Consider the following 235,761-nt stretch of genomic DNA (forward strand, 5'->3'; position numbering starts at 1 on the left):
AGTACTGTGTACAGTATTGGTCTCCTTTTTAAAGGAAGGATGTAAAGCAGTTCAGAGAAGGTTTACCAGACCAATGCCTGGAATGGGTGGATTGTCTTACAAAGAAAGGTTGGACAGGCTAGGCTTGTATCCCCTGGAGTTTAGATGAGTAAGAAGGGGCTTGATTGAAACCTTTAAGATCCTGAGGGGTCTTGACAGGGTGGATGTGGAAAGGATGTTTCCCCTTTTGGGAGAATCTAGAACTAGGGGTCACTGTTTGAAAATAAGGGGTCACCCATTTAAGACAGAGTTGAGGGAAATTTTTTCTGAGGGTCATGAGTCTTTGGAACTCTGTTCCTCAAAAGGCAGTGGAAACAGAGTCCTTAAATATTTTTAGGGCAGAGGTCGATAGATTCTTAATAAGCAAGGTGGGTGAAAGATTATCAGCAGTAAGCACAAATGTGAAGTCGAAGTTACCAGCAGATCAGCCATGTTCTTATTGAATGGCAGGAAAGGCTCAAGGGCCAAGTGCTTGTGTGCCACCTCCTGCTCCTAACCTATATGTTTGTATATTCGTGTACACCCATGCTCCCTCACCCCAGATGCTTCCATATCACCCCACCCCATACCCAAGCTATCCACCCTCCAGACCCCATGCCTCTGTGTCCTCCCTCACTGTCCCCACCCCATTACCCTGCATATCCTCCAAACTTCCCATGTCCCCGATTCCATTCATCGAGTATCCAACTTGTGCATAATTCATGAGCTGTCTAATAACATCAGGAAGTCTTTGAGATCCTCATGAAACTGTCAAAAGAAACATTCATTCAATCTACACTTTAAAAAAAAACTTATCCTATTAAGTGGTCATATATCTGTCAACATAACAAAGCCCACAGTCCCCTTGAGAGCTGTGTCAACAACTACTACTGAGCTGAATCATTTATTGGGTTAGGAGCTAGCCGAGCATTCATAATGAGATTCCATTGAATAACTGTGCCAAAATAACCTCCAGAGCATTATATATTAAAGCCTTTGGAGTCATTTCAAGAGCTCAGCCATCTGTTCTACAGCTTCAAAGCCTGAACAGATGTCTGAGCTGTCAATCAATGAAAAGATCAAAGCACAGCGTGCAATTGACACAGTCAAATTTCAATTTCAATATTGGTCTATGCTGAGGAGCACTTTATCTATTGGATATTGTACTCAAAAACATCTAAGGGCTTTCCCACTTTCACAATACTCATTTAATGGTCACTTACCTTTCAGGAAGAAGGCCCTATCATCAATCACTGCATTAAAAACATACTTAATTTATCATACAGCTTCTCACTATGACATGTGAAGTTGGCAGCACCTTTCGAACTTACCGGCCAAAAGGTTCCTACCTCCAGAACAAGATTCCCCATGGCTCACCATGGCGAACCACCATGCCTTCAGAAACTGGCCCAACTCCATGAAATTGCAGTGGTTGGAGTTGGGGGGGGGCGGAGGAGGTGAGTGGTGGTGTGGTGTCTGAATTGTCCACAACCACAATGGAACCAACAACATCAGGACTGGTGCATGAGGACTTACAACACGCACCCTTATCCAATACCCTTCAAAATTGTAGGCAATGGGAAGTGGGGTGGGAATCCCAGAATTGGTTCCCGCCCACCATTTCTAAAGTCACACAGTTGTGGCTTAGCCTGAATTGGGTGGGAAAATCTGGCCCTAAGTTTTTGGATTGCTGGTGAAGATTGAAGCAGGTCAATACATAGTGCTGTTGGAGACAAAGAGGGACCTGTTGTTGTGAGGTATTGTGGATTGAGAGAAAGTCTTACATTTGTGTTACCATAATTTTGAAAAATAAATTTCAAAGTTAGGCTAACTTAATGTTGTGAGCAATTTCGTTGTGACTATTCATCTTCATGTTAAATATCTGAATTGCAATGAAAAAACCTGTTGGACATTTTGGAGTTTTGTAACATTGCTATATTTTCTCAATTCATTTCCTGCCTAGCAATAACCTGTGGTAACCCTGGAGAGATTCAGCATGGATATTATAAGGCACCTAATAACGCAGTTGGAAACATGGCTACTTTTTATTGTAACCTTGGGTGAGTATGCATTATGTAAATTACTGAATAATTTTGGTGAAAGACTAAGGTATATTATTTTAATGCTGTGATTGAGACAATTTCCGATGACTGCCCATACCGCTCTTCACATTTCTGACAACAGCTCTCCAAGTGAGCTCTGAGCAAGGCTTCTAATTTAGTGTTGAACTGACAAATTTTTAAAAAATCTTTATAATGATCAAGGTGAGAAATGTTAGTGTTTGGATTGGAGTATTAATGCAAAGATGGGAATGCTGAATGTGCTAATGATCCCTGGATCAATGGAATTTAATGCGCTCCCTGAGGTCCTTATGGAGGCAGGGGGCTTTTAGTCGGGCAAAGGATGGTGGGTGGAGACCCCGCAACCTTCCTGCCTCTGCCCGATGAAGTCCGAGGAAGGAGGCTCATGGACAGCATGACATCTGATGCCAATTAAGGCTCTCATCCCACCGCCACTGGGCAGGGTAACCACCACATAGGAAGCCCAAAAAACAGTGTGCTACGTTTGCTTGCGGGCACCCGGTGTGGGGTGGCCTCAGTGTCAGGCACTCAGTACTTGATTGAGGGATCTGGCATCGATAAAGAGGGGCGGTGGAGGGGCCACTGAGAGCCATCCCTGCTCTTTCTTCTGACCCCCAGCCAGCAACCCCCTCCTAGGGACCCCCATTCCACCCTCACTCACCTGTGACCTAGGACCCTCACTGATCCTGGGCCTCTGGTGGGTTCATTGACGGCAACTAACTTAACCCCTGGTGGTGCTGCCTGCAGTGGAGAACTGGCAGTCTCTGATTGGATGGCAGGTCTGGGGGTGCGGCATTCCTGCCCTCAGGATCCTTGATCCTGGGGATGGCCTGCCACTGAAGTGCCTGACTGGCACTGAAAAGACAGGGCCTTCCCCAAAGGAGGCGATCCGGGGCTCTCACCAGCAATCCTGCCAGCGAGCAACGCCCTCATTGCCTGGCTTAAATTTTGCACATAATCTAAGATCAGCACTAGTTGCCTGTGCCTGCTGTTTCTCAAAATGCTTAAATTATATTGTAAAACATCTCCAAAGTGAGCTGAATGCATCAGTGCTTCTCCTGCGCATTGTACTTTAGATGGGGTCCGACCATAACCTTTTTTTGTAGCAACAACATTGTAATCTGATCCTTTCATTGTTATTCTAATTTTGTCCTGTGTTTGATTTGTTTTAAGTTCCTTTAGAATTGGACCATTAGAATTCTCACCTGAATAGCATAATGTAACATTCTTCCAATTGCAGTTCACATCACTGATACAGGTGGTTTGCTTCTCTTTCTCTAGATATGAAATGGTGGGTAGAGATTATCGGCAATGTACGCCTGCGGGATGGGATGGCAAGGTTCCATCCTGTGAATGTAAGCTATGTTTTCCTGTTTTGTAACTGACTTGATTGTAACAAATGATTGAGCCACTTTCATTGAATTGTCATGCAGTGTTGGTTCACATCCAAGAATTTTTCCCTTTAGTATTTGGGCGTCCTCTAACTTGGAGTCCTGACTCCTTGGAAGGGGATGAGACTGTTATTCAATTCTTTGATTCAATATTGCATATTAAAAGAACATAATATATGTAAAATCAGAAATGGTCATTCATCAAATCAATCTGGTCCTTCCAGAAGACTTTAATATTCTGCCCTTGCGGCAATGGGAAGGTTGGAGCAAGGAGCTGAATTTTGGTGGGTGTTGGAAGGTTTCGAAGTTGCTTACGTTAGTGGAGCTTCAACTGACAGGAAGTGGTAGTTTGGCCCATGGGAGATTTAGAGGAGCAATTGGAAGGTGAAGGAAAAGTGCAATAGATATTACTGATCCATATTTAAATCATGTGCATACTCACTTCTCTTCCTCCTACATTCTCATTTAAAGATCCTACTGTGTTTTTGCCTCACTGCATTAGTTGTATTAGTGCAGCCAATAGGAAACTGTTGCATTAATTTATGGTTGAGTGAAAGTAATAGATATTGATGAGGTGACAAGTACATGGTGGAATATATTAGCGCTGAGATAGAGCAGACAATGCTATTGATGTGAAAACCAGTGATCTTTGAGACAGATGAGAAACTTTGAAGTCACATCCTCACTTTTGAGTTCCAACATCCTTGAAATAATGGACAAAATTGAATTAACGGTGTTGATTATACTTTGTACTTTTGCACGAGTCTTCAGTGAGTTCCTAACATGGACACCTAAACCCCTCTGCTCTTCCATGGCTCCTAGTCTCTCACCATTTAGTAAGTAGAGGAAGATTGGTGCAGGCCAATACAGAGTGCTGTTGAAGACAGAGACCTGCTGTTGTGAAGTATTGCAGATTGAGAGAAAGCCTTGCATTTATGTTGCCATCATTTTGAAAAATTAATTCCAAAGTTGGGCTAATTTAATATTGTGGGTGACTTTGCTGTGGAGATTCATCGTCATGTAAAATACTGTGAATTGCAATGAGAAAACGCTCTTGGAGAATTTGGCATCTTGTCACATTTTTATCTCTTCTCATTTATTTTCTGTGTAGCAATTACCTGTGGTGACCCTGGGAAGATTCCGTATGGATATTATACTGCACCAAATAAAACAGTTGGAAATAAAGTTACTTTTTATTGTGACATTGGGTGAGTATTCAGTATATAAATTACTGAATAATTTTGGTGAAGGACTAGATTATTTTAATGTTGTGCTGAAGACAATTTAAGGTGACTGCCCACCTCTCATTCTTCATATTTCTGATAACAGCTCCCCATGTGAGCTCTAAGTGACCCTGATTCCTTCATTAAGATAAAAGCAAAATACTATGGATGCTGGAAATCTGAAACAAAAGCAGAAAATGCTGGAATAACTCAGGAGGTCTAGCAGCATCTTCAGCTCTGAAGAAGTGTCATACGGACTGGAAACATTAACTCTGTTTTTCTCTCTCCACAGATGCTGTTAGACCTGCTGAGTTTTTCCAGCATTTACGATTTTTGTTTCATGATTCCTTCATCATTCTGCTAACTTAGTTTTACACAGGGATATAGATAGCTAAAGTGACTGGGCGAAATATTGGCAGATGGAGTATAATTTGGGAAGTTTTGACTTTTGATCGATTGTTTTATTTTTAGATGTTTGAATAGATTTTCCTCTGTGCACCTTAGAATTCTCACCTGGTCAGCGCACTGTAACACTTTTCGAATTAACCTTCAGATGACTGATGGTGGCTTGATTTTCTTTTTTTAGATACAGAATGCTGGGTAGAGACTATCGGGAATGTACAGCTGAGGGATGGGATGGTGAGGTTCCATCCTGCGAGCGTAAGTTCGATTTCCCACTTTTGTAAAGTGACCCATGTACCTTCCTTGCCAAATGATATTGCCACTTTCAGTGTATTGTCTTGGAGTTTTGATTCATATCCAAGTTTTCTTCCCTAAAGCATTTTGACATCCTCTAGCTTGGAGTTTTGTCTTCATGGAATGGGGGAGGAAAAGGTTATTCAATGCTTTGATTGAACATTGCATAGTAAAGGAAAATAATGTGTGAAAAATGACAAACGGTCATTCATCAAATCAATCCTGTTTGTTAGAGAAGTTTTCAATTTTCTGCCCAATTGCAACTGTTGGTGTTGAAGGAAGGAGCTGAGTTTTGTTGGGTGATGGACAGTTTCGAAGGTGCTAACTTCAGTGGAGTTCGAACTGACAGGAAATTGTAGATTTGGCCATGGGAAATCTAGGAAGGGAAAGTGACAGGTAAAGGAAAAGTGTGAGTGATATTAATGATCCATAATTAAATCATGCTCATACTCCCTTCTCTTCCTTTTCCATTCACATTTTATGCTCCAACAAGATCTGTACCTGTGTCCTGCTGAATTTGCTGTGTTAGTGCAGCTCATGTTACAGAAATTTGCTGATCAAGTTTGAGTGAAAATAATACGTTTAGAGGAGGTGACAAAAACTGGGAGAAAGACTTTATTGTTGGTGGTGCTGAAGTAGAGCAGATAATGCTTTGGAAGCAGATATAAGTGGTCTTTGAGATGGATAGGAGACTTGAAGCCTCTCCCTCACTTCTGTCTTCTAACTCCTTAGCAGTCCCTCAGGATCGAGGATGACTTACTTCCTCTCTGGTTCGATGGACTCTGAGATGGCTGATAAGTCCAACGCACAGTCTGCAGACTCTGCCACATGTTATGCAGGTGGTGCTTGGAGGGTTGGGGAAATGATTGTTGGGGGGGTTTCTGCACTCTCCCCGATGCCTTGACTTGGCTTCTGTGTGTTGCAGATGAAGTCTCTCAATGTGTTCAGTGCCTTTCCGAATGAACCTTCCACATTTTGGTGAGTTACAAGCCAGGGACTCCCACAAGTCAGTGGTGTATTTGACCTCTTCAGGGATGCTTTGAGGCCATCCCTAAAGTGTTTCTGTCGTCCTCCAGGGAGTTTCCTCCCATGACAATATTCCGAATAGAGCAGTTTCTTCAAGAATCAGGTATCAGGCATACAAATGACATGTCCTGCCCAACCGAGTTGGTGAGCAAGTTCTAACACCCTCGCAATAAAGAACTAGATTCCATTAACTATTTTGAAACTTTTGTAAATTGGATTCCAAAGTTAAGGTAACTTGAAAGTCTCCGCAATCGTCTAGTAGCTTATTATCTTCATGTTAAATATTTAAATTGCAATGAAAGAACTGTTGGAGATTTTGGAGTTTTGTAACATTGCTACCTTTTCTCATTTTATCTTCTGTGCAGCGATAAACTGTGGTGACCCTGGGGAGATTCTGAATGGATATTATGCCGCACCAGATCAGACAGTTGGAAATAAAGTTACCTTTAACTGTGAATTTGGGTGAGTATTCACTATGTAAATTACTGAATCATTTTCATGAGAGACTATGCTATTTTAATGTTTAATCACAAAATAATTTGAGATGGCCATCTCTTGTTCTTCACACTTCTCATAACAGCCCTTCATGTGAGCACTAAGTGAGGCTTCCATTTTAGTGTTGAGCCATCAATTTTTAAAAAAGCCTTTGTACTGATCATGGTCAGCAATGTTTGTGCTGGATTTAGAATGTTAATAGAAAGATATAAGTGTTAAATATGTTATTGACGCCTTGGACTCAATCGACCTAGGCACCAGAAATGACAACAACAAACCCAGCCCTGGGGCCTTGTGCCAAAATTGGGAGAGCTATCCCACAGACTACTGAAGCAATAGCCTGAAATAGTCATGCTCAGGGAATCATACCTTACAGACAGTGTCCCAGACAGCACCATCACTATCCCTGGGTATGTCCTGTCTCACGGAAGAAGGAAGTTCCACAAATATCCCCATCCTCAATGATGGAGGAGCCCAGCATGTCAGTGCAAAAGATAAGGCTGAAGCATTTGCAACAATCTTCAGCCAGAAGTGCCGAGTGGATGATCCATCTCGGCCTCCTCCAGAGGTCCCCAGCATCACAGATACCAGTCTTCAGCCAATTTGATTCACTCCAAGTGATATCAAGAAACGGCTGAAGGCACTGGATACTTCATAGGCTATGGGCCCTGACAATATTCTGGCAACAGTACTTGCGCTCCAGAACTGGCTGTGCTCTCAGCCAAACTGTTCCAATACAGCTACAACACTGGCATCTACCCACCAACGTGAACAATTTCCCAGGTATGTCCTGTCCACAAAAAGCAGGATAAATCCAAACCAGCTCCTTATTGTGCCATCAGTCTACTTTCAATCATCAGCAATCAGTGATGGAAGGGGTCGTTGACAGCGCTATCAATTAAGCGGCACTTAGAAAGAATCTGCTTACTGACACTCAGTTTGGATTCCGCCAGGGTCACTCAGCTCTTCACCTCATTACAACCTTAGTTCAAATGTGGACAAAGAGCTGAACTTAAGAGATGAGGCGAGAGTGACTGCCCTTGACATCACGGCTGCATTTGACTGAGTGTGGCAACAAGGAGCCAGAGCAAAACTGGAGTCAATGGGAATCAGAGATAAAACTCTCCATTGGTTGGAGTATTACATAGCACAAAGTTAAGATGGTTGTGGCTGTTGGAGGTCAATTATCTCAGCTTCAGGACATCACTGCAGGTGTTCCTCAGGTTAGTGTCCTCAGCCCAACCATCTTCAGCTGCTTCATCAATAACCTTCCCTCCATCATAAGGAGAGGCGGGGATGTTTGCTGATGATTGCACAATGTTTAGCGCCATTCATGATTCCTCAGATACTGAAGCAGTCCGTGCTCATATGCAGCAAGACCTGGACAATATCCAGGCTTGGGCTGATAGGTGCCACGCAAGTGTCAGACAATGACCATCTACAACAAGAGAGAATCTAACCGTTTCCCCTTGGCATTCAATGGCATTACCATCGCTGAATCCCCCACTATCAACATCCTGGGGGTTACCATTGACTAGAAACTGAACTGGACTAGCCATATAAACACTGTGGCTACAAAAGCAGGTCAGAGGCTGAGAATTCTGTGGTGAGTAACTCACCTCCTGAATCCTCAAAGCTTGTCTACCATCTACCATCAGGAGTGTGCTGGAATATTCTTCACTTGCCTGGATGAGTGCAGCTACACTCAAGAAGCTTGACGCCATCCAGGACTAAGAAGTCTACCACCTCCAACATCAATTCCCTACACCACTGACACACAGTAGCAGCAGTGTGTACCATCTACAAGATACGTTGCAGCAACTCACCAAGGTTCCTTTCACAGCACCTACCAAACCTATGACCTCTAACCCCTAGAAGCACAAGGGCAGCCGATGCATGGGACCACCACCACCAGGAAGTTCCCCTCCAAGCAACAGACCATCCTGACTTGGAAATATATCGGCGTTACTTCTCTGTCGCTGAGTCAAAATCCTGGAGCTTCCTCACAAATAGCAATTTGGGTGTACCTACACCAGATGAACTGCAACAGTTCAAGAAGGTGGCTCACTACCACCTTCTCTAGGGCAATTGGGGATGGGCGATAAAAAAATCCCTGGCCTAGCCAGCGTCGCCCATGTCCCACTAAAGAATGAAAAAAATGGGTAGATTAACACAGGCCAGCTGCATCTGCTGGTTCCTCAAAATGCCTAAATTAAATTGTAATTTAACTCCAAGGTGAGCTGGATGCATCAATGTTCCTCCTGTACATTGTACATTTATGCTTTGTTTTTTAGCAACAGTACAATTCTACTTGATTCGATCTCATTTTTCTGCTAACCTAGCCCCTACGCTTGACTTTATTTAACTGTGTTTGCTGATAGTTGAATAGATTTTTCCGCTGTGGACATTAATTTCTTCTCAAGTCAGCAAACTATACCGGCTTCCCAATTAACCACCAGGTTACTAATACAAGTGGTTTGCTTATCTTTGTCTAGATACAAAATGGTGGGTAGAGATTATCGGCATTGTACAGCTGAGGGATGGGATGGTGAGGTCCCATTGTGTGAACGTAAGTGATGTTGTCCTGCTTTGTAAATTGACTGTCTTGCTTGTCAGTGCCAAATAATTGACCACGTTCAATGAATTGTCATGTAGTGTTGGTTCACATCAAAGTTTTCCTCCCTACAGTACTTTGACATCCTCGAACATGGAGTTCTGATTTTTTTTGGACCAAAAATAATTCATTGCTTTGATTCAACATTAAGTATTGAAGGAACATGACATGTGAAATGAGAAATAACCATTCATCAAACCAATCGTGCTCCTTCCAGAAGAATTTAATTTTCTGCCCTAATGCAAATGGCAGTGATGGAGCAAGGAGCCATGTTTTGCTGAATGTTGGAAAGTTTAGAAGTTGCTCATTTTGGTGGCATTTTAGCTGACGGGAAATAGTAGTTTGGGCCATGGGCGATTGAGGAGGTGGAAGTGGAAGATAAAGGAAAAAAGCAATCGACATCCAAACATAAATCATGCTCATGTTCCCTTCTGTCCTTCAATTTTTGTCCTAAGATCTAACTAGATCTGTGTCTGTGCCCGACTGACTTAGTTGTGTTGATGCAGCTCCTTGGAAACAGTTGCATTAATTTGCTGATCAAGCTTGAGTGAAAGTAATAGATATTCATGAGGTGACAAAAACATGGTGGAAGATTTTAGTGGGGGTGGTGCTGAGGTAGAGCAGATAATGCCATGGAAGTGGAAATGGTCCCTTCTTCACTTTTGAGTTCCAACACCATAAAAAAATATAGGGACAGCATTCCATTAAGCCTTATGATTAGGTTTTGGACCTGTGCACAATTTTTCAGTATTATATGTACAAGGACGTCTAAATAACTTTGCTCCTCCACGGACCCTACTCTCGCCCTTTTCAGAAAGTAATTGGAGACCTGACATTGGCTGCTCTTTAATGGAGTCTGCTGGAGCAGGCCTGATGGTGGGGCAAGGGAGTTGGGAACAGAAGAATGGATCAGGAGTACCAACGTGAGGAAAACTATTCCCAATTAAGTGGGGGGGGTGGGGAAAAGGGCCTGATGCCGGAATCCCACCTATCGGTGGTGGGATATCGCGTAGACTCATTAATGAGCCACTTGAGAGCAATTATATCTGAACCCAGCAGAATTTAGACATGGCACAGGCATTTAAGGGGAGTCACGTGGTTCTCTTGTGCAGCCCAGAAAAAACTGTCAGAGGAACTGCACAAACCCTTGCCACTGACCTCTCTGCACACCCCCTCCCGCACACTCCACCAGCCTCTGATTGACCAGCAGCTGTCAGGTGCAGAATTTCTAGCCAACTGGAGGCTTGATGTATGGAAGGCTTGACACTTGCCAGTTAAGTATAGCACATCGAACCTTCCTCACGGAAATTCCCACCAGTCCTCCAATCGGCATGTGGATGGACCCCGATTTCAACCAATAATCCAAGCTATTATGTTTTTGGATTGCTATTGAAGGTCAAAGGTTGAATACAGAGACCAATTGCTGTGAGGTAGATTTAGAGAAAATCCTTTTATAATGCCATAATTCTGAAAAATGAATTCCAAATTTAGGGTAACCAGATATTCTGGGCAATTATGTAGTAGATTTTCATATTAGTGTTAAGTAGCTGTGATTCACAATGAAACAACCATTGGAGATTTTGGGTTCTTGTACCATTTCTACCTTCTCTTGTTTTATTTTCTGTTTAGCAATAACCTGTGGTAACCCTGGGACAATCCTGAATGGATATTACAAGGCACCAAATTGGACAATTGGAAATAAAGTTACCTTTTATTGTGACATTGGGTGAGTAAACAGTATATAAATCACTGAATAATTTCTAGCCAACTGGAGGCTTGAAGTATGGAAGGCTTGACGCTTGCCAGTTAAGTATAGCACTTCGAGCCTTTCTCACAGAAGCTCCCATCAGTTCTCCAACCAGTGCACTCATTCAGTCATCACATTTCTGATGAAAGCTCTGATGTGAGCTCAGAGTGGGGCTTACATTTTAGCGTTCAACTGGCAATTAAAAACACAATCTTTATAATGATCAAGGCGAGGGATGTTTGCACTGAAAAAGGAATTTTAATGTAAAGATGGAAATATTAAATATGTTGTCGATAACAAGGTCCATTTGCTGGATCAACACTGGGCGCCTGTGTCTGCTGGATCTTTAAAATGCTTAAAATATATTAAAAGTCAGCTCGAAAGTGCTCCGCCTGTGCTCTGTACTTGGGGTCTGACCTGTTTTTATATATAAACTGCAATACAAAAGTATTTGATTACTATTTCATTGTTGTGCTAACCTAGTTCCATGTTTGTTATTTTTTATCATGGATTGTTGATGGTTCAATAAATTTTTCCTCTATGAGCCTTAGAATTCCTACCTGGTCAGCAAACTGGAACACTTTTCCAATCAACCGTCCTGACTCTGATAACACAGCTTGTGTTTCTTTTTCTAGATACAACATTGTCGGCAGGGATTATCGGCAATGCACAGCTGAGGGTTGGGATGGCGAGATTCCATCCTGTGAACGTAAGTTTATGTTTCCCTGTTTTGTAAAGTGACTGACTTGCTTTTTATTGCCAAATGATTGATCCGCTTCCAATAAACTGTTACCAATGTTGATTCACATCCAAGATTTCTTCCTACTGTATTTTAACATCTTGTGGCTTGAATTTCCAACTTCTTGGAACAGGAGGAAACATTAATTCAACACTAGATTCAATACTGAAATGTTATAGTACAAGAGAAAGCTAGCTAGTAATATAAAAATATATAAAAATATAAAGTAAGAGTTTCTATAAATATTAAAATAAGAAGAGAGTTAACAAATTGAGCCTTGGTCCTATAGAAAGTGCGTCTGGGGAATGGATAATGGAAAATAGGGAGATGGCAGATGAATGAAACATGTATTTTGCTTCGGTCTTCACTATAGAGAACACAAGTAACATCCCAGAAATTGCTGTAAATCAGGAAATGGAAGGGAGGGAGGAATTCGGGAAAATTACAATCACCAGGGAAGTGGTATTGAGCAAATTATTGAGGCTGCAGGCTAACAATTCCCCAGGTCCTTCACCCTAAGATCTTGAAAGAAGTTCATTGGTTTTAATTTTCCAAAATTCCCTAGATTCCAAAAGGTTCCATTTGATTGGAAAATAGCAAATGTAACTCCTTTATTCAAATAAGTTGGGGAGGCAGAAAGCAGGAAACTACAGACTAGTTAGCCTAACAACTGACAGAGGGAAAATGTCAGAAGTTATTATTAAAGGCTTTATAACAGGGCACTTAAAAAATTCAAGGCAATCAAGCAGAGTCAACATGGTAAAAGGGAAATCATGTTTAACCGATTTATTGGAGTTCTTTGAAGGAGTCACATGTGCTATGGATAAAGGGAAACCAGTCGATGCACTGCACTTAGATTTCCAGAAGGCATTTGATAAAGTGCCACATCAAAAGTCATTGCAGAAAATAAAAGCCCATGGTATAGGGGGTAACATATCGGCATGGATAGAAGATTGGCTAGCTAGCAGGAAGCAGAGAGTTGGCATAAATGGGTCTTTTTCATGTTAGCAAGATGTGATGAGTGGTGTGCCACAGGGATCAGTGCTGGGGTCTCAACTTTTTACAATTAATATAAATGACTTGGATGAAGGGACTGAAGACAGGGTTACTAAATTTGCTGATGACACATAGGTAGAAAAATAAATTGTGAAGAGGGCAGAAGGAGGCTACAAAGGGACATAGGTTAAGTGAGTGGGCAAAGATCTGGCAAATGGAATATAATGTGGGAAAACGTGAAATTGTCATTTTTGGCAAGAAAAATAAAAACAGAAGCTTATTATCTAAATGGCGAGAGATTGCAGAGCTCTGACATTCAGAGGGATCTGGGTGTCCTAGTGCATGGATCACAAAAGGCTAGTGTGCAGGTACAGCGAGTAATTAGGAAAGCTGATGGAATGTTATCATTTATAGTGAGAGGAATTTATTACACAAGTAGGGAGATTTCGTTTCAGTTGTACAGGGTACTGGTGAGACCACATCTGGAGTATTGTGTACAGCACTGGTCCCTTATTTAAGGAAAGATGTAAATGCATTAGAAGTGGTTCATGGAAGGTTTACTACACTAATACCGGGATGGGCTGATTGTCTTATAAGGCTGAATAGGTTAGGCTTGTATCCACTGGTGTCACGAAAGTTTAATAATTCTCATAATATTATTGTGATTTAATGTAAAAGTAGGTTAATAGTGGTGTTTGGAGGGTGTGTGTGTGTGTTCTCATCAAAAGAAGCTAGTTTTGAAATGCTAAATATGAGGAGAATTTGCATTTTTAGATAAATCAGGGCATTTGAACTTCAGAGATGGTAGGACGTTTACAGCTACCCAGAGAATCTAGGCCAAGCAGTGTGTTTATTTTTCTCAAAGGTTACTGACAATATTAGCACCATGAAAAGATTTATATTAAGAGAAAGGTAAAATTCCAAAGGCATATGGGAACAATGGAATTTACATCAAATGGGGAAACATGTATAAAGAAGAATGAGGCTAGGTGTTAGGAAAAGCATTGTAAGATCTACCAGAGGTGTGCGAACACTCCAGCATTTGTGCATTAAGCCTGCTGTCTATAGAAACCGAAGCTGGGAAAAGCCACTTTGGATTCTGCTGCCCAGGGCATTGTGTTGACTTGCCTGGATCTGTTTAAAATCTATTTTATTTGTACTGTTGTCTTTACAGGGGTGTAACTGGAAGCCAGATTAATTAGGGATTTTAGGAGTTATTATAGTAATAATTTGTAGACCTATACATGTACTTGAGATCTTTCTTTTTTGTTAATAAATGTTTAATTTAGTTTTTAAAAAAATCTCTGAAGCCTCAGTGGACTTAATACTTCTTGCACACATCTTGGCATAAATACAAATTGCGAAAACCATTGTGATAGCGTGATCAAGTTTCCCCCGTGGATTTGATCAGTCTGGCACATATCATCTACCGTGTCATAACACTGGCGTTTAGAGGAGCAAGAGGCGACTTGATTGAAACAATAAAGATCCTGAGGGTGAGAGGATGTTTCTTCTTGTGGGAGAATCTAGAACTAGGGGTCACTTTTTAAAAATAAGACATTGCTCATTTAAGACAGTGATGAGGAGAAATGTTTTTCTCTCAGAAAGTCATGAGTCTTTGGAACTCTCTTCCTGGAAAGGTGGTGGAAGTAGAGCCTTTGAATATTTTTAAGGCAGAGCTAGATAGATTCTTGATTAACAAGAGGGTGAAAGGTTATCGGGGGTAGGGAGGAACGTGAGGTTGAGGTTACAATCAGATCTGCCATGATCTTATTGAGTGGCAGAGCAGGCTCGAGGGGCCAAGTGGTCTACTCCTGCTCCAAATTCATATGTTCATATGTAAAGATTTATAACGTGTGAAATAATAATCCCATTCATAAAATCAATCCTGCTCTCTCCAAAAGATTTTCATCTTCTCCCTTAGTACCAATGGTAGTGTTGGAGCAAGAGAGCCGAGACCTGGTGGGTGTTGGGAAGTTTAGGAGGTGCTACTTTTAGTGTAGTTTTAACTCAGACATAGTGGCAGTTTGCGCCATGACAGATCTAGGAAGTGAGGGTGGCATAAAGGAAAACTGTAATCAATGTTAATGACCCATACTTAAATCATGCTCATACTACCTTTTGTTCCTCTTCTATTCTGGCTTAAAGATCCTACTGTGTCTGTGCCCCACTGAATTGGTTGTCTTAGTGCAGTCAATATGAAACCATTGCATTAATTTACACTTGAGTGAAAGTAATAGATATTAATGATATGAGAAAATACATGATGGAAGATTTTAGTGGTGAGGTGGTTCTGGTCTCTCACCATTTAGTAAGTAGGTGCCTACCTGACACGATGATTTTGGATTGCTGGTGAAGATTGATGCAGGTCAATGCACGGTGCTAATGAAGACAGTGCTCTGAGGTATTGCAGACTGAGCGAAAGTCTTGCATTTGTGTTGCCGTAACTCTGAAAAATGAATTCCAAACATTGAGTAACTTGATATTTTGGACAATTTGGTTGTGGCTGTTCATCTTCATGTTAAATATTGCAATAAAAAATTGTTGGAGATTTTGTAACCATCCTATCTTTTCTCATTTCATTTTCTGTGTAGCGATAAACTGTGGTCACCCTGGGGAGATTCTGAATGGACATTATAGGTTTCCAAATAGGACAGTTGGAAATAAAGTTACATTTTATTGTTACATTGGGTGAGTATTCAGTATAGAAATTACTAAATAATTTTGGTGAAAGAATGTATTATTTTAATGTTGTGATAAAGATAATTTCAGATTGCCATCTCTCATGCTTCACATTTTTGATGAGCCTTCAAATTTAGTGTTGAACTGTCAATTTTTAAAGAACTCTGTATACTGATGAAGATAAGTGATGTTAATGCTTGGATTGGATTATTAATGCAAAGATGGAAATGCTGAATGTGCTAATAATCTCTAGACCCATAATCTGAAATCAACATCTGTCGTCTGTCTGCTGGTTCCTCAAAATACTTAAAATATGTTGAAAAGCACTCTTTGATGAGCTGGATGCATCAATATTTCTCCTGTGCACTGTACCTCACCAGCCTTATTTGTTTAGCAACAACTCAAATGTATTTCATTCCTTCATTCTTCTGCTACTGTGATCCCAACTTTTCTATTTTTTTTAAAGTTTATTGCTAATTGCAATTTTGAAAGATTTATTTCTGCATGGACCTTTAGAACTTTAACCTTGTCAGCACACTAACACTTTTCCAATTAACTTTAATGTTACTAATACAGGTGGTTTGCTTCTCTTTTCCTAGATACAAAATGGTGGGTAGAGATTATCGGCATTGTACAGCTGAGGGATGGGATGGCGAAGTTCCATCCTGCGAACGTAAGTGATGTTTCCCTGTTTTGTAAAGTGACTGTCTTGCTTGTCTGTACCAAAGAATTGAGCCACATTCAATGAATTGTCATGTAGTGTTGATTCAAACATCGATGTTTTCTTCCTTGCAGAATTTTGACATCCTGAAACATGGGGTAGAACTTTGCCCTTGGCGTGTGGGCTTGGCGGGGGCGGGAGGGGGCTGGAGGGGGTGGGAGGGAAGCCGACTGCCGCCCGCAATCAGGTCCGAAAGACAATTTCAAGTTGGTGGGCCAATTAAGGCCTGCCCAGCGTGAAACGCAAGTGGCAATGCTGAACGTTGCCTGTGCAGGTGGAGGGGGGGAGTGCGAGCGGGCTGAGCGTGAACTTCATGCACGCATGCGACTCTGTGCTACGTAATCTCCCTGAGGCAGAGAGCTGCCTCAGCGGGATGAAGATATTTGAAAAAATATAATTAAAAAAATATAAATGTAGTGAAACATGTCCCCTAATGTGAGCGGGGATGTTATGAATGAAAAAATAAAGTTTGTATTTGATTTTTATTTGCTTTTGGAAATCTCATCCCGCCCATGGATTTTTTTTTCAAAAAAGTGCAAAGGCCGCTTTAAAGGCCATAAAGGTTGGACAGGCAGCGAAAAATTTCTTTTACTTGTCCTCTTAATGGCCTTAAGAGGCCTTTCAATTGTCGGTGGGTGCGCAGCTGTCTCCGGCGCATGCCCAGGGATCAAAATATCGCACGAGTGTGCAATGACGTCGGGATGCACAAACCGATGTCATCACACGTCATTTTACGCTCGGTCAGGTCGGGCGCATGCCCATCCTCCAAGCTAAAAATTTTACCCATGGAGTTCTGGTTGTTTTGGAATGGGCCAAAAGAAGTTCATTGCTTTGATTCAACATTCTGTATATAAGGAACATAACGTATGAAATGAGAAATTACCGTTCATCAAATCAATCGTGCTCCTTCCAGAAAAATTTAATTTTCTGCTCTAGTGCAAATGATAGTGATGGAGCAAGGAGCTGTGTTTTGCTGGATGGTGGAAAGTTTAGGAGGTGCTAATTTCAGTGTAGTTTTAGCTGACGGGAAATAATACTTTGGGCCACGGGAGATTGAGGAGGTGGATGTGGAAAGCAAAGTAAAAAAGGCAATCAATGTTAATTACCCATACTTAAATCATACTCATACCCCCTTCTCTTTCTCTTCCATCTTTGGTCTAAGAGCCAACTAGAGTTGTGTCTGTACCCTACTGATTTAGATGTGTTAATGCAACCCATAAGAAACTGTTGCAGTAATTTTCTGATCAAGCTTGAGTGAAAGTAATAGACATTCATGAGATGACAGAAACATGGTGGAAGATTTTAGCAGGGGTGGTCCTGAGGTAGAGCAGATAATGCCATAAAAGTGGAAATGGTCACTTCACTTCTGAGTTTCAACACTCTTTTAAAAAAAAAAGGGACAGCATTCCATTAACCCTTTTGATTATGTTTTGGACCTGTGCACTATTTTTCAGTATCTTATGTATATGGACGTCTAAATAACTTTGCTCTCCCATGGTTCTTACTCTTGCACCATTCAGAAAGTAGATGTTAATGGATGTCTAAATAGCTTTGCTCTCCCATGGCTCTTACTCTTGCACCATTCAGAAAGTAGATGTTTTTGATTGCTTGTGAAGATTGATGCTGTTGAATACAGAGGCCAGTTTCATGCAGTCTGCCTGAGAGGGCATGATGACGGGGGTGGGCAATGGGGATTGGGGATAGAAGAATGGGACAGGAGGACCAGTCAAGAAATCTATCCCCAATTAACTGGGGGGCAGGAAGGGGCTGACACAGGACTCCCACCTACTAGATCCCACCATCCAATAGGTAGGATGCCTATTGGGTTCATTAGTAAGCCACTTGAGAACAATTAGCCCTGAACCAACCAGAATTTAGAGATGGCTCTGGGATTTTAAGGGGAGTCGCATGGTTCTCCAGCAAACATGGTTGGGTTTTCCTGTTGTCTCATAGTGGGGATCAATTGTTGTCAGGCGCTCAGTACGTGATCGAGAGACCCTTCACCGGGAAGGAGGTTGCTGAAACCGAGTGGATTTTTTTCCTCCACAAGCTGGAGAACTGGTGGGAACCCTGCGTCACTTACCGTTGACCTCTCGACCACCTACATGCAGCCCCCACCTAGCCCCTATCATCTGTGACCAGGGATCCAGCTGTGCTCCTCGGGCTGGGCCTTGGTGTATTACCAGACGCAGAAACAGGTCTTGATGGATTTGCTGGCAATGGCCATCAGTTGTCAGGGATTTTCAGCCAGCTGGAGGCTTGATGTTTGGCAGGCCCGACACTGGTCAGTTAAATGCCTGAGGGCACTTAAATCGCATTGGGCTTTCCCCAGGGAAGTGACGCAGGGTTCCCACCAGTTCTCCAGTGTGTGGAGGAAAAGGCTATTGCAGGCACTAAATCCCAGCCATCATGTTTTTGGATTGCTAGTGAAGATTGATGCTGTTGAATACAGAAACCAGTTGCTGTGAGGTATTGTAGATTTAGAGAAAATCCTGCATTTATAATGTCATAATGTTGAGAAATAAATTCCAGGTTTAGGATAACCTGATATTCTGGGCAATTGTATAGCAGATTTTCATATAGATGTTAAATATCTTTAATTGGCAATGAAACAACTGTTGTGGCTTTTTGCTTCTTGAACCATTTCTACCTTGTCTTGTTTTATTTTCTGTTTAGCAATAACCTGTGGTAACCCTGGGGCAATCCTGAATGGATATTATAAGGCACCAAATTGGACAGTTGGAAATAAAGTTACCTTTTATTGTGACATTGGGTGAGTAGTCTGTATATAAATCACTGCATCATTTTGGTGAGGGACTATATTATTTTAATGTTGTGATGAAGACAATTTCTGATGACCACACTCAGTCATCACATTTCTGATGAAAGCTCTGATGTGAGATGTGAACAAGGCTTCCATTTTCATGTTCAACTGGCAATTTAAAACACAATCTTTCTACTGATCAAGCTGAGGGATGTTCGTGCCGAAATAGGAATTTTAATGGAAAGATGGAAATGTTAAATATGTTGTCGAAAACAAGTTCCACTTGCTAGATCAACACTGGGTGTCTGTGTCTACTAGTTCTTTAAAATGCTGAAATTATATTAAAAGTCAGCACAAAAGTGAACTTTATGCACCAATACTCCCTCCACCTGTGCTCTGCACTTTATATGGGGTCTGACCTGTTTTTATTTTTAAGTAGCTATACAACAATATTTGATTCCTATTTAATGGTTCTGCTAAATTAGTTCCATGCTTGTTTGTTTTTTAACTACAGTTTGTTGATAGTTCAATAGATTTTTCCTCCATGAATCTTGGAATTCCTACCCGGTCAGCAAACTGTAAGATTTTTCCAATCAACCTTCATGACTCTGATAACAGGTGGCTTGTGATCCTCTTTCTAGATACAACATTGTCGGCAGGAATTATCGGCAATGTACAGCTGAGGGTTGGGATGGCAAGGTTCCATCCTGTGAACGTAGGTTTATGTTCTCCTGTTTTGTAAAATGACTAACTTGCTTTTTGGTGCCAAATTATTAATCCGCTTCTAATAAATTGTTAGTAATGTTTGTTTTACATCCAAGATTCCTTCCTACGGCATTATGACATCTTCTAGCCTGCATTTCCAACTTCTTGAACTGGGAGGAAACATTAATTCAATACCTTTATTCAACATTGCATAATAAAGATTTATAATGTGTGAAATAAGAAATGGACATTCATCAATCCTGCTCTCTCAAAAAGATTTTAATATTCTATCCTGGCACCAACAGTATTGTTGGAGCAAGGAGCCGAGTTTTGGTGTGTAATGGGAAGTTTAGGAGGTGCTAATTTTAAAGTACTTTTATCTGACAGGAAGCAGTTTGTTCCATGGGAGACATAGGAGGTGTGAATGGTGTGGCAAGTAAAGGAAAAGTGCAATCGACATGAATGATCCATATTTAAATCATGCTCATACTACCTTTTGTTCCTCCTTACTTGTTTAAATATCCTCCTGTATCTGTGCTCCACTGAACCTGTTGTGTTAGTCCAGCCAATAGGGAATTGTTGCATTAATTTATGTTTAAGTGAAGGTGATTGATATTGATGAGGTGACAAGAACATGGTAGTGGTGCTGAGGTATAGCAGATAACGCCATGGAAGCAGCACTAAGTGTTCTTTGTGATGAAGAAGAGACTTTGAAGTCACTTCCTAAATTTTGAATTCCAACACCCCTGAAATGGTGGACTTTATTTAATTCACTATTTTAATTCTATTTTGTACCTGTGCATGGACACCTAAATATCTTTGCTTGTCCACCGCTTCTGGTCTCTCACCATTTAGTAAGTAGGTGGATACCTGACATTATGATTTTTGGACATTATAATCTTCTGGTGAAGATTAATGCAGGTCAGTACATAGCTCTGTTGAAGACAGAGTTGTGAAGCATTGGGAATGGAGAGAAAGTCTTGCATTTGTGTTGGCATCATCTTAAAAAATGATTTCCAAAATAAGGTAACTTGATATTGTGGACAATTAGGTTGTGGCTATTCATCTTCATGTTAAATATTACAATAAAAAACTGTTGGAGATTTTGGAGTTTTGTAACAATCCTATCTTATCTTATTTTATTTTCTGTGCAGCAATTAACTGTGATAACCCTGGGAAGATTCTGCATGGATATTATACCGCACCAAATAAGACAGTTGGAAATAAAATTACTTTTTATTGTGACATTGGGTGAGTATTCAGCATATAAATTACTAAATAATATTGGTGAAGGGCTATATTATTTTTAATGTTGTGATTAAGGTAATTTCAGATAGCCATCTCTTGTGCTTCACATTTTTGATAACAGCACTCCACGTGAGAGCTGAATGAGGCTTCCAATTTAGTGTTGAACTGACAATTTAAAAAAAAAAAAATCTTTGTACTGATCAAGATGAGAAATGTCATGTTTGGATTGGAATATTAATGCAAAGCTAGACCAAAGGTGAGCTGGATGCATCAATATTTCTCCTGAGCACTGTTGTTTAACAGGGTCTCACTAGCACTTTATTTATCAACAATGCAACGGTATTTGATTCCTTCATTATCCCATTAATGGACTCCCAACTTTTCTATTTTTTAAAGTTTATTGCTATTGTGATAGATTTATTTCTCTATGGACCTTTAGAATTCTGTTAAGCACACAAACACTTTTCTTATTAATTTTCATTTTGCTAATGCAGGTGGTTTGTTTTTCTTTTTCTAGATACAAAATGGTGGGTAGAGATTATCGGCAATGTACAGCTGAGGGATGGGATGGCGAGGTTCCATCCTGTGAACGTAAGTTACATTTCCCTGTTTTGTAATGTGACCGACTTGCTTGTCTTTACCAAATGATTGAGCCACCAGCAATGGATTGTCATGTAGTGTTCGCTCACACCCTACGGTATTTGGACATCTTCTAGCTTGGAATTCCAGCTCCTTGAAATGGGAGTAAATAGTTACTCAATGCTTCGATTCAACGTTGCATATTAAAGGAACATAATGGTCTTGGTTTACGCTTCAAGGTCGAGAGCACAGAGCCTGGACAATTCCCGGATCCACAAACCCCGCCTAGGAAAAAATGGCCCAGATGTTGAACTTTTCATTCCTGGGGAAGCAGGGTGGAATGGGATTCAGATCCGGCGCCCCCAGAATGAGAGTGGAAGCTGCCAGGTGGGGAGCAGGGCTGGACAGAAGGCCTGCTTCTGTGCTCTGGCACTTCGTCAAAGTTTAAATTATCCCTCCAGTCTTCACCACTCATCCCCCGCCCATCCTCCCACGCGGTAACTTTGCCCTATTCATGCCGCGTGCCCTGTAACCACCCCACCCCATCCAAGCCAATGTGTGAAATGAGAAATGGCCATTCATCAAATCAATCCTGCTCCCTACAGAAGACTTTAACCTTCTACCTTATCACCAATGGCAGTGTTGGAGCAATGACCTGAGTTTTATGGGCGATGGAAAGTTTGGGAGGCGCTAGTTTTGGGGAACTTAAGTTGGCAGGCAGTGGTGGTCTGGTCCATGGCAGATTCAGGAGGAGGAAGCAGAAAGTAAAGGAAAAGTGCAATCGATGTTAATGTTCCATACTCCCTTCGCTTCCTCTTCCATTCTTATATAAAGTTCTGACTTTGTCTGTGCCCCACTGAATTCATGTGTTAATGCAGCTAATAGGAAACTGTTGTATTAATTTACACTTGAGTGGAAGTAATAGATATTGATGAGGTAACAAAAACATGGTGGAAGATTTCAGTGGCAGTGATGCTGAGGTAGAGCAGATACAGCTCTGGAAACATAAATAAGTGATCCTTGAGATGGACAAGAAACTTTGAAAGCACTTCCTCACTTTTGAGTTTCACTATCCTTGAAATAATGGACAACATTGATATAAGGATTGTCATTCTATTTTGTACTTTCACACTGGTTTTCAGTGACTTAGGTAGATGGAAACCTAAATCCCTTGGCTCTTTCATGCCTCCCATCCTCTCACCATTTAGTAGGTAGGTGAAGATTGCTGTAGGCCAGTACAGAGTGCAGTTGAAGACAGACAGGGATCTGTTGTGAAGTATTGCAGACTGAGAGAAAGTCTTGCATCTGTGTTGTCATAATTTTGAAAAATGAATTCCATAGTTGGGCTAATGTGATATTGTGTGCAATTGTGTTGTGGCTATTCATCTTCATGTTAAATACTGTGAATTGCAATGATAAAAAGCTCTTGGAGAATTTGGGATTTTGTCACATTTCTATCTCTTCTCATTTTATTTCCTGTGTAGCAATAACCTGTGGTAACCCTGGAGAGATTCGGAATGGATTTTATACCGCACCAAATAAAACAGTTGGAAGTAAAGTTACTTTTTATTGTGACATTGGGTAAGTATACAGTATATAAATTACTGCAGACTTTTTTGTGAATGACTACATTCTATTAATTTTGCAATTAAGACAATTTTAGATGACTGCCCATCTCTCATTCTTCATATTTCTCATAATAGCTCTCCATGTGAGCTCTAAGTGAACCTGATCCCATCATTGTTCTGCTAACTTTGTTTTGCAAAGGGATATAAACAGCTGAAGTGACTGGGGAAAAAATTGGCAAAGGAGTATAACTTGGGAAACTGTTTGAGTTTTGATTGATTGTTTTATTTTTTAACCAAGTATTTTTGACAGTTGAATAGATTTTTCCTCGCTGCACCTTAACATTTTTACCTGGTCAACACACTGAATTCTCTAATTAACCTTCAGATGACTGATGGTGGCTTGATTTTTTTTTTATAGATACAGAATGCTGGGTAGAGATTATCGGGAATGTACAGCTGAGGGATGGGATGGTGAGGTTCCATCCTGCAAACGTAAGTTAAATTTCCCTCTTTTGTAAAGTGACAAGCCTACCTTGTTTGTAAAATGATAGTGCCACTTTCAGTGTATTGTCCTGGAGTTTTGATTCACAACAAGTTTTCTTCTCTACATTTCGCTGCATTTTGACAGCCTCTAGCTTGGAGTTCTCTCTTCATGGAATGGAGGAGGAAAATGTTATTCAATGTTTTGATTGAACATTGCAGAGTTAATGAAAATAGTGTGTGGAATATGAGAAATGATCATTCATCAAATCCAATCCTGTTTGTTAAAGAAGTTTTCAATCCTCTGCACAACTGGAACTGTTAGTGCTGAAACAAGGAGCTGAGTTTTGATGGGTGATGGGCAGTTTAGGAGGTGCTAACTTAAGTGGAGTTCTCACTGACAGGAAATTGTAGTTTTGGCCATGGAAAATCTAGGAAGTGAAAGTGACAGGAAATGGAAAAGTGTGAGTGATTTTAAGATCCATAATTAAATCATGCTCATACTCCCTTCTCTTCCTTTTCCATTCTCATTTTATGCTCCAACAAGATCTGTATCTGTGTCCTGCTGAATTAGCTGTGTTGGTGCAGCACGTGTTGCAAAAATTGGCTGATTTAAAGCTTAAGTGAAAATAATAGTTTAGAGGTGGTGACAAAAACATGGAGAAAGATTTTATAGTTTGTCATGCTGAGGTAGAGCAGATAATGAAACAAAAACAAAAATTGCTGGATAAACAGCAATTCAGAACAGTCTTCAGTCTGAAGAAGAGTCTTAAGGACTCGAAATGTTAACTCTGTCTCCCTCTCCACAGCTGTCAGACCTGCTGAGTTTTTCCCGCAATTGTTGTTTTTGTTTCAGATTTCCAGCATCCGCAGTATTTTGCTTTTATCTTAGAGCAGATAATGCTTTGGATACAGAAATAAGTGGTCTCTGCGATGGATAGGAGATTTTGGAGTCACTCCCTCACTTCTGTGTTCTAATTCCTTCTTAGCCGTCCCTCAGGATCGAGGACGACTCACTTCCTCTCTGGTTCAATGGTTCTGAGACAGCTGATAAGTACAGTTCACAGTCTGCAGACTCTGCCGCATGTGGGGCAGGAGGGGCTTGGGGGGTTGGGTAAGTTGAGTTATTGGGAGGTTTGTGCACTCTCCGTGACACCTCGATATGGCCTCTGCATGTTCCAGATGAGGTCTCTCAATGTCTTCAGTGCCTTCTGGAGTGAACCTTCTCCATTTTGGTTGGCCACATGCCAGGGACTCCCATAAATTAGTGGGCATGTTTGACTTCTTCAGGGATGCCTTGAGGTGTTTCTGTATTCCTCCTGGGAGTATCCTCCCACGTCAGAGTTCCGAGTAGAGTAGTTGCTTCAAGAGTCTGGTATCAGGCATACAAATGACATGTCCTGCCCAGCGGAGTTGGCTTTGTGCGATTAGTGTCTTGTGCTGGGCAAGTTCTAACCCCCTTGCAATAGAGGACTACATTCAAATAGCCGTTTTGAAAATTTTGAAATTTGGATAATTCATATTCTCTGCAATTGTGTTGCAGCTTATTATCTTCATTTTAAATATCTGAGTTGCAATAAAAGAACTGTTGGAGATTTTGGAGTTTTGTAACATTGCTACCTTTTCTCGTTTTATTTTCTGTGTAGCAATAAACTGTAGTAATCCTGGACAGATTCTGAATGGATTTTATTCCACACCAAATAAGACAGTTGGAAATAAAGTTACTTTTAATTGTGACATTGGGTGAGTATTTACTATGTAAATTACTGAATATTTTCGGTGAAAGATTGAGCTAGTTTAATGCTTAATCACAAGATAACTTGAGGTGGCCGTCCCTCGTTCTTCACATTGCTCATAACATCTCTTCATGTGGGCTCTGAGTGAGGCTTCCATTTTAGTGTTGAACTGGCAACTTTTAAAAAGTCTTCATACTGATCACGGTCAGGGATGTTGGTGCTGGGTTTGGAATATTAATGGGAAAGGTGGAAATGTTAAACGTGATACTGATGCCTTGTCCTAACCACTGTACGGCTGCACCTGCTGGTTCCTCAAAATGCTTAAATTAAATGGTAATATATCTCTGTGGTGAGCTCCATGCACCAATGTTCCTTCTGTACAATGTACTTTATATGGAGTCTGACCAGCACTTTTTTTTTTAGCAAAAATGCAATTCTTTTTGATTCCACTTCATTTTTCCGCTAACCTGGTCCCACGGTTGACAAAATTTAACAGCATTTGTTGATAGTTGAATAGATTTTTTTCTCTGTGGACCATAATTTGTTATCTGGTCAGAAAACTGCACTGGTTTCACAGTTAATGTTCAGTTTACTGACACAGGCAGCTCGCTTTTCTTTTTCTAGATTCAAAATGGTGGGTAGAGATTATCTGCAATGTACAGCTGAGGGATGGGATGGAGAGGTTCCATCCTGTGAACGTAAGTTATATTTCCCTGTTTTGTGAAGTGACTGTCTTGCTTGTCCGTACCAAATGATTGAACCACATTGAATGAATTGCCAGGGAGTGTTGGTTCACATCCAAGTTTTCTTCCCTGCAGTATTTTGACATCCTCGAGTGTGGGATTCTACTTTTTTTTGGAGTAGGCCAAAAAATTCTTCTTTGTTTTGACTCAGCATTACATATTTAAGGAACATAATGCGTGAAAAGAGAAATTACAATGCATCAAATCAACCCTGCTCCTTCCAGAGGAATTTAATCTTCTGCCCATTGCAAATGGTAGTGATGGAGCAAGGAACCGTGTTTTGGTGGATAATGGAAATTAACGAAGGTACTAATTATGGCGGAGTTGTAGCTGACAGGAAATAGTAGTTTGGGCCATGGGAGATCAAGGACGTGGAAGTGGAAGATAAAGGAAAGAAGCAATCGATGTTAATGATCCATTCTTAAACCGTGCTCATGCTCCCTTCTGTTCCTCTTCTGTTTTATCTTCTAAGATCCAACTAGACATGTGTCTACACTACTGACTTAGTTGTGTTGATACAACCCTTAGGAAACTTGCATTAATTTTCTGATCAAGCTTGAGTGAAAGTAATAGATATTCATGAGGTGACAAGAACATGGTGGAAGATTTTAGTGGGGGTAGTGCTGAGGTCGGGCAGATAATGCTATAGAGGTGGAAATGGTCACTTTTGAGTTCCAGCACCCAGAAAATGTTGTAATGGCATTCCATCAACCCTTTTGATTATGGGCGGAATCGTCCTTGAAACCGGCAAAGCCCGATATCGGGCAGGGGGAATTGGCGTCTGACCCGTCGACGGAAATGGCGGCTTTTTTCACCGTATCATGCACTACATTGTTTAAAAAATTGAGAGGCACAGGTTTTACATTGGTGGGTCGGCCTCTGATACACCTCCCAGCTGTGACTGTAGGCCTTCAATAAACCGGGCGCCATTTTTAAAGGCTGCCGCTGCACAGAGCTAGCAGTCCTTAAGGGATAGGAAATTGCTGGCTGTGAAAGGGAGGAAACATGCTGCCCCCAAATTTAGCGACGCCTCCCTCGAGCACCTACTGGACACAATAGGGGCCAGCCGCGATGTCCTCTACCCCCGCTCTGAGTGAAGAACCTCATCCAAGGTACAAATTCAGCATGGGAGGCGGTGGCAGCATTGGTCAGCGCCAACGTTCTCCAAAAGAGGACAGTCACCCAGTACCACAAGAGGATGAATGATCTCCTCTGTTCCACCAGGGTGAGTCACTCTTCTCATCACTCAACTCACATGCACACAAACCCAACGCACATCCACAGGGATCTCACTCACTGCCAGCTCAAGGGACATCACCATTCACTTTCCCTTCATCTGTCCTGCAGATCATGTCCACATCACATCCATGGCACCACTCAGCACCCACACATGTCAGACATCCTTCTCATCTGGCCTGGCAGGTGTCCTACTTACACTCTCTCCATCCGTCTTCATGCAGGACAAGCTGGCACACAATAAAAGGGAGAGGTCGCAGACTAGTGGAGGAATGCCTGAAATCAAGGTCCTCACAGACTTTGAAAATAAGCCATCCAGCTGGTTGGTGACGATCTGGACCATTCCTCTGCTGACGGTGAGGTCGGCGGTGCTCTACCAAGTGAGGATCCAGCAGTGGAACATCCATCAGAAGACCATGCTGTGAGTGAGTTCCCCTGTTCTGCAGTCATCTGCCATGGACTAATTATCCCTCCTTGCTTTCACAGCACATTTGGAAAGCAGCTGAGGGTGTCCAGGAGCCAGGTCCTTGACTCCAGCCTGGAGGACACCATGGATGAAGAATCTGCCGCACCAAAATTGAAGATCCATCACAGTGCTCAACCACATCCTCAACCAGCGCAGAGACACACACCTTGGTGGGACCTAGTTCTAGAGTAGCCTCAGAGTTACAATTAGGTGAGCATGTCGCACTATCTGATCCACAGCGGGCAGAGGCAGGGACTACCCAGGTTTCCTGCACTCTGAGGACTGCTGGAGGCCAGAAACCTGCTGAGTCCGAGTCAGATGATGAGTCTCTGGACTCGGTCATACTTCAGATGCTGGACCTGCAAAGGCAAGCTCGGGAACATCAGGAAGGGATGTCCGCTGCACTCCTCAGGTTTCAAGGCATGATGGAGGAGTCCGTTCACCTTCAGTCTGAGGTAGCACCGGCATGCCAGCGCACCAAGGCCAACACTGGTAGGGTGGCGGTTGCCATGGAGACCATGGTCCAGGACATTGTCTTGCACTGCTGCAGGAGCTGCACTCCATTGCTGAGGCACTTGCAGGCATCCATCACCGAGGTCTCTCCAGCTGTCCCTTCCTTTCAAGGAGTTAGTCAGGGGCCCTCGGGCAGCGATTGGAAGGAGGATCAGCAGGTGCACACCTCGGGGCCATCCACCCAGGTGACTCCGGGAGTGTGTAGCCCATCCGAATCTCCTCTTCCTGTGACCCCAGCAGCTCCAGCTCCGCAGGCTGAGAAGGGTGACACTGCCACACAGCAGGACCCCTAAAGCAGGCCAGGGCCCTACAGGTCTCAGCCCTCCAGAGTTGCCCGCCAAGGCCATCAGAGACAACAGGGAGAAGCAGTCAGCAGGTCACCTCCACCTCCGCTGTGGATGTCGGGAGAGCACCAAGACGTCGTGGCTGGGTTAAGAAGGTCAAGAAGCTGTATTTGCACAACGTGGGCACAGGGTGTTAATCACTTGTACGTAATGTTTACCATTGTAAATGGATTCCCAAGAATGTCTCCTTGTCTATGTTATGATGAGCAGTGTTCATGTCAATCAGTAAAACCTTGCTTCTTGCTCAAAATGAAGATTCCTGTCACAGTCAAGTCCACTCCCCTGTGCAGTGTGTAACCTTTTGAGCACTGTGATTGTCCAGCTTCAATGTCATTGTCCAGATTAGTGATGTGAGCACCTCCATGCGACTTGTGTTTGCTGCAAGAATCTCGTACCCAAGCATCACTGGGTTCTGTGATGTTCTCTATGTGCTCTCAGCACCTTAGAGATGGGGCTGCCACCCTGTTTCATCACCATTCCTGACAGGTGAAGGTGTGGTGCTGAAGGGAACAGGCGATAAAGCCTGCCAAAGGATCAAGTCATCTGAAAATCATGTGCCTGCTGTATCTCAGCAGCGTTTCCATGATATGAGCCTGTTCACAGACCATATGTGCGCTGCCCTCAGCCAGACAGGTGTCAGATATTCCCAGATGCAATGTGAAGATCTGAGGAGTGTTCTCACTGCATCTCATCATCATCCTCCTGGAATGTTGAGGCAATGAGGGCCTCACGAGTACGCCTGCCTCATCTTGCCAGTGCAATGGCCTCATCACCTGCACCCTCATCTTCCAGGACCTCATCACCCTCATCCTCTTCGACTTCATCCTCATCCGAGCAGACATGCAGCTCTTACATCTCCTCATCATCCAGTTCCTCCCTCATTTGCATTGCCAGGTTGTGTAACATGCAGCAAGCCATTGTGATGCATGACACTCTCTGGGACGTGTACTGGAGCACTCCGCCAAATCTTTCCAGGCACCAGAACCTCATTTTCGGGATGCCAATAGTGTGCTTAACCAAACTCCGGGTTGCGACATAAGCCTCATTGTAACTTCTCTCACCAGGAGTCGGAGGCTGCCGCATGGGTGTCATCAGCCACGTCTTTTGTGGGTAGCCCTTGTCCCTGAAGAGCCAGCCCTGCATCTTGTATTGTCTCTTGGAAGGTGTCAGGGATCTGAGACCTGCTGAAGATGTATGAGCTGTGGACACTTCTGGGGTATCTTGCACATACCTGCATGCTCCGTTTGTTATGGTCACAGACCATCTGAACATTGAGAGAGTGGAAGCCTTTGTGGTTCACATACTGGACTGCTTGTTGCCAGGGAGATTTAAGAGCCACATGTGAGCAGTCGATGGCACTCTGCACTTGTGGGAATCCAGAAATCTCAGCAAATCCCAGAGCTCTTGCTTCCTGGCTCGCCTGATCCCTGTTGAAATTGACAAAGGCGTGTGCCTTGGCAAAAATGGCATCTGTGACCTCCCGGATACACCTGTGGGTGGAGGCTTGTGAGATCCTGCACAGGTCCCCAGTGGAGCCCTGGGAGGAACCACTGCCGTAGCAATTGAGCACAGTGGTAACTTTAATTGCCACTGGCAGTGGATGCCCTCCGAGTCCCGGTGATGCCAAATCCTACAGAAGGCGGCATATCTGCGTGATCGGTTCCCTTGACATGCACAGGCGTCGGCGACACTGGTTCATGCTCATCTTCAGGTAGCACATGCGACATCTGTAGACCCTGAGTCCAGCAAAGTGCCTATGAGCAACGGCTTTGTGGGGTTTATCCTTTGCATGCAGAGGAGGCCCCTTGGTCTTCAGGGTTCCGCTCCTCCCTTTGGTGAGCCAGGCACCTCTGTTGCATTCTTCTCATTCTCTCTTGCCTATAAGCAATCAGGCAGACAGTGAGATGACGAGACTCCATGCTCCTGATGATCTCCTCACTGCAGTATCAAAGAGAGAAACACAAGGGTCAGCAATTGTTTCCTCAGGACCACTCTTGTTCAAGTCATCGCCTGTGGCTGCCTCTCAAGGTCCCTTTACACATGCCTAAGAGCCCAGACCACCACATGGATGCCAAGTGCTTAGTGCACACAGCCAGCACCGCCCCACACCACAGGACAGAGTGGCAACAGCTCCAGCCACTCAACTGCATCTTGAACTCTCATTTCAGGCACATACATTGTCCTAACCTGGACTCCAAGGCTTTGTGGTTTGCTTCGACCGTGAGGATGACTTTTCAGTGTCAAATGAAACATAATGCAAGGGACTAGAAGCGCACCCCTCTGTCAGTGTTTGATGGCCACTTTTCCCAAGAGGATCCTCAAGCTTAGCCAGTCACCCAATGGTTCTGCAGCACCATAATACTCATTGGAGTTTGAAGTGCGCGTGCAAGCGGTTAACAGTAGAGGAGCAATCTTTGCACTGAGGAATTAGTGCTGCTGAAGTGGGCACAATTGCTTGACTAGCCTGACTCCAACATGTAATTGAGCTCAAGCTAAATGCTCTCAGCTGCAGGGGAGTGCTCATCTTTGACATGTTTTGGCATTTGGCCCCCGCCCAACTCGGCCCGAACTTCAGTTTGTGCTGTCATGACATCCCCCCCTGCCCCTGCCCTTTGCACTGAAGCCCTTACCCCAGGTTCCCTTCTTCCCCTTCCTCCACTTGCACTGTCACCCTCACCCTGACACCACAAGCCAGCCATGAAGAAGGCATGTGGGGACTTGCCTGTGACACTCCTGTGAACCTGCAGAGCCGCTTCCTTGCATTGGGATCATTGTGAGCATTGCGCAAAGTTGTGTGCACTCACCTCCTTGTTCCCCTCGAAGTTCAGGTCATCAGGCGCATGCCTTTTAAAGGCAGTTGTAAATCATGCCGTCATAAAATCACAGCGACGTGGGCTTTAAATTTGATGCGGTGGGGGTTGGGGGGGGGCGTGGGGGGTGGGGGGGTGTGATTCCAGTGTGCTGCTGCAATAATGGGATACAAATGCATTCAAATTAAGCTCCAAGCATTCAATGGTGGGAAACATGGCCCGCCTTTGACAGGGTTAGGGACAATCACTTCCTGGAATGTGTCTAGGGCCTTTTCGAGATTCTCTGATCTCACCATCAAACACGCCCATCACGATCGGGCATGGAAAATCCTAGCCTATGTTTTGGACCTGTGCACTATTTTTCAGTAGCTTACGTACATGGACGTCTAAATACCTTTGTTCGTCCATGGCTCCCACTCTCCCACTATTCAGAAAGTACTTGGATTCCTGACATTGGCTGCTGTTCAATGGAGTCTGCTGGAGCGGGCATGATGGTGAGGGGTGGGGGTATTTGGGGACAGAAGAATGGAACAGGAGCACCAGCGTCAGGATAGCTAGACCCAATTAAGCGGGAGGCAGGAAGGGCCTGACGCTGGAATCCCACCTGTCAGTGGTGTGAGGAACCTGTCTTTGGAAAATTTGATGGACATTGAAATTTGGACATTCTTCCTCCTGAGTTATTTTTTAAAGTTTGTAATATTAATTCATGCTGTGACTATGCCATTCTTCAAGAAACCGCAGGTCAAGATGGATGTCCAGCAGGGAGCACCTGGAGAGGGAAGAGAAGCTTTGTATATCTAAGTTAACATGAACCGTATTTGCCAGGCTAAAATCTCTTGTTGATTGTTTAAAAACACCTAGCGTAAGAAGCATTCTTTGAACATCTTAGTCTTTAAAACTCTCAGGCAGAGAGTGAGTGGGGTGTGCCTTAGAAGCAGGCTGCAAGAAAAGACCCTCTCTTTCCCTCTCTCTACCCCACCTTTGTGTGTTAAACTTTCCTCAGAAACGTCTCATCAGGATAAATCATCTGTTTTATTTTGAGAGTTTTCACAAAGTTGTGATAAGTAAGAGTCATCAGGTCAGTTTCACCAAAAAATCCATCTGAGGGAAGTTCCAGATCTATTGTTACCAGAATTCTGTTAGATCAACAACATTGAGATCTCTTCAAATTTTATCCTTTTAAAAGACACATGCTGATACTCCAGCCTCTGCAGGGGACGGTGTTTGTTTTGTCCTGTTTTGTGTTTGTGTGTGAGTGTATGGGGGTTCAAATATCTTTTTTGAAAAAAGGGAACATCGTTACACTTCTAAACTACAACTTACATGTTAACCAGTTTATTAACTTGTTTTAAAAAGTAGTTTGTTTTATAGTAAATCATTTTTTAAAAGTTTTTACTGAAAGAAGCCTGGCTAGAGTCTTTCTTTGCTGGGAATGACAGTATCAAGGTAAACAATTGGCCAGTTTTGGGGGGGTGAATTAAACATTTAAACTATTGTTATGAGCTGTGGAGAAATGGGGCTAGAATTAACTCCACACTCCTCCCATCATGGTCCATAACATTGGTGGGATGTCTCTTAAGCTCATTAATGATGCATTTGAGAACAATTATCCCTGAAACTAGCAGAATTTAGAGGTGGCTGATGCAATTAAAGAGAGTTGCATGGTTCTCCTGTGCTTCCCGTAGGCCTCCCAACGAACGCTGTCGGGTTTTCCTGCTGTCCAGCTCTCAGCGCCTGATCAAGGGACCCGGCATTGGGTAGAGGGCCAGCTGAAACCCACCCTTATCACTGACCTCTGTGCACTCCCCCGTACCCCTTTCCCATGACCCGAATCCCCACCACAATTATCTCTGTCCAGGAATCCAGAAGAGATCCTTGGGCTGGGCCTCGGCGTTTAGCCAGTAGCAGACTTGGTGGCATTGCCGGCAATGGAGAGCTGCCAGCCTCTGGCCAGCAGGTGGTGAGGGGGCAAGATTTTGAGTCACCTGGAGCCTTGATATATGGAAGGATTGACCCTGGCCAATTAAGTATAGCACATTGCGCCTTCCCTGCGGAAGTGACACAGGGTTCCCACCAGTTCTCCAAACAGTGCAGGGATCAATCCCCATTGCAGGCACTAAATAATCCGAGCCATTATGTTTTTGGATTGCTTGTGAAGATTGATGCTGTTGATTACAGAGGTCAGTTTCATGCAGTCTGCCTGAGAGGGCATCATGACGGGGGTGGGATTTGGGGATAGATGAATGGGACAGGAGGACCAGTCAAGAAATCTATCCCCAATTAATCAGGGGGCAGGAAGGGCCTGCTAGTGGCGGGATGTCTATTAGGTTCATTCATGAGCCACTTGAGAACAATTAGCCCTGAGCCAACCAGAATTTAGAGGCGGCTCAGGGATTTAAGGAGAGTCGCATGGCTCTCCTGTGCACAGAAAACACTGTCTGGTTTTCCTCCTGTCCCACAGTGGTGGTCTCTTGTTGTCAGGCACTCAGTACCTGATTGAGGGACCCTGCATCGGGAAGGGGGCTGCTGAAGCCCAACGCCCTGCCCTTGCCACTGACCTCCCCACCGCCTTGATGCAATCCCCATCCTGCCCCTATCATCGGTTTCCAGGGATCCAGCCGTGCTCCTCAGACTGGGCCTCGGTGTATTACCAGAAGCAGAATCAGGTCTTGATGGCTTTGCCTGCAGTGGATAGCTGCCGGAGTCTGATGGGCCAGTACTGTCACGGGCGGGATTTCCAGCCAGCTGGAAGCTTGATGTATGGCAGGCCCAACACTGGCCAGTTAAATACCTGAGGGCACTTAAATCACATTGAGCTTTCCCCAGGGAAGTGACACAGGCTTCCCACCAGTTCTCCACCGTGTGGAGGAAACACCCATTGCAGGCACTAAATCCCAGCTATTATGTTTTTGGATTGCTGGTGAAGATTAATGCTGTTCAATGCAGAGAGCAGTCGCTGTGAGGCATTTTAGATTTGGAGAAAATCCTGCATTTATAATGCTATAATTCTGAAAAATGAATTCCAAATTTAGGGTAATTTCATGTTGATGTTAAATATCTTTAATTGGCAATGAAAAAACTATTGTGGATTTTGGGTTCTTAAATTATTTCTACCTTTTCTTGTTTTATTTCCTGTTTAGCAATAACCTGTGGTAACCCTGAGACAATCCTGAATGGATATTATAAGGCACCAAATTGGACAGTTGGAAATAAAGTTACCTTTTATTGTGACACTGGGTGAGTAGTTGGTATATAAATGACTGAATAATTTTGGTGAGGGACTATATTATTCTAATGTTGCGATTAAGACAATTTCTGATGACCTCACCCAGTCATCACATTTCTGATGAAAGCTCTGGTGTGAGCTCTGAGCGAGGCTTCCATTTCTGTGTTCAACTGGCAATTTAAAACACAATCTTTATAGTGGTCAAGCTGAGGGATGTTTGTACTGAAATAGTAATATTATTGCAAAAATGGAAATGGTAAATGTGTTGTTGATAACAAGCTCCATTTGCTAGATCAATACTGGGCATCCATGTCTGCTGGGTCTTTAAAATCCTAAAATTATATTAAAATTCAGCTCGAAGGTGACTTTTTGCACCAATACTTCGCCTGTTCTCAGCACTTGATATGGGGCCTGACCTGTTTTTATTTTTAAGCAGCAATACAACAGTATTTGATTCCTATTTAATTGTTCTGCTAACCTAGTTTCATGTTTGTATTTTTTAACCACAGTTTGTCAATAGTTCAATAGATTTTTTCCTCCATGAATCTTAGAGTTCCTGCCTGGTCAGCAAATTGGAACATTTTTCCAATCAACCTTTGTGACTCTGATAACAGGTGGCTTGTGTTTCTTTTTCTAGATACAACATTGTCGGCAGGGATTATCAGCAATGCACAGCTGAGGGTTGGGATGGCGAGGTTCCATCCTGTGAACGTAAGTTTATGCTCTCCTGTTTTGTACAGTGGCTAATTTGCTATTTAGTGCCAAATGATTGATCCACTTCCAGTGAATTGTTAATAATGTTGATTCACATCTAAGATTTCTTCCTACGGCATTATGACATCTTCTAGCTTGGATTTCCAACTTCTTGTATGGGAGGAAACAGTAATTCAATGCTTTGATTCAACATGGCATGATAAAGATTTATAATGTGTGAAATGAGAAATCAAATCAACCCTGCTCCCTCAAATAGATTTTAACTTCTACCCTAGCACCAATGGTAGTATTGGAGCAAGGAGCCGAGTTTTGGTGTGTAACGGGAAGTTTAGGAGGTGCTAATTTTAAAGTAGTTTTAGCTGACAGGAAGTAGTTTGTTCCATGGGAGACCTAGGAGGTGTGAGTGGTGTGGCAAGTAAAGGAAAAGTGCATTCGATATGAATGATCCATACTTAAATCATGCTCATACTACCTTTCGCTCCTCTTCTTTACTTGTTTAAATATCCTCCTGTGTCTGTGCTCCACTGAACCTGTTGTGTTAGTGCAGCCAATAGGGAACTGTTGCATTAAGTTACGCTTGAGTGAAGGTAATTGATATTGATGAGGTGACATGAACATGGTGGAAGATTTTAGTGGTAGTGGTGCTGAGGTATAGCAGACAATGCCATGGAAGCAGCACTAAGTGCCCTTTGTGATGGAGAAGAGACTTTGAAGTCACTTCCTCACTTTTGAGTTCCAACACCCTTATTGAATTCATTATTTTAATTCTATTTTTCTCCTGTACATGGACAGTTAAATATTATTATTCGTCCATGGCTTCTGGTCTCTCACCATTTAGTGAGTAGATGGATACCTATGATTTTGGATTGCTGGTGAAGATTGATGCAGGTCAGTGCATAGTGCTGATGAAGACAGAGTTGGGAAGTATTGCGGATTGAGAAAAAGTCTTGCATTTGTGTTGCCATAATAATGGAAAATGAATTCAAAACATATGGTAACTTGATATTGTGGACAATGAGGTTGTGGCTATTCATCTTCGTGTTAAATATTGCAGTAAAAAACTGTTGGAGATTTTGGAGTTTTGTAACAATCCTACCTTTTATTTTATTTTCTGTGTAGTGATTACCTGTGGTAACCCTGGGGAGATTCTGAATGGATCTTATACGTCACCAAATAAGACAGTTGGAAATAAAGTTACTTTTTATTGTGACATTGGGTGAGTATTTACTATATAAATTACTAAATAATTTTGGTGAAGGACTATATTATTTTAATGTTGATGATTAAGATAATTTCAGATAGCCATCTCTTGTGCTTCACATTTATGATAACAGCACTCCACATGAGCTCTGAATGTGGCTTCCAATTTAGTTTTGAACTGACAATTTTTTAAAAATCCGTTGTACTGATTAAGGTGAGAAATGTTAATGTTTGGATTGGAATATAAATGCAAAACTGGAAATGCTGAATGTGTCAATGACCCCTAGACCCACAATCAGAGACCAACACTGATTGTCAGTGACTGCTGGTTCCTCAAAATGCTTAAACAGTATTGAAAATCAGCTCTAAGGTGAGCTGGATGAATCAATATTTCTCCAGAGCACTGTCGTTTTACAAGGTCTCAACAGCACTTTTTTTTAGCAACAACGCAGCTGTATTTGATTCCTTCATTATTCTGCTAACCCAGTCCAATCTTTTCTATTTTTTTTAAAGTTTATTGCTATTTTGATAGATTTATTTCTTTATGGACCTTTAGAATTCTAACCTGTTAAGCACACAAACACTTTTCCAATTAACTTTCATGTTGCTAATGCAGGTGGTTTGCTTCTCTTTGTCTAGATACAAAATGGTGGGTAGAGATTATCGGCAATGTACGGCTGAGGGATGGAATGGCGAGGTTCCATCCTGTGAACGTAAGTTATATTTCCCTGTTTTGTAATGTGACCGACTTGCTTGTCTTTACCAAATGATTGAGCCACCAGCAATGAATTGTCGTGTAGGGTTGGTTCACATTCAAGTTTTCTTCCCTATGGTATTTGGACACCTTCTAGTTTGGAATCCCAACTTCTTCGAATGGGAGTAAACAGTTACTCAATTCAATGATTCAACATTGCATAATAAAGGAAAACAATGGCCTTGGCTTGTGCTCCCAGTTCGGGAACTGAGCCGGGCCCGACCTGGGAAAAAGTGACCTAGAAGTTGGAATTTTCATTCTGGGGGAAGCGGGGTGAAATAGGTTTTGGGTCCCACTGCCCCCAGAACAAGTGTGGAAGCTTCCGGTTTGACAGGTGGTCTGGGCGAAAGTCCTGCCTCTGTGCTCTGGCACTTAGTCAAAGTTTAAAAACAAAAATAAAACAAAAACATCCTTCCAGCCTTCACCACTCAACCCCCGCCCATACCCCAGACACTGTCCTTGCTCCATCCATGCTAACCCATGTCACATCGTGTCCTGTATCCACCCAACCCCATCTAGGCCAATATTTCAAAGGAGAAACGTCCATCCATCAGATCAATCCTGCTCCTTCCAGAAGACTTTAATCTTCTACCATATCACCAATGTAGTATTGGAAGGAGCCAAGTTTTGGTGGATGATGGGGAGTTTGCGAGGTGCCAGCTTTGGGGAACTTGAGTTGACAGGCAGCGATAGTCTGGTCCATGGGAGATCCAGAATGAGGAAGTGGAAAGTCAAAGAAAAGTGCAATCAATGTTAATGTTCTATCTCCCTTCTCTTTTTATTCCATTCTCATATAAAGATCTGACTTTGGTTTGTGCCCCACTGAATACATTGGGTTAGTGCAGCCAATAGGAAACTGTTGTATTAATTTACACTTGAGTGAAAGTAATAGATATTGATGTGGTGACAAAAACATGGTGGAAGATTTTAGTGGCGGTGGTGCTGAGGTAGAGAAGATAGGGAAGCATAAATAAATGATCTTTGGGATGAGTGCAGCTCCAACGACACTCAAGAATCTTGACACCATCCAGCACAAAGCACACTGCTTGATTGGCACCCCTTCCACAATCATTCACTCCCTCCACCACCAAAGCACAGTGGCAATAGCGTGTAGCATCTACAATATGAACTGCAGAAACTCACCAAAGCTCCTTAGGCAGCACCTTCCAAACCCACAACTGCTACCAATTAGAAGGACAAGGGCAGCAGATAGATGGGAACGCTACCACCTGGAAGTTCCCTTTTAAGGCAACTTCCACCCTGACTTGGAAATATATCGCTGTTCCTTCACTGTCGCTGGGTCAAAGTCCTGGAACTCCCTCTCTAACAGCACTGTGGGTATCCCTACACCACATGGACTGTGGTGGTTCTTGAAGGCAGCTCAACAACACCTACTCAAAGGCAATTAGGGATGGGCAATAAATGCTGGCCTAGCCAGCGATGCCCACATCCTGTAAATTAATAAAAAAACACACAAACTTTGAATGCAGTTGCTCACTTTTGAATTCCAACATCCTTGAAATAATGTACAATATTGAAATAAGAATTTTGATTCTATTTTGTAGTTTTGTACTAGGTTTCAGTGACTTGCGTACATGGAGACCTCCCTGTGCTCCTCCATGGCTCCTAGTCTCCCACCATTTACTAAGCTTGATGTAGGCCAATGCAAAGTGCAATTGAAGACAGAGAGGGAACTGTAGTTGTGAAGTATTATAGACTGAGAGAAAGTCTTGCATCTTGTATTGTCATAATTTTGAAAAATGAATTCCAAAGTTGGGCTTATGTGATATTGTGGGCAATATGTTGTGGTGATTCATCTTCATGTTAAGTAATGTGAATTGCACTGAAAAAAACCCCTTGGAGAATTTGGGATTTTGTCACATTTATATCGCTTCTCTTTATATTTTCTGTGTAGCAATAACCTGTGGTAACCCTGGAGAGATTCGGAATGGATTTTATACCGCACCAAATAAAACAGTTGGAAATAAAGTTACTTTTTATTGTGACATTGGGTGAGTATTCATATTATTTTAATGTTGTGTTTGCGACAATTTTTAACTGCCCATCTTTCATTCTTCATATTTATGATAACAGCTCCCCATGTAAATCCCTCTATATCAATAACCAGGGGGCATAGATTTAAGGTAAGGGGCAGGAGGTTTCGAGGGGATGTCAGAAAGAATTTTTTCACCTAGAGGGTGGTGGGAATCTGGAACTCACTGCCTGAAAGGGAAACCCTCATAACATTTAAGAAGCATTTGGATGTGCACTTGCGATGCTATGGCATACAAGGCTATGGGCCTAGTGCTGGAAAATAGGATTAGAATAGTTAGGTACTTGTTTGATCAACACAGACTCGATAGGCTGAAGTGACTGGGAAAGAATTTGGCTGATAGAGTTTAATTTGGGAAACTGAGTTTTGATTGATTGTTTTATTTTTTAACCAAATGTTTTTGATAGTTGAATGAATTTTTCATCTATTTACCTTGGATTCCTACCTGGTCAACACACTGTCTTCTCTAATTAACCTTCAGATGACTGATGGTGGCTTGTTTTTCTTTTTCTAGGTACAGAATGCTGGGTAGACACTATCGGGAATGTACAGCTGAGGGATGGGATGGCGAGGTTCCATCCTGCGAACGTAAGTTAAATTTCCCTTTTTTGTAAAGTGACCAGCCTACCTTCTTTGTAAAATGATACTGCCACTTTCAGTGTATTGTCCTGGAGATTTGATTCACAACAAGTTTTCTTCGCTGCTGCATTTTGACATCCTCTGGCTTGGAGTTCCCTCTTCATGGAATGAGGGAGGAACCTGTTATTCAATGTTTTGATGCAACATTGCGTAGTTAAGGAAAATAACACGTGAAATAAGAAGACAAAAGCAAAATACTGCAGATGCAGGAAATCTGAAACAAAAGCAGAAAATGTTGGAAAAACTCAGCAGGTCTACCAGCATCTGTGGAGAGGGAAACAGAATTAACGTTTCAAGTCTGTATGACCCTTCTTCAGAGTGAAATCTGAAAATGGTAATTCGTCAAATCAACCCTGTTTGTTAAACAGATTTTCAATCCTCTACCCTACAGCAATTGTTAGTGTTGAAGCAAGGAGCTGAGCTTTGATGTGATGGCCAGTTAAGGAGGTGCTAACTTTAGTGGAGTTTGAACTGACAAGAAATTGTGGTTCCCAACCAAGATCTGTATCTGTGCCCTACTGAATTAGCTGTTTTAGTGCAGCCCGTGTTGCAAAAAATTGCCTATCAAGCTTGAGTGAAAATAATAGCTTAGAGAAGGTGACACAAATATGGAGAAAGTTTTTATAGTTTGTTGTGCTGAGGTAGTGCAGATAATGCTTTGGAAGCAGAAATAAATGGCCTTTGTGATGATTAGGAGAATTGGAAGTCAATCCCGCACTTAGGTGTTCTAAGACCTTCTTCTTAACCATCCCTCAGGATCGAGGATGACTTACTCCCTCTCTGGTTCGATGAGTTCTGAGATGGCTGATAAGTTCAGTGCACAGTCTGTGGACTCTGCCACACGTGGGGCAGACGGTGCTTGGAGGGTCGGGTAACTGAGTTGTTGGGAGATTGTGCACTCTCTCTGACACCTGTTGGTGTGACGAAAAGGCCAAAAATCAGTTTCACGCCGGCATGAAAGCACATTGGGATCATCCGATGGTGTCCGCCATGGTGGAACACCAATCCCACTGGAGGCCAGTATGAACCCGCTTTGCATCCCGCTAATGGGATGCAAGGTAAGGCACAACCGGAATCGTCCCCCACGCCAGATTTACTGTTACGCCAGCTGGAAAACACCCCAGCCCAGAACACGTCTGGACAAGTGTGACATGCAGAAGTTGGAACTTATTGTTAGGGCCTTGCTCAGCTCATGGACATCCAAAGGGCAGAAGATGCTGGAGCCCTACAGCTACCAGTCCTTGGACAGACACGTGCATCACATGCTGAGTGGGTTCTCATGGACTTGACTGTGCCAGGAAGCAGCTTACGGAAAGTGAGAGGTCTCCGTTTAAGTCTGTGATCTGCTTCAGAACATAATGGTCATGGCCATGGGCTGCTACAGATGATTGTCGGAAGGAGGAGTGGTGGGCAAGAGGAATATCCAGCTGTGAGTGGGAGAGGAAGGTATAATGGGATTGGGGAGATGTGGGAGGATGGTCTAGGTTTAACTGGGAAAGGAAGGTGTACCAGTGGGGATGCGGCGGTGAGGTTAGGAGGGGGAGGAATGAAGATGTCAGGGGTGAGTAAGATTGGGAGCAGGTAAGGAGAGAGTGCGTGAGAGCGGTAGGTGTAACGGGAGAGAATGCAGTAACTGGGGAGGTAAGTGTAAGGGGGGAGGAAGGTGTAAGGGGAGGAGTTCGGCGGGGGTAAGGAGTTTGCAGGGGGGAAGGACTTCGGAAGGAGGAAGAAGTCCAGCAGGAGGAAAGACTTTGGAGGGGGGAAGGAGTTCAGGGGGATAAAAGTGTCCAGGGGAGGAAGGGAAGGGGGGGGAAGTAGTAAGGGTGGAGGAGGGAGTAAGGGTGTTGGGGTGATTTCCAGGTGAGCATGCATGTGAGGGATCTGTGGGGTCGATGACTGCCTCCTAGGGAGTGAACTGAAGGTGGGCATGGTAGGAGGTAATGGTAAGTATGAGAGGGGTCAGGGTGAGCCAGCAGGGCGAGAGAGTGAGTGTGCGACAGTAGTAGTAGGAGGGACAACAAGGATGGTTGGTGGGGACTTGGAGGCAGACAGGGACCCTGGGTGTGGGAAGGAGGAGGTTGGAGATGTCAATGTGGATGGGGGGTGGGAGTCTCTGGAAGGGAGGGAATGTGCACATTCACCTGGACACCATGGAAATAAAAGGGTCCTGGTTGGTAGTTGACGGTGGGGAGGTGGAAGGTGATGCCAGGGGGGGTCAACAGTGATGGGTGAAAGGACATGGGTAACTGTGGGAGGAGAAAGGATGGGGAAACTTTGAGAAACTTGACTGCGACCATGTTTTTCAAATCAAAAGTGAGCGGAGCCTCGTGTTGGATGGGCGCAGGTGCTGCTTGGGAGTGTGATCAGTGGGTGGGCGGAGATGCAGGTCAGCTCAGATGGACAACTGAAAGCGAACCCCAGCAGGCAGCATTGAAAATGCTTGGGACTGTGAGATGAGTGTGATGGATGAAGGCTCCGCGTGCGTGGGAGTGTGCTTACACGAGGCTCCGAAAGCCCCTGCCACACACACACACACACACACACACACACACACACACACGCTTCTCCCTCCAGAATTACTTGTGGTCCGGCTGCGTGCGGTTGAACTGCTAGTGGGGAGTGGGTTGCAGGGGGCGAACTCCCGAAATCTGTAAATTAAGCTGAAGGACACCATTACACATTATTCAGTGAAAGTGAATATATTGCCAGATTATAAAGTGCCGAAATGTGTTCACTTGTGCAACCACTTGTGATCAGAAATTCTTAACTTTTTTAGGCCTACCACTTCTTCTCGGTGCTGCCCTGACATCCACAGGAGGAGTGGAGACAGCCTGTGCAACGATTGGCCCTGTTGCCAATGTTGACTTCGGCATGTCTTCTCTGGAGAGCCGAAACTTTAAGGGCCTGGCTTGCTTTGGCTGTCCTGCTGTGGGACAGCTGTTCCCTCTTTGGTGACAGAGGACGAGATTGACGGGGGTCACAAACAAAGGGAGCTCAGAGGGAGAGGACAGCCTCCAGGATTCCTGAGTGGATGACCCAGAGGTGTCCAGCTGTCGCTCCTCCTTCCTTCAGGTGCCCGAGGGCCCAGCCTGACTCCTTGAGGGGACCGAGCATACGGAGGGGTGTCAAGGTGCCCCATTTCCCTCTTGCATAGTGTTGGCTCCTGTGGTGGAGTACAGGTCTGAGAGCATCTCCACCTTTTGCTAGATCAGGGACTCCTTGGCATCTGCCATCTTTCTCATGGAGACCGCCATATGCGCACAGGTGGGCACCACTTAATCAGAGAACTGGCAGACGCACTCCATTCCCTCATGTGCCACTCTGTTGAGGGCTTCCAACAGATCGGCGTGATGTTCCCCCGCCTTCTGCTGACTCTCCACGATGAGTTGGAAGGCCGAACCCAGAGGTTCACCATCTGACTCGGACCTCACAGATGCCTCTTCCCCAGCAGTCCTCCAAGTGCTGTGTTGCTTGGCTGAACCAGCCTCCTTCTGTGGACATGTGTCCATGCAGTGACCACCAAATTGTGGACCTGAGCCTGCTCTAGATCTAGTTCCCATTGAGATGTGTGTCTCTGCACTGTTGGAGGGTATGGGTAAGCGCTGTGATGGGTTTTCCAGGCTGCTTATTTCCAGCTCTTCAATGGAGAAGGTATCCTCCTGGCTAGAGGTGTGGACCTGGATGGAGCTAAGGGACTGGGTGAGGGTGTCGGTCGCTTGGTAGAACTCCCTGTAAACCAAAGTGGAGATAATTGGCGCATGGCAGCAGAGTAAAAAACAGGAGAGAGAGCACTCACATTTGCATTGAGAGAGGAATAATGTGTTGCAGGATCCTCATGTGGATGTTCACCGCCAACCTCACCGTCGATGCAGGCAGGGTCCACATCCTCACCAGTCAGCACGATGGCATGCTCCTCAAAGTGAGTGAGGGGCCTAATGTGGGCCACTCCACCCCCCAGTTTGGGACCTCTCCCTGCTCATATGAGCCAGCTTCCCCTGCATGAAAACAGATGGAGTGAGTGTGAGCAGGACACATGGCACTGTGTGGAATGTTTGTGTGGTGAATGGAGCCATGAATGTGATGAGGATGATGGCTCCTGAAGATATGAGCCTGATGGAGGTGTGAGGGAGTGTGTAAGATTTAGTGGTGCAGTCCCTTGAGGTGCGAGATCACTGTGGATGTGTGATGAGTTGTAAGTGTGAGTTTAGAGTGGCTAATCTACACTGGTGGAATGGGTAAGAGTAATCATCCCCTTCCTGCGATGATTGACTGTCCTCTTCTGTGCCTTGGTGGCGCTGACTGCCGCTGCCACCACCTCCCAGGATTGGTAACCCTGGTGGACCACCTGCGGCCACAGCTGGGGTAGAGGACATTGCGGCAGCTTTCCACTGTGTCCAGCAGGTGCCCCAGAGATGCATCATGAAATTTGGGGGCTGCCATCGTCTTTGCTTTCGGGGCCATTTGTCATCTGGAGCAGTCCTGGTCTGAATAAATTAACTAGGAATGCACTTTGGTACACTTTAAATATGGTGCCCAGAGCAAGGAAGTGCAGAGGTCACGGCATGGTGGCCAAATCCAAGTCCTCCCACCAGCGACCTGGTGTTTTCCTGTGAATGCATAATTATTGAGGTGGAATGCGCCAGGAATGGGGCGATACAACACGTTCTTTTTCTCACCCGCTCCTGCACTGTGTGCAAATCTGGGACAATTCTGCCCAAAGATTCTCAATGTCTTCAGTGCTTTCCCGATTGAACATACTCCATTTTGATTGGTCACATGTTAGGGTCGCGCATAAGTCGACAGGTGTATTTGACTTCTTCAGGGATGCTTTGGGTCCATCCTTAAAGTGTCTCTGTATTCCTCTTGGGAGTGTCCTGCCACGACAGAGTTCCGAGTAGATTAGTTGCTTCGAGACTATGGCATCAAGCGTACAAAGGACATGTCCTGCCCGACGGAATTGGTTTTGTGTGATTAAAGCCTTGAAGCTGGGCAAGTTCTAACTCCCTTGCAATAGAGGACTACATTCCATTAACCGTTTTGAAAATTTTGAAAATTGGATTACAAACTGAACGTAACTTGACATTCTCTGTAATTGTGTCGTACCTTATTATCTTCATGTTCAATACCTGCATTGCAATGAAAGAACTGTTGGAGATTATGGACTGACCTTTTCTCATTTTATTTTCTGTCTAGCAATAAACTGTGGTAATCCTGGGGAGATTCTGAATGGATATTATACCACACCAAATCAGACAGTTGGAAATAAAGTTACCTTTAACTGTGACATTGGGTGAGTATTCACTATGTAAGTTACTGAATAATTTTGGTGAAAGGCTAAGAGCAGAATGGTCCCAGATTTGCACCAAGCGTAGTGGTGGGCGTGAAAAACGATGTTTTACCGATCGGCCATAATGACGGTTTTTTTGCGCCGTATTGGCCACTTTCTGCCTCATTCATTACGCAGCCACCGGGAGCACACTGTCTGGCTGGCGGGCGGCCTCTGAATCGCACATCATGCCGTTACCTTACTGTTCCCTCACTCCGGGTGTGATATCTAAACTGCAGCCGCACAAACCGTTCTCAATGCCTTGCTTCATTTAATAGTGGGCCATATTATGGACCATAATTTGTTACCTGGTCAGCAAACTGCACTGGTTTCCCAACTGATGTTCAGTTTACTGATACATGTGGCTCGCTTTTCTTTTTCTAGATTCAAAATGGTGGGTAGAGATTACCTGCAATGTACAGCTGAGGGATGGGATGGTGAGGTTCCATCCTGTGAACGTAAGTTATATTTCCCTGTTTTGTAAAGTGACTGTCATCCTTGTCTGTACCAAATGATTGAGCCACATTCAATGAATTGTCAGGCAGTGTTGGCTCACATCTAACTTTCCTTCGCTACAGAAATTTGATATCCTCGAGTGTGGAGTCCTGTTTTTTTTTTGGAATGAGCCAAAAAGCTCTTCATCCAGGTTACACATTTAAAGAACATAACATGTAAAATGAAAAAATCTATTCATCAAATCAATCATGCTCCTTCCAGAAGAATTTAATTTTCTGCTCATTATAAATGGTAGTGTTGGAGCAAGGAGCCGAGATTTGGTGGATAATGGAAAGTTTAGGAGGATCTAATTTTGGTGGAGTTGTCGCTGACAGGAAGTAGTAATTTGAGCCATGGGAGATCAAGGAGGTAAAAAAAGCAATCAATGTTTAAAAATCCATATTTAAATCATGTTCATACTTCCTTCTGTACCTCTTCCATTTTTTTTCCAAGATCCAACTAGACCTATGTCTGTGCCCGACAGACTTAGTTGTGTTGATGCAGCCCATAGGAAACTGTTGCATTAATTTGCTGATCAAGCTTGAGTGAAAGTAGTAGATACTCATGACGTGACAAAAATATGGTGGAAGATTTTAGTGAGGGTGGTGCTGAGTTAGAGCAGATAATGTCATGGAAGTGGAAATGGCCACTTCTTTACTTTTCAGTTCTTAAACCCTGAAAAATATAGGGACAGCATTCCATTAAACGTCTTGATTATGTTTCGGACCTGTGCACTATTTTCAGTACCGTATATACATTGCCATGACTCACTGGGGATAGGGCGCTGTAATATCAAGCCCCACTGTTCCCCGAGCCGCGACAAATGTGAAAAGTTTGATCAAACCACCAAATTGCCCCAATTCTACATAATTATTTAATTTAGGTTAACAGAAAATGAGCACCAGGTTTGTAAACTTAATAAGTAAATAACTGTTTATTGAACAAATTGTCTTTAACTAGTGGCAAAAGAAAGAAATATGAACTGCTAACTTCTAACTCAATAACTTAATTTCTACCCCCTTCTTAAATCCCTATACACACACACACACACACGACACACAATGGATTTTAAGGGTGGGATAAAATAGTTCAATAGCACCAATCCGGAGTACAGGATTCGATGGGTTGATTTTGATCAAAGTCTTCCAAATTTCTTGTTGATGACATGAGGTGGTCTTCCAGTATTTAGTTCACTGGTTGAGAATTTGCTTTTCAATGTCTCTAACAGTGGTTTTCCCCTTTTCCATTTTACAGAGGTTTCCTCAGAGAGAGAACAGGTTATAGAGATATGAGGAAAAGAGTTTATAGATGCTTTCTCTTTGCAGGCCAGGAACTTTCTGCTGTGGAATCACTGGAACCTTCCACACACAGGGGAAAGAGGTTTTAGGTCTTGTTCCTTTCAGGCTAGGAGCTTTCTGCTCTACTCACACAAAATCTAGTCACCTGCTCAGGAGCCAATTAAAATGCTGTTGTCAGGTAGCTCTCTTGGTCTAGGACTCCTTTCCGGCACCACCCTGTCTTTTATGGCACACTCTGTTCCAGGACTGCAACATTGTATATATTTCTCATCCTGCTCCAGTGGACATGCCCCTCAAAATGCAGCCATTGCAATTTTAAAATCCACATTCCAACAGAAAACAACAAGATATGTTCTCCACAATAGTCCAACAGAAATAGAAAGATATTTTCCTTAAAACATGGATGTCTAAATACCTTTGCTCCTCCACAACTGCTACTCTCGCACCTTTCAGAAAGCAATTGGAGACCTGATACTAGCTGCTGTTTAATGGAGTCTGCTGGACCCGGTGTGATGGCAGAGAAATAGGGGTTGGGGCTGAATAAGAATGGAGCAGGAGGACCAATGCCTGGAAAACTATCCCCAATTAAGTGGGTGGTAGGAAGGGCCTGACGCCAGAATCCCACCTGTCACTGAACGAATGTCTTTTAGCCTCATTAATGAGCCACTTGATAGATTATCCCTGAACCAGCAGAGGGTTAGAGGTGCCTTGGGCATTTAAGAGAAGTCGCATGGTTCTCCTGTGTCCAGCAAACACTGTTGTGTTTTCCTGCTGTCTTGTAGTAGGGGTCTCTTGTTGTCAGTCACTCAGTGCCTGATTGAGGGCCTCGACATTGGGAAGGGGGGCTGCTCAAACACACTTTGCCACTGAACTCCCTGCACTCTCCATGGTGCCCCCACCCCATGACCTGAACCTTGCCCAATCACCTGTGTCCAGGGATCCAGCAGAGATCCTCAGGCTGTGCCTCGGTGTATTACCAGCAGCAGTCACTGGTCTTGGTGGCGTTACTGACAGCCTAGAACTGCCGGCCTCTGATTGGCCAGTAGCTGTCAGGGGAAGGAGGCTTTATGTATGGAAGACCCGATGCTAGCCAGTTAAGTAAAGCACATCGAATATCCCCCCGTGGGAGTGACATGGGGTTCCCACCAGTTCTCCATCCAATGTGGGGATGGACCCCCATTGCTGGGACTAAATAATCCGAGCATTATATTTTTGGATTACTGGTGAAGATTGATGCTGTTGAATACAGAGGCCAATTGCTGTGAGATATTGTAGATTTTCAGAAAATCCTTCATTTATAATGCCATAATTCTGAAAGATGAAATCCAAATTTAGTGTAACCTGATATTCTGGGCAATTTCATATTCGTGTTCAATATCTGTGATTGGCAATGAAAAGCTGTTGGGGATTTTGGGTTCTTGTACCATTTCTACCTTTTCTTGTTTTATTTTCTGTTTAGCAATAACCTGTGGTAACCCTGGGACAATCCTGAATGGATATTACAAGGCACCAAATTGGACAGTTGGAAATAAAATTACCTTTTATTGTGAGATTGGGTGAGTAGTGCGTATATAAATCACTGCATAATTTTGGTGAGGGACTATATTATTTTAATGTTGTGATTGAGACAATTTCAGATAACCGCACCCAGTCATCACATTTCTGATGAAAGCTCTGATGTGAGATGAGTGAGGCTTCCATTTCTGTGTTCAACTGGCAATTTAAAACACAATCTTTATAGTGATCAAGCTGAGGGAGGTTTGTGCTGAAATAGGAACATTAATGGAAAGATGGAAATGCTAAATATGTTATTGATAACAAGGTCCATTTACTGGATCAACACTGGATCTGTGTCTGCTCGTTCTTTAGAATGCTAAAATTATATTAAAAGTCAACTCGAAAGTGAACTTAAAAGCCTGTGCTCTGTACTTTATAAGGAGTCTAACCTGCGCTTTCAATTTTCAGCAGCAATACAACAGTATTTGATTTATATTTCATTGTTCTGCTAACCTAGTTCCATGTTTGTAATTTTCTTTACCACAGCGTGTTGATAGCTCAATAGATCTTTCCCCTTTGAACCTTAGAAGTCCTACCTGACCAGCATACTGTAACACTTTTCCAATCAATCTTCATGATTCTGATAACAGGTGGCTTGTGTTTCTTTTTCTAGATACAACATTGTCGGCAGGGATTATCGGCAATGCACAGCTGAGGGTTGGGATGGCGAGGTTCCATCCTGTGAACGTAGGTTTATGTTTTCCTGTTTTGAAAACTTGGTTTTTATTGCCAAATGATTGATCGACTTCTAATAAATTGTTAGTAATGTTAATTCACATCTAAGATTTCTTCCTACGGCATTATGACATCTAGCTTGGATTTCCAACTTCTTGGAGTGGGAAGACGCATTAATTCAATGTTTTTATTCAACATTGCATGATAAAGATTTATAATGTGTAGAATAAGAATGGCCATCAAATCAACCCAGCTCCCTCCAAAAGATTTTCAACTTCTACCCTAGCACCAGTTGTGGTGTTGGAGCAAGGGAGCCGAGACTTGGTGGGTGTTGAGAAGTTTAGGAGGTGCTACTTTTAGTGTAGTTTTAACTGAGAGCTAGAGGTAGTTTGGATTATGACAGATCTAAGAAGTGAGAGAGGCATAAAAGAAAAGTGCAATCAATGTTAATGATCTATACTTAAATCATGCTCATACTACCTCTTGTTCCTCTTCTATTCTTCTTTAAAGACGCTACTGTGTTTGTGCTGCAATGCATTGGTTCTGTTAGTGCAGCCACTAGGAAACCATTGTGTTAATTTACACTTGAGTGTAAGTAATAGATATTAATGGGGTGACAAAAAACATGGTGGAAGATTTTAGTGGCCGGGGTGCTGCTGGTTTCTCACCATTCAGTAAATAGATGGATACCTGACATGATGATTTTGGATTGCTGGTGAAGATTGATGTAGGTCAATGCACGGTGCTGTTGAAGACAGTGTTGTGAGGTGTTGCAGGTTGAAAGAAAGCCTTGCGTTTGTGTTACCGTAATTCTAAAAAATTAATTCCAAACATTAATATTATGGACAATTTGGTTGTGCCTGTTCATCTTCATGTTAAATATTGCAATGAAAAAGATTTTGTAACCATCCTATCTTTTCTCATTTCATTTTCTGTGTAGCAATAAACTGTGGTCACCCTGGGAAGATTCTGAATGGATATTATAGGTCTCCAAATGGGACAGTTGGAAATAAAGTTACTTTTTATTGTGACTTTGGGTGAGTATTCAGTATATAAATTATTAAATCATTCTGGTGAAAGACTATTATTTATTGTTGTGATTAAGACAATTTTAGATAACCATCCCTCATGCTTCACATTTCTGATGGCAGCACTACATGTGAGGCTTGAGTGAGGCTTCAAATTTGGTGCCGAAGTGACAATTAAAAAAAAATCTTTATACTGATCAAGGCAAGTGATGTTAATGTTTGGATTGGATTATTAATGCAAAAATAGAAATGCCGAATGTGTTAATGATCTCTAGACCATAATCTTAGATCAACAATGGTCATCTGTGTCTGCTGATTCATCAAAATGCTTAAATTAGATTGAAAAGCAGTTCGAAGGTGAGCTGGATGTATCAATATTTCTCCTGTGCACTGTACTTTATACGCTGTCTCACCAGCATTATTTATTTAGCAACAACGCAACTATATTTGATTCCTCATTCTTCTGCTAACCTAGTCCCATCTTTTCTATATTTTAAAGTGTATTGCTATTTTGATAGATTTATTTCTCTATGGAGCTTTAGAACTCTAACCTTATCAGCACACTAACACTTTTCCAATTAATGTTCAGGTTACTAATACAGGTGGTTTGCTTCTCTTTTTTTAGGTACAAAATGGTGGGTAGAGATTATTGGCAATGTACAGCTGAGGGATGGGATGGTGAGGTTCCATCGTGTGAACGTAAGTGATGTTTCCCTGTTTTGTAACGTGATTGTCATGCTTGTCTGTACCTAATAATTGAGCCACATTCAATGAATTGTTGTGTAGTATTGGTTCAAACATCCAGGTTTTCTTCCCTACAGAGTTTTGACATCTTCAAGTGTGGAGTTCTGCTTCTTTTTGGAATGGGTTGAAAAAAAATGAATTGCTTTGATTCAACATTACATATTTAAGAAATGTAATGTGTGTAAAAAGCAATGACCATTCATCAAATCAATCCAGCTAACTCCAGAAGAATTTAATTTTCTCTCCTAGTGCAAATGGTAGTGATGGAGCAAGGAGCTGTGTTTTGGTGGATGGTGGAAAGTTTAGGAGGCACTTCAGATGATAAGTAGGACTCTGGACGATGGGAGACTGAGGAGGTGGATGTGAAAGTAAAAAATAAATCGATGTCAATGATCCATACTTAAATAATACACATACTCCTTTGTGTAAAGGCACCCCTAGGCAGCAGCGACCACAATATGATTGAATTTTCCATCCAGTTTGAAAGGGAGAAGAGTGGGTCTAAGACTAGTATCTTAAACTTAAATAAGGGCAAGTATATGGGATGAAAGCTGAGCTAGCTGAAGTGAACTGGGAAACTAGTCTAGAGGATAGATCAATAGAAAAGCAGTGGCAGACATTTAAGGGGATATTTCAGAGTTTTCAGAATAAGTACATTCCTACTATAAATAAAAATTCTAAGGGGAAGACCCATGGTTAACTAGAGATGTTAAGGAAAGTATCAAACTTAAGGAAAAAGCATACAACTCCGCAAAGATGAATGGCAGGACAGACGATTGGACAGAATATAACGAATGGCAGACTTGAAGGTTAATCAGGAGAAATAAATTAGAGTATGAGAGGAAGCTAGCTAGAAATGTTAAAAAACGGATAGCAAAAGTTTCTACAGGTACTTAAAAAGGAAAAGAGTAAGTAAAGTGAGTGTTGGTCCTCCAGAGAGTGTCAGTGGGGAGTTAATAGTAGATAATAAGGAAATGGCGGAAGAAATGAACAAATATTTTGCTTCTGTGCTCACTATAGAGGATACAAAAAAGATTCCAGTAATTGCTGCAAATCAGGAGGTGAACAGGAGAAAGGAACTTGGTGAAATTAAAATCACTAGGGAAACGGTACTGAGCAAATTGATGGAGCTGCAGGCTGGCAAGTCTCCGGGTCCTGATGGACTGCATCCTAGGGTCTTAAAAGAGGTGGCTAATGAGGTAGTTGATGCGCTGGTGTTAATTTTCCAAAATTTGCAAGATTCTGGAAAGGCTCCATTGGATTGGAAAGTAGCAAATATAACCCCTTTATTCAAGAAGGGAGGGAGGCAGAAAACAGGAAACTATAGGCCAGTTAGTTTGACATTTGTCATGGGGAAGTTATTAGAATCGATCATTAAGGAGGTTATAGTTGGGCACTTAGGAGAACTCAAGGCAATTGGGAAGAGTCAGCATGGTTTTGTGAAAGGGAAATCATGTTTAACCAATTTATTGGAGTTTATTGAAGGAGTAACATGTGCAGTGAACAGAGGGGAGCCTATAGACGTATTGTATTTAGATTGCCAGAAGGCATTTGATAAGCTGCCACATCAAAGGTTATTATGGAAAATAAAAGCGCATGGTTTAGTAGGTAACATATTAGCATGGATAGAAGATTGGCTGGCTGGCAGAAAGCAGAGAGAATGCATAAATGGGTCTTTTGCTGATTGGCAGGATGTGACGAGTGGAGTCCCACAGGGATCTGTACTGGGGCCTCAACTTTTTACGATTTACATCAATGACTTAGATGAGGGGAGTGAAGACATGGAAGCTAAATTTGCAAATGACACAAATATAGGTAGGAATGTATGTTGTGAAGAGGACATGAAGAGGTTGCAGATGGATATAAATAGGTTGAATGAGTGGGAAAAGATCTGGCAAATGGAGTTTAATGTGGGAAAATGTGAAGTTGTTCACTTTGGCAGGAAGAACAAAAAAGCAGGGTACTACTTAAATGGAGAACGGCTGCATAATTCTAAGGTGCAGAGGGATCTCGGTGTTCTAGTACATGAGTCACGAAAAGTTAGTATGCAGGTACAGCAAGTAATTAAGAAGGCTAATGGAATGCTATCCTTTATTATGAGCGGGATTGACCATAAAAGTAAGGATGTTATGCTTAGGTTATACAGGGCATTGGTAAGACCGCACCTTGAATACTGTGTGCAGTTTTGGTCTCCTTATTTAAGGAAGGATGTAAATGCATTGGAGGTGGTTCAAAGGAGATTTACTAGATTGATACCTGGAATGAGTGGGTTGTCTTATGAGGAAAGGTTGGACAGACTGGGCTTGTTTCCACTGGAGTTCGGAAGAGTGAGTGGTGATTTGATTTAAGTATACAATATCCTGAATGGCTTTGACAAAGGGGACATTGGAAGGATGTTTCCTCTGATGGGTGAGGCAAGAACTAGGGGGCACTGTTTTAAAATTAGGGGTCGCCCTTTCAGGACAGAGATGAGGAGAAATTTTTTCGCTGAGGGTTGTGCGACTTTGGAACTCTGCTTCAAAAGTTGGTGTAGGCAGAGTCGTTGAATATTTTTTAAGGCAGAGGTAGATAGATTCTTGTAAGGCAAGGGAATCAAAGTTATCGGGGTTAGATGGGGATGTGGAAATCGAAACACAAGATAATCAGCCATGACCTTATTGAATGGCGGAGCAGGCTCGAGGGGCTGAGTGCTCTACCCCTGTTCCTATTTCTTATGTTTTTCTGTTCCTCTTCCATTTTTGTTCTCAGATTCAACCAGACCTGTCTCTGCCCTACTGACTTAGTAGTGTTGATGCTGCCTCTTGGAAACTGTTGCATTAATTTGCTGATCAAGCTTGAGTGAAAGTAATAGATATACATGAAATGGCAAGAATATGATGAAAGATTTTAGTGGGGGTGGTGCTGAGGTAGAGCAGATAATGTCACGGAAGTGGAAATGGTCACTTCTTCACTTTTGAGTTCCAACACCCTAAAAATAAGGGACAGCAATCCATTAAATATTTTGATTATGTTTTGGACGTGTGCACAATTTTTCAGTATCATTTTCACCATTTGGAAAGTAGATGGATACATACATGGTTTAATGGAGTTTGCTGGAGCAAGCATGATGACGGGAAAAGGGGAGGCATTGGTGACAGAAGAAAAGAACAGGAGGACCAGAGTCAGGAAAACTAACCCCAATTAAGCCGGGGGGGCAGGAAGGGCCTGATGCCGAAATCGGTGGTGTGATGTCTCTTAGGCTTGTTCGTCATCCATTTGTGAGCAATTATCCTAAACCCAGCAGAATTTAGAGGTTGCTGATGGATTTAAGATGAGTCGCATGGCTCTCCTGTGCCTCCCGAAGACCTCCCAGCAAATGCTATCGGGTTTTCCTGCTGTCTCATAGTGGGAGTCTCTTGTCAGAGATTCAGTGCCTGATCGAGGGACCCGGCATTGGGAATGGGAGATGCTGAAACCCATGCCCTGCCCTTACCACTAACCTCGCTGCACTCCCCAGGTGTCCCTCCCCGTGACCTGAACCCCACGCCAATTGTCTGTGTCCATGGATCCAGCAGAGATCTTTAGGCTGGACCTCGCTGTATCACCAGCAGCAGCCACCGGTCTTGGTAGCCTTCCCATCAATGGAGAAATGCCAGCCTCTGATTGGCCGGCAGGTGACGGGGGCGGGATTTCCAGCCACCCGGAGGCTTGATGTATGGAAGGACCGATGCCGGCCAGTTAATTAAATCACATTGGGTTTTCCCCATGGAAATGAGGGGGGCTCCCAACTGTTTTCCAAAAGGTACGGGTTGCAGCTGTTAGATAATCCCAGCCGTAATGTTTTTCGATTGCTTGTGAAGATTGATGCTCTTGAATACAGAGACCAGTTGCTGTGAGGTCTTGTAACTTTAGAGAAAATTTTTTTATAACACCATACTTCTGAAAAATGAGTTCCAAATTTACAGTATACTGGTATACTGGGCAATTGTGTAGTAGTATTTCATATTCGTGTTAAATATCTGTGATTGGCAATTAAAAACTATTGGGGATTTTGGGTTCTTGTACAATTTCTACTTTCTCTTGTTTCATTTCCTGTTTAGCAATAACCTGTGGTAACCCTGGGGCAATCCTGAATGGATATTATAAGGCACCAAATTGGACAGTTGGAAATAAAGTTACTTTTTATTGTGACATTGGGTGAGTAGTCTGTATATCAATCACTGCATAATTTTGGTGTTGGATTATATTATTTTAATGTTGTGATTAGGCAATTTCTGATGACCTCACTCAGTCATCACATTTCTGATGAAAGCTCTGATGTGAGATCTGAGCGAGGCTTCCATTTTTGTGTTTAACTGGCAATTTAAAACACAATCTTTCTACTGATCAAGCTGAGGGTGTTCATGCTGAAACAGGAATATTAATAGAAATATGGAAATGTTAAATGTGTAATTGATAACAAGGTCAATTTGCTTCTGCCTATGCTCTGTACTTGATATGGGGTCTGACCTGCAATTGTATTTTTAAGTGGCAATACAATGGTATTTAATTCCTATTTAATTGTTCTGTTAACCTAGTTCCATGTTTGTTTCTTTTTACCTTAGTTTGTAGATAGTTCAATCGATTTTTCTTCTATGAATCTTAGAATTCCTACCTGGTCAGTAAACTATAAGATTTTTCCAATCAACCGTCCTGACTCTGATAACACAGCTTGTGTTTCTTTTTCTAGATACAACATTGTTGGCAGGGATTATCAGCAATGCACAGCTGAGGGGTGGGATGGCGAGGTTCCATCCTGTGAACGTAAGTTTATGTTTCCCTGTTTTGTAAAATAACCAACTTGCTTTTTATTGCCAAATGATTGATCCACTTCTAATGAATTGTTAGTAATGTTGATTCACATCTAAGATTTCTTCCTATGGCATTTTGACATCTTCTAGATTGGAAGTTCATCTTCTTGGTATGGGAGGAAGCAGAAATTCAGTGCTTTGAATCTACATTGCATATCAAAGATTTATTGGCTGGGATCTTCCACCCGCATTCCCGGCCGTCGTGTTCGATGGTGAGATCGGAGAATGTTGCGAGAAGGCTCTAATCACGTTTCCTGACAACGTAAATCCAGGACGTGATTGTCCCCTTCCCCCCACAGATGGTGGGCCGCGTTTCCTGCTGTTGAACGTTGGGAACTTAACTGTAACAAATTTGCATCTAATTGTCGTGGCCACACACGGGAATCTTCTCCCAGCATCAAATTTCAATCCCACGACCGTGTAATTTACAACCGCCTTTAAAAGGCGTGAACCTGGCGACCTCAACTTCAAGGGGAACTCGGGGTGAATATTCACAACTTTGCGCAGCGCTCGTGATGATCCCAGTGGCTCGGTGGATTTTGGGGGTGGCGGGGGAGGTGGCACAGGCAAGTCTCCACAGAGGCCCCTTCGTGGCTGGCTTGCAAGCGTGGCAGTGCAAAGGGGGAAGGGTGAGAAGGCAACCTCTGGGCAAGGGCAACAGTGCGGGGGGAAGTCATGGCAGCACCGACTGAAGTTTGAGCACAAACACATACGTGGGGGGGTTGGGGGAAAAAGAATGGTTGGGCTATTGGCAAAATGAGTCAAAGATGAGCATTCCACCACAGCTGAGAGCGTTTAGCTTGAGCTCAAGTGACATACTTGAAGTCAGCCTAGTCAAGCAATTGTGCCCACTCAAGGAGCACTAATCCCTCAGTGTCAATCATTTCTTTTTTTCTCATTCATTCACGGGATGTGGGCTTCACTGGTTGGGCCAGCATTTATTGCCCATCCCTAGTAGCCCTTGAGAAGGTGGTGGTGAGCTGCCTTCTTGAACCGCTGCAGTCCATGTGGTGTAGGTACACCCACACTGCTGTTAGGAAGGGAGTTCCAGGATTTTGACCCAGCAACAGTGAAGGATCGGCAATATATTTCCAAGTCAGGATGGTGAGTGATTTGGAGGGGAACCTCCAGGTGGTGATGTTCCCATCTGTCTGCTGCCCTTGTCCTTCTAGATGGCAGTGGTCGTGGGTTTGAAAGCTGCTGTCGAAGGAGCCTTGGTGAACTCCTGCAGTGCATCTTGTAGATGGTACATGCTGCTGCTACTGTGCGTCAGTGGCGGAGGGAGCGAATGCTTATGGATGTAGTGCCAATCAAGTGAGCTGCTTTGTCCTGGACGGTGTCAAGCTTCTTGAGTGTTGTGGGAGCTGTACTCATCCAGGCAAGTGGAGAGTATTCCATCACACTTCTGACTTGTGCCTTGTAGATGGTGGACAGGCTTTGGGGAGTCAGGAGGTGAGTTACTTACCGCAAGGTTCCTAGCCTCTGACCTGCTCTTGTAGTCACAGTATTTATATGGCTAGTCCAGTTCAGTTTCTGGTCAATGGTAACCCCCAGGATGTTGATAGTGGGGGATTCAGTGATGGGAATGCCATTGAACATCAAGGTTTCTCTCTTGTTGGAGATGGTGATTGCCTGACACTTATGTAATGCGAATGTTACTTGCCACTTGGCAGCCCAAGCCTGGATATGGTCCAGGTCTTGCTGCATTTGGACATGGACTGCTTCAGTATTTGAGAAGCCGCAAATGGTGCTGAACATTGTGCAATCATCAGTGAACATCCCACTTCTGACCTTATAATGGAAGGAAGGTCATTGATGAAGCAGCTGAGGATGGCTGGGCCTAGGACACTACCCTGAGGAACTCCTGCAGTGCTGATCTGGAACTGAGACGACTGACCTCCAACAACCACAACCATCTTTCTTTCTGCTAAGTATGACTCCAACCAGTGGAAAGTTTTCCCCTGATTTCCATTGACTCCAGTTTTGCTAGGGCTCCTTGATGCCACACTCGGTCAAATGTGGCCTTGATATCAAGGGCAGTCACTCTCACCTCACCTCAGGAGTTCAGCTCTTTTTGTCCATGTTTGAACCAAGGCTGTAATGAGGTCAGGAGCTGAGTGACCCTGGCAGAACCCAAACTGAGCATCAACAAGCAGGTTATTGCTCAGCAAGTGCCACCTGATAGCACTGTTGATGACCCTTCCATCACTTTACTGGTGATCGAGAGTAGGATGATGGGGCTGTAATTGGCCAGGTTGGATTTGTCCTGTTTTTTGTGTACAGGACATACCTGGACAATTTTCCATATAGCCGTGTAGATGCCAGTGTTGTAGCTGTAATGAAACGGCTTGGCTAGGGGCACGGCAAGTTCTGGAGCACAAGCCTTTAGCACTATTGCTGAAATATTGTCAGGGCCCATAGTCTTTGCAGTATCCAGTGCCTTCAGCCATTTCTTGGTATCACGTGGAGTGAATCAAATTGGTTGAAGACTGGCTCTGTGATGCTGGAAACCTCCGGAGGAGGCCGAGATGGATCATCCACTTGACACTTCTGGCTGAAGATTGTAGCAAATGCTTCAGCCTTATCTTTTGCAATGATGTGCTGGGCTGCTCCACCATTGAGGATGGAGATATTTGTGGAGCCGCCTCCTCCAGTGAGTTGTTTAATTGTCCACTACCATTCACAACTAGACGTGGCTGGACTGCAGAGCTTAGATCTGATCCATTGATTGTGGTATCTGTACAATTAACCCCTCGCCCACACACTTCAAACTTGAATGAGGGCTATGATGCTGCAGAACCAATGCGCGACTGGGCAAGCCTGAGGATCCTGTTTGGAAAGGTGGCCATCGAACACTGATGGAGGAGTACGCTCTGAGGCCCTTGCATTGAAAAGTCACTGTCATGATACAAGCAAACTGCAAAGCCTTGGAGTCGAAGTTAGGAAAATGCCTGCACATGAGATGAGAGTTCAAGGTGCATTCAAGTGACCCGATGCTGCTGCCACTCAGCCAAGTGGTGTGTGGCGGTGCTGGATGTGTGCGTGGTGAGCCATCATGTGCACTAAACACTGGGCACCCAAGTGGTGACCTGGACTCTCCCGCGTGCTTTAAGGGGCCTTGAGAGGCAGCCGCAGGTGATGACTTGACCAAGAGTGATCCTTAGGAGACAATTTCTGACCCTTGCGTTTCTCTCTCTCTGATGCTGCATGAGGAGACCATCAGGAGCATGGGGTCTGGTGATCTCACTGTCTGCCTGATTGCTTATAGGCAGGACGGAAGGAGGAGAAGAATGCGACAGAGGTGCCTGGCTCACAAACAGGAGCAGTAGAACCCTGAAGACCAAGGGGAGGCACGGCCTCCTCCTTACGCAGAGGATGAACACCACAGAGCCATTGCTCGTAGGAGCGTCATGAGATGCAGGGTCTACAGACAGCGCATGTGCTACCTGAAGATGAGCACGAACCAGTGTTGCCAATGCCTGTGCATGTGTCAAGTGAATGGGTCACTCACATATGCCACTTTCTGCAGGATTTGGTACCACGGGGACTCAGAGGGCATCCACTGCCATTGGCAGGTAAAGTTACCGCCGCACTCAACTTCTATGGCAGTGGCTCCTTCCAGAGCTCCACTGGGGACCTTCACGGGATCCTGCAAGCCTCCACCAGCAAATGTATCCAGGAAATCACGGACGCCCTTTTTGCCAAGGCACACACCTTTGTCAAGTTCGACAGGGGTCAGGTAAGCCAAGAAGCAATAGTGCTGGGATTTGCTGAGATTCCCGGGCTCCCATAGGTGCAAGGTGCCATCACCTACACCCACTCTCTTAAATCTTCCTGGCAACAGGCAGTCCAGTACGTGATCGGCAAAGGCTTCCACTCCCTCAATGTTCAGCTGGCCTGCGACCATAACAAACAGTTTATGCAGGTGTGTGCAGGATCCTCAAGAAGCGTCCACAATTCATACATCCTCAGTAGGTCTCAGATCCCTGATATCTTCCAGGAACCACACAGGATTATGGGTTGGCTCCTTGGGGACAAGGGCTACTCACAAAGGATGACACTTGTGCAGCAGCCACAGACTCCTGGTGAGGGAAGGTCCAACGAGGCTCATGCCGCAAGCCGGAGTTTGGTTGAACACGGCATTGGCATCTTAAAAATGAGGTTCTGGTGCCTGAACAGATCTGGTGGAGCGCTGCAGTACCCTCCCCAGAGGATGTTACGCACCATAGTGGCTTGCTGCGCGCTACTAAACCTGGAGATGCAAAGTTGGGGGGAAGGCTTGGATGATGAGGAGATGCAAGAGTTGCACGTCCCCTCTGATGAGGAGGAGGTCGAAGGAATGAGGGTGATGAGGTCCTGGAAGATGAGGGTGCAGGCAATGAGGCTACCACACAGGCCAGATAAGGCAGGCATACTCGTGAGGCCCTCATTGCCTCAAGATTCCAGGAGGATGATGACAAGATGCAGTGAGGACACTGCTGAGATCTTCACTGTGCCCCTGGGAATGGTTGACTCCTGTCTGGCTGAGGGCAGCGCACAGACGCTCTGTGAAGATGCTCATATCATTGCTACTGAGTAACAGTGGCCAAATGGACTTTGAGAAAACTTGATCCTTCCTCACCTGCTCCCTTCACCACACCTTCACCTGTCAGTAATGGTGTCAAGATGGGAGAGGCAGCCCCACCTCAAAGGTGCTGTGAGCACACAGAGAACATCACAGAACCCAGTGACGCTTGGGTACGAGATTCTTGCAGCAAACACAAGGCGTATGGAGGTGCTTACATTACTAATCTGGACAGTGATCTTGAAGCCAGATAATCACTGCACTCAAAAGGTTATGCTCTGCACAGGGGAGAAGACTGGACTGCGACAGTAGCCTTTGCTTTGTGCAGGAAATAAGGTTTTATATCTGATTGACACAGGCATGCTCAACATAACAAGGAGCCATTGGCAAGAACACATTCTTGAGAGCGTATTTTCAATGGTCAGCATTAAGTACAAGTGACTAACACCCATGCCTGCTTTGTGCAACTAAATCTTCTTGACCTTCTTAACCCTGCCACTGTCTTGTTGTCCCCCGACATCCACAGCGGAGGGAGAGATGGCCTGCTGACTGCTAAGCCCTGTTGTCTGTGATGACCTTGGCAGGGGTCCTCTAGAAGGCCGAGACCTGGAGGGTCCCGGCCTGCTTTTGGGGTACTGTCATGTGACAGTGTCACCTTCCTCAGCCAGTGGAGCTGGAGCTGCTGGGGTCACAGGAAGAGGAGATTCAGATGCGCCAGAAATTTCTGGAGTCCTGTGTGGATGTCACCAAGGTATGCACCTGCTGATCCTCCTCCCTATGGGTACCCTGGCTGACTCCTTCAGAGGAAGAGACAGCTGGAGTGAGTTCACATTGGCATTGATGGATGCCTGCAAGAGCCTCAGCAATGGAGTGCAGCTCCTGCAGCAGTGCAGGACCAATGTCCTGGAACAAGGTCTCCAAGGTGGCTACCCATCCTACCAGTGCTGAGCGTGATGCATTGGCATGCTGGTGCTATCACCTCAGGCTGAAGGCCGACGGACTCCAGCATTGTGCCTTGCAATCTGTGGAGTGCAGTGGACATCCCTTCCTGATGCTCCCAAGCTTGCCTTTGCATCTCCAGCAACTGAGGTATGACCAAGTCCAGAGTTGGACACAGAAGATTTCTGGCCTCCAGCAGTCCTACAAGTGCTGGCAACCAGGGAAATCCCTGCCTCCGCCTGCTGTGGATCAGACAGTGTGATGTGCTCACCAGATTGTGACCTCAAAGCAACTCTAGAACTCGGTCCCACTAAGGTGTGTATCTCTGCACTAGTGGAGGGTTTGGGTGAGCGCTGTGACGGGTCTTCAAGAAGGGTGTCATCAGGTTCCTCCTCCGAGGTTTCTTTGGGGCTTGAGTGGAGGACCTGACCCCTCGGTTGCTTCCCAGATGTGTCTGTGAAAGCAAGGAGAGATAATTAGTGCATGGCAAGGGACTGCGGAACAGGGGACCTGACTCACAGCATGGTTGTCTGATGGATGTTGCGCTGTTGGATCCTCACTTGGTTGAGTACCGCCAACCTCACTGTCAGCACAGGAACGGCCCAGATCATCGCCGGCCAGCTGGATGGCTCATTTTCAGTCTGTGAGGGCCCTGATGTTGGGCATTCCTCCACCAGTCTGCGACCTCTCCCTTTTGTTGTGTGCCAGCTTGTCCTGCATGAATACAGATGGAGAGAATGTAAGCAGGATGCCTGCCAGGCCAGATGAGAAGGATGTCTGGTATCTGTGGGTGATGAGTGGCGCCATGGATGGGATGAGGACAAGATCCGCAGGGCAGGTGAAGACACGTGTGTGAGTGTGAATGGTGATGTCCCTTGAACTGGCAGTGAATAGGATCCCTGTGGATGTTTGATGGGTTTGTGAGTGTGTGACTTGAGAGTAATGAGAAGATTGACTTACCCTGGTGGAACAGAAGACACCACTGTGTCAAGTAGGCGTTCGAGGGTGGCTACGCTGAATTTGGGGGCAGCATATTTCCTCCCTTTGGCAGCCATGGCTTTCCAGCAGCTTTCGATCCCTTAGAGAGTGCTAGTTCTGTGCATGGGCGCCCTTTAAATAGGGCACCCAGATTACTGAAGGCCTGAGGCCACTGCAGGGCTGGCAAATCGGAGGCCACATCGCCAGCCATCCGATATGAAGCTCTGAATATTTGAAACAAAGTGCTACCCGATATGGCGTAAAAAACCGCCATTATTCTTGGCTGGTCAAACGCCGCTTTCCCCGCCCAATATCGGACTTTGACGATTTCTGGGATGATTCCACCCATCTTGTGTGAAATGAGAAATGGCCATTCATCAAATCAACCCTGCTACCTCAAAATGATTTTAGCCTTCTACCATAGCACCAAAAGTAGTTTCAGAGCACTGAGCCAAGTTTTGGTGGGGATAAGGAAGTTTAGGAGGTGCTATTTTTAAAGTAGTTTTAGCTGACAAGAAGCAATTTGGGCCACGTGGGTGTGAGTGGTTTGGCAAGTAAAGGAAGAGTGCAATTGATGTGAATGATCTATAGCCAAACCCCATACTCTTACTACCTATTGTTCCTCTTCTATTCTTGTTTAAAGACTCTACTGTGTTTGTGCCCCACTGAATTGGTTGGTGTTAGTGCAGCCAATAGGAAACTGCTGCTGCATTAATTTATGCTTGAGTGAAGGTAACAGATATGGATGAGGTGACAAGAACATGGTGGAAGGTTTTTGTGGCCGTGATGCAGAGGTGTAGGGGATCATGCCATGTTGCAGAAATAAGTGATCTTTGTGATGGAGAATAGACCTTGAAGCCACTTCTTCACTTTTGAGTTAATTAACTATTTTAATCAGATTTTATACCTGTACGTGGACATCTAAATATCTTTGCTCCTCCATGGTGACTTGCTATTGTAGACAATTTGGTCGTGGCTATTCATCTTCATGTTAAATATGGCAATAAAAAACCTGTTGGAGATTTTGGAGTTTTGTATTAATCCTATCTTGTTTTATTTTATTTTCTGTGTAGCAATTAGCTGTGGTAACCCTGGGGAGATTGTGAATGGATTTTATACGCCACCAAATGAGACAGTTGGAAATAAAGTTTATTTTCATTGTGACATTGGGTGAGTATTCAGTATATAAATTGCTAAATAATTTTGATGAAGGACAATTTAATTATAATGTTGTGATTAAGATAATTTCAGATAGCTATCTCTTGTGCTTCACATTTCTGATAACTGCACTCCATGTGAGCTCTGAATGAGGCTTCCAATTTAGTGTTGAACTGACAATTAAAAAAAAAAGACCTTTGTACAGATCAAGGTGAGAAATGTTAGTGCTTGGACTGGAATATCAATGCAAAGCTGGAAATGCAGAACATGTTAATGATCCCTAGACCCAAAATCAGAGATCAATACTGGTCGTCTGTGTCTGCCGGTTCTTAAAAACGCTTAAAGTGTATTGAAAATCAGCTCTAAGGTGAGCTGAATGCATCAATATTTCTCCAGAGCACTGTACTTTATACGAGGCCTCACCATGTTTTTTTTTTAGCAACAATGCAACTGTATTTGAATCCTTCATTTTTCTGCTAATCTAGTCCCATCTTTTCTATTTTTTAAAGTTTATTGCTATTTTGATAGAATTCTAAAGACTCCTAGAGAAATAAATCTAACTTGTTAAGCACAGAAACACTTTTCCCGTTAACTTTCAGGTTACTAACACAGGTGGTTTGCTTGTCTTTTCCTAGATACAAAATGATGGGTAGAGATTATCGGCAATGTACAGCTGAAGGATGGGATGGCGAGGTTCCATCCTGTGAACGTAAGTTATATTTCCCTGTTTTGTAATGTGACCGACTTGCTTGTCTTTACCGAATGTTTGAGCCATCAGCAATGAATTGTCGTGTAGTGTTGGTTCACACCCAAGTTTTCTTCCCTACGGTATTTGGACATCTTCTAGTTTGGAATTCCAAATTCTTGGAATGGGAGTAAACAGTTACTCAATGCATTGATTCAACATTGCATAGTAAAGGAAAACAATGGTCTCAGTTTGCGCTCCTGGGTCGGGAACTCAGAGTTGGGATTATTCACATCTCTATGAAACTGACCTGGGGGTAAAAGTGGCCTATAAGTTAGAATTTTCATTCCAGGGGAAGCGGGTGAAATGAATTTGGGCCCGGTGGCCCCTGAATGAGTATGGAGGCTGCTGGGTGCAGAGGAGGGCAGGGCGAATGGCACTTTGTCAAATTTTGAAAAAGACAATAAAACAGAAAACATCCCTTCAGCCTTCATCACTACCCCCCACCCATCCCTCCACACACTATCCTTGCCCCATCCATGCTAACCCATGTCACGTCATACCCTGTACCCACCCTTCACCATCCAGGCCGATGTGTGAAATGAGAAATGGCCATTCATCAAATCAATCCTTCTACCTCCAGAAGACTTTGATCTTCTACCTTAATTAGCACCAATAGTAGTGTTGGAGCAAGGAGCCAAGTTTTGGTGGGTTATGAGAAGTTTGTGAGGTGCTAGTTTTAGCGAACTTGAGTTGATGGGCAGCAATAGTCTGGTCCATGGGAGATCCAGGAGGAAGAAGTGGGAAGTAAAGGATAAGTGCACTTCCTTTTCCATTCTCATCCTAGTTTGTTTGTGCCCCTCTGAATACATGCATGCAGTCAATAGGAAACTGTTGCATTAATTTACACTTGAGTGAAAGTAATAGATATTGATGAGGCAACAAAAACCTGGTGGAAAATTTTAATGGCAGCTGTGCTGAGGTAGAGCAGCTAATGCTCTGGAAGCGTAAATAAGCAATCTTCGAGATGAACAAGAAGCTTTGAAGATACTTGCTCATTTTGGAGTTCAGCCATTCTTGAAATAATGAACGATATTGATATCAGAACTTTGATTCTATTTTGTGCTTTTGCATTAGTTTTTTAGTGCCTTGCCTACATGGAAACCTAAATCCCTGTGCTCCTCCGTGGCTCCGAGTATCTCACCACTTAGTCAGTAGATGGAGATTGATGCAGGCCAATACAGAGTGCAATTGAAGACAGAGAGGGAACTGTAGTTGTGAAGTATTGTGGACTGAGAGAAAGTCTTGCATTTGTGTTGTCATAATTTTGAAAAATGAATTCCAGAGTTGGGCTAATGTGATAATTTGGGCAATTATGTTAAGTACTGTGAATTGCAATGATAAAAGGCTCTTGGAGAATTTGGAATTTTGTCACATTTCTAACTCTTCTCATTTTATTTCCTGTGTAGCAATAACCTGTGGTAACCCTGGAGTAATTCTGAATGGATTTTATACCTCACCAAATAAAACAGTTGGAAATAAAGTTACTTTTAATTGTGATGTTGGGTGAGTATTAATCATATAGATTACTGAATAATTTTGATGTGGGACTACATTATATTAATGTTGCGCTTAAGACAATTTTAGATGACTGCCCATTTCTGATTCTTCATATTTCTGATAACAGCTCTCCATGTGAGCTCTAAGTGACCCTGATTCCTTCATTGTTCTGCTAACTCAGTTTTGCAAAGGGATACAGATAGGTTACGTGATTGGGCAAAAATCTGGGAGATGGAGTTTAATTTGGGAAATTGAGTTTTGATTGATAGTTTTAATTTTTAATCATTTATTTGATAGTTGAGTAGATTTTCTCTGTATGCATCTTAGAATTCTTATCTGGTCAACACACTGACTTCTCTAATTAACCTTCAGATGACTGATGGTGGCTTGTTTTTCTTTACCTAGATACAAAATGCTGGGTAGAGACTATCGGGAATGTACAGCTGAAGGTTGGGATGGCAAGGTTCCATCCTGCGAGCGTAAGTTAAATTTTCCTCTTTTGTAAAGTAATGAGCCTGCCTTCTTTGTAAAATGATTTTGCCACTTTCAGAGTATTGTCCTGGAGTTTTGATTCATGCCAAGTTTCCTTCACTGCTGCATTTTGACATCCTCTGGCTTGGAGTTCCCTCTTCATGGAATGAGGGAGGAAAAGGTTATTCAATGCTTTGATTCAACATTGCATAACAAAGGAAAATAACAGTGTGAAAAATGAGGAACAGTCATTCATCAAATCAATCCTGTTCGTTAGAGAAGTTTTCAATCGTCTGCCCAACTGCAACTGTTAGTGTTGAAGCAAGGAGCTGAGTTTTGATGGGGTGATAGACAGTTTAGGAAGTGCTAACTTCAGTGGTGTTCTAACTGACAGGAAATTGTAGTTTTGACCATGGGAAATCTAGGAAGTGAAAGTGACAGGTAAAGGAAAAGTGTGAGTGATATTAATGACCCATAATTAAATCATGCTCATACCCCCTTCTCTTCCTTTCCCATTCTCATTTTATGCTCCAACAAGATCTATTTCTGTGCATTACTGAATTAGCTGTGTTAGTGCAGCCCATGTTGCAATAATTTGCTGATCAAGTTTGAGTGAAAATAATAGGTTTAGAGGAGGTGACAAAAACATGGAGAAAGATTTTATTGTTAGTAGTGCTGAGGTAGAGCAGATATTGCTTTGGAAGCAGAAATAAGTGGTCTTTGAGAAAGATAGGAGACTTGGAAGTTACTCACTCACTTCTGTGTTCTAAGACCTTTTTAACCATTCCTCAGGATCGAGGATGATTTACTTCCTCCTTGGTTCATTGGGTTCTGAGATGGCTGATAAGTCCAATGCACAGTCTGCCGCATGTGGGGCAAGAGATGCTTGGAGGGTCAGGTAAATGAGTTGCTGGGAGATTTGGGCAGTCTCTCTGATGCCTCGATTTGGCCTCTGCATTGGCTTCGAGCGTCATGATGGGCAGGGGGCAAACAATATGGTGAATAGGCCAAAAATCTGCTTCACGCCAGCGTGAAATCACAGCGGGATCATCTGATGGTGTGCGCCATGGCAGAATGCCAATCCTGCTGGAAGCCGGCATGAACCCACTTGGATCACGTTAATGGGATGTAAAGTAAGGCCCAACAGGGACCCCCACACCAGGTTTAGCTTTATGCCAGTATGGGAACACGCTACCCCAGAACACCTCTGGACAAGTGTGATGTGCAGAAGTCAGCTCTTACCATTAGGCCTTGCTCAGATCGTGGACCTCCGAGCAGCAGGAAATGTGCAGACCTACAGTGACCAGACCCTATACAGAACACATGAATCGTATGCTGGGTGGATTCTCATGGCCATGGCACTGCCGCGAAGCAGCTTACAGATGGTGGGAGGTCTCCATGGATGTCTGGGATCTGCTTCGGAAGATCCTGGTCTTGGCCATGGTCTGCTACAGATGACATAGGGTGAGGAAAGTGTATCGGAGTGTGGGTGGAAGTGGAAGGTCAAGGTGTGACTGGGAGAGGAAGGTGTACCAGGGTGGGTGTGAGGTTGGGAATGGGGGTGGATGAAGATGTTGGGGGGGGTCCAGTGAGGTTGGTGGGGGTCAAAGGTATTAGCGGGGATGTAAGGTTAGGGGGGAGCAGGCACTACAGGGGGAGGAGGGTGTAATGGCGGAGAACACGGCATCTGGGGAGGAAGGTGTAAGGGAAGGAGTTTGGAAGGGAAAAGGAGTTTGGAAGAGGGAAGGAGTTTGGTGGGGGGATGGAGTAAGGGTGGAGGAGGGAGTAAAGGGGGAATGTCCAGGTGAACGTGTAAGGGAGGGGTCTGTGGAGTCGATGGCTGCCTCCTGGGGACCAAACTGAGGGTGAGTGTGGTAGGAGGGGATCGTGAGTGTGAGAGGGGATAGAGTGAGCTGGAAGGGTGGGAGGGTGAGTGTGTGATGGTAGCAGTAGATGGGATGGCGACGGTGGTTGGTGGGGACGTGGAGGCAGACACGGACCATAGCGATGGGAAGGAGGAGGTCGGGGAGGTCAATGTGAATGGGGGTGGGATTCTCAGGAAAGTAGGGAATGTGCACGTTCAACTGGATATCCTAGAAAAAAAGGGTTCTGGTTGGTGGGTTACGCTGTGGAGGTGGAAGGTGATGCCAGGGATGTCGACAGTGATGGGGGAAAGGACATGGGTGACTGGGGGAGGGAAATGGATGGGGGAGCTTTCGAGAATCTTGACTACAAGCATAATTTCCAAATTGAAAGTGAGAGAAGCCTCGTGTTGGATGGGCACAGGTGCTGCATGGGTGTGCGACCAGTGGGTGGGCGGAGATGCAGGTCAGCTCAGATGGACAACAGAAAGAGAACCCCAGCAGACAGCATTGAAAATGCTTAGAACATTGAGGCGAGTGTAATGGAGAAAGGATCCGCATGCATGGGAGAGAGCTTGCATGAGGCACCGAAAGGCCCTGCCACACACACACATACACATACTTCTCCCTCCAGAATCACTCATAGTCCGCCTGCATGCAGCTGAACTGCTAGTGAGGGGGAGATGCAGTGGGAGGATTTCCAAATCCTGTAAATGAAGCTGAAAGACACCATTTCACATTATTCAGATTATAAAGTGACAAAATGTGTTCACCCATGCAACCAATTGTGATCAGAAATTTTTAATTTTTCTACCCTACCACTTCTTCCCGGTGCTGCCCTGACATTTGCAGCAGTGGTGAAGACAGCCTGTGCAATGGTTGGCCCAGTTACCTCTGATGACTTTGATATGCGTCCTCAGGAGAGCCAAGGCCTTGAGGGCCCTGGCTTGCTTTGGCTGTCCCCCTGTGGGCCAGCTGCTCCTTCTGCGGTGACAGAGGACGAGGTTGAGGGGATCACCGACAAAGGGGACTCGGAGGGAGAGGACAGCCTCTGAGATTCCGAGTGGATGACCCAGGGGTGTCCATCTGCTGCTGCCTCTCCCTTCAGTGCCTGAGTGCCCCTGCCTGACTCATTGAGGTGAAGGAGCACCTGGAGGGATGTCGAGATCCCCCATTTCCCTCTCGTGGCGCCACTGCAGGAAGTCAGCCATGGCTACCGCGATGGAGTGCAGGTCTGCACGCATCTCCGTGTTCTGCTGGACCAGGGTCTCCATGGTGTCTGCCATCTTTCTCATGGAGACCTCCATGCGTGCACATGTGGCAGCACTTCATCAGAGAGCAGGCGATGTACTCCTCCGACTTGCGTGCCGCACTGTTGAGGCCTCCCAACAGCCCTGCGTGATGTTCCCCTGCCTTCCGCTGTCTCTGCACGATGAGTTGGAAGGCTGAATCCAGAGGTTTGTCATCTGACTCGGACCTCACAGTTGCCTCTTCCCCAGCAGTCCTCTAAGTACCAGGGAGCTCATCTGAACCTGGCCTCTCCTGCTGCGGAAGCGTGTCGGTGTTATGACCACCAGATTGTGAATCGAGCCTGCTATAGATCTAGGTCCCACTGAGGTGTGTGTCTCTGTGCCGTTGGAGGGTGTGGGTGAGCGCTGTGACAGGCCTTCTAGGCTGCTCATTTCCAGCTCTTCAATGCAGGGAAGTGAACTTTTGGCTGGAGGTGAGGATCTGGATGGAGCTGAGGGACTGGCTGGCTAAGGGTGTTGGTCACTTTGCAGAGCTTCCTGTGAACCAAAGTAGAGATGATTAGTGCATGGCAGCAGAGTCAAAAGCAGGAGAGAGAGCACTCACAGTTGCGTTGAGAGGTGGATGATGTGCTGCGGGATCCTCACCTGGGTGTTCACCGTCAACCTCACCAGCGCCGCAGGCATGGTCCACGTCCTCACCAGTCAGCATTATGACACGCTCCTCAACTTGGTGAGTGAGGGGTCTAATGTTGGCCACTCCACCCTTGGCTTGGGACCTCACCTGGCTGTTGTGAGCCAGTTTCTCCTGCATGAAAACAGATGGAGAGAGTGTCAACAGGACACATGGCACTGTGTGGAATGTTTGTGTGGTGAGAGGAGCCATGGACGGGATGAGGACGTGAGCTCCAGAGGGTATGAGCCTGCTGGGGATGTGAGGGTGTGTGTGAGAGTTACTGATGTTGTCCTGTAAGGTGTGAGATCCCTGTGGATGTGTGATGGGTTTATCAGTGTGCCATTTGAAAACGATGAGGTGGTTGGCTTACCCTGGCGAATGGATGACAGCATTCATCCTCTTTTTACACTGAATGGCTGACCTCTGCGCTCCGGTGGCACTGACCACTGCTGCCACCGCCTGGACTGGTGACTCTTCTGGACCTCTTGCAGCCAAGAGGGCATAGAAGACATTACAGCAGCCTTCCACTGTGCCCAGCATGCACTCCTGAGAGACATCACGAAATTTGGAGGTTGTTGTGTTCTTTCAGGGCCATCCGTTGCCTAGCGCAGTCCTGGTCTGATGAAGTAGGCATGCGCTTTAAATATGGGGGAGCAAGGAAGCGCTGCGATCACAGTGTGGCGGGCAAATCCGAGCCCACCCGCCAGCGATCCAGCATGTTGCCCATGAATGCATAATTAATGAGGCGGGACACAATGGGAATGGACGATACAGTGCGAAAAACCGTCACTGCGGCCGGAGGCTAAAACACCTTTTTTCCTGCCCGCTAAACCTGGGACAATTGCACCCAAAGTCTCACAATGTCTTCAGTGCTTTCTGAATGTACTCTCTCCATTTTGGTTGCTCACATGCCAGGGACTCCCATAAGTTGGCGGGTGTGTTTGACTTCTTCAGGGATGCTTTAAGTCCATCCCAATGTGTCTCTGTATTCCTCTTGGGAGTCTCCTGACACGACAGAGTTCTGAGTAGTGTAGTTGCTTTGTGAATATGGTATCAGGCGTACAAAGGACACGTCCTGCCCGGCGGAGTTGGTTGTGTGCGATTAGCACCTCGATGCTGGGCAAGTTCTAACTCCCTCGCAATAGAGGACTACATTGCATTAAACATTTTGAAATTTTGAAAATTGGATTCCAAACTGAACGTAACTTGATGTTCTCTGCAATTGTGTTGTACCTTATTATCTTCATGTTCAATACCTGAATTGCAATGAAAGAACTGTTGGAGATTATGGACTGATTTTGAACCTTTTCACATTTTATTTTCTGTCTAGCAATAAACTGTGGTGATCCTGGGGAGATTCTGAATGGACATTATATCACACTAAATCAGACAGTTGGAAATAAAGTTACCGTTAACTGTGACAGTGGGTGAGTATTCACTATGTAAATTACTGAATATTTTTGGTGAAAGATTATGGACGGAATTGTCCAAGATTTACACCAAATGCAGTAGCGGGTGTGGAAAACGGCATTTTACCTGCTGTATTGTCCGTTTCCTGCCTCATAAACTATGTAGCCACAGTGGTGGCCTGCCTCTGAATCACAAACCACACCTTTACCGCACCATTTCCTCACTCTGGGTGCCATATTTAAACTGCAGCCACAGTTCTCAATGCTTGCAGCCCAGGATTACTCCAGTGAAGACATGGCCCTGAAAGACAGGAAGAGTTCAGTGTCCTGTCCTTGGAATGCCTTTTATAGACCCGCTGTGGTGTCCTCCAGCCCCGCTCTGGCCGCAGGCCGCAGCAATCTCACCACTCCGGTTTGGGAGGTGGTGGCAGTGGTGGGTCAGTGCCAAACTGCACAGAAGAGGTTGGCCATCCTGTGCAGAAAGAGGAAGAATGATCTCATTTGTGCCGCCAGGGTAAAGCAACCATCTCATCACCCTAACCTCACATACTCGCAAGGCCATCACACATTCACTATCATCTCACTCACTGCCAGCTCAAGGGACATTGCCACTCACTCTCACACACACCCTCACACCTCCATCTGGCCTCACCTCCTCTGGAGACTGCATCCTCACACCTCAACATCTTGAGGCTACTTGCACAGATCAACATGTGTCCCCACATATACCCTGGGATACCCCACTTCCCTAGTACAACCCTCGTCCTGCAGCGCCTTCCCTTGCCTGAGGCCACTTCTCCCCCTTACCCAAGCAAGCCCTAGGTCTGCAGCTGTTGAAAAGCCACCCCTGCCTAACAGTTGGTCTAGCAGATAGAGACCTGCCCTGAGACCCCTAAAAGTGACGTGGTGCTGCCTGCAAAGCCTGGCGCTGATGACCGCGCTGCCCGAAGCAAGGTGGGCAAACAAACCTCAAAGTCCCAAGCAAAGTGCAGCTCGCTAGGTGCACGTTGCTTATGTACAGTTGAGGAAAAGGTTGGCGTGATTGCCCGCCGACATGCCCGGATGATCCAGCACGGGGAGATGATTCCAACAAGCAGGGTTTATAATGAGATGCTAACATATTGAAATTAGGTTCCCGATGTGCGGTGGCAGGAAACCCGGCCCGCCATTGACGGGTGGAGCAGACAATCACAAACTGGTTTCACAACGGCGTGAAAGCAATTTTTGGCCTTCTCACCATATTGTCCTCTCACGCCTGTAATGACTCCTGCCGCCAACGGGACCGGACGATTCTGCCCTATGCTATTTTGATGATTAATCACGAGACTATTTGAGGTGGCCATCTCTTCTTCACATTTCTGATAACATGTGGACTCTGACTGAGGCTTCCATTTTAGTGTTGAACTGGCAATTTTTGAAAAAGCCTTTATATTGATCACAGCCAGGGGTGCTCGCGCTGGGTTTGGAATATTCATGGAAAGGTAGAAGTGTTAAATGTGGTAATGATGACTTGACCCATGTACAGGATCAACACTGAATGGCCGCACCTGCTGGTTCCTCAAGATGCTTAAATTAAATTGGAATTGAGCTCCAAGGTGAGCTGGACGCACCAATGTTCCTCCTGTACATTATACTTTATATGGAGTCAGACCAGCACATTTTTTTAGCAACAATACAGTTCTATTTGATTCCAATTCCTTTTTATGATAACCTAGTCCCACTCGTGACTCTATTTAACATTGTTTGTTGATAGTTGAGTAGATTTTTCCTCTATGGACCATAATTTATTATCTGGTCAGCAAACTGCACTGGTTTCTCAATTAGCATTCAGTTTACTGATACATGTGGCTCGCTTTTCTTTTCCTAGGTACAAAATGGTGGGTAGAGATTATCTGCAATGCACAGCTGAAGGATGGGATGGCGAGCTTCCATCCTGTGAATGTAAGTTATATTTCCCTGTTTTATAAAGTGACTGTCTTGCTTGTCTGCACCAAATGATTGAGCCACATTCAATGAATTGCCTTGTAGTGTTGGTTCACATCTAAGTTCTCTTCCCTCCAGAATTTTAACATCTTTGAGTGTGGAGTTCTGCCCTTTTATTTTTGGAATGGGCCAAAAAATTCTTAATCAACATTCCATACTTAAAGAACATAGTGTGTGAAATGAGAAAATCTATTCACGAAATCAAGTGTGTACTTCCAGAAGAATTTAATTTTCTGCTTATTGCAAATGGTAGCATTGGAGCAAGGAGCCGAGATTTGGTGGATAATGGAAAGTTTAGGAGGATCCAATTTTGGTGGCATTTAGCTGGCAGGAAGCAGTATTTTGGGCCATGAGCAATTGAGGAGGTGGAACTGGAAAATAAAGGAATAAAGCAATCAATATTAATGATCCATATGTAAATCATGCTCATACTCCCTTCTGTTCCCCTTCCATTTTTCTTCTAAGATCCAACTAGACCTGTGTCTGTGCTCGGCTGACTTAATTGTGTTGATGGAAACTGTTGCATTAACTTGCTGATCAAGCTTGAGTGAAAGTAACAGATATTCATGAGGTGACAAAAACATGGTGGAAGATTTTAGCGGAGGTAGTGCTGAGATAGAGCAGATAATGTCATAGAAGTGGAAATGGTCACTTCTTTACTTTTGAGTTCCAACACTCCTTAAAAAAATATAGGGAAAGCATTCCATTAATCCTCTTGATTATGTTTTAGACCTGTGCACTATTTTTCAGTATGGATGTCATTGCTCGTCCACAACCCCTATTCTGCACCTTTCATAAAGCACTTGGATACTTGACATTGGCCGCTGTTTAATGGAGTCTGCTGGAGTGGGCATAGTGGTGGGGAGAGGGGGTTGTGGACAGATGAATGAAATACAGTAACACCGTCAGGAAAACTCCCCAATTAAACGGGTGGCAGGAAGGACCTGACGCCGGAATCTCACCTATCGGTGGAGGAATGTCCCTTAGACTCGTTAATGAGCCCTTGACAGCATTACCCTGGACCCAGCAAAATTTAGAGATGGCTCAGGCATTTAAGGGGAGTCTCATGGTTCTCCTGTGCCGCCCAGAAAACTTTGTCGGGTTTTTTTTGCTGCCTCGTAGTGGGAGTCAAGTCACTTGTTGTCGGACACTCAGTGCCTGATTGAGGGACCCAGCATTGGGAAGGGGGGCTGCTCAAACCCAGGCCCTACCCTTGCCACTGAGCTCCCTGCAACCCCCCCCTGTGCTCCAAACCCCACCCAACTATCTGTATCCAGGGATCCAGTAGAGATCCTTGGGTTGGGCCTTGGCATGTCACCAGCTGCAGTCACCAATCTTGGTGGTGTTGCTGACAGTGGAGATCTGCCAGCCTCAGATTGGTCAGCAGTTGTCAGGGGCAGGATTTCCATCCACCCGGAGGCTCGATGGACGGAAGGCCTGACGCCAGCCAGTTATGTAAGGCCCTTCAAACCTTCCCTGTGCAAGTGACGCGGGGTTTCCACCAGTTCCCCAAACGATGCAAGGATCGACCCCCTTTACAGGCATTAAATAATCAGTCATTGTTTCTCGATTACTGGTGAAGATTGATGCTGTTGAATACAGGGACCAGTTGCTGTGGCATTTTGTAGATTTAGAGAAAACCCTGCATTTATAATGCCATAATTCTGAAAAATGAATTCCAAATTTAGTGTAACCTGATATTCTGGGCAATTGTGTAGTAGCATTTCATATTCGTGTTCAATATCTGTGATTGGCAATGAAAAACTGTTGGGGATTTTGGGTTCTTGTATCATTTCTACCTTTTCTTGTTTTATTTTCTGTTTAGCAATAACCTGTGGTAACCCTGGGGCAATCCTGAATGGATATTATAAGGCACCAAATTGGACAGTTGGAAATAAAGTTACCTTTTATTGTGAGATTGGGTGAGTAGTCTGTATATAAATCACTGCACCATTTTGGTGAGGGACTATATTATTTTAATGTTGTGATGAAGACAGTTTCTGATGACCACACCCAGTCATCACATTTCTGATGAAAGCTCTGGTGTGAGCTCTGAGCGAGGTTTCCATTTTCATGTTCAACTGGCAATTTAAAACACAATCTTTCTACTGATCAAGCTGAGGGATGTTCGTGCTGAAATCAAAATATTAATGCAAAGAAGAGAATGTTAAGTATGTTGTCGATAACAAGGTCCATTTGTTGGATCAACACTGGATCTGTGTCTGCTCGTTCTTTAAAATGCTAAAATTATATTCAAAGTCAGCTTGAAAGTGAACATTATTCCTCAATGCTCCACCTGTGCTCTGTACTTTATTATGGGGACTGACCTGTGTTTTTATTTTTAAGCAGAAATGCAACATTATTTGATTCCTGTTTAATGGTTCTGCTAACTTAGTTCCACGTTTGTTTTTTTTAACAACAGATTATTGATAGTTCAATAGATTTTTCCCCAATGAACCCTAGGATTCCTACCTGGTCAGCAAACTGTAACACTTTTCCAAGCAACCTTCCTGACTCTGATAACATGGCTTCTGTTTCTTTTTCTAGATACAACATTGTCGGCAGGGATTATCGGCAATGCACAGCTGAGGGTTGGGATGGCGAGGTTCCATTCTGTGAACGTAAGTTGATGTTCCCCTGTTTTGAAAAGTGACTTTTTATTGCCAAATGATTGATCCACTTCTAATGAATTGTTAGTAATGTAGATTCACATCTAAGATTTCTTCCTACCGTATTTTAACATCTTCAATCTTGAATTTCCAACTTCTTGAAATGGGAGGAAACATTAATTCTATGTTTTTATTCAACACCGCATATTAAAGATTTATAGTGTGTGAAATGAGAAATGGCCATTCATTAAATCAATCCTGCTCCCTCCAAAGGATTTTACCCTAGCACCAATGTTAGTGTTGGAGCAAAGGACCCAAGTCTTGCTGGGTGATGGGAAGTTTAGGAGGTGCCACTTTTAGCAAAATTTTAGCTGAGAGGAAGTGGCAGTTTGGGCCAAGGGAGATTTAGGAGTTGACCATGGCATATAGGAAAAATGCAATCGATGTTTATGTCCCATGCTTAAATTATGCTCATACTACTTGTTCCTCTTCTATTCTTCTACAAAAATCCTTCCGTGTTTGCCACGATGAATTGTTTGTGTTAGTGCAGCCAATAGGAAACGATTGTGTTAATTTATGTTTGAGTGAAAGTAATAGATATTAATGGGGTGAAAAAAACATGGTGGAAGATTTTAGTGGTGAGGTGGTTCTGGTCTCTCCCCATTTAGTAAGTAGATGCCTACCTGACACGATGATTTTGGATTGCTGGTGAAGATTGATGCAGGTCAATGCATGGTGCTCTTGAAGACAGTGTTGCGAGGCATTGCAGGTTGAGAGAAAGTCTGGCATTTATGATACCATAATTCAGAAAAATTAATTGCAAACATTGGGCATCTTGATACTGTAGACAATTTGGTTGTGGCTGTTCACCTTCATGTTAAATATGGCAATGAAAAACTGTTGGAGATTTTGTAACCACCCTATCTTTTCTCATTTTTTTTCTGTGTAGCGATAAACTGTGATCACCCTGGGGAAATTCTGAATGGATATTATAAGTCTCCAAATGGGACAGTTGGAAATAAAGTTACTTTTTATTGTGACATTGGGTGAGTATTCACTATATAAATTACTAAATAATTCTGGTGAAAGACTATTATTTGTTGTTGCGATTAAGATAATTTCAGGTAGCCATTTCTCGTGCTTCACATTTCTGATGACAGCACTCCATGTGAGGCCTGAGCGAGGCTTCAACTTTAATTGTCGAAGTGACAATTTAAAACAAAAATCCTTGTACCGATCAAGGCAAGCGATGTTAATGCTTGGATTAGATTACTAATGCAAAGGTGGAAATGCTGAATGTGTTAATGATCTCTAGACCCATAATCTGAGATCAACAATGGTCGTCAGTGTCCACTGATTCCTCAAAATGCTTAAAGTATATTGAAAAGCAGCTCAAAGGTGAGCTGGATCTATCAATATTTCTCCTGTGCACTGTACTTTATCTGTTGGTCTGCTGGTTATCTGCTGGTCTCACCAGCATTATTTGTTTTGCAACAACGCAACTATATTTGATTCCTCATTATTCTGCTAACCTAGTCCCATCTTTTCTATTTTTTAAAGTGTTTTACTATTTTGTTAGATTTATTTCTCAGTGGATCTTTAGAATTTTGGTCAGCACGCTAACACTTTTCCAATTAACGTTCAGGTTACTAATACAGATGGCCTGCTTCTTTTTTCTAGATACAAAATGGTGGGTAGAGATTATCAGCAATGTACAGCTGAGGGATGGGATGGCGAGGTTCCATCCTGCGAACGTAAGTGATGTTTCCCTGTTTTGTAAAGTGACTGTCTTGCTTGCCTTTACCAAATAATTGAGCCACATTCAATGAATTGTCAGATTGTGTTAGTTCAAACATCCCTTAAATTTTCTTCGCTGCAGAATTTTGAGATCCTCAAGCATGGAGTTGTGCTTTTTTTTTTGGAATGGGCCAAGCAAATTCATTGATTTAATTAAACATCACATGTTTAAAGAACATAATGTGTGAAATGTGAAATGACCATTCATCAAATCAATCGTGCTCCTTCCAGAAGAATTTATTTTCTTCTCTAGTGCAAATGGTTAGCGATGGAGCAAGGAGCTGTGTTTTGGTGGTTGGTGAAAAGTTTAGGAGGTGTTAATTTTAGTGGAGTTTTAGTTGACGGGAAGTAGTACTTTGGGCCATGGGAGATTGAAGAGCTGGTTATGTAAAGCAAAGTAAAAAAGTAGTCGATGTTAATGATCCAGAATTACACCATACTCATTCTCTCTTCTGTTCCTCGCCTATTTTTCTTCTAAGATTGTACCCCACTGACTTAGTTGTGTTAATGCATCCTATAAGAAACGGTTGCATTAACTTGCTGATCAAGTTTGAGTTGAAAGTAATAGATATTCATGAGGTGACAAAAACATGGTGGAAGATTTTAGTGGGGTTGGTGCTGAGGTAGAGCAGATAATGCCATGGAAATGGTCACTTGTTCAGTTTTGAGTTTGAACACCCCTAAAAATAATAGGGGAGTCACATGGTTCTCCGGTGCCCAGCAAACACTGCTGAGTTTTCTTGCTGTCTTGTAGTGGTGGTCTCTTGTCGTCAGGCACTCAGTGCCTGATCGAGAGACCCTGCATCAGGAAGAGCTGCTGCTGAAACCTAACACCCTGCCCTTGCCACTGACCTCCCACCTACCTCCATGCAACCCCCAACGTGCCGCTACCATCTGTGTCTGGGGATCCTCGGGCTGGGCCTTGGTGCATTACCAGCATCAGCTACCGCCCTTGGTGGCTTTGCTGTCAACGGACACATGCTAGCCTCTGATTGGCCAGCAGCTGTTGGGGCTAAGATTTCAAGCCCGCTGGAAGCTTGATATTGGGAAGACCCAACATGGGCCAGTTAAGTGCCTGAGGGCACTTAAATCACATTGAGCCTTCCCAACAGACATGACACATGGTCACCAGTTTCCACCAGTTCTCCACCCAGTGCACACTAAATCCGCCCACCATATTTTTGGATTGCTCGTGAAGATTGATGCTGTTGAATACAGAGACCAGTTGCTGTGAGGTATTGTAGATTTAGAGAAGATACTGCATTTATAGTGCCATAATCCTGAAAAATGAATTCCAAATTTAGGGTAACCTGATATTCTGGGCAATTGTGTAGTTGTATTTCATATTCATGTTCAATATCTGTGATTGGCAATGAAATAACTATTGGAGATTTTGGATTCTTGTACCATTTCTACTTTTTCTTGTTTTATTTTCTGTTTAGCAATAACCTGTGGTAACCCTGGGGCAATCCTGAATGGATATTATAAGGCACCAAATTGGACAGTTGGAAATAAAGTTACCTTTTATTGTGAGATTGGGTGAGTAGTCTGTATATAAATCACTGCATCATTTTGGTGAGGGACTATATTATTTTAATGCTGTGATGAAGACAATTTCTGATGACCTCACCCAGTCATCACATTTCTGATGAAAGCTCTGATGTGAACTGGCAATTTAAAACACAATCTTTCTACTGATCAAGCTGAGAGATGTTCGTGCTGAAATAGGAATACAAAGATGGAAATGTTAAGTAAATGTCAATATCAAGGTCCATTTGCTGAAACAATCCTGGATCCGTGTGTGCTGGTTCTTTAAAATGCTAAAATTATATTACAAGTCAGCTTGAAAGTGAACTTTATGTACTAATGCTCCACCTGTGCTCTATACTTTATATGGGATCTGACCTGCTTTTATTTTTAAGCAACAATAAACAATATTTGATTCCTATTTAATGTTCTGCTAATCTAGTTCCATCTTTGTTACTTTTTAACCACAGTTTGTTGATAGTTCAATAGATTTTTCCTCTATGAACACTAGGATTCCTACCTGGTCAGCAAACTGTAACACTTCTCCAATCAACCATCCTGACACTGATAACACAGCTTATGTTTCTTTTTCTAGATACAACATCGTCGGCAGGGATTATCGACAATGTACAGCTGAGGGTTGGGATGGCGAGGTTCCATCCTGTGAACGTAGGTTTATGTTTCTCTGTTGTGTCAAGTGACTGACTTGCTTTTTAGTGCCAAATCATTGGTCCACTTTCAATGATTTGTTAATAATGTTGATTCACATCCAAGATTTCTTCCTATGGTATTTTGAAATTTTCTGGCTTGAAGTTCCAACTTCTTGGGCCAGCAATTATTGCCCTTCCTTAGTTGCCATGGAGAAGATGGTGGTGAGCTGCTGCCTTGAACCGCTGTAATCCCCGTGGTGTAGGTACACCCATTGTGCTATTAGGGAGGGAGTTCCAGGATTTTGACTCAGCGACAGTGAAGGAATGGTGATATATCTCCACGTCAGGACATTTAAATATTTTTGCTCCTCCATGGCTTCTGGTCTCTCACCATTTAGAAGTCGGTGGATACTCGACATTTTGATTTTGGATTGCCGGTGAAGATTGCTGCCGAACAATGAATAGCCCTGTTGAAGACAAAGTTGTGAGGTATTGCGGACTAAGAGAAAGTCTTGCATTTGTGTTCCCATAATAATGAAAAATGAATTCCAAACAGATCATAACTTATATTGTGGATAATTTGGCTGTACCTGTTCGTCTTTGTGTTAAATATTGCAATAAAAAACCTGTTGGCCATTTTGGGGTTTTGTAATAATCCTATCTTTTCTTATTTTATTTTCTGTGTAGCGTTTACCTGTGGTAACCCTGGAGAGATTCTGAATGGATATTATACCGCCCCAAATAAGACAGTTGGAAATAAAGTTACTTTTTATTGTGAGATTGGGTGAGTTTTTACTATAACTGTTACAAAATAATTTTGGTGAAGGACTATATTATTTTGATGTTGTGATTAAGATAATTTCAGATAGCCATCTCCTGTGCTTCACATTTCTGATAATAGAGCTACTTGTGAAGTCTGAGTGAGGCTTCCAATTTAGTGCTGAACTGACAATTTAGAAAAAAAACCTTTGTCCTGGTCAAGGTGAAAAATGTTAGTGTTTGGATTGGAATATTAATGCAAAGATGGAAATGCTGAATGTCTTAATGATCCCTAGACCAATGACCTGAGAACAGCACTGGTCATCTGTGCCTGCTGGGTCCTCAAAATGCTTAAATTGTATTGAAAATCAGCTCTAAGGTGAGCTGGATGCATCAGTATTTCTACTGCGCACTGTACTTTATATGGGGTGGAATTTTCCGAGCCCATTCACGGCGGGTGTGATAAGTGGCGTGCGCGGAAAATATGGTGTGACCTGCTTCACGACGGCATGAAGGCAGGTCATGGTCGTCTATTCAGCCTGCCAATGGCGGGCCGCGTTTCCTGCCATCAGTCGGCAGGAAGCTAATTGTAATACATCAGCATATAATTAAAAGGCCCTCCCTTGGAACACCACCGTTTCGCCTGTCCATGTCGGCAGGAAAGTATGCCGACATGTTTCACAATGCAGACGATGTGCACTTGGCCATCACTTTGGGGGAACTGAGGTGAGTGAGCAGCAGTGTTCTCCACAGGTCGCCTGTTGTTTACAGGCCTCAGGGGCACCGGAGAGGCAGCGGCAAGCGCTGGCCAGCCTCAGAGGTGACTGTTGTCAGTGCAGGGTGGGGGGGTCAAGTGCTTCCCTGGCGCTGCATCCTGCGCACAAGCAATCAAGGTGGTGGGGGGTGCAGGGTAAGCGTGGGAAGTGGCCACACATTAGGGACACCTGTATAAACTGACCATGCTTCTGCAACTGAGGCAGATCAGGCGCAGCCACAGTGGTATGATTGGGGTCGGGCTCCTAGCCTGGCCACACATGCAAGCAGCGCAGATGCACCAAAGGGCCACCAAGCGCTCCATACCTTAACCCCACCCCCCATTGCACAGACTTCAAGTTCGCCACCACTTTATTGGACCGCGGAGCAGTTGGGCTGCACATGTTGTACAATCTCCTTGCCACCGCTGGCCATGTAGCAGACACTGCTGGAGGTGCTCACAGCCCCTTGCAACCTCAGCATCCTGGTTTGGACCAGTGTCCCCCATGTCGCAGGTTGTCAGGGCAGCCATGCAGCGCACTAATCTCTGGCCATCCAAGTGGTGGCCAGCACTCTCTGGGAAGCATTAAGGGGCAGTCACACAGGGTTAGGAAAGGTGCTAAGTACACCCATGATAACCACGTCTCTCTTTCTCTTTCATGCTGCAGTAGGACCACGTCAGGATCATGGATCCTGGTGCCCTACCTGTATGCTTGATGGTCTACAGAGACCGTAGAAGATGGAGGAGAGCGACTGAGGCTCCTGGCTGCGCAAAGGCAAGGGCAACAATCTCATGAAGAAGGGGCAGCAGGGGGTCCCGTACACGCTGCCCAGAAGTGACAGTGAGCCGTGGCTGGTCAGTGCCTAGCGACACCCCGGGTCTATAGACGACACCTGCCATTCCTGCTGATGACTGAGAACCAGTGTTGCCGACGACTGCGTCAGGACCTGGTGGCTCACATCTGCCACTTAGTGCAGGACTTGGCACCAAGGGGACATGGAGAGCATCCACTGCCAATGGCTGTGAAAGTGACCGTGGCACTCAATTTCTATGCCAGTGGCTCCTTTCAGGGCTCCACCAGTGACCTCTGGGTTTTCGCTATCTGCCACCCACAAATGCATCCGTGAGGTCACGGATGCCATCTTCTTCATGTCACACAACTTTGTGCATTTCACCCGGGACCAGGACAGCCAGGATGCAAGGGCCATTGGATTCGCCCTGATCTTGGGATTCCCACAGGTGCAGGATGTGATCGACTGCGCTCATGTGGCGCTCGGGTCTCCATCGCTACACTCAGTGGACTTCATCAACTGCAAGGTCTTCCACTCACTGAATGTGCAGCTGGTATGCGACCACCCGAAACACATCCTGTAGGTGTGCGCACGGTTTCCAGGGAGTATGCAAGATGCCTACATCCTGAGTCACTCGCAGATCCCTGTAGCCTTCTAGGGCCCACACAGTCTGCAGAGTTGGCTCCTTGGGGACAAGGGCTACCCGCAGAGGCCGTGGCTGATGACACCTGTGCACTGGCCTCAGACTGCAGCAGAGTGACCGTATAATGAGGCTCATGCAGCAGCTCGCACCTTGGTGGAGCAGACCATCGGGATGCTGAAGATGCAGTTCCGGTGCCTGGACCGGCCTGGTGGAGCCCTGCAATACAGTCCACAGAGGGTGTCACACATTGTTGTCGTCTGCTGCGCCCTTTACAATCGGGCACTCCAAAGAGGAGATGAGCTGGCTGAGGAGGAGATGGAGGTCTCCTCGGATGGGGAGGACGCCGATAGGGGCAGGCACGCTCGGGAGGCCCTCATAGCTGCCAGATTTGTGGAGGATGATGATGACATGCAGTGAGGTGACCCCATAGATCCTCACATTGCATTTGTGAGCGTTTGACCCCAGTCTGGCTTATCGCAGTGCCAATACCTTCTGAGAATGCTCCTGTCATGGAGATGCAGTAGAGGCTCTAATAGTCGCTTGATCGCAGGAGGATGATGACAACAACATGCAGTGAGGACACTCCATAGATCTTCACATAGCCTCTGAGAATGTCTGACTCCTGTCTGGCTGAGGGCAGCTCGCTTGCCCTCCATGATCAGGGCCATCTCAGAGAGGCAGCTATGAAACTTTAGATGCATCTGACGCTGTGTTCGTCTTCAGCACCTCAGCCCTTCAGGAGCTGATGCAGATCACTGGTCGCAGATGCTAGTGTGATGGGGGCCAGCCCCACCTTAAAGGTGCTGAGAGCACACAGAGAGTATGAGAGAACTCTGTGGCGCCTGCCTAGTACATTCTGGCAGCAACGACCAGCACAGCCGAGGTGCAGACATCAGTAATGTTTCCAGGGAGTGTCAGGCTGGACCACCACTGTGGCCTAAAGGCTGCACAGAGCACAGGGAAGAGGCCCTGGACTAAAACACCTGCCTTTTATCTTGTGCAGAAAGGTTTCACATCTGAGTGACAAGAACACTGCTTATCAGAACAAGGAGCCACAAGCAGGGAGACATTCTAAGCAGTTCATTGACAATAGTGAGCAGTATGTACAAGTGATCAACACTTGTGCCCAGGCTGTGCAATTAATTTTACCTAACTTTCCTAACCCGCTATGTCTTGGTGCTCCCCAGATGACCACAGCGGAGATGGAGGCAGCCTCCTGACTGTGACGCCTTGTCTGTTATGACTTTGGCGGGCGTCCTTTGGAGGGCCGAGACTTGGTGGGCCCCAGCCTGCTTTCGGGGTCCTGCTGTGTGGCAGTGGCACCCTCCTTGACCTGTGAAACTGGAGCTGCGGAGGTCACAGAAAGAGGGAATTCGGATGGGCTGATCACTCCCAGTGTCATCTGGGTGGATGGCCCCGGAGTGTGCACCTGCTGATCCCCCTCCCTGTGGGTGTTCAAAGACCCCTGGCTGACTCCGTGAGTGGAAGGGGTAGCTGGAGTGAGATCGAGGTGCCCAGCAACCCCCTCGCATACACACTGTTGGAGGCCAACTATGGTATCAGTGATGGAGTTAAGCCCACGCAGCAGTGCAGGAGTGACGTCCTGACCAAGGTCTCCATGGCAGCTGCCACCCTGCCAGTGTTGACCTCAGTGCATTGTGATGCCGGCACTACCACCTCAGCCTGACGACGGACGGACTCCTCCATCATGCCTTGCAATCTGAGGAGTGCAGCCGACATCCCTTCCTGTTGTTCCCTATCTTGCCTTTGCATCTCCAGCAACTGTGACATGACCGAGTCCAGAGGCTCATCATCTGACTCGGACTCAGCAACGCTTTGGCCTCCAGCAGTCCTCCGAGTGCCTGGAACCTGGGAAGTCCCTGCCGCTGCCTACTGTGGATCAGGAAGTGTGATGTGCTCACCAGATTGTGATCCTGAGGCTACTCTAAAGCTACCTCCCATGCGGTGTGTGTCTCTGTGAAGATGGAGGGTGTGGGTGAGCGCTATAATGGGCCTTCGGGGCGGGGTGCCTTCAGATTCCTCTTCAGAGGTTTCTTCGGAGTTTGAGCAGAAGCCCTGGGTCATGGACTCTGTCGGTTGTTTGGCAGATGTTCCTGCGAAAGCAAGGGGAGATAATTAGTGCAGGGCAGTGGCCTGTGAAACAGGACACATCACTCACAGCATGGTTGTCTGATGGATGTTGCATTGCTGGATCCTCACTTGGTAGAGCAGCGCCGACCTCACCATCAGCACAGGACTGGTCCCAGTCATCACCGGCCAGCTGGATGGCCCTGTTTTCGAATTCTGTCAGAACTTTGATCTCTGGTATTCCTCCACCCGTCTGTGACCTTTCCCTCCTGTTGTGAGCCAGTTTGTCCTGCATGGATAGAGATGGGGAGGGTGTATCAGGACACCTGGCGGGCCAGATGATAAGTATGCCAGGCTTGTGTAGGTGGTGAGCGGTTCCATGGACAGGATGAGGACAATGACGGTGTGTGTGAAAGAGTGAATGGTAATATCTCTTACACTGGCAGTGAGTGAGGGCCCTGTGGATGTGTGATGTGTTTGAGTGTGTGAGTTGGGAGTGATGAAAAGAGTAACTTACCCTTGCGGAGCGGAGGAGATCATTCAGCCTTTTGTGGCACTGGGTGACTGTCCTCCTCTACAGGGCATTCATGCTGACCACCGCTGCCACCACCTCGCAAGACAGGTTGGTAACTTTGCTGCCCATTCTGCAGCCAGAGTGGGTGTAGAGCACATCCCGGTGGGCCTCCACGCCATCCAGCAGTTGCTTGAGGGACCCATCATTGAAGCGGGGGGGCTGCAGTCCTTTTTCCTTTGCTGGCCATGTCTCCCGGGCAGTGGTGGTGAGCTGTTGGCAATGAGCACTTTGCTGGCAGCTGCCTTGTAAAGATGGCGACCAGTGTGATGCAACAGCAGGGTGATGGCGAGTGAGCGAATGAGAGCCCACTTGTCATGGAAACAGTGTTTCGCAGGAGTGAATAAATAATGAGGCGGGCTCAGGGCGATAAGGTGTGAAAACCCGCCATTTTTGTCGGCGGGTAGGATTCCCTTTTACCTGCCTGCTACCGCACTTAGTGCAATCCTGGGAAAATTCTGCACATGGGGTCTCAGCAGCACTCTTTTTTTTAAGCATTAACACAACTGTATTTGATTCCTTCATTATTCTGCTAACCTAGTCCCATCTTTCCTATTTTTTTAAAAGTTTATTGCTATTTTGATGGATTTATTTCTTTATGGACCTTTAGAATTCTAACCTGTTAAGCACACAAACATTTTTCCAATTAACTTTCAGGTTACTAACACAGGTGGTTTGCTTCTCTTTGTCTAGATACAAAATGGTGGGTAGAGACTATCGGCAATGTACAGCTGAAGGATGGAATGGCAAGATTCCATCCTGTGAACGTAAGTTATATGTCCCTGTTTTATAATGTGACCAACTTGCTTGTCTTTACCAAATGATTGAGCCACCAGCAATGAATTGTCGTGTAGAGTTGGTTCACACCCAAATTTTCTTCCCTACAATATTTGGACACCTTCTAGTTTGGAATCCCAACTTCTTCGAATGGGAGTATACAGTTACTCAATGCAATAATTCAACATTGCATGGTAAAGGAACATAATGGCCTTGGTTTGCGCTCCTGGGTCGGGAACTCAGAGCCAGGACAATTCTCAGCTCCACGAACCCGTCCTAGGAAAATTTGGGCCGGAAGTTGGAATTTTCATTCCGGGGAAACAGAGCGAAATGAGATTCAGGCCGGCCGTCCCTGAATGAGTGCGGAAGCTGCAGGTTAGGAGGAGGGCCTGCCTCCATGCTCCTCCACTTTGTCAAATTTTGAAAAAGGAAATAAAATAGAAACATGCTTCCAGTCTCCGCCACTCTTCCCCCACCCATCTTCCCATGTAGTATCCTTGCCCTATCCATGCCAACCTATCTCCTCATGTGCTGTGCCCATTGCGCCATGGCAATTCATCAGATCAATCCTCTCCTTCCAGAAGACTTTAATCTTCTACCTTAGCACCAACGGTAGTGTTGGCGCAAGGAGCCAGGTTTTGATGGGTGATGGGAAGTTTGGGAGGTGCTAGCTTTCGGGAACTTGAATTGACAGGCAGCGGTAGTCTGATCCGTGAGAGATCCAGGAGGAGGAAGTGGAAAGTAAAGGAAAAGTGCAGTCAATTTTAGTGATCCATACTCCCTTCGCTTCCTCTTCCATTCTCATATAACGATCCAACTTTGTTTGTGCCCCACTGAATACGTTGGGTTAGTGCAGCCAATAGGACACTGTTGCATTAATTTACACTTGAGTGAAAGTAATAGACATTGATGAGGTAACAAAGACATGGTGGAAGATTTTAGTGCTGGTACTCTGAGGTAGAGCAGATACAGCTCTGGAAGCATAAATAAGTTATCTTTGAGATGGACAAAAAACTCTGAAGGCACTTCCTAACTTTTGAGTTCTGCCATCCTTGAAATGATGGACAATATTGATATAAGAATTTTGGTCCTACTTTGAACTTTCATGCTAGTTTTCAGTTACTTGCCAAATGGGAACCTAAATCCCTGTGCTTGTTCATGCCTCATAGAGTCTTATCATTTACTAAGTAGATGAAAATTGATGCAGACCAATACAGAGTGCAATTGAAGACAGAGAGGGAACTGTAGCTGTGAAGTATTGCGGACTGAGAGAAAGTCTTGCATTTCTGTTGTCATAATTTTGTAAAAAGAATTCCAAAGTTAGGCGACTGTGATATTGTGAGCAATTATGTTGTGTCTATTCATCTTCATGTTAAATACTGTGAATTGCAATGAAAAAAAGCTCTTGGAAAATTTGGAATTTTGTCACATTTCTAACTCTTCTCATTTTATTTCCTGTACAGCAATAACCTGTGGTAACCCTGGAGTGATTCTGAATGGATTTTATACCTCACCAAATAAAACAGTTGGAAATAAAGTTACTTTTTATTGTGACATTGGGTGAGTATTCAGTATATAAATTACTGAATAATTTTGGTGAAGGACTAGATTATTTTAATATTGTGTTTGTGATGATTTTTGATAACTTCCCATCTCTCATTCTTCATATTTCTGATAACAGCTCTTCATGTGAGCTCTAAGTGACCCTGATTCCTTCATTGTTCTGCTAACTTAGCTTTGCAAAGGGAAATGGATGGCTGAAGTGACTGGGCATAAATATGGCAGATGGAGTTTAATTTGTGAAACTGAGTTTTGATTGATTGTTTTATTTTATAACCAAATTTGTTTGATAGTTGAATAGATTTTTCCTCTGTACACCTTAGAATTCCTTAGAATTCCTACCTGGTCAACACACTGATTTCTCTGATTAGCCTTCAGATGACTGATGGTGGCTTGTTTTTTCTTTTTCTAGATACAGAATATTGGGTAGAGATTATCGGGAATGTACAGCTGAGGGATGGGATGGCGAGGTTCCATCCTGCGAGTGTAAGTTCGATTTCCCACTTTTGTAAAGGGACTAACGTACCTTCCTTGCCAAATGATATTGTCACTTTCAGTGTACTGTATCGGAGTTTTGATTCGCACCAAGTTTCCTTTGCTGCTTCACTGCTTGGACTCCTGTCTTCATAGAATGAGGGAGGAAGCAGTTATGCAATGTTTTGATGCAAATTGCATAGTAAAGGGAAATAATGTGTGAAATATGAGAAATGGTTATCAACCTTGTTTGTTAGAGAAGTTTTCAATCTTCTGCCCAACTGCAGCTAATATGTTTGAAGCAAGGAGCTGAGCTTTGATGACTAATGGGCAGTTTAAGAGGTGCTAACTTCAGTGGAGGTCTAACTGACAGGAAATTGTAGATTTGGCTATGGAAAATCTAGGAAGTGAAAGTGGTTAACGGAAAAGTGCTTGTGATATTAATGATCCATAATTAAATCATGCTCATACTCCCTTCTCTTCCTTTTCCATTCACATTTAATGCTCCAACAAGATCTGTAACTGTGCCCTACTGAATTAGCTGTGTTAGTGCAGCACATGTTGCAAAAATTTGCTGATAAAGCTTGAGGGAAAATAATAGTTTCAGTGGAGGTGACAAAAAGAAGAAGAAAGATTTTATTGTTAGTGGTGCTGAGGTAGAGCAGATAATGCTTTGGAAGCAGAAATAAGTGGTCTTTAAGATGGATAAGAGATTTGGAAGTCACTCACTCACTCCTGTGTTCTAACCCCTTCTTCTTAACCATCCCTCAGGATCGAGGATGACTTACTTCCTCTCTGGTTCAATGGGTTCTGAGACGGCTGATAAGTCCAATGCACAGTCTGCAGACTCTGCCACATGAAGGGCAGGAGGTGCTTCGAGGGTAGAGTAAATGAGTTGTTGGGAGATTTGTGCACTCTCCCTGACACCTCAACTTGGTCTTTGCATGTTCCAGATGAAGCCTCTCAGTGTCTTCAGTGCTTTCCTGAATAAACCTGCTCCATTTTGGTTGGGCACATGCCAGGGACTCCCATAAATCGGAGAGCGTGTTTGGCTTTCTTCAGGGATGCTTTGAGGCCATCCCTAAAGTGTTTCTGTCGTCCTCCTGGGAGTATCCTCCCACGACAGAGTTCCGAGTGGAGTAGTTGCTTCGACAATCTCGTATCCAGCATACAAATGACATGACCGGCCCACAGAGTTGGTTTTGTGTGATTAACGCCTCAATTCCGGGCAGGTTCTAACTCCCTCGCAACTGAGGACCACATTCCACTCACTGTTTTGAAAATTTTGAACATTCGATTCCAAAGTTAATGTAATTTGATATTCTCGGCAATTGTGTAGTACCTTATTATCTACATGTTAAATATCTGAATTGCAATGAAGAACTGTGGATCATTTGGAACTTTGTAGCATTTCTACATTTTCTCATTTTACTTTCTGCGTAGCCGTAAACTGTGGTAAACCTGGGGAGATTCTGAATGGATATCATACCGCACCAAATCAGACAGATGGAATTAAAGTTATTTTTGTTTGTGACATTGGGTGAGTATACTCTATGTAAATTAGTGAATAATTTTCATGAGAGACAATGGGCAGAATTTTCTCTACAGCATGCAGGGGCAGGCCCTGCACACTGATGTGTAAAATGACGCACGGTGACGTCGGGCATACGTCCCGATGTCACTGCTCGTCAGTTCCGATCTGTCGTTCAGCGGGCGTGCCAGATGTGGCTGCACACCAACCAAACTGTTGGTGGCCATTGTTAAGGCCATTAACAATCCAATTAATCAAATTGGCAGGGCTGCCCATCCAACCTTAAGGTTGTCGGGCAGGCGAAGAGCCCAAGCGGCCTTCGCATTTTTCATGAAACCTCAGCCACAGGCGGAATGAAGTTTCATGAAGGGTTTATTAAATTAATAAATATTTTTTAAACATATCATAAACATGTCCCAGCTCACGTGACGCTGTCACATGAGGGGGCATGTGTGAATGATTTTTAACTTTCTTTATTTTGAAGTTTCAAATTGAACTTAATCTCCCTGAGGCAGCTCCATGCCTTAGGGAGATTTCTACGCTCTTTCGCGCACATGCGCAAAAGAGCACAGGCCCCGATTCTCCTTCCTCCCCCTGTCCGCACAGGTAGTGCTGAGCATTACCGACTGTGCGTCATGCTGGGTGGGCCTTAATTGGCCTGCTCGTGTAAAATGGCTGCGCACAGCCAATCACGGGCAACGATTGCCTCCGCTCCCGACCGGCCCGCCTGACTGGCAGAAGGTTCTGCTCTCTGCAATTTTAATGTTTAATCACAAGATAATTTGAGATGGCTGTCTCATTCTTCACATTGCTCATAACAGCTCTTCATGGGAGTTCAGAGTGAGGCTTCCATTTTGGTGTTGACCTGGCAATTTTTTAAAAAGCCTTTCTACTGAGCACAGTCAGGGATGTTAGTGCTGAGTTTGGGATATTAATGGAAAGGTGTAAATGTTAAACGCGTTACTGATGCCTTGACCCATGTGCAGAGATCAACACTGGATGGCCACACCTGATGGTTCCTCAAAGTTCTTAAATTAAATTGTAATTGAGCTCCAAGGTGAGCTGGACGCACCAATGTTCCTCCTGTACATTATACTTTACATGGAGTCAGACCAGCACATTTTTTTTCAGCAACAATACAATTCTATTTGATTCCAACTCATTTTTATGACAACCTCGGCCCACGTTTGACTCATTTAACACTCTTTGTTGATAGTTGAGTAGATTTTTCCCCTGTGGACATAATTTATTGCCTGGTCAGCAAACTGCATGGTTTCTCAACTGGCATTCAGTTACTAACACAGGTGGTTTGCTTTACTTTTCCTAGATACAAAATGGTGGGTAGAGACTATCTGCAATGTACATCTGAGGGATGGGATGGCGAGGTTCCATCCTGTGAACGTAAGTTATATTTCCCTGTTTTGTAAAGTGACTGTCTTGTTTGTCTGCACCAAATGATTGAGCCACTTTCAATGAATTGCCTTGTAGTGTTGGTTCACATCCAAGCTTTGTTCCCTACAGTACTTTGACATCCTCGAGTGTGGAGTTCTGCCTCTTATGGAATGTGCCAAAAAATTCTTCATCGTTTTGATTCAACATTACATGTTTAAAGAACATAACACGTGAAATGACCAAATCCATTCATCAAATCAATCATGCTCCTTCCAGAAGAATTTAATTTCCTGCCAATTGCAAATGGTAGTGTAGGAGCAAGGAACCGAGTTTTGGTGGATAATGGAAAGTTTAGGAGGACCTAATTTTGGTGGAGTTTTAGCTGACGGGAAGTAGTAGTTTGAGCCATGGGAGATCGAGGAGGTGGGAGTGGAAGATAAAGGATAAAAGCAATCAATGCTAATGATCCACTCTTAAATCATACTCCCTTATATTCCTCTTCCATTTTTGTTCTAAATTCAACTAGATCTGTGTGGCCTGTGCCTGACTGACTTAGTTGTGTTGATTAAGCCCCTTGGAAAGTGTTGCATTAATTTGTTGCTGAAGCTTGAGTGAAAGTAATAGATATTCATGAGGTGACAAAAACATGGTGGGGGTAGTGCTGAGGTAGAGCAGATACTGCTATGCAAGTGGAAATGGTCACTTCTCTTTTGAGTTTCAACACCCTACGAAATATAGGGACAGCAATCCATTAACCCTTTTGATTATGTTTTGGACCTTTGCAGTATTTTTCAGTATCATATGCACATTGACATCTAAATACCTTTGCTTGTCAATGGCTCCTACTCTCGCACCATTTGGAAAGTAGGGGCATACCTGACACTGGCCGCTGTTTAATGGAATCTGCTGGAGAGGGCATGATGGTAGGGAAATAGGGGTTTATTGAGGACAGAAGAATGGAACAGGAGGGCCAGAGTCAGGAAAACTAACCCCAATTAAGTAGGGGGCAGAAAGGGCCTGACACCAGGACCCAACCTTTCGATGGTGGGAAGTTTCTTACACCTGTTAATGAGCCACTTGAGAGCAATTATACCTGAACCAACAGAATTTAGAGGTGGCTGATGGAATTAAAGGGAGTTGCATGGTTCTCCTGTGCCTCCTGAAAGCCTCCCATCTAAATGGTGTCAGGTTTACCTGCTATTTCATAGTGGGGGTCTCTTTCTGTCAAACACTCAGTGCCTGATCAAGGGACCCAGCATTGGGAAGGGGGTTGCTGAAACCCATGCCTTGCCCTTGCCACTGACCTCCCTGCACTCCCTAAGTGCCCCCTCCCTGTGACCCGAACCCCACACCAATTGTCTGTGCCCACGGATCCTTGGGCTGGACCTCACTATATCACCAGCAGCAGCAGCCACCGGGCTTGTTGGCCTTCCTGGCAATGGAGGACTGCCGGCCTCTGATTGGCCAGCAGGTGGGGGAGGCAGGATTTCCTGCCACCTGGAGGTTTGATGTATGGAAGGCCCAATGCTGGCCAGTTGAGTAAATCACATTCGGCTTCCCTGTGGATGTGATGCGGGGTTCCCACCAGTTCTCCAACAGGTCCAGGGATCGACCCCCATTGCAGTCATTAAATAATCCCAGCCATTGTATTTTTGGATTACTGGTGAAGATTGATGCTGTTGAATACAGATAGCAGTTGCTGTGAGGTATTGTGGATTTAGAGAAAATCCTGCATTTATAATGATTAATTCTAAAAAATGAATTCCAAATTTAGGGTAGCCTGATATTCTGGGCAATTGTGCAGTCATATTTCATACTCCTGTGAAATATCTGTGATTGGCAATTAAAAACTATTGTGGATTTTTGCTTCTTGTACCATTTCTACCTTTTCTTGTTTTATTTTCTGTTTAGCAATAACCTGTGGTAACCCTGGGGCAATCCTGAATGGATATTATAAGGCACCAAATTGGACAGTTGGAAATAAAGTTACCTTTTATTGTGAGATTGGGTGAGTAGTCAATATATAAATCACTGCATCATTTTGGTGAGGGACTATATTATTTTAATGTTGTAATTAAGACAATTTTCAGGTGACCACACTAGTCATCATATTTCTGATGAAAGCTCTCATGTGAGCTCTGAGTGAGGCTTCCATTTGTTACGACCCACCCCCAGGTGAGATTTCCCACAGTTGTTGATCCAGGCAAGTCCCCTCAATTTGTCACTGTCTGGCTGGGACACCCCAAAATTGTTATGCCCCAGGTGAGGAGGGGTGAACTGGCTCCTTATCTTTATTCAGCACTGCCTCCTCCTGTTGGTCGTAAAAAGATTTAACCTAAAAAGGACCCCTTTCGCAGAGACCTTTTTCCCAGACCCAGTCGTTCTGGGTTTGAAGGAGCCAATTTGATCAGACTTTCTTGAGTTAAAGGTAAGAGTAAGTTTATTAACTACTATAAGACAAGAAAGGATAAAACACATGCATATACGGTCATACAGATTAAAAGTAAGAATTTAGCTTGAAGTAAGTGAATATATATATATAATATATAAAAAGACATATGGAACAGTTCTTGACTCGTGGGGAGTGGGTGGTTGCATTGTGGCCGTTGTGGTTCGAGATTCCAGTAGAATTGATGCCAATAGATGAATAGTCGGTTCAAAGTTCTAGTAGAATTGACTCTGTTAGATGAATAGTCAGTTCCAAGGTACCAGTAGTGTTGAATTCGGGAGGGAGAGAGATCGGGATACCTGAAAATTGGCGATTTGCAGGCGTACTGTGTGTGGCTGTTACTTCTGAGTCAAACTTCCAGCACTTGCTCTCTCTCAGAACACGCACCAACAAACAGACACAGGGACAACTTTCCAGCTCACTTTTAACTCCTTCTTTGTATATTCCAAGTGGGAAGTTTTGCTCACAGGATTTCTTGATGAGATGATACTCATCTCCCATTATATTCCATTGTCTCTACCAGAGGAAGCAATTAGTTTCTGGATGTCTTTAGAAGTACCTTGTCTGGCAACAGGGTGGGGTTCCATTACCTCTTAGGGAGTCACCCTGCAGTATTCCAGCCAGTGGCTTGAGTGCATTTTTAAAAAACTCAGGTCTTATTTTTGAAGTCCAATATTTCCGACACAATTTGGTGTTTTTCCTTCATTGTCATGACACATTTTGGTGTTCAACTGGCAATTTTAAACAAAATATTTATGCTGATCAAGGTGAGGGATCTTTATGCTGAAATAGGAAATGTTTAATATGTTATCGATAAGAAGCTGCATTTGCTGGAAAACACTTGGCATCCATGTCTATTAGTTCTTTAGAATGCTTAAATTATATTAAAAGTCAGCTCATAAGTGAACTTTATGCACCAATACTCTGCGTTGTGCTCTTGTACTTGATTTAGGGTCAGACCTGCGCTTTTATATTTAAGCAATAATATCGATTGATTGATTGATTCCTATTTAATTGTTATGCTAACCTGGTTCCATGTTTGTTTGTTTGTTTTTTTAACTGCAGTTTTTTGATAGTTCAATAGATTTTTTCTCTATGAATCCTGGAATTGCTACCTGGTCAGCAAACTGGAACACTTTTCCAATCAACCTTCATGACTCTGATAACAGGTGGCTTGTGTTTCTTTTTCTAGATACAACATTGTCGGCAGGGATTATCAGCAATGCACAGCTGAGGGTTGGGATGGCGAGGTTCCATCCTGTGAACGTAGGTTTATGTTTCCCTGTTTTGTCAAGTAGCTAAATGATTGATCCACTTCCAATGAATTGTTAGTAATGTTGATTCATATCCAATATTTCTTGTTATGGCATTTTGACATCCCCTAGAGTGGATTTCTATCTTCGTGGAATGGAAGGAGCAGTAATTCAATGCTTTAGTTCAACATTGCATATCAAAGATTTATTGGCTGGGATTTTCCAGCCCCTGTTGGCGGCGGGCGTGTTTGGTGGAGAGATCGGAGAATCTCACGAGAAGGCCTTTGTTGCATTTCCTAACATCGTAAATCCAGGATGCAATTGTCGCTCCTCCCCCCCCACTCCCCCTGCCACACACCCCCGCCAGTGGCAGGCCATGTATCCCGCTGTTAAACTCAGGAACTTAATTATAATAAATTTGCATCTATTTATTGTGGCCACGCACTGGAATCGTGCCCCCACTTCGAATTTAAATCCCACAAGGGATGATTTTGCGATGCGTGGTATACAACTTTCTTTAAAAGGCGTGAACCTGGTAACCTCACTTTGAGAGGAACTCGGAGGTGAGTGCACACAACCATCTTCCTTTATGCTAGGTATAACTCCAACCAGTGGAGAATTTTCCCTCTGATTCCCATTGACTCCAGTTTTGCTAGGACTCCTTGATGCCACACTCGGTCAAATGCTGCCTTGATGTCAAGGACAATCACTCCCAACTCACCTCTGGAGTTCAGCTCTTTTGTCCATGTTTGAACCAAGGCTGTAATGAGGTCAGGAACTGAGTGGCCCTGGCAGAACCCAAACTGGGCGCCAGTGAGCAGGTTATTGCGAAGTAAGTACCGCTTGATAGCACTGTTGATGACCTTTTTCATCACTTTACTGATGTTCAAGAGTAGATTGATGGGGCGGTAATTGGCCAGGTTGGATTTGTCCTGCTTTTTGTGGGCACAACATACCTGGGCAATTTTAAACATAGCTGGCTAGATGCCAGTGTTATAGCTGTACTGGAACAGCTTGGCTAGGGGCGCGGCAAATTCTGGAGCACAAGTCTTCAGTACTATTTCCAGAATATTGTCAGGGCCCATAGCCTTTACACTATCCAGTACCTTCAGCCATTTCTTGATATCACAAGGAGTGAATTGAATTTGCCAAAGACTGGCAAGTGATGCTGGGGACCTCATTTCAACACCCCACCCTGCTCTCATGCCCACATGTCCGTCCTTGGCCTGCTGCAATGTTCCAGTGAAGCTCAACGCAAACTGGAGGAACAGCACCTCATCTTCTGATTTGGTACTTTGCAGCCTTCCAGACTTAACGTTGAGTTCAACAACTTCAGACCATGAACTCTCTCCTCCATCGTGACCACTTTTTAAATCCAATTTTTATTTATTTATTTATTTTGAATTTTATTTTATTCTATTATTTATTCGTTCATTTTTTACCCCTTTCCCCCAACCCCGCCTTTCCCACAAGATCTGTCACTTGTTTTTGTTTTGATTTCAGAATGCTGGCATTCTGCTTTCTTACCTTTATGCCACTATCAGCATCTTCTTTACTCTTTACCACTACCATTAACGCTCCCTTTGTCTTGTGTCAATGACATCTTTGTCAATCTCTCCTTAGCTGTCACCTATCCCTGACCTTATATCTCATTCTATCTGCTCCACCCCCCCTCTTAAACAGTATAAAACTCATCATATTTCTGCTTCTCCTTAGCTCTGAAGAATAGTCATACGAACTTGAAACGTCTATTTCTCTCGCCAGAGATGCTGCCAAGCCTGCTGAGTTTCTCCAGAATTTTCTGGTTTTACTTCAGGGGCAGGATCTTCCCCCCCCGCCCCCCGTCAGGGGGGTTGTGCGGGAGTGGGCGGGTTGGGGGCGTGCCGCCATTTTACGTGGTCGGGCCAATTAAGGCCCGCCCAGCGTGACGTGCACCAGGAAGCGCTATGCATTCCCTGTGCAGGCGGGGGGAGGAATTCCCTGAGCCGGGAGTGCGCTCTTGAGCACGCGCACGAAAGAGTGCACGGATCTCCCTGAGGCTAAGTGCTGCCTCAGGGAGATCAGCTCAGGTGTCAAACATTGAATAAAGATGATTTAAAAAAAATTATTGACATGTCCCCTCATGTGACACTGTCACATGAGCTGAGACTTGTCAATTTCTTTTATTTAGACATTTCATACAAATTTTAATGCCCTCATGAAACCTCATCCCACCCGTGAATGCTTTTCTGAAGGCTGCCTGGGCTCTTCGTCTGCCCGCCAGCATTAAGGTTGGACAGGTGGGTCCATTAATCAGTTTAATTACTTTTTTAATGGCCTTAATAGGCCTTTGACAGTTTGGCAGGTGCACAGCCAAATTGGCTGCGCGCCCACCGAACTGACAACCTAAATGATGCGAGGTGACATCGGGGTGCATGTTTGACATCACCCCGCGTCATTTTACATGTCGGCAAGCGGGTCCCGCCCCTGCTCGCCAACCGGAAGATGCAGCCCCAGGTTTCCAGCATCCGCAGTATTTTGCATTTACCTCAGATGACAGGGATGCCTCGTATGTGTGGGTGGTTGGTGGTGAGTGGTGCCATGGATAGGATGAGGACTTGATCCACAGGACAGATGAAGGTGTGCGTGAGAGAGTGACCTGGCAGCAAGTGAAATCCCAGTGGATGTATGATGGGTTTGTGTGTGATTGAGAGTGATGAGAAGAGTGACTTACCCTGGCGGAATGGAGAAGATAATTTTTCCTCTTTTGGCACTGGGTCGCTGTCCTCTTTGGAGGCTGTTGGTGCTGACCAGCGGTGCCACCATCCCCCATCTTGGATTGGTAGCCTTGCTCGTTGGTCTTCACCCAGAGCAGGGGTGGGGGACTTCACGGTGGGCCTCCACTGTGTCCAGTAGGCGTTCATGGGAGGTGACATGAAATTTGGGGGCAGCTTGTTTCCTCCCTTTGAAGTCACTTCCTCACTTTTTGAGTGAATTAGCTATTTTAATCAGATTTTGTACCTGTACGTGGACACCTAAATATCTTTGCTCCACCATGGTAACTTGATATTGTGGACAATTTGGTTGTGGCTATTCATATTGCAATAAAAAACCTGTTGGAGATTTTGCAGGTTTGTATTAATCCTATCTTTTTATTTTTTATTTTCTATGTAGCAATTAACTGTGGTAACCCTGGGGAGATTCTGAATGGATATTATACCTCACCAAATAAGACAGTTGGAAATAAAGTTAATTTTTATTGTAACATTGGGTGAGTATCCAGTATATAAATTACTAAATAATTTTGGTGAAGGACTATGGTCCTTTGGAATATCACCCTGGTCAGCACGCTAACACTTTTCCAATTAACATTCGGTTTCCTAATGCAGGTGGTTTGCTTCTATTTTTCTAGATACAAATTGATGGGTAGAGATTATCGGCAATGTACAGCTGAGGGATGGGATGGCGAGGTTCCATCCTGTGAACGTAAGTTATATTTCCCTGATTTGTAATGTGACCGACTTGCTTGTCTTTACCAAATGATTGAGCCACCAGCAACGAATTGCCGTGCAGTGTTGGTTCACACCCAAGTTTTCTTCCCTACGGCATTTCGACACCTTCTAGCTTGGAATTGCAAATTCTTGGAATGGGAATAATCAGTGACTCAATGCTTTGATTCAACATTGCATATTAAAGGAACATGATGGCCTCAGTTTGTTCCCTGGGGTCAGGATCACAGAGTGCGGACAATTCCTGGCTCCACGAACCCGACATGGCAAAAATTTGCCCAGAAGTTGGAATTTTCATTCCGAGGGAAGCGGGGTGAAATGGAATTCGGGCCCGCCTTCCCTTGAGTGAGTGCGGAAGCTGCTGGGCACAGAGAGGGGCCGGGCAGAAGGCCTGCCTCTGTGCTCTGGCACTTTGTCAAATTTTGAATAAGGGAATAAAACAAAAAACATCCCTCCAGTTTTAACCACTCAACCCCCGCCTATCTACCCACACACTACCCTTTCCACATCCATGCTAAACCATGTCATCTTGTGCCCTGTACCCACCCCACCCCACCCCATCCAGGCCAATGTGTGAAATGAGAAATGGCCATTCATCAAATCAATCCTGCTCCTTCCAAAAGACTGTAATGTTCTACCTTAGAACCAATGATAGGCTTGGAGCAAGTTGCCAAGTATTGGTGGGCCATGGGAAATTTGGGAGGTGCTAGTTTTGGGGAACTTGTGTTGACAGGCAGCAATAGTCTGGTGCCTGGCAAATCCAGGAGGAGAAAGTGGGAAGTAAAGGAAAAGTGCAGTCAATGCACCCTTCTCTTTCTCTTCCATTCTCATATAAAGATCCGACTTTGTTTGTGCCCCACTGAATACGTTGGGTTAGTGCAGCTAATAGGACACTGTTGCATTAATTTACATGAGTGAAAGTGATAGATATTGACGAGGTGACAAAAACCTGGTGGAAGATTTTCCTGGCAGCGGTGCTGATGTTATGACACAGCAGTCAGTAAAAGCAGGATTGTTTAAATCCCAGAGGGAAACTTGAACAACTGTCATAACCTATATTTCAATTGGTATGTTTGAGATACAGCTCTGAAATCAGGAATACGGCCACCGGGCTTTCAAAGGTTTTTTTTATATAAAGTTAAATGAAACATTTATTAATTTAACAGCAAATTAAACACATACACATATCTACTAATGACTACCATAATAACTTCTAAACAAATCTGCAAACTAATCACTCCCAGGTAAATCTTCACCAAGGCAACAATAACCCATAGACTTTAAACAGATACCAGGCAAAGCACATTTGACTTATGAATTCAAAATGAGGTTCCTTGCAGTTTGGTTCCTTTGCAGACACAGTTGTAGGCTTACAGGCTGGTTAGATCTTAAATGCCTCTGACTCACACACACAAACACCTTTCTGTTTATACCTAGCTTCCCCTTTGAATGTAAATTCTCCATTGTATTGCTGGGTTTTCAATTTTATCTCTCCTAACAATAATATCCTTTCATTTCACCAATTTTATTAGTAATATAAGCACATTGCTTGGTGTCTCCCAGCTAGGCGCAAGATGTTACCCATTCTTCTGAATGGTTTATTCAACAAATGAACATTTACACTTTACCTTCTCCCCCTTACATTTATCTAATTAACATCTCAAAACTACTATACATCAAAGCACCCAGACTAGCCAAATAAGTGATCTTTGAGATGGACAAGAAAATTTGAAGACATTTCCTCACTTTGGAATTCAACCATCATTGAAATAATGGATATCAAAATTTTGATTCTATTTTGATCTTTCCCACTAGTTTTCAGTGCCTTGCATACATGCAGACCTTAATCCCTGTGCTCCTCCATGGCTTCTAGTCTCCCACCATTTAGTCAGTAGGTGAAGATTGCTGCAGGCCAATACAGAGTGCAATTGAAGACAGAGAGGGAACTGTAGTTGTGAAGTATTGTGGACTGAGAGAAAGCCTTGCATTTGTGTTGTCATCATTTTGAAAAATAAATTCCAGAGTTGGACTAATGTGATATTGTGGGAAATTATGTTGTGGCGATTCAATTGTTATGTGAATTGCAATGCAAAAAAAAACTCTGAGGGCAGAGTTTTATGGCAGCGGGATTTTGTGTCCCCGCTGAAGTCAATGGAGTTTAGAATGGCTCACCACATTTTACAGCCCCATCCCTGCCACAATGAGGCCGTGAAATTCCAGCCTTGGAGAATTTGCGACTTTGTCACATTTCTATCTCTTCTCGTTTTATTTTCTGTGTAGCAATAACTTGTGGTGACCCTGGGGTGATTCTGAATGGATATTATACTGCACCAAGTAAAACAGCTGGAAATAAAGCTACTTTTCATTGTGACATTGGGTGAGTTTTAAGTATATAAATTACTGAATAATTTTGTTGAAGGACTATCTTATTTTAATATTGCATTTAAGACAATTTTTGATAACTACCCATCTCTCATTCTTCATTTTTAAAAATTCATTCAAGGGAAGTGGGCTTCGCTGGCTAGACCAGCATTTATGCCCATCCCTAATTGCCCTTGAGAAAGTGGTGTTGAGCTGCCTTCTTGGTACACCCACAGTGCTGTTGGGGAGGGAGTTCCAGGATTTTCACCCAGGGACAGTGAAGCAACGGTGATATATTTCCAAGTCAGGATGATGAGTGGCTTGGAGGGGAGTTTCCAGGTGGTGGTGTTCCCATGTATCGGCTGCCCTTGTCCTTCTAGATGGTAGCGGTCGTGGGTTTGGAAGGTGCTGTATAAGGAGCATTGGTGAGTTTATACAGTGCATCTTGTAGATGGTATACACTGCTCCTACTGTCAGCCGCTGGTGGAGGGAGTGAATGTTTATGAATGGGGTGCCAATCAAGTGGGCTGCTTTGCCCTGGATGGTGTCAAGCTTCTTGAGTGTTGTTGGAGCTCCTATCATCCAGTACTCCATGTGAGCTCTAAGTGAATCTGATTCCCTCATTGTTCTGCTAAATTAGTTTTGTAAAGGGATACAAATAGGTTAAGTGACTGGTCAAAAATTTGGCAGATGGAGTTTAATTTGGGAAATTGTTTGAGTTTTCATTGATTGTTTTATTTTTTAATCAAGTTTTCTGATAGTTGAGTAGATTTTTCCTCTATGCATCTTAGAATTCTTACATGGTCAACACACTGACTTCTCTAATTAACCTTCAGATGACTGACGGTGGCTTGTTTTTCTTTTTCTAGATACAGAATGCTGGGCAGAGACTATCGGGAATGTACAGCTGAGGGATGGGATGGTGAGGTTCCATCCTGCGAACGTAAGTTCAAATTACCTCTTTTGTAAAGTGACCAGTCTACCTTCTTTGTAAAATGAAAATGCCACTTTCAGTGTATTGTCCTGGAGTTTTGATTCACGCCAAGTTTCCTTCACTGCTGCATTTTGACATCCTCTGGCTTGGAGTTCCCTCTTCATGGAATGAGGGAGGAAAAGGTTATTAGAGGCTTTGATTCAACATTGCATAACAAAGGATGATAATGTGAAAAATGAGAAATGGTCATTCATCAAATCAATCCTGTTTGTTAGAGGAGTTTTCAATCTTCTGCTCAACTGCAAATGTTAGTGTTGAAGCAAGGAGCTGAGTTTTGATGGGTAATGGAAAGTTTAGGAGGCACTAACTTCAGTGGTGTTCTAACTGACAGGAAATTGTAGTTTTGGCTAAGGGAAATCTAGAATGTGACAGTGACAGGTAAAGGAAAAGTGTGAGTGATACTAATGATCCATAATTAAATCATGCTCATACCCCCTTCTCTTCTTTTTCCATTCTCATTTGATGCTCCAACAATATCTGTGCCCTACTGAATTAGCTGTGTTAGTGCAGCCCATGTTGCAGAAATTTGCTGATCAAACTTGAGTGAAAATAATAGGTTTAGAGGTGGTGACAAAAGCAGGGAGAAAGATTTTATCGTTTGTGCTGAGAGAGAGCAGATAATGCTTTGGAAACAGAAATAAGTGGTCTTTGAGATAGAGAGTGGATTTGGAAGTCTCTCCCTCACTTCTGTGTTCTAGCCCCTTCTTAACCATCCCTCAGGATCGAGGATGATTTACTTCCTCTCTGGTTCAATGGATTCTGAGATGGCTGATAAGTCCAATGCACAGTCTGCAGATTCTCCTACACGTGGGGCAGGAGGTTCTTGGAGGGTTGAGTAAATAAATTGTTGGGAGATTTGGGCACTCTTTCTGATGCTTCGATTTGGCCTTTGCATGTTCCCAACGAAGGCTGGAATTTTTCAGCCCCTTTGGCTCTGGGCGTCATGGTTGGGGCTGGACAATATGGCAAAAAGGCCAAAAATCAGTTTCTCACCGGCATGAAAGCACATCGGGACCATCCATTAGTGTCCACCATGGTGGAACACCGACCCCGCTGGAGGCCGGTGTGTGAACCCGCATTGCATCCAACTAATGATATGCAAAATAATGCCCGACCGGAATCGTCCCCCCACGTCAGATTTACCATTACACCGGTGGGAAAACACACCGGCCCAGAACACATCTGGACAAGTGTGACGTGCAGCAGTTGGGACTTACCTTTAGGGCCTTGCTCAGATTTCGGACCTCCGAGAAGAGAAAATGCTGGAGCGTTACTTCTACTGGACCGTGGAGGAACACGTGCAGTGCATGCTGGGTGGGTTCTCGTGGACATGGCTCTGCCGTGAAGCAGCTTAGGGAAACTGGGAGGCGGAGTCTCAGTTGATATCTGGGTTCTGCTTCAGGCCATCGTGGTCTTGGCCGTGGGCTGCTACGGATGATCAGCGAGGCAGGGAGAGAAAACTCCAGCTGTGAGTGGAAGGGAAATGTGTACCGGGGAGTTAGGAGGCAGTTGCGAGGGGAAGGTCTAGGTTTGACAAGGAGAGGAGGGTATATTGGGGTGGCGGGGGGTGGGGGGAGTTCGTGAGGTTAGGAAGAAGACAATGAAGATGTCCGGGGTGGGTGAGGTTTCGAGGTGGGGGAACAAGGTGCCAGGTAGTGAAAGTTGGGATGCTGGAGGAGGGAGTGCATGGCGTGGAGGGCGTAATGGGGAAGAATGCGGCAACTGGGGTAGTAGGTGTAGTTGGGGGGGAGGAAGGTGTAAGGGAAGGAGTTTGGAGAGGGGAAGGAGTTCGAAGGGGGGAAGGACTCCATGGGGAGGAAGGAGTCCAGAAGGAGGTAGGAATTTGGAGGAGGGTAAGAGTACAGGGGAAGGAAGGAGTCTGGGGGAGGAAGGAGTTTGAAAGGGAGAAGGAGTAAGAGTGTAGGAGGGAGTAAGGGCGGAGGAGGAAGTAAGGGCAGAGGAGGGGGTAAGCTGGGGGTGGGGAATGTCCAGGTGAGCATGCAAGGGAAGGTTCTGTGGAGTCAATGACTGCCTCCTGGGGAGCGAATTGAGGGTGGGCGTGGTAGGAGGAAATGGTGAGTATTAGAGGGGGGCATAGTGAGCTGGAAGGATGGGAGGGTGAGTGTGCGACAGTAATGATAGAAAGGACAGCAAGGGCGGTTGATGGAACGTCAGAGGCAGACACGCATCCTGGGGCTGGGAAGAAGGAGGTCGGGGAGGTCAATGTGGATGGGGGTGGGATTCTTAGGAAGGTAGGGAATGTGCACAATCACTTGGACATCCTGGAAAGAAAGGTTCGGGTTGGAAGGCGATGGTGGGGAAGTGGAAGGTGATGCCGAGGGTCAACAGCGATGGGGGAAGGGATATGGGTGACTTGGAGGGGGGGAAAAGATGGGAGAGTTTTAAAGAAACTTGACTATGATCATGTTTTTCAAATCGAAAGTGAGAGGAGCCTCGTGTTGGATGGGCACAGTTTTTTTATTCGTTCATGGGATGTGGGCACCACTGCCTAAGACAGCATTTATTGTCCATCCCTAATTGCCGTTGTTCGAGGGCATTTAAGAGTCAACTACATTGCTGTGGGCCTAGAGTCAAGTGTAGGCCAGACCAGGTAAGGGCGGCAGATTTCCTTCCCTAAAGGACATTAGTGAACCGGATGGGTTTTTGCAACAATCAGCATTGGTTTCATGGTCATCATCAGATTTTTAATTCCAGATTTTTGTTGAATTCAAATGTCACCATCTGCTGTGGTGGGATTCAATCCCAGGTCTCCAGAGCATTACTCTGGGTCTCTGGAATACTAGTCCAGTAACAGTACCACTATGCCACTGCGTCCCCATGAAGGGTGCTGCAAGGGAGTGCGATCAGTAGGTGGGCGGAGATGCAGGTCAGCTCAGATGGACAACTGAAAGAGAACCCCAGCAGGCAGAATTGAAAATGCTCAGGACTTTGAGATGTGTGTGATGGAGGAAGGCTTCATGTTCGTGGATGCTTGCATGAGCCTCCGAAAGGCCCTGCCCCACACATATTTCCCCCGCCAGAATCACTTGTGCTCTGGCTGCGTGCAGCTGAACTGCTAGTGGGGATGGAATGGAGGTGGAAGGACATGCAAAGCCTGTAAATGAAGCTGAAAGAAACCATTACAAATTATTCAGTGAAAGTGGATATATTTTCAGATTTTAAAGAGCCAAAATGCGTTCCCCCACGCAGCCACTGTGATCAGAAATTCTTAACTTTCTAGGCCTACCACTTCTTCTAGGTGCTGCCCTGACATCTGCAGGAGGCCATGTCGACTGGAGCAGTCCTGGTCTCAATAATATGGTGCCCAGAGCAAGGAAGCACTGAGTTTACAGCCTGGCAGGCAAAACCAAGCCCACCTGCCAGTGATCCGGTGTTTTCCTGTGAATGCATAATTAATGAGGTGGGACGCACCGTGAAGGTGTTGATACGGTGCAAAAAGCCGCCATGGCGGCCTGTGGGTATAACGTTCTTTTATCCTGCCCACTGCTCCATTTCTGACCAAAGTCTCTCGATGTCTTCAGCACTTTGCCAAGATCAACCTTCTTCATTTTGAATGGTCACGTGCCAGGGACTCCCGTAAGTGTTTGTCTTCCCCAGCGATGCTTTAAGCCATCCCAAAGTGTCTCTGTATTCCTCATGGGAGTCTCCTGCCATGGCAGAGTTGCGAGTAGAGTGGTTGCTTCGAGAATATAGTATCAAGCATAAAAAGGACATGTCCTGCCCGGCGGAGTTGGTTGTGTGTGATTAACGCCTCGATGCTGGGCAAGTTCTAACTCCTTCGCAATAAAGGACTACATTCCATTAACTGTTTTGAAAATTGGATTCCAAACTGAACATAACTTGACGTTCTCTGTAATTGTGTCACGCTTATTATCTTCATGTTCAATTCCTGAATTGCAATGAAAGAATTGTTAGAGATTTTGGAGTGCTTTTGAACCTTTTCTCATTTTATTTTCTGTTTAGCAATGAATTGCGGTAATCCTGGAGAGATTCTGAATGGATATTATACTGCACCAAATCAGACAGTTGAAAATAAAGTTACCTTTAATTGTGAAATTGGGTGAGTAGTCACTATGTAAATTACTGAATAATCTGGGTGAAAGATTATGGGCGGAATCGTCCCAGATTTGCACCAAGTGTGATGGCGGACGTGAAAAGCGACGTTTTACCCACCGGCTACTTCCTGCCTGATTAATTCTGCAGCCATCTCCTGGTGGCCTGCCTCTGAATTGCCCATCACGCCGTTACCTCACCATTCCCTCACTCGGGGTGTGATATTTAAACTGCAGCTGCACAAACAATTCTCAATGCTTGCAGCCCAGGACTACTCCAGTGAAGACATGGCCCTGAAAGCCAACAAAAGTTCAGTGACCCGTCACTGGAATGCCATTTGCAGACTTGCTGTGATGTCCTCTGGCCCTGCTCTGGCCACAGGAGGTCCAGCAATCTCACAACTCAGGCTTGGGAGGTGGTGGTCAGTGCCAACACTGCACAGAAGAGGTTGGCCATCGAGTGCAGAACGAGGATGAATGATCTCATCCATGCCGCCAGGGTAAGGCAACCATCTCATCACTCTAAACTCACACACTCAAGCCCATCACGCATTCACTGGCATCTCACTCACTCCCAACTCAAGGGATATCACTACTCACTCTCTCACACACACACCCTCACACCTCTATCTGGCCTCATCACCTCTGGAGACTGCCTCCTCACACCTCACCATCTTGAGGCCACTCGCACAGATCAACATGTGCCTCCACACACACCTTCTCCAGTACATCCCTCACCCTGCAGACTCTTCCCTTGCCTGAGGCCAGCTCTTCCCCTTCCCCAAGCAAACCCTAACCCTGCAGCCATTGAAAAGCCTCCCCCGTTTTAAGGCTGGTCTGGTTGGTAGAGGTCTGCCTGTGAGCCCATCTAAAAGTGATGTGCTGCCTGCGAAGCCTGGCGCCGATGACTGAGAACGCTGCCTGAAGCAAGCTAGACAAGCGACTCTCAAAGTCCCGAGCGAAGTACTGCTCGCCAGGTGCACGTCGCTTAAGTACAATTATGGAACACGTCGGCGTGCAATCATGCTGACATGTCTGGATGATCCCGGGGGGAAGATGATTCTGGCAAGCAGGGCTTATAATAAGGTACTAAAGCACTGAAATTAGGTTCCCGACATGGGGTGATGGGAAACTCAGCCTGCCATTATTGGATCGAGTAGACGATCGCAAACTGGTTTCACGATGGCGTAAATCTGATTTTTAGCCTTCTCGCCATATTGTCCGCTCACGCCCACCATGACGCCTGCAATCATTGGGACCGGATGATTCTGCCCTATGCTATTTTAATGTTTAATCACAAGAGAATTTGAGATAGCCATCCCTTTTTCTTCACATTTCTGATAACAGCTCCCCATGTGAGCTCTGACTGAGGCTTCCATTCTAGTGTTGAACTGGCAATTTTTAAAAAAGCCTTTATACTGATCACAGCCGGGGATGTTAGTGCTGGGTTTGGAATATTAATGGAAAGGTAGAAATGTTAAATGTGTTACTGATGACTTGACCCATGTACAGAGATCAACACTGAATGGCTGCCACTGCTGGTTCCTCAAAATGTTTAAATTAAATTGGAATTGAGCTCCAAGGTGAGCTGGACACACCAATGTTCCTCTTGTACACTGTATTATATGTGCAGTCTGACCAGCACTTGTTTTTTTAGCAACACTACAGTTCTCTTTGATTCCAACTCATTTTTCTGCTAATCTAGTGCCTTGCTTTATTTAATAGACTTTGTTGATAGTTGAGTAGATTTTTCCTCTATGGACCATAATTTGTTACCCGGTTAGCAAACTGCACTGGTTTCCCAATTAATGTTCAGTTTACTGATACATGTGGCTCGCTTCTCTTTTTCTAGATACAAAATGATGGGTAGAGATTATCGGCAATGTACAGCTCAGGGATGGGATGGCGAGGTTCCATCCTGTGAACGTAAGTTATATTTCCCTGTTTTGTAAAGTGACTGTTTTGCTTGTCTGTACCAAATGATTGAGCCACATTCAATAAATTGTCAAGTAGTGTTGGTTCACATCCAAGTTTTCTTCCCTACAGTATTTTGACACCCTTGAGTGTGGAGTTCTGCTTTTTTTTGGAATGGTCCAAAAAATTCTTCGTCAACATTACATATTTGAAGAACATAATGTGTGAAATGAGAGAATCCATTCATCAAACCAATCATGCTCCTTCCAGAATAATTTAATTTTCAGCCCTAGCGCAAATGGTAGTGTTGGAGCAGGGAGCTGTGTTTTGGTGGATATGGGAAAGTTTAGGAGGACCTAATTTTGGTGGAATTGTAGCCAACAGGAAGTAGTAGTTTCGGCCATGGAGATTGAGGACGTGAAAATGGAAGATAAAGGAAAAAAGCAATCGATGTTAATGGTCCATTCTTAAATCGTGCTCATATTCCCTCCTGTTCCTCTTCCATTTTTCTTCTAAGATCCAATTACATCTGTGTCTGTCCGAAGGACTTAGTTGTGTTAACGCAGCCAGTAGGAAACTGTTGCATTAATTTGCTGATCAAGCTTGAGTGAAAGTAATAGATATTCATGAGATGGCAAAAACATGGTGGAAGATTATAGTGGGGTGGTGCTGAGGTAGAGCAGATAATGCTGTGGAGGTGGAAATGGTCAATTCTTCACTTTTGAGTTCCAACACCTTAAAAAATATAGGGACAGCAACCCATTAACCCTTTTGATTAGGTTTTGGACCTGTGCACTATGCTTCAGTATTATTTGTACATGGACATCTAAATAACTTTGCTCCTTCACGGCTCCTACTCTCACACCTTTCAGAAAGTAATTGCAGACCTGACACTGGCTGCTGTTTAATGGAGCCTGCTGGAGCAATGGGAAATAGGCGTTTGTGGACAGAGTAAGAATGAAACAGGAGGAGCAGCGTCAGGAAAGCTATCCCCAATTAAGCGGGGTGCAGAAAGGGCCTGATGCCGGAATCCCACCTGTCGGTAGAGGGATGCCTCGTGGACTTGTTAATGAGACACTTGAGAGCAATTATATCTGAACCCAGCAGAATTTAGAAGTGGCTCAGGTATTTAAGGGGAGTCACATGTTTCTCCTGTGTTCAGCAAACACTGTTGGGTTTTCCTGCTGTCATGTAGTGGGGGCCTCTTGTTGTCCAACACTCAGTGCCTGATTGAGGGCCCCAGCATTGGGAAGGGGGGCTGCTCAAACCCACACCCTGCCCTTGCCACTGGCCTCCCTGCCCCCTCACCACCACCCGAATCCCGCCCAATCATCTGTGTCCAGAGATCCAGCAGAGATCCTCGGGCTGGGCCTCGGTGTATTACCAGCGGCAGCCACCAGTCTTGGTTGCGTTGCCAGCAATGGAGAATTGCCATCCTCTGACTGGTCAGTAGCTGTCGGGCGGGATTTCCAGTCACCTGGCGGCTTGATGTATGGGAAGCCCAATGCTAGTCAGTTAAGTAAAGCATATCGAACCTTCCCCGCCTAAGTGACACAGTGTTCCCACTAATTCTCCAACCGGTATGGGGATGGACCCCCTTTGCAGGAATTAAATAATCCGAGCCATTATATTTTTGGGTTACTAGTGGAGATTGATGCTGTTGAATACAGAGACCAGTTGCTGTTTGATATTGTAGATTTAGAGAAAATCCTGCATTCATAATGCCACAATTCTGAAAAATGAATTCCAAATTTAGGTTGACCTGATATTCTGGGCAATTGTGTAGTAGTATTTCAATTCCTGTTAAATATCTGTGATTGGCAATGAGACAACTATTGCGGGTTTTAGCTTCTTGTACCATTTCTTGTTTTACTTTCTGTTTAGCAATAACCTGTGGCAACCCTGGGACAATCCTGAATGGATATTATAAGGCACCAAATTGGACAGTTGGAAATAAAGTTACCTTTTATTGTGACATTGGGTGAGTAGTCAGTACATAAATCATTGAATAATTTTGATGAGGGACTATATTATTTTAATGTTGTGATTGAGATAATTTCTGATGACCACTCCCAGCCATCACATTTCTGATGAAAGCTCTGAGGTGAGATCTGAGTGAGGCTTCCATTTTCATTTTCAACTGGCAATTCAAAGCACAATCTTTCTACTGATCAAGGTGAAGGATGTTAATACTGAAATAGGAATTTTAATGCAAAGCTGGAAATGTTAAACATGTTATTGGTAACAAGGTCCATTTGCTGGATCAACGTTAGGCGACCGTGCCTGCTGGATCTTTAAAATGCTAAAATTATGTTAAAAGTCAGCTTGAAAGTGAACTTCATGTACCAATACTCCACCTGTGCTCTGTACTTTATATGGAATCTGACCTGCGCTTTTATATTTCAGCAATACAACAGTATTTGATTTATATTTCATTGTTCTGCTAACCTAGTCCCATGTTTGTTATTTTTAACCAGAGATTGTTTATAGTTCAATAGATTTTTCCTCTATGAACCTTGGAATTCCTACCTGGTCAGCAAACTGGAACACTTTTCCAATCAACCTTCCTGACTCTGATAACAGGTGGCTTGTGTTTCTTTTTCTAGATACAACGTTGTCGGCAGGGATTATCGGCAATGTACAGCTGAGGGTTGGGATGGCGAGGTTCCATCCTGTGAACGTAGGTTTATGTTTCCCTGTTTTGTCAAGTGACTAACTTGCTTTTTACTGCCAAATGATTGATCCACTTCCAATGAATTGTTAGTAATGTTAATTCACATCCAAGATTCCTTCCTATGGCATTATGACATCTTCTAGCTTGGATTTCCAACTTCTTGGAATGGGAGGAAACATTAATTCAATGCTTTTATTCAACATTGCATGATAAAGATTTCTAATGTGTGAAATAATAACGGCCATTTATCAAATCAACCCAACTCCCTCCAAAAGATTTTCAATTTCTACCCTAGCACCAACTGTAGTGTTGGAGCAAGGGAGCCAAGACTTGGTGGGTGTTGGGAAGTTTAGGAGGTGCTATTTCTAGTGTGGTTTCAGCTGAGAGGTAGTGGCAGTTTGTGCCATGACAGATCTAGGAAGTAAGAATGGCATAAAGGAAAAATGCAATCAATGTTAATGATCTATACTTAAATCATGCTCATACCTCTTGTTCGTCTTGTATTCTTCTTTAAAGATCCTACTATGTGCCGCACAGAATTGGTTCAGTTAGTGCAGCCAATAGGAAACCATTGTGTTAATTTACACTTGAATGAAAGTAATAGATATTAATGGGGTGACAAAAAACATGGTGGAAGATTTTAGTGGTGAGGGTGCTTCTGGTCTCTCTCCATTCAGTAAATAGATGGATACCTGACATTATGATCTTGGATTGCTGGTGAAGATTAATGCAGGTCAATGCTTAGTGCTGTTGAAGACAGTGTTGTGAGGCATTGCAAGTTGAGAAAAAGTATGGCAGTTGTGTTACCGTAATTCTGAAAAATTAATTCCAAACATTAATATTATGACAATTTGGTTGTGCCTGTTCATCTTCATGTTAAATATTGCAATGAAAAAGATTTTGTAACCATCCTATCTTTTCTCATTTCATTTTCTGTGTAGCGATAAACTGTGGTCACCCTGGGGAGATTCTGAATGGACATTATAAGTCTCCAAATGGGACAGTTGGAAATAAAGTTACATTTTATTGTGACATTGGGTGAGTATTCACTATAGAAATTACTAAATAATTTTTGCGAAAGACTATAATTTTTAAAGTTGAGATTAAAATTATTTCAGATAGCCATCTCCCATGCTTCACATTTCTGATGACAGCACAACGTGAGGTCTGAGTGAAGCTTCCAATATAGTGTTGTACTGACAATTTTTAAAAAATTCTTTATGCTAATCAAGGCAAGGGATGTTAAACGTTTGTTTAGATTAATGCAAAAGTGGCAATGCTGAATGTGCTAATGATCTCTAGACCATAATCTGAGATCAACACTCGTTGTCTGTGTCTGCTGATTCCTCAAAATGCTTAAAGTATATTGAAAAGCACTCTATGGTGAGCTGGATGCATCAATATTTCTCCTGTGCACTGTACTTTATACTGGGTCTCACCAGCATTATTTGTTTAGCAACAACACAATTATATTTGATTCCTTCGTTATTCTGCTAACCTAGTCCCATCTTTTCTATTTTTTTTTTAAAGTTTATTACTATTTTGATAGATTTATTTCTCTATTGACCTTTAGAACTCCAACCTTGTCAGCACACTAACACTTTTCCAATTAACTTGCTGGTTACTAATACAGGTGGTGTGCTTCTCTTTGTCTAGATACAAAATGATGGGTAGAGATTATCTGCAATGTACAGCTGAGGGATGGGATGGTGAGGTTCCATCCTGTGAAAGTAAGTTTATGTTTCACTATTTTGTAAAGTGACTGACTTGCTTGTCTGCCCCAAATAATTGAGCCACATTCAATGAATTGTCATGTTGTGTTGGTTCAAATATCTAAGCATCCAAGTTTTCTTCACTACAGAATCACTACGACATCCTCGAGCAGGAGTTCTGCTTTTTTTGGAGTGGGCCAAAAAAAATTCTTTGCTTTGATTCAAGTTACATATTTAAGGAACATAATGTGTGAAATGAGAAATGACCATTATTCAAATAAATCTGCTAACTCCAGAAGAATTTAATTTTCTGCTCGAGTGCAAATGGTAGTGATGGAGCAAGGAGCCGTGTTTTGGTGGAAGGTGGAAAGTTTAGGAGGTGCTCATTTTCGTAGAGTTTTAGCTGATGGGAAGTAATACTTTGGGCCATGGGAGATTGAGGAAGTGGATGTGGAAAGCAAAGTGAAAAAGCAATCGATGCTAATGATCCATATTTAAATTATACTCATACTTCCTTCTGTTCCTCTTCCATTTTTGTTCTAAGATTCAACTAGATCTGTGTCGGAGTCCGACTGACTCACTTGTGTTCGTGCTGCCCCGAGGAAACGGTTGCATTAATTTGCTGATCAAGCTTGAGTGAAAGTAATAGATATTCATGGTGCAAGATTTTAGTGGGTGTGGTGCTGAGGTAAAGCAGATAATGCCATAGAAGTGGAAATGGCCATTTCTTCACTTTTGAGTCATTATGTTTTGGACCTGTGCACTATTTTTCGGGATAGGAAAATGGTGCCTGAGGACCAGCATCAAGAAATCTAATCCCAAGTAAGTGGGCGGGAGGGGGCTGGAAGGGCCTGACTGGGGAATCTTGCCTGCTGGTGGGGGGATATATATTAGGTTCATTAATGAGTCATTTGCGAGCAATTATCCCTGAATCAACCAGAATTTAGAGGTTGCTCAGGGATTTAAGGGGAGTCACATGGTTCTCCTGTATCCAGCAAACACTGTTGAGTTTTCTTGCTGTCTTGTAGTGGGGGTCTCTTGTTGTCAGGCACTCAGCGCCTGATTGAGGGACCTGTCATTGGGAAGCACAGCCTCTGAAACCCAACGCCCTGCCCTTGCCACAGAACTCCCACCCACCTCCACACAACCCCCAATCTGCCCCTATCATCTGTGTCCAGGGATCTAGCCGAGATCCTTGGCTGGGCCTCAGTGAATTACCAGCCTCAGCCACCGCTCTTGGTGGCTTTGCCGGCAATGGACAGCTGCCAGCCTCTGATTGGCCAGCAGCTGTCGGGACTGAGATTTCAAGCCAGCTGGAGGCTTGATATTGGGAAGACCCAACATGGGCCAGTTAAGTGCCTGAGGGCACTTAAATCACATTGCGCCTTCCCCTGGAAATGACATGGGGTTCCCACCATTTCTCCAACCGGTACAGAGGAGGTTCCCCATTGCATGCATTAAATCCACCCATTATGCTTTTGGATTGCTGGTGAAGATTGATGCTGTTGAATAAAGAAACCAGTTGCTGCGAGGTATTGTAGATTTGGAGAAAATCCTGTATTTATAATGAATAATCCTGAAAAATGAGTTCCAAATTTAGGGCAGCCTGATATTCTGGGCAATTGTGTAGTAGCATTTCATATTGATGTTAAATATCTTTGATCGTTAATGAAACAACTATTGTGGATTTTTGCTTCCTGTGACATTTCTTGTTTTATTTTCTGTTTAGCAATAACCTGTGGTAACCCTGGGGCAATCCTGAATGGATATTATAAGGCACCAAATTGGACAGTTGGAAATAAAGTTACCTTTTATTGTGAGATTGGGTGAGTAGTGTGTATATAAATCACTGCATCATTTTGGTGAGGGACTATATTATTTTAATATTCTGATTAAGATCATTTCTGATGACCTCACTCAGTCATCACATTTCTGATGAAAGCTCTGGTGTGAGCTCTGAGCGAGGCTTCCGTTTTCATGTTCGACTGGCAATTTAAAACACAATCTTTCTACTGATCAAGCTGAGAGATGTTCGTGCTGAAATAGGAATATTAATGGAAAGATGGAAATGCTAAATATGTTATTGATAACAAGGTCCATTTGCTGGATCAACAGTGGATCTGTGTCCGCTCATCCTTTAGAATGCTAAAGTTATATTAAAAGTCAGCTCGAAAGTGACTTTTTGCACCAATACTCCGCCTGTGCTCTGTACTTGATTTGGAGTCTGACCTGTTTTTATTTTTAAGCAGCAATACAACAGTATTTGATTCCTATTTAATTGTTCTGCTAACCTAGTTCCATGTTTGTTACTTTTTACCACAGTTAGTTAGTAGTTCAATAGGTATTTCCCCTTTGAATCTTAGAATTCCTGCCTGGCCAACAAACTGTAACACTTTTCCAATCAACCTTTGTGACCCTGATAACACGGCTTCTGTTTCTTTTTCTAGTTACAACATTGTCGGCAGGGATTATCGGCAATGCACAGCTGAGGGTTGGGATGGCGAGGTTCCATCCTGTGAACGTAAGTTTATGCGCTCATGTTTTGTACAGTGATTAACTTGCTATCTGGTGCCAAATGATTGATCCACTTCCAGTGAATTGTTAATAATGTTGATTCACATCAAAGATTTCTTCCTACGGCATTATGACATCTTCTAGTTTGGATTTCCAACTTCTTCTTGTATGGGAGGAAACAGTAATTCAATGCTTTGATTCAACATTGCATGATAAAGATTTATAATGTGTGAAATGAGAAATGGCCATTCATCAAATCAATCCTGCTCCTTCAAATAGATTTTAATCTTCTACCCTAGCACCAATGGTAGTGTTGGAGCAAGGAGCCGAGTTTTGGTGTGTAATGGGAAGTTTAGGAGGTGCTAATTTTAAAGTAGTTTTAGCTGACAGGAAGCAGTTTGTTCCATGGGAGACCTAGGAGGTGTGAGTGGTGTGGCAAGTAAAGGAAAAGTGCAATCGATATGAATGATCCATACCTACTACCTTTTGTTCCTCTTCTGTTCTTGTTTAAAGATACTATTGTGTTTGTGCCCCACTGAATTGATTGTGTTAGTGCAGCCAATAGGGAACTGTTGCATTAATTTACACTTGAGTGAAGGTAATTGATATTGATGAGGTGACGAACATGGTGGAAGATTTTAGTGGTAGTGGTGCTGAGGTATAGCAGATAATGCCATGGAAGCAGCACTAAGTGCTCTTTGTGATGGAGAAGAGACTTTGAAGTCACTTCCTCACTTTTGATTTCAACACCCTTGAAATGATTACTTTATTTAATTAAAAATTTTAATTCCATTTTGTACCTGTACATGGACACCTAAATATCTTTCCTCCTCCATACATGTAGGCCAGAGCAGATAAGGATGGCAGTCCTGCTCAGAGGTGCCAGCCAATCAGAGGGCTGGCAGCTCTCTGGTCTCACCATCGCCACCAAGAGCGGTGGCTGCTGCTTTGACTGCAGTAGTCCTGTGGGAAACATGCAGCAATGGGGCCCAGACTTTAAGATAAGTCCAGGACTAGGCTGGAGCAAAAGTGTGGAGTTCATGAGGGTGGGGAAAAACACAGGGGTAGGAAGTTCTTGGGAGGCCCCTCCAATGGGCACAAGGGACCGTAAAGGTGGCAGCCACCTGCTTGGCTGGACACCAGCCCGACTATTGAGGCCTGCCGGGCTGCACATTTGCCTTGGGTCTCTTCCATCATAGGTAAAATCAGAGCAGCAGTGGGAGGAGGCAGTTAAGTCTTTCTCCATTTTTGAATCCTGCTAATTCTACCTATGCCACAGTACCAAAACAGGTCTTATCAAAGTCACAAATGGCATTCTATGTGACTGTGACAGAGATAAACAATCCTTTGTTCTCAACCTGTCTGCGACCTTTGACATGGTTGTCACACTAGCCTCCTGCAACACTTATCCACTATCTTGCAGCTTGATGGGACTGCTTTTGCCTGATTCCATTCTCTTCTTCCCAGTTACTTACAACAGCTTGTCCTCCTGGTCCCTCATCATTACATCTGGTATCTCCCAAGGATCTATCATTGACCTCCTCCACCCCATTTCTCATTCACATGCTACTGCTCAGTGATGTCCTCCAAAAAGCAGAATTTGTTTTCATTAGTACGTTGATAACACCCAGCTCTACCTTACCCCTATCTTTTTCGAATTCTCCACTATTGCTAAATTATCAGACTCCTTGTTCAACATCCAGCACTAGATAATCAGAAATTTCCCCTAATCAAACTTTGGGAAGACCCAAGCCATTGTGATCATTTCCCATTACAAACTGTTTCCAAGCTGCCCACTTCATCCCTCTCCCTGGCAACAGTCTAAGGCTGAAACAGGCTGTTTGCACACTTGGTGTCATGTTTAACCCTGAGGTGGGCTTCTGACCATATGGCTTCTGGTTCCTAACCATTTAGTAAGTAGGTGGAGACCTGACATTTTGATTTTCGATTGCTGGTGAAGATTGATGCAGATCAATGCATAGTGTTGTTGAAGACAGAGTTGTGAGGCATTGCGGATTGAGAGAAAGTCTTGCATCTGCGTTGCCATAATTTTGAAAAATAAACTCCAAACATACAGTAACTTGATATTGTGGACAATTTGGTTGTGGCTATTCATTTTCATGTTAAATATTGCAATTAAAAACCTGTTGGAGATTTTGGAGTTTTGTAATAATCCTACCTTTTCTTATTTTATTTTCTGTGTAGCGATTATCTGTGGTAACCCTGGGGAGATTCTGAATGGATATTATACCGCACCAAATGAGACAGTTGGAAATAAAGTTACTTTTTATTGTGACATTAGGTGAGTGTTCAGTATATAAATCACTAAATAATTTTGGAGAAGGACTATATTATTTTAATGTTGTGATTAAGGTAATTTCAGATAGCCATCTCTTGTGCTTCACATTTTTGATAACAGCACTCCACGTGAGAGCTGAATGAGGCTTCCAATTTAGTGTTGAACTGACAATTTGAAAAAAATCTTTGTACTGAAGGTGAGAAATGTTAATGTTTGGATTGGAATATTGATACAGAGCTGGAAATGCTGAATGTGTTAATGATCCCTAGACCCACAATCTGAGATCAACAATGGTTAACTATGTCTGCTGGTTCCTCAAAATGCTTAAACTGTATTGAAACTGTATTGGTCTCACCAGCACTATTGTTTTGTTTTTTAGCAACAACGCAACTGTATTTGATTCCTTCATTATTCTGCTAACCTAGTCCCATCTTTTCTATTTTTAAAATTTTATTGCTATTTTGATAGATTTATTTCCCTATGGACCTTTAGAATTCTAACCTGTTAAGCACACAAGCACTTTTCCAATTAATGTTCAGGTTACCAACACAGATAGTTTGCTTGTCTTTTCCTAGGTACAAAATGGTGGGTAGAGACTATCGGCAATGTACAGCTGAGGGATGGGATGGCGAGGTTCCATCCTGTGAACGTAAGTTATATTTCCCTGTTTTGTAATGTGACCAACTTGCTTGTCTTTACCGAATGATTGAGCCACCAGCAATGAATTGTCGTGTAGAGTTGGTTCACACCCAAGTTTTCTTCCCTATGGTATTTGGACATCGTTTAGCTTAGTATTGCATAGTAAAGGAACTTAATGGTCTTGGTTTGTACTGCTGGGCTGTGAATGCAGAGTGGGGACAATTCCCGGCTCCACGAAACAGACCTGGGAAAAACCGGTCCAGAAGTTGGAATTGACCTCCTGGGGAAGTGGGGTGAAATGAGATTCGGGCACGCCACCCCCAGAATGAGCGTGGAAGCTGCCGTGTGCGGAGCAGGGCTGGGTGGAAGGCCTGCCTCTGTGCTGTGGCACTTTGTCACAGTTTGAAAAAGACAATAAAACAAAACCATCCCTCAGGTCTTCACCACTCACCACCCCCACCTCATCTCCCCACACACTATCATTGCCCGATCCATGCTAACCCGTGTCATGTCATATGCTGTAGCCATCCCATCCCATCCAGGCCAATGTGTTAAATGAAAAATGGTCATTCATCAAATCAATCCTGCTCCCTCCAGAAGACTTTAATCTTCCACCTTAGCACCAATGGTAAAGTTGGAACGTGGAGCTGAGTTTAGGTGGGTGATGGGAAGTTTGGGAGGTGCTAGTTTTGGGAAGCTTGAGTTGACAGGCAGGTAGTCTAGTCCATGGGAGATCCCAGAGGATGAAGTGGAAATGAAGTAAAAGTGCAATTGATATTAATGATCCCTACTCCCTTCACTTCCTCTTCCATTCTCATGTAAAGATCCTACTTTGTCTGTGCCCCACTGAATACATGTGTTAGTACAGCCAATAGGAAATGGTTGCGTTAATTTACACTTGAGTGGAAGTAATGGATATTGATGAGGTGACAAAAAAATAGTGGAAGATTTTAGTGGTGAGGGTGCTGAGGTAGAGCAGAGCTTTGGTAGCGTAAATAAATCATCTTTGAGATGGAACACAAACTTTGAAGACACTTGCTCATTTTTGAGTTCCAACATCCATCGAATAATGGACAATACTGATGTAAGAATTTTGATTATATTTTGTATTTTTGCACTAGCGTTCAGTGACTTACACACATGGAAACCTAAATCCTCTCTATGCTTGTCCATGCCTCCCAGTCTCTCACCATTTAGTAAGTAGGTGAAGATTGATGCAGGTCAATACAGAGTGCAATTGAAGACAGAGTGGAATCTGTTGTTGTGAAGTATTACAGACTGAGAGAAAGTCTTGCATCTGTGTTGTCATAATTTTGAAAAATGAATTCCATAGTTGGGCTAATGTGATATTGTGAGCAATTATGTTGTGGCTATTCATCTTCATGTTAAACACTGTGAATTGCAATGATAAAAAGCTCTTGGAGAGTTTGGGATTTTGTCACATTTCTATCTCTTCTCATTTTATTTCCTGTGTAGCAATAACCTGTGGTAACCCTGGAGAGATTCGGAATGGATTTTATACCGCACCAAATAAAACAGTTGGAAATAAAGTTACTTTTTATTGTGATGTTGGGTGAGTATTAATTATATAAATTACTGAATAATTTTGATGAGGGACTACATTAGATTAATGTTGCACTTAAGACAATTTTAGATGATTGCCCATCTCTCGTTCTTCATATTTCTGATAACAGCTCTCCATGTGAGCTCTAAGTGACCTTGATTCCTTCATTGTTCTACTAACTTAGTTTTGCAAAGGGATATAGTTAGCTGAAGTGACTGGGAAAAAAATTGGCAAAGGAGTATCATTTGGGAAACTTTGTTTTTTGATTGATTGTTATATTTTTTAACCAAATGTTTTGGGTAGTTGAATAGATTTTTCCTCTATACATCTTACAATTCCTACCTGGTCAACACACTGACTTCTCTAATTACCTTCAGATGACTGATGGTGGTTTGTTTTTCTTTTTCTAGGTACAGAATATTGGGTAGCGACTATCGGGAATGTACAGCTGAGGGATGGGATGGCGAGGTTCCATCCTGCGAGCGTAAGTTAAATTTCCCTCTTTTGTAAAGTGACCAACTTACCTTCCTTGCCAAATGATAGTTCCTCTTTCAATGTATTGCCTTGGATTTTTGATTCACACCAAGTTTTCTTCCCTGTTGCATTTTGATATCCTCTAGCTTGGAATTCTGTCTTCATGGAATGGGGGAGGAAACAGCCATTCACTGCTTTGATTCAACTTTGCATAGTTAAGGAAAATAGCTTGTGAAATGAGAAATGGTCATTCATCAAATCAATCCTGTTTGTGAAAGAAGCCTTCAATCTTCAGCCCAACTGCAGCTGTTAGTGTTGAAGCAAGGATAGGTGTTGGACAGTTAGGAGGTGCAAATTTAATAGAGTTCTTACTGACAGGAAATTGTAGTTTTGGCCATGCAAAATCTAGGAAGAGAAAGTGACAGGTAAAGGAAAAGTGAGAGTGATTTTAAGATCCATAATTAAATCATGCTCATACTCCCTTCTCTTCCTTTTCCATTCTCATTTTATGCCCTAACAAGATCTGCATCTGTGCCCTGCTGAATTAGCTGTGTTAGTGCAGCACATGTTGCAATAATTTGCTGATCAAACTTGAGTGAAAATAATGATCTGAATTTTCAGCTCAGCGGGTGGGTGCAATCAGCAGACCCGGGAGCGGTCAGGTAACGGACTGTCGTCCGCGATCAGCCCCCGACCGCGATTTCCTGCTGGCTGGCCAATTAACAGCCAGCCAGCGTGAAATGTGCACTGAAAAGCTCAGAACTGCTGGGGTGGGGGCAGGAGGATGGCGGCGATGATGCTTCGCCAATGCAGGCAAGCGCTGAGAGAAAGCTCCATGAAGGCAGAGCGCTCCCTCAGGGAGCTGCAGACCCAAAAACCATGAAGTAAAGTTTTGAAAATCAGAAAGAAAATATCCAACCACCACAATCAGGTATCTGAACATAGATGATAAAATGCTGTCCATAGATTTTTATTTTTATTTTAGATAATAGTTGAAACCTCGTCCCGCCCTTGGATGAGGTTTCATGAAAAATGCAAAGGCCGCCTGGCCGACTCGCCCGTCTGCCAACCATGAGGTTGGCCAGCCACGAAAAATCGGAGACAGTTGCGCCGTTAATGAGCTTAATTGCCCTCTTAATATTCGGTGGGCATGCTTCTGACTTCTGCACATGCCTGCCCAGCGAAGTATCGCACGATTGCGGGATGATGCCTGGACGCTCGCCCGAAGTCTTCTCACGCGATTTTATGTCCAATCAGGTTGGGCGTGTGCCCGCGGGATGTATATTCCCACCCAATAGTTTTCGGGGAGATGACAAAAACATGGAGAAAGGTGGTGCTGAGGCAGAGCAGATAATGCTTTGGAAGCAAAAATAAGTGGTTATTGAGATGGAGAGGAGATTTGGAAGTCGCTCCCTCACTTCTGCATTCTGACTCCTTCTCAGCAGTCTCTCAGGATTGAGGACAACTCACTTCCATTCTGCTTCCATGGTTCTGAGATGGCTGATAAGTCCAATGCACAGTCTGTAGAGTCTGCCGCATGTGGGGCAGATGGTGCTTGGAGGGTCAGGTGAATGAGTTGTTGGAAGGTTCGTGTGCTCTCTCTGATGCCTTCGTTTTACATCTGCGTGTTCCAGACGAAGTTTCCCAGTGTCTTCAGTGCTTTCCCGAATAAACCTGCTTAATTTTGGTTGATCTCACTCCACGGATAAACCGGCGGGCATGTTTGACTTCTTCACAGTTGCTTTGAGGCCATCATTAGTGCGTTTCTGTGATCCACCTGGGAGTCTGCCATGACAGAGTTCCAAGTAGAGTAGTTGTTTCAACAATCTGTTATCAGGCGTACAAATGACAAATGTCCTGCCCAGTGGAGTTGGTTTTGTGTGATTAGCACCTCAATGCTGGGGACGTTCTAACTCGCTCACAATAAAGGATTTTATTCTTTGAACTGTTTTGAAAATTTTGAAAATTGGATTCCAAACTGAACGTGACTTGCCATTCTCTGCAATTGCATCGTACCTTATTATCTTCATGTTCAATACCTGAATTGCAATGAAAGAACTGTTGGAGATTTTGGAGTGACTTTGAACCTTTTCTCATTGTATTTTCTGTGTAGCGATAAACTGTGGTGATCCTGGGGAGATTCTGAATGGATATTATACCGCACCAAATCAGACAGTTGGAAATAAAGTTACCTTTAATTGTGACGTTGGGTGAGTATTCAATATGTAAATTACTGAGTAATTTTGGTGAAAGACTGTAATATTTTAATGTCTAATCACAAGACGATTTGAGATGGTCATGTCTCATTCTTCAATTGGTCATAACAGCTCTTCATGTGCGTTCTGAGTGACGCTTCCATTTTAATTAACTGGCAAATTTTACAAAAGTCTTTATATTGATTACGGTCAGGGATGTTAGTACTGGGTTTTGAATATTAATGGAAGATGGAAATGTTAAATGTTACTGATATTTTGACCCATGTACAGAGATCAACACTTGATAGTTGCACCTGCTAGTTCCTCAAAATACTTAAATTAAATCATAATTCATCTCCAAGGTGAGTGGCATGCACCAATATTCTTCCTGTACATTGTACCTTATACAGAGTCAGACCAACACTTTTTTTTTTGGCAACAGTACAATTCTATTTGATTCCAACTTATTTTTCTGCTAACTTAGTCCCACGCTTGGCTTTAGTTGAGTGGATTTTTCCTCGATGGGCCATAATTTGTTACTTGGTCATCCAACTGCACTGGTTTCCCAATTAACGTTCAGGTTACTAATGCAGGTGGCTTTCTTGTCTTTGTCTAGACACAAAATGGTGGGTAGAGATTATCTGCAATGTACAGCTGAGGGATGGGATGGCGAGGTTCCATCCTGTGAACGTAAGTTATATTTCCCTGTTTTGTGATGTGACTGTCTTGCTTGTCTGTACCAAATGATTGAGCCACCAATTGCCGTATAGTGTTGGATCGCATCCAAGATTTCTTCCCTACTGTATTTTGATATCCTCGAGCATGGAGTTCTGGTATTTTTGGAATGGGCCAAAAGAAATTCATTGCTTTGATTCAACATTACATACTTAATGAAAATAACATGTGAAATGAGAAATAACCATTCAAGAAATCAATCCTACTCCTTCCAAAAGAATTTAATTTTCTGTCCTCGTGCAAATGGTAGTGATGGAACAAGGAGCCGTGTTTTGGTGGATAATAGAAAGTTTAGGAGGTACTAATTTTAGTGGAGTTGTAGCTTACAAGAAGTGGTATTTTGGGCCGGGGAGATTGAGGAGGTGGATGTGGAAAGTAAAGGAAAAAAGGCAATCAATATTAATTATCCATACTTAAATCATACTCATGCTCCCTTCTGTTCCTCTTCCATTTTTGTTCTAAGATCCACCTAGATCTGTGTCTGTGCCCTACTGACTTAGTTGTGTTTATGCAGCCCCTTGGAAACTGTTGCATTAATTTGCTGACCAAGCTTGAGTGAATGTAATAGATATTCATGAGATGATAAAAATATGGTGGAAGATTTTAGCGGGGTTGCTGCTGACGTAGAGCAGATAATGTCATAGAAGTGGAAATGGTCACTTCACTTTTGAGTTCCAACACCCTAAGAAATATAGGGACAGCATTCCATTAACCATTTTGATTATGTTTTGTAACTGTGTGCTCTTTTTCAGTACCTTATGTGCATAAACATCTAAGTAACATTGCTCCTCCATGGCTCCAACTCCCCCACCATTCAGGAAGGAGGTTTATTTGGTCGGGATTTAATGCAGCCTGCCAGAGCAGGCATGATGACAGGCGGAATGGAACAGTAGGATTAGTGTCAGGAAAGCAGGTTGAGGGGAGCAGGAAGGGCCTGACATGGGATCCGGCCAGCCAGTGGCAGGATGCCTATAGGGCTCAATAATGAGCAACTCGAGAGCAATTATCCCTGAATCAACCAGAATTTAGAGGTGGCTCAGAGATTTAAGGGGAGTCATATGGTTCCCCTGTGCATAGCAAACACTTGGATTTTCTTGTTGTCTAGTGGTGGGAGTCTCTTGTTGTTAGGCACTCAGTGCCTGATTGAGGCAACCGGCCTCAGGAAAGAGGGGCCGCTGAGACCCAACACCCTGCCCTTGCCACTGACCTCCCGCCCCCTCCTCTCGATCCCCATTCCTCCCCAATCATCTGTGTCCTGGAATCCAGAAGGGATCCTCGGGCTGTGCCTCAGTGCATTACCAGCAGCGGCCACCACTCTTGGTGACCTTGCCGGTAATGCAAAGCTGCCAGCCTCTGACTGGCCAGCAGCTGTCTGGGGGGACTTGCAGCCACCTGGAGGCTTGATGTATGGAAGAACCAACGCTGGCCAAATTTGCATCGGGCCTCCCCCATGAAAGTGACGCGGGGTTCCCACCAGTTCTCCAACCAGCGCGAAGTGTGACCCTGTTGCTGGCACTAAATAAGCCAGCCATTATGTTTTGGATTACTAGTGGAGATTGATGTTGTTGAATACAGTGACCAATTGCTGTGAGGTCTTGTAGATTTAGAGAAAATCCTACATTTATAATACCATAATTCTGAAAAATTATTCCAAATTTAGAGTAACCTGATATTCTGGGCAATTGTATAGGCGTATTTCATATTCGTATTCAACATCTGTGATTGGCAATGAAAAAACTATTGTGGATTTTGAGTCCTTGTACCATTTCTACCTTTTCCTGTTTTATTTTTTGTTTAGCAATAACCTGTGGTAACCCTGGGGCAATCCCGAATGGATATTATAACGCACCAAATTGGACAGTTGGAAATAAAGTTACCTTTCATTGTGACATTGGGTGAGTAGTCAGTATATAAATCACTGAATAATTTTGATGAGAGATTATACTTTTAATGTTGCAAGTAAGACAAATTCAGATGACCAAACTCAGTCATCACCAGCAGAATCTTCCCCTTCCGCCATCGGCAGGAATTGTGGCGGGCGGTAGCTGAAGATGTGGCAGGAGTCCAAAAATCACTCCCCTGGTATTGGGAAATCAGATTGGAATTGTGTTCTCCCCACTGTAATGGCGCGTTAATGGTGGGTTGACTTTCCCGCTGAAGATCGTCAGGAACCCATTTTGCATCTCATGAATGCTCATTACCAGACCAAGGGACCGGAATCTTGGGGACCCATCAAATCTTCCATCCCGCCAGCGGGAATTTACTCCATTCAGTTACCCAACTTAACGATCATGGCATGCACCCAGTGAGGGGGACTATAGGACTTACCAGCCAGCTGACATTGCCTACACCATTGTTGCAGACCGCAGGAGATGGTACACAAGAGGCGGGTGGGAGGGGGGTGGTTTTAAGGCATGCAAAGAGGGGGCCGTTGAAAGCTCGTAGAGAAAGGGGTTGATGGCTCAAAGAGATTGGGGTTTGAAGGCTCGAGGAGAGAGCAGGTGTTAAAGGCATGAAGAGAGGGGTGGAGGTGACCGGGGAAGGGGGGCTGTGGATGTCAGCGGGGAATGGGGATGTGAGAGAGAGGGAGGTATGAGCGGGGAAGTGGGTACGTCAGCAGGGAAGAGGGGTTGTGTGCTGGTTAGCGGTGAGTGTTTTATAGGGCTGGGTCAATGGAGTCAATAGTGGAGTCCTGGGTGGGGGGGAGTACTGTGAGCACTGATGGAATAAAGTGACAGTGAGAGGTGGAAGTGGGATGAAGTAGGGTGGGAGGATCATGTGTGGGTGCGGCTGGTGTAGTTCTCATCGGGAAGGTCATGTGGAGGGAATGGTAGCACAGTGGGCAGGATCAGGGTGGGCAAGGGCACCTGACTGGTGTGAGCTCATCGGGGAGGGAGGGCATGTCCAGGATAATGGTTATAAGGCCCAAGGTGATGGGGAGAGGTTCAAGGCTTTCAGAGGGGAGAGTGGAAGTCACATTAGGGGTGTCAATGGTGATGGGGGGGATGTTGGTGGGTGACAGGGGAAGAGTAAGAGGTTGTGGAGAGAGTTGGAAAAGTGACACAAGCCATCACGACAGGAAGGCAGCTCAACAGCAAGACAACCTCCTCGATGTCCAACTGCAAAACATCGAGGTGGGAGGAGGGTCATCTCGGGTGGGTGAAGCTGAAGCTCAGCACAAGTGGATAACTAAAGAGAAGCCCTAATAATAATGTGGAGACTATCTGAGAGCTTTGTTTTGAAATCCTCACTATGGTGAAGCCCATACGGCAGCGGATCTGGCCCAGAGAGTTCTCATGATGAGATCACAGCAAGGTGTAGAGCTGCCATTCACCCTGAGTTATTTGCCATCAGCTTCAGTCAAGGTAGGGGAGGGAGGTGGCATGCAGGTCAGTGGCTGCCAACTCGTGACTGCAAACCTCCATCATTCTCTCGCATAAAGACAGATAGCTAGATCGTAAGCATGTTTGATGAAAGAGCAGGTTGTTGACTGCTAATTCTGTGGCTAATAACTGACCTCTAGTCTCCCCAAAGCCAGACCACCATGGAATACTCTCCACTTGCCTGGATGAGTGCAGCTCCATAAACATTCAAGACGTGCGACACCATCCAGGACAAAGCAGCACGGGTGATTGGCACCCCATCCACCACCTTCAGCATTCACTCCCTCCCCCGCCGGCGCACAGTGACAGCAGTGTGCACCATCTACAAGATGCACTGCACCAGAAAAGGACTTTCCTCAACGGCCTGGAGGAGATTCTCCAGGGAGGCATCGCTGAATTGTGGAGCTGGAGGTTGCTGCCCTCTGCTGCACATCTTTCTGCAAGGGTCCTGGCACCATTAATGAAGGGACTCCCTGGGTGCCTTTTAAATATGGTGCCCGGATATGGCAGTAGGGGGGGCCAGCTTCCTGTATGCCCCATCATAAGGCTCGACGTAAACCGCACGCATGCATTAATAGTGAGGTGGGCAGCTCATTATTGTGTAATCACCAGCACAAGTCACACTGACCTCCCGCACCCACCATGGAATTTAGGCCTGGAGCAGAAGAAATCGCCCCACATTTCTGAGTAAAGCTCTGATGTGAGCTCCGAGTAAGGCTCCCATTTCTGTGTTCAGCTGGCAATTTAAAACAAAATCTTCATACTGATCAAGATGAGGGATATTTGTGCTGAAATAGGAATATTAATGCAAAGTTGAATATGTTAAATATGTTATGAATAACAAGGTCCATTTGCTGGATCAACATTGGGTGTCTGTGTCTGCTGGTTCTTTAAAATGATTAAACTGCATTAAAAGTCAGCTCGAAAGTGAACTTTGTGACAATGCTCCGCTCGTACTCAGCACTTTATATGGGCTCTGACCTGCACTCTTATATTTAAGCAGCAGTATTTGACTCCTATTTAAATGTTCTGCTAACCTAGTTCCATGTTTGTTATTTCTTTACCACAGTTTGTTGGTAATTCAATAGATTTTTCCTCTATGAACCTTAGAATTCCTACCTGGTCAGCAAACGTTAGCACTTTTCTAATCAACCTTTGTGACTCTGATAACACGGCTTGTGTTTCTCTTTCTAGATACAACATTGTCGGCAGGGATTATCAGCAATGTACAGCTGAGGGTTGGGATGGCGAGGTTCCATCCTGTGAACGTAAGTTTATGTTCTCCTGTTTTGTGAAGTGATTAACTTGCTTTTTAGTGCCAAATGATTGATTCACTTCCAATGAATCGTTAATAATGTTGATCCACATCTAAGATTTATTCCTACGGCATTTTGACATAGGCATTGGGCATCGAAAGTAAAGGAAATGTGCAATCGATGTGAATGGTCCATACTTAAATCATGCTCACACTACCTTTTCTCCCTCATCCATTCTTGTTTACAGATCCGACTGTGTCTGTGCCACACTGAATTGGCTGTGTTAGTGCAGCCAATAGGAAATCATTGTTTTAATTTACGCTTGAGTGAAAGTAGACATTGATGAGGTGACAAGAACATAGTAGAAGATTTTAGTGCCGGGGGTGCTGAGGTATAGCAGATAGTACTATGGAAGTGTAAATCAATTATCTTTGTGATGGATAAGAGACTTTCCTCAATTTTGATTTCCAACACCCTTGAAATAACGGATTTTGGTCCGTAACTTCCAAGCTCCCCAGTGTCAGATTTGGGGGGTACCCCAAAGATGCGCTGGGGAACCCCTCTCGGAACTTCAAAGGTAAGGGTTTGCACAGAAATTGCCCAGAAGTGCAAATTTCCTCTGGGCAATTTCCCTGCTCTGTGAACCATCCAAAAATGTGATTTAACTCGCAAACTTCAGATGGGTGCTGGTGTGTTACACAACTAGTTACTCAGGAAATGTTAGAAGAATTAAAGCCTCTTCTAACTTCTAGGTAACTATTGTAAAGATGCTTTCTACGCACCCACAAACACGGTGTTCCCAACCCCCACCCCCGATTCCCTATGGGGCTACTTTGACCCAACCCGACTCGATCCCTTCCCACCTCCCCCTGCCGCCCCACCCCACTGCCAACCTGACCCGACCCGGCCCAGCCCAACCACCAGTGCCGTCCCAAGCCCCCTGCCCGAACTGATGGGACATCTACCCTGACCTCCAACATTCCCCCACCCTCGCCCCAATTGAAACCCCGTGCTCCAACCCCACCCCATCCCACCGATGTCCGATCACACCCACCCCAACACACCCACCCCACTCTGATGTCCAACACCCCCCAACTCCCTCCGATATCGGCACCGCCACAACTACCCCCTGATGTCCAACCCCCTTCGCCACCCCTCTGATGTCTGACCACCTCCATCCCCAACCCCCACCTGGTGTCCGTAACCCTCCCCCACCTTTCCCCTTCGATACTGGCACCCCCCACCCTGATGTCCGAAATTTCCCCATAATATCCGGGCTTTTAAACTTATCTGGTTTACAGCAGCTAGTGCCGTAAAAAAGGCGGCGTGTCTTTGTTCAATCCAACTCTGCTGGACTGCTTCACCATGCTTCGGAGACAGCTGTGCTACCTGGATCTCACTTGGCCTGAGTTGGAAGGTCGGGCGTGATAGGCACGGAGGTGGCGATCCAATGCTGATTGCCACTCCGAGGATGTTGTATTTAATTAACCATTTTAATTATATTTTGTACGTGTACATGGACACCTAAATGTCTTTGCTCTTCCATGGCTTCTGGTCTCTCACCATTTAATAAGCATGTGGATAACTGACATTATAGCCAGGATTTTCCGTGCCCACAAGCGTCGGGTGTGTTTGGTAGTGTGAGCAGACAATATGGTGTAACCGGTTTCACAATGGCGTGAAAACAGTTCGTTATCGTCTGCTCAGCCCGCCGATGGCAGGCCACGTTCTCCGCCATCGGACGTAGGGAACCTCATTGTAATACATTAGCATGCCATTATTAGGCCTGCCTGCCAGAATCGTTACCCCCACCACCACCGGCTGGGTCGTCCGCCCAAGTCAGCGGGAAAACACGCTGAACTTTTCACAACAGCACATAAGCGATGTGCACCTGGCGGGCTGCACTTTGCTTGGGACTTGAAGGTTTGTTTTCCTACCTTTCTTCGGTCAGCACTCGCAGTCGTCAGTGCCAGGCTTCACAGACAGCACCACATCACTTTTAGGGGGGCTCACGGGCAGGTCTCTACCTACCAGATCAACCATATGTGGGTGGCTTTTCAATGGCTGCAGGGCTAGGTCTTGCTTGGCAAAGGTGGAGAAGTGGCCTCAGGCAAGGGAAAAGGCTGCAGGGTGAAGCTGTACTGGGGAAGGAGGGTAACCCAAGGTGTGTGTGGGGGCACATGATCTGTGCAAGTGGCCTCAAGATGGTGAGGGCTGAGGAGGCAGTCTCTAGAGGAGATGAGGCCAGATGGACATGTGAGGGTGTGTGAGAATGGGTGGTGATGTCCCTTGAGCTGGCAGTGAGTGAGATGCCAGTGAATGTGTATGGGCTCGAGTGTGTGAGTTTAGAGTGATGAGATGGTTGCCATTCCCTGGCTGCACAGACGAGATCATTCATGCTCTATCTGCATTGGATGGCCAATGTCTTGTGTGCAGTGTTGGCACTGACCACCACTGCCACCACCTCTCAAGCCTGGTTAGTGACTAATCACTAAACCTGGGGGCTGTAATCATTTTGCCTTTCGTGGGCATCTTCCCTGGAGTGGTCGTGGAATAGAAGCACTGAGATGTGTACACCCAACTAGACTTTACTTATAGCATCCAGCTTGATGAAGCAACGAGATGATGGCGTGGCATGTGAATGAGAGCCCGCCTGCCATCGAAACAGCGTGTGTTCCCGGGAATGCATAACCAATGCAGCGAGTTTCGGATGATATGGCGTGAAAACCCACTATTGCAGCTAACGTTTTACCCGCCCGCTACCGCACTTAGCGCAAATTTGGAATGATTCCGCCATATGATTTTGGATGGCTGGTGAGGATTGATGCAGGTCAATGTATAATCCTGTTGAAGACAGCATTGTGAAGTATTGCGGATTGAGAGAAAGTCTCATTTTTGTTTTGCCATAATTCTGAAAAACTTGATATCGTGGACGACTTGGTTGTGGCTATTAATCTTTACGTGAAATATTGCAATGAAGAAACTGTTGGAGATTTTGGAGTTTTGTAATAATGCTATTTTTTATTTTCTGTGTAGCGTTTACCTGTGGTAGCCTTGGGAAGATTCTGAATGGATATTATACCGCACCAAATGAGACAGTTGGAAATAAAGTTACTTTTTATTGTGACATTGGGTGAGTATTTACTATATAAATTACTAAATAATTTTGGAGAAGGACTATATTATTTTAATGTTGATGATTAAGGTAATTTCAGATAGCCATCTCTTGTGCTTCACATTTCTGATAACAGCACTCCACGTGAGAGCTGAATGAGGCTTCCAATTTAGTGTTGAACTGACAATTTAAAAAAAAATCTTTGTTCTAATCAAGGTGAGAAATGTTAGTGCTTACATTGGAATATTGATACAAAGCTGGAAGTGCTGAATGTGTTAATGATACCTAGACCCACAATCAGAGATCAACACTGATTGTCAGTGACTGCTGGTTCCTCAAAATGCTTAAACTGTATCGAAAATCAGCTCTAAAATGAGCTGGATGCATCAATATTTCTCCAGAACACTGTACTTTATAAAGGGTCTTACCAGGATTATTTCTTTGCAAAAACGCAGCTGTATTTGATTGCTAGCCTCCTAAGCTCATCCGATCTTTTCTATTTTTCAAAGTTCATTGTTATTTTGACAGATTTATTTCTCTATGGATTTTTATAATTCTAATCTGGTCAGCACACAAACACTTTTCCAATTAATGTTCAGGTTACTAATACAAGTGGTTTGCTTCTCTTTGTCTAGATACAAAATGGTGGGTAGAGATTATCGACAATGTACAGCTGAGGGATGGGATGGCGAGGTTCCGTCCTGTGAACGTAAGTTATATTTCCCTGTTTTGTAATGTGACCGACTTGTCTCTATCAAATGATTGAGCCACCAGCAATGAATTGTCACGTAGTGTTGGCTCACACCCAAGTTTTCTTCCCTGTGGTAATTGAACATCTCCTAGCTTGGAATTCCAACTTCTTGGAATGGGAATAAACAATTACTCAATGCTTTGATTCAGCATTCTATATGAAACATAAACAATAGCTTGGCTCTGTGCTCATGGGTCGAGAATGCTGAAGCGGGACTATGGCAGCCTCTGCCAAGCCAACCTGGGAAAAAGTGGCCCAGAAGTTGGAATTTTCATTCCAGGGGACTCGGGGTGAAATGGGGTTCAGGCCCACCATACCCTGAACAATTGCAGATGCTAGCAGGTACAGGAGCGGGCTGGGCTGGGCAGATCACCTGCCTCTGTGGCACTTTGTTCAAGTTTGAAAAAAACAATTAAACAAAAGACATCCCTCCAGCCCTCACCACTCAGCCCCCTTATCTCCCCACACACTACCCTTGCCCTGTCCATGCCACCTCATGACCTGTACCCACACACCCCCTACCCACCTCATCCAGGCCACTGTGTGAAATAAGAAATAAACATTCATCAAATCAATCCTGCTCCCTACAGAAGACTTTAATCTACTACCTTAGTACCAATAGTAGAGTTGGAGCAAGGAGTCGAGTTTTGATGGACGACGAGAAGTTTGGGAGGTGCTAGTTTTGGGGAGTTGGAGCAGACAGTCAGCAATTGTTTGCTCCGTGGGAGATTGAGGAGGAGTAAGTGGAAAGTGACAGAAAGTGCAATCGAAGTTAATGATCCATGATCCATAATTCCTTCTCTTCCTCTTCCATTCTTGTATAAAGAAAAGACTTTGCCTGTGCTTCACTGAATTCATTGTGTTAGTGCAGCGAATAATTTAGTTTACATTAGTTTAATTTACACTTGAGTGAAAGTAATAGATATTGATGAGGTGACAAAAACATGGTGCAAGATTTTAGTAGTGGGGGTGCTGAGGTAGAGTCGATAATGGGAGGGAAGCATAAATACATGGTTTTCGAGATGGATCAGAATTATTGATAACAGGCAATACTTATATAAGCATTTTGATTGTATTTGGTACTTTTGCACTAGTTTTCAATGACTTGCTTACATGGAAACCCAAATCCCCCTGCTCCCCTGTGCCTCCTAGTCTCTCACCATTTACTAAGTAGGTGAAAATTGCTGCAGGCCAATACAGAGTGCAATTGAAGACAGAGGGAACTGTAGATGTGTTGTCATAATTTTGAAAAATGAATTCCAAAGTTGGGTTAATGTGATATTGTGGGAAATTATTTTGTGGCAATTCATCTTCATGTTAAGTAATGTAAATTGCAATCCAAAAAAATTCTTGGAGAATTTGGAATTTTGTCACATTTCTATCCTTTCTCATTTTATTTCCTGTACAGCAATAACCTGTGGTAACCCTGGAGTGATTCTGAATGGATATTATACCGCACCAAATAAAACAGTTGGAAATAAAGTTACTTTCTATTGTGATATTGGGTGAGTATTCAGTATATAAATTACTGAAGACTCTTTGTGAAGGACTAGATTATTTTAATGTTGTGATTAAGACAATTTTAGATGACTGCGCATTTCTCATTCTTCATATTTCTGATAACAGCTCCCCATGTGAGCTCTAAGTGACCCTGATTCCTTCATTGTTCTGCTAACTTAGTTTTGCAAAGGGATATAGATAGCTGAAGTGACTGGGAAAGAATTTGGCAGGTGGAGTATAATTTGGGAAACTGTCTAATTTTTGATTGTTTTATTTTTTAATCAAACATTTTGGATAGTTGAATAGCTTTTTCCTCTATGTATCTTAGAATTCTTACCTGGTCAACACACTGACTTCTCTGATTAGCCTTTAGGTGACTGATGGTGGCTTGTTTTTCTTTTTCTAGGTACAGAATGCTGGGTAGAGACTATCGGGAATGTACAGCTGAGGGATGGGATGGCGAGGTTCCATCCTGTGAACGTAAGTTAAATCTCCCTCTTTTGTAAAGTGACCAGCCTACCTTCTTTGTAAAATGATAGTGCCACTTTCAGTGTATTGTCCTGGAGATTTGATTCGGATTCGTTTTCCTCCGTGCAGCATTTCGACATCCTCTTGCTTGGAGTTCTGTCTTTATGGAATGGGGGTTGAAAGAGTTATTCAATGCTTTGATTCAACTTTGCATAGTTAAGGAAAATAATTTGTGAAATGAGAAATTGTCATCCATCAAATCAACCCTGTTCATTAGGGAAAACTTCAATCTTCAGCCCATCTGCAAACGTTAGTGTTAAAACAAGGAGCTGAGTTTTGTTGGGTGATGGGCAGTTTCGGAGGTGCTAACTTCAGTGGAGTTCCAACTGACAGGAAATTGTAAATTTGGCTATGGGAAATCTAGGATGTGAAAGTGACAGGTAACTGAAAATTGCTTGTGGTATTAATGATCCATAATTAAATCATACTCATACTCCCTTCTCTTCCTTTTCCATTCTCATTTAATGCTCCAACAACATCTGTATCTGTGCCCTGCTGAATTAGTTGTGTTAGTGCAGCCCATGTTGCAGAAATTTGCTGATCAAGTTTGAGGGAAAATAATAGGTTTAGAGGAGGTGACAAAAACATGGAGAAAGATTTTATTGTTAGTGGTGCTGATGTAGAGCAGATAATGCTTTGGAAGCAGAAATAAGTGGTCTTTAGATGGATAAAAGATTTGGAAGTCACTCACTCACTTCTGTGTTCTAAGACCTTCTTCTTAACCATCCCTCAGGATCGAGGATGACTCACTTCCTCTCTGGTTCAATGGGTTCTAAGATGGCTGAAAAGTCCAATGCACAGTCTGCAGACTCTGCCACATGTGGGGCAGGTGGTGCTTGGAGGGTCGGGTAAATGAGTTGTTGCAAGTTTTGTGCACTCCCCCTGATGCCTCAACTTGGCCTCTGCGTGTTCCAAATGAAGTCTTTCAATTGCCTGCAGTGTCTTCCTGAATGAACCGGCTCCATTTTGGTTGGTTACATGCCAGGGACTCCCATAAATCAGAGGGTGTGTTTGACTTCTTCAGGGATGCTTTGAGGCCACGCCTAAAGTGTTTCTGTAGTCCTCCTGGGAATTTTCTGCCACGACAGAGTTCCGAGTAGAATAGTTGCTTCAAGAGTCTGGTATCAGACTTACAAAGGACATGTCCTGCCCAACGAAGTTGGTTTTATGTGACCAGCGACTCAATACTGGGCAAATTCTAACTCCCTTGCAGTATAGGACTACATTCCATTAACCATTTTGGAAATTTTGAAAATGGAATTCCAAAGTTACATTACTTGATATTCTCTGCAATTGTCTGATAGCTTATTTTCTTCTTGTTAAATAGTTGTATTGCAGTGAAAGAACTCTTGGAGATTTTGGAGTTTTGTAACATTTTTATCTTGTCCTATTTTATTTTCTGTGTAGTATTAAACTGTGGTAATCCTGGGGAGATTCTAAATGGATATTATACCGGACCAAATCAGACAGTTGAAAATAAAGTTACCTTTTATTGTGAAATTGGGTGAGTATTCTCCATGTAAATTATTGAATAATTTGGTGAAAGAATATGCAATTTCAATGTTTAATCACAAGACAATTTGAGATGGCCGTCTCTCGTTCTTCACATTGCTCATAACGGCTCTTCATGGGAGCTCTGAGTGAGGCTTCCTCTATGTTTTTGAATTGGCAATTTTTCTGAAAGTCTTTATACTGATCATGGTCAGGGATGTTGGTGCTGGGTTTGGAATATTAATGGAAAGATGGATAGGTTAAATGTGGTACTGATGCCTTGACTCATGTACAGAGTTCAACCCTGGCCAGCCGCTCGTGTTGGTTCTTTGAAATAATTGTTATATTGTAATTTATCTCCAAGGTGAGCTGGGCCCACCAATGTTCCTCCATGTACATTGTACTTTATATGGGCCTGAATGTTTCGTTTGTCGGGCACGTGTGATCAGCAGGAAGCGGACGCGAAATGCACTAGCGCCTGCAATCAGCCCCTGGCCCAGATTTTCACACTGGCTGGCCAATTAATGGCCGTCCAGCATGAAACACGCCCAGAGAAAGGCTCAGCGCTGCCTTTGGGGGCGGGAAGAGGGTGGGTGCCGACGTCACCGTGGGTGAGCGCTTCCAGTGAGCTCCCTGAAGGCAGACAAATGCCCCAGGGAGCTGCAAACCTCCAAGTAATAAAAGGAAGCCCAAAAATGCTGCAAAAAAATGTCCACAGTCAAGCACTTGAAAGCAGACCTCATTAAAAAAAAAACAATCCCCAGGCATTTCTTTTTATTTTAAATCATTACGGAGATTTCATCCCGCCCTTGGATGAGGTCTCATCAAAAATGTAAAACCCGCCTGGACAATTGGCCCATCTGCCAACTGTAAGGTTGGATGGGCCACAAAAAATCTCTTTCAATCGGACCATTAATGAGTTTAATTGCCCGTTTAATTGTCATCAGGCGTTCTTCCGACTTTTGCGTGCAACCGCCAAGCAAAATATCATTTGCCCGAAGTCATCTCACGCGATTTTATGACTGTTCAGGTCAGGCCGGTGCCTGCCCATGCAATGTAAATTTCTAGCCATGGAGTCTGACCAGCAATTTTTTTTGTTAGCAAAACTACAATTCTATTTTGATTCCAACTCATTTTTCTGCTAACCGAGTCCCACGATTGACTATATTTAACAGTTTTTGTTGATAGTTTAGTAGATTTTTCCTCTATGGACCATAATTTCTTACCTGGTCAGCCAGCTATAGCAGTTTCCCAATTAACGTTCATATACTGATACAGGTGGCTTGATTTTCTTTTCCTAGATACAAAATGGTGGGCAGGGATTATCAGCAATGTACAGCTGAGGGATGGGATGGTGAGGTTCCATCCTGTGAACGTAAGTGATGTTTCCCTGTTTTGTAAGTTGACTGTCTTGCTCTTCCGTACCAAATGATTGAGCCACTTTGAATCAATTGTCAAGTAGTGTTGGTTCACATCCAAGTTTCCCTCCCTACATTATTTTGATATCCTCGAATGTGGAGTTCTGTTTTTTATGGGCCAAAAAAATCCTCATTGCTTTGTTTCAACACTCTATATTTAAGGAACACAATGTGCGAAATGAGAAATGACCGTTCACAAATCAACCCTGTTCCTTCCAGAAGAATTCAATTTTCTGCCCTAGTGCAAATGGTAGTGTTGGAGCAAGGAACCGTGTTTTGGTGGATAATGGAAAGTCTAGGAGGTGCTAATTTTGGTGGAGTTGTCGCTGGCAGCAAGTGGTATCTTGGGCCATGGGAGATCAAACAGATGGATGTGGAAAGTAAAGGAAATAAAACATCAATGTTAATTATCTATACTTAAATCATGCTCATACTTCCTTCTCTTCCATTTTTATTTTAAGATCAAATTTTTTTTTTAATTCATTCATGGGATGAGGGCTTCGCTGGCTGGGCCAACATTTATTGCCCATCCCTAGTTGCCCTTGACAAGGTGGTGGTGAGCTGCCTTCTTGAACTGCTGCAGTCCATGTGATGTAGGTACACCACTGTGCTGCTAGGAAGGGATTTCCAAGATTTAGACCCAGCGACAGTGAAGGAACGGCGATATATTTCCAAGGCAGGATGGTGAGTGACTTGGAGGGGAGCTTCCAAGTGATGGTGTTCCCATCTATCTGCTGCCTTTGTCCTTCTAGGTGGTAGTGATCGTGTGTTGGGAAGGTGCTAACAAAGGAGCCTTGGTGAATTCCTGCAGTGCATCTTGTAGATGGCACACATTGCTGCTACTGTGAATGTGGTGCCAATCAAGTGGGCTGCTTTGTCCTGGATAGTGTCAACCTTCTTGAGTGTTGTGGGAGCTGTACTCATCCAGGCAAGTGGGGAGTATTCCATCACACTCCTGACTTGTGCCTTGTAGATGGTGGACAGGCTTTGGGGAGTCAGGAGGTGAGTTATTCGTCACACGATCCCTAGCCTCTGACCTGCTCTTGTAGCCACAGTATTTATATGATTAGTCCAGTTCAGTTTCTGATCAATGGTAACCGCAAGAATAGTGGGGGATTCAGTAATGGTAATGCCATTGAACATCAAGAGGCAATGATTAGATTCTCTCTTGCTGGAGATGGTCATTGCCTAGCACTTGTGTGGCATGAATGTTACTTGCCACTTGTCAGCCCAAGCCTGGATATTGTCCAGGTCCTCCTAAATTTGGACGTAGACTGCTTCAGTACCTGAGGAGTTGCAAATGGTGCTGAACATTGTGCAATCATCAGCGAACATCCTCACTTCTGACACGATGAAAGGAAGGTCATTGATGAAGCAGTTAAAGATGGTTGGGCTGAGGACACTATCCTGCGGTGATGTCCTGCAGCTGGAATGACTGACCTCCAACAACCACAACCATCTTCCCTTGTGCTAGGTGTGACTCCAACGAGTGGAGATCTTTACCCCTGATTTCCATTGACCCCAGTTTTGCTAGGGCTCCTTCATGCCTCACTTGGTCAAATGCAGTCTTGATATCAAGGGCAGTCACTCTCACCTCACCTCTGGGGTTCAGCTCTTTTGTCCACATTTGAACCAAGGCTGGAATGAGATCAGAAGCTGAATGGCCCTGGTGGAACCCAAACTGGGCGTCAGTGAGCAGGTTATTGCTAAGCAAGTGCAGCTTGATAGCACGGATGATGACCCTTTCCATTACTTTACTGATGATCAAGAGTAGACGGATGGCCGGGTTGGATTTGTCCTGCTTTTTTGTGCACAGGACATGCCTGGGCAATTTTCCATATAGGCAGGTAGATGCCAGTGTTGTAGCTGTACTGGAACAGCTTGGCTAGGGGCGCGGCAAGTTCTGGAGCACAAGATTTCAGTACTATTGCTGGAATATTGTCAGGGTCCATAGCCTTTTCAGTATCCAGTGCCTTCAGCCATTTCTTGACATTGAATTGGCTGATGACTGGCAGCTGTGATGGTAGGGACCTTCGGAGGAGGCAAGATGGATCATCAACTCAACACTTTTGGCTGAAGATTGTTGTGAATGCTTCAGCTTTATCTTTTGCACTGATGTGCTGGGCTCCTCCATCATTGAGGATGGGGATATTTGTGGAGCCTCCTCCTCCAGTGAGTTGTTTAATTGTCCATCACCTTTCACGACTGGATGTGACAGGGCTACAGTGCTTAGATCTGATCTGTTGGTTGTGGGATCGCTTAGCTCTATCACTTGCTGCTTATGCTGTTTGGCACACAAGTAGTCCTGTATTATAGCTTCACCAGGTTGACACCTCATTCTTAGGTATGCCTGGTGCTGATCCCGGCATGCCCTCCTGCACTTTTCATTGAACCAGGGTTGATACCCTGGTTTGATGGTAATGGCAGTGTGGAGGATATGCTGGGCCATGCGGATACAGATTGTGCTCGAGTACAATTCTGTTGCTGCTGATGGCCCACAATGCCTCATGGATGCCCATACTTGAGTTGCTAGATCTGTTCCAAATCTATCCCCTTTATCACGGTGGTAGTGCCATGTAATGCGATGGAGGGTATCCTCAATGTTAAAGCGAGACTTCGGCTCCACAACGACTGTGCGGTGGTCACTGCTACCGATACTGTCATGGACAGATGCATTTGCGGCTGGCAGGGTGGTGAGGATGAGGTCAAATATGTTTTTCCCTCTTGTTGGTTCCCTCACCACCTGCCGCAGACCCAGTGTAGCAGCTATGTCCTTTAGGACTCGGTCAGCTCGGTCAGTAGTGGTGCTACCAAGCCACTCTTGGTGATGCATATTGAAGTCCCCACCCAGAGTACATTCACTAGGTCTGTGTCTGTGCCCGACTGACTTAGTTGTGTTGATGCAGCCCCTTGGAAATCACTGCATTAATTTGCTGACCAACCTTGAGTGAAAGTAATAGATACTTATGACATGACGAAAACATAGTGGAAAATTTTAGTGGGGTTGGTGTTGAAGTTGAGCAGATAATGTCATGGAAATGTCATGGAAATGGAAACAGCCGTATCCCCAGACCCATGTCTCATAGGTTCATTAATGGTCCACTTGAGAGCAATCATCCCTGAACCCAGCAGAATTTAGAGGTGGCTCATGGATTTAAGGGGTGTTGTCTGTTTCTCCTGTGCTTCCTGAAGGCCTTCCAGCAAACACTGGTTTTCCTGCTCTCTCTTGTTGTCCAGCACTCTGCCTGATCGGGGGACCCAGCATTGGTTAGGGGGCTGCTGAAACCCATATCCTGCCCTTTTCACCAACCTCTCTGCACTCCCCTCCGTACACCTTCCCCATGGCTCGAATCTCGCCCCAGTTGCCTGTGTCGAGGGATTCAGAAGAGATCCTCGGGCTGGGCCTCAGTGTATTACCAGCAACAGGCAGAGGTCTTGTTGGCTGGCCAGCAATGGAGAGGTGCCAGCCTCTGATGGCTGGCAGATGTCAGGCAGGATTTCTAGCCCCTGGATGCTTGTTATATGGAAGGCCCGATGCTGGCCGGTTAAGTAAAGCACATCGGGCCTTCCTCGCAGGAATGACGTGAGGTTCACAAAGCTTCTCCAACCGCTGCGGGGTGGGGGATTTCCCCAGTAGCAGGCTCTAAATAATCCCGCCAATATATTTTGATTGCTGGTGAAGATTGATGCTATTAAATACAGAGATCAGTTGCTATGAGGTATTGTGGATTTAGAGAAAACCCTGCATTTATAATGCCATAGTTCTGAAAAATGAATTCCAAATTTAGGGTAACCTCATATTCTGGGCAATTGCGTAGTAGCATTTCATATCCTTGTTCAACATCTGTGATTGGCAATGAAACAACTGTTGGAGATTTTGAGTTCTTGTATCATTTCTACCTTTTCTTGTTTTATTTTCTGTTTAGCAATAACCTGTGGTAACCCTGGGGCAATCCTGAATGGATATTATAAGGCACCAGATTGGACAGTTGGAAATAAAGTTACCTTTTATTGTGAGATTGGGTGAGTAGTCTGTATATAAATCACTGCATCATTTTGGTGAGGGACTATATTATTTTAATGTTGTGAGGAAGATCATTTCTGATGACCACACTCAGTCATCACATTTCTGATGAAAGCTCTGGTGTGAGCTCTGAGTGAGTTTTCCATTTTCATGTTTAACTGGCAATTTAAAACACAATCTTTCTACTGATCAAGGTGAGGGATGTTAATACTGAAATAAGAATATTAATGTAAAGATGGAAATGTTAAATATGTTGTCAATAACCAGGTCCATTTGCTGAATCAACACAGGACGTCCATATCTGCTGGTTCTTTACCGTGCTTAAATTATATTAAAAGTCAGCTCGAAAGTGAACTTTATGCACCAATACTCCACTTTTGAGCCTCTGCTCTGTATTTTATATGAGGTCTGACCTGCACTTTTATATCTAAGCAGCAATGAACAGTATTTGATTCCTAGTTCATTGTTCTGCTAACCTAGTTCCATGATTGTTACTTTTTAACCACCGTTTTTTGCTAGTTTAATAGATTTTTGCTCTACGAACCTTGGAATTCCTACCTGGTCAGCAAACTGGAACACTTTTCCAATCAACCTTCCTGACTCTGATAACAGGTGGCTTGCGTTTCTTTTTCTAGATACTATGTTGTCGGCAGGGATTATCGGCAATGTACAACTGAGGGTTGGGATGGCGAGGTTCCATCCTGTGAACGTAAGTTTTTGATTCCCTGTTTTGTAAAGTGATTAACTTGATGTATGAATGAAAAATGATGACGAACAATTCAATGGAAGTGGATCAATGTTGATCCAATCCAAGATTTCTTCCGACAATAAAAGCCTTCAGGTCATGTCATTTCTGGGGCCTTGCTGGTTTCAGGGAGCCTTCCCTTAGCCTGGGAATGGGAGTTGTGCTTCCACTGGAGGCACCTCCTCTGAGGAGGAAGAGAGGGCCAGAAGAGGGAGGAGGCCAGGAGTCCACATTCAGCCACCAGGGGAGCTGCCTTTGGGAGGAGAGGCGCAGGCACAAGGGGTGCAGGGCCAACAGCAAGTCCAAAGTGGAAGGGGCTGCAGAAGATGCCACTATCCTGTTGCCAGGGTATGCAGGCGGCGAAGCAGCTACCTTAATATGTCTGAGGTGCAGTGCCAAAGGAGACTCCATCTCTCAAGGGAGACAATGACCTCAATTTGTCAGATGATAGGCCCTGAGATCTGCGCCAACTGTGTGGGTAAGCACCCCATGCCAGTGGCGTTGAAGGTCACGGCTGCTCTCAACTTCTGTGCCTCTGGCTCTTTCCAGGGGTCGGTAGGTGATCTTTGTGGTGTCTCCCAATCAGCTGTCCACACTTGTGTCAAGCAGGTGACAGATGCTCTGTTCAGGCGTGCATTGACCTTCATCCACTACTGCTGGGACGAGGCCAGCCAGACAGAGCGAGCCAGAGGCTTCGCAGCGATTGCTGGCTTCCACCGCGTCCAGGGTAAAATTGACAGCACACATGTAGCCATCAAGGTCCCAGCGGGTGAGCCCGGTGCCTTCGTCAACAGGAAGGGATTCCACTCCATGAAGATGCAGATAGTGTGTGATCACAGGATGCTGATTCTACAAGTCTGTGCAAGGTACCCAGGCAGCTCCCATGACACTTACATTCTCAGACACTCCCAGGTGCCGAGGCTCTTCAGTGCTCCAGCCCGGCTGGATGGATGGCTGCTGGGTGACAAGGGCTATCAAAAGGTGGCTCATGATGCCCTTCCGCCATCCAAGAACAGAGGCTGAGCAGCGGTACAATAGGAGCCATGGGTCCACAAGGGTGGTAGTAAAAAGAACCATTGGTCTTCTCAAGATGCGCTTCTGATGCCTGGACCGTTCGGGGACGCACTCCAATACCCCCCAGATCGTGTGTTGCTGATAATGGTTGAATGCTGCGCCCTCTACAATCTGGAAAGGGGTGCGCAGTGGAGGAAGAAGGTGTAGACACAGTTGCTCCGGATGCACATGACGAGTCAAGTAGTGAGTCTGAGGATGAGCATGCTGAGGGGGTAGACGCTGACCCATGCATCCTCCAGGGAGGCAGGGACACCTGGGGGTCTTTAATCCAATGAACCTTCAGCTAACACACCACAGATGGATTACCAACACAAGCCGGGGCTGCAGGCTCCATACTCAATACCTGAGTGCAAAATCTGCCTGGGTAGGAACATTAACTATGTGTCTTGTCAATAAAGCTTAATGTCAAACAAGTCACTCATAACATCATGGCTTCCCGTCCACCTGGAGAAGTAGGGAATCGCCCTGAGCCATGCTCACATATCAAAACTTAATGATTTAACAAAATGAAGCACCAAAAAAAAATGCAAAGCTGTTACGCATCACACCGAGTGGTCATCAACTAATAGCGGGGCAACATAAAACCACCAGTGAGAAACTCGTGGTGTGCCTAAGGTGCCTTAAGTTTATGTTTCCAGGTGCTACGTCTAGGTGCTGCCCCCTCACTGGCACTGGCATCTGAGACAGCCTGCTCACTGTGCTGTCCTGTTGGCCTCGATGACCTTGGTGGGCGCCCTCTGGCCCGTGGAGCCTTTGGTGGCCCCGCCTGGGAGGGAGTGGCCTGTTCCACGGCTGGCATCTCCCCAGTCACCGCAGCCTCATCGGATCTCACGGTCACTGGCAAAGGGGCGGAAGAGCTGCTGCCCTCATCCGGAGCGCCCCGAGAGGAGCCCACAGAGATGACAGGCAGCTCCTGTGCCGACATGAGGTTGCTTTGGACCTCCCTGCTCACCATTTATGGATGGGCACTGAGCTGGGATACTTGGTGCCCAAACCATCTCCCACAATGGCACTGACCAGCTGAGGCCAATGCCATTGTGAGGGCTTGCAGGTCCGAGCACAACCCCAGCAGGCCTAGGTTGTTCTCCGAGAGGAACCTCTACGAGAGTCGCCACTGTCTCCACGGAGGAAGCATGGCGCTCAGCCTTGAGGCTCGGTGTTGCTCCGCCTGGACCCCTCCAGCACAGGCACCATGCTACGCATTGCCTCATGTATCCTCACCAGACCCTCCCGCATAGCCTGCTGCACTTTCAGTGCCTGCTGCCTCACGGACGACTCCAAATTCACATCATCAGCCACCAACCGAGCATGTGCCTGGTCCCCAGCAGTCCTCCAACTGCTGGCGCCATGGGCACTTTCTGTCTCCGCCTGCATATCAAGCGAGTGTGAAGTGCCCTCACCGGTGTGCCCCGGGACACTAGCCAATGATTTAATTCCCACCAAGGTGCTATTATCTGCTCTGGTGCCTGCCTGGCAGAGATGGTGTGAAACTGGTGAGTCCAATTGTTCAGGGCCCTCAGGTGCCAGAGGTGGCCCCTCTGCCTCCTCCACCTGGCCCTACTCCGGTGATGCTGAAAGGAAAAACAAGGACATTTGATTAGTTAAATTGGAGGCAATGCCAATGTGCATGCCTGTCCCCTGGATCAGTATGTGCTCATCCATCCATAAGGATCAACCCATGTTGCAAGCTTCAGTCACTGAACATTCAGCAGTGCCATGGCTCCTGGGGCACACATTATGACCTCCGTGCTCGGCAATCTTACCTCCCCGTGGCACTCCAGCTTCACCGCTACCGGTGGACCTAGGCGCATGGTGCCTCTCCAGTTCCATCGCCTCCTGCTCGTATCTGGTGACAATGGCCACCTGGGCCTGGCCGCTGCCAGTCCGCATCCGCTCGGCGGCATTATGTGCAATCTTCTCCTGAAAAGGAGAGAGGAGCGTTGATTAGTCCACCCTGTACCTGGATTCCCTTCACATCCCTGCTATCCCAACCTGAGTGGGACATTGCAGGTCTCCAGCGATTCATCACCCCACAGCTGCTGCACACTCACACAAAGAAGCCAGGGCTGACCCCCCCTTGCCCACATGCTGCCTCTGTCACATTTGGCACCACATGGCCTAACCTTGCAAAGCAAGGAGGCACAAGCATGTAGAATGCCAAGGGCAGTGATGGATTGGTGCCCCGCCACCTGGAAGCTCCCCTCCCAGCATGTCAGCACCCTGATTTTGACATGTTTCGCAGTTCCAGCACCGTGCCTAGGTGCAGATCCTTGAGGTTGCCCCCAAAACAGTACTCTGGGTGTCAGTGTCATACCTGCTGCGGGTGCAGAACCCATCTCAGCACTGCCCTCTCAGGGTGAACTAGGCATGGGCAATATCTGCTGGCCCACCCAGCGAGGGAAACATGCCGTGAAGGTTTCAATGCTGTAACTGCACTCAGAGTTGGGGGTGGGTGGCACTGGAGGGAAAGCCTACCTGCTGTGTTAAGTGACCTCTGCCAACATGGTAGTCACCCTTCCCGAGCGCAAGAGGTCGTTGAATCGCTTGCGGCACTGGACCCACGTGCGTCGCACCACGTCATGGGAGCTGACTATGTCTGCCACCTCCTACCAGGCACGTTTGGTCAAGTGCGGGGGGCCTCTGCCTCCTGCCCTTCGGAATGAAGACCTCCCACCGTACTGCCACCTCCTCCAAGAGGGCAGTTAGGCATTCATCAGAAAACTGAGGGGCACGCTGCCCCGCTACCCTACCTTCCTGCCTGATCTGCTCTCCAGCAGCGCTCTGGAGAGCCCTTCTGCTGGCCATGATGAACAGCCTTTGCAAGGTTGCCAACACTCAATTCGATCAGTCGCCATTGAACCCGGCGGGCATTGCACTCCTGCCGCTGCCCGCCCACTTCTGCTCTCCTCGGGAGCTGCGCTTCACACTGGGCCTTAATTGGCCTGCCCACGTGAAATGGCCCGCCCGCGCCCGCTCCCGAACAGCCTGCCCAACGGGGAGAAAATTCTTCCCCTAAATGGCTTTGCTCCCCCATGTCTTTTGGTCTCTCACCATTTAGTAAGTAGATGGATACCTGACATGATTTTGGATTGCTGGTGAAGATTGATGCAGGTCAATGCATAGCCCTGTTGAAGACAGAGGGCGGGATTTCCCAGCCCTGCCCACTGCCGGGGTCATCTGGTCCCGCTGAAAGTCGATGGATTTTTGGATGGGCCGCCGAACCTCCCGCGGCGGGTTCCACCACGACGAGGCCGAAAATCCCAGCCAGACATGTGAGCTATTGAGGATTGAGAGAAAATCTTACATTTGTGTTGCCATAGTTTTGAAAAATGAACTCCAAACGTATGGTAACTTGATATTGTTTACGCTTTGGTTGTGGCTATTCATCTTCATATTGCAACTAAGAAACTGTTGGAGATTTTGGAGTTTTGTAATAATCCTATCTTTTCTTATTTTATTTTCTGTGCAGCAATTACCTGTGGTAACCCTGGGGAGATTCCGAATGGATATTATACCGCAACAAATAAAACGGTTGGAAATAAAGTTACTTTTTATTGTGTCATTGGGTGAGTATCAAGCATATAAATTACTAAATAATTTTGGTGAAGGGCTATATTTTAATGTTGATGATTAAGGTAATTTCAGATAGCTATCTCTTGTGCTTGACATTTCTGATAACAGCACTCCACTTGAGCTCTGAATGAGGCTTCCAATTTAGCGTTCAACTGACAATTTTTAAAAAAAAACCCTTGTACTGATTAAGGTGAGATATGTTAACGCTTAAGTTGAAATATTAATGCAAAGATGGAAATGCTGAATGTGTCAATGATCCCTAGACCCACAATCTGAGAACAACACTGGTCATCTGTGTCTGCTGGTTCCTCAAAATGCTTAAACTGTATTGGAAATCAGCTCGAGAGTGAGTTGGATGCATCAATATTTCTCCTGCGCACTATATTTATATACAAGGTCTCACCAGGATTGTTTTTTACAACAATGCAATTATATTTAATTCCTTCATTCTTCTGCTAACCTAGTCCCATCTTTTCTATTTTTTAAAGTTTATTGCTATTTTGATAAATTTATTTCTCTATGGACCTTCAGAACTATAACCTTCTCAACACACTAACACTTTTCCAATTAACTTTAATGTTACTGATACAGGTGGTTTGCTTCTCTTTTCCTAGATACAAAATGGTGGGTAGAGATTATCAGCAATGTACAGCTGAGGGATGGGATGGCGAGGTTCCATCCTGTGAACGTGAGTTTTATTTCTGTTTTGTAATGTAACTGACTTACTTGTCTTTACCAAACGATTGAGCCACCAGCAATGAATTGTTGTATATGGTTGGTTTTCACCCACGTTTTCCTCCCTTCCATACTTTGACATCTTCCGACTTGCAATTCTGACTTTTTGAAATGGGAGTAAACAGTCACTCAATGTTTTGATTTCAACATTGCACGTCACTGGGTTTCGCTCTGGGGTTGGGAACACAGAGTGGGGATAATTCCTGCATCCCTGAACGCGATCTGGGAAAAAGTGGCCCGGACGTTGGAATTTTCATTCTGGGGGGAGTGGGGTGAAATGGGATCTAGGCCTGCTGCCTTCAAATCAAGTGTGGAGGCTGCCAAGTTCTGAGGCAAGCTGGATGGTAGGCCTGCCTCTGTGCTCTGCCATTTGTCAACTTTTGCAAAAAACAATAAAACATCCCTCCAGCCCTCAGCACCCATTCCTCTCCATCCCCCCACACACTACCCTTGACCCATCTATGCCAAACCATGCTATCACATGCCCTGTACCCACCCCACCCCATCCAGGCCAATGTGTGAAATGAGAAATGGCCATTCATCAATTCAATCCTGCTCCCTCCAGAAGACTTTAGTCTTGGCACCAATGTAGTGTTTGAGCAAGGAGCCGAGTTTAGGTTGCTGATGGAAAGTTTGAGAGGTGCTAGTTTTGGGGAACTTAAGTTGACAGGCAGCGGTAGTCTGGTCCATGGGAGATCCAGGGGGCGGAAGTGGAAAGTAAAGGAAAAGTGCAATCGATGTTAATGATCCATACTCCCTACTCTTCCTATTCTATTCTCATATAAAGATCCTACTTTGACTGTGCCTCACTGAATTCCCTGTGTTGGTGCAGCCAATAGGAAATGGTTGCATTAATTTAGACTTGAGTGAAGGTAATAGATATTGACGAGGCGAGAAAAACATGGTGGAAGATTTCAGTGAGGGTAGTGCTGAGGTAAAGCAGATAATGCTATGGAAGCCAAAATAAATGAGCTTTGAAATGGATAAGAGACTTCAAAGTAACTTCATCAGTTTTGATTTTCAACGCCCTTGAAATAATAGACATTATTGCATTAACCAATGGCGCTGCCTGTACTGAAGAGCTGATGGCCTCTGATTAGCTGGCAGCTCTCGGAGGGGAAGATTCCCCCAAGGATGATGCAGACCCCCGACTCCGACCAGCCGTGCCTGCATGGCGTTAATTGGGTCAGTGGGGTACTACATGGCTGCCTCTAATCTGTAGACAGGCCCACCTCTGTGAGCAATAAATTGCACCCATGCGTTTGGATTGCTGGCAAAGATTGATGCCAATAAATGCATCGTGCTGCTGATGACAGAGAGAGACCTGTTGTTTTGAGGTATTGCAGATTTAGAGAAAGTCTTGCATTTGTGTTGCCATAATTTTGAAAGATGAATTCCAAAGTTACGATAACTTGACATCATGGGCAAGTTTTGTTGTGGCTATTCATCTTCATTTTAAATATCTGTGAATAACAATGCACAAAACTGTTGGAGATTTTGGGATTTTTTAACTTTTCTGGCTTATTTAATTTTCTGTGTAGCCATAACTTGTGGTAACCCTGGAGAGATTCTGAATGGATATCATAACGCACCAAATAAGACAGTTGGAAATAATGTTACTTTTTATTGTAACATTGGGTGAGTATTCAATATATAAATGAATAATTTTGGTGAAGGACCATATTATTTTAATGTTTTCTTTTATTCTTTCATGGGATGTTAGCGTCATTAGTAAGGCCAGGTGGTGGGGTTCCCATGCATCTACTGCCCTTGTCCTTCTAGGTGGGAGAAGTCGCAAGATGGGAAGGTGCTATCGTAGGAGGCTTGACAGTGCATCTTGTATTTGGTGCATAGTGTTGCACTGAGCATTGGTGGTGGAAGGACTGAATGTTTAAGTTGGTGCATTGGATGCTAATCAAGCAGGTTGTTTTGTCCTGGATTCTGTCAAGCTCCTTGGGTATTTTTGGAATTGCACTCATCCAATCAAGTGGAGAGTATGGCATCACACTCTTGACTTGTGCCTTGTAGATGGTGGACAAAGTTTGGGGAGATGAGTTGCTCACCACAGAATTCCCAATCTCTGACCTGCTCTTGTAGCCACAGTTTTTAGATGGCTGGTCCAGTTCAGTTTCTGGTCAATGATAATGGATAACTCCCAGGATGTTGATAGTGGGGGCTAAGTGATGGCAATGCCATTGAATGTCAAGGGGAGCTGGTTAGATTCTCGCTGGTAGGAAATGGTATTGCTTGGCAACTTGTGTGGCAAAATGTTATTTTCTACTTATGAGACCAAACCTGTGTTGCTCTATATGGATATGGACTGCTTCAGTTTCTGAGGAGTTGCGAATGATATTGAACATTGTGTAATCATTAGTGAACATCCCCACTTATTGCTGGAATACCTATGGGTCTCATTCACCCAGAATTCCTGCAACCTCGGGAAAAGGAGGAGAGGATGCGGCAAAGGTGGGGTCTTGCCAGTCAACAACAGAGACTGCAATGCCAGCAGCATGCAGCACCAGAAGGGGAGGCTGGTCAGAATGCAGCCATCTGGGGGAGGAATCATTGGCCTTTGGCATCAAAGTTTGGGTGTGATGCAGAGCCTCCCTTTATGTCCAGGAGGCTCTTTCATAGCTCACCACTGCAGCATTATCAGCTGTTTTACCATTGGAAAGCTAACCCCACTGTAGAATCGCATGTGTTTCTCATACACACCGCTGGCACTTTGATTTTTATTTAGAATCACCTGGGAGATGGGAAAAGGTGAGAGAGTGGAAGTGGTACACAGTGCCATTTACTCTGTCGGGTACAGCACACCCCAGTTTAAAATTCCACCCATTGCATTTGGTTCATTCATGATTCTGCTAACTTAGTTTTGCAAAGGGACATAGACTTTTGCATGGGATATAGATAGGTTAAGAGAGTGGGCAGATGGAGTATAATTTGGGTAAATGTTTGATTTATTGGTTGTTTGATTTTCTTTAATACAGTTTATTGAGAGTTTAATAGATTTTCCCTCTCTGGACTTTAGAATTCTTACCTGATCAGCAAACTGTATCAGCTTTCCAATTAACCTTTGGTTCACTGATAACAAGCAGTTTTTTTTTTCTAGATACAAAATGGTGGGTAGAGATTATCTGCAATGTACATCTGAGGGATGGGATGGTGAAGTTCCATCCTGTGAACGTAAGTGATCTTGCCCTGTTTTGTAAAGTGACTGTTTTGCTTGTCTAAGCCAAATGATTGAACCACTTTCAAAGAATTGTCATGTAGTGTTGGTATACATGCAAGTTTTATTCCCTACAGTATTTTAACATCTTCTAGCTTAGAGTTCTGTCTTTTTTGAAAGGGAGGAAATAGTTGTTCAATGGTTTGATTCACCATTGCATATTAAAGGAACGTAGGGTGAAATTTTTTATTCTGAAGACTAAGTGCGGTGGCGGGTGGAAAAGTCGGCATGATTCTCGCTTGGCGGTGGCCAGGTGAACACCTGCAATCTTCCGCTTTTCAGCACATTAATTATGTATGCCCGAGGATCTGAGCAAATTTCGTGGTTGGACAGGCAGAAAGTCACCTGCCCTGCCATTACCTCATGGGTCAAAGGTACTGCTGCCATTTTTAAAGGGCACCTGGACACACATTCATTCATTGCAGACCAGGAGCTCTGCTCTACACCTCCAGTGTCCTTGTGGCTGCAGTTTGTATTGGAGAAGCTTGCAGATGTGAGCAACCACATCCTGGGACATAGAAGGGCATTTATTGCCTATCCCTAGTTGCCCCAGAAGGTGGTGGTGAGCTGCCTTTTTGAACGGTTGCAGTCCATGTGGTGTTAGGGAGGGAGTTCCAGGATTTTGACCCAGTGACAGTGAAGGAATGATGATATATTTCCAAGTCAGGATGATGAGTGACTTGGAGGGGAACTTCCAGGTGGTGGTGTTCCCATATATCTGTTGCCCTTGCCCTTCTAGATGGTAGCGGTCATGGGTTTGGAAGGTGCTGTCTAAAGAGCCTTGGTGAATTCCTGCAGTGCATCTTGTAAATGGTACACACTGCTGCTACTGTGCATCATTGGTGGAGGGAGTGAATGTTTGTGGATGTGATGCCAATCAAGCAGGCTGCTTTGTCCTAGACAGTGTCAAGCTTCATCAGTGTTGTGGGAGCTGCACTCATACAGGCAAGTGGGGTGTATTCCATCACACTCCTGACTTGTAGATGGTGGACAGGCTTTGAAGAGCCAGGAGGTGTGTTACTCATTGCAGGATTCCTAGCCTCTGACCTGCTCTTGTAACCACTATTTATATGGTTAGTCCAATTCAGTTTCTGGTCAATGTTGGCCCCCAGGATGTTGATATTGGAGAATTCAGATGGTAATGCCAATGAATGTCAAGGGGCGATGGTTAGATTCTCTCTTGTTGAAGATTATCATTGCCTGGTACTTCTGTGGTGCAAATGTTACTTGCTATTTGTCAGCCCAAGCCTGGATATTGTCCAGGTCTTGCTGCATTTGGACATGGACTGCTTCAGTATCTGAGGAGTTGTGAATGGTGCTGAACATTGTGCAATAATAAGCGAACATCCCTACTTCTGACCTTCTGATGGAAGGAAGGTCATTGATGAAGTAGCTGAAGATGGTTGGGCCGAGGACGCTACCCTGGGGAACTCCTGCAGTGATGTCCTGGAGCTGAGATGACTGACCTCCAACAACCATAACCACCTTCATTTGTGCTAGGTACGGCTCCAACCACTGGAGAGTTTTCCCCCTGATTTCCATTGACTCCAGTTTTGCTGGGGCTCCTTGATGCCACACTCGGTCAAATGCTACCTTGATGTCAAGGGCAGTCACTCTCACCTCACCTCGGGAGTTCAGTTCTTTTGTCCATGTTTGACCCAAGGCTGTAATGAGATCAGGAGCTGAGTGGCCCTGGTGGAACCCAAACTAGACATCAGTGAGCAGGTTATTGCTAAGCAAGTGCCGCTTAATAGCACTGTTGATGATCCTTTCCATTACTTTACTGATGATCGACGGTAATTGGCCGGGTTGGATTTGCCCTGTTTTTTGTGTACAGGCCATACCTGGGCAATTTTCCACAAAGCTGGTAGATGCCAGTATTGTGGCTGTACTGGAACAGCGTGGCTAGGGGCACGGCAAGTTCTGGAGCACAAGTCTTCAGCACTATGTCCTTTTGAAGTTTAACACTTCCTCTCAGTTCACAATGCTTCCAAGTTTCGTGTCATCTGCAAATTTTGAAATTGTGCCTTGTACAGCAAAGCCAAGGTCACTAATATATATCAGGAAGAGCAGGGGTTCTAAGCACAACCCCTGGAGAATGCCACCATAAACCTTGCTTCAGTCCAAAAAACAACCATTCACCATTACTCTCTTTTCTGTCACTTAGCCAATTTTTTATCCATGTATGCACTGTCCCTTTTATTTCATGAGCTCTAATTTTGCTCACAAGTCTGTTGTGCAGCACTTCATCAAATGCTTTTTGGAAGTGCATATACACCACATCAACCATATTGCCCTCATCTACCCCTTTTGTGACTCATCAAACATGCCCTTAACAAATCCATGCTGGCTTTCCTTAATTAACCTACATTTGTTCAAGTGACTATTAATTTTGTTCCAAATTATTATTTCTAAAATCTTCACCACCACCAAGGTTAAAAGGACTGGCATGTAGTTGCTGGGCTTATCCTTACACCCTTTTATGATCAAGGGTTTAAAATTTACAATTCTTCAGTGCTCTGGCACCACGCCATATCTAAGGAGGATTGGAAAATTACAGTCAGTGCCTCTGCAATTTCCACCATTGCTTCTTTTAGTATCCTTGGCTATATCTCATCTGGTTCTGTTTACCAGGATAACCTGCAGCCCCAGCACAACCAGCAGCCTCAGTGATGGCTACCATGGGAGTCTGAATGACTCCCATGCACTGTGCCCAACACTGCTGGCTGTCAATGGACAGGAAACCTGACTCTATATTAAGTAGGGGCTTCCCCATGCCAAAACCTGAACTTTAATCAGTTTTTCACAAAAGTGGGTTCCTGATCCAAAAACACACCCGACTCCTGTTTCCTGCTTCAGTGGCGAATATCCATCCGTATAGCTGTGCCCTACCCGATTAGTTCTGTTAGTGCAGCACAAAATAAACTGTTGCATTAATTTGCTGACAGAATGTAATAAACATTGAAGAGGTGACAAAAACCATGGGGAAAGATGTTGGTGGTGGTGCTGAGGTAGAGCAGGTAATGCAATGGAAGTGGTGAAATGGATAGGAAACTTTGAAGACACTTCCTTGAACACCCTTGAAATAAAGCACATCATTCCATTAACCATTTTGGTTATATTTTATACCTGTGCATGAGTTTTCAGTGACTTGGGGTACATGGACACCTAAAGACCTTTGATTATTCACGGCTCCTGGTCTCTTGCCATTTAATGAGTAGATGGATATCTGACGTTGATTTTGGTTTGCTGGTGAAGACTGATGCAGGTCAGTGCATAGTGCTGATGAAGACGGAGACCTGTTGCTGTGAGGTATTGCAGTTGAGAGGAAGTCTTGCATTTGCGTTGCCATAATTTTGAAAAATGAATTCCAGATTTAGAGTAACTTGATATTCCGGGCAATTGTGTAGTATCATATCATCTTCATGTTAAATATCTGTGGATGGCAATGAAGAATCTCTTGGAGTTTTGTAAAGTTTCTAACTTCTCTCATATTTTATTTTCTGTGTAGCGATAAATTGTGGCCACCCTGGGGAGATTCTGAATGGAAATTACAAGGCATCAGATCCAAATGTTGTAAATAAAGTCACTTTTTATTGTGATATTGGGTGAGTATTCAATGCATAAGTTACTGAATAATTTTGGTACAACATAGTGTGATTAAGACAACCTTGGATGACCATCTCTCATGCTTCATATTTCTGATAACAGATCTCCATGTGAGCTCTGAGTGAAGCTTCCAGTTTTGTGTTGAACTGGCAAATTTTAAAACACACCTTTAGTATGATCAAGATGAGGGATGTTTGTACTGTGATGGGAATATTAATGCAAAGATCGAAACGTTGATCGGGATTTTCTGCTCCCATTCGTGGCAGGCATCATGACTAGCAGGAATGGAAAATATCGCGAAAAACTCAGTTTTACATCATCGTAAAAGCAGGTCCCGATTGTGCGCTCCAGCTGTCAATGGTGAACCACATTTCATGCCAAGGCATGTCAGGAACGCCATTTCAATATATTTGCATCTTATTATAAGGACTCCTCACCGGAATCATTACCCCACGCTGGATCATTAGGCCATGTGGGCATGCAATTAGAACAACGTAAGCGATGTGCACCTGGCGACCTGCGCTTTGCTTGTGACTTCGAGGTTTGTCCGCCTACCTTGCATCACGCAGCAGTCACGGTTGTCAGCGCCAGCCTTCGCAGGCAGCACTGCATCGCTTTTAGGGGAGTGTCACAGGCAATTCTCTACCTACCAGACCAGTGATAAGGCAGAGGTGACTTTTAGTGGGCTGCAGTGTTGGGGCTGCACAAGAGAAGGGGGGTAACTGGCCTCAGGCAGGGGAAGGGGCTGCAGGGCTAGGGTTGCACTGGGTGGGTATGAGTGGGGAAGTTTGCACCCAGACACATGGTTGGGGGAGGGTGCGGTGGTTATCGTCCTCAGTGCCAGAATGGAGAGAGAGAATGTTACAGATTGACATAAGCCACTTGGGGCTAGAATGGGAGGAGCGCTGAATGAAGAAGTGCTTTAGTTTACTTTGTTGAGCTTGTATAGACTGTCCTTGTCCCAGTCCAGGAGGCGGGGGTTGGGGGGTGCAGGGAAGGCATGTCAGTCCAGCCTGAGTCATGCCCAGCATGTTGTGCACAGGGCATTGTCGTAACATCACGTGCCTCAGTCCTTGGGGTTTCTGGGATCATATTGGGCCACAGATGGCGCACTCAGTCAGGAGAGGCATCTGCAGCCTACAGAAGGGGAAAAGGCATTGTGGGGGTATCCGAGGGTGTAGGGGGGTGGTATATGTTTGACTGTGCAAGTGGCCCCAAGATGGGAAGGGGTGAGGACCAGAGGCACATCCACCTCAAAATGCTTAGGGGCTAACAAACAGATATCCGCAACAAACACAATGGGATCAAGCAATACAGAGGGAGGATGTAGAAATCTGTAAGGGAGGGAAGCCTGAACATTAAGATTCTCTGGGACGATGGGAGGGGTGTCCATACTCACACTGAGAGGGCCCAGGGTGGTCTGGCAGTAAGAGCTCAGCACCACCATCTTCCAACTTGCAGCAATGGCGGAGTACAAAATTAAAATGAGGAGAAACTATGCTGGTGAGGGCTGTGAGGGCCGATTGGAAGACAGGTGCATTCTCTGGGGGAGGCCGATTAGAGGAGCACCTAACTGAAGTGTGTATTCCCAAACGTGGAGAGAGGCACAGCTGAGACATGTTAGAAGCCTTTCAGTGACAATGCAGGGAATCAGGAAAGTGAAGCAATGATGCGCACTCGTGCAAGACTAATCCTGCAAAGTGGCACTAATCGATCTCCTTGTTTTAACCCCTTGTTCACAGTGTGGAAATTTCCCAGAGCGATAACACACTCCAGAGCAATTGGGTGACTGGACAAGCTTCAGAAGCGTGTTAGAAGCGTGGCGGTAGACGGTTCACAGAAGAGAAGCCTCAGGCCCCTCTCAAATAATCTCATTTCCTGACTAAAAGTTGACCCTCATGTTTATTCCAAAGAGTGTAGTATTAGAGTGCATTGGATGAGGATCCCAGTGCCTGGACCGAAAGCAGCACCTACACGTGCTTGGCCAAAGCAATATCATAGCAGTCGGTCATGTAAAGGGGAGGGAGGAGAACCTTGAAATGCACCACTCACTGGCCATCATTTCAGGGACGAATAGTTACCGACACAGAAACAAAGCCCTTGAACCCACATTCACTGACGCGTCATTGATAGAAAGAGGACCTTTGGTGACTAATGCTGACTCTTGTCTGTTTCTCATTGATACTGCTGAGAGGAGACCATCAGGAAGATAGTGCCTGGATTTGTTGCTGCCCCATAATCACATACATTCAGGAGAGAAAAAGGAGAAGATTGCGACAGAGGTGCTTGGCTCACCAAAAGGAGGAGCCAAACCCTCAAGACCAAGGGTCAACAGAGCCCCCTCTGGATGCAGAGGATGAGGCTCACAGAAATGTCATGCTTAGGCAGCTCTCAAAACTGAGGGTGGACAGAACTCATACTTCTTATCTGCGAATGAGCAAGAACCAGTGTCTTTCTTTTTCAATTGTTCATGGGAGGTGGATGTCGCTGATTAGGCCAGCATTTATTGACCATCCCTAATTGCCCTTGTTCAGAGGGAAGTTTTTTTAGAAGTTAGCTACATTGCTGTGGGTCTGGAGTCACATGTAGGCCAGACCAGGTAGAGATGGCAGATTTCCTTCCATAAAGGACATTAGTGAACCAGATGGGTTTAAACAACATTCAGCAATGGCTTCATGGTCGCCGGTATTAATTCCAGATTTTTATTGGATTCAAATTTCACCATCTGCCATAGATTCGGATCCAGGTGCCCAGAGAATTACCTGGGTCTTTGATACCACTTTGATGCCACTGCCACCCGCCACCCCCCCCCCCCCATTCCCTTACCCCATTGCCGACGCCTCTGCATGATCAGGGACCTGTTGACTCTCATTTGCCGCATTCTCCAGGGATTGATACCATGGGGACTGGCAGGGCAACCGTTGCCAGTGATCTTAAAGTCACTGCCACTCTTAACTTGTACGCCAGTGGCTTCTTCCAGGGCTCCACTGGGGACCTTTGCAGTTTCATGACTCACTGGGGATAGTGCGCTGTAATATCAAGCCCCACTGTTCCCCGAGTCGCGACAAACGTGAAAAGTTTGATCAAACCACCAGATTGCCCCAATTCTACCTAACTGTTTAATTTAGGTTAACAGATTGCAAGCAGAAAATGACTGTTTATTGAATAAACTGTCATTAGCCAGTGGCAAAAGAAAGAAATATGAACTGCTAATTTCTAACACTATAACTTAAACATTACCTCCTTCTTAAATCCCTATATACACACACACACACAAGACACATAAGACACACAAATCATGGATTTTAAGGGTGGGATAAAACAGTTCAATAACACCAATTCCAGAGTGCAGGGTTCGATGGGTTGATTTTGATCGAAGTCTTCCAAAGTCCTTTCAGACAATTACAGGTTGAGAAGTGCTCAAGGTTGTAGGTTTGAGCACCAGGGCAATAATTGGCTAAGAGGGGCAAAGCTTCAGCACCTTGAGGTGGCAAGGTCCTCTCACTTATTGGTAAGCTTAGCAGATGTACACTTTGAAAGTCAGAAACACGGTTGGCAGACAGCAGCACACATGAGTTCTGAGTATGGGATCATAGCATGAAAACCCTCCCGGAAGACAGAGAGCACATGGAGTTGCATGATATATGACCCTTCTCCATGTGTGAACACAAGTTTCCTTGTGCACAACACTTTCACATTTCAAGAATACAGATGAGATTGGAGAACACCTCTGCCTCAATCTTACACAGCCAAGAATAAACATGACATGACCCTGCAAAACATGTGAACGGGGCTCGTTCCACAAGCACACTTAACCTTAAGGTTGAGGCATCACTGATGCCAACAATGATCTGGAAAAGAGCCTCATTCTGTGGTAATATGGAAGCACACTACATGGATGAGGGGCCCATGATAGCAACATCTGCGATAAGTGGTGGTGGGTGGGGGGTAACCATGGTCTCACATCACAACTAATCACAAACATGAGGCATTCACAAAAGGAAATGTGAAATGGGTGTGATTCTATTTACACTTGTGAACATTATATACATGTTGTGAACACCCATTGTGCTCCTAAAGCTTTTTAACTTTCCTAACCCACCACTACGTCTTGGTGCTTCCCCGACACTCACAGTGGACGTGGAGGCAGCCTGCTGGCTGCTATGTCCTGTTGTCTGTGATGCCCTTGGTGGGCGTCCTCTTGAGGGCTGAGACCCCAAGGGCCCCGGCCTGCTTTGGGTGTCCTGTTGTGGGGCAGATGCTCCCTTCTCAGCCCGTGGAGCTGGAGGTAATGGGGGTCACAGGAAAAGGGAATTGGGATCAGCCGGACATTCCCGGGCTCACTGGATGACTCCGGGGTGACCAGCTACTGCTCCTCCTCTCTATGGGTGCCCGAGGGCCCCTGGCTGATTCCTTGAGCAGAGGGAGCAGCTGGAGTGAGATCTAGGTGCCCCACCCCACTTTCGTGTAGCCACTGATAGATACCACCAAGGACTATAGCGATGGAGTGCTGCTCCTGCAGCAGTGCAAGACTGATATCCTGGACCCAGGTCTCCATGGCAGCTGCCATCCTACCAGTGTTGCATTGGCATGCAGGCACTATCGCTTCAGACTAAAGGCAGACAGACTCCTCCATCATCTGTTGCAATCTGAAGAATGCGACTGACATTCATTCCATTGCCATGATACAACAGTATTTGATTCTTACTTTATTGTTCTGCTAAGCTAGTTCCATATTTGATTTTTTTTAACATAATTTGTTGATAGTTTAATAGACGTCTCTTCTATGAATGTCCTGTTTCTTATCTGGTCATCAAACTATAACACTTTACTAATTAACCTTCATGTCTCTGATAGCAGGTGGTTTGCTTCTCTTTTTCTAGATACGCAATGGTGGGTAGAGATTATCGGCAATGTACAGCTGAGGGTTGGGATGGTGAGGTTCCATCCTGTGAACGTAAGTTATCTTGCCTTTTTTTTTTTACTTGCTTAACTATACCAAATGATTGAGCCACTTTCAATGAGTTGTCATGTAGTGTTGGTTCAGCTCCAAATTTTATTCCCTACAGAATTTTGGCATCCTCAAGCTTGGAGTTCTGACTTTGTGGAATGGGAGGGAAACAGTTGGTCAATGTTTTGATTCAACATTGCACATGCAAGATTTATAATGTGTGAAATGAGAAATGACCATTCAACAAATCAATCCTGCTCCTTTCAGGAGATGTTAATCTTCTGCCCTGGTGCAAATGGTAGTGTTGGAGTGTTGGTGGGTGATGCAAAGTGTAGGAGGGGCTAGTTCTTGTGGAGTTTTAGCTGTCAGCAAGTGGTAGTTTGGGCCATGGGAATCTAAATAGTGGAAGCGGCAGGTAAAGGAAAAGTGCAAAAGCCAGTAAGTGGAAGAGTGGTGGTATGGAGAGTTTGGGGGATAGCAGATGAACACAAAGTATAAATGGAGGAATAAGGTAGAAAAGGACTAGCATCAAAAAAGGCAGGAGAAACAGGCTGGGAAAAGAAGAATCAGAATTTGGTGATGTTGTACGGCCTGAGAATTGGTGCAAGGCACAACAGATAACCCAGAGGAGGGGAACAATGAAACACCATGAGAGTCAATGGATGGCCATGAGAGGCCATGAAAAGAATTTGGCCAGAGGCTTCTAAGATACAGAGATGAGCCTCATTGTTGACTTCATTATTTTTGCCAATTTCCCAACCATAGGAAATTGTCATGTATTTTATTTTTCTTTCTACCCACCTTTACCACTCTGCTCACCTGTTCTTTATTGTCCCTGTCCCCCATCTTTTCTGCCCCTTACTGCACATTCCTAATATCTTTCCCCTTTTATACCACCTCAGACTTCCTCACCATCATCCACACTGAACTTTAATTCTTTTTTTTTAAATACTCTTTATGTGACAGGTTGCATCACTTAAGTTTCACTGGCAAGTCACCGAAACACATAAGGAGATGTTAAGATAGGTGACCAAAAGCTTAGTCAAATATGTAAGTGTTAATAGGTGATTTAAAGGAGGACAGCAAGGAACAGAGGCAGAGAAGTTTAGGGAGGGAACTGCAGAGTTGCGGAACAAGTCGCAGAAACCACAACCACCAATAGATGAGGCAAAGGAAGCAGAGGTGCAAAGAGACTAGAATTGGAAGAAAGCTGAATTCTCATAGCATTGATTCTTGTTTTTGCCTACTGAAGGACTTAAGGGCTGAAGGACATTTTAGGACTTGAGAATAGGGCAGGGCCAAAGAAGGATGTGAACACAATGATACATTTTAAAGTTGTGGCATTGCTAGATCAGGAAGCATAGTAGGTCAGCGAAAATAGTGGGGATGGACGAATGGGACGGTATGAGTCGGGATTCAGGCAGCAAAACTATGGATTAGGTGAAGCTTATGAGGGGTAGAAAATGGAGGCTGGCCATGAGAATATTGGAATAGTCCAATCTAGAGATGATAAAAACTTGGATGAAGTTTCCAGCAGCTGATGGGCTGAAGCAGGCACAGTGTTGGTATTATCTCAGGACAACATTTTAAGGGTCAGGAGGGAGGAAGGCACTGAAGTTGGGCAAGGGACTTAGAGAGCTAATGAATCACAGGGAGATAGAATAGCACAGTTAGCAGAGGGGCTATCTTTAATGAAGGAAGTTGAAATAGACAGTGTTGGTGATGGAGAGGATATGGCATTGGAAGCACAGCTCAAAGTTAAATAGAACAATAATGAAAAGTCTGGTTCAGCCTCAGACACAGAATTGGACTATGATGATGTAGTTTTTATGGAATAACAAAAGGTCAACAATTAATCTTAACTATTTACCCCACTGATTCTCAACAGAAAATGTAGTGTGCAGCTGGTAAGAACAAGAACCAATGCCCTATTGTTGATTTAAATGAATGATGCCAGTGCTGAAATGCTTTATTTTAATTGGCTGTAATCCTTATCCTTTTCATTCATGACCCTCTACTATTTGGGCTTTTTCAGCTCTGTCCCACTGGCCGGGATTTTCCAGTCCCGCCATGGCGGGACTCACCGCAGGGGTACGGCAGCCCAGCCAAATGTCCATTGACTTTCCGCGGGACTGGGTGATCCTGGTGGTGGGCAGGGCTGGAAAATCCCACCCACTATCTCCCACTCCCTGTGCTGCCTTGGTGCTCTAAGTCCCACACTTATTCTCTTTACTGCCTTCCTCCCACTGTCCCATGCAGCGCCTGCATTTGATCATGTGGAAAATAGATAGAGACAAGCGTGCTGCAGAGCCAGATAGGAGCGAGACAAAATAAATAAAATTTAAAAGAGAGGGAAGTGGAAATGAATGAGAGGGAGGAGCTTAGAGAATAAGCAAATAAGTTGGAAGAGTGTAAGGACATGGACTTGGATGTGAAAGGATGATCAAGAGAGAAACAGGAGAAAAGAAAAGAAAACAAAGAGAGACATTTTTATTTACTCACAGATTTCCATTAGCCCTATGTGGTGGGGTGTGGAATCTATGAAATCAACTTTTATAATGACATGAAAATACGTGAAAACCATTGCCCTAGGCACTAAACTACTTTTTAACTTTTGATTGAGATCCTTGGTTGGGTATAGTTACATTCAGCGGGAACAGTCAGTGGGCAGAGACTAAGTTGAAGTACAATATCCCCACTGCTACAGTTACTTTACTTTTGTTGCTAAGAAAACAGGGAGGGGACAGGGGGGAATGGCCCCACTTTCTCATTGGCATTGGTAGTCTGGGCTGATTTTCCAAATGTCTTTTTAACAACTGCTGCATGTGGAATGATGTTTATTTAACCCCTCACTAATTCAGGCTCGCACAATGAAAGGCAGCATGGAATCTTTTAGACTTTAGGACAGAGGTTTGAAAGCTATGAATTTGTGTTATTAACTTGGTTTCTTTTAAAATCCTATAGCACCAAGTGGACTTGTACAAAATGTTGTTGGTAAGTAGGAAATCAATAAGGTAACACAAATTTTACGAACTACATCAAAGTACATTTTTTACTATTTACTAACTGTTGGAAATCAAAAATGTATATTTAAAATGTACTGACTGAATTGGTATCCCAACTATTCAAACTGGTAAGTTTAGTCAGAATGATTATTAATGAAGTTTTGGTACTTTAACAATATTTAAGGGTAAATTCTTCAAGGCTCCGCTGGTGTTCCTAGTCAGTGAGGCTCCAAGCTAAATGTTGTATTGCAGGTACCTTGCATACCTAATGAACAGCACAGTATAAGATTTGTTATATCTGTTGAAAATTATTAGTAATTCCCATGCTGGATTTTGTATTCTACTTACCTGTTCTTCCTCTGTCGTTCAACCTACTTAAAACTGGTGCATGAGTGTTTGGCTGGCTTGGCCAATAGAAATAGATTTCATAAAGTTGTAATTTTTAACTCTGTTTTTGAGGCTCTTTTTACCCAATGAGCTAGGTTCATCCAACTTCACATATACAGTCGTGAAATGGAAGTGCTGTCCCTCTTGCCTCGTAGGCAAATGTTGCCCTCCCTGGGCCTGCTAAAACTTCGCCCTCCCCCAGCCTGCCAAAACTTTGTCCTTCCTGGGCTCTAACCCTGCAGCACCTTGCCTCACCGGGCAGGAGACGGTGCCCTATATGTGCATGTGTGTGTGTGTGTCAGAGTGAGTGAGTGTGTGTGTGATGGAGAGAGTGAATGAATGTGTGTGGGAGTGAGAGTGACGGAGTGAGAGACTGAAAAATCCAGGTCTGAAGTACTAAGTTTGCCCATCTTTCCATTTGCTTTTCGCTTACTATGATCCTCCTCAAAACAATTTTCCATTGTAATCTCATCAAGACATTATTAGTTACGTTTTTTGCCTCGTGTGGTATGCAGCTGTGCCTTGAGTGTCATGCGTACCTTTTCTCCCTCAGTTATTGTGCAGTGTTCTCTGGCTTCTTGCCAAACTGACACACGACTACCTACCTCAACTATTTACAATCCATATCAATGATTTGGATGAAGGGAGCAAATGTATGGTTGCTAAATTTGCTAATGACACAAAGATAGAGAGGATAGTGAGTTGTGAAGAGGACATAAGGAGTTTTCAAAGGGATCTTGGTCAGCTAAGTGAGTGGACAAAAATTTGGCAGATGGAATATAATGTGGGAAAATGTGAACTTGTCCACTTTGGCAGGAAGGATAGAAAAGCAGCATATTGTTAAAATGGAGAGAGATTGCAGAACTCTACAGTACAAAGGGATCTGGGTGTCCTGGCATGTGAATCACAAAGTTAGTATGCAGTTATAGCAAGTGATTAGGAAGGCAAACGGAATGTCATCATTTATTGCAAGGGGAATGGAATGTAAAAGTAGGGGAGTTTTGCTACAATTGTACAGGGTGTTCGTGAGACTCTGTACAGTTTTGATCTCCTTACTTAAGAAAGGTTATAATTGCATTGAAAGCAGTGCAGAGAAGGTTCACTAGACTGATTCTTGGGATAAAGAGGTTGTCTTCTGAGAAACCGTTGGACAGGTTGGGCCTATATAAGAGATGATCTTATTGAAACAAATAAGATCCTGAGGGGACTTAATAGGGTGGATGTTGAAAGGATGTTTTCCTTTGTTGGGGAGCCTAGAACTAGGGGACATGGTTTGAAAATATGGGGTCTCCCATTTAAATTGGGGATGAGAAGTTTTTTTTTCCTCTTAAGGGTTGTTAATCTTTAGAACTCCCTTCCCCAGAGTGCAGTGGAGGCAGGGTTGTTGAATATTTTTAAGGCTGAGTTAGATAGATTCTTGACTGATAAGAGAATCAAAGGGTACAGGGCTAGACAGGAAAGTAGAGGCCACAGTCAAATCAGCCATGATCTTATCAAATAGTAGATTAGTCTCGAGGGGCCAAATGGCCTACTCCTACTCCTAATTCTTATGTTCTTATGACTATGTATATATATATATATATATATATATATATAGATAGAAAGGAAAGGAATATAAAGTGAGGATTTTTTTTACCTTTTTTGAGATACATCCTTTAGCTTTGAACACTTTTGGTGTAATTTTTATTTTAGCAGAAAACAAAAACCTGTTGAAGCCAATTGAAAGGAAAATTAGGTGGGGTGTATAACAGGCAGCCAATCTGCTACTACTCCCACCAAAAACAAAAAATAATACAAAAATATTGCAGTGCAAGAAAAAAATCACATGTACTATCTTTGTATTTCCCAAGAATAAAGGGAAGAACTTTCCATTTTGGAAACTAAGTGTGGTGGCGAGCGGAAAAGTCAGCATGATTCCCGCTGGGAAGCAGGTCAGATGAGCCCTTGCAATCTTCCACTTTTAAGCTCATTAATTATGCAACTTTAAGGAACTCGTCGAATCTCATGGAGGGGTTGGCAGGGCTTCATCAGCCCCGCTGTTACCTAATGGGGTTGAAGGTCCTGGTGCCATATTTAAACAGCACCCACGCAAACATTCACTCATTGCAGGCCTGGTGTTGTGTCATTCAGGTTCTCCATGGTGCCTAAAAGATCCAAACCGTCTGCTCCACAGTTCAGCGAGGCCTCTCTAGGGAGTCTCCTCTGGTCCATCCAGGAAGGGCAGGAGATGGGATGGGACCAGGAGGTCCACCAACCTGACCACGCCAGCCTGAGAGGAGGTTGCAGGGAAGGTCAGCACCCATGGGAAACAAAAAAGGACTGCCCTGCAGTGCAGGAGAGGGATGAATGATCTGATATGCTCCGACAGGGTGATTGAAACTTCTACTCACTCCAAACTCAAATTCTCATAAGGGTATCAGGTAGACTAAGGGTTTTAGAGTCCACAAGAATGTCACACGTGACCAGCAGATGGGACATCAGCACTGAATGTCTGCCTGCCACTAAAACTCAACACCTCGTGTAAGACCCTTCACAAGTGGCATCTTAAACATTTACTGGGAGAGGCTCAGCAGACACAACAGGCATGCATGCTTCTGAACTTCTTTTTCAGGGTTGTGCAACTTTGGAACTTTCTGCCTCAGAAGACAGTGGGAGTGGGGTCATTGAATATTTTTAAGGCAGAGGTAGATAGTTTCTTGTAAGGCATGGGAATCAAAAATTACCGGATAGATGGAAATGTGGAATTCGAAACACAGACAGGTCAGCCATGACCTTATTGAATGGGAGAGTAGGCTCAAGGGGCCGAATGGCCTATTTCTGCTCCTATTTCGTCTGATCATAGTCTGTCCATCTATCTTCATGCAGGACAAGATTGCCCACAACAAAAGGGAGAGAGCAAAGACCAGACGGGGGACTCGAGAGTTGAGAACACTCTCCACCCATGAGGAACAGGCTGCAGAACTGGCTGAAGAGGATAGGGATCATTCCTGCACGGAAGTTGAGATCAGCCTCCCCTTACAAGTCAGTGAGGGAGCATCCAGTATACATCGGCCACACGTGGACAATGACTGTGAGTGACCTATAATGTAGGTATTCAAGCCATTCACTAATTCTCTCTTCTCTCTATTCTAGGTTCCAGCAAGAAAAAGTGATGGATGTCTTCCAATGCACACCTCAGCCCCAACCCTGAAACCAACTCAGATGAGGATGCAAAACAATCATCTGATGATGACACGTCTCTGTGTTCACCTGCACCCTCCACCAGCACAGATACATGCACCTCGGTGGGATGTAGTCCTAGAATTGGCTCCAGTGATCACCTCACAGACATGGGTCCACAGCAGACAGAGGCAGTGACAGCAGAGGTCTCCGACACTCTGTGGACTGCTGGAGACCAGGCCCCTGCTGAGTCCGAGTCTGATGATGAGCCTCTGGAATCGACCCCAAGAGAAATGTTGGAGATGCAGAGACAGGCAGGGGAACATCAGACAGAGTTGTCAGAGGACATCAGCAGACTGGAACAAAGGAATTTGTCCACGTTCTGTCTGATGTTGTGCCTCTGGCATGTGAGCATCAAAGTCTCCATGGGAAGGATTGCAACCGCCTTGAAGTTGCAGGTCCAGCAGTTTCTGCTGGATTTGCACTCGGATCTGCATACCGTCACTCTAGCCATGGGCCCATTCCAGCAGTGGCTACATGAGAGGGGGACAAGGCACCTTGGCCTCCTGCCAGGTGCCCCTTCTCCTCTCGGAGTCAGGGAGGGGACCATCGGGCACCAAAAGGGAGGAGGAGCGTCAGCCAGACATCCCAAGGGCATCCACCCAGGACACTCCAAGGGTGTCCTACCAATTCAAATCCCCTCTGCCTGTGACCCCATCAACTCTAGCAGGTCAGGCTGAGCAGGAGACCCTTAGCAGGCTGCGGCCCTCCAGACCTCGGGCCATCAGAGGACACCGCCAAAGTCATCTCATACGATAGGGCACAGCAGTCAGCAGGCTGCTTCCACCTCTGCTGCAGATGTTGGGGCTGCACCTAGATGTAACAGTAGGGCAAGAAAAATTAAGAAGTGTTGAATGCACAATGGTGGCACGGGTATTCAATCGATGTGATGCAAGGTACCACATTCATTCAAGGGTCAAGAATGTAAACCCCTCAATGAGCTCCCAGCTGGGAACTTCAGTTGCATTAAGTCTCGCACAATCTGATCACAGTGATTAGCCTTTATTTCCAAATCTGCGAATTAACAAAGGCACTTCATAAGTGACAGTGATGACTGGACAATAAACCTGTGACCCTTAGATCTCAGGCAGACATTATTTGTCCTCAGGAGAATTGCTCTTCAAGGTTAGTGATTATCCTGATGTTGTCACACTGAAATCTGTAGTTTGTGGATGGCAAAAGTATTTGTCATGACGAACATTAGAATTATTTCTTTAAAGTGTACTTTGCAATGGCGTTTATTTTATGATGGTGAGTTTTTGGGAATACTGGTATTCATCAACGAGTACCATATACTTTCATATCTCCCTACTCCATGTTACTGTCTCCACATTTAAGGCTGAGCGTTATTCATTTCTTAGTTCCCACTCTCCTCGTGCATGACGCTGAATGATGGAAGTTGGTTTCACTTGGTGACATTAGAAATGCAAGAGGGAAATGAGTGTGTGATGTCAGAGGCGTGTGTTCATCGTGATGATCCTGTCTAATTACCTGTGAGGATTTTACTTTGCTCCAGAACGGCTGCCTAGCAGTGCTTTACAGGATTCTTCTGTAAAGGCACAGTACGCAATTCAATGTGGAATTCACTAAACAACATTGCACTCATTGACTAAGAGTATATAGAAAGAATTGGCCTTTGTGAATTGGACAATGTCGAGCCCGGTAATGCTACGAAAGTGATGCTTTGGGACATCTCCCGAGTCATAACAGGACCTATGAAGGGAAGAAGTTGTCATTAACTGCTGTGTCAATACTGACTGGGCCACGTTTCTCCCAAATGCCAAGGTAATGCAGGACATAAACTTGGCAGGCTTTTGATGAATACAAGGTCATGTGTTTATAACTAATCAAACCATGGTCCTGCCAATTCACTCTCTGTGAGGACATTACAAACATAACTTGCAGCTTTGGGTGCATGATGTAGAGCAACAAGTCATTGTGTCCTGATGTCCAAAAGCATATTGGGGTTCAGTAGCAGGTTGAGGCCTCTGCACTATTCATCCATGAGAGCTGGCGCTTGGAGAGACGTTGCAGTCCGGATGCTGCTCCCTCTTCAGACGGTCGAGCGCTAACCATTGACTAATGTTTTTCTTGTTAGTGCTGCCTTGCTAAGCTGCTGTCATACTGGCATGAGTGCATCCATTTGTGCAATGGTGTTTCAGCCTCTTGAAACTTGCCATGCCCACTGACTTGTTGATGCTATGGTTGAAAGGGTTGCACTATGTGCAGTCGCTTAAGAAGGTGTGCTAATGGAGTGCTGATCATAGTCTCCAGCTGCCACAATTTCCCAAGGCTCCTGTGTCTTCCAAGGATGACCCCATCATTGGGACAGAAGTGACTTACACTCTTTCTGTGATCATTGTGAGATTGATGACCTTTCCTGATATGTTAACACTGAGAATTAAGGTTTTGTTGTGTCCCCTGCATCGAAGTCAGAAGATAACTTTGATTGTGAACACTTGTCTTCGCCTTATTCCTCTTGAAATCTTGTTGACATGAGGTCATCACGGGCACCTCTGCTGAGCAATGCTCTCCATGATTTGAGCAAGAAATTTATAGGGTGCCCCTTCAATCGGCCCAAAATTGTTTGACTGAGCTCCTCCCACACTCCCTGAGACCTCTCCCTTCTCGTGTTTCCCCCACTCCCCCCAGTCCTGCCTCCATCTCACCCCTCCTCACTGGTCTTGTCTCCCATGCCCAGCCTTGGTGCAGCTTGTGTTACAGACACATGATATTTTGCAGCTACGGTCTTAAAGATAGGCAAAAGCAGCATCTGCTGACTTCCAAGTCATGGATGAACTGAAGGTCACCAGCTGTGTGTCACTTAAATACAGCCATGAAACAGACCTCTCTGATTAACTTAAATTGGAGGGGAATGTAATTCCAGCAAGTTTGGCCTTTTAATGAGCATTCATGAGATGCAAATTAATGCAAATATGGTTTCCGACATAGATCAGCGCAAAACTTGACCTGCCTTTTAACCAGCCATCAAAGTCGGGAGAACAAAATTCCAAATTAATTTCCCACTGGTGGGAAACAGACTTTTCCAATCACGCCAAATTTCGTGCCTCCTCCCACCATGATTCCCGCCACTGGTGGGAGCAGAAAATTCCATCCAAAGGCTTCCTGTTAGCTGATTATAGTAATAGGGGATGGAAAGGGAGGAGCTTCTCCACTTCATATACCATCCAACATTTTTTTTTATTAACGTCTAACAGAGAAAAACATAACCAATGATTGCTTAATTTTATAATCCAGATATGTTCAGTTATACAACACAATTTATAAGGATGTGAAACTGTACATTTTTTATGTTTATCATTCAGTTTTACAGTTTTTGGTAATGTTTATTTTATTAAAACCAACTGTTTGAATGAAGGCAGTTCACTACAAAAAACTAAAATTTTTGAAATGAGTTCAAGATAGCAGCATTTAGAAGTTGAAATGTTTTCAATTTAAGAAAATGTTGCTTATTCTGTTTATTGTGCTAGAGGAATCTGTACTTTTATGCACCGAAAGATGTTTTTTTTTCCCTGTTTTAATAATTGTGTACCTTATGGATGTATTTTTTAAGGAATTAACGTGGGTATTGTTGCTGTCCTTGGTGTAATTTTTTGTGCCGTGTGCTGTTGTCGAAAACAGTTATCGAATAAAGGGTAAGACAGTTTTATATTCCCCTGAATTGTTTCGTATCTTCAAAAAAGCCATAAAGTCTTCTTTATGCATTTTAAACTTTGTTTTTAAACTTTGTTCCACTCCTCTTCCAACCTCCCCCCATCCTTGCAACACAATGAGCTTTACTTGACATAATGAAACTTCAAAAACAAATCAGTTAAGCAACTGGTTTTAATACCATGATAGTTGGCCATGGTTTTCTTTACTTAAGCAGGGCCACAGGTTGGTAATACTCTATTTATAAACTAGCCAGCGGATTTTAGTTTGATTTGTAAATATAAATCAAACATTTAATCCTATACAATTCACACTTATCTCCATACTCCCCACAGCTGGAAATAATTTGGTTTCATACACAACTTCCACTTGAATGTTTCTGATCCTGAGCTCCAGCAAACAATCAGTTTATTGTGTAAATATTTACCAGTAATAGTTGCCTTGAGGAATGTGAAGAATTTTAATTAACTTAACCTACTTAAACTAAGTGCTGCATTTTGCTTTGTACGTGGGATTTGTAGTCTTTTATCAAAATATCATCACATATACATAAACATTATATTCTGCTATTATCATTAAATTTTAATCTATGCTTATCACACGTTTCCTTTGCAGGGAATATTACCTTGCCAACGGTATCCCCATGAGCCCTCATACTAATGATTCAGTGTGATCTTTAATTGAGGACTTTAAAATAAAAAAGGTAACCCTTTATGTAATTCTGGGGCAGAAGTTTTTAGTCGACCTGCGGGGTCGGGCCCGACATGCTGATGTGTAAAATGATGCGCGATGATGTCAGGCGTGCGTCCCATTGCCATCGCGTGGTCCCACGATATTTCGTTTGGCAGGCGTCCACCGGAGTCAGCTGCGTGTCCGCCAATATGTATAAGGCCTATTAAGGCCATTAAGAAAGCAACTCATGTAATTAGTAACGCTGCCCATCCAACCTTAAGGTTGGCGGGCAGGTGAAAAGCTCAAGTGGCCTTCACGTTTTTTAGGAAACCTCATCCACAAGCAGGATGAGGCTTCCTACAGCTTTTATTAAATAAATAAAAAAGTTTCCATAAAAATAAAAACATGTCCTATCTCATGTGACACGGTCACATGAAGGGACATGTTTAAATACATTTTTAAATCATTTAATTATTTTAATACGCATTTGATCTCCCTGAGGCAGCTCCGTGCCTTAGGGAATTTGTTGCACTCTTTCACGCGCATGCACGAAAGAGCACTGGCCCCTACTCTCCCTCCTCCCCCCCGCCTGCACAGGTAGTGCTGAGCGCTACCGGTCACGTATTATGCTGGGCGGGGCCTTAATTGGTGGACGATCAGCTCCATGCCCCCTCCCACCCAGCCCACCTGCCATACGAAAGATTCTGCCCCTGGTTCGCAAGTTGTTTTATATTTTCAGTTGTCTTTGGTACAGTGTTAAATATATGCTTATATTTAAGTATAAGCATATATGGGAATGTTCAAATTGTACTGACCTGTGTGTCTCTTATTTTCCATTCCTATATTGCTAAAAATTATTTATCAATTAATGTCGGGCATGAGAAAGATTTCTTAATTGATGAATAAGATTGGTGTGGGGTGGGTGGGGGGGGCCATGTATACCATCCCAGCTTGAACTTATAACTACAATTTTGAGAATGAAAACACTAAATTGTTAAGGACACATAGTTTTTTTTTTGTAAAAATATACTTTATTCATAAAATATCTTCAATCACATTCCAAACCATTTCAAAAACAACATTACAAGGGTACAATCCAGGTTAAACTTTTACAAGATGTATCACCAGGTGCATCAGTACAAACAATATTACAATCATTTACAGCCTTTCATTTTGATCTGTACAGCCCGAGGGGCTCTAAACAGTTCCCAGTCTCTCGGTGCGCTGTGGTAGAAAGGTCTTAGACAGCGACCCTTCCCCATTGCGCCTTTGCGGCAGCTGCCCCAAGCTTTAGTGCGTCCCTCAGCACGTAGTCCTGGACTTTGGATTGTGCCAGTCCACAACAATCGGTCGGGGACAACTCTTTGTGCTGGAAGACCAACAAGTTTCGGGCAGACCAAAGTGCGTCTTTCACCGAGTTGATGATCCTCCAGCTGCAGTTGATGTTTGTCTCGGTGTGTGTCCCTGGGAACAGCCCGTAGAGCACAGAGTCCTGTGTCACAGAACTGCTCGGGATGAACCTCGACAGCAACCACTGCATCTCTCTCCAGACTTTCTTTGCAAAGGCACAATCCACAAGGAGGTGAACAACGGTCTCTTCCCCACCACAGCCACCTCGAGGGCAACGTGCAGAGGGGGTGAGCCTCCTGGCGTGTAGGAAAGATCTGACGGGGAGGGCCTTTCTCACCACCAGCCAAGCTACGTCTTGGTGCTTGTTGGAAAGTTCTGGCGATGAGGCATTCTGCCAAATGACTTTGACAGTCTGCTCGGGGAACCATCCCACAGGGTCCTCCCTCTCCTTTTCCCTCAGGGCCTCTAGGACGTTACGTGCTGACCACTGCCTGATGGACTTGTGGTCAAAGGTGTTTTTCTGCATAAATTTTTCCACCAGGGACAGGTGGTATGGCACGGTCCAACTACTTGGAGCGTTCCGCGGCAGCGTGGCCAGACCCATCCTTCGCAACACCGGGGACAGGTAGAACCTCAGCACGTAGTGACACTTGGTGTTTGCGTACTGAGGGTCTACGCACCGCTTGATGCAGCCACACACAAAGGTGGCCATCAGTATGAGGGCGATGTTGGGCACGTTTTTTCCCCCTTTATCTAGAGGCTTGTACATCGCGTCCCTGCGGACACGATCCATTTTCGACCTCCAGATAAAGCGGAAGATGGCTCGAGTGATCGCCATCGCGCAGGAGTCTGGAATGGGCCAGACCTGCGCCACGTACAGCAACAGCGAGAGTACCTCACACCTGATGACCAGGTTCTTTCCCGCAATGGAGAGGGAGCGTCGCTCCCACATGCCCAGTTTCCTTTCACACATAGTTGTCACTAATTCAACACACCTTGAGCGATGCTTTCCAGTGTTGGTTCCACAAGAGTATGTAGAGTCAATGAGAAGGCACCTTAGTTCAGTGGAACTAATGCAAAATTATGGGGTAATTTCAGGTGCTTGCCAACTCCATTCAGTCTTTCTCATGTGGAAGCATTGTATATCCCTTCAGCTTTATTGTAAGGAGGCTGATGCAATTTTTAAAAAATAACTATCCTGATATCCAGACTGCTTCTCAAGCCTTGATCCTCCCCCAGTGGGGCCCATTTTCATGGTGTGGGCCTCCTTACATTTTTTAGGTGACGAGAGGTCTGTCCCCAACCAAGGTCACTGGAAACATCTATTAATTTTAGCCAATATTTTAAAAGTTTTGTGCTTTTTATATTTGAAGTCATATCATTGAATTGGTTATTGGGCAAGGATAGAGGCAGGAGATTTCTCAGAGTTTAAAATAGGCAGTCTTAATTTCGAATGTATGTTTAAATCTAACTAAGGTTTAAATAGGAAACTGAGGTTGCATTTCATGGACTCAGTTTGAGCAAGTGGCCAGAGACTGAGATGGACATTGATGTTTTGGCAGAAGCCAAATAGGATGGCTTTGTTCTTCCCGATAACAAGTTGAGGAAAAATTTGGTGTTACTATTGGGTTTTATCAATTTAAAAGTCAACTAAATATTGGTCACACAAATAAAGAGTTCACCAAAGTATTTCAAGCTCTTACTAACTATTGCTGGTACATGCTATTTTCCAAGTCTAAGCTCAATCACTTAACACATTTTTCTATTTTTCTCCCAACGATCAGGAACCTGAACAGTTCTTTATTCAAGATATAGCTTCCCGGCAGCTTCTCCAAAACTATTCAAAAGAAATATTTTCAGTCTCCATTTGTTGCAAAGCAAGCTGGAATTAGGGTTTTCTTTTCAGATTTTCTATCACTTTATTTACATTTAACAACAATATTTTAATAAGAATTAAAAACAGATTTATAGCTATATTAATTTTGGAAACCAATGGAATAGCTGCTACTCTGCAAAATTGATATTAAGATGTTAATTTGGACACTTAAAATTGTTTAAAAAGTAATACTTTGTAAAATGTTACATTTATTTTAATATATCTGCAGCACTTGGTCACAGTATTGTTTCCAAAAACGTAAAGAGAACCAAACTTAAGCTGGTTGATATCCTGTGGAAAAATACCTGGATTTTTGACTAACTTCCAACTGCCTTAGAAAACAACAAATATTATATTTGGCTGGGACATGGAGTGGGGGATGACAATCTTTGCCGCATCTGAGCTCAGATGTAAAACAGCATCTCTGTATTTGACATTAGCTTATAGCAGCTTATGATGTTCTTTAAAAATAGGGTGGATATGGATATATTTTCAAAAAAGTATCTTGAGGAAATAGTAAATGTCATGCCTGTTTTTAAAATAAACTGTTGTTAAAATTGTTTTACTTATGTACTTTAAACATTTTCTGTTGATTCAGACTTTCTTTTTTGTTTTAGTGTATTGTTTTTCATATTTTTAACATCTGCTTGAGCTGAGCAGTCTTTGAATGTATTTTGTGTGTTAGAAAGCTGAAGGTGACCCACTGTTTAAATGTTTGTTTTTGTGTATGAAATGTTTTTCAACAGTAAATATGATGGAAGTATTTACATATCCTGTCTACTTATCCGGCTCATTTCACAAAAACTTAGAAGTCATATCGTGGTTCCACTATCAAAATGCATCAAAACTAATGCTGCTATGTTCGATAAATGACATTTTTTAAATACAGTATCTTCACTGTACCAAGTATAAAATAGAGTATACCTTATTAGGAAAAACAAGCCAATATTAATATTTTTGTACTTTGCGATGAGAAGCTTAAATGAGATCATTGTCATTGCAATCCTGAAGGGTAATGCTAAACAATCAGGATTTGCCAGTGTTTCTTTTTATTCTTTCAAGGGATGTTGGCATTGCTGGCAAGACCAGCATTTGTTGCCCATCCCTAATTGCCCTTGAGGCTAATGCAATTTCTGTCAACTCAACATGCTTTCCATACTATGAAACCCCAAGCTGCACACAATACTCTACTCTAGGTGTGGCTCTAATTTAGATTTATTATTACATCTTAACTTTTATACTGTATCCCTCTTGCATTAAACTCCCAAAATGCATTAGGGTTGTTATTATGATCTTACCCATTTGGAGTGGTGCTTTTAATGTCTTCTGCACCTGAAGTCCCAAATCTCTCTGCTTTTCCATGTCATCAAACCTTTCACTGTTCATGGCATAAGGCAATTCTGAAAATGTTATAGTGTGTGTCCTAAGTTTCTGCTTTAATTTTTATAATTTAGGCTTTGACTCTTAAAATCATAAAGAGAGCACATAGCTTCCTGCTTTTCAAGATATGGAATATATTTTTAAGTTGCTTAAGTTGTAAATTTGAGTGTATTTCATTAGTAACAGACGTCAGATTACCAGGTTACATTTCTTTTTGCCATATTTTATTTGCATTCCATTTCAACGTGTTTTGCTGTCAGAGTAATAGGATTTGCAAACTAACAGACTTATCTAGGCTATATAGATATTGGATTTTTATGTTTGTGCTCAAATATTGAAATAAAACATGTGTGATGCATCCAGTTTTTTCAGTTTTATTCAGCAACTCTCTGGACAAAAATTTCTGCAAATCTCTCCTTGTAAAATATTTAAATTTGTGACATCTCATTTATTTCCCAACAGAAATAGTCTTTTGGTAGATTTCAGCTGAAGCCCCTCTTTGTTTTCTATGTACCAAATGTGTAATTATCATTCCTAATAAGAAACACACTGGCTCAAATTTTGGTGCAGCAAGACATCCTGTTAGTTATAAATTTTCCCTCATCCTTCAGCTCAAATTTTCTGCCCTGCAAGTTGCGGGAGGTGTGAGCTGATCATTACCTGGCAAGGGCAATGGTGCATGTGGAACCTTAGTGAATGAAGGGACCAACCTCTTTCTTCTTAACAAATGAGATTTATTAAGCAAGTTCTCATCCCTGGTGATTTCAACCTCTGTCTCATTGTGCCCCCTCTCCTGTGTTCACTGGCAACCTGTCCTCCCTTAACCTCTTATACCACATAAACTTGCCTGTACATATTCATGGTCACTCCCTTGACTTTACCATCTCATATGCCTGTTTTATTCCAATCGTGTCCATCTCAGATTCTCTGGTCACTTTTCTGTATCCCTCTTCACTCACGATTCCATTACCCCTCCAAACTCCCACTTTTTTCTCTATCGCCCCATTAAAAAAAAAAGCTCTCCCTCAATTCATTTGCAACTTCACTCAAATTCTGAACTTTGCCCTTTGGCCTTCCATCCACCACAACATTTCTTCAGCTTAGTCACATTTTGACCTACATCATTGTCCCCAATAAAACCCTTACTCTCTCACCCTCATCATTCTCCTGGTATATCCCCCTTTCCTGCTTCATTAATTCTAAGGCAGGCAGACTTGAATGTTTCTAGCAGACAACTCTGGCTGGACCACAAAAAGTCTTGGGTTCTATTCTCCTTTGCCAAACCATGCACTATTCCAGAATCATCCTGGAATACAAAGATAACCCCCAATATCTCTTCTCCATTATAAACAATTGCCTTAAACCCTATCCCCTGCCCCCTCTACTCTATCTCCCATCAAGTGCAAGGAATTGATGGACTTTTTGTCTTTAAATTTAAGATCTTCTGTTCAGCTATCTCTGCTGCTTTCTTCCCTTCCCTTAGCCTACCAAGCCAAACATCTCCCAAGATTGGGGAAGGCAGTAAAGTAGTGGTATTGTCACTGGACCGGTAATCTAGAGACCCAGGTTAATGCTCTTTTGCACTGATCTGCTGGGCTCCTCCATCATTGAGGATGGGGATATTTGTGGAGCCTCCTCCTCCAGTGTGTTGTTTAATTGTTTGAAGCCCTCCACGGCAGATGGTGGAATTTGAATTCAATAAAAGTCTGGAATTAAAAGTCTAATGATGACCATGAAACCATTGTCGATTATTGTAAAAACCCACCTGACTCCCTAATGTTCTTTAGGGAAGGAAATCTATCGTCCTCGCCTGGACTTGCCTATATGTTACTCCAGATCCACAGTAATGTGGTTGACTCTTAAATGCCCTCTGAAATGGCCTAGCAAGCCACTCAGTTGTATCCAACCTAAAAAGTCGATAAAAAGGAATGAAACCGGACAGACGACCTGGCTTCGACCTAGGCACCAGAAATGACAAAGGCAAACGCAGCTCTGTCGGCCCTGCAAAGTTCTCCTCACTAACATCTGGGGGCTTGTGCCTAAATTGGGAGAGCTGTCTCACAGACAAGTCAAGAAACAGCCTGACATAATCATGCTCACAGAATCATACATTACAGATCATGTCCCAGACACCACCATCAGCATCCCTGGGTCCCACCAACAGGACAGACCCATCAGAAATGGCAGCACAGTAGTATACAGTCAGGAGGGAATGGTGCAGGGAGTCCTCAACATCAGATCTGGCCCCCATGAAGTCTGATGGCATTAGGTGAAACATGGGCAAGGAAACCTCCTGCTGATTACCACGTACTGCCACCCACCCCAGCCTTAGCTAATGAATCAGTACACCTCCATGTTGAACACCACTTGGAGGAAACACCGAGGGCGGCAAGGGCACAGAATGTACTCTGGGTGGGGGAAGCACCACCACCACAGACCGAGCTGGCTGAGTCCTAAAGGACATAGCTGCTAGATTGGGTCTGTGGCAAGTGGGCAGGGAACCAACAAGATGGAAAAACATGCTTGACCTCATCCTCACCATCCTGCCAACTGCTGATGCATTAGTCCATGACAGTATCGATGAGTCCTGTGTTCACATTGAGAATTCCCTCCATCACGTATTATGGCACTACCACCGTGCTAAACGGGATAGATTTCAAACAGATCTAGCAGCTCTAGACTGGGCATCCATGAGGCACTGTGGGCCATCAGCAGGAGCAGAATTGTACTCAATCACAATCTATAACCTCATGGCCTGGCTCTACATTACGACCAAGCCAGGGGATCAACCCTGGTTCAATGAAGAGTGCAGAAGGTGTCATGTCAGGAGCAGCATGAGGCATACCTAAAAATGAGGTGTCAACCTAGTGAAGCTACAACACAGGACTAATTGTGTGCCAAACAGCAAGTCATAGACAGATCTAAATGATTCCACAACCAATGGATCAGATCTAAGTTCTGCAGTCCTGCTTTTTGCTGGACAGGCCACTCTCACGACTTTGCTTCCAGTGAGCTGATGCTCTTTCAAACTTGTTGCGAATATATTGGTTCATATTTCATATGGATCATAGTGTTTTAAAGGGTGTTTTAAAGGTAAAATACATTTATTTAGTCATGAATGGTGGCGGAAAATTCAACAACTCACTGGAGGAGGAGGCTCCACAAATATCCCCATCCTCAATGATTGGGGAGCCCAGCACATCAGTGCAAAAAATAAGGCTGAAGCAATTGCTACAATCTTCAGCCAGAAGTGCTGAGTGGATGATCCATCTTGGCCTCCTCTGGAGGTCCCCAGCATCACAGATGCCAGTCTTCAGCCAATTGATTCACTCCATATGACATCAAGAAACGGCTGCAAGCTCTGAATACTGCAAAGGCTATGGGCCCTGACAATATTCCAGCAATAGTACTGAAGACTTATGCTCCAGAACTTGCCACATCCCTGGCCAAGTTGTTCCGGTACAGCTACAACATTGGCATCTACCCGACAATGTGGAAAATTGTCCAGGTATGTCCTGTACACACAAAGCAGGACAAATCCAAGCTGGCCAATTACCCCCCATCAGTTTACTCTTCATCATCAGTAAAGTGATGGAAAGGGTCATCAACAGTGCTATCAAGCGGCACTTGCTTAGCAACGACCTGCTCACTGACATTCAGTTTGGATTCTGCCAGGGCCATGCAGCTCCAGACCTCATTACAGCCTTGGTTCAAACATGGACAAAAGAGCTGAACTCCAGATGTGACGTGAGGGTGATTGCACTTGACATGAAGGCAGCATTTGATCGAGTGCGTCAACAAGGAGCCCTAGCAAAACTAGAGTCAATGGGAATTGGGGGAAAACTCTCCACTGGTTGCAGTCATAAGTAGCACAAAGGAAAAGGGTTGTGGTTGTTGGAGATCAATCATCCCAGTTCCAAGACATAACTGCAGGAGTTCCTCAGGGTAGTGTCCTAGGCCCAACCATCTTCAGCTGCTTCATCAATGACCTCCTTCCATCAGAAGGTCAGAAGTGGGGATGTTTGCTGATGATTGAACAATGTTCAGCACCATTCATGACTCCTCAGATACTGAAGCAGTTCATGTCCAAATGCAACAAGACCTGGACAATATCCAGGTTTGGCTGACAAGTGGCAAGTTACATTAGTGCCACACAAGTGCCATGTAATGTCCATCTCCAACAACAGAGAATCTAACCATCATCCCTTGACATTCACTGTCACTACCATTGCTGAACGTCCCCACTATCAACATCATGGGGGTTACCTTTGATCAGAAACCGAACTGGGCTAGCCATATAAATACTGTGACTACAAGAGCAGGTCAGAGGCTAGGAATCCTGTGGCAAGTAACTCACCTCCAGACACCCCAAAGCCTGCCCACTATCTACAAGGCACAAGTCAAGAGTGTGATGGAATGCTCCCCACTTGTCTGGATGAGTGCAGCTCCAACAACATTCAAGAAGCTTGACACCATCCAGGACAAAGCAGCCCACTTGATTGGCACCCCTTCCACAGGCATTCATTTCCACCACCACTCAAGAGCAGTGGCAGCAGTGTGTACCATCTGCAAGATGCACTGCAGGAATTCACCAAAGCTCCTTAGGCAGCACCTTCCAAACTTACGACCACTACCATCTAGAAGGACAAGGACAGCAGATACAATGGAACACCACCAGCTGTAAGTTCCCCTCCAAACCACACATCACCCTGACTTGGAAATATATCGCCATTCCTGCGCTGTCGCTGGGTCAAAATCCTGGAACTCCCTCCCTAACAGCACTGTGGGTGTTCCTACACCAGAGAGACTGCAGTGGTTTAAGAAGGCAGCTCACCACCACCTTCTCAAGTGCATTAGGGATGGGCAATAAATGCTGGCCTAGCCAGCGAAGCCCACATCCAAAAAGAAAAAAAATACTCACTCCCTCCTTAAGTTTATGTCACTGTAGAACTCAATTGAGGAAATGTATTGTAATAAAAGTAAAAACAGCTTTTATTTTTACTATTTGCCAAACAGTTTCCCTATGTTCTGGTTATGGTTAAGGTTTTACCATCAGTTCAGAGCACTTTTTTTAAAGTTAAACAATAATTTCCAGTTTACTTTGACACCCTCATCAATCACAGCACTAAACAATTTATTTCAAACTGTCTGGAATTTTGGGGCCACTGTAAACAGCACAGCGAGTGCATGCCGGGAAGCAAAATGGAGGGGGCGTGGTTGCAGATGTGTCGGGACGCGCATGCGTAGATGAGGGCGCTCTGTCAGTCTGTCTGTGTCGGAACGCGCATGCGTGGGTGAGGGTGCTCCGTGCGTGTCGGGATGCGCGTGCGCATGGACGGAGTTGAGCGGTCGCGGGGGAAAGTTGGTGAATTAACGGAAACTGGGCTCGGAGTTAAAATCAGGGGCTTGGGACTGAGATATCGGCAATTAAGCGAACTCGGGAAAAGCAGAAATAAACCGGATTAAAGTCTAACGGGAGGGAACATTCTAGAGTTTTCTTTAAATTTCTGACCCCGGCGGAGAGAAAAAATATTTCCCGAATATTTAAAGATCGAGAGAAGTGGGGAATGGCGGAGAGACTGATCCTCGCTCTAATGGCCATCGGGGTGGCCCGGGTAACGGGTAAGCAGCGCTCCGGCTCCGGCTCCTTACTGCTGTTTCAGGAGGGGGTTTTTAGATCAAGCAAAAAGAGTGAACTCCACCCTTGAAGGGCGGAAATCAATTTAAATTGATTTTTTAAAAGTTTATTTTTATTCCGTCCACTTTTTCAAATCGTTAATAATCTTAAAAAAAAGGTGATCAAACTAATAGCATCCGGCTTCTGACATTACATTTTATGTGGCTCAGCGAGGAGCGCACTCACCACTTACAAGGTTTTGGCTTCAAGTCCCACTGCAGGACTGGAGTACAACCCGGTCCAGTACTGAGGGGGTGCTGTTTTGTCCGAGGTCCCGTTTTTCGGGTGAGAGGTTAAATCAAGATGTTGCTCTCCGGGCTGGATGCAAAAGATCTCATATCACTATTCTGAATAAGAACAAGGGAGCATCCCGAGGTCCTGACCAATGTTTATCCTGCAATCCATATCATAACAGATTATGTGGTCATGGTTCTTTTTGGGAGCTTAATGTGCTCAAGTTGGCAACTATGTTTCCCACATTATAAGAGTGCCTACACTTCAAAAGCACTTAACTGAATGTAAAGTGCTTTGGGACGACCTGAGCATGTGAAAGGCACTACAACAAAAACTTCAACTCTTGACAGACTTTGGAGCTTTTGTGTATGTGCAGACCCTGGGAGCAGGCTGCGTGTGCACAGTTTTGTAACTCTTTGGGCTGAGGATGGTCCTGTGCATAAAGAGAAAAAATAGGTGTGAAAACTGAGATTGGGAACAGAGCACCATGGAAGACTAGTATTTCAGGCAGGGGACAGTGAGAAGGGACAGGCAGTGGCCCCAAAAGAGGAGTCCCACTGAGGGAACAGGGACAGGACAGCCAGAGATCTGAAGTTGTGCTGGTGAGTTAGTGCTTGGGTGCATTCTCAGGAATCCAGAGGAACAAAATCTTGGGAAACGAGATTGAAATTCTGCGAGGTGGGCCATTGTTGATGCCGTCCGGTCTGGGGCTCAAGAGAAACCCTGACGATCCGAGAAGGTAGCTGAAGGGTAGCTGACTCTGTGCTGTGGGCCACTGGGACAAAGCTACCCCTTTGGAGCAGTGGTGTTCTTCTTGGCACGGCTGAAGAGCTGAGCTGGTGCTTGGGTGCATACTCGAGAATTCATGAGAACAAAATTTTGTGAGATAAGACTAAAACCCTGCATGGTGGGCCAATGTTGATGCCATATGGGGAGGTGGTGGCATAGTGGTATTGTCACTGGACTAGTATTCTAGCGACCCTGGATAATGCTCTCGGGAGCCAGGTTCAATCCCACCATAGCAGATGGTGAAATTTGAATTCAATAAAAACCTGGAATTAAAAGTCCAGTGATGACTGTGAAACCATTGCTGATTGTCGTTGAAAACCCAGCTGGTTCACCTGGAAATCTGCTGTCCTTACCTGGTCTGGCCTACATGTGACTCGATGCCCTCTGAACAAGGGCAATTAGGGGTGATCAATAAATACTGGCCTAGCCAGCGGCACCCACATCCCATGAACGAATATATTAAAAAAATCCGAATTGGAGAGAATTCCTAGGTTAGATCTTCGAAGGTGAAGACTGGAATTCCTCGTGTGAGAGACAGAGTTTCATTGAGGAATGTCTGTCCGCAAGCAAGACCCCGACCTTCCTGTTGCTTGCCATTTCAAAATGCCATCCTGTTCTCATTACCACATGTCCATCCTTGGCCTGCTGCAAAGTTCCAATGAAGCCCAATGCAAACTGGAGGAACCTCATCTTCCGATTAGGCACTTTACAGCTTTAACATTGTGGGACATACAGGACATTGAGTTCAACAACTTCAGACCATGAACTCTCTCCTTTGTCCTCATGCCATTTAATTCCCTTTTTTCCTACATTCATTTTTATTTTTTATCCACTTCATTTTTTTCATTTATTCATTGTTTCATCCCCTTTTTTATCCCACCTTCTATCCCATTTTTTCCCCACCAAAGCCCCCACCTCATCCCCAAAAAGGCCATCTGTTACTTGTTCCATGTTGTTCTTTCATACAATGCTTACCCTTGTTCTGCTATTATCACATGCTGCTTTCTTACCTCTATGCCACTATTAGCATCTTTTTTAGCCCTTACCACTACCCTTAACACTCCCTTTGTCTTTTTGTTCATGATATCTTTGTCAATCTCTCCTTTGTCCCCACCTATTGCTGACCTTCTATCCAGCACCTGCTCCATCCCCCTTAAACAGTATAAATTTAATCACATTTCCACTTCTCTTCAGCTCTGAAGAGGGGTCATACGGACTCAAAACGTTAACTATGTTTCTCTCTCCACAGATGCTACTAGACCTGCTGAGCTTTTCCAGCATTTTCTGTTTTTGTTTGTGTTAGAGTTTCATTGAGATTGGTTGACTCACACCATTATTGGCACCTGGATAGGTGTTGAAAAATTCTTGGACTCTGTCTTGGTCACATCTGCCATTTTATTATTTTTTTGTTTGTCTAAAACCTGCGGAATCTTGTGGCTTTATTCACCAAAGAAGTGTCCTGAATCTTAAACTTTGTCTGCTTTGAACAAAACATTATTGGTCCCTAACTGGATCTTACCAAAACCTTGGGGTTTGGTTTAGGATCATAACGCACTCCACTCAATAACTTTTCCATCCAATTCCCCAAATTGTGAAGTAGCCTTTCTTGCCTTCTGCCACTTTAGCTAGATTAGCAAGATCTATCATTACAAAGTTTGATCTGAGGTATCAAAAGGGCAGTGGCCTGTTGCGTAATTTGAATATTATAAATAAGAATAAAATATTCAGTTTCCTGTGTGGTGCCATGTTTTGTTCCTGGGGATCTTTTACCCCATTGGAAATGCACCAGTATAAGAATGGGAATTTCTTTTAAAAGTGGCTCACTTTGGCTCCAATCATTGTTAAGACTGATGATGCTAGCCACACTTACTGGAAATGTTTGTTTTGCTGGAGTGTAAAGTTGCTGTAGACACAATGCTACTGGGCTTGGGGTCCTTTGTGAAGCTGTTTTGATTGCACCTACTGTCTATCCCTTCACTTGAGACTATGGAGTCAGGACTGAGAGGAGAGTTTAGATAGAGGTGGGGGATCGCTGTGGAGCTCGGGGAAATCATGCCCTGTGTTACCCCCAGAGGGAGAGCGGATAGATTGGGAGTTGGAATGAGAAGAAGGTAAAGCCTCGCCTCTTACTGTGAGCACTACTAATCCTAGCACAGAATGAACAAAGTGTAAATCTAATAATCCAAAAGCTCTTTTCAGAGCCACCCACAGGACCTGTGAAACTACTGGTTACTGTCAGAGGGAGTCGGTGTCCAACAAGGACAAGTCCAACTAGTGGGGCCCATTCTAGCAAAACCTGAACCTCTATCTCTAGATAATCTGATCAGAATCTAGTATTTTTATAATACAATTTAACATAACCTGCTAAAATTCTCAAACATTTAAACAATATTTGTTTAATAATTGTGCTCCAAACATAGTGGAGATCGATAACTTTTTAAAAAAGAGAATAATTTCCCATAGACTAATGGAAATCATCGAAGGGCAAGATTTCATGGTTTAAGACTTTTCAAGCATGTTAAAACACTTCATATATACTAATTGGGAATAAGTAGGCACTGAAGTAGCACGACAAGCCAAGGGCAAATATTTTTAGTGGAAGGTTCCATACTAGACGGAAATTGAATTAGATCAGCATTTGAGAATGAATAATAATGAAGTATATAGGAATAAGAACGGGGAAATGGGGTTCGACCAGACAGCTCCAATTGGAGGGTGAGCACTACCTCAGTGGGCCAATGGTCCGTTTCTCTGTTATCATTTCCGCGTCTTTCCCAAATTTGAAATTTTGGATTTGGAGAAGCACTTTATAGAGCAGTTCCTATCCAGTTTACTGGATACTGTGCTGTATCAGATTTGTTCAGCTCACACGTGCAAGTGACTGTCTGTATGTATGTGTTTATATATATATATATTTCACATACACTCACAGTACAAAAAGAAGCAGATCATCCAAAATCTGAAGGGGATGTTGCTAATGATTTGGATCAAATTTAACTTACTTTGTATATCATTAGTGATATTGTGCATAAGGTCACAAACTGATGGATTCTTGGTGAATCAGTTCTAAATTTCACCAGACTTGTAATTCATAGATCAGTGGTAGCAGCCTGTGGTAGCTTGTCTTTATGACACCTTGGCTGTGCACAAATGACCCTGCAATCCAGAAGTTGCTATTTATGATATTAGCAGACAAATACCTAATATCATCATGTACTGTTACTCTCTCTGCTATCTGAATGTTATTTTAAATATTTATGCCACCATACTTTCTATGTTTATGTCACTACTTTCTGTGATTGGGCACTGTTGGATGTATTGCGCAAACCATCTGCATTTTCATGATTCACACTTTGTTTTTACATGCTTGCATTACTTTTTAAATAGCCTGTAAAGAAACAAAAGTTGGGACTATATTTGTGCTAATACAAGGAAGGGCAAGACCAAAAGAAGTACCAGAATATCAGGAAATCAAAGTAACATTAAGAAGCCTGATACTTGGGTGGAAAGAAAGATACCTTTTTAGAGGAAGAGATCTTGGAGTTAAATATTGGTCTTTGAGCTATCGGGAAGGTATATTCTGCTGAAACAATGAGCTTAAGGGTTTTTTTTATTTTAAAGGTGACTGTAGCAAACCTCCACAGTTGGAAAATGGCTCCCCAACTAAAAAATTTACTCCCGAAACCTTGTTTGGTGTGGGTACCAAGGTTACTTATAAGTGTGATTTGGGTTACGTATACAAGAAGGGGCTGTTAAAGGATTCAAGATCTGTTACCTGCAATGAAGATTCAACATGGACACCATTAAAGGCCATTTGTGAACGTAAGTAATAAGTAGTTTTATTCCTATATTCTTTCTCCGTACCCATTAATTTACATAGAAAGCAACAACTCCTGGAACAAGTACAGTTTCATGAATTGTAAGTAACTCTCCCGTACTTAGTTATGAAGTGCTATGTAAAAAGAAGTTAATTTCTTCTTTACCTATGGAATACGTGTCTTACCTTGGTCTGTTAGGTGAGCCCAAAACCGTAAGCAGCCGATGTATCAAAAGTGCCTCAGCCTTAAAACTCCTTGGAGTGCAGTCTCTCTCTCCAATGAAAAGTCATCCTACAAAGCAAGGCATTTTACTTGCTCATTGTCAAGCATGTGTGTTATTTTCACATTGTCCAGTTGCAGAAACTGTTTGATGTTGCATACTGATAAAATTGTGCTTTTAAAAAGAGGAACCTATGAATTATTCAAAAATAATCTATTTTCTTCAGAATTCACCAAATCTTTATTATTGCTGATAATTTGTAAATTAAGCCATCAAGCTGATGCTTAATGATTCCTAGTTAAATCAGGTTCTCCCTCCTCCTCCTCCCTGTTACTCCTTTTATCCTTTAAACTTCAACCAGAAATGTGTCGGTGTCATGTGTCCCCAACTGGATCACTGCTGTTAGTGCAGCCATACTGGAATTTTGTGCTCATTTGTTGATCAAGAAAAGCCAAGTGATGAGGATTCTTAGTTGTAATTTCTCAAACTGGGTCAATTGTTTAGTGTCAGGAATTAGTTCCATTCTTAAATCTAGGGATTGGGATTGGAGTATTAAGGAAGTTTATTACTATGCATGTTTGAAATCTTATAAATCTATGCTCTATATAATTAAAAACATTGGATATGCCCCTTCCTGACTTTTTTTTCACCAAACACGTTAAACCACACCAATGGGAATGATAGATTCATATCAAATAGAAAGGAAAGTGTTTTAAAAATCATTGATTGACTTTAACATAGAATAACTACGGTTTTTACCTAAGGCATCTATTGTAGTTGCATTGAAAGATTCTCCATGTATGACCTCTGACCTAGTGGTTTGGTATAGGATTTGGCTATGTTTTCCTGTGACTTTAAGAGTCACTGTTTTTCATCAGGAGGCAGTTTACACAATAAACAGTTCTTTGCTTGCTTGTGATTCTGGCCTTGCTATTTGGTTTAAAGGGGATACATAGCTGTCTATTTGAGCATTATTTACTGCACAACTAGAGATATAGAAATAACCTGTTTTTTTTTTATTTCTCTTCATTTGCTGTGCTTTAAAAAAATCCCTTCTTTCTATGTATCAGTTTCCCCATTCATGCCAGAATTCAGCGGTATAAATTAGATGGTTAAATTTAATTCCTAAGCATTAGTTTAAGCTCCGCTGCCACCCCACACTGCACCCCCCCCCCCCCCCCCCAACCTCAAAGAACGTTTAAATAAGTTTAAAACAAAAACAGAATTACCTGGAAAAACTCAGCAGGTCTGGCAGCATCGGTGGAGAAGAAATCAGTTAACGTTTCGAGTCTTCATGACCCTTCAGCAGAACTGAGTATAGTTAGGAGAAAGGTGAAATATAAGCTGGTCTAAGGTGGGGGGGGTGGGGGGAGAGAGAAGTAGAGGGTGGGATGATTGTGGAGATAAGCAAGCAGTGATAGGAGCAAATAATCAAAAGATGTCACAGACAAAAGGATCAAAGAGGTGTTGAAGGTGGTGATATTATCTAAGAAAAGTGCTAATTAAGAATGGAAGGCAGGATACTCAAGGTACAGCTCTAGTGGGGGTGGGGTGGAAAGACTAACAAAGTTTTAGTTTTAGATTTAAAAATAATGGAAATAGGTGGGAAAAGAAGAATCTATATAAATTATTGAAAAAAAAAGGGAGGGGGGAGAAACGGGGTGGGGATGGGGGGAGGGGGAGTTTAAGATCTAAAGTTGTTGAATTCAATATTCAGCCCGGAAGGCTGTAAAGTGCCTAGTCGGAAGATGAGGTGCTGTTCCTCCAGTTTGCGTTGGGCTTCACTGGAACAATGCAGCAAGCCAAGGACAGACATGTGGGCAAGAGAACAGGGTGGAGTGATAAAAAGGCAAGTGACAGGGAGGTTTGGGTCTTTCTTGTGGACAGACCGCAGGTGTTCTGCAAAGCGGTCACCCAGTAATTAAGTTTATCTTGGGGAGTGATTGCAGTCCCATTGTTTATTGGAATGTTTAATTAAGACCCCAATTTGCTTTTGTTGCCTGTTACCTAGTGATATATAGATCTGATGTAAAGTTTGCTGACCCTCTGTGTTTTTATACTTATCTGTCTGTCAGAAAATACTTAAATTTAAAAGAGCAACAAAAACTGAATATTTAACATTGTGTTTTGGGATTGCTGGTAAAGATTGCTTTGACATGTAAATAGGAAGTTTGAAGACTGAGCCTTGCTCCTGTATGGAATGGCACAGTTGGAATGAATTTAGTATTTGCCTTGCCAAAATTTGGATTGCTAATAGATAGAAAATCTAGCCCTAAATCCCAGAATTGAGGGAAGCCAGATCTTGGAAAATATTATAGTAGTTTTGCATGTTTACAATAAAGTCAATGAACTTTCTTTTTAAAAAAAAGTGCTATTTGAGATCTTGGTGTCTTACTGTACTTTCTCCATTTCCCTTTTTCTATGTAGCAAGGAACTGTGGTAATCCAGGAAAGATACTGAATGGATATTACAAAGCACCAGATGCTACTTTTGGTAGTATCATTACTTTTTATTGTAACACAGGGTAAGTATTTGGTTTACTAATTGTTGAATGAGGCTGAAATGATTTTGGTTAAAGGTTATGCTCTTTACTTTTTAGTTACTTGGTTACATTAATATTTTGGGCAGGAGAACAATATTGATCTTTCGAGTCTCTCTCTCTCCAAATGTTTACAGTAATTCAAGAACTAGCAGTCTTATATTACTCTTTTCCCAATTGAAAGTTGCCATGATCTTTTCTAAACAAATTACCTGGAAATTATGCCTAAGCTTTGCCCCCTTAACTGTCAAATTAGAAAAAGTTTTGTAGGAGTCTACCAGAATTGGCCATTGGTCTGCTGAATGTTGCTTTTCGCAACTCCTTGTATGCATGGCATGTGCATGCACAGTATCCTATAGGCTGTTGTGGCTTGAAACTGAAGTCACATTGACTGAAATAAAAACAGAAAATGCTGAAAATCCGCAGCAGGTCTGGCAGCACCTGTGGAGAGAGAAATAAAGTTAATATTTCAGGTCTGTGACCTTTATCATTACAATGACTGAACCCTGCTGGACCATTCCCCTGTTTTTGGAACTCGCTGCTTCATTGCTGATTGTGAGGCTGACTGCATCGGGGCCAACTAGAATTGCCTGGAAACTGAGTCCTGAGAGAGCAACTGGTATAGGAAGGGAGTGCAAAACATACTGGGAGAGGCAGGGTGAGTTCATGTCAGCATGTGATAGACACAGTTGTATAAATGTGTTTTATTACAGTAGTCAAGCGGCTTAGTCCTCTTGAGGACTAAGCCTCACTCACCACTGTAAGTTTGTCTTCAGCAGCGGGGCGTGGGAGGTTGAATATTGAATTAGTTTGGGCCTACTTTCCTTTTTTTTCTTTGTAATTTGCTGTACATTGTAAAAGTCATAACACTGTACTAAAACTTTAGTTACAGTTACTTAGAGCCAAAATTTCATTGAATTAGTGGAAGTTGTTTGGTGTAAAATGCTGGAAATCTGAAATAAAAACAGCAAATTCTGGAAATAGTCATGTAATGCAAAATCTGTGGAGAATGAAAGTATGGTAATGTTTCCATTCAATGACCTTTCATCAGAACTCAAAAGTTAGGTGTGTAACAGTTTCAAACCAAGTACAGAGGTAAGGAAATGACAAAAAAGATAATGATACAAGACAATAGGGGATGAGAATGCGACAAGAGACAAACGATGGGGCGAGAGGAGGTGTAAATGGCGATAACAGAATCATTACCAGCAGCTAGCTGTAGGTCCAAAAACATGGGAGCAGAATACATCAAATCAAAGTTGACAGCTCTATTTCAAATGTGTCCCTTATTCCTCAAATCTTTTCCTAGACAGAAGTTTGCTGGACTCAATTCTCAATCCTAAAGATGACTCTCAAATCCCCCTCACCTTTCCTTTCTCTTGGGAGTGAAGTTATTGAGTGAACAGTTTCTTCACAACTGGACCTGAAGTTTCTGTGTTAGCCTCAGCAGTTTTTTTCTAGACCCCCTTCAATGTGTTCTGCTTCTTTCCTACAGCACTGGAACAAAAATTAAATACAGTTTTCCAGTTGTGACCAAACCAAGGCATGCTACAGTGGTATCATATAGGCATTTATTTCACACCCTCTGCTATATATTGCAATGCTTTTTGCTTTCTTCACAGTGATCACTGAATTTGATGTATTTTTAACAACCATGTAGCTCTCCTTCCTGCTGCATCTCAAGTACATTACCATTTAATATGTAACCTGCTTTCTTGCTTATGTCTAATCTCATGTCCTTTACACTTATCTATATCGAATTCCATTCATCATTCTCTAGTTGTTGACCTCAACTATAAGGTTAGCTTTGGATTATCACAGATTCATTCATGCCATTGGCATGGAACTTGATTTTGCGTTATGAACAGACATAATCGCTTGAAATATATTGTTCTTTTTCAGCAGTTCAAAAAAGTTATTTTTTAAAAAAAGCACTGGCAATCTGTTTCCTCTCTTCAACCTTCTTTGCACCGCCACTCTTTTTTGTTATCTGTTTAGCCTCGCACTTTTTCTACCGTATAGGCATGATGAATCATACTTAAGTGGAACGGCATCAAAGTCATAAACCAAGTAGGTAACATCCACTGCCTCAATCTTATGCACTAGATCTGTAAACTCTTCACAGAAACCCAGATGATTGCTTCTCTTAGCGTCAACTGTAGGCAGTTTTGTGGCTTCTGTCCCCAAATTTAACTAGCCAATCATTGTTAAATATGGACCATTTTTGTTGTGAAATTTTGGGTTGAAGTTATGCAAGCCCCTACCTCCAGTTGGATTTGCTGGCAATATCACAAAATGGAGCTACTTAATTGTAGTTGATGCCTGAATTGATAATCTGCCTCCGTGCTGGAAGTTGCTGATTGCTTATTCATAAAAGTGCTTCATTTAAGCTATGAGGCTGCATGATGAGCCAAGTTTTGCACCAATATCCTTATTGATATTTTTTAGATGGTCAGAACAGTAGACTGTACCCATTAGGGATTGTCTTAGGAACAATCCAACTTGCTTTGAATCATAAAAATGCTTCATTTAAGCTATGAGGCTGCATGATGAGCCAAGTTTTGCACCAATATCCTTATTGATATTTTTTAGATGATCAGAACAGTAGACTGTACCCATTAGGGATTGTCTTAGGAACAATCCAACTTGCTTTGAATCATAAAAATGCTTCATTTAAGATGAATCAGCATGATGAGCCAAGTTTGCATCATTATCCTTACTGGCCCTTATCAGATGAGCAGAACAATAGATTACCCATTAAGGATCGCACTAGGAACAATCCAACTTGCTTTGATTTGTACTCAGTTTCTCTGCCGATATATTATTTCATTTTATTTTCTGTACAGTTGTACTAATTTCAAGTCTTGTATCCAGTAAAACCATTATTTTTTTCGGATCAGGTTGTTGTATCACTGTTGCATTTAGCTGCAAGCTCATTGCCTATTAATTGGTTTTTTCTGTAGTAACTTGTTTTCCTTTATCTAGATACCAGATGGTGGGTAGAAGCTTTCGAATATGTAAAGCTGATGGTTGGGATGGCCAAGTACCAACATGTGAAGGTAAATTAAGTTCCATTTTCCTTGGATAGCTGATTTGCATTTCAACAAAGCATATCATGTTTGGCCTTTTGAGGAATCCTGCCTATGATCAGTGTAAATGTTTGTGCCTGGTGAGACCAAGTTCTGATCTTGTCTTGGAGATTTTTAAAACTTTAAAGTTGCTTTCTTTGCAAAGGGCCTGGGGACATGAAAGAATTAATTTCAGCTAGAATCTATCACCTTTCAACCCTATGATTCTTAATTGAGCCTTTGCCACTTCAGCATGGCGCTGGGAGAGACGGGTTTGTTTGGCATTAGCGAGTGCTCATGTTATAGAAGCTGGAGACACTTGCTTAATCTGCTGAAGACTTGGAGCTCACTGGACCTCCCTGATGTACAAATATTGATAGGGTCAGTGGCAGATGGCAAGAGTAGTTTCTCGGGGCCCATGATGACAACACCCACACCTCCATTATTCTGCCCTGAGCATCTACTTTCTTGCATAATTTACCACGTCCTAGTAGCACAGGAGTTCTTGATCTTCATGAATTATTGTCTCTGCTTAGTCATGCAAACAGCTCAATTTGAAGTTAATTCACATATGATAACACATTTGCTGAAGGTCTAGTACATATTTCCATTGTTCTGCAGGGTGAAAAATTCTTTTAACCTCCAATCTTGTACCTTTATTATACTTCAGGACCAAAAATAACCTGAATGATTATGCAATTCAGCTTTTGAATGTCATGTAATAGTAATAGCACAGGAGGAGGCCATTGAACCCATTTTGTCTTTGTCTGCCCTCTGAAAAGACAACTCAGCTAGTCCCACATGCCTCCCTTTTCCTTGTCATCCTGCAAATTTTTTCTCTTCAGGTGATTATCCAACTTTGAAAAGCATGATTGAATTCACCTTCACCACACTCAGGCAGTGCATTCCAGATCCTAATCATTTACTGCATTTAAAAGAACAGTTTTTCCTCATGTCATCTTTGGTTCTTTTGTGCTTCAACTGAAATCAATGTCTCTGGTTCTCGACCCTTCTACCAATGGGAACAGTTTCTGTCCAGAAACCTCATGATTTTGAACCCCACCATGTATCATGGGGAATAAGAGTCATCGATTCGAATATTAACTGTTTGTTTCTTCACAGATACTGCTAGCTCTGCTGAGTTTTTCCATCACTTCCTGTTTTTATTTCAGATTTCCAGAATCCACAGCATTTTACTTTTATTGTATTACATGTCATGGGGAAAGTCAGCACATTTGGGTTGTTGGTATCACGTGCAAGGTTTTCACAAACATTTGATAAGGTGTAGTAACTGAGCAAGAACATCCATTATTAAGATATGAACTCTGCCAAACAGAAAAAAAGGGTCACCTGAAACATTAACTGTATTCCTCTCCACGAATGCTACCTGACCTGCTGACTGTTTCCAGCATTTTCTATTAAATTCAGATTTCCAGCATCTGCGCTATTTTGCTTTTGTAAAAGAAAAAGTTGGCAAGATAACTTTGATAGCTCACAGTATAGAAAGATAATTGATCACAGATTCAGTGATTCATATTATTAGGAATTTATATGTGATGTCTTACATCTTTGAACAAGAGAATTTCACAGATACTGATTATCCTAGATTTTCCTGCTCCTATGATGTTCTTAAGCCTTGCCACACTAGCATCTTCTGAGGGCATCACCCACCAATTCATTGTAAAACTGCTAGTGGATTGCCAACTTGATTAGTTTGAGTATCGGATTGCCACAGAGAGCTTACTTGGTTCCAAGCTTGCATCATGTGTTAATTTGGAGTTGCAATCCTGAGATAGTTTACAAGAATGGTTCCAGGGATGAGAAACTTCAGTTAAGACGATAGATTGGAGGGGTTGGGACTGTTCTCCTTGGTGATAAGAAGGCTAAGAGGAGATTTGATAGAGATTTTCAAAATCATGAGGGGGCTGGACAGAGTAGATAGGGAGAAGCTGTTCGTAAAAGGATCAAGAACGATAGGGCACAGATTTAAAGTGATTTGCAAAAGAAGCAAATGTGACATGAGAAAAAACCTTTTCATACAACATGTGGTTTGGGCCTGAAATGCACCACCTAGAAGTATGGTGGAGGCATTCAAGAGGGCATTAGATGATTATTTGAATAGAAATAATGGGTATGGAGAAAAGGCAGGGAAATGGCACTAGGTCGTAGTACTCCTTTGGAGAGCCGGTGCAGATACGATGCGCCGGATGGCCGCCTCCTGTGCCATTAAAATTCTGTGTTATGTGCTATACCCCAAGAGGCAGGCAGCTAACTTGATGTCAGCGAAATTTGAGCCTCATTCCTTTGTAGCTATTTTCATAGGAAAAAGCTAATTAGGCAATCTGGATAATTCCTCCCTTAGGTAAATCGTGATCTGTTATATAATGTATTCCTCTATTAAAACCCCATGGCCCAGCATATGCTTGTTCAATGAATTCAGATATACAAGTACCCAAGGAGTGGTTGGGTTAATTCACACTTCCTATCACTTTTAATGCAGGTTAGAAATACATTATATTCTTGAGTCTAATGCATGTGCAAACCTTCTGTCCAAAATATTTAATTGCATACAACCTGGCTGATCATAAAGTCCAATTTCCTGTATGTTTTGTAGGGATAGTTAACATGAGCTTTTAAAAAGATGTGTGAACCAATTTTAAGCCTGCCTGACTGGGTGGAGCTAGTTCTAAGCTGCCATTGTTTGGTGTGTCATTTGGAGTTGTTTTTCTGGGATATTTGCTGTACTTCAAGAGGCAGGCAATTAACTCAATGTTGGTCAAGGTTGAGCTTCACTTCTGTGTTTCTATTTTTTATATCAGTGTTTTAATTTTAATTCTGGCATCCCTAATCTGGCTGTTGGCATTTACACCATTAAGGACAGCTGGCTTGTTCAGAGATAGGTTCATGGACCCAAATAAATAAAAACTAGGTCTACGAGTTTCTTGCATTGCAAATATCAGGAGCCAATTCATGGACAGTTTTCTGATAATCCAATTGTCACTATTCCAATATGAAAGAAATTGTATTCCCTTCTCCTACTTCCCTAGAAAATGTCCAGTTGGGATCAGGGCGACGAGGTGGGGTTGGTCCATGCTGCATTGTTGATTCAGCAGTCTGTTGTGCCTCTGAACTGAAAAAAAAAACTGAAAGTAAAGTTTTAATTTTACTGGTTATTCAGAACATTAATTATATTTCTTCCCCCACCCCCAGCCATTACATGTGGTGATCTTCCACCTATTATGAATGGGACAACTCCATCACCACGCTATGGAGATCACTGGGAATATGCAATGATTGCTACGTATTCTTGTAATAATGGCAATTCATTGATTGGTGCAGAAAAACTTATTTGTACAGAGACTGGAGAATGGGATAATGACCCACCTACATGCAAAGGTATAGAACTTTTTGTCTCCTGTAAATTGATTTGTATCTTAAGATTTAGATGCACAGCTTCAGGTGGTGATTCTGTAAGTGTTGCCACTTAACCCTGTGCTTGAAAATGACTGAATAGGCTTGATGAAGACATAGTTATTGAGATGTAACCGAAAAGTTAAGGGTGTTCAAAAGTAAGTGCATTTTCAAGCATTTCTCTTTGTGCAACACCTTGCATGTCCCCAATTATTTTCAGTTTGAATCTATTCTGTAGCCAGCATGCTGCAGTTTTACCTAGCACCAGTTAGGTTGGACTTGCTCTAGAACACTTTCTAACAAATAATTTATTTTAGAAATGTATGGATACATTATACTTTATTACTGTAATACTCACATTTGACATCATGGGAATGAATGGTAAAGCTGGAGGTTAGGATATTTTTGTATTCAGTTTCTGAATCAGCCATGCTCATTTGAGGTAGCAGAACAGCACAAGCTGTTAATGAGGCATTTCATTTGTTCAGCGCTTCATCTCCCAAGCGCAAACAAAAATACTGTCATCCAGATGGATTTGGAAGATATTATTCTTTTTAAGACACGATGTTCTGCAGAGCCATATAATCAGATAGGGACGGTTGAAATGGCAATAATAGTTTTGCTTGGTCATCTTGTTACTGGCTGGAGTAATTATATATGCAGATAAAAACAACATTCTTTTCACAAATGTGAACCTTTGTAAAATCATTCAGGTTGGAAAGCTTGATGCTTTTTATTTTTTGAAACTTAATCAGAATTTAATCAGAAGGTGATAATTCACAAGTTTGACACTTATTCTGTCTTCAGATAAGAGAATTGGTGCTGTTGACCCCATAGTTCAGTAGGAGCAGTTCTTTTGACATATTACAGCAATGTGTGACAGGCCCAATCTCACTAGTTTGCTGTAAACCTATTTTGTCAACATAAGAGTCAAACCTGCCACCTATGACCAATGAACTTCACAATTTGTTAATGAATGCCATTTATTAAGCTGTGTAATATTAGATTCAGTTGGATTATAGTAGTAAAATTAATAATTCAAAGAATTTTGAAGGTGGAGTTGGAAGTATTTGATAACTTGAGTGAATGAAAATCTAACACATCCTCTAAGTCGAATAGATATATCCTAAGGAGAAGTTTTGTGGAGCACTGGCTTGATCTCTGAAAAATTAGTTTTGTACTGGAAAAGTTCTCTAAAATTGAAAGCCAGTAAAAATAGCACATGTATCAAATGTGATAAATCTGACCCAGACAATATTAAATCCATTAACCCAACATTAGTCATAGGTAAAATTATTTCAAGAATGCTAAGAAGTAGACTGGAGGAGAAGCTGATCTAAATGAAAAGTGAATCCTAGATTTCAGCAAGCACAAAACGAATTGGGGATTTGTTAAGCCATCTAGTAGTCAAAGTCACTCGCTTCATTTTGATTGGTATTTAATGCCAAGGCCTTGAAAAGCACAAAATATTTTTTATCAAAGGTTTCCACACACCCATTTTTTAGCATCGATACAGTGCTCAGTTGTGATACAGATAACATTTTTGGCAATATTATAAGAGCAGTCAGTTACCTAGTGGAGCTAATGCGTTACCTTTTTTGGCAGTTGTTGAATGTCAACGTCCTGAACTGCCTGCAAACGGCAAAATAGAGGAAGGATTTGGACCGACATACAAATATCGGGAGACGATCAGCTACATTTGTAATGAAAGTTTTGAAATGGTTGGCAAGAGTGTGATTGAATGTAAAGAAAACAATATGTTTGTACCAGAACCACCTACCTGCAAACGTGAGTAACCATTTCTTGAAATTTCTTGAATTCAGGATAAAATCAAAAGAAGTGGAGTTGTGGGGTGAACATTCCCTCAAGTCTGTCGCAGTTATAAATATGAAGTGGATTTTTCATGGTTGAGATTGATATGCTGCTTTTTTGATCCTCTTCAGTCCTGTAGAGTTTTTAACAAGTGAAATTTAGTGCTTCTATGTTCATTTAAAGTACTAGAGGATCGGTAAAGAATATTCCATAAATTTTCACAGTGTGGAAAACAGAGCATCTTGCAAATAGAGAATTATAATTACTTCTGTAGGAAAAGGGTTTGAAAAGTAAAGCCCTTTGTTTTCTGTGGAAAGGTATTTTTCTGTCTTCAGATAAGAGAATTGATGCTATTGACCCCATGGTTCAGAAGGAGCAGTTATTTTGATATATTGCAGCAATGTTTGACAGGTCCAGCCTCACTAGTTTGCTATAAACCTATTCTGTCAACATAAGGGTCAAATCTGCTACCTATCACCAATGAACTTCACAATTTGTTAATGAACGAAGACACTGGAGCAGCATTATTAACTTGGGAACATAGAAATAACTGGACAAAAAAAACGAAGTGCATCTAGTTCATCTATCCTGAGGCTCGTGATACAATAATATTTGTGACTAATCACAGCAATCAGTCTTTATCAATTACAATATAACACAGTGAAAACGCCAGTGATGGCGAGCTTTAGAAACCGTAGGTGAAAATGTATCTTTTTCCTCCCAAGCATACTGCATTTACCACATTGTGTCTCAAATTATTCACTGAATCTCAAAGTGATATTTTCTAAAAGGAGTTTATCTAACTTGCATTTGAATGAATCAATGCTAACTGCTTAAGAAGCAGACTGGAGGTAATGCTGATTGGAATGAAAATTGAATCCTGAATTCCAACAGCCACACACAAAAAATAGGAACTAGAAATAACTATCATGTACTCCAACCCAGTCGCTGCATTGTGATTGGATTTATGCTTTTTTAAAGATCTTGTTAGTGTGTATTTTATCTTCTAATTTCCACTATCCAGAATCCATTTTATATGATGGGATCTGTACTCAATTGTGGGGCAGATAAATTCTCTGGTAGTATCAGAAGAAGAGTTGAAACTAATGCATTGATTTTTTGGTAGCTGTTGAATGTCAACGCCCTGAAATGCCTGCAAATGGCAGCATAGAGGCAGGATTTGGACCTACATATGGATATCAGGAGACAATCAGCTATGTTTGTAATGAAGGTTTTGAAATAGTTGGCAAGAGTGTGATTGAATGTAAAGAAGGCAATATGTTTATACCAGGACCACCTACTTGCAAACGTGAGTAACCGTTTCTGGAGTATGCTGCACTTGTTACATGTCTCAAATTACTCAAGTCTTGAAATGTTGTTTTCTGGAAAAGAAGTATCTAATTTGCATTTAAGTATTAACTGCTTAAGAAATAGACTGGAAATACTAATCTAAATGAAAAATGAATCCTGAATTCCAACACACACTAGAAACTAGGGGCTAAAGTCCATCTTGTACTTCAATTAATTTACTGAATTTTCATCGGCCTTTTAACAACGCCTTGAAAAGCACAGTGCTATCGTCTAATTTCCAAAAACCCTCGTTTTATACGATGAAGCCAGTACTTAGTTATGGAGCAGATACATTTTCTGGCAGTATCATAAAAGTGCTTACATTGAAGGTAGAAATACAATAAGTTGTGTGAACTTAACCTCAAGTCTGTTGGTTAATATCTGAGGTGGATTTTTTGAGGTAGTTTACATTCATGTGCTTTTTACTCTTCACTCCGATAGAAAGTTTTAAAAAGTGAACTGTAGAATTTTTCGGTTTGTTTAATGTTATATGATGATCAAATATAAAACATGTTTGTAACAATTCTTAGGTTTGCGATGACTCCCTCTTCTGCTCCCATCCAGGATCAGATGACAAATTGCTGGGCATAGATTTTCCTCATACTGCACATTTAGATAAAATTTTCTTGAAATTTTATGCTACAGATGAACCTAAACTATCTGAAACAAAGGAGAATGTGAGAGGAGGATCCTGGGACAGGCAGTCAGCAGCACCTAGAGGATCTAGTCTAGAGGATCTAGCATCTAGTCTTCACTCAAGTAGGAGTAAGGGTAAAATAAAAGCAAAGGTCCATATTCTATTTAGTTAAAATATGTCTGGGGAGCTCATTCCCATGATTTGCACATCTTGCGCTATGTGGGAAATCCTAGACGCTCCTGGCGATCTGGATGACCGTGTGCAGGAGGTGCCTCCGACTGGAGCAACTCGAGCTCCAGGTTTTGGAGCTTGAGCAACAGCTGGGGTCGCTACGGTGCTTTCACGAGACTCAGAGGTTCATGGATAGCATGTTTCAGGACATGGTCACCTTGCAGCTGAAGGAAGTGCAAGCAGAGAGGGAATAGGTAACTGCCAGACAGAAGAAGGGGACCAGGCAGGTAGTGAGGGAATCCCCTGAGTGCATCTTGCTCGCAAACCATTTCTCAGTCTTGGAAAACGGTGAGAGTGACAGTTCCTCTGTGGAGGCCAACCAGAGCCAAGGCCATGACACTGTGGGTGCTCCAGTTGCTTGGTGGGAGGAGGAAGAAGTGTGGAAGGGCAATCATGGTCAAGGATTCATTAGTGAAGGGAGTAGACAGGCGCTTCTGCGACCATACACTTGACTCCAGGATGGTATGTTGCCTTCCGGGTGCCAGGGTCAAGAATGTCACGGAACGGCTGCAGGGCATTCTGAAGGGGGAGGGTGAACAGCCAGAGGTCGTGGTCCATGTTGGGACCAATGACAAAGGAAGAAAGCGAAATGAGGTCCTGCCAGCAGACTTTAAGGAGTTAGGTAGGAAATTGAAAAGCAGGACTTCAAAGGTAGTAATCTCTGGATTACTCCCAGTGCCATGCAGTAGTGAGTATAGGAACAGAAGGATAGAGCAGATGAATGCATGGCTGGAGAGATGGTGCAGGAGGGAGGGCTTTAGATTCCTGGGGCATTGGGACCATTTCTGGGGGAGGTGGGACCTGTACAAGATGGACGGGTTATATCTGAACAGGAACAGGACCGACATCCTTGCGGGGAGGTTTGCTAATGCTGTTGGGGCGGATTTAAACTAAATTGGCTAGGGGATGGGATCCTGAATAGTAGTTCAGTGAGGAGAGAAGCTGAGATGGAATTAGAAGTTAAAACGCTAGTAAGTGAGTCTGGAAGGCAGAAGGAACGTAGGCAGTGGGGAAGTTACAAGAAGGAATCCTGAGGGACAGGATATATCTGCACTTGGGAGAAACATGGATGATTAAGTGATAGTCAGCATAGATTTGTTAAGGGAAGGTCATGTTTGACAAATTTGATTGAATTTTTTGAGGAGGTAACCAAAAGTGTTGATGAGGGTAATGCCTTTGATGTGGTCTACATGGACTTTAGCAAGGCTTTTGAGAAGGTCCCTCATGGCAGACTGGTGAAGAAAGTAAGAGCCCATGGGACCCAAGGCAAAGTGGCATATTGGATCCAAAATTGGCTAAGCAGCAGAAAGCAGAAGGTGATGGTAGAGGGATGTTTCTGTGACTTGAAGTCTGTTTCCAATGGGATTCTGCAGGGCTCGGTGCTGGGGCCTTGCTGTCTGTGATGTACATAAATGATTTGGACTTAAATGTAGGGGGTATGATCAAGAAGTTTGTGGATGACACGAAAATTGGTAGGGTGGTAAATAATGAGGAGGACAGCCGTAAACTGCAGGAGGATATCAATGGACTGGTCAAGTGGGTAGAGCAGTGGCAAATGGAATTTAATGCAGAAAAGTATGAGGTCATGCACTTGGGGAGGGCTAACAAAGCAAGGGATTACATTATGAATGGTAGGACCCTGGAAAGTACTGAAGATCAGAGAGACTTTGGTGTGCCTATCCACAGATCCCTGAAGATAGCAAGGCAGGTAGATAAGGTGGTTAAGAAGGCATATGGGATACTTGCCTTTATTAGCCAAGGCATAGAATACAAGAGCAGGGAGGTTATGCTGGAACTGCATAAAACGCTGGTTAGGCCACAACTGGAGTACTACATGCAGTTCTGGTCACTGCATTATAGGTAGGATGTGATTGCACTGGAGAGGGTGCAGAGGAGATTTACCAGGATGCTGAGGGTCTGAGCTATGAGGAAAGATTGGATAGGCTGGGGTTGTTTTCCTTGGAGCAGCGAAGGTTGAGAGGGGACCTGATAGAGGTGCAGAAGATTATGAGGGAATAGAGTGGATAGGAAGGAACTTTTTCCATTAATAGACAGGTCAATAACTGGGGGGGCATAGATTTAAGGTAAGAGGTAGAAGGCTAAGAAGGGAGTTGAGAAAACCTTTCACCCAGAGGGTGGTGGGAGTCTGGAACTCACTGCCAGAAAGAGTGGTTGTGTCAGAAACTCTGGTAACATTTAAGCATTTAGATATTCACTTGCGTTGCCATAGCCTCCAAGGCTACGGGCCAAGCGCTGGAAAATGGGATTAGTGTAGTCAGACGTTTGTTGACTGGCACAGACACGATGGGCCGAATGGCCTCCTTCTGTGCTGTAAACATCTTTGAGTGAATTCAGCATGAAACATGGCACCAAAGCAGCATGAATTTCAAATACTATTGTAGGTACCAGAGTAGAGACTGAAACATCCGTGCCTACATATGATCCTCCACTAACACTACATCAGTACTTTCTAATAATTCTACTGGTTGTAGGATTGAAAGGTCAATAGTATGTTGCAAGCATCATGTGACTATCCAATCAGCAAAGGAACGTGTGAACATTGAGATCAGTGGCCCTGCCTTCAGAATGAGAAGATTAGAGCAACAACAACATAGCCTGAGTTAGTTTGGTGTTCTGGGTTGAAACACTGAATAACTGTTATAGTCCTGCTGAGTGAGAAATAGAATTTAACATGATAGCTAATGAAACATAGGCAAGAAAACTTAGTTTTGCTCATCACTTATTGCCTTCACTTAGTTGATCTATCCATTACAGTATTGCTAGGGGTAACCACCACAGAGTCTGTGGGGCAACAAAGCCCTGCTTCCACACTGAGGATAATCTCCATTGCGTTGTGTGCCACTACTATTGCTCTAAATGGGATAGATTCAGAACAGACCTGGCAGCTTAAAACAGTGGGCGGTGGGCGCGCACCTGACCCGCTCGAGCGTAAAATGACACGAGTTGACGTCAGGCGAGCTTCCTGACATCAATGCACAGTTGCGCGATATCTCGGTTGGCAGCATGCCTGCCAACAATTAAGAGGCCTATTAAGGCCATTAGCAAAGTATTTGAAACAAATTTTTTGCTGCCTGTCCAACCTTATTTTTCGCTGCTCGTCCAACCTTACATTTGGCGGGCAAGCAAAAAGGCCAAGTGGCCTTTGCATTATTTTGGAAACCTCATCCATGGGCAGGATGAGGTTTCTAACATCAGATAAAAATAAAAAATTTTAAATTTCATTTATAACATGTCCCTACTCATGTGACATTGCCTGGCATGCATTATCAACCAGCTGCAGGCCATCTTGTCAACTCTGTGCACATGGTCCTGATGTTCCAGCTTGCCAATTGAAGAGTTGGCATCTCCTTTCTTTTCATTTGTTACTTTCTTTTACCTGGTGTGATGGATTCTGTCCACTTGTTGAGCAGAGACTTTAAGCTCCAAGCACCCATTGAAGTAGATGTACTGTAGCAGGTCAGCACCTTGCTAGTCAGGGCATGCCCAACTTGAGATAGGCATTAGCTGACCAGTGGGACTTGATGGCCTCTACCACTGCTGGAGACAGCCTGTAACACCCCTACACCAGTCAGCGTAGGTTTATCACTTGTAACTGCTGTCTCCTGTGTTGTCCCAGTGCTTTGCTTTGAAGGTGAAGTGTCTTCTACAGGGCACAAGTCTGGGCAAAATTTATAGAAACCCTGGGTTGCCCAAGTTAGTGTGGCTCTCTCAATCACCCAGTTGAGTCCAGAGAAATGGAAAGCACTATGTTTGGCACCAGCTTGATTGCAGGGGTTGCCAGAAAGAATTTGACATCAGTGTGCCTTTGGGCTCCACTCCAGATTTATCGGCAGGATTTATTCCCTTAGCCTTCAACTTTCCTGAGGTATCCACAAGGCAGTGGAGCTATCCGCCCATAGCTGGGAGTTTGGTTCTAGGGTCCAGAGGTGTCCACATGCCTGTGGGTCTGCAGGCTGCATGTGTGGGGGCCAGGCCTCCTCTGAGATCCTCTTTAAGCTTTAGCCTTTGGCTGTGAGGGGTTCAGTTTCCGTGTGTCGCCATGAGGAGGCATAGCTAAGAACTTGCCAATGGAGGGGCTATGTACTGACAGGGAGAGACTTGTACATTTAGCTCTATTTTTCACATTTCAAGCAAAGTAGCACACAAAAGTGAAAAGCATGCTAACGCTCTTCACACCACATAAACCTGTTGGACTTGGACACACATTGTCTATTGGAATGCTTAATTAAGACACCAGCTTGCTTTCGTTACATGTTGCCTAATGATGCTTAAAATCTGATCGGAAATTTGCTGAGCCTGATCAGTCTGTTAGAAAATACTAGAATGTTTAATGAAGCAGTAAAGCTAGATCTTTACTGTTATGTTTAGGAACTGCTGGTAATGATTACTTTTGAACATGAATAGATAGATTAAAGCCTAAGCAATACCACTGCAAGGTATTGCACAGTTAGAGAAAATTTAATATATGCCTTGCCATCATTTTTGCCTTAACCAAAATCTTGTCTTGTGAATGAGGGACAGCTAAAATTGAGAGGATCCGATGTTGAAAAATTTTGGCTGGGATTTTCTGCACCCACCTGCCGCTGGGATCTTCCAGTCCCTCCACAAGTCAATGGACTTCTGTCCAGGGCACCGCCTCGTCCGCGGTGGGTCCCGCCCGCGATGGGGCCGAAAAATCCCGGCCTTTATATAAGTGCTACTGGAGATCTTGTTTTTTGCAATACCCTTACCATTTTCCATTTTTTTCTCTGTGTAGCAAGGAATTGTGGTAATCCAGGAGAGATATTGAATGGATATTATGAGACACCAAATACTACTTTTCAAACTAAAGCTACTTTTTATTGTAACACAGGGTGAGTGTTGAATGAGGTAAAACTGATTTTGGTGAAGCTCTTTGAGGACATTATCAAGTAATCAGAAAACTAATGACTCAGAACTTGCTGGAGTGGGACGTCCCACAGTGCCCTGTTAGTTACATTTTTTTTCTCCTCACCTTTCAGCTCAAATTTTTTGTACTGCAAGTTGCTAGAAGTGCATGCTGATAATGGCATGGCAGGAGAAAAGGGCATCTTTGACTTTGAATGTTGAGACCAACAATCCATCCCCTTAAATAATGAGATTAAAGGATTAAGACGGAATCAGAAAAATGACCGAGAAGGAAATAGGATGGATTAGAGTTAAATCAGATAGTGAAAGAGAAATAAAGAGAGGGAAAAAATATTAGATTTGGACAGAAAAATATGGAAAAAAGGTAAAATAATAAAAAATAAAATCACAAACAACAATTTACTACCTGTAGGATGAGACTCCACCACTTTTGTTCCCTTTCTGAGACAGGTGTTCACTGTCATTCACAGAATCACAGTGCAGAAGAGGCCCTTTGGCCCATCGAGTCTGCACCGACACGTGAGAAACACCTAACCTACCTACCTAATCCCATTTACCAGGACTTGGCCCTTAACCTTGAATGTACTTTTTAAAGGATGTGAGGCAACTCGCCTCCACCACCCTCCCAGGCAGTGCATTCCAGACCGTCGTCACCCTCTGGGTAAAAGCGTTTTTCCTCACATCCCCCCCTAAACCTCCTGCCCCTCACCTTGAACTTATGTCCCCTTGTGACTGACCCTTCAACTAAGGGGAACAGCTGCTCCCCATCCAGCCTGTTCATGCCCCTCAAAATCTTGTATACCTCAATCAGGTCGCCCCTCAGTCTTCTCTCCTCCAAAGAAAACAACCCAAGTCTATCCAGCCTCTCTTCATAACTTAAATGTTTCAATCCAGGCAACATCCTGGTGAATCTCCTCTGCAGCCCCTCCAGTGCAATCACATCCTTCCTATAATGTGGCGACCAGAACTGCACACACTACTCCAGCTGTGGCCTCACCAAGGCTCTATACAACTCCAACATGACCTCCCTACTTTTGTAATCTATGCCTCGATTGATAGAGGCCTGTGTCCCATATGCCTTTTTCACCACCCCACTAACATGCCCCTCCGCCTTCAGAGATCTATGGGCACACACTCCAAGGTCCCTTTGTTCCTCAGAACTTCCCAGCGTCATGCCATTCATTGAATACTTCCTTGTCAAATTACTCCTTCCAAAGTGTATCACCTCACACTTTTCAGGGTTAAATTCCATCTGCCACTTATCTGCCCTTTTTGGCCATCCCGTCTATATCTTCCTGTAGCCCAAGACATTCAACCTCACTGTTAACCACTCGGCCAATTTTTGTGTCATCCGCAAACTTACTAATCCTACCCCCCACACAGTCATCTATGCCGTTTATATAAATGACAAATAATAGGGGACCGAGCACAGATCCCTGTGGTACGCCACTGGACACTGGCTTCCAGTCACTAAAGCATCCTTCTGTCATCACCCTCTGTCTCCTACAACTAAGCCAATTTTGAATCCACCTTATTAAATTACTCTGTATCCCATGCGCATTTGCTTTCTTTCTAAGTCTCCCATGTTAGATCTTGTCAAAGGCTTTGCTGAAATCCATATAAACTACATCAACTGCACTAACCTCATCTACACTCCTGGTCACCTCCTCAAAAAATTCAGTCAAATTTGTTAGGCATGACCTCCCTCTGACGAAGCCATGCTGACTATCCCTGATCAAACCTTGCCTCTCCAAGTGGAGATAGATTCTCCCTTTCAGAATTTTCTCCAATAGTTTCCCTACCACTGACGTGAGACTCACTGGCTTATCTCTACAACCCTTCTTAAATAGCGGAACCACATTAGCTGTTCTCCAGTCCTCTGGCACCTCCCCCGTGGCCAGAGAGGAATTAAAAATTTGGGTCAGAGCCCCTGCAATCTCCTCCCTTGCCTCCCTTAGCAGTCTGGGACACAAATCATCTGGACCTGGAGATTTGTCCACTTTTAAGCCTGCCAACACCTCCAATACTTTGTCACTCCCTATATCAATTTGCTCAAGAACCTTGCAGTCTCTCTCCCCGAGTTCGATACCTTCATCCTCATTCTCTTGGATGAAGACGGATGTGAAGTATTCATTCAACACTCTAGCGATGTCATCTGGCTCCACCCATAGATTGCCCCCTTGGTCCTTTATGGGCCCTACTCTTTCCCTGGTTCTTCCCATTGATATACTTATAGAATATCTTGGGATTTTCCCTACTTTTACCAGCCAGATCTTTCTCATATCCCCTCTTTGCTCTCCTAATTGCTTTCTTAAGCTCCACCCTGCACTTTCTGTACTCCACTAATGCCTCCACTGATTGCTTCCCTTCTACCTGCTAAAAGCCTCTCTTTTCCTTCTCATCATAACCTGAATATCTCTGGTTGTCCATGGTTCTCTGGGCTTGTTACTCCTTCCTATCACCCTAGAGAGAACATGTTGAGCCTGTACCCTCCCCATTTCCTTTTGAACACCTCCCACTGCTCCTCTGTAGATTTCTCCACAAGTAGCTGTTCCCAGTATACCTTTGCCAGATCCTGCCTTATTTTACTAAAATCCACTCTTCTCCGCCCCCCCCAATCCAAAATATTTTTTTGCAACTTGTCTATTTCTTTATCCATAACAAACTTAAACTGTACCGTGTTGCGGTCGCTGTCACTAAAATGCTTCCCTAACACCACTTCAGCCATCTGTCCGGCTTCATTCCCCAGAATTAGTCCAGCACTGCGCCGTCCCTTGTTGGACCCTCTACATATTGACCTAAAAAGTTCTCCAGTACACATTTCAAGAAATCCACTCCATCCAAGCCCTTAACACTATGTCTATCCCATTAATGTTGGGAAAGTTGAAATCACCTAATATAATTACCCTATTGTTGTTTTTACACACCTCCGCAAATTGTGCACATATTTGCTCCTCAATTTCCCGCTGACTAACTGGGGGTCTATAATAAACACCTAACAATGTTCCTAAGCTTTTTTATTCCTAAGCTCTGCCCACAAAGCTTCATTCGATGCCCCCTCCAAGATATCATCTCTCCTTACTGCAGTAACCAACTCCTTTACTAATAATGCAATTGCATTGTAGAAACATAAATTTCATCCTTAGGTACTTGAATCGTTAAGTACCAGTCTTAACTTCCTGCGCCAAGTTTAATTGACAATTAATGTGAAAATGCAGTCTTTTTTTAACCTAATGGAGGTTGGGGGGTGTGAGCTGTTATTTTGGTGAGACTAATGGCAAAACGAAGAAAATTGTCAGCGACTTGTGATCTGCAATTCCTGGGGTGTCCCCTTTTTGCCACAAGTTGGGTGATTTATACTTTTTTGTGTGTGCATGCATGCGTGCGCATTAAACTCCGCTATTTTGGCAACAAATTCTGGCCTAATATTTTAGACAGGTGAAGTTATTGCTTCATCCAGTCTACCTTTCCAAAACACAATTCATTTTTATATTCCTGGATAAGAACAAGTTTATTAAAAAAGTAGCTAAAGTAAGCATTGGTCCCTTAGAGGCAGAGACATGATAAATTTTCATGGGGAATGAGGAAATGGCATAGACATTGAAGAAATATTGTGTCTGTTTTCAGTGTAGAGGACACAAATTACATACCAGAAATAGATGGTAACCAAAGGACTATTAAGTGAGGAATTTAAGGAAATTAATAGCAGAGGAAAAGTATTAGAGAAACTTATGGGACCAAAAGCTGACAAACCCAGGACCTGCTGGCCTGCATCCTAAGGTTCTAAAAGAGATAGTTACAGAGATAACTGTTGTACTGGGCATAATTTTCCAAAATTCCTTAGTTTTAAGAATGGTTCCTAGTGCATTCGAAGTTAGCAAATGTAACACAGTTATTCAAGAAAGGAGGGGGAGAGAAAACTGAGAATTACAGCTCAGTCAGCCTGACATCAATTGTCTGGAAAGCTAAAATAAATTATGAAGAAAACAGATTGCACTTGAATGAAAATCATTGTATGATCAGAAAGAATGAGCATGGTTTTTGCAAATGGGAAATCGTGCTTGACAGTTTTGTTGGAGTTGTATAAGGATGGAACTAGTAGGTATAGTATACTTGGATTTCCAAAAGGCATTCGATAAAAGGTTAATACGCAAGGTAAGGGCTTATGGGAGTTGGTGGTAATAATATTAGCATGGTTGGTGGTTTGGCTAACAGAGAGGAACCAGCAATTAGCATTAAACGGCATTGCCCATTTGTTGCTAATTGTGGGAAGTTTGAGTTGTGAAGATGCATTGTAACTGTTTAAATACCTGCCAGTTGGATTTCCTGACACAATTTCGAAGTGGAGACATTTAATGTGTAGCTGCCGAAATCTGAACAGTATTAGAAGTTTATTGATGATTCACCAAAATGCTTTATTTAAACTGAGTCAGCATATTGAGCCAAGTTACACTAATATTCTTCCTATGACCAACTGAGCAGAACAGCACACCATACCCCATAATAGATCTCACAAGGAACAATCCAACTTGCTTTGATTTGTATTCTGCTCCTCGGCTAATACGTTGTTTGCCTTTATTGTTTACAATTATTAGTTTCAGCACTTGTATCTACTAAAACCATTAGATTTCTTACCTGATCAGGGTGCTGTATCAGTGTTGCACTAACTTGAGTTCACAGCCTAATACTGCAATTGGTAATTGTTGCTTTGGTTTTTCCAAACTAAACTGTTTTCTTTTATCTAGATACCGGATGGTGGGTAGCAACTACCGGTTGTGTAAAGCTGATGGTTGGGATGGCCAGGTCCCAACATGTGAAGGTACAATTAGGGCCCTTTTACGTCGGGTAACTGACTTGCATTTCTATGCTAACTGACTGAGGCAATTAACCAGAAAATCTGGATTGTTGGCTTCATGTGCCAAGTTTTACTTACCATATTTTGACGTTTGTTAGAGGGCTGAATTTTTGGACTGGCAGGAAAAACAGATTTGTTGCATTGTAAACATCAGGAGTCAAATCATGGGCACAGTTTTCCCACAATCTGAATTATCACAGCTGGGATCAGTACTGGAGTTGTTCTGTACTGCATTACGTTAGGTCACCAATCTGCTGTGTCTGAAGTGAAAGATTTTAATCACTGAAGCTAAAGTTTTCATTTGTCAGTCTGTTCAGGGCATCCACTTTCTCCAACTTTCACATGTGACCCTCCATCTATTAATAATGGGATAGCTTCATCACCAGCTTTTGGAGATCATTAGGAACCAGGAATGTTAGCAAACTATTCTTGTAACAGCAGCTATTTGTTGATCGGTGTAGAAAGACTGATTTGTACAGCAGCTGGAGAGTGGGACAACAATCCACCAATGTGCAAAAGTGTAGAACTGTAGGATAGAATTTGTTTAACCTGATGCTTAGACACTAGAAACATTGGGCAACATTTTCCCCCTGTCGGGGGAGGGGGAGTGTGGGAGCGGGCATGGGTGGGTGGCCCTCCGATCGGTGCCATTTTTCATGGGCGGACCAATTAAGGCCCACCCTGCGTAACGTCCGCGCAAGTGCTGTGCGCTCCCTGTGAGGGCGGGGGGGAATGGCAAATGCGGAAGTCCGCTCCTTCGGATGTGCACAAAGGAGCGCTCCGATCTCCCTGAGACGAAGTGCTGCCTCAGGGAGATTGGTTCCCAAAGTGAAAAAGTTATTCTTTGGAAAATTTCATTTACCACCCATGTCCCCTCATGTGACAATGTCACATGAGTTGGGACATGGACATAACTTTAAGTAAAAGTGAATCTTAATTTTTTAATTCAGTCATGAAACCTCATCCCGCCCATGGATGAGATTTCATGCTTTTTCAGGTGGCCACCGGCGCTCCCGACCTGCCTGCCAACCTTAAGATTGGACGGGCAGGTCCACTAATTGGTTTAATTGCTTTTTGAATGGCCTCAATAGGCCGTTGACAGGTCAGCGGAGTTTTGCCCGACGTCATTCCGCGTCATTTTACATGTCGGCAAGTGGGCCCTGGCCCTGCTCACCAATGGGAAAATTCTTGCCATAGTTGATACATCTGTAAATATTTGTGTGACAATCTGGTTTTTGACAGTCCTATTGACAATCACTGATAATAATCATCTACAGATTTTGCAAATCAGAAATGAAGCTAGGAAATTTTAACTTTTATTTGTTCATGGGATGTGAGTGTTGCTGGAAAAACCGACATTTATCACCAATCCCTAAGTGCTGTTGAGATGGTGGTGCTGAGCCACCCTCATGAACCAGTGCAGTCCATGTGTAGGTATACCCACAGTGGCGTTAAGTAGGGAGTTCCAAGTTTTTGACCCAATAACAATCAAAGGAATATTTCCAAGCTGGGATAGAGTTTAATTTGGAGGAGAGCTTGCAGGTGTTGGTTTTCCCATGTCTGCTGCTCTTATTTCTCTTGGTGATAGAGGTTGTAGATTTGAAAGGTGCTGTTGAAAGAGCCTTGGTGAGTTGCCTCAGAGCATCTTCTAGATGGTACGCACTGCAGCAGTGGTGCTCCGGTCTGTTTAGTCAGATTTTGCATCCTGTAAATTGGTCTGTATTCTAAGATTTTGCACAAAAATTGCCTCCAATTAACAATTGTATAAATCATGTCACTTAATCCTGTGCTTGGCAGCAGATTTGAACAGACTTCAGGAGTAGCATTTCTTAAATTGGTAAAATGACTGTTACTTAGCCCCATTAATGGAGTGCTAGGCATTCAAAAGTAAGTCCAATTTCAAGAATGCTTCTTCTATCCCACAACAAACATGCCCCCTAACACAGTAAAATAATTCAAGAACTGGAATTGGTCTCCAAATTGCAATTTGATTAATGGTCTAAAGAATTTTTTAAATCTAATTTCTATAAATCTTTTTTAGGATAGAAACAGTACTCATTTATGATGCAAATAAGCTTTCTATTAGTGTCATATGGACAGTCAGTTACCTGGTAGAGACTAATGCATTGCTTTTTTATTAGCTGTTAAATGTCATCTTCCTGAACTGCCTGCCAATGGCCGAATAGAATCAGGATTTAGATCTACATACAAATATCAGGAGAACATCAGCTACATCTGTGATGAAGGTTTTGAAATGGTTGGCAAGAGTGTGATTGAATGTAAAGAAAACAATACATTTATACCAGCGCCACCTACCTGTAGAAGTGAGTAACCATTTCTTGAATTAAGGATAGCATCAAAAGACATAGAATGAACTTTCTCTTTATGTCTGTTGTAATTATGATTGAGTTGGATTTTTCTTGGTTGACATTAATAGCCTCTTCTTCCCTCCTATTGAGAGATTTAAAAGTGAAATTGAATGCTTTTCTGTTTACTTAAAGTACTGTAGGATGGCTAAAGCATCTTTCCTTATTGGTCAAAATGCAAAAGTCAGAGAGCATCCTGCAAATAGAAAATTGGAATTACGAGTATGGGAATACTACTATTGTTCTTTGTGGAAAGGTATTTTTCTGCCTGCAGATAAGAGAATTGGACTGTTGCTCATCTGTTTCAGAGGTAACAGTTCTTGACATATTGCAGCAGTGTGTAACAAGTCAAGTTTCACTTTTTAGCAGAAGCTCCGTTTTGTTAACCAAGGTCAAATATTCCACCTATTGCCAATCAACTTGTCTTTTAAGGTTTGATTAGCATGAGGAGGCATTAGAGCAGCTATCCTGTACAGTATGCATCATGATTAACATAGTAATACTGGAATAACTTGGCAAGAAGTACCAAGGTCCACCTAGTTTGCCTTCTACCATCCTGATAGGTACATGATATAATGATAATAGTGATGTTGAGTAATCACAGCAACCAGTTTCTATCAATTACAACCGATCCAGAAATGACATGAGGAAAACCTCACTGATAGAAAACTTGGAATAATACGTTTTGGAAACCATATGTTAAAAGGCATCTTTTTCTCCCAAGTAGCCTCCATTTACTCTGTTATATCTCAAATGCCTCACCAAATCTCAAAGTGCTATTTCCTAAAAGAAATGCATCTAATTTGCATTTGAATAAAACAATACTAACCGCTTAAGGATCTTTTTTACTATTGGTACAGAAATTTGATCATAGTACGTTTTATCAAAACCAGGAGAAAATTGGCTTGGGGGGAAATTAGAGCCCAAATGTCAGAGTTTAATCAGTAAAATTCTAGGTTCTATTATTGACATCACTAAACAACAAACATTTTGGAGAGACGGTGGCATAGTGATATTATCACTGGACTAGCAATGCAGAGCCCCAGGCTAATGCTCTGGGGGCACGCATTCAAATCCCACCATGGCAGCTGGATTTTAAATTCAATTAATATCAAGAAAATCAGGAAGTAAAAGCTAGTCTTAGTAATGTTAGCCATGAAATTATCATCAATTGTCATAAGTACCCATCTGGTTCACTAATGTCCTTTAGGGACAGAAATCTTTACCTGGTCTGAGTTGTATGTGACTCCAAACCCATAGCAATATGGTTGATTCATGACTTTCCTCCGAAGTGGCCTAGCAAGCCGCTCAGTTCAAGGGCAATTAGGGATGGTCAACAAATGCTGGCCTTGCAGCAGCTCCCACATCCCATGAAAGAATAAAAAACAAGCAGGAGACTTAACCAGTTGCAAATGAGCTAGTTCATATGAAGAGCAACATTGACAATTTGCATTCATATAATGCCTTTAACAGTAAAAAAAAAAGGTCCTAGGTACATAACGGAAGCATAATCAGGCAAAAAATTGACACAAAGGCATGGGAGGATATCTTAATAGTGGTGATAAAATTTGGTCAGAGAGATGGGTTTTAAAGAGGACCTTTAAAGGACGAGGGCAGTGGATGTCAGAGGTTTAGGAAGGGAATTTCAGGGCATAGGGCCTAGATGACTGAAGGCATGAGGGAATACACAAGAGGCTGGGATGATTGCAGAGTACTTGGAACATTATAGGATTGGAGAAAATTAGATATAACGAGCACCAAGGCCAAGCTGTGATTTAAACAAGAAGATAAAAATTTTAAATTAAGTACAAGGGTGAAGGGTGTACTTCTGCAGAATAAAACAGTCCTTGTAGGGGCCAATTATATCAACAGACCATATAAATTCTATTGTCAAAAAATAAACTGATACCAGACACTCTATCAGCGAGGTGGGTGGCAAGGCAAGTGATGTTATAACTTCTGTGCCATTACCTTTGCCTCTTTCACTCACTAGAAGCCATAGTCTAACGACATTAGAACCTTCTTGACCTGTAATCAATCGCAATTAGTCGAATGGAAATTTGAATATTGGAAGAAAAAAGGATTTGCAGTATTTTCTTTTATACTGAGAAGTGGTATTGATCAAGTACTAAGAGAACTTGATTCATGTTAACTTCCCCCTAGAATTTGATGTTAAAAGTTAGATGCTGGGATGTGTAGCAAGCTCTGAAAACCATGATAAAAGCAAAAAACTGCAGATGCTGGAAATCCAAAACAAAAATAAAAATACCTGGAAAAACTCGGCAGGTCTGACAGCATCTGCGGAGAGGAACACAGTTAACGTTTCGAGTCCGTACGACTCTTCAACAGAACTAAGGAAAAATAGAAGAGAGGTGAAATATAAGCTGGTTTAAGGGGGGGGTGGGACAAGTAGAGCTGGATACAGGGCCAGTGATAGGTGGAGATTGCCAAAAGATGTCATAGACAAAGGGACAAAGAGGTGTTGACGGTGGTGATATTAGCTAAGAAATGTGCTAATAGGTGACATTAAGGGTAGAAAGCAGGATGAGCAAGGTACAGATAACCCTGGAGGGGTGGGGGGAAGGGATCGAAATAGGCTAAAAGGTAGAGATAAAACAATGGATGGAAATACATTTAAAAATAATAGAAATAAGTGGGAAAAGAAAAATCTATATAAATTATTGGAAAAAAGGGGGATCGGAAAGGGGGTGGGGATGGAGGAGAGAGTTCATGATCTAAAATTGTTGAACTCAGTATTCAGTCCAGAAGGCTGTAAAGTGCCTAGTCAGAAGATGAGGTGCTGTTCTTCCAGTTTGCGTTGAGCTTCACTGGAACGTTGCAGCAGGCCAAGGATGGACATGTGGGCATGAGAGCAGGGTGGAGTATTGAAATGGCAAGCGACAGGGAGGTCTGGGTCATGCTTGCGGACAGACCGAAGGTGTTCCGCAAAGCGGTCACCCAGTCTGCGTTTGGTCTCTCCAATGTAGAGGAAACCACATTAGGAGCAGTGAATGCAGTAGACTAAATTGAGGGAAGTGCAAGTGAAATGCTGCTTCACTTGAAAGGAGTGTTTGGGCCCTTGGACGGTGAGGAGAGGGGAAGTAAAGGGGCAGGTGTTGCACCTTCTGCGGTTGCATGGGAAGGTGCCATGGGAGGGTGTTGAGGTGTAGGGGGTGATGGAGGAGTGGACCAGGGTGTCCCGGAGGGAACGATCCCTGCGGAATGCCACCGGGGTGGGTGAAGGGAAGATGTGTTTGGTGGTGGCATCATGCTGGAAATGGCGGAGGATGATCCTTTGAATGCGGAGGCTGGTGGGGTGATAAATGAGGACAAGGAGGACCCTATCATGGTTCTGGGAGGGAGAGGATGGTGTGAGGGCGGATGCGTGGGAGATGGGCCGGACACGGTTGAGGGCCCTGTCAACCACCGTGGGTGGAAAACCTCGGTTAAGGAAGAAGGAAGACATGTCAGAGGAACTGTTTTTGAAAGTGGCATCATCAGAACAGATGCGACGGAGGCGAAGGAACTGAGAGAATGGGATGGAGTCATTACAGGAAGCGGGGTGTGAGGAGCTGTAGTCAAGGTAGCTGTGGGAGTCGGTAGGCTTGTAATGAATATTGGTGGACAGTCTATCACCAGAAATTGAGACAGAGAGGTCAAGGAAGGGAAGGGAAGTGTCAGAGATGGACCATGTGAAAATGATGGAGGGTGGAAATTGGAAGCAAAATTAATAAATTTTTTCAGGTCCAGACGAGAGCATGAAGCCACACCGAAGCAGTCATCGATGCACCGGAGAAAGAGTTGTGGGAGGGGGCTGGTGTAGGACTGGAACAAGGAATGTTCCACATACCCCATAAAGAGACAGGCATAACTGGGGCCCATGTGGGTACCCATAGCCACACCTTTTTGGAGGAAGTGAGAGGAGTTTAAGGAGAAATTGTTCAGTGAGAGAACAAGTTCAGCCAGACGGAGGAGAGTAGTGGTGGATGGGGATTGTTTGAGTCTCTGTTCGAGGAAAAAGTGGAGAGCCCTCAGACCATCCAGGTGGGGGATGGAGGCGTAGAGGGATTGGACGTCCATGGTGAAGAGGAGGCGATTGGGGCCAGGGAACTGGAAATTGTTGATATGATGTAGGGTGACAGAGGAATCGTGGATGTAAACCAGGATGAAAACCATGAGTTCAGCCTTCCCTATGCTTAGCAAGAACTTTTAATTGATTGAAGGCTTTATGTTGGACAGGCAGCCTGACAGCAAAGAAGTGATTCAGAAATCAAAATAAGAGGGAGTGGGAGAGCTGATATCATAGGCAGAATTTTGCCCTCGTCGGACGGGCGGGCCCGGGAGCGGCCAGGAAACCAACTGCCAGCCGCGATCGCCCCTGACCGCGAATTCACGCTGGCTGGCCAATTAACGGCCAGCCAGCATGAAATGCACTGTAGCGCTGCTGGGGTGGGGGCGGGAGGAGCGCGAGCGCTGAAGTTTGCACACGCATGTGAGTGTGTGCAGTAAAAGCTCCCTGAAGCACAGAGCTGCCTCAGGGAGGTGAAGGTTTTTATCAATAAAAATAAATCTTTTCAAATAATGAAAACGCGTCCCCTCATGTGATTCTGTCACAAGAGCAGGGACATGTTAAATATGAGCGTAAAAAGTTTTTATTTAATCACTGGTCGAAACCTCATCCCTCCCGTGGATGAGGTTTCGCCAAAAATTCAAAGGCTGCTTGGCCTTTTCGCCAGCCTGCCAACCGAGCAGTTGGACAGACAGCGAAAAATTCCAATCAATTAGTTGATTAAGGGCCTTAATAGGCTGCTTAATTGTCGGCGGACGTGCTGCCAACTCTCAGGCACGCCCGCTGACCGAAATATCGTGTGAGTGCGCGATGACATTGGGGCACTCGCCCGACGTCATCGCACGTCATTTTATGCTAGAGTGTGTCAGGCGCACGTTGAGCGAATCCTGGCCGTAGAATCGATATGGCCTGTGAATTTAAATTAAATCTTATTCTTGACTTTCTATTGCACTGGTGAAATGCGTTTTAAAACCTTGTAGACAAATTGCAAACTTCCAATCTATTACAGGAAGTAAGATTGTAAATTTTGTTATATAATGGTATGCTTAAGGTTGATATTTATAGGATCAGAATGTATATATTGTGCCTGCTGTATCATTCTTGTAATTATGTTTCTGCCCTTAGAAAAAAAAATGCTTCTGATTCGTAAAATTGAAGAGATCAAGCAGGATCCCCCTTCAACCAATGGTATTGTGAAATAGTTAATAATTTGTCATTTGATAAATGTCCTAACTTCCCCACACCACCACTGCCCCCCGCCTGATACTTCTGATCAGCCAAAACAGAGCTCTAATTAGCCTTTACTGTAGTTAAATATTGCCACATCTTTCCTTCCTAGCCCAAATGGTAGAGAAAATAAAGTTTTGCTATGCAGTTAATAGCAGGCTTACATGTCCAATTTGCTGATTCACTATTGGGTGCCTCTCTCTGGGAAGCGGTTGTGGCTCTGCAATACTGATGAAATTGTCAGTATGTTTTGATAATCTGAGTCATCTCAAAAATCAAACAAAAATGACAGTAAAAACTGCTTAAAAGTAGGATTTGTAACTTTTTTTTTCCTGCTGTGACAACAGGGCAACAAAAGAAGCTTATACTGAGAAAAGGTAGTTCGTGCAATTGGGTCTTTTCCTTCCATAGTACATGCATGACTCCCTCAAACTTCAGTGCTCGCACTCTTCCTGTGTTGACCAGGAATAACATTTGTGCTTGCCATCTGGAATGTAAAAATTCTACCATTTAATATCATGGTTATCAAATATGGTTCCTAGTAGTGATGTCCCTATAGATATGGGAATGTTGCATTAGACATCCTCTGTGCACAACCAAATTTACTAAGCAATCTATCATCACCTAAGGGGGAAATAAAATACCTTTATTACATTAGTTAATGTTTACTACTGTTGTTTTATCTGTAAGTGGACACCTATGAGGAAATTTGGCAGTGTATAACAAGCCTTTAATGCCATTACTGCCTTTGTTCTACTACCACTGAACGTTAAAATCGGCTCCTGTTCCTTTTTTAAAAATATTATTGAAAGCTTTTAATTGCAATGGACTATTTGCATACAGCTACCATTAACTGGAAATTTTGTGCAACTGGTTACTAGTTAATATATTTCAAGAATCCATCTTTGTTTTTTTGCCTGGTTCATCTCAAGAATGCTATCACAGCACAAGAAAATCTGTCTGAAACAATTAGCACCATGGCAACTATTTACTAGGTGTTGATTTTGGTGAACAGTTGGCAGATTTAGGTCTGCAGCATTTAACATTACTTTGGAAGGTGGCAGAATGAATAGTGTCCTGTGATTATGCACATCAACCCCAGTGTTTGCATGTTTTTTTTTAAGTGAGGAGAAAGTATCAGAGTCATCCTACTAGTTGCATGTCATTTATAGAATCACAGGTGCCTTTTTTTATCAAAGGTAATGAATAGGGAAATAGAAAGCACATAGAGCAACACTCTCCACCAATGGTTGTGTGTAGAAGTTCTTTTTTGTACAATTCAAATAGTGTAATTCTGTTCTAAATTTCTTATTTAAATCCCTAGTTTATCTTCAGCATTGTTAAATGTTACCTCACTTCTCCACTCTACCTGACAGAGGAGGCAAAAAGCTTACCTCAGTGATTATAGGAGACTTGCCGTATAAACATTGTATGCATGAGATGGCAATGTATTTGCACATGGTTGATTTAATTTTTGTTTTATTTAATTCTACAGATGGCGAAGATGGCCTTGGTAAGGAGAATTGGATAATACAAGTTTTCCTTTATAGCTACAGCATTGTACTTTTTAAGCATTCATTGATGTTTTAATAGCTATGGATCACAATTGTTTATTAAATTGTAGGTTTTAAATGCTGTTCCAAGAAATCAACATAATCATATAAATCTTCAGAGAAAGTAGTTATTTTGTCAATTTGAATTAAGCAATGATTGGTTAGTGTAATTTAGTTGGTTGTCTGATCATGGGGACAGAAGCAGGTTAGTGTGGGAGTGTGCTGGGGGTTAGCACTTCCACTGATCCTGGTCTATAAGTAGTACTGGAAAAACACTTGCATGCAGCAGTCCTTGCCTCCCTTTTGGATGTCAAGTTTCCTGAGACCTGGGGAAATTAACCAGCCAGTGTTAAAGCTAGAAGAAAGAGAAAATTTGAGCCCCACAGTTTTGTTAAAATGAGCCTCCCGGGAAGCGAGTTGATTGCCAGGTCTCTGTTTTGCCATTGTTAAAACTGTGGGTGGTTTTGGATTTGGTTTGGATTTCTTCAACTTTTAAAAATGTTTAGCATTCTAGTTATTTTGGGGGGGGTGGGGGGGGTTAAAACTCTCTCTCTCTCCCCCCCCCCTCCCTTAAAAATGAAATGCTTCTAGGGCGTTTCCCCCATTTCGTCAATAGTTCAAGATGTCTCCTTAATTTAGGAATGTTACAAAGTTTATTTTGCATTTGTTGCATAGTGGGAAATCCTTACATTTTTGTCTTTTATATTGAAAATTTAAAACTTCAGCTCTGAAACTCAAATCTTACCCTTTTTGGAGAAATTAAGTTCTGCAATTCGAAGCAAATTGGCTGCAGCAAAATCTGCCAAATGATTACCTTAGTTATACTAACTGCCCTTAAGCACTGTATAGAGCTGATACCTAAATCTGGCAATCACATAGAGCCTATATTTCATAAAGTATTATCTGCAAGTCCTATATGATACTTTGGGCACCAGATTATACAATCACCTCTAATCTCACTGTTTAGTAACTTAAAGTTTATTACAAGCATCTCTTTCATAGATTTGCATTTACTTGTAATAAGCCACCACCTTTCAAATAAAGTTCAGGACAGTAACAGAAGTTGAGAAAACACTACTGATCAGTGTAAAAATTACAGTGCAAACTTCTACATGCTCCACATTTTTTGTTTCAATCATTGGCTAACTTTGTATATTCTTTAAGGAACTACAGGTATTGTCATCAGTTGTATTATTGGCATTTGTGTTGGTATTGGCGGGGCTGCTGGATTGTCCTTTTATAATAAGAAAAGGTAAGATACTCCTTTATACGTGTCTACTTGCATCTCTGGAAAGCTGTAAACAAGCCCTGCTTTGCTTTTTTTCCCCCTCCCACACTATTCAAAAGTTTGCTTTTTTGTTCATTAGACCTACTTGATTTATTGAGACAAAACTGGCTTTGAGAAACTTCCTAAATAAATCTACTTTTTCATAGAAACCTTAAATTTAATTGGTTTTGCATGTGTTGCAACTCCAACTGATGTTAACACTGGACAAGTCAGATCCCAGAGTGAAATCTGACTTGATGGATCCTAATTTCTTTTTTTGAAACCATGGAGGAAAGTTACTAATTTACAGGTGTCTGCTGATGAACTTTTAACACACAGAATAGAACATTTATTAAACAAGAAAAAATGAACTATATTACACCCAACAAAAAGGTTGGAAAGATCTCAATACGAACACAAGAAAATTGTTCAGATATTCACTATTCCTTCACCCCAGCAATATCTCTAGAGACGCATACAAATTCAGAAAGGTAACACAATTTACAATATATACCTTGTACCTCATACTTACATGAACATTAGAGTATATGTGAATTAACAGATGCTCTGTGGTCCAACACACCACACTCCAGGGTAAATGGCAGATGCGACCAAAGCAGATTCCATGGATTTCTCAACAACCCACCCAGATGTCTGTCACATTGTGAGCCAATCAACCTCACTGAAACTTTGTTTTTTTCCCACGAGACATTCCAATTTGAAGAATTCTCTTTGGAATTCTCTTCAAATGTTGCTCCCACTCGGACGGCTTCATCAAGGGCCCACCTCCAGGGTTGCATACGAACCTTTGCATTAGGAGCAAGAGTAAGCCACTTGGCCCCTCGAGCCTGTTCCGCCATTGAATAAGATCATGGCTGATCTGATTGTAACCTCCTGTCTGCCCCTGATAACCTTGTTTATCAGGAGTCTCTCTACCTCTGCCTTAAAAATATTCAAAGGCTCTGCTTCCACTGCCTTTTGAGGAAGGGAGTTCCAAAGACTCATTATCCTGTGAGACAAAGAATTTCTCCTCATCTCTGTCTTAAATGGGCAACCCTTTATTTTTAAACAGTAATCCCTAGTTCTGGATTCTTCCACAAGGGGAAACATCCTTTCCACATCCACCCTGTCAAGACCCTTCAGGATCTTAAAGCTTTCAATCAAGTCACCTCTTACTCTTCTAAACTCCTTGCCTGTCCAGCCTTTTCTATAAGACAACCTTCCCATTCCAGGTATTAGTCTAGTAAACCTTCTCTGAATTGATCCTAATGGATTTACATCCTTCCTTAAATAAGGAGACCAATACTGTACACAATACTCCAGACATGGTCTCACCAGTGTCCTGTATAACTGTAGCATTAATTCCCTACTTTTATATTCAATTCCCCTTGCAATAAGTGATAACATTCTTTTAGCTATCCACATTACTTGCTGTACCTGCATACTAACCTTTTGTGATTCATGCATGAGGACACCCAGATCCCCCTGAATCTCAGGGCTCTCAATCTCTCACCATTTAGATAATATGCTGCTTTTTTATTCTCCTTGCCAAAATGGACAATTTCACATTTGCCCACATTATATTTCATTTGCCAGATCTTTGTCCACTCACTTAACCTATCTATGTTCCTTTGTAGCCTCCTTATGTCCTCTTCACGACTTACTTTCCTACCTATCTTTGTGTCATCAGCAAATTTAGCAACCATACCTTCGGTCCCTTCATTCAAGTCATTTATATAAATTGTAAAAAGTTGAGGCCAAGCCCTTATCCCTGTGGCACACCACTCATTACATCCTGTCAACCAGAAAAAGACCCATTTATACCTACTCTCTGTGGAGAATTTTCTCCCTGTTTTGGGGGGGGGGGCCGCGATTGGCTGTGCGCCGCCATTTTACATAGGCGGGCCAGTTAAGGCCAGCGCAGCTTGATGCACACCCAGAAGCGCTGAGCGCTCCCTGCGCAGGCAGGGGGAGTAGGCTGAGTCGGGGCCTGCGCTGTTTCATGCATGTGCGCGAAAGAGTGCAGAAATTTCCCTGAGGCAACGAGCTGCCAAAGGGAGATTGGTTTGAGTTTTGAAAATTTTAATAAAGAAAAAATAAATAAATTTAGGACATGTCTCCTCATGTGAAAGTGTCACATGAGCTGGGACATGTCTATGAATTTTAATGAAAATCTTTATTTCACTTATAAATCATTTATGAAACCTCATCCCGCCCGTGGATGAGGTTTCATGAAAAATGCGAAGACCGCCTAGGCGCTTCGCCTGCCCGGCAACCTTAAGGTTGGATGGGCTGTTATGTTAAGTGGTTTATTTAATTTTTAAATGGCCTTAATAGGCCTTAGACAGTTCGGACGCGCAGCCGACCCCAGTGTGTGCCTGCCGAACTGAAAATCGGAATGATGCACGTTGATGTCGGAACGCACACCCCGACCCCGTTCACCGAGCCAAAGATCCTGGCCTCTGTTTCCTGTTAGCTAGCCAATCTTCTATCCATGCCAATATGTTACCCTCTACACAATGACCTTTTATTTTCCGCAACAACCTTTAATATGGCACCATGTCAAATGCCTTCTGGAAACCTAAATACAGTACATCCACCAGTTCCCCTTTATCCACAGCACATGTGACTCCTTCAAAGAACTCCAGTAAATTGGTTAAACATGATTTCCCTTTGACAGAACTATGTTGACTCTGCCTGATTGCCTTGAATTTTTCAAAGTGCCCTGCTATAATGTCTTTAATAATAGCTTCTCACATTTTCCCTATGACAGATGTTAAGCCAACAGGCCTGTAGTTTCCTGCTTTCTGTCTCCCTCCCTTTTTGAATAAAGGAGTTACATTTGCTATATTCCAATCTAATGGAACCTTCCCCGAATCTAGGGAACTTTGGAAAATTAAAACTGATGTATCAACTATCTCAACCACTTCTTTTAAGACCCTAGGATGAATTCCATCAGGACCTGGGGATTTGTCAGCCTGCAGCTCCAATAATTTGCTAATTACCACTACCCTGGTGATTGTAATTTTACTGAGTTCCTTCCTCCCTTCCAATTCCTGATTTACAGCTATCTTTGGGATGTTACTCATCCTCTATAGTGAAGACCGATGCAAAATACCTGTTCAATTCATCTGCCACCTCCTTATTTTCCTCTGTTAATTCCCCAGACTCATTTTCTATAGGACCAATGCTCACTTTCTTAACTCTTTTCTTATTTAAATTGTTCTCGAACCTCTTGCTATCAGTCGTTGTATTTCTAGCTGGCTTTTTCTCTTATTAATAATGAGGAAAATTAGAATCTTATTGTCATTATTTGCTGTTCTTTATATTCTGTAGAGATGTCGGGATTCATATGTTCTGAAACTAAAGGGACAGGTACAGAAGAAACAGTTCAAGCTGGTTTCCTCAATTAACTATCTACAGCTGCTCCCCAATGGATAGCTGCTGTCTCCCTGCTTGGACCGCTGGATGAGATTTAGAATTTAAACAGTGCTTTCAGTTAAATAAAAGCAGTATTAGATTTTTAGAAAGAGATTTAAGATTCCCTCAATTTACCAAACTCCAGCACCTGCGTTCAAGGTCGCAGTTTTCAAGATTCCTCACCCCTGGATCTCCATGTACACTCAAGCTTCACCTTCTAAGCACAATTTCAGATCCTTGGCCGTGCCAAGCAGAACACCACTGCTCCAAAAAGGTACCTTTTGCCCCTATGGCCCACAGCATGGAGTCACCAAATTTCGGCTGCCCCCTCAGATCATCTAAGCTTTGTTTCAAGTCTGCTCCTTCCAGCTCTCTCTTTAATTTGGAGCCTGTTTCTCTGCTCTTTACTTCTAACTTTACTTAACTGTACTTTCTCTTGACCCCTGTCTTGTCCCTTACCTGGGACTTCTTTCTGGGGCTTCTCCGTGTCTTTGTCCCTGCCTGGAACTTTCTTCTGAGACCCCTCCCTGCCCTCCTCCAGTGCCCTGCTCCCTGGGACACACTCAGCACAATGGTGCTCCATTTGAGGTCACCTGAGCTGCAGTTTTACACCATTTCACTTCTTGCTTCTTTTTCTTCCGCGCAGGCACGCAGGGCTGGTCCCTGGCCTAGACCCGAGTTCCCGACCCACAACTGCCGACTTAAGGTAAGTATTTGCGTTTGTTAACACGTGTTAGCAATTGAACACAGGTTTTCATCCTGATGAGTTCTAAGCAACTGTCTTAACTCCTGCACCCACAAAAATGTAAAGGAATGATTTACAATGATTTCTCTAATCTTGCATCAACAGTATTCGTTTTCCGTGGCTCCCCTTAACAAGACTTAAATACTTCAAGCAACTTAAACCATTTGGGCCTCATTCATAAATGCCAGTATGAAATTGTCAGTCACCTTGCATGTGTTGTCATTCTGATATTTCAAAGTTTAGTTATTAACTTATTATCTCAAGCCTTTGGAAGGTCTGTCACTGTGCATATCTGGACCAGTTATCATTAAATATCTTCCACTCAAGTTATGCTTACGACTAATTTTGCTCAACTGTTCCATTTCTGATGTTGTAATTGATTTATCCGTAGCTCTATTTTGATGTACTCTGATTCCCAAAGACTCTGTTCTCCCTTAAATGATCATTGTCCTGTCTTGAATACTACTTGGGTATATAGGGAAGTTCTAATATCTTTCTCTTCTCAACAGGAGTTCCATTAGTCTGTGAATCATCTTTTGTTTTCCTCCTTCCCATCCCCTTTCTCTACATTTAATCTTTACTGCAATCAAAGCTGTCTTAGAAGAAACACAATTAATTAACTTATTTCTTGAATAAAGTGACATTATCTTTGTGTTGTATATAGGATGCTGCACTAATATTTTACAAATTTAACAATATGCTCTGCTTTATACTGGATTTTCACTTATGTCTGTCACCTTTTGCTTTCCCAGGCAGCGTAACGTCTGTAAGAAGGTTCACATCAACCCTCAACCCAGTGAAAACCAATCGGAGGCCAATTTGAATGAGTACCATGATCACCCAGTATGATCTTTAATGAAGTCAAACTTAATATTATAAAAGGTAAACCTGTTAATGCAGATTCTAGGTTTCAAACTGCTTTAAATGCTTTCAGTTTTGTTCTGGTACAGTGTTAAGTATTTATCCTGGCCAATGTTTATCCCTTTACTAACATTACTAAAACAGACTACCTGGCCAATATCTCATTGTTGTTTGTGGGATATTTCTGTGAACAAATTGGCTGTGGTTCCCTACATTAATATCCTGACCACACTTCAAAAAAGTACTTCATTGGCCACGAAGCACTCTGTCACGTGCCGAGATCAGGGAAGGCACTATCTAATTAATTCTCTTTCTAGTCATAACACCACATCACACACTGCATTTACCTGCTGCAGAGTTTGTGACCAAGTCAGTTAAGCACCAGCTACGCTACACTTGGTAGCCCTCAGACAAAGGGCAGGATCTTCCAGTCGGCAAACAGGGGCGGGGCCTGCTCGCCGATGTGTAAAATGACGCGGGATGACGTCGGGTGGAACTCCCGACATCATTCCGCATCATTTCCATTTTCAGGTCGGCGGGGGCACAGCTGAGTCAGCTGCGCGACCGCCGACCTATTGAGGCCATTGAGACACTAAAATCATTAATGGACCTGCCCGTCCAACCTTAAGGTCGGCGGGCAGGCCGGGAGCCCTGACAGGCTTCAGAGAAAGCATGAAACCACATGCGCGGGCGGGATGAGGTTTCATGAGAGTATTTAAATTTTTATTGAAGGTTTCAGTTAAAGTTATGGACATGTCCCAACTCATGTGACAGTATCACATGAGTGGGGACATGTCAGGGAAATTTTCCTATCATTTTTACTGCAAATTTTAATTCAGAGCCAATCTCCCTGAGGCAGCACTTAGCCTCAGGGAGATCAGTGCGCTCTTTAGCACACATGCGCGGAAGAGCACACTCCCGGCTGAGGGAACTTCCCCCCCCCCCCCCCTACCCACACAGGGAACGCATAGCACTTCCTGACGGACATCACGCTGGGCGGGCCTTGATTGGCGGGCACCGACCGGAGATACTCCCGCACCTTCCTTCCCACACCACCCCCCCCCCGCCCCCCCCACCAAAACAGAGGGAAAATTTTCCCCATAGTGTGGTAACATTTTCACCTGGGGACAGCCAGGACTGGGAGATGATGGTGTTGAAAGCTGAAGCCAAGGAGGTAGAATTTCCAGAGGGAAATGAGATATTAATATCCAAGTTATGAATGAAAAGGACTAAGTCAGTGAGGATTCTAAAGAAAGAGAAGGAACCTTCCCTGGATGAATTATATTCAAGGATGTTTAAACATTTAATTAATAAAATAGCTTTTCCAGCATTCTGATGGCTTACTGGGTTACTGTTTTTCAGACGTTGCCTTCAATGGGTTCTTTTAATATCATTCAGATTTTCCCTGCAGCTGATAAACACATGCAATTAGTGGTTTAAGAGAATGACACCTGGCCCTTTATTTGAAATAATTTTTTAATTGAAAGCCAAGATGCAGGACTAAAACACATAGTGAGTCATAGACATCAACAACACAGGGGACCGCCATTTGGTCCACCGTGTCCACGCTGGTCAACAAAGATCTGACTGCACTAATCCCATTTTCCAGTGCTTGGCCCATAGTCCTGGAGGCTATGGCAATGCAAGTGAATATGTAAATACTTCTTAAATGTTACGAGAGTTTCTGACTCAACCGCCTTTCAGGCAGTGAGCTCCAGGCTCCCACCACCCTCTGAATGAAAATATTTCTTCTCAACTCCTCTCTTAGCCTTCTACCTCTTACCTTAAATCTATACCCCTTGGTTATTGACCCCTCTATTAATGGAAAAAGTGCCTTCCTATCCACCCCACTATGCCCCTCATATTCTTATATACCCCCCTCAGGTCCCCTCTCAACCTTCGTTGTTCCAAGGAAAACAACCCCAGCCTGTCCAATCTTTCCTCATAGCTCGGACTCTCCAGCCCAGGCAGTATCCTGGCAAATCTCCTCTGCACCCTCTCCAGTGAAATCACATCCTTCCTATAGTGCGGTGACCAGAACTACACACAGTTTTCCTGTTGTGGCCTAATCAGCGTTTTATACAGTTCCAGTATAACCTCCCTGCACTTGTATTCTGTGCCTCGACTAACAAAGGCAAGTATCCCATATGCCTTCTTAACCACCTTATCTACCTGCCCTGCTACCTTCAGGGATCTATGGATACGCACAACAAGGTCCGTCTGATTTTCAGTACTTTCCAGGGTCCTACCATCCATGATGTCACCCCTTGCCTAGTTAGCCCTCCCCAAGTGCATTGCCTCACAGTTTTCCAGGTTGAATTCCATTTGCCACTGCTCTGCTCACTTGATCAGTCCATTGATATTCTCCTGCAATTTACGGCTATCCATCTCACTATTTACCACCCTACCAATTTTCATGTCATCCGCAAACTTATTGATCATACACCCTACATTTAAATCCAAATCATTTATGTACACCGCAAACAGCAAGGCCCCAGCACCGAGCCCTGCAGAACCTCATTCGAAACAGACTTCCAGTCACAGAGACATCCCTCTACCATCACCCTCTGCTTCCTGCCTCTCAGACAATTTTGGATCCAACATGCCACTTTGCCTTGGATCCCATGGGCTCTTACCTTCTTGACCTGTCTGCCATGAGGGACCTTCTCAAAATCTGTGTTAAAGTCCATGTAGACCACATCAAATGCATTAACCTCATCAACACTCCTGGTTACCTCCTCAAAAAATTAGATCAAATTTGTCAAACACAACCTTCCCTTAACAAATCCATGCTGACTATCGCTGATTAATCCATGTGTCTTCAAGTGTAGATATATTCTGTCCCTCAGAATTCTTGAATTCTTTCTTATAACTTTCCCATCACCAAGGCTAGACTGACTGGCCTGTAATTTCCTGGTCTATCCCTTCCTCCTTTTTTTAATAATGGGACAACGTTTGCAGTCCTCTGGCACCTCACAGCCAGAGAGGATTTGAAAATTACTGCCAGGGCCCCTATATCTCTTCCCTTGCCTCCCTACAAATATTAATTTTTGAAGAATCTAATCTATTTCATAATCATAGCGATTAATTTATTCACTTAAAATCAAAAAAAAATTGCTAACTCAACATACTTCTGGATAGAATCATAAAAATAATAATACAGCACAGAAGGAGACCATGCAACCCATGCATTCTACAGTAGTTCTTTCAGGGAGCAATCCAATTAGTTCCACATCCTGCTCTTTCCCCATATCTCATTTTTTTTCCACTAGTGATCCAATTTTGAAAGCTGCTACTTTGCCCCTCCTTTTAAGACGGTCCTCAAAACCTACTTCTTTGACCAAGCTTTCTACCATTTCCGCTAATTTCACATTTTGATTTGGTGTCCAATTATGCTTCATAATGCTCCATTCTAGAACCTTGTGATGCTTCACTTTGTTAAAGGTGGCATTTGTCAAGTTATTTTTGTTGAATTGACCTTCTTGACCTGTCTGCCATGAGGGACCTTCTCAAAATCTGTGCTAAAGTCCATGTAGACCACATCAAATGCATTAACCTCATCAACACTCCTGGTTACCTCCTCAAAAAATTAGATCAAATTTGTCAAACACAACCTTCCCTTAACAAATCCATGCTGACTATCGCTGATTAATCCGTGTGTCTTCAAGTGTAGATATATTCTGTCCCTCAGAATTCTTGAATTCTTTCTTATAACTTTCCCATCACCGAGGCTAGACTGACTGGCCTGTAATTTCCTGGTCTATCCCTTCCTCCTTTTTTTAATAATGGGACAACGTTTGCAGTCCTCTGGCACCTCACAGCCAGAGAGGATTTGAAAATTACTGCCAGGGTCCCTATATCTCTTCCCTTGCCTCCCTATAAATATTAATTTTTGAAGAATCTAATCTATTTCATAATCATAGCGATTAATTTATTCACTTAAAATCAAAAAAAAATCGCTAACTCAACATACTTCTGGATAGAATCATAAAAATAATAATACAGCACAGAAGGAGACCATGCAACCCATGCATTCTACAGTAGTTCTTTCAGGGAGCAATCCAATTAGTTCCACACCCTGCTCTTTCCCCATATCTCATTTTTTTTCCACTAGTGATCCAATTTTGAAAGCTGCTACTTTGCCTCTCCTTTTAAGATGGTCCTCAAAACCTACTTCTTTGACCAAGCTTTCTACCATTTCCGCTAATTTCACATTTTGATTTGGTGTCCAATTATGCTTCATAATGCTCCATTCTAGAACCTTGTGATGCTTCACTTTGTTAAAGGTGGCATTTGTCAAGTTATTTTTGTTGAATTGACCTCGGTACTTACAAAAGTGAGATTAAAATGCTAAATGTTGCTGCTGTTTTATTTCATAATGATTAAATGCTAGTCATGCAACAGAGAAGTTGCTTACATAAAAGCAGAATGCTGGAAGCACTCAGCAGTCTGATAGCATGTTTGAAGATAGAAATGGGTAACGTTTCTGGGCTCTAACCACACTTAGGTCAATGCAGTTATTGTCTCACCATCTTCCTTGTGTGTAATTTTGATTAATTTTAAGTCTTTTCTAATTCTCTATATTTTACCCCCCACAGGTCAAAATTCTGAACAGTCTTTATTCTAGATGTAAACTGCTGGCAATGTCATATTTCAGTTAAGCCCATCTCAGAGCAAATGAACTGAAGCATCTACCTTTTCTGTTTTAATGCAAAGCAAACTTGATGCAGCTCTCAATATTTTAAACAGAAAATGCTAGAAACATTTAGCAGCTTTGGCAACATCTGTGAGAAAGAAACAGATGGAACATTTGCCATCGACCTGAAACATTAACTCTGTTACTCTCTCCGCAGATGCTGCCAGATCCACTGAATATTTCCAGTAATTTCTTGTTTTATTTCAGATTTCTAGCATCTTCAGTATTTGCTTTTGTTTCACTAATTTCGTTTATCAAGGATTAGTTTTCTTTTCATATTTTCTATCATTTTAAGCAATTGCACTTTATGTTAATTTAGTTTTCTTTTTTGATGCCAGTGCAGTCAGTCAGTTTGTTCTATAAAAATGTCCACTGTAAGCTGTGATTTAGATTTGAACACTTAGTTTGTTTTTAAAAAAAATCACAATGATTCTGATTGTTTATTCAAATATATTTGTTTAAATGTATTTGTATCACATTGGTGGTAGTTGCATTTTCGGCATTGTGATTAGTCCACAAGTGAGTTACTGTCACCTTTATTTAGACTTTTGTGTGAATTACTGATTGGTGTGTTGAGAGATTTATTTTTAGTAACTTACCGTTAACTCCTTAAACAGCAAAGTAAGATATTTGATTAAACTAAGCTTGATATTGACTTTTCTTCAAATTTCTATTAGAATATGGTACCTGTGGAGCTTCTTGAAAACAAGCATTGAAACCTTAAATGAATACAGAGGAAAGGGCTTTCCTCAAGTGTTAAAATAAACTCTTAGTTTTTTTGTCACGTTCTATGTAATGTGTAACCTAAAGGGAAATTGCTTTCTTTGCCATATTTTGCTGAATTTTTTTTATTCATTCATGGGTTGTGGGTGTCGTTGGCTAGGCCAGCGTTTATTGTCCATTCCTAATTGCTGTTGATGTTTCAATGCCTCCTGCCCCTCCCCATTGAAGCATACTTTTAAAATTAGATGCGTGGGTGTATTTTCCGATGAATAATTTGAAGATAAGATCACTCATTGTAAAAAGAATTGTTTGTTTCATTGAAAGGTTAATTGTGCATTAATATGTACTTTTAAACATCAGATTTTAAGCTGAATCAAACTGTTTTTACCCTGTAGTGTTGTTTTGGTGATCTTGAGTCACTGTTCAAGTCTTGATCAGATCAGTCTTTGTACACTATTTTGTTATGTTAGAAATTTGAAGATGATTCATTCATTTAAATGCCCGTTCTTGTGTCTGAAATATTTTCTGACCATAAATATGATGGATTTTTTTAATCCTGCATCCTGAACCAGTTACATATCACAAAATTTAGAGCAATATTCTATTTCCATTCCAATATCAAAGATATAATACAAAGCCATCAAAAGTAACAGTATCGCATTTGATAATAGTACATTGTCTTTTTAAAATTGTGCCTTCACTATACCCTGCACACCAAATCTATTTTACAGCAACTCAATATGTACAGTTAAAGGCAAATTATCAGAAATAAATGCAATGGCAAAATGTGCAATTGAATTCAATAAATCTGCTAATTCATACCCTAACGTTAGAATATGACCATGAAAGCTGCTATATTATTCATTTAAAAAAAAACAATTGGCCTACTAATGTCATTCAAGAAAGGGAATCTGCCACCTTACTTGGACTATATTTTACATAAATCCAATACAATTCTTAATGCCTTCTGAAGTGGACTCTCAGACTATTCAGTTGTAACACAGTTTGCTTCAAGAAGGCAGTTCACCATTACTTTCACAGAGTTACTAAGCATAAGTAAGAAATACCATATTGTCATTGTTGTCCACGTGTCAAGAACAAACAGTTTTTAAAACACTTAAGGTCAACATTGCTTAGTTGTAAAGAAATAAATTAGTCTTAGTGTAACCGAGTGTGACTATTACATCAGCGAATGGAACCAGTTTCAAAATGGCTAACTTGAAAGAGTGAAATGAAAGAATGTCAACTTTAACAATGCCAGCACTTAATTTTATCTTTACCTAAAATACCCAAAAATCCTGCATAAAATAATTCTAAAAATGTTTGTGATGTGTGTCTTGAGCTTTTGATTTAATTCATTTATGCTTTAGTCCTGAAGACGCAAAGAGCATGTGAATTTTTGCTATTACAGATGCTATTACTGATTTTGGTTTCTAGTTTTTGAATCTATTCAAAAATGCATATACTTTATTAATAGCAGAGGTCATATCTGTTTATTTGTTTTTTCCATTTTATATTTGTGCCATTTTAGTTTACAACCACTATTGCCACTGATGGGACCTAGTTAATTATGTGGTTTTATTTGTGTATATAATAGATTTTGTTTCTGCTTAAATACCAAACTTGAAGAGCTTTGGAACATTTTATTATGTTAAAGATGCTATATAAGTGCAAGTTGTTATGATGGTATCTGTTTTTATTCAGCTTTTTGGCATGTCACTCTTTATGTCTGCAATCCCAAACCAAATCCAAATTTCTGCATTTTGTACACAGCAAGATGATGTCACTTACTTTGATGTTTACACTGTAAAGATTATCCTATTATATACACATCTAGCATTTAAGATGATAACCTACCAAAGTGGTTATGAAACCATCAAGTCGTAACTGTTCTTTGAGAAGATTGGAATACTTGTATTCTTAAAGACATTATGAATGCACTTTTTTAACCAGATTTACTATTCTGGATATAGAATGACTGTAGATAGTCATTCTCACCTCTGTCCATGACCCCTCTGTCCATGACCCTATTTAATAACTGTTGAACAAAAGTGGTAGAGCCCAAGGCTCACTATTGCATGCTAGAATGTGAAAACAGGATCAGTGAGTTTTAGTGATTTTTTTTGATGACGTTCTATATAAGAACTATCCTAAGGTACACAGTATACAGAGATTCATGTTACTTTAGCAGAGTTTCCAGAATTTAAAATATTGCTTGAGAAAAGAGACATGTCTAAGCTTTTCGTCTTGCACTCATCAGGACACTCACAAGAATACCAATATAAGGGGGAAAATAACGATTTACACTATGTGAAGAGAATGCTGACTGGTTGGCAAAACGTGTCGCATGGAGAATGCACTACTGATGGTGACTGACAGTTAACTGCCAAGCATTGTTTGAAATTTAAAATATACACTCCTAAATTTAAAACAGCACAGCTCACTTTTAATGCACTTAATTTAAATGTTTTCAAAAACCTTATGGCAGATAACTAAAAAGCCTTCTCTGCCTGGAGGATTTATATATGTCAGAAAAATGTCTGTTGTATTATTAAACAATGGGTAGATGGAGGGAAAATGATTAAGGCCTACTTTAGGCATGAGATTGGCGATATGTTTAATTTGCAGACAAAACTGGAAGCCTCAGGTCTCAGCTCCAGAATTGCGCCATTTACAAATACCAATCACATAACCAGAGGGAGCTTGTTCCAATCCGCTTTGAACTGATTGCCATGCTGACTGCATCCCCCAGGTAGGTCCTGGGAAGTGCAGAAGCGGCCAGTAGGGGTGGTATCATGCCTTGCTTTTCAGGGCTCCTGTAACGTAAGTTTAAAAAGAAAAAAATCTTAACCCCTTTTAACCTCTGCTGGTTAAGCCACAGAATAATCTGGACAAATGGAGTGTAATGTATCTGACACATACTTTGTCCAGTTCTGACCAACTTAGGAGCTAGGTTATAAAATGTCATTAGGCCTTTGCAATAGCAAGCAAGAGACCTAATGCCTGTCGCAGCACCTGTCAAGGACTCCTCAATATGGTGTTAAGCATGCTTCCAGCACAGTTAAGGTGAGTGTCATGGTGTCAGGAGAGTGTTTGGACTTTGCACCTGAACAACCGGCGTGATGAGATCCAATTTTACCCCCAGATTTTCAAAACCATGTTTGTAATCTTTTCAGCCTGTTATCTTTATTTCTTAATCAGCTTGGGAAGTTTCTTGCCTCTGCTTAACATTTTACTTTATACTGCTACTTTCTTTATCCTGCTCAGTGCTGCTGACACTTTCATCATTTCCTGGTTTCTACTGTTCTGATATTGTATCAACACTGCCTTTTGCGCAGCAGTACAAACAAGGTCCAAGTGATATTGGAAATGTAGTAGGGGATGAGGTTTGGCAGCAGGCTTCAATATAGAAATCCGTACACCAGTCTACTGCAGTTCAGCTTGAAATGGTATTGAGCATATAGCGTGTGGGTAAAGCTCCCATAAGTATCAATGTGATTCAGACAATCTGTCCATTTTGAGACACTTCTTTCCTCGTGCTATTATAAATTATTATAATTATAAATTTTGTTTTCTAAAGACAAGCTGAACCATGAACTTTGAAACATATTTCAAGTTAAGTTTTCAGAGAATTATTTTTGAGTGCTCCTTTTTATTTGAGAGAAAAGCCAGCAAAAGTCATGATTGAACTGAATTTGACTTAATTCACTCACCATACGTTATAAACCTTATTTTTAATATGTTGCCTGTTAGATAGCATGACACCCCTGTTATTACAAAACACCAAAACAAGCTCAAGCTCACTATCAGCATTGCAAGAACATCATAATTTAAATGTCACTTTGTTACAGATTATTGGATGTAGTCACTAGTTTGGTTGAAATTACGGACTCGGGCTGCACGCTTGTTTCAGGATAGCCGAGTTGGTACCATAGACAGAGTAGATCAGCAGATAATTCTTACGTAGAACACATTCTATTTATTTACAAAGGAACTCAGCAGCTACACTTGTGTGATTTCAACTCAAACCTTGTCTCTACATCACCAATTCCAACTATTGACTACTGACTAGCCCACACTACTGTGCTATTGGGTACTAAGATCATGTGAACTTCCATTATAACATTCAATCAGATTATCACACCCCTCCCCCTTTGCTCAAATACATTTTACAGTTACAATTACAACTTTTCTCAAAATATCAAACTATTTCTACAGGTAAGTAATTTAAAAATTCAGTCTTTCTAGGAGTTTCTTTATGCATGTCGAACATCAGCTCTATAGCTTCGGATGCTTTGTCAGGAACCTCCTTTCCTGAAGTCTGAACATCAGGTTCTTCAGCGGGCACCTACAAATCTGTTTCCTCAACTCTTGCAGGTATGGCCAACCCTTCAAACACACCTGTACTCAGTTGAGTTCTTTCAACAGGAGACGTTGACTCAGTCGTGAACACTGGTCCTATCATTTCTTGGTACTTTGCTTCTCCCTGATATGATCCACATGTCTCCGTATAACTCGGTCTTCCACTTTAACGTGGTAAGAAAGAGGTCCAGTCACTGCACTTATTTCATCTGATAACCACTTGGGTCCTTCTCCAAAATTCTTCACACATACTGTCTCTCCTACGGTAAACTTCCTGTCACAGCCATGCCAGTGATGTCCAGTTTTCTGACTTCCCTGGCTCCTTTCCCCCCCCCAACTCCAGTAAATTTGGCATTATTAAGCTCAATCTCCTGAGACGGTGTTTAATTAACAATTCTGCAGGTGTGACATCTGTTGTTGTGTGAGGGGTGGTCCTATAATGGAAAGGAAAATGTGCTAACTTGGCCGCTATGGAATCTCCAGTTAATTTCTTCATGCCAGCCTTGAGCGTTTAAACCGCACTCTCAGCCAGTCCATTTGAGGAAAGGTGGTATGGTGAAGTTTTTACGTGAGTTATTTACTATTGAGGCTGATAAACCGTTGAAACTCGGCACTCGTAAATGCCATGCCATTATCTGATACGACCGCTTCTGGTAGTCTATTTGATGGCAAAACTTTGACGTAGCTTGTCAATTGTAGCAGATGATGTTGGTGACTTCACCTCATATATGTCCATCCATTTTGAGTGTGCATCAACAATAAGCAAAAACATTGTTCTCATAAAAGGTCCCACATAGTCAATGTGTAATCGCACCCATAGCCTTCCTGGCCACTCCTGAGGGTGCAGAACTGTTGGAGGTAACTTTTGCACTTGCTGTCACTGCATACAACCCCTTACTAAGCTCTCTATTTCTCCATCCATCCCAGACCACCATAGATAGCTGTGTGCTATTGTCTTCACTTGGGAAATTCCTGGATGTGCACTATGTCAGTTAACAATGGTTTTCGTCCTTTTGGAGGAACAATCACTCGTGCCCCCACAATAAGATACCCTTCTGGCTGGTTATTTCATATCTTCTGTGAAAATATGGTTTCATTTCATCGGATTCCTGCTCTTGTGACCAACCATGAAGAACTTGTTGATGTAATTTGGATAAGACTGGGTCTTGACTTGTCCAGTCTCTGATCTGTCTAGCACATACCGGTGATGAATCTAAGAAGTTCAATAATAATTCTTGAGGGACAGGAAACACCCTCATCTTTTTCTTGCAAGGGCAAACATCTAAGCGCATCAGCGTTTGCAACTTGATTTCCAGGCTTATGGATGAAAGTGTACTCATACACTGCCAGGATCAATGCCCGTCTTTGTATTCTTGCTGAAACTATGGATGGGAAAGCCTTGTCCTCGCTGAACAATCCCAGCAATGGCTTGTGGTCTGAAATTATAGTAAAATGACGGCCGTGTACGTACTTGTGAAATTTCTTGACTCCAAAGATGATTGACAGGCTTTTTTCTATTTGTGAGTATTCCTTTTCTGCTGTGTTGAGTGTTCTTGATACATATCCTATAGGCCGTTCCGAGCCATCATCCATTCGATGGGAGAGCACTGCTCCCATTCCGTAGGGAGATGCATCACATGTCAACGCCAGCTCTTTTCTCTGGTCAAAATGTACTAATAGGGTGGATAAGTGCAACAACTGTTTGTTACCTTTGTGAAAGCTTCTGTCTGGTGTTTGCCAAGACCAACATTGGTTTTCCTTGAGTAGGGGTGCCAGTTCTGCCAACAAATTAGGTAGGAAGCGCCTATGCTAATTGATCATCTCCAAGAATGATTTGAGCTCTGAGGTGTTCTTTGGCGCTGGTGCCTCTCTAATGGCTCTCACTTTTTCCACAACAGGGTGGAGGCCTGCAAGAAATGTTTTAAAATTTCTTCTAAGTTTGCCAAATGCTCCTTTTCAGTGATTCTGTCACCAGAATGTCATCTAAATAAACTACAACATGGGGCAGTCCCTGCAGTAAACTTTCCATTGTTCCCTGGAATATGGCGCAAACTAAGGAGACACCAAAAGACGAACAAGTATATTGGTACTACCCTTTGCGTGTATTAATTGTGACAAATTTCTGGGAGGCCTTCTATAACTCTAATTGTTGATAAACATGACTCGTATCAAGCTTTGTGTAGGTGGGTTCAACCTGCTAGCTTAGCACACAGGTCTTTGGTATAGGGTGCCTGTCCAACTTAGCCACTTTATTAACTGTCAATTTGTAGTGTCCAGAAACTCAAATGCTTTGGTCTGGTTTAAGTATGGGGACTATTGGTGCTGCCCATTCTGAGAACTGCACAAGTTGTAGAACTCTCAGTTTCTCTAATCTGTCCAGTTCAGCATTGACATTATCCCGCATTGCATAAGGTACTGGTCTTGTCTTCATGAATTGGGGGTTGCCTCTGGATCCACATGAAGTTTTGCTTGCAGCCCCTGGACCTTCCCAAGTTCATCCTTAAATACTGAGGTTTATTTTTGTAGTAGCCCAGGTAGCCCACTGGCTCTCAGCTGGAAGATTTCAGCCCATTCCGATTTAATTTCCTTCAGACAGTTAACTCCAAGGAGGCTTGGCCTCTCGTCTACTACAACCATCAAGGGTAGTTTTACAATTAGCTTCCATACTGTACAGTAACCTTGCTTATGCCTTTGACTTTGATGTCTTCTCCCGTGTAAGTTTTCAATTTGGCATCTGTTTCTTCCAAATCTAATCTACGTTCCCATAATTTAAGTGTTTGAAAGTATGTTCACCTATTACCGTAGTGGAAGCTCCTGTGTCCACCTACCATTCTAATAGGCCTATCATTCACTCTCTCTGTTACATAGATTGGTTCTGTTCTACCCAGCTTCAAATTATACAACGATTAACTATATGAATCTGTTACTTCAGGCTCTTCTATGTTCTGGATCTCACGGGGTATTTTCTTTTGTTTGATAGTCTGCCTAATTCTATCCTTGCAATGTCTCATGAGGTGTCCGTTTCGAT

General features: G+C 43.4%; 2 protein-coding genes and 1 long non-coding RNA gene across 5 annotated transcripts; all 3 read left to right on the top strand.

Annotated features, from left to right (window-relative positions):
• The first annotated feature begins 98,751 nt into the window (after window positions 1-98,751).
• On the top strand, window positions 98,752-102,108 carry LOC144683251 (uncharacterized). The gene is made up of 3 exons (XR_013577206.1): window positions 98,752-98,781; window positions 101,085-101,181; window positions 102,035-102,108. It is a non-coding gene; the product is annotated as an uncharacterized LOC144683251 (long non-coding RNA).
• A 16,081-nt stretch (window positions 102,109-118,189) lies between these two features.
• LOC144684073 (CUB and sushi domain-containing protein 1-like) lies at window positions 118,190-174,250 on the top strand. Its single transcript, XM_078547788.1, has 25 exons — window positions 118,190-118,277; window positions 119,461-119,557; window positions 119,959-120,032; window positions 122,136-122,232; window positions 122,834-122,907; window positions 124,751-124,847; window positions 127,530-127,603; window positions 130,628-130,724; window positions 131,342-131,415; window positions 132,866-132,962; window positions 133,364-133,437; window positions 134,893-134,989; window positions 136,278-136,351; window positions 140,321-140,417; window positions 141,054-141,127; window positions 145,707-145,803; window positions 146,425-146,498; window positions 148,087-148,183; window positions 149,658-149,731; window positions 153,286-153,382; window positions 158,267-158,340; window positions 161,299-161,328; window positions 168,520-168,601; window positions 169,233-169,320; window positions 172,424-174,250. The coding sequence occupies exons 1-24, from the start codon at window positions 118,190-118,192 to the stop codon at window positions 169,288-169,290; spliced, it is 1,968 nt and encodes a 655-aa protein (XP_078403914.1). The 3' UTR covers window positions 169,291-169,320; window positions 172,424-174,250.
• Window positions 174,251-179,194: 4,944 nt separating this feature from the next.
• LOC144683504 (membrane cofactor protein-like) lies at window positions 179,195-230,045 on the top strand. Of its 3 annotated transcripts, XM_078546569.1 has the most exons (15): window positions 179,195-179,517; window positions 184,217-184,417; window positions 187,061-187,157; window positions 190,158-190,231; window positions 193,451-193,636; window positions 195,257-195,439; window positions 196,590-196,772; window positions 202,459-202,555; window positions 207,335-207,408; window positions 209,586-209,768; window positions 215,005-215,067; window positions 216,602-216,619; window positions 217,824-217,911; window positions 222,844-222,973; window positions 227,551-230,045. In XM_078546569.1, exons 1-14 carry the CDS (start codon window positions 179,463-179,465, stop codon window positions 222,938-222,940), a joined length of 1,599 nt encoding a protein of 532 aa, XP_078402695.1. In that variant the 5' UTR covers window positions 179,195-179,462; the 3' UTR covers window positions 222,941-222,973; window positions 227,551-230,045. The 3 variants fall into 3 exon arrangements, with proteins under 3 accessions (XP_078402695.1, XP_078402696.1, XP_078402697.1); XM_078546570.1 differs by lacking the exon at window positions 216,602-216,619; XM_078546571.1 differs by lacking the exons at window positions 216,602-216,619; window positions 222,844-222,973.
• The last annotated feature ends 5,716 nt before the right edge of the window (window positions 230,046-235,761 follow it).

The sequence above is a fragment of the Cetorhinus maximus genome, chromosome 8 (genome assembly GCF_964194155.1).
Source record: "Cetorhinus maximus chromosome 8, sCetMax3.hap1.1, whole genome shotgun sequence".
Classification (NCBI taxonomy): domain Eukaryota; kingdom Metazoa; phylum Chordata; class Chondrichthyes; order Lamniformes; family Cetorhinidae; genus Cetorhinus; species Cetorhinus maximus.

Excerpts from the sequence above, each read along its gene's own strand:
- LOC144683504 (XM_078546569.1), top strand. The coding sequence starts at position 179,463 with ATGGCGGAGAGACTGATCCTCGCTCTAATGGCCATCGGGGTGGCCCGG. Across the intron at positions 179,518-184,216 it reads CGGGGTGGCCCGGGTAACGG|GTGACTGTAGCAAACCTCCA; the intron begins GTAAGCAGCGCT and ends TTTATTTTAAAG. Across the intron at positions 207,409-209,585 it reads CCAGGTCCCAACATGTGAAG|CTGTTAAATGTCATCTTCCT; the intron begins GTACAATTAGGG and ends CTTTTTTATTAG.
- LOC144684073 (XM_078547788.1), top strand. The coding sequence starts at position 118,190 with ATGCAGAGTGGGGACAATTCCCGGCTCCACGAAACAGACCTGGGAAAA. Across the intron at positions 130,725-131,341 it reads ACTTTTTATTGTGACATTGG|ATACAAAATGGTGGGTAGAG; the intron begins GTGAGTATTTAC and ends CTCTTTGTCTAG. Across the intron at positions 134,990-136,277 it reads ACCTTTTATTGTGAAATTGG|ATACAAAATGGTGGGCAGGG; the intron begins GTGAGTATTCTC and ends TTCTTTTCCTAG.